At 38.9% G+C, this 239,423-nt stretch overlaps 12 protein-coding genes across 16 annotated transcripts; 8 read left to right on the plus strand and 4 right to left on the minus strand.

Annotated features, from left to right (window-relative positions):
• Positions 1-13,601: 13,601 nt before the first annotated feature.
• Positions 13,602-55,321, minus strand: ngfra (nerve growth factor receptor a (TNFR superfamily, member 16)). The gene is made up of 6 exons (XM_056239828.1): positions 55,017-55,321; positions 50,358-50,520; positions 38,871-39,233; positions 31,467-31,689; positions 30,429-30,607; positions 13,602-14,407 (listed from the first exon to the last, which is right to left on the minus strand). The coding sequence occupies exons 1-6, from the start codon at positions 55,050-55,052 to the stop codon at positions 14,376-14,378; spliced, it is 996 nt and encodes a 331-aa protein (XP_056095803.1). The 5' UTR covers positions 55,053-55,321; the 3' UTR covers positions 13,602-14,375.
• A 25,127-nt stretch (positions 55,322-80,448) lies between these two features.
• Positions 80,449-83,714, plus strand: selenow2a (selenoprotein W, 2a). The gene is made up of 4 exons (XM_056239829.1): positions 80,449-80,600; positions 82,756-82,853; positions 82,948-83,024; positions 83,124-83,714. Exons 1-4 carry the CDS (start codon positions 80,572-80,574, stop codon positions 83,205-83,207), a joined length of 288 nt encoding a protein of 95 aa, XP_056095804.1. The 5' UTR covers positions 80,449-80,571; the 3' UTR covers positions 83,208-83,714.
• A 1,347-nt stretch (positions 83,715-85,061) lies between these two features.
• selenow2b (selenoprotein W, 2b) lies at positions 85,062-88,926 on the plus strand. The gene is made up of 4 exons (XM_056239831.1): positions 85,062-85,179; positions 85,889-85,986; positions 86,427-86,503; positions 88,239-88,926. The coding sequence occupies exons 1-4, from the start codon at positions 85,151-85,153 to the stop codon at positions 88,317-88,319; spliced, it is 285 nt and encodes a 94-aa protein (XP_056095806.1). The 5' UTR covers positions 85,062-85,150; the 3' UTR covers positions 88,320-88,926.
• Positions 88,927-92,792: 3,866 nt separating this feature from the next.
• Positions 92,793-105,769, plus strand: slc4a1a (solute carrier family 4 member 1a (Diego blood group)). Its single transcript, XM_056239822.1, has 21 exons — positions 92,793-92,929; positions 94,631-94,697; positions 94,832-94,887; positions 95,676-95,773; positions 95,859-95,905; positions 95,983-96,148; positions 97,521-97,656; positions 97,826-97,895; positions 98,321-98,363; positions 98,460-98,644; positions 98,732-98,933; positions 99,535-99,738; positions 100,559-100,707; positions 100,809-101,003; positions 101,115-101,363; positions 101,683-101,772; positions 102,920-103,086; positions 103,270-103,511; positions 103,673-103,842; positions 104,558-104,731; positions 105,025-105,769. The coding sequence occupies exons 2-21, from the start codon at positions 94,671-94,673 to the stop codon at positions 105,070-105,072; spliced, it is 2,718 nt and encodes a 905-aa protein (XP_056095797.1). The 5' UTR covers positions 92,793-92,929; positions 94,631-94,670; the 3' UTR covers positions 105,073-105,769.
• Positions 105,770-108,781: 3,012 nt separating this feature from the next.
• Positions 108,782-121,722, plus strand: ubtf (upstream binding transcription factor). 3 transcript variants are annotated; one of them, XM_056239825.1, is made up of 22 exons: positions 108,782-109,743; positions 110,020-110,128; positions 111,728-111,781; positions 112,036-112,208; positions 112,403-112,486; positions 112,602-112,757; positions 113,349-113,413; positions 114,607-114,730; positions 114,821-114,931; positions 115,018-115,151; positions 115,489-115,630; positions 115,744-115,785; positions 116,069-116,182; positions 116,307-116,459; positions 116,562-116,708; positions 118,792-118,902; positions 119,038-119,126; positions 119,230-119,419; positions 119,575-119,622; positions 120,653-120,718; positions 120,820-120,939; positions 121,493-121,722. In XM_056239825.1, exons 3-22 carry the CDS (start codon positions 111,745-111,747, stop codon positions 121,592-121,594), a joined length of 2,208 nt encoding a protein of 735 aa, XP_056095800.1. In that variant the 5' UTR covers positions 108,782-109,743; positions 110,020-110,128; positions 111,728-111,744; the 3' UTR covers positions 121,595-121,722. The 3 variants fall into 3 exon arrangements, with proteins under 3 accessions (XP_056095800.1, XP_056095798.1, XP_056095799.1); XM_056239823.1 differs by having other exon boundaries at positions 108,782-109,221; XM_056239824.1 differs by having other exon boundaries at positions 108,782-110,128.
• Positions 121,723-123,789: 2,067 nt separating this feature from the next.
• Positions 123,790-131,852, plus strand: atxn7l3a (ataxin 7 like 3a). 2 transcript variants are annotated; one of them, XM_056239826.1, is made up of 13 exons: positions 123,790-124,030; positions 124,604-124,714; positions 125,010-125,142; positions 125,256-125,427; positions 125,931-126,028; positions 126,179-126,201; positions 126,356-126,401; positions 126,513-126,550; positions 126,667-126,735; positions 127,591-127,634; positions 128,797-128,868; positions 130,154-130,290; positions 130,366-131,852. In XM_056239826.1, exons 2-13 carry the CDS (start codon positions 124,664-124,666, stop codon positions 130,617-130,619), a joined length of 1,137 nt encoding a protein of 378 aa, XP_056095801.1. In that variant the 5' UTR covers positions 123,790-124,030; positions 124,604-124,663; the 3' UTR covers positions 130,620-131,852. The 2 variants fall into 2 exon arrangements, with proteins under 2 accessions (XP_056095801.1, XP_056095802.1); XM_056239827.1 differs by lacking the exon at positions 128,797-128,868.
• A 1,782-nt stretch (positions 131,853-133,634) lies between these two features.
• Positions 133,635-136,980, minus strand: tmub2 (transmembrane and ubiquitin-like domain containing 2). Of its 2 annotated transcripts, none has more exons than XM_056239844.1 (3): positions 136,835-136,980; positions 135,456-135,974; positions 133,635-134,056 (listed from the first exon to the last, which is right to left on the minus strand). In XM_056239844.1, the coding sequence occupies exons 2-3, from the start codon at positions 135,956-135,958 to the stop codon at positions 133,669-133,671; spliced, it is 891 nt and encodes a 296-aa protein (XP_056095819.1). In that variant the 5' UTR covers positions 135,959-135,974; positions 136,835-136,980; the 3' UTR covers positions 133,635-133,668. The 2 variants fall into 2 exon arrangements, with proteins under 2 accessions (XP_056095819.1, XP_056095820.1); XM_056239845.1 differs by having other exon boundaries at positions 136,845-136,971.
• Positions 136,981-137,486: 506 nt separating this feature from the next.
• Positions 137,487-142,913, minus strand: asb16 (ankyrin repeat and SOCS box containing 16). The gene is made up of 6 exons (XM_056239898.1): positions 142,392-142,913; positions 142,048-142,315; positions 139,254-139,662; positions 138,976-139,059; positions 138,763-138,876; positions 137,487-137,941 (listed from the first exon to the last, which is right to left on the minus strand). Exons 1-6 carry the CDS (start codon positions 142,726-142,728, stop codon positions 137,756-137,758), a joined length of 1,398 nt encoding a protein of 465 aa, XP_056095873.1. The 5' UTR covers positions 142,729-142,913; the 3' UTR covers positions 137,487-137,755.
• An 831-nt stretch (positions 142,914-143,744) lies between these two features.
• Positions 143,745-150,097, plus strand: si:busm1-163l24.3 (uncharacterized). The gene is made up of 5 exons (XM_056239801.1): positions 143,745-144,360; positions 145,594-145,700; positions 145,823-148,654; positions 148,790-149,010; positions 149,695-150,097. The coding sequence occupies exons 1-5, from the start codon at positions 144,177-144,179 to the stop codon at positions 149,798-149,800; spliced, it is 3,450 nt and encodes a 1,149-aa protein (XP_056095776.1). The 5' UTR covers positions 143,745-144,176; the 3' UTR covers positions 149,801-150,097.
• A 7,537-nt stretch (positions 150,098-157,634) lies between these two features.
• On the plus strand, positions 157,635-159,275 carry si:busm1-163l24.4 (uncharacterized protein LOC368754 homolog). The gene has a single exon (XM_056239867.1). It carries the CDS (start codon positions 157,827-157,829, stop codon positions 158,667-158,669), a length of 843 nt encoding a protein of 280 aa, XP_056095842.1. The 5' UTR covers positions 157,635-157,826; the 3' UTR covers positions 158,670-159,275.
• A 4,850-nt stretch (positions 159,276-164,125) lies between these two features.
• On the minus strand, positions 164,126-195,873 carry vat1 (vesicle amine transport 1). The gene is made up of 6 exons (XM_056239902.1): positions 195,154-195,873; positions 189,453-189,660; positions 173,373-173,543; positions 171,919-172,008; positions 166,839-167,080; positions 164,126-165,159 (listed from the first exon to the last, which is right to left on the minus strand). The coding sequence occupies exons 1-6, from the start codon at positions 195,613-195,615 to the stop codon at positions 164,866-164,868; spliced, it is 1,467 nt and encodes a 488-aa protein (XP_056095877.1). The 5' UTR covers positions 195,616-195,873; the 3' UTR covers positions 164,126-164,865.
• A 5,446-nt stretch (positions 195,874-201,319) lies between these two features.
• rnd2 (Rho family GTPase 2) lies at positions 201,320-216,816 on the plus strand. Its single transcript, XM_056239903.1, has 5 exons — positions 201,320-201,656; positions 202,525-202,612; positions 209,516-209,625; positions 215,245-215,379; positions 216,269-216,816. Exons 1-5 carry the CDS (start codon positions 201,546-201,548, stop codon positions 216,536-216,538), a joined length of 714 nt encoding a protein of 237 aa, XP_056095878.1. The 5' UTR covers positions 201,320-201,545; the 3' UTR covers positions 216,539-216,816.
• The last annotated feature ends 22,607 nt before the right edge of the window (positions 216,817-239,423 follow it).

The raw sequence follows: 239,423 nt of genomic DNA on the forward strand, positions 1-239,423 counted from the left end.
CAGCTGAGAGCCAGTGTCTGTCCAAGGGATGTCCGCTCAGACAGAAAACACAACTGGCAGAGGGACGAGTCCGGAGATGCAACAGATGTAACTGTGCGGCCCTGAAGTGGTCCCTGTCCAACTGGACCGCCAGGGGATGGAGTCTCCACTCTCCCTGGCCATAGCTGTCGTGAGGCTCGTTGACGGCACAATTGAGTAGGCCGGAAGAAATTTATAGTGGAATGAAGTGACCTCAGAAGCTTCTGACTCCAAGGAGGAGGTGACGGGCGAGTTGTGACATGCAAGGGAAGCTTAGTGCATTGGTCGCAATGTTGTCTTTTCAGACCAGTACCAGCTCGCTGAGCAGCGGTGGTTCAAAGTGAGGTGAACTGCCAACTTGAGGTAACGAATGCCAATGCAGTCGAAGGTCGCCCAGGCCTCCGTTAAAACATGCCCTTTGTACATGGCCCCTCAGTCGGTGTTAGTGGACCTCGTTCTAGGAGCGGTTTGGTCTGGAGAAATGAAGGTACTGAACACGGGCTGAGGGTTTGGCAGCAGGCCATAACCAACAGACTCGATCATAAAGCTAGTGCTGAAACGGTCTTCACATGGAGGAATCCAAAGCGGCTGCATCTGCCATATGCCCCAGGAGCCTCTGAAAAATCTTTCAGTGGGACCCTTGTTTCACTTCAAGCACCAGCCGAACACACTCTTCTTGAAGAGACGTGTTGGACTGAGTCCTTCTCCTGAACTGAAAAAAAGATACTCAGCCCGTGGGCGAGATTACTCTCTCCCAGTTGACCTGCAGACCCAACTGGCTATGGAGCACTCAAAGGGTAGGACTTGTACTGATACTTCACACCATCGAATGCAAGAACACAGAATGGTCTGTGGAGCGGAAGGATAGAGATCTGAAGTACTGTCCTTCAGGTCGAACGCTGCAGGCCAACCTTGGGGACGGAGCATTTGAAAATGCGTCTGTGTTAGTAATTGAATGGAGGCTTTCGAAAAAGGGCCCGTTTCAATTGACACAGGTCCAAGAAGGCCATAACCCACCACATATCTAGGGTACAATAAAACCGGTCTTCATATCGGCTGGAGGAAGAGGCTACATCGCTTCCTTCGCCAGTAGGACTGCGACGTGCGCACGCAGGACAGGAGCAACGCTCAACACGTGGGTGTGATAAATATCACTGAGCCAGGGCGACAGCCAAGCGAAATGAAGCATCTTAAGGCTTAAACACACAAGGCCAGGGGCCAGGGAACCACAGACGTACCCCAGGTGGGGCAGCGAGGTGGAGGACAGGGACCCGGCTCGGAAGGCTCGGAGGCGGCCCGAAGCAGGGTCTGAGTGTGCACCTGTGTCGCAACAGACCGCTCCACTGGAGGGATAGCCTCGCAACCCTTCATCGCTCCTCCATCAAGGGTAGTGAGGGGGAAAAGCTATTCAGGCAGTTTCTGTCAGAGAAAGGTGCCATCCACAACCTGGTAAGCTCTCCATGCACTTAGGGAAAGAAAAGCACTTGGGGCGGCGAGCTGAGAACCAGCGCGGCCCGCCCTGAGATACCAATCCTCCAACCGAGACTGAACGGGACACGGTGAAGGTTTCCACAGGAGCCCGGCAGCCTGGGCGGCCCGTTTCAGCATAGCTGACATTTCTGGATCTGGCTCAGGCAACGTTACACTCCCAGAGGGAGATAACACAGCCGAGTCGTCATCTCCAGTGGCCAGCTCACCCTCCGATGCTGCTATCGACATCTTATCCTCTGGGGGAACACCAATTGAAACGGCTGATCGGGCCATTAAAGAGGGACCAGCACGTCTAACAGGAATTCCATCGGCTGCGGTGTGATGGAGGAGTGAGGAGCCCACAGGGAATGGTTACCGGGCGAGACATCCATCACTATCCTCCGATCACCCATCCCACACGGCACCCGGGGGGTGGGGCATGGTAACATGAACCATCCAAAAAAGCTGCTTCAGCGTGCTGTAAGCCCAAACACATGATGCAACAATTGTGACCGTCAGAGAGGAATAGGGAACGACCCCATCCAGAAACGCACGGGTGGAATGACATCTTGAAAAAGGCGCAAACGCACCCGTGTTGCTCTTTCAGGAAATCGGACCCATCACCAGTGCCGGAGCACACAGGGGAATGACCACGGCAACACTAAACAGTGAACTGGTACAGTGAAGCACTCACTTTTCCACCCTCTAACCAGCCGTCAACACACACAAACATTTAGAATTTTGTTGCTGTTAAAACAGCAGTTGAGAGCTCAAAGCTCACGGTCACCGCGGCACTCACACTGTAGAAACCACCAGCACTGGGAGAGTCTTCCAGAAGAACACTGACACACTCGCTCGTTGTAAACAACAGCACTTTTCAGAGACATCAAACGATCGGCTCCGAAGCGAAAGGCAACTAGTGCGTGCATCCACTTCCGTATTTTTTACCCGCGCCGCGGGGGCGGAGTGTGTGATATCATCACACACGCCAATTCCCATTGGCTCGTTCAATAGAGCCAATAGAAGATGATTGGCTCCCTGGCTGTACCCATTCAGTCGACGTCGACTACATCTGACGTTCTCGACTGAAAGGGAACTGTGTTTCTACCTACACTTTTGCAATACTCCAAAAAAGTGCCTACATAGCCTACATACAATTCACTGCAGTTTCCTAGTGGCAGTAAAACACCAATAACTTTTATTCCTTTTCACACAAATTAATGATTACGGGACAGATTATTGATTAATAAAAACGTATTTTCACATTGTTACTTGCACAATACTGTTTGACCTCAAAACACTTTTAACATAATGCATTTTGAAATTTGCATCTCATAACCAGCTCCATATGTATGGCTTTTCTGACGAAGTAAACTTGCTCGGTAGTTCAGCTGGTACAGCATTGCATTTGTGATGCAAAGTGCTCGGGTATGAGTCCTGTGAAACCAAAGTTACGATAAAAGACCTCAAAGACTTGTGGAAGCTTATAGCTACAATGGCATGATTGCTTTTTTTTATTCATATTTGCTTTTGTTAACACTATTGGTTAGGTTTAGTGTAGGTGGTACATTATTTTCAAACAAGAGAGAGCATTAATCGTTTAGCGACACTCACCGGGCATTTCATTTCCCAACTGCCACAATATGCACAACAATATCATTGCTAGATTCTGTTTGGATAAAACCTATCATGCTTTTAGGGGCACTTACTGGACATTGCACCTTGAAAGTGTCATGAAATTTGCAAAAAAAAGCTAAAATTTTGCCACAGGCACGTTTTTCCAATGAGCCTGGGTTGGTATCTGTCTACTTTGTGTGTGTGTGTGTGTGTGTGTGTGTGTGTGTGTGTGTGTGTGTGTGTGTGTGTGTGTGTGTGTGTGTGTGTGTGTGTGTGTGTGTGTGTGTGTGTGTGTGTGTGTGTGTGTGTGTGTGTGTGTGTGTGTGTGTGTGTGTGTGTGTGTGTGTGTGTGTGTGTGTGTGTGTGTGTGTGTGTGTGTGTGTGTGTGTGTGTGTGTGTGTGTGTGTGTGTGCGCGCGATGAATTCAACATCTGTTGTTCCATTTCTCCAGCCAGAGCTATTCATCAAAATGGGAGTGAATGAAATTCCTAAACCCTTTAAATTCAAACAAACAAATAAAGCTTAAGAATAGATGATTTGAACCCTTCCATTTTCTTCCGTTTCACTTCAGTGAGCCTCTTCCTCACGCAGCTGCACCCAATGATAGGCACAACTAAAAGTATAATGAGATGAATAATAACTTACCATAAATTTCCATATCTCACATAAATATTGATTGTGTCAGCATGGATGATGCCTAGATTAACTCCATCTGAATAAAACGGTTTAAGCAAGGCTGGCCATACACAATGAGTGTAATGCAGAACAGGCCCGCAGAGGCCAGACATTATCAATGGGGAGATTGGAAAGAAATGCATTTTTTCTCCATCTGCTGTTAGTCTCGCACACACACAAACACATACAGTGAGACCAGGCTAGTGACTCACTCTCAAGCTGATGGTGTTTTGGTATTCGTGTGGCATGTAGCCAATAGGAATACTGCAGTGTACACACACACACACTTAACTCATTGAAATTGACCTGTTAAATTCATGTTTGTGGAAAATATAAAAAAAAAATTCAGGATTCTTTGTTGATTTAAAAGTTTTTTTTAAAACAGCATTTATTTAACAATGTTTAAAAATATTTACTATCAGTTTTTATACATTTTATGCATCAATTTTCTTTCAATAAAAATACTTTCCTTCAAAAAGAAAAAAATACTGGTTGAACTACAAAAAGATCTATATTCTACATCTACATATATTTCTTTATCGATTTGACTGTTCTGTATTTGCACTATAGATCTATTGAGCGATATGTGAACATAAACATTCTTCAATGTCTGTACAGACAAGAAGAGAATCTGTGGGACAGTATGTGTTTGCGTGTGTTCATTATTTGCTGGGTGTTGCTTTCACATGAACAGATGGTGGAATCATGTCATTGCAGTCACTGTTTAAAGTGTGCCAATGGAATGCTCTGATTGAGACAATGTCAGAGTAGTAGCCTGGTGTGTGTGTGTGTGTGTGTGTGTGTGTGTGTGTGTGTGTGTGTGTGTGTGTGTGTGTGTGTGTGTGTGTGTGTGTGTGTGTGTGTGTGTGTGTGTGTGTGTGTGTGTGTGTGTGTGTGTGTGTGTGTGTGTGTGTGTGTGTGTGTGTGTGTGTGTGTGTGTGTGTGTGTGTGGTCAGTCATCTTTGCGTGGGTGGGCAAAGACTGTGTTAACATGCAGGGCTTCATGTCTGTATGTGACTGCTAATATTGTGCACAAGTGTTTTACAGATAGAGGAACAGTGATGAACTTCCTACTGTATTTAAATCTGACAATCCCCCTGTTTTTCTCTTTTTGTCATTCTCTCTCTCTCTGTCCTAATTCTGTCCGTTGGTGGTCCTGCCTCATTTCTCTTGAGGGGCAGCAGGTGGTGTGGTCTAGGGTCTACATATGTGTGTGTGATGGAGTGTATTGATTTGTAGATGTGTTAATGGTTGTGGTGAGCTGGATGTCTTTCCTCTGTTCTAAATAACTTCTGATATTCCAGTTGTGATTTAAATAAAAAAAAGTAAATATTGTCATGAAAACATTTAAACCTTTAAAAATCAAACCTTTCTCAGTTAAAAAAAAGACCAGTTTGAAACAATGTGTCAATGTTATGTAGACTTTGCAAAGAATGGATGAAGGATGGGTCTGTTTAAAAATTAACAAAACTGCTTATTCCACAAGTGAAAATGGTGTTTACATAGACATCATAAAGGCCCAGCAGGAAAAAAATGGGTGTCAAAAAATAAAGCATGACACGTCACACACGCATTAACATTAACATTATGGGCCCTATTTTAACGATCTGAAACGCAAGTGTCAAAGCGCAAAGCGCAAGTAACTTTGTGGGCGGATCCCGGCGCTGTTGCTATTTTCCCGGCGGGATAAATGCCTCTTGCGCCTGGCGCAAATCTAAAAGGGGTTGGTCTGAAGTAGCTTCATTATTCATAGGTGTGGTTTGGGCGTAACGTGAAATAAACCAATCAGAGCGTCATCTCACATTCCCTTCAAGAGCAGGCGCGGTTGTTCTAAAGCGGATTCCTATTATAAGGGCGGATTTGCCAGGCGCGCGCCAGGAGCGGTTCACAGCCGAGGAAAGCAACGTTCTCGTCAGGGCCGTAAAACACAGAGAAGTGACATTGGGGATGGAGAAACCCACCCAAATTGACTTCTGTTAAACAGGCGTATGATAATTTGGGTAAATGTGTAAGCTACATGTATGCTTTTATAATAAATTGTCTATCTATCTATCTATCTATCTATCTATCTATCTATCTATCTATCTATCTATCTATCTATCTATCTATCTATCTATCTATCTATCTATCTATCGTAATAATGTATGATTTGCAAAAATGAAAACTGCTGCTTAGATGAGAGAATCAACGTGTATGCACGTTGTGCACACGCTACATTGATTATGGCCAAACATGCGCCCTTAAAATAGCATAATGAACAACGCGCAACGCGCCACTGACTTTAGACTAGTTTTTTCTGGTCAGTGGCGCAATTGTTTTATAGAACAGCAAAATAGCATGAGGGAAAGTTTGCGCCGGAACACGCCTCCTCTTTGCGCTGAACCGCCCCGGGGAGCGCAAGTGTATTTCTTAGTTAACCGACGTGTGTCTGTGGAGGGAAAAGTCCGCTTTGCGCGGGTGCAAAATAGGAATGATACATGCGTCAGTGTACAAAGTCTTTTGTCTTTTGTACAAAGAAGATTTTTTTTTTTTTATGTTCACAAAGACTACCTATATTTGATCGAAAATACAGTAAAAACAGTATACAATTTTTATTTTATATAGATAATTTATTCTTGTGATGCCAAAGCAGCATCATTATTCCAGTCTTCAGTGTCACATGATCCTTCGGAAATCAGTCTAATATGATGACTTGATGCTCAAGAAATATTTCTTATCATTATCAATGTTGAAAACAGTTGTGCTGCTTAATATTTTTGAAGAAAGTGTTAAAAAATATATGATTATTTGATGAATAGAAGGTTTAAAAGAATAGCATTTATTTGAAATATAAATATTTTGTAACATTATAAATGTCACTACTGTCACTTTTAATCAATTTAATGCAAATTGCGGAATAATTTATATTTCTTTAGAAAAAAGAAAAAAACGTACCAACCCCAAACTTTTTAGCAGTTGTGTATATGACCCATTTAATGAAATTATTAATGTATTACCCATAATAATGGAAAATCCTCTCAAAGCTATGGTCTTGTCTATGAATTCATATATTCAGTGGACTGCAAATCATTTATGGAGCTATTATGGCATCACAGAGTTGGGATCTGAAAATATACGTTTAGCCTGCCTCTTTGCAATAAGCCAAATAATTATTGGAGGTGTGACATCACAGAGCAATGACCTCACAGCAGTGATCTCACAGAGCTCTGACTGGACTAAAAGAGAAATGAAAACTATTCATTGACAAATCTGTGTAAAATCACATTTTCATTCCCCTCTCCCCATTTGTTTTACACTCCTCTGCATGTCTGCATCTATCTTTTCTCTCTTTCACTTGTCAGTGATAATGGCAGTAGTTTGTCTGTGTCCTTGACTCTGGCATAAATCTTTTCCATGGGCAGATGCAGTGACGTCATTCTTCACTTTGTAGGTCTTTGCTTGTCAAAATGAATGTAATTACACACCAGTAATGTCCCTTTTTATGACAACTTTTAATCTTTTAATCTTAAGTTTTAGCCGACTCATGGTCCTTATTAAGTATATGAGAGTTATGGATGAATTATTTGATTAGTGACTACATTTTGCTGTGGTAGTTGGTTTGTCTGGCTAATCTAATTGAAAGTGAATGTGGTGACAGTGGAGCTTATCTCTTACACCCTGCTGCTCATCGCTGTCTACAAACCTGCTGACAAGCATCAGTGGGTAAAGGCTCTGATGTACAGGCTTTGTAAAGCGCTGGTTCTTGTGCAAGCATTGTTCTCTCAAGCGGTTTTCACACACAGTGCTTATGTGGGTGTGTAGTAGGTGTATGAGCACGTCGAAATGTTAACATACACTAACAGTCAGAAGTTTATGACACACTTGACTGAATTTATACTACTTAAATGCTTTAGATTTGTTTTGTAGACAAGAATAAATTGTGCATGCTTAGTAAAGTACAAAACTAATATTAATGTTATACATTTTCTTCATGATTTGGACCAGTTTATTAATTTATTTTATTTTTAAGCTGGCTTTCAAAAATCCGTGTTTTGAAGGGGTTCAAAGCGAATGCAGAGACAGCTTTTTTTTCTGCTGGACAGGTAAGACATTTCAATGGTTCAATTATGTAACAGTAGCACACTTGTTCGCTTAATTCATACAGTTACGGAGTACTGAACTACAGGTAGGCTTAATACACATTAAATATAGTCACGCAATGCTGATGTTGTTAACATTAACAATTTGAGAACAAAGTATAATTTGCACGGTTTGACGTGATATGATAAGCGATCGTTCGATTTAATCAGCGCGCTTTACTGCAATGATTTTTTCCCCTTAGTTGGTCAGAACAAAAGTGGATGTTACTTACTTGTTCAGATGACATTTTCCGGTGAAAATTCTTATGTTGGTCATACTTCCAAAAAGTAGAATCTGTGATTCTGAATGACAGTATCCACACCGGCGCGGCGACTGACAGCCGCACACTCTCCTCAAACACTGGATTCATCCGCGCTGTGCCGTGCCGAGGCACAACCCACGTAAAGTTGATAATTCCGCGAATGACTGCAATTGCAGATTTCGAACAGAGATGGTGTAAAAAAGAGGAAAAACTATGGACTGCAGCTTTAACAATACTAGAAAAAAAATATGTATTAATAATAATAATAATAATGTTACTGTGAATAATGCATATCCAAACTTTTGGTGGCGTGTCAACATCCATGTTCCCACAGTTTATGAAACTGTTATTTCATAAACTGTGGGTAACTACTTACACACATAACAATTATTGTGAAAATTCCTCATAATAAAACGGTGCTTTCTTTGGGTTTCAGCATGAATGCAAGCAGAGTTACAATTGCAGCGACTCAAAGACCTGATCTAATAAAGCATATGGATGTGCTTTATGCTGTGGTTTGGCAATCACTTGGTCCAAACATATTTTGTGGTCTGTGCTTTTCTGCCCACTTTAAAAAAAATTACATAATTTAAAACAGTTCTCACTTCCCATTGAGATGAAGTGACATGGCAAACTTTTTTTGTCAAAAAGTTTCTTTAGACTAGTCAATTTTACTAGTCAGTCATACATCTGGAATTGTTTCTTTCAGTTTATTTGTTGCCTTCACACTGAAAGAACAATGCAAAAATGAACTTTAGATATGTTGCTCAAAGGCCAATAAAGTAGTGAAGTGTAATTCTTCATGTTTGCTTAAATTCCCAGCAAAGTGAATGTTACACTGTTTTACAGAAGGAATCTGATGCTCTGCCCATGTTGTTGCTGGATTGCAGATCTTAAGGGCTTTGTTTTGGTTAATGTGTATTAGAGAGGTCTGGATTTGGAGCTAATATAAGTTGTGAAGCCTCTAGGGGCCATATAGAGGTTGGACCACTGAATAACCTCAATCATGGATCATGAGTTTGGTGTTTCCCAGGGTGTTCATATGACAAATCAAAACAGGGTGTCTAAAAATGTAATTATGTATATTGTTTCCCTACAGAAGATGTCTGTAATCAGAACAATCTGAGTTATAAAGTTCAGACTCACTAATGTGACACCCTGGAGCCATTATCATTTAGATAAAAGTGTAAGTGATTGATGTTTTATAGAAATCATTGTTCAAGGTATTGGGCCCTATCATACGCCTGGCGCAATGCGGCAAGTGTTTTTTGCTAGTTTCAGCCGACACAGTTATCATTTTCATGTCGTGCGCCACGTTGTTTAAATAGCAAATGAATTTGCGCCCATTTGTGTGCCCAAGGGCGTGCTGGTCTGAAAACGAGGTGTGTTCAGGCGCATTGTTGGCGCGTTGCTATTTTGAGGCAACTGAAATATTGTTTTGTTATTTAAAGAGCGCGTTAGTAATATGCGCCTATAAGCGGGTCCACAACACGCGTACACTTTGTCCCGTAGATGTCGTGCACAAGCATGTTATTTGTTTTGCAAAAATCCACAGCTCCCGGATCATCGGGTCCAATCAGCGCAGGGGGGGTGTGAGATCTGACTGTCAATCACAGATCGGGCACATGCCACCCCTCACGCACTTTACAATCACATGCACACGCCTGAAGTTCGCGCAGTAACGAAGAGTGATGGCGGATGTATCTCGCTTTCAAAACACTAACAAATCAAGTAAGCTCATTTAGAGTATAAATGACGTTAGCAATTGCAATCTATCGGTAGATTAGCCAGGGCAGCATACCTCCAAATACTCCATGGTGTTGATGGATGCTGATGAGACGGGCGCGTTCACAGATAACCTGGTGCACACGCACTGACGAGCACGAACTCGGTGGGAGGGTCTCCGTTGATAGTGGGGGAGGGGCATGAGAGCTGTAAACATTCAAAATTTTGCCTAAGTCCACTCAATCTGCCAGACTTGCCAACTGCAGCTTTAAGAGAATAGAGACAACCCTTTTAAACCGGCGCACCGACCATTTTTCCCATCTTTAAACTAGCAAAAGTGGATTCGGACACGCCCTGAGTGCACTTGCACCGTGCGCTTTAGACCATGCACTTAGATCGTTAAAATAGGGCCCATTGTGTCTAACGCCTTTCTTAAGCATTTTTTGAATTCTGTATTTTGGGAAAAACATGGCTAAATGATGGAAACAGACCGTGTTGTAGCAGTCATATTTGGCTTTTATTTAATAGAATTCTAATGCTTTCATTTCTTGTTTATATAAGTGTACTGTCATAACTCCAGGAAACAATTTACACAATGCATTGTACAGCATGGATTACATACAGAGAACATTCAGCTCTATTAGAGGGATAGGCCGAACAGGGGAATTGATTTTCTAAAGCATCATGTGGAGGTTCTTCCTAACATCCTAAGTTGAGTCTCTTAAATGTGATATACCATAGTCTCTATTTAATCTAATAGTTATTGTACAATCCCTTTTCATATCAACATATTTATGAAACACAAAATTATCAAATATTGCCATGTTTTAGGCTTAGGGATGAAGAGCTAAAAGTTTTGAAAAAATAGGTTGCGCTGAGTTGAGTGCATAGACTGGTCTGATGTAAATTAACAGTGACATTTATATGATGCTTTCAGTGTTTTTGGATAAATCACCTAAATTCACCTGCATGTACTGTATTTTAGCTGGATAATGATGTACTGTTTTGTAATCTTCATCAACATTTTCTTATAACTAAAGAAAAAAGGCACACAAAAAAAACTATCACATACAATTAACGCAGAACACACAAGCGAAATAGATAAACAAACATAATACACAAAATCAAGCTTGTTGAACATTACTCAAAGACACCTGACAGAGTCCACAGGCACTTTCTGGTGATGGACACTCTTTGAGTGTTCAAATTCATTCTGTTTTAAGTGCTACGAAAGTAAACTGTCTCTATAAAATACTGCTCTCAAAGAATATATCTATTTGAAATTTAAAATAAAAAGTTTTATAAAAAAAAAATAAAAAAATTACTGAAGTAGAAATAAGGATGGAATTTTTTTTAATATATGTGAATATATGGCAAATAAGAGTTTTGTTTTCCTCTGATACACTTTTTTGTGGCTGACAAATGGAGATTTATAACCATTTTTGTGTGGAGGTGTTTTATTTATGGCAACTTTTGGCACATTCTAGGGAACTGAATCAAGAATCAATCCACTTGTTTACTTCAATTGTTTTAAATGCTTACTGATTGACTGATTGATGCATAGACGGCCTGTAGATGCCAATCAAGTCGTCTGGGTTATATGTGAAACAAATGGTAAATGGCTCTACCTCATATGTAAATTCTCAGAACACTTTAGAACAACAAATCACTTTAACAATCTATGAAAATATAGCCATATTTTCAACATATAATACATCACACCACCATCCCCCTGAGGGGCATCAATCGCTCAGATCTCTTTTGTATTGTCATCACAACTCTCGCTATTTGATGTATGCTAACTTCTCTGCTCTTTGTTAAGAAGCAGAGCATGGGATAAACACAACCCATTCTGTTCTCAGCGCATTCCCACACACAGACCAAGAGATCTTATCTTGATCTCATCAGATTCTCTCATATCAGAACAAACATCGGTGAGTGTTAAACCCCTGATGTGCATTAAACACTAGTACGCAAGCAACTTCAGAAGCCAATGGATATGCTTCGCTGCCTGATTTAATGGAAAGTACAGCGCCTGGGGAGATGCATGATACTAAAGCCGTATAAAAGCTGATGGAGCAGACAACCTGCCTGCCAAAAAAGTAGGAGGCAGAGATGTTCCACCGACTCTTATATCAAACTTTAAGGTTATGCATTACTTCAAGGAGGAACTGAATTAGAGTGTAATAGTTCAAACCAGTCTGTGACTAGAATTGAGTACTGGAATAATCGCTCTGCTGGAAAGTACAGCTTAAACTGGTAGCTGGCAAGCCACCAAATAAAAAACAAGAAGAAAAAAAACTACCAGCTAATCATACCAGTTTAAGGTGGTCAAGTTGGCTTTGGAACAATAGTGGCAGGTCAACCAGCTAATGACCATGCAGCTTAGATCAGCTGAAATGGTCCAAAATACTGCTACCTGATTTTTGGGGGAATCTTGTCGTATCAAAAAGGGATTTCCTGTAGATTTATCGTTGATTAGTGGAACTGAGAGCAGAAAAGTTGGATGGTGAGTCTCAGAATGGAGAGGCAGAGCTACAGGGAAGGGAAGCTGAGCTGAACAGAGCCCCAGGAGAATGAACTGACTGTGGGGAAGAGAAACGGAAAGCTTCAGGGGTAATTACGACCTGCCTGACAGGAATGTCTCACTAATGCCTCTCATGTTTATTCCAGAGCCTGATGGTGAGCGCATTAGAAATGCAACGAAAGACAGTCCATTAGATACTGTGTGTGTGCACGCTATGGAATATCTGTATTAGGTCCCTAACATCTTTTTATGAGTGCAATATCCCATTGGATGGGTAGAAAACGGGAAGCAAATGTCTATTTTTAGTATTTCTGTTTTTGTTTTGTTGAGTGTTGACTTGTTTGTTTCGTTAGACCATTCCTTTTTACTTTAAAGGTGATATAATAATGTTAAAGTACTTCTTATTCCCCCTTAGTCGTGACTGCTTCCAGCACATGACTGCTGGGATAGTTGTGTAATTCAAAACCACATTATGGCATCTGAATCTGCATCAGCATTTATGGAATGAATCATGTAGCCAAGATAGAGAGTGGGAAAGAAAGAGCGACAAATGTAGCGACAAAGACGAGGAAAACCTAGACAGGATGACTCATCAAGAGCTACAGTAAGCGTCAATGACTGTGGAGTCTGAGCAAGAAAAAAAAAAGAGAAACAAAGAGATTTTATGAACCTTGAGACAAGCACCTTGAAAATATGATGGGGAAATCCGCACATCAGATAATTCTCTCTTGAAGGTATATAAATGGTCAAGGAACAACCTTTTAAAATAAAACGTTAATATTGGCTTGTTTATTTAAGGCTTGTAAGACTTAAGTCAGTGAGGTTACTGACTGGTTATTAATATGACAATATGTAGTTAAAGATACACATTTGGAGTATACAACTTAAAACAACTTTAAAATATACTAGCAAAATATGTTTTTTTTTGTTTAGTATTCTTTTTTAGTAAATAGTTAAGACAAATTATTGAGGGGATGGATGAGGTTTCCTCAAAAGTACTTAAATAATCATTAATGTAAACGTTTAAGAAACCTGGGCTGTTAAATCTGAATCAGAACTATATATCCAGACATTCCTATCAAACCTGAAAAAAACAAATGATACGGCTGAAATAATGGTAGGACATTAACATGGTGGTTGTTTCTAAGAGTACATGATGGCTTGAAAATAGTTCTGTAGCTCTTTTAGATCTGAGTCATTACATTAGTAAAGGTCAACAAATGTCACAGTCGTGAGTTGTTGCCCATAAACGCTGACCTGCGATCAGCTGCTTTGAAACAAGATGGTGACTGGTATGCGCTAACTGCATACAACCCCCCGAAGTTTTAACACACCTGGAAATGGCTGAATGAAAATGGGTACAAATACAATTATGATTAAATAAAGGGCCTTGATGTTGTAGACAAAATCTATGAATACTTCAAAGATAAGGCAAAAACTAAATCCTTATTAGATCAGGCAGAAGGCTCCAGGTAGACGAACCATGGTGCGGCTGCTAAATTGCGCGATATCCATGAAGCCTGTGATGGCCATCTCTTTATGTTCTCTTGTGAAGCCGAAGACATCCAGAGTTTGTGTCACAAGGTCACATTAATACATCTGAGAAACCCAGTATATGTTAAACATTCATCAAAGTTTGTGGTGGGTTTCAGTATACATTATAGTGAACTTTCTTACGGGTAATAGGCTTGTGTTTAGAAATAGCTACTTTAGGCCGGTGAGTCTTAACTTTGATGTGGATCCATTGATGTGGTGCTGTTGAACCATTTAACAACGTATTGTCTGTGCTAGGTTCAAAAGGATCAAAGGTCTGGTCATTTAAGTATCGGCGTCCCTTGCCGGTTGGCTGTCATGGCTTCACTCCTCCATTGTTTCCTTCTCCAATCTCTCCTCTCCTCTGTATTGTTATATTGATAACGTGACTTCCTCTTCTTCACTGGTTAGCCCTGAGGTTGGGGAGAGTCAGGCTGAGCCCCCCCCATCCACTCTCACCACTAGAGGAAAAAAGAGAAAGAAAACCTTAGCAGGTCAAGATTAAATTCTTCGAGCAGTATGTTGGGAGTTAGCGACTAAACTAATTTAACTACATTTTTCATTAAATTATTTGTCCTCTCTGGCTTTCACAAGACTGGTTCATTGTAATGAGTTGGTTCATTTAAAGGAATAATTTTAATGATCTGGATAAAAACATGATTCACTGATTCATTTGAATCAAGACATTGTTTCTCTCTCTCTCTCTCTCTATATATATATATATATATATATATATATTTTTTTTTTTTTTATATATATATTTTTTATTATTATTAGGGATGTGACGGTGAGGAAATTTTCCCACCAGTTAACCGACACGTAACATCACCGGTAATACCGGGGGGAGTTTGAGTTTTTCTCTCTTTTCCACCTCGCTTTTAAATCACTTATTCAGGGGCAGCAATTGCTTAAATGGTGGGTTTATTGTTATTCTTTATGATTATGTTTGCAGGTTACCTATTAGCATTGGGTTTAAATCCAAAATATTGCCAAATAGGAGCTTTTACATTTCGCTTTGAAATCAAATCTTCCACCATCACCATGACGTCAGTCAGCTGGCCCTCACTCTCGTCACAATGATCCTTCAATGTTGAAAAAAGTTGTGCTGCTTAATATTTTTGTGGAATATGTTATTCGCCTTTTGCAGGATTATTTGATGAATAGAAAGTTCAAAAGAACCGCATTTAATTTTTATTCTCATTGGTTTTGTGCCACACAAATCATGCCTCAATGTAGTTAGCTACTTCTTTTTTATTTTACTGCAATTCTTTGAAACTTTAGTTTGACTGTAGTAGAACTTCTTTGAATAATGAGTTTCTTGCAACGTACAGTGTCAGAGAAATTCCCCAAAAGTGAACGTTGCATTATATTACAGACTGTCAGTTAGTTCTAGCACTATTTGATACTTAAGGTCTATGCCGACTAGTCGTGGATCACATAAATGTAGTTATGCTTACAGTTGATAAGAAAAATGAGAATTTGTGCATGAGTAGTAGTAACTCTTGCAAAAAGTCTTATAGAAAATAAAACATTATTGGTGTGAACTAAATTAATCCTTTAAAGAGAAACATTATGTATTGCCTCATGTCATTTGGGACAAAATGAAATGCTTAAGGAAAAGTTTTTCTCACTAAATAACATGCAGGTTCCAATTTTAGCCGGTTTGAGTCGAGTGGCGACCGGTCCCCCTGGAGCTCTGAGCGTCCCGTTTCCTCTCCCTGCCCTAACCATTTAACTGCAATCACTACTACATTCAGCCTGAGACACAAATGCCTCATTTTCCCACTAACCCTTCAATCTGTTGTCAATTGTGCAGAGCCATGGAAACAGTTCCGGAATGCTGCAAGTAGGCTTTTAGTTCTGAGGTCCTGTTTTGTGTCTGGACCAATTCAGAGCTGAGCCATTTGTGCAATACCCCAAAAAAACAAAAAAAATAAACTTATTTCGTCTTGTCAATGACACAATAGCAGTCTACAGAGACAAATGTAGCCACACCCACCCATTTGAGAAAACAAAAGTGTGCTGCATAATTAGACTACAAATTTTAGGTCACAATTTGGCATATTTGTTTGTAGAGGTGAGAAGTGCCAGGACCAGTCAATAGAAAATCTGGAACTCCATCCAAATGAAGTAAACTCTCAATGAAGCCAAATTTTGTTTTGGTTTTGTTTTTGTTTTTGGCTAAATACAATCTTAACCCAAAAACTAGTTTATCAAACTGGAGATTGTTTATCATATTCTGTGCACGCTTTCTATCAAAACCTGGAAATACTAGAGTCTTTTGTCCCCTGAGGGGCGTCCTACATTTTAAGTGTCCTCAATGGGGATGCATGCAGTATTTTGAAATCACATTCTCTCGGCCTACCGAGGGTAGTTCTGACCAAACCTTATGCTCAAGAGCAACTCTTAAGAGCTCTGAGAGAGCGTGAGAAAATGTGTGTAGGCAAATAGTAAACATAATATTTCAATATATCTTATGTCACAGTTAAATATGGTTTAACAATAATATGCATACTATATTTAAAGTCACATATACAATAGACATTGAATTGTCTGTGATTTTGACTCATTTTTTGTAATGAAAAAAACTCCCACATACAGGAAAAATCGTAGGAAAGGGGATGGTTCATTCAGAAATTCAAATTCTGTCATGATTTATTGTGTACTATGTGACTTTCTTCTGCATAACACAAAATAAGATATTTTGGATTTTTGTTTGGATTTTTATTTTCTAATACATTGAAAGTGAGTCAGTGGGGTCCAATGCTGCTGTGAACCTGATTGACTTTCATTGTATCGGCAAACACATCCTTCAAAATATCTTATCTGTTCACAGAAGAAAGTCACAGGTTTGGAATGAAATAAAGGTAAGTAAATTATGACAGAATTTTCATTTTTGAGTGAACTGTCCCTTTAAGACAAAAGTTCCAGATGTCAAAAGTGTGCTCAAAGAAGGGGAAATGAGGCATTTAAAGGGGAACTTGGCAACTATTTCAACTTAATAAAACCATTTAGAAATCATTTGGACGGGTAAATAACCTTTTCTGGTGAAAATGGTGACTTTCCCCGCTCCCTCCAGCGTTCCCAGGCGGAAAACCAACCTTACAACATGGGGACTAACGTCCCGGTAAGTTGGAAATAGGAAGTCAGCGAGAAACACAAACTGCTTTACGGCAATTCGACATACATGTCAATGTTCTATGATACTGTGTATGATGTATTAACCACCTCGGTAGACATAGCTCCACACGATAAAGTTGGCCGGCTCCGATAATAACAAATGCACATGAGCAGCGGTAGAAAGGGGGAGGAGGGAGCCGCAAGTGAGTTTTTTTACGACAGTGTTGTGAAATATACGCCCCACAGCTGTAGGGGGAGCTCGATGAGAAAACATGCCACAACAAAAGTGAAAATCAGCGAAGAAATGGCTAGAGTTGCCGTGTTCCCCTTTAAATGGATGAGAATGAATTTGAAAATCATGGATAGAAAGGAAGAGCATAGAGTGATAACAGAAAGATAGCTGAGTGGCTGAAATTTGCTGCGGTTCATGCCATATTGCCAGCCTTCGACCAGATGCATGGCCAGATGGGAATTGTGCTGACCCTCCTGTTCAGCCACTCAGACCTTCGCAGATGACGTGACTGCTCTTCATGTTGAGCAAAGTGTGGATCCGTCAGATCACAAGTGCCAGAAGCGAAGAAGACTGAATTCCTTTAAAAAATTAAAAACCCTTTCACCTTCATCCCCCTCCTCTGATATCCACTCATCCATCCGTTCATTCCCTAGAGTCTAGTGAAAGCTTGGGATTGAGAGCTGCTAGAGAGAGACGGAGAGGGATGGAGAAAGAAATACTGGTATTCTAGCACTAACTGCTGACTGTTCCCTTTCAGTCCCTCACGTTCGACTTGGTCGTGATCCCGATCAGTCGGAACGAGGGTTACATGCGTAATCGAGACGTTTGTTGGTGACTCCTCCTGAACTACCAACACAGCACATTTACACCAGCTAATCAAGCTATCTGTCAATCCTAATTGACAGCAATGGAGACCACTCTAACTAAGAGTAAAATGCAGAGATGTGCACAGTCAGGAACTGCTGATTCTGCAGCATATTCACTCGTCTCTTGGGTGCTTTAACAAGTTGCAAAAAAAAAACATAACACATTTCTGAACACCCAATGTGGGTTGTCTGAACATTTTAATGATTTCGTAGAAGCAGCGGCAAACATTTGTAGGTGATGCCTATTAGCAGCTTATTGGTAGATCAAAACAAATGCAACTGACGCACCAGTAGGTCCAAAGTCGGCCTGCAATCTGTCATACAACAGCTGCTAATGAGCGAGTTTTACTGTCAGACTGTCTGGCCAGTGCACGTTTCTCTAGCCTTAAACATACCGCCCATGTTCACTGACCATCTAAAGTGTATTGCACACAAAACCGGAAAGCACTATATCCGAAAATCAGCAGATTCAATCTGATTGCTGGCTTCTATCAAATGTCCAGCAGTTTTGACCAAACTCCACAAATTGTAATAGGTGGTTTTAGTTTTAAGCCAGAATAAGCTGACTATGCAAGATGAAAATGACAATGATATTTTATTAGCTAAAGAAGCCGTGTTTTTTTTAAACCTTTTAAAATGCTTTTAAATTTGGTAATTTTCAATCCCATAGTTCATTATTGAAAAAGTGCACTGATACATCAATTAAAAAGACTTCTACACATTATTTAAAGCAATGAAATAAAAAATAAATGTTTATTACTTTATTAGAAGATTCTGTAATGGAAGAGCCAAGCACAAAACATTGATTGGCATGTGTGGGCACTGAGGACTGAAGCTATAGACAGAGAGACCCTTGGCACAAATTACAACTGGCGCCTGCGTGTTTACAGTAGCCATGTGTGAGAAATAAAGGAGGGAAGCCTCTGCCAGAAAGACCTGATGGAACAATCACACATGTTCTGGCTGATATTGTTGAATTATGGTTGTGAAAATGTGTGTGTGTGTGTGTGTGTGTGTGTGTGTGTGTGTGTGTGTGTGTGTGTGTGTGTGTGTGTGTGTGTGTGTGTGTGTGTGTGTGTGTGTGTGTGTGTGTGTGTGTGTGTGTGTGTGTGTGTGTGTGTGTGGTTCAGGTATTCCCTATGTTGTGGGATATGTATTGGGCCCCATGAGGAAAGCAGCTTACAAATCATATAAAATTATGTTTTTTTTGAAAATGTAACAATGCAGAAAGTTTTCTGTGATGGGTAGGATTAGGGATTAGAATATACAGTTTGTACAGTATAAAAACCATTATGTCTGTATAGATCATATGCATATGCAAACAGAGAATTGAAGGGGATGCTAGAGGAGAGCAGGCAAATGTTGATGAGAATATAAACTGCATAGAAATTGACTAAGACAGAGAGAATAAAGAAAAAAGAGACAGGGCATGTGGATGAGTCACAAAAAAACAGGGTTATTAAAGTAAACTAAAACCATAAAAAAAAAACATTGTTTTTTTAATAAAAATGTAACATTTTATTTCAGGTAGCTGCCGAGGAACAAATTCCCATTTCCCTTTCGAGGGAACTCGCGATGCGTCATCGACGCTTTGGGAACGCCCCCAGCGTGAATGCGTCTGAGCATCAATGTCAACTAGTCCAATGGAAAGAATGAGCGTCACGGGCGGGTGACGTCATGACCAGGAAGGCATAAGAGCACATCCGGTGAAACGCGGCATTAGCTTCTGTGTCTCAGCAAGCGATCTGTGTCATTTTGTCTCTGTCTATTTACTGTTGTCTGTTGCGGAAAAGGATGGAAACTAAACAAGTGTACAAACAGTGTGCTTCTCCCTGCCCGCGTTATTTAACAGGTGGGGACACACACGAGCTTTGTGTCATTTGTTTGGGAGTGGAGCATGCGGTCTCAGCCTTCGAGGGGGCTGAGTGCCAGCATTGTGAGATGTTACCGCTTCGCATGCTCCGCTCTCGCCTGTCACTCTTTGATAAAGAGAGTGGGCAGGCTCGCGATCCGCAGGGATCAGGACCCGCGTCTGCCGAGGCAGCGCGGAGAATGCATTCCTGGGGATCGCAAAAGGATCTTTCGGAGGGGTTGGAGACGGGTCCGAGGGCTCTTTCTCCTTCCTTACCCGAAAGATCCAGCGCCCACTCCCCCCCCCCCCCCGGTGTCGGAAGCACGCTCTGCGGTTTCTTCCGCCCGGGGAGAGAGCCCTCCATTACTTCATTGCTCTTCCTCCGAGGAGGTCGATGCTATGAGTTTGGAGAGTGAAAGCACACACATGGGGGAAAGAGATTCACAATTTATTTCCCCAGCATATGATGAGCTGGTGGATGTTATGTCGCGGGCTGTAGATAAAGATTGAATGGCCATCTGATAATAGGGGCGCTCGTCCTAAGAGTAAATTAGATGAGCGCTTTTTATCTTCTACTGCTTCATCTCCACCACGAGGGCTTCCATTTTTTCCTGATCTTCACAATGAGATTTCTAAATCATGGAATGAGCCATACTCATCACGACTTTTCAGCCCTCAAGTTAATATTTATTCAAGAATTAGAGGGCTGAAAGAGTATGGTTATGAGGCGATGCCCCAGGCGTAACAGAATTTAGCCAGCTATCTTTCCCCTGGTCCCGCATCGTCTCTGAAAGCCTCGGCTTTGCCCACTAGACCGCTCAAAGCCACGTCGGTGTTAGTGGGCAAAGCTTATACGGCAGCAGGTCAAGCTGGAGCATGTCTGCATACTATGGCAGTGCTTCAGGCTTATCAAGCTGACCTGCTGGGGGATCTGGATAATAGTGAGGGAGTTAGTCATGACGATATTCGAGAACTTCGTCGGGCTACCGATCTTTCTCTCAGGGCTACTAAAGAGACCGCCAGAGCAATTGGGCGGTCTATGGCAGCTTTGGTAGCTACTGAGAGACATTTATGGTTGAATCTTTCGGAGATTAAAGAAAAAGATCGTGCTTTTTTGTTAGATGCTCCGCTTGAACCTTCTGGTCTCTTTGGTGACGCAGCCCACACGGTCGTCGAGAGATTTCAGGAATCAAAGAAGCAAGCGGACGCTTTCAAAAAGTTTATCCCTCGCCGTGTCCAGCCCCCTGGGGCTGCTGGGCGTGAGCAGCCCCAGCCATCAAGCTCATCATATCGTGTGCATCAGAAAGAGAGTGTTGCGTCTCGTGCACCTCCACGTGGAAACTGGAGACAGACGCAACCCTCTCAGCCGAAGTCTTCTAAGTCGAAGCCGGATCTGAGGACCGCTCTTCAGGCGAAGAAGACTTCGGCTCAGAAAAAAAAAAGGTCCTGATGTTCATGCATCAGGCCTGTGAGGACAGCCCCGACCGAAATAGAGCGGTGTACACCTCATTATACGGAGCCCGTTCCATTTCGGGGTCCTCACGAGCCCGTTCTGCCAACCCTGCCACCCTCGGTGCTTCAGGGCGCAGCGGTCTCCAGCGAGTCGCTGATGCTATGCTGCGGCACAGCATCGGTTTCGCGCCCTCTGAGGGGGGCTTTAGAGCGGCCAGTTCAGGTAGTTCCTGCCATTATGTTTCAGGCTCCGGAATTGGCTGTCTCGATAACACCAGAGACCAGCCTCGAGAGGCTGGTTCCCTTAGTAAATTTTCTGGCAGCGTGGAAGCTTCTGCCGAATATTTCTCATTGGGTCCTGCAGATTGTAGAGAAAGGATACAGAATCCAGTTTGGTTCTCGTCCTCCTCGTTACAACGGGGTGCTGCCCACAGTGGTGCATCCCGAGCAGGCTCTGGTAATGGAGCAAGAGGTAAAGGCCCTGTTAGCAAAGAAAGCTATAGAACAGGTGTACTCACCCGACAGAGAGTCGGGTTTTTACAGCCGTTATTTCATTGTTCCAAAAAAGGATGGGGGGTTGCGTCCCATTTTAGATCTTCGTCTGTTGAATCGTTCAGTACAGAAACTCAAGTTCAAGATGCTGACACTCAAACAGATCGTGACTCAAATCAGATCCGAGGACTGGTTTGTCACGATAGATCTGAAGGACGCTTACTTCCATACTTACTTTCCATCCTCCCTCAGCACAGGAAGTTCCTAAGGTTTTCTTTCGGGGGCAAAGAATACCAATATCGGGTTCTTCCTTTCGGTCTAGCTTTATCACCCCGCACGTTCACGAAATGCGTGGATGCAGCTCTAGCCCCTCTCAGGCTTCAGGGCATACGTATTCAGAACTACATCGACGACTGGCTGATTCTGGCGGAATCAGAGCAGTCGGCGGTTCGGCACCGAGGTGTCGTTCTCGCTCATATGCAGATGTTGGGGTTGAGGCTCAATGCCAAGAAGAGTGTTCTTTCTCCAGTACAGATAACCACTTTCCTTGGTGTGGTATGGGATTCAGTGACGATGCGGGCCACTCTATCGCCCGTTCGTGTAGCTGCTATCCTGTCAGCCACCAAAGAGCTAAAGCTAGGCCAGTCACGCACTGTGAAACAGTTCGAGAGATTGTTGGGTCTCTTGGCGGCAGCGTCCAACGTGATACCTTTTGGCCTGCTGTACATGAGACCTTTACAGTGGTGGCTAAGGACCAGAGGGTTCTCCCCGAGGGGAAACCCATTTCGTATGATCAAGGTCACGCGGCGGTGCCTTCGTGCCTTAATTATATGGAGGAAACATTGGTTCTTAACCCAGGGTCCGGTATTGGGAGCTCTTTGCCATCGTGTTACGATCTCGACAGATGCTTCCCTCACCGGCTGGGGAGCGGTAATGGAAGGCCGCTCGGTTTAGGGTCTGTGGAAAAGTCATCATCTTTCGTGGCACATCAATTGCCTGGAGATGATGGCTGTCTTCAATGCGTTGAGACAGTTTCTCCCAGACCTGAGGGGCCATCATGTGCTTGTACGAACAGACAACACATCAGTGGTCTCTTATCTGAACCGTCAGGGGGGTCTGCGGTCGCGTCCGCTTTGCAAACTGGCGCACCAGATCCTCCTGTGGTCTCTGGGGAAGGTACTCTCCCTGAGGGCAGTGTATATTCCTGGGGACCAGAATATGGGGGCAGACATCCTGTCGAGGCAGGAGCTGAGGCCAGGGGACTGGAGACTCCACCCCGAGGCGGTGGAGAAAATTTGGGAGTTTTACGGCCAAGCAGAGGTGGATCTGTTTGCGTCTCAGCATACGACGCACTGTCCACTTTGGTTCTCCCTTACTCACCCAGCCCCCCTGGGGCTGGATGCTATGGTGCAGACGTGGCCGAGGCTACGTCTGTACGCATTTCCCCCTGTTGCTCTGCTCCCAGGAGTTCTGGAACGAGTCCGCCAGTTCGGAATAAGCCTACTGCTTGTAGCACCACGCTGGCCGAGTCGGATCTGGTTTGCGGACCTGATCCATCTCTTAGACGGTCCTCCCTTGGAGATCCCGATCAGGAGAGACCTTCTGTCTCAGGCCGGGGGCACAATATTTCACCCTCGATCAGAGATTTGGAACCTGTGGGTTTGGCCTCTGAGGGGGCCCAACTCATAGAGAGTGGTCTCTCAGCTGAGGCTGCTGAGACCATCCTAAGCTCCAGAGCTCCAGCTACTAGGAAACTTTATGCGCTTAAATGGAGATTTTTTTCTGTATGGTGTCACCGACATCAGTGGGATCCAGTTAACTGTTCTGTGAACACAGAACTCGAGTTCCTGCCGGAGCGCTTTACGTCAGGTCTATGTCCTTCCACGCTCAAGGTCTACGTGGCGGCCATTGCGGCTTACCACGCCCTGGTGGGGGGTACATCGTTGGGTCGAGACCCCCTGATTACACGTTTCCTTCGTGGCACATTGAGGCTGAGGCCTGCAACTCGCACTAAGGTGCCAGCTTGGGATCTTGCTATAGTACTAGAAGGCCTGTCTAGGGCTCCGTTCGAGCCCTTAGATTCGGTTTCAGAGAAATTTCTTACCCTCAAGACTATCTTTCTGCTAGCTATTTCTTCCCTTAAGAGAGTTGGAGACCTTCAGGCCCTTTCGGTTTCCCCCACCTGCCTTGAGTTTGCACCGGGGATGGTCAAGGCATTCTTATATCCGAAACAGGGATACGTCCCTAAGGTGCCGACCTTGATTCCGAGGCCTATTGTGCTGCAGGCTTTCTGTCCTCCCCCTTTTACATCTGCGGACCAGGAAAGGCTGAACCTCTTGTGTCCAGTGCGAGCACTGGATACTTATGTTCATCGGACATCTTCAATGAGGAAGTCCGACCAGTTATTTATTTGCTTTGGATCACCTAAGAAGGGTCTTCCTGCTTCTAAACAGACGGTTAGTAAGTGGATAGTCGAGGCTATTTCACTTGCATACGAGTACTCTGACCATCCGTGTCCCTTGGTGGTCAGAGCTCACTCTACGAGGGGTATGGCGGCCTCTAAAGCCTTGTTATTTGGGGTTTCTCTCCAAGACGTTTGTGATGCGGCAGGCTGGTCCTCACCGCTCACATTCGTCAGGTTTTACAGTTTGGACCTGGATGCTGCCCCAGGTTCTCAGGTGCTTAGTGCTTAGTTCCAACAGACTGACACTCAGGTACTTGGAATTCTGGCGTTTTGGGTATTCTCGTTCCCAAAGCGTCGATGACGCATTGCGAGTTCCCTCGAAAGGGAACGTCTCAGGTTACTACTGTAACCATAGTTCCCTGAGAAAGGGAACGAGACGATGCGTCACCCTGCCATACTTCCTGCATCCCTGTGATCGGCTTGCTTCGACTTTTTGAAGCTAATGCCGCGTTTCACCGGATGTGCTCTTATGCCTTCCTGGTCATGACGTCACCCGCCCGTGACGCTCATTCTTTCCATTGGACTAGTTGACATTGATGCTCAGACGCATTCACGCTGGGGGCGTTCCCAAAGCGTCGATGACGCATCGCGAGTTCCCTTTCTCAGGGAACTATGGTTACAGTAGTAACCTGAGACGTTTCGTTTAGTTTAATTTGATGTACTAAAATAACTCAAACTTAATAATAATAAAATAGACATGCAAGCAGCGGTTCAAGTGGTTTAAGGCCTTTAAGCACATGCATGTAAACACTTAGAAAACTTAGGAAACCAAAAGTAATTTATAAAAGATCATATAAGAGATTCAGTCAAGAATAATTGTGTATGTAATGTAATGTAAATAATGTATGTTGGATTGATGTTTATAAGGAAGTTAATCCTGATAATGCATTGTCAGCATTTGAAAGATTATTTTACCCTTTGGTGGACAAACATGCACCTATGAAAAAATGTAAAGTGAAGAATGTTAGGGCAACATGGATTGTTAATGAGTTGAAAAACATTATGTACGAGAGAGATGTGGCAAAGGGTACAGCAAACAGAACTGGGAACAAGGAGGATTAGGACATCTATTGGAAATTAAGAAATCAAGTAACTAAAATTAATAGGAAAAAGAAAAGAATGTTTTACAAAATTAAAATAAGTGAATGTAAATATGATTGTAAAAAAAAAAAAGTGGAGTACACTCAATGAAATAATGGATAGGAAATCAAGTCAAATTCCTTCTTTTATTGATACAGGTGACTCATTTTTAACTATTTTTAAACATATGAAATTGGAAATTATTTTAATGATTTTTTCATGAATAAAGTTGATAAATTAAGAGAAGAAATGTTGTTTGGCACAGCCAGTTTGCCACATCTTTAATATCAGTATTGAAAAAGGAATTTTTCCTTTAGCTTGGAAATATGTAAAGGTTAATCATCAACAGTCGACCAATAAGTTTGCTACCAGTTCTTAGCAAAGTATTGAAAATGATAGTTTGTGAGCAAATTCAATTATTCTTTAAGGAGAATAATTTTCTCTCTAATTTTCAGCATTTATATTGAGAGAGCACAGATTGATGATAATAACTTAGTAGGAGCAGTATTGTTAGATTTTAGCTCAGCTTTTCATGTACTGGATCATAAATTATTGCTGGATAAACTGAAATGTTACAAATTTACTTATCATACTGTACATTGGTTTAAAAGTTAACTGTCTAATGGGACAATGTGTATTTTATAATGGAAGTTATTCAGATGTGAAAGAGTTGCAATGTGGTGTGCCTCAATGAAGTTGTTTAAGACCAATGACCTTCCTCTTGTTTTAAACTGTGCATGGATGGACATGCATGTATGCAGATGATAAAACATTATATGTACCTGCAACATCAATTAAGCAGTTGTCTACTGCTTTGGATGAGGAAATACAATTGGTCATAAAGTAGGTACGGAATAATAAGTTGGTTCTAAACTTGATAAAACCCAAAAACATTGTGTTTGCATCAAATTGCATCAAAAGTTGATTGCATCAAAAGTTAAATTTGTCTGTAAAGAGTGTGCCTATTGACCAGGTAGAGGAAATAAGACTTCTTGGAGTTATATTAGACAGTAGGCTGAAGTGGTCAAAACAGATAGAAAATATGGTAACAGGTATGGGAAGAGGTTTGTCAGTTATTAAGAGATGTGTAAACTTTTTACCACAACACAACAATGGTTCTTGCTTAGATTATTGCCCAGTGGTGTGGTCTAGTGCTTCAAGTAAAGACAAAAAACTCAACTAATTGAAAAATTACAATTAGTCCAGAACAGAGACAACTCACTTTAAACTGTAATAGAAGGGCTAATATAATAAGAATGCACTGGTGAAGGATTGTCTCTCTGCTTTGTTTAATAAGAAATATTTCTGTGTCTAGAGTTCCTAATGTCCTGTACTCTTAACTTTTGTATAGTAGTACTAGTCATCATTTTAACAACAGGCATGCGTAAAAGGGATGTTTTTTATTTCCCGTTTCGAAAATCACTGCAAAACAACGGACTGTAATGTATAGAGGAATGAAAATATGGAATGATTCACCATTGATATTACATATTTCATAAGAAAAATGAGTTTTAAAAAAATATTTAAAGGAACATTTAATGGCACAATATATAGTAAATTGTTGATTTTGATATTTGGAATGAATATTGGGTTAGTATGTTTCATTGACTTGACTTTTTATTGTTGTTGATTACAATATGTAGTTTTGTATTTTTTACTTGTTGGGACCCCAGTAAGAGTAGCCACTGCCTAGGTAGTGGTTAATGGGGCTCCAAATAAACAAATACACTTAGATTATAGATGGAACATACCATTTACAGCCAATACAGGCAATTTACTAAGGAAAAATATGTTTTGACAGTTATAGCACCATGTCTTGCCTGATCTCCACCATTTTTATTAGGTGTCCTCAAAGTGTGCCCATTCATATGTGTGTCAAATTTGTTGTAAATATCTCATTTCGTTTTGAAGTTTAGACACTTATATTTATGAGAGCATAAAAATGATCCATAGGCGACATTGATTGGATTTTTTTGTCAGTTCCTATCATAATTTAGAAATTTTTGGGCGTTATTGTTTAGCTATTGACCTATGTTTTCAAATTTCCTGTGGTGGTTTTACTTTTGTCTCGATCGGACTAACGGTTTCGAAGATAATCGCAAGTTTTTTAAGCTCTAAATTACACCGTTACACAAACCATAAGGCGAAACCTGGCATGTTTGTTATCGTTGGACTCGGCAAGGATTCAGGAGTCTAAGGAGGTCACTTCTGTGAAAAACGCTGGCTTGAGCACCTTCAGGGCATTGTGCCGATGACGCATATAGAGTTTTTTGAGGTACGCCAATGTTCTCATAGACTATCATGGCACCCGGGACAAAGACACTGCATGCCAATTTTCATCGGACTAACGGTTGGGTGTAGCCACATAAATGTGCCATTTTCATGATTTATTTTCCCTATTATAGCGCCACCAAGTGGCCAATCGTCGCGATGTTTTTCATGTGACCTCAAATTGAGCTCATAAACATGTGTCCCGAGTTTAGCGAAAATATCTCTTTCCGTTCACAAGTTATAGCCATTTTAGTAAAAGTGGCCCTAGTCACATCGAACATTTTGGTTTCCCTTAGCAACCGTGTATTAAAATTTCGATTTTTCTTTTTTTTATGATTATTGATAGTAACTCTCCAGAGAATATTTCTGCAGTGGTTTGGTTACGATCAGGCCAAAAACCTAGGACTAGTTTGCAAAAGTAGGTTTTGGGAAAAACCCCAAATACCGGAAAATTTTCCCAGGGTGACGAGAAAATCCGAGGCATGCATTTTGTCCGCCTTGGGCCAAAGACGGCCTATGAGCCTATGCCTTACGGTTTAGGAGTTATGAGCCATTTCGTACTTTTGAACGCTGTAGTGCCCCCGTCAGGCCGTTCGGGGCGCGCCTTTGGTGACGTTGTAGGCTTTGTGAACTGAACTTTGAACTAGTTCATGTAGAAAGTGAACTTTCCCAACACTGACTACCAGCCCTCAAAGTTTTAAGTCTCTACGACTTACGGTTCGGTCTGCCTGATCAGTTTTAGATGGAGAATGCTGCATCATGGGAAAATTAACAATAACAATAGCGTTTCAGCGCTACGCGCTTGAATCCCTAGTTACATAAAAAAAATTTGTTAAAAAATACAAACATTTAAATGATACTATAATAACACTGCACAAAACCTGTCAAGAACATGTCCAGGCATATTTCATCCCAAAATCAAAGGAAAGAATAAAGAAATGCTGTTTTAAAGTAAAATGGCCAGATGCATTTCAGGAATGAGACATTTGGGAGATGTCACAATGCAAACAATCCTTATGATTTCAAATATTCTTCATTATCTCTGTGCAAATGTGACCTATGTTTTGGTATATTCTGGGCCTCTATAATAATGTTGTGTCGAGGGTCTGCTTCACATTCCTGACACTCATGTTTTTGTTCCCTCTTCCCCCCCCCCCCCCCCCCCCCCCCCAAAAAAAAACTCCATCAATATTCATGACCCAGCTACCATAATGCATTGCAGCACCCTCTCAAGAACGTGATAAGTCTCATCACTAAAACCCAAGACTGTCTGTTGTTCTCCCTCGTCTAAATTGGGCCTGAATTCAATTGCCTGACCATCACTTTCATAAAAGAGTTTTTCTTTCTTTCTTTCTCTTTCTTTCTTTCTTTCTTTCTTTCTTTCTTTCTTTCTTTCTTTCTTTCTTTCTTTAAGCCTTTCTTTCTTTCATTCTTGCTTTCAGAGTGGACTGATGTACTATATATGCTTGACAGTGAGGTTAACATAATGCCGTTGGCTCACATAACCATTTACAATAAATGCAAATGAAAATGCTGCCATTTATTTATTCATTAAGAAGGTGCTTTTATCCAGAGTGATTCACTCAGGCCAGTACTCTCTCTCACATACACAGTTGTGCGAAACATTAGATATGTGGCATACTGATATCGAATAAACTGTTCTATGTACTAACCTCTTTTAAACAGTAAACAGACTAGGCTTGTGCCCTAATTGTGATCTTTCATTAATTTCACTGTCCTGTGATATTTTTAGTCACAATAATAAAACTGGCAAAGAAAAACAGTGATTAGCTTTTCTTCACAAGTGTGTGTGTGTGTGTGTGTGTGTGTGTGTGTGTGTGTGTGTGTGTGTGTGTGTGTGTGTGTGTGTGTGTGTGTGTGTGTGTGTGTGTGTGTGTGTGTGTGTGTGTGTGTGTGTGTGTGTGTGTGTGTTTAAAAGATTTTGTCTGATTAGACAACTTATCACAAACAGTTTTAGACTATAAAGGAAGTTCTCCACATTTTAGGCCCTTGCATTGCTGTATATTCAGTTTTACATTTCAAAGGTGAAATGTGTAACTTCTGCACCAAATGGTATTGAAATGTTTTTTGGTTTTTTTTGTGGTTGTTTTTCTTTTTAAGCAATCCAACATGCGTTTGTGTCATACAAACAATGTACGATCAATGGTGTTTGGGAAAATTGTTTTAAAATAATTATTATCTGTAGTTCCATTTGGATCCACAAGTGGTGCAAAAGTAACACTGCACATTTAAATGCATTCTCTGTGCTGAATCGATTGCATAAAGTGATATGCATATATTTAATGCTCTTCAACCCAAGACTGTTTGTCCTCAGTGAAGACGTTTGACAAAATCCATCCCTGCACTTTGCAGCAGATTGAATCAACATGGCCACTTTATTGTCGAGTTTTAATCCCTCCCCATCTCGAGGGTACTACCGGACTGTAATCACTGCCGACTCACGGTCTTTTAAATATTATTGAACAGCACAAAAGCAATTCAGAGATTTCTCTGGAATGTATGAAAGCACTTCTTTGGTTTATTTTCAGGGTTTGTGCCCGTATATGTGTGTTAAACGTCAGTCTGCTATGTCATCCACACCCAGCCTTACATGGAAATGCCAAGTGTATAAGGAGGGTAAAAGGAAGATATGAGAGAGAACGGGGAGATGGAACAGGGAGATACTAAAGATAAACACAAGAGGAGAGTATATTTATAAAATATACAGTACCTAGGGACGTTGGCTCAACCAGTGGCATACGTTTTGAGGTAATGGCAGAAGGGGGAAGTGTTTGAAACTGACTTATCATTATTTAGACTGTGCTGCAGAAATGACAGTAATCCTGTCTGTGTCTGTAGCCTGTGATCTTACCGATCTGCGTCTGCGTCTGTGTCTGCGTCTGCGTCTGTGCTTGCTGCTCCTGCAGACTCTGGCTGTCCACTGAGATGCCACTGTCACTGTGCAGCTTCTCTCCCTCTGGAGACGGTGTCTGATTGGCTGTGGCTGCACGATTATTAGCTGCCTGTTTATTCTGCTTGCAGCTGTTCCACCTGGAAGAAACAGATGCACATGTAGAGTACAAATGAATGTGAGGAGTGAGAGGAAAGCACTGGCAGCGTTCAATTTCAACAATAAACTGTTGTGTTTGCATAGTAGTGGATTTTTTTCTTCTTCTAAATATGCCTAAATATGTTTGAGCACCTTTATTCTTCTTCATTACTATTTTCTAATTTTTGTAGAACTTTATATTTATTTATTTATAATTTTAGAACGCTATTACAAAAAAGAAAAACAAAACAAAGCAGAACAAGAGACAAAATCAACCTAATAATATTAATAATAATTTAAAAAAAAATCCATTTCTTTTTGTTAATATGAATAATTACATAAAACATATTATAATTACATATCATATACAGAATTATTTTTGTAATAGTTAGGTTAGTGGGTAATCATAATAACAATTGTTGAAATGTTTGGGGTCAGTAATATTTTACTGTTTTCAAAATTGATAATAATAATACGGAACTTATCGTGAAATCATCATTTTAGAATGATTTCTGAATGATCATGTGACACTGAAGACTGGAGTAATGATGCTAAAAAAATCAGTTTTGACATCACATGAACAAATTACATTTTAAAAAATATTCAAATATTGTAATTATATTTTACAATATTACTGTATTTTTGACCAAATAAATGCAGCCTTTGTGAGCATAAGAGACTTTTAAAAAATCTTACCGACTCCAAACTTTTAAACGATAGCTTCATCCAAAGCAATAAAAATCTATGATATGTCCCAATTGAAACAAGGCCTGAAAGTTTCACCACCTGACTATCATCAATCATTTTCCATCTGTTCTTATGTCTTTCTATGTTTTAAGGATTTTTCTCTCTTTTGCTCACCTCTTAAAGATGATGTAAGCCAGGAGGCCGACCACGACCGCTGCCAGGATGGAGCAGTAGATGGGAATCAGGTTCTCGTTTAGCCTTTTACTAATAAAGTGAGGAGATCTGGGTTTGGGTGTGGTGTTGTCGTCTCCAGGGCTGGGGCTCCACAAACGGTTCGGATCAGTGACAAATGAACTAGAATCCTCAGTGAAAGCGGGATAGGTAGGACTCAACGGATCTAGGATAGAGAGAAAGACAGTCACACATATACGTTAGCTACAATCTGAGAAGGACTGGGAACCTACATAGATGTAAACTGATGGTGAAAACTACTGGAGTCTGCTGCTGTATCTAAACAGAATTCACACTCTATTATTATATATATATAATTTGGGATAATGCAATGCAAAAATGCAAATGGGATATTGAACTGAACCTGTTGAGATGTTAGTGGAAGCTGTGAAATTGGCCAATGGCTGTCTGGATGGTGTTATATGATATATAGCCTTTTTCACCCACTAAAGGCACTATTTGTCTTTTTATCGGTCTTCCTCTCTTTATTGATTTGATGCATAATTTATCGAAAGGCAACCCCCAATAAATTCTTTCCAGCTCCCAATAGAGCACAACAGTGACTGCCCACATTTTCAGAAGTCTTTGTGCCGGAAGTATTTTTCCCATTCATTTTCTCCATAGTCATTAAAAGAAGAGACATAAACCAAATTAACCAGTTTTGAGTTTAATCACATTACAAACTTTTGGTTTAAATCTAAGTATTTAATAATTATAAATAATAAATTACTCATTGAATGAGGCTTTGCAAATAATGTTGCAATATGAAGCTATTGACTTTAAGTCATACATTTGGCGTGTGAAGATCAATTTCTGTGTGGAGAAAAGGAAATGAATAGCATTATGGAACCCAACAGATGCACTTCATTGACACACACGCACACACACACACACACAATTTTCACTTGTTTTGCTGTCGAACTCTTCACTCTTTCTCAAGAAAAGATTCTGGAATCGAGTAGAGATTGTTATGGTTCATATCTTTCACGGCTGTAAAATTGGTGGTGACAGAGTTCGATCTGGCTCAACAGGAGGTCTTAACGTTGCCATGACTCTCTAGAATATTTTCATTCTCAACTGAACTATTCCAGAGTGGCCATATGCGTGACTGATTGAGCAATGCTGAAACTGAGAACCTTCTATGCAAAAACTTTGGTTTGATTTATAAGAAGCCATAGCTAATGAAGGATCTACGGTCAAAGGTCTCTATTATTAAAAACAAGAACTCAAGATTTACATGGGTGACATTTTTAGGCTTTGAAAAGTGCTGTAGATCTCACCTAAAAGCCAGCTTGAACTGGTATGACTAGTTGGTTTGTTGAAACTCCCAGAAGGTCTACGAACTTGAACGTGGTAGAATGACCATCTTAGACCAGATAGAAACCAGCTACTCTGTTCCCAATCACAGCTAATAATAGCTTATTTCTTTTGCTTCTGTTTTTAGTCTATGAAGTGTCTGTAAAATATGAGTTATATTTGAATACTCAAAGCATAATGAAAGTGACTTAGTCATTAGCTGTTCAACAATTAATTAAAGACCATTGTTTTCTAGATTGGTTAGCATAAATACACACACACACACACACACACACAGGCGTCTTATCTTCATCACACCTTTCAAACTTGTGGGCATCTGAAGACTTGTGCAGGCAGCCCCCTTTGTTTTCTTTATCAGTCTCTTTCACTTGCTGTCTCTCCCTCAGTAGCCGTCAGTCTTCTCAAGACCGTCTCCTCCCTCTTTCGCGAAGGAAACATTCATTCGTTTCCGAGTATGCACTAAAAGTTAAATGATTTCTGAGAGATCTCTTTTTCTTTCTGTCTCTCTGATTGAAAAAGGGGTATGTGAATTTGCTATATGTGGATGTGTTTTCAGCCTGACTGAGCTTGAAACTTGAGTGAAAACACGTCGGCGGTAAAACTCAGCCAAGCCAAAGGTTAACAATTTCAAATTCTTCTCTTTTTTTATTTTAATGATTTTCCTTCTTAACGGGGCGTTTTCAGGACGAGGTGCCAAGTGTGAAGTGCTTGTTAACCCTCAGCTGGGCGCCTTCTTTAATGAGGAGTCTTTATTCTCATCCTCTCACAGTGCTGTTTTCTTTTTTGTTTGTTTTTTGGAAGGGATTTTAATGCTTATCTGGCAACCCTTTTCAAGTTTGTTATAATGGTTCTTTTTATCTAACAGAAAACACTCTCGAAAGACTGTCACACACACAGCAACCCTTATTCTCTTCTTGTGTGTGTCTGTGTGTGTGTGTGTGTGTGTGAGAGAGAGTGAGTAAGTGTGTGTGTGTGTGTGTGTGAGAGAGAGAGAGAGAGAGAGTGAGTAAGTGTGTGTGCGTGTAAGAGAAAAGAGAGAGTGTGTGTGAGTGTGTGATAGACAGGAGGGGGAGCGATAAGAGCCTGATGGCTGTGTGTGTGTGTGTGTGTGTGTGTGTGTGTGTGTGTGTGTGTGTGTGTGTGTGTGTGTGTGTGTGTGTGTGTGTGTGTGTGTGTGTGTGTGTGTGTGTGTGTGTGTGTGTGTGTGTGTGTGTGTAGTATGTGTGTGTGAACAAATGGATGGCTAAATGAACAGAAGCTTTGCTGTTAAGTGCTCTTATTAGCTGCAGTAATTACACTAGCAAGAGGCATTAACACACACATACACACAGTCAGAGACTTATTAATCTGTCTTAAACAAGGATTTGTTATTTAAAAGGTATATAAAAATAGAGAAGTTTATAAATTTGAGGTTATTTTTTATATTATCAATTTGTCATTTCAGTTTGGTTACATTTTTGTTCCGTTTTCATTATCGTTGTTTGTTCTAGTTTTATATTATACCAAAAAGAACACAAAATATTTAGTCATAAAACCTTATTTTAGTTTAAGTTTTTTCCCCCAGTTATTTTTGTTTTATTTCAGTTCAAACTGTTTTCATTTAGTTTTTGTATTAGTTTTATTTTATGCAGCTAAAAATTAACATTCTGTAAAGAAAAGAGGTGTGTATATATTGCAACAGTGCATAAAATTGTTGTTATTGTTAACTCAAAGTAAAACTATACACATGTTTTCAGAAATTTTAAATAATGCTGAAATAAAATAAAATAGAAATATTAGATGAAAAGCTTATATTGAAATATTGCCTTGTCAAATAAATTAAATAAGTTCAAATTGAAGAGCTACAATTACAAAAACTAAAATAAAAACAAATGGAAATATATACTGTAGAATGTAGCTATATAGAAAACTGGGGGGGGGGGGAACTAAGAAAAATGACAAAACAATTACTAGAAATAAAACTATAAAAATAAAAGATAATTCAACATGAATAAATACTATAATCATATTATATAAATGATACAAAAATAACACTGGTGCGTCATAAAGCATCATAGAAAAGATAAACCAGAATTAAAGCATGTTCTTTGTCACTGCAGCTCTATCTGTGCTAGCGAGTGATGATGTGACAAAACTAGAATGCTTTGAGTGAGAAATGAAACCCAGAGAGGAGTTGAAACAGAGCAGTTACAGAATGCTTTGGAAGGGAGGGGAAACTGCTGTTGCTCCAATCCACTGACATACTCTGACATGTATCTGTGTGTGTGTGTGTGTGTGTGTGTGTGTGTGTGTGTGTGTGTGTGTGTGTGTGTGTGTGTGTGTGTGTGTGTGTGTGTGTGTGTGTGTGTGTGTGTGTGTGTGTGTGTGTGTGTGTGTGTAATGCAGTAGCTGCGATAGAGGTCACAGATTGAAACCCGAGTGTAAGAAAGTCCAACGGCCTTATCGATCCAACAAAGGAAAGAGCTCAGCACATCTCTCTCTCTCTCTCTCTCTGTCACATAAACACACAGACACATGCCACTTAAATCCGTATGAGCTACAGGAAGTGAATCACCATACATACGGACCACCAGCGTCGAGAGAGACTGGTCATTCAGATATGTGTGCCTTTGACTCCGACTGTGGACATTCTCATGAAAGAGCTTGTTTTTAATACGCCACCCTCATCAAAGGGTCCATAAATGACTGACCCACCAGAGAGATAGACATGAAAGGGTCAGAGATACACAGACAGAAAGAAAGATAGATAGAGAGAGGCAGTAAAGGTCACATAAAAGGTCATTTTAAGGAAGATAATGAGGCACTCGCAGAGGGTAGTCATCTCTACAGGCTACACAAGGACCTCTATCACTGAGTGTGTGTGTGTGTGTGTGTGTGTGTGTGTGTGTGTGTGTGTGTGTGTGTGTGTGTGTGTGTGTGTGTGTGTGTGTGTGTGTGTGTGTGTGTGTGTGTGTGTGTGTGTGTGTGTGTGTGTGTGTGTGTGTGTGTGTGCGCGTGTGCGTGTGTGTGTGTGTGTGTGTGTGATATGGTAGAACAAGGCTGCTCTTTGGTGTAACCGTACACACAAAGGATGATCACATTATCGTCGACAGTATTGGGGAGATAGAAAACAAACTAATAATAAAGTAGTTGAATTACAGTCATGTTGTGCTTTTGAAAAAGTAGCTTAAAAGTAGCTTTAGGGTCTGTAATATTTTTTTCGTTTTTGAAAGAAGTCTGAAGTTATGCTCACCAAGGCTGCATTTATTTGATCAAAACTAAAGTGAAATATTATTACAATTTAAAATAACTGGTTTCTATTTTAAAAAGTAATTAATTCATGTGAGTGCAAAGTTCCCCAACACTGCTAACGGAAGTATAAAACAAGCCATCTCATTTGAGCTTTTTTCCAATTTTTTCCTCTATTTGTGTCTCACAGGAAAGGCAAGTGAGAGCAGGAACTGATGCCAGTGAAGCTGAACATTTGTGTGTGTGAGTGTAACAAACAGCACTTGCAGATGTTTTATGATTTACAGGTTCCATCTGCAGAGATATCTTTCATCTCCTTATGCTGCACTACAGCACACACAGTAAGCTTCAAGTCAAGCATCTGAAACACCATTATAGCAAATATTCACCTAGTAAATCAGCTAAAAGTGTGTTATTTTTCGATATTATTTCTCCAATAATAATCACAAACTGGTGAACAAAAGTGAAGACTTTAAACTTTGTGGCTGTTGTTCTTTCCAAAAATGGCTGTTTATTGAGGTTGCTATACTAAAGTGCTCAAAGTTTGAGTTTAGGACGGGACTATCTGTTTGCCTGTGGGGAGAACGTTCAGGAAACCTGTTTGGAAACAGTCACTTTTGTGCAAATTCATTTGCTGCCACTGCTGGTGTAGAACGTTCACACTTCACACTATAGGATGCGTCAGGGCACAATTAGCATTTACACTATAAATTCCATGTGATCACACACATTTTTCAGCTACCTCCAAATGTGGTTTGAGTGATCCAATCACAAAGCAGTTTGGCCCCCCGTTTACACCTGTCTTTAGCATTGTCCATTTGTGATCAGATTACCTGAGACAGATGTTAATGCAGGGTGTAACACACACCAAAGAGCTACGGCTGACACCAAACCCCAAACGGACACATCCTGCCTAATTTTCCTCTGCAGCAGAAGCCATAATGACCCTCACACACATACAGCCCCAGGCTTCAGACATCAGACAGTCCCACCGACCAAGTGCTAGCACACTAATGCAATGACACGCCACATTACATGCCCTCTCCAGCCATGGAAACTGAGCTTTCTCTGTGTGTTTGATTAAAGAGGTAGAAAAAGGGCCAGCACTTCGCTTGTTGGCCACAGCCACAGTGTTTCTTAGGGAACCATTGGTCAGGTTGAACTAAAGGCCCTGATATACTTCAAGCGAAATTGAAGAACAAACTGATGTGACATCATTTCAAACAAAATTAGGCAGAAACGAAGTTCGTTTAGAGTTCGTTTTGGGAGTTCAATACAGCTTGCCAAAGCTAGCTTGGTAAACACCTTTGTTACTACGATTGGTCCGCAGAGATTACGTAATAGGTAGGTGTGCGCGGAGGCTCCGCCTTCTTTCACGTGAAACTCTTTTCTGGTTAATTTGGTTGAGGTAAGACGTCCGTGAGTGAAAACAAGTCGTACTTCTGATGAAACGTGACACTGACACTGTTTTTCATGTTTAATACGGTAAATCTGCTTCATTTTAACTTTACTGGACTTTACTGGAGTGCCATAGAACTTGTGCAAACATAACCACGTTTCTATGATCAGATGCTTTTCTTATGTTTTATTAAAATGCTTGCTGTTTTTTCAATTTTGTTGTGTGTTACTGAGGGGAAAGTGTGCAGCACAGATTTACATATTCATCTAAACGCCGCTCTCAGCAGTGTGGGTGGCGTCAGACGTTCGATAACAGTACATCGCTGCTCACGTTTTACCCATAAACGAAGAATGAAAAAGAACTTCACCATGAGTATATCTGGGCCTTAAGTCCTAACAGAAACAAACATTCACCTGGGTGTTTGTTTAGTTTGTTTGTGGAATATGAAGGACTTTGGGGAGGAAAGGTTGTTTGTTTTATGTTGTAATTGTGTCATTTTTCTATTGTTTATGTCTATGTAGCAAGTCTACACCAAATTTCCTCTCGGGGACATTAAAGTATACTTATATTATATTATATTAAGATTAGTAATATTATTAATCATTTTAAAGGGAAAGTCTGCAATTTCAGCACTACTAGTGGCACCACACAGAATTGCAGTCTGTTTAAACAGTCGTGGACTGTTGTTTTTTTTTTTTTTTTTTAAAGTAATGCGCTTTTTATAAAAGCAAGAAGCCACATGAGGTTAACAGTGATGTTTTCCCCTGTTAAAGAGGTTAAGAACATCTATAACCTGTTGTAAAATCACTGTAATGCACATGTTTGCTTTTTATTCTTCTTGCAAACCACAAACTGTGTATGTGTGTGTGTTTGCATGTCACTGGGTTTGACCTTTTGGACAGTTGTGACCTCTATAACTACAGGGCTTTGCACATAATATCCGCACTTTGACCTTTTCAACTGCAGGGCCACAAGCAGACACACGCGGAAATGACCCAGATTGATCCTTAAACACATGGAGGCAAGCAAACATTATGACTGAGACTGAGAGAATTTGGCTGTTAGAAAGAGTGTGAGAGAGATCAGGCACAATCACATCTTATACAGACAAACAAAACGGTTATGGTGTTCGTGCAGTTGCCCTTAGTGACTGACCACAGGCTGCAAGTACGCATTGGTTTTCTCTTTGTGTGCAACTCAAATATGCAAGAAAAAAAGTAAGTAAATAAACTGAAAAATGAAGCAGAAATAGTTTGACAAACATGGGAACAAAATCTTATGTTTGTAACAAACCATCGTGAACTATATTGCTATTTTGTTTGTTTTGTTGCTTTAGATTGTGTCATTATTTTAATTAATAATTTCATTATTTTATTTAAATTTTGAGTGCATTATTCTCTCACCATGGCACCATGCATCTTCATAGGGTGTGCAATTCCTGATGAGAATCTCTATCCCCTCCTCGCAGATGGTGCAAGGCATGCAGGGGTCCAGCGAGCTCTCCCGATCAGAGTAGGTGTCTCCCAGACACTCCTCACAGGCCGTGTCGTGGGAGTGCTCGCAGCGAAACAGCACTCCCTGACCGTGGGGACACACAGTGCAGGGCTCGCACTGGGCCCTCAGGTCGTTCATGAAGTAGCCGTAGTTGCACACACACACAGCGTCGTTCGAGTCGGTGCAGGGGGTCTGCATACGCATGAGACCTGTGCACTCTCTACACGTCTGACATCTCTCTGTGTGACTGAACGTTTCAGAGAATGTCTCGCCTGGAGAGAGAAAAAGAGAGACATAATCAGAACGACAAGATAATTACACTATAATCTGCCTTTCTGCTGTAAATAATGACCCCTCAGGTTAAACATTACGTCCTTGGCACTTTAATTATAATTAATCAGTGATCATAATAATAATCAGACAATATGGGCAAGGAAAAACGGTCAGGAGGTGAGGCCCGTGAAAACAGACAAAGAGAAAAAAATTGGTAATCAAGAAAAGGAACAATGTGCTACATTGTGTTATAGAGATCTCTGTGTGTTCAGTTCTGTTCATTTCAACATGGCAATGATTTCTGCAGTCAAAACACAAGTCTACCTGGCTTTACTGTATACATAATGCATCTGAATTTAGTTTAAACTGCTCTCGACATAAAACAGACCCTCAACATATTTCAGATTTCAGAATAGCTGTGCAGTCCAACGGAGAGACCGAGGTTTGTCCGGTTGTGTCGTAACAAATATTGGCTACAAAGAGCATCTTTCTCCATAAAAGTAGAACATAAATTATTCTATATTTCATTATATTATAGATGTTTTGCCGGTGACAGTCGCAGCTCATTTTTTTCTTTAGCAGAGTGATTTAGTCACATGGCATTCATGGATCAGTTGAATGGCTCAAAAGCTGTGATTTCTACATGTTGCATATTTCCAAGTGGTTCTACACCATCTGATCATTGAGATGTAAAACACTCCTAATGCCACTTTATAGGTGCATCTTGCTAATACTGGGTTGGACCCCCTTTTGCCTCATTAACTGCCAAAATTATTTTTGGCATAGATTCAAAAAGGTTCTGGAAACAGAGATTTTGGTCCATATTGACATGATGGCATCATTGGTACTAAGATGCCCAAAGTGTGCCAAGAAAATATCCCCTCACACAATTACACCACAAGCAGCAGCCTAAACCATTGATACAAGGCAGGATGGATCCATGCTTTCATGGTGTTTACGCCAAATTCTGACCCTGCCATCTGAATGTTGCAGCAGCAATTGAGACTCATCAGACCAGGCAACATTTATCCAATCTTCTATTGTTCATTTTTGGTGAGCTTATGTGAATTGTAGCTTCAGGTTTCTGTCCTTAGCTGACAGGAGTGGCACCGGTGTGATCTTGACGTGTTGTGCATTCAGAGATGCTCTTCTGCAACCTCGGTAACAACAAGTGGTTATTTGAGTTATCGTTGCCTTTCTATCAGCTCGAACCAGTCTGGCCATTCTCCTCTGGTATCAACAAAGCATTTTCACCCACAGAACTGCCGTTCGCTGGGAATTTTCTCTTTTTCAGACCGTTCTCTGTAAACCCTAGAGATGGTTTTGTGTGAAAATACCAGTAGATTAGCAGAATCTGAAATACTCAGACCAGTCCGAACCAAGAGCCATATCATCATGTTCAAAGTCACTTAAATCACCGTTCTTCCCCATTCTGTTGCTCAGTTTGTACTTCAGCAGATCGTCTTCTTGACCATGACTACATGGAGTTGCTGCAATGTGATTGGCTGATTAGATAATTCCATTAACAAGCAGTTGAACAAGGGTTCATGTCTTCTGTGCTATTTTCTTTGCCTTTTTCCATCATTCCAAGAACTTCAACTTAGTTTTTGAAAGTTTCTTGACTTCAAATTCCAAAAAGTTTCTTGACTTAAATTCAGCCCTGAAGTAATGAGTAATGTTGTTGCGTTTAACTTTATTAAAGGGCTTTATGAAAGAGCTTTTCTCAAGAAGAGTTTTTCCCCTATGTGAGAATTTGAGATGCCATTGAAAATAAAATAAGGAGATGGAAAATTATTGCGAAAGCTGTAAATTATTCAAAGGGTTTGTATGTGGTGAGGCTTCGAGTGAAATCTGGTTTACTGTAGAGCAAAGAATGTGCGACAGGCATTTTGGACGGTGTGACAGGTTTGAAGGGTTTGTAATTTAAACCCAGCAAATTTAGGATTTCAATATCTTTCCCTAGATCTTTTTTTATAAATATATTTATTATTTTCACATGAACAATTTACAGAATAGGTTCAGTATACAAGTGCACAATCTTTATCTTTCCCTAGATCTTGTGTCTCTCTGATAACAGGAGAGGTGAGAGCAAGGATTAGAGGACAAAAAGACTATGTTTGTTTGTTTTTGTTTATACAGGAATGAGAAAGCAGTGTATGCTTGTTGTTCTTTATAAACCAGGTTGTTTTAAATGCCTGGTCACGGCCATGGCAGCTCTTGCTTGTGTATATGGTGTATCTTGCTTGTGTAAATGAATATTTCTCATTACATTTTTCAGAAACCTTCTCCTTAGGAATTTTAGGAAAAAACATCTGAGACAAAGTTGATAATTAAAAATGAAACAAATGACAAGCCTTTCTGAGCCATAACATTTTCCTCTGGACTATCGTGTGGAAACAGAAGGTCAAGTATTCATTATATAACACAACATACATTACACACAGCAATAACATTTTAAACTTGTTCAGACCAATTTATGTTAGATAATCTGTCATTACCATAAAAAGGATCTGACAGATAAATCTGAGCTATTATACTGGACTATCAGCTTCTCTTTAATATTACAGCCAAGATCTTACAACAGAAAGCAAAGGAATGTGAACAGGATGTGAACAGGATGAAAAGGCAAAAACATCAGTTTTGTTTTAGTATAGCAAGAATGAAACTCTTTTTATGTCTACATAAACATTTAAAGGTGGAATCTACGAGTTAGAACCATTAACACCAAATAAACCAGCCGTATTTGTCTTAGGATGAAGATAATATTTCATAAAGAAAATCTTAGAAGCACACTCTAAAACAGCGAGCAGCAGATACACATCCGCACATTCACAATAAATGTCATCACCAGCAAACTAATCTGCCATTTGGTTCTCCAAATGGCAGTTTTTTCTTCTTTAGACTGGTTCACAATAAAGTAAGGGTAAGATAATATCAAGAATTTTAAATCGTGTTTGTCTCTCATCTGTGTGTGTTCCTGTTGTTTAATTACCATGGTGCTAAACAAACAAACAAACAAACAAACAAACAAACAAACAGAGATAGGCAGAAAAACATCCAGATAGATGTCTGCTGGAAATACTCTTGTATTCCTGGAACACAGGACAGCTTTTCATCAAACACCACAAACATTAAACAAAAACAGTCACACAGCTATTTTCCACACTGATCCAGAGGAATATTTTATTACTCAGATGTTGCTCTTTTATAGCTTAGGAGACTTAGGGTGTATTCACACCAGGAAAGTCCGATAGGTCACTTGCTTTGGTCCGGACCAAATACATTTTTTTTTTTTTTTTTTGGTACGGTTCACTTTCACACTGCTCTTTTTGCAAGTGAACCAAAATTTGTAAACAAAACCACAGGTGTGCTAAGGTCGTCCATTCATTGGACAAGGATTCTCAAGTAGGGAATCAGGAAGTGCAAAAAAGGCTTAACGTAAATTAACGCATCATCATCCTTGTATTGTAACTATCGTTACATTATATGAACTGCAAATGCTTTTTTTTTTTTTGCATCTATGCGCGATTAGACTAAAGAGAATGCTCTGTATGTGAATGTCCTGATGCACACACTCATTCATTCATTCCATTCCAATGATGCACACACGACGCGCAGAAAGACGCGCAACAGATGTAATGTAGTAGGCTACAACAGATCACTTTCCCATAACGCAACTCCGACTACGGAAGCCTGTTAACTCAAAGGCGCAGTGCTTTCTTGCAATTGGGTCGGTTCATGTTCACACTGTAAACGAACCGTACCAGAGTTCGTTTGGAACCGTACAGAGACCACCTCTTCAGCTGGGTCTCGGTTCGGTTGCTTGGTCCGCACCAGAGTTCGATTGCTGTATTCACACCTGCCCAAAAAGTCCGCACCAAGGGGGGAAACGAACTAGAGTTCGATTCAATCGAACCAAACAAGGCAGGTGTGAATACACCCTTAAAAAATCTGTAAATGTCCTCATGTTGTTTCAAATTTTCATTGATAATCGTCCCCTGCAGTTGACTGTTAAACTCAAATCAGTGAACTGGCTCAGTAAGCAAAAAAAAAAAAAAAAAAACTATTTAGGCTCTCAACATAGCCTAAGTGAGTTTATTGCTTTGATTTGAACTTTCGATTTAAGTGTTAACTTTGTTTGTCCTAAGTTTCAGACAATTGTTGACATGGTAAAATCTCAGTTGTAATATCATATCAATTTGATGAGAAATGTTCCTGCTGAAATCTCTAACTTAGTTCATGCTGAAAGTTGTGATTGCAGATTGATGAGAACACACTCTCAAAATAAAGGTACCAGAATAGGGGTTTTACAGCAAATGCTATATACAGTAAGAGGTATTTTGATTCCCCAAAGAACCTTTCAGTTATTTAAAGTGTAAAGAACATTTAATAAGATTTCTTGTGCAATGGAAATGTTCTACACTCTTAAAAATAAAGGTTCTTTATTGCTATTGATGGTTCCATGAAGAACCTTTAACATCCATGGAACCTTTTCCTTGCACAGAAATGGTTCTTACTGGATATGGCATTTGTTGTGAAAACCCTCTTTTGGTACATTTGTTTTTGAGAGTGTGTACCGTTTCAAAAGCTATTCTCAATGCTGTGCTTGTCCTATTCCTTCCGTGTCTTTGTGCCTGCGACGTCGGTTTATTTGACCATAGTTGTTGCAAAGGCACAGGGTTATAATATGATGATGTCCCAGGTTGAAGAGACGCTCACAGGCTATCTCTCCCCTGGCAGCGCATCATCACTTAAAAAGCCTGCGCTTCCCTCCAGACCGTGCAGAATCACATCCACGCTGGTAGGGAAAGCTTTTCAGGCGGCGGGTCAGGCTGGTGCTGCCCTGCACACCATGGCGATGTAACAGCTGTGCCAGGCTGAGCTGCTTAAAGAGCTGGGCACGAGCTGGGGAAATGTCAGTGAGGAGGTGTTTTCTGAGCTGCACAGCGCCACTAGTCTGTCTCTCCGTGCGATCGTTGATCTCAGAAAGAAAGAAGAGGTCCTGAAGCCACAACATAGGAAGTTTCTGAGGTTCACTTTCGGGGGCGGAGCTTACCAATATCGGGTTCTTCCGTTCAGCCTAGCCTTGTCACCCAGCACATATTATTAATACGAAATGCATGGATGCAACGCTGGCTCCTTTACGACTCCAGGGCATCCGCATGTTAAATTACATAGACGACTGGCTGATATTGGCCCAGTCTCAAGAGCTTGCGCTACGCCATCGAGATATCGTCCTAGCTCATCTTCAAACTCTGGGGTTGAGACTCAACGCCAAGAAAAGCGTTCTTTCTCCGGCCCAGAGAACTATGTATTTAGGGGTCGTATGAGACTCCATGTGGGCACAGTTGTCTCCCACACGTGTTGAGTCCAAACACCATGAGCAATGTTCTCATTCTCCTCACGATAAGAATTAGTCTTCCCGTGATAAGATGTTCTTATCAATCTGCAATCACAACTCAGGGATTTCAGTATAAACTAAGTTAGAGATTTCAGCAGGAACATTATTCATCAAATTCTTCAAGAACAAATTATCTAGGCTAGGTTATCAATTGATATTACAGCTGAGCTGTAATTATAAGGCATCACTGTGAAACCCCCCTTTTAAACCCTTTATTTGAGTGCTAGGATGTTAAAGGTTCTTTGTGGAACCATATTTACCTTTATTTTTAAGAGTGCATTTTGGGATAAGATCTCTTGAAGCATGTGAGATTACAGGGATCCTTTTCTTAGGAGAAAATTGAGCAGCCTAAAACTTAAGCAAAAAATTCGAGATCTCAAAAAGAAAAACATTGAGATCACATTTGTCATTTTCTTTTTCTACATTTCACAATATGTAGGAAGAAGAGCGATATTCATCACTGCAGTCTGTTGATGCTTGTTTTACCAACAGATCATGTCTTTTTGAATCTGGAAAAATTTGATGCTTGAGGGTGGGGTGTTCACCTCTCTGCCAATCTTTGAACGGAAGATTTCCTTAAAACACTCAATGTTCTTGTCATGTTTGCTCTTGTTGTGCAGGTGATGTTAAGGCTAATGACTTGGATACCATAATCAAGGCATCTAAAACATGCAAAAACAACTGCTCAAACATGTTGTACTAACAAATATGAGAGTGCTGATGCAGTGATAATGCTGTTTATTATTATGCCCGATTTCGTAATCCGTTGTATTCATTCCCAGATTATTGGCTAAATTATTTTTAATCTTCGTTAATTACCTTTTGATGTTGTAGGTACAAAATGTAGCACTTCTCCATATCACACACACACACACACACACACACACACACACAGTTAATAATGTTCTTTCTAAGAGCAATAAGCTGACTGGTCTCCAGTGCTCTATGGCAGGAGAGGGAGATGATGGGTAAACATATGGGTCGTGTGATGCAGGCCATGGTGAGCTCTGAAAGTGTCAATTCAGCCGGACAAGCCTTTCAGCCCATCTGTTTGTTGTCTCGCTCTCTCTTTCCTTTCTCCTTCATTAATTATTAATTGATATATATGACCTCGTTCTGCAGTGGAGAATTCAAAAATCAGTCCATTTGTCACCCAACTAAGGCTGGCCTAGCAAACTAGCTAAATATTCTATCTGTCTGTCTATCTATCTATCTATCTATATATATATATCATCAGTCTGTGTGTCTGTCTGTCTATATCTGTCTATCTATCTATCATCATCATCATCAGTCTGTCTAATATGTCTGTACTTAAATATCATTGTTCATTAATTTATAAATTATGAATTATGAGCATATGACATGCTCAAGATGACTGTTATTTCATGGGTCCAACCTATGGTATTGTTTGTCTGTTTTGTGTTTACGGTAATTTCCCTGCCGCCTTTGAGAGAAGAATACATGACATGGCCCACATGCCACCTGATCTCCATCTTACTTTCATTACTTCTATAGTTTGACTCTAGTGTTTACTTCTTCATTCTAGTTTGAGTTCACTTTAAACATATTATCTTTATAGTGAGTAAAGACTAGTGACATTCCTATGGAGCGTGTGCATACAACCATGAACAGATGAACAGAGCACCAGCCACGTGTTTGCAGGGATACACCTGAATGCAGCCTTCCCTGCACTGATTATAAACGGATATCACAAAACTAACAAAAACAACCGAGAGCCCACACACACATGCTCTGCCGATGACTGTTTACACGCATAATAAATAGCTCCATCACACACAACCGTTTCTGTCAGGAGGGCAACTGGAAAAAGACTCGAGCCTCCTCATGCGGTGTGTCTTCCTGTAACGTCATCAGCTGAAGTCTGTGCGTTTCTATCCCTTTACAATTACAGGCAAATCAGCCAGGTGCGTTAGATCTTTTTACGCTTTTCTTTCGGAGCTGGCTTTCTGCTTGGCTGTCATTTGCTGGAGGAGAACTGTAACTAGAGATGTTTGCCAATATTTTGCTGGCACATTTTAAAAGATTTTGTAAAGTAACTTAATACTGAAAGGGCCTAAAAAAACGTCCATTGCGTAATGCACTGGATTCTGATCTATAATCACAACCATATTGGTTTATCAGAACAAACTTAAATGTGTTTCTCGCTCTCTCTTGCTCTGTTTTCACAATTCAGTTGTTCTTTATTAGTAAGACTGTTTCATTTATAATACAGTTAAAGTAATAAATCAAAGCTGCGTGGAACGGTAGAGCGGCTGCACAGGCCAATAAAAACAGCAATGGCTCCAGTCCTGAGTTCTGCTTGAATGTTCAGTAGCATATTAACCTCTCTCTTTCTCTCTCTCTCAGATGAATACGGGCTGTATTAGTCTTAGTCTGAATGGGTTAGGGCAAATGATGTTGCCTGTGCTTAAATGCATCATTATCTAATGCTGTTATTTCCCAATCCCCATCAGTCATTAGTCAGCTCTCTCTGAATTAATACACTGACAGATTCCAGTTCAGCACTGCTCCTACAGTACCTATAACAAACAGAATATATAACAGACTCACGTTCATTCACATTTCACCTCAAAACGACAAAGTGCATTTCAATTATGCATTGTAGAAAAATATGGCTAAATCTTATGAAAACATGTCCAGGTCACATTCACCACAAAATCATTCACCACATTATTTTCATGATAATTAAGACACTTTTTATTATTTTCCTTTGTATTTATTATCAATGGTAATTATTTGTTAGATTAGACACTATTACACCACAGTAAAAATTTGATTTTGTATTTAAAGCAGCATAAATTAGTACAACAAATACTATTATTTATAACACAAATATAAATAATATTATAAAGTAAAATATAAATATAATTAAATATATTCATAATAAAAAATATTAAATAGAAATAGACTATTAATTCTCATTAATTAAAATATATACAGTAATGGGAATTTGGAGAGAAAGTCCCTAATTGCCATAAAATGTACAGCAAAAAAATGTCAATTCTACTAAAAAAAATATGCTTAGATTTTTAACCCCTTAAGTGTCCTATACTAGTAATTTCTTATACTAAACCTAAACTAATCTTGACAAATTATATATCATTTGAAAGCTTACAATCTCTAGTTTCCATATCTGGTGACTGATTTTCAAAATAAATTACAGAGGAGCCGCAATTTATCAATAAGCAACAAGAATATTTTCATACTCCTAAGGCGTGTTCAGACCTTTGTTTTGAAATAGCAATGAACATGAAAAATCATGAAAGAAGGGTAGAAACCTCAGCAATTTCCGATCATTATTTATATATATTTACAAAACATAAAAATGAGGTATAATTTTATTACAGATTTAAACATATCACAAAAACAAGATCACTTTTGATTTATTAATACTACAAGATCATTTTTGACGTATTAATAAATCAGAGTAATCAGTGGAAAGTATTATCAGTCTGCTATTATGTGTGTGTGTGAGTCAAAGATGTTGGCCTGATGCGATGGTGACAGGTTTGTGTCAATCAGTTTTCACTTCGATGACTGTGTGTGTGAGGGAGGAGGAAGAAAGAAAATGGACAGCTAAATATTTTAGTAGTTGCTGATGTGTGCTTGTGTCTAGACTGGGTAGGGGATGAGGGGGCGAGGATGCATGAAAGAGGCGTGTCCGTTTGTGTGTCTTTGCCAACACTAGGAGAAAGGGAAAAAAACAAAAAGCACCCAGTTGGGTTATTGATGTAAAGTGTCCTGTCCTGAAACATAAGATCTCCTCTATTTCAGGCCTGCCATCCTAAAAGCTTCCCAGCGCTCTCTTATTGAGAGCAGAAAGTAGGATAGAGCCCATTTAGGAAACATTCACAACAAAAGAATAAGACCTGCTGTAAAACAGGTGAAAATGTGTCTTGTCATTTCCAAATGTGCCAGTGCCTTTTCTAAATGTTTCTGTGAATGGGAAAGAATATATATACTCTACCATCCAAAAGTTTGGGGTCAGCTCAATTTTATAAAGAAATGAATACTTTAAATCGATTCAATCGATCAAAAGTGACAGTAAAGACATTTATAGTAAAGATTTATGTAAACAAATGCTGCTCTTTAGAACTTTCTATTCATCAAAGAATTTGTTTTCCCTAAAATGTTTTTCCTAAAAAAATATTTAAGCAGCACAACTGTTTTTCAACATTGATAATAATAAGAAATGTTTTTTGAGCAGCAAATCATCATATTAGAATGATTTCTTAAGGATCATGTGACACTAAAAAATCAGCTGTGCCATCACAGGAATAATTTTAAAATGTATTTACATTGACAGCAGTTATTTAAAATTGTATTACTATACAATATAACTGTTTTTACTGTATGTTGCTCAAATAAATGCAGCCTTTTAATTAAAAAATGAAGAAAAAAAAATTTGCTACCCCCAAACTTTTCAACGATATATAATACTACACAATTAAAAATCACTATAATGTTCAATTCAAGAACCAACTTCATGTTCAGAAAATAGTTCATCAACTGACAGCCCAGATTTCTCACTTTAAAGGGACACTGTGTAGTTTTTTAAGTATTTTATTAGCTAAAATCAATGTCTTTATTCATAAATATGTCCTCATTGGTGTAAAATTACCTCTGCCAATGATCTGACTTATCCTCGTAAGCGAAGAATTTCTTATATTTAATTACATGGGACGGGTAAGTCCAAGGAGGCTTCCATGTCGTTCCGCCATCTTAATAGCAGAGAGGGACAAAAAGCACTAGCCTACCTAAACGCGTTTTCGTTCTGAGCCAGCGTCACGTGACTGAAAACAGCTGAAACGGACAAGGAGATCAGCTTGTCACTGCCCCGGCAAATTTGAAAGGCTGCACTGCACGGTATACCTTCATAATGAAGGGTCATTATGCCGAGCCACAGGAGAAGGAATCCTCGTTGCCAAAAAAGCAACAAAAAAAAATAATTTAAAAGGAAACGTGACTGGCGAATTAAAAAACGAGTGTAAATATCAGGATAGCTTTTCCCAGATGGAAAGGAGAAAGACTTTGAAAGGGACGCTGAAGTTGCCTGCTTTCTTCTCGACAGGTAAGTCAATGTTGCGGTCTAAATTACAAGCCTTTTTTCATTGCTTGGTTGCGTAATTCATTATATAGGCAGCATAACAGTAGAACATGTTTAGTTAAACTCGATGAAGTGCTATTGGAAGACATGTTGTCATAGCTTCTTGGTACATAACGGCTACCGTAGTTGCAACACACATTTGAAAAAGCTAGGCGCTAGAGAGCACTATTCGTTTGAATGCAAAATACAATTTCACCTCTAGATGGGAGACATTCCTACACAGTGTATAAGGATTGGTTTTCCTCTTTCTGGTTTAAAGCTGAACATTTGGCCTAAATGAAAGTATCAAACACACACACAGCAGCAGCTCATACACCGTAACCAGCTAATTGCATAATTACTTTCAGCTTTCTGTCTGTTCTTTGGGTATATATGTGCATGTGTGTGAGGGAGAGAGAGAGAGAGCATAATTATGTGTTAATAAGTGTACGTGTGAGAGGCTAATTATGGGTTAATAAATGTATGTGCGTGAAAGTAAGTGTTTGTGATGGTGTGAATATTTGAGAAGATTATGAGTACATGCATGTGCATGAACAAGATGCACATGTAAGTGTGTGACTTAGCATGTATGCGTTTATGAGAAGTTGTACTCACTGTCTAAGCATTGACTGCACTCGGTCTGGGTGGCCCCGCACTCCTTGACCACTCCCTCTCCTGGAGGACACTGCAAACAGCACTCCCCGCTGCGAGTGTAACTCCCCGACTCACACTCCTCGTCCACGGCTAGCTCCAGCTTAGAGCCAAACACCAGCCCCAGCTACAGAAAGAGAGAAATTACATTAATATTCCATCTCTCTAGGGCTCCACAGGTTCCTTGTCTCCCATTACACATAAACCCTTAAGATATAATTTGATGTTAATGTGTTTGCAAGAAAATATAGTCATATTGATATTCCTCAAATGCTATTTCCTTATTCTTTTCCACTAATTGCTGCAATTAATTCAGCCTGAACCACCAAAAGTAATACCATTCAAACATTGTTTTGCAGATAGTTTCACCCTTATTTGTTTTAGCATTAAATTTGGTTGTGGTTACTTTTAACTTTTTTCTTCATTCAAAGTTGATTAAGTTTTAAAAATATCCAATTGATTTGGTTAGAATATTGCGTATTGGTTATTAAATTGCGACAGCTGACAGACGACAAGATGTGCGGCAGGAGTTTTGTGACCGCAGTGATTCTGATGCGAAACTTCTAAAGTTTACCTAAAAACTTGAACTTCTTTTTTTGTGTGGTATTTCTAATTTATAGTAAGATTTTTCCAGTTAATCCCTTTCATTGTCCATAAACTCCTTCATATTTGCTCCACGTGTTTGGTAACAGCTGCATCACAGCATATTGTGCTGATTGCATTTCTGTCTCCAAAAGCTGGGGCGTGTTGAGCAAGATGAGACGGGCAGTACGAGTTATGCATATGTCTATTACATCTCCAGCTGTTTCTCTCGTATTGTCACGGGTAAGATTACACATACTTTACACATCGAGGTCTCACAGATCAGGGTCCGTAGAGCCTATACCCAAGACATCCATTAGCCCTACCCTTCCCATATGAGCTTCCTCTTTTACAGCTCCTGATCTGTTTGTTGAGTATTGTCAATAATAACCCAAGGGGTCGTAAACATCCGTGCATGCAGGCACTGAAAGAGGTGTTTATGGGCTCATTTTGTCTCGGACAACAGATGTGTGTGTGTGTGTGTGTGTGGTGTTTAAGAGGAATTGGAGGCTCATTAGTGAGTCACAGACTTCACTTTGAATTAATTTACTACTGCGGCGCTTCTCTCTTGCTCTCTCAATAGGTTCAGTCTGGTCATGTGATCACGCTCAGTGCTGATGTGTCTTATAGAGTGCAGCGGTGAACGCCTACATGCAGCCTTGATTTCGGAAGCGTTTTTCCCTATTAATTTTCTCCAAAGGAATTCTTCAGTTTATTCAATAAAGTGTCCTAAGCCATGAACCACACCAACCAGAGATGAATCACATTACAAACCATAATTTGAATGATTTTTTTTTTTTTTTTTACAAAATTAGCCTAAAGTTAGTTATATTGATGAGGGAAATAACTACTCATCCCATGAAGTGTTGTGAATCTACAGTAGTTGAATCCAAAATGGCCATGTGCATGTATAAATTCCAATGTGTAGGTCGAAACATTACTCAAATACTTTAAAACTCTTACATGAGTAAGACTATAGATTGTTGAATTGTGTGGTTTATGTTTGTGTCTAGATGACAGAGTTTCTGAATCCAAGACAAATTTCCTAAATATGGGACAATAAAGTGCATTCTCTCTCTCGCTCTATATATATATACTGTATATACAGATATTTATACATGCGCGTGTGTGTGTGTGTGTATATGTGTGTGTGTATTTTTTTTATTAGTTATAATTATAATTATTTAGGATGTCATTTTTCCTATTTGTCCCATCCATGGCTTGTGACTGTTATAGAAACATATATAATATCGTAACAATCTTTGAGCTCATGCTTTGTTTTGAAAGTTTTTTGAAGGGTTTATGCAATATTATTAAAATCTATTTCTCAGTGGTGTAAATGAATGGCATTTTTACTTCTGGGACCCCACTGTTGTGCTCTATTGAGGAATAAGTGGGCCTTGTTGAAGCGTTTCTCTTTAATATGGCTGTGAAAAGCAGCACAGATTCATTCATTATCATTAACCTGTGGATTCCAGAGTGTTTCAAAGACACACTCACAAACAAGCATGCGCACACACACACAAACACATAACAGGGTAATTAAACTCACAGCACATTTTTCTACTTGCATTCATTAATGAATTAGCATACTCTCTCTCTCTCTCTCTCTCTCTCTCTCTCTCTCTCTCTCTCTCTCTCTCTCTCTCTCTCTCTCTCTCTCTCTCTCTCTCTCTCTCTCTCTCTCTCTCTCTCTCTCTCTCTCTCTCTCTCTCTCTCTCTCTCTCCCTCTCGCACACACACACACACACACACATGCAAACATTCTTTAATATAAACCATAGCACATTACAAGTTGTAACAATTACACACAATTTAGACAGGTCGCCATCATCTAGACCCCCCACAATCAAAGTAAAGACGGAAAACCTCTCTGCACGTTTTCATTAAAACGTTGCCTCTTGTTCCTAATCTTATCTACTGTCCTAGCCTCTCTCTCACACACTCTCTTTGCCCTTTAAGACTCCTCTTTCCACCCTCCTCCTCCCCTCATCCACATCCTCTCTCACTCTCATTCAGAAACAGATGCACTTGTACAGCAGCCAACTCACCCCCTCATTTACTCTCTCTCTCTCTCTCTCTCTCTCTCTCTTCATCAACCCTGGCTGTCATCCTTTCTTTTTTCTCTCAATTTGCATTCGCTTGAGTAAGCGTGCCGATGAGTTAACTTGGCAGGCTTTAATGGACTCCCCAGTATGGAGCATGCCCAATGCTTAACACATCTAACGAAAGAGTATGTGGCTTTACTTAGCTATAGTTTGGGGACTAAATTAATCTGCTAAATCTATAAATCTCCCTGAGGTCAAATCCAGTAATGTTATCAATTGGAAAATCAAGTAATACGTTAAAGAAAGTCTATGGTTTTGCCCTTACTTACATACTGTAGCTAAGTAAATGTGTTTGCAAGGGCCTGTCATTACTGTGCAATTCACTGATCTGCACCTGTCCGTAAAGCACTGCTATGCACCAGCCAGGAAATGAGACTGAGCTTTAATACCGTGAAACATCAAGCCTTGACAAGCCATCGCCTTTTTCACCACCAATTAGGCGGCTTGTGTCCCCGTCAGATCTCTTGTGAAGCGCACTAGTGCCTTCGCGCAGCTGTAAAATGGCACTCCAGACGGAGCGCTGCTGGCTCATGTGTCGGTGGAGATCCTTTACTGACTCTGTGCACCTGGATCAAACTCAATTGCCAGCTCCGTTTGCCATTTTGCAAATCAGATCACTGAAAAAAGGTCATGGTGTAATTGTGTTTAGTCAAGAGCGTGTGCATGTTTAAACTTATTTGGACCGTGTTACACGAGACTGGAGGTGGTGAGGGTCACGTAGAGCGCTCGGTAGGGGACCATGAGGGTCACATGCTTGCGCACTTTTGAGTTTTTTCCCTGAGCATAAGGGCATATCCCTTACAAAAATGTACCAAATTAAGTTCACACCAAAAATACCACAAGAAGGTATATTTGCCAGCACCATCATCGTCAAAAAAAGAAAATATTAAAATGATGATTCTGAAATCTTATTACGTTGATAGCCTAACAATTATTATGCAATTTGGCTGAAGCAATGGTTTCTTTTTCTTTTTTATGGGTTGTTTTGAATTTGCCTATTGTTGTCCATATGATGTCTAAACAGGCAAGGTACGAATTATGGGGGAGGGGGTGGAAAATATTTTTTTAATTATTATTATATAGGTAAAAGAATAAATAAATAAAATGGGTAGCCTGCTTTTAGGTATAAATACGGTTCAACTATTTTTTTTTTCAATCGTTTAAGTATACAAAAGTTAAATAACAAGTTGGACATGGACTGTAGGCCTACTCTATTTTCACCTGGCGCTCTCGAACAGAAATCGTTTTTCCAATTTCCGATCGTTAACCTATACCTAACATTTACAAAACCAAAACAACGATATTTGGTATACTTTATTACAGATTTAATTACTGCAAATATCACACAAAAACTTAAGTTTTTCAAAAAAATCTTTAAGGCGTGCCAGGGGCGCCAAAATTCGGCTGGCGACCTGCAGGAATTTCTTTAAAAACATTGACCCCCCACTGAAAGACATTACAATTTTCACACTGTAAATACAAACGCATACTTACAACTCCATAGTAAAGGCTACTTAAATAAGCTATTTGCTTTATGTGGCAAATATTAATAAAGCCGGTAGAATTCGTCAAACTCATAACCAACTTGGCATGAAAGTTTGTTTACAGTCGGGCGCACATTTCTTCTGTGCACTGATTCTAGCCTGTTTTTCTGCCACCCAATAAACACACTTACACGCAGATTAATTTTAAACGACTAGAATAGGGAGCTTGACACCTGTTCTCCAGAAACCGGGCTGCTGAGATTAGTCATCACTACTACCACAGACCGAAAACAAGTTCCGCTGAATCCGCATCACGACAACCGGAGCATCACGCGAGCTGAAGCGGTGATCACCTGATGTCAATTAACCTACATATTTCATCCAGCGGAGGATCACTGCGCGCACTTGTGCTCTTATGCGGTCTGAATTAAACTAATGCCAACACTTACCGCTCCACAAATCAAGATCCACACCAAGGTGTCCATGTCTGAGATGTCCCTTCCCTCTCAAACTGTAAATCTGTAAGTGTGAGTCGTGAAGTGAAGATCAGCCGTCCGACAGTTCATTTTAGCTCCATGTGGCTGCTGCTCTCGTGCGTGGTTGGTGTTTGGGACTTTAGGACTGTACGAAAGCGCGTGCCCTCGCTGATGCGCGCGAATGGTCCTGTCCTGTCCTGTCCTGTACTCCGCACTCGGCGCTGTCCAGCAGTGCACTGCGGAGGAGAGAGTCGTGCACGCAGATATGAGGGGGGCACGAGGGCTTTGCCAACTCCCCCCATCAGCACCTCTCTCTCTCTCTCTCTCTCTCTCTCTCTCTCTCTCTCTCTCTCTCTCTCTCTCTCTCTCTCTCTCTCTCTCTCGTAGGATAGGATGTATTTCTCTTTATCTCCAACAGAAACGCATATGCAGAAGACTGGACGAGCAACTTTGATCTGATCGCATTTAGACTCATTATATTTACATATCGCTTTGGCTTCATCTATATGCATGCTTAGGCTATTTACGTGCATGCATAAATCATTTATCCACATGAACGTAATATCTCTTTATACTCTTTATCTCTTTATTGCGCTGTATTTTAATTATTAACTTGTTTGAGGATAGAGTAAAATGTATTAGCTCTTTAAATAAAAAATTTAAAAGAAAAGAATACTTTGAGTGAATGAGTGTAATGGGTGTGACGTCACGGGACTGGTGTAATTAAACAGACGCCACAGGAGGGCGACTGCAGCCAGTGAGTCACCGATGGTGGGACATATGAGGCGTGATAAGGCCATAGACGGTTAAATGCCAGGGATGAGAGGTTTTTACTGTTTTTTCCTTTTCACCTCCATTCTTCAGATATGTTTTCCACCTGTTCGATGTTTATGAAAAAATACTATGGAAAATACATGTGTTGTAAATATGGCTCTGAAATGTCCGTGTATATGTGACTGAGTGCTTTTAAGCAGGTTGGTGCACTGCAAAAAAATAATTTTCTTAATAATTTACCAATCATCTTTAAGTAAAATTGTGTAGTAATAATAAGACATATTTCTTACCTTATTTGCAAATTATTATTGTCTTTGTTTTTTACCTTTAAAAAAAATACATTTATGCTTAAAGGGCCCCTATTATGCTATTTCAAAGTTTCCTAATGTTGTTGTGGAGTCTCCTACAACATGTTTACATGCATCAAAGGAAAAAATAAAAAAAAAGTTTAATTTCCTCATAATATACATTTGCACATCATCACATTTTCAATGATTCTCAAACGACTCTTCAGATGAATCAATCATGAATCAATCCCTCTAAATTCCCATAGACAGTAAAAGAAATGGACAGAGCGATCTCATTGGAACTCAGTTGAGACAGTTGAAGCCCACTTTTAGCGATTTTTGAGAACTTCCGTTCCTGACGCGCAGACTCAGACCGACTCAAACTAAGCTTGATGACGTGAGCAACCTGTCTGACAGACGTTAATCTTCTAGTAGCTGTGCGTGAAAACTGCCAACGTTAATCTTGCAGAGACGGGGAACTTGAGCAAAGAGTTCTTTGGCGTGAGTGAGCAGGAGTAAGTATTCCGTTGCTTTTATGGACTCATTATCTATGGGCTTCTCCCTTGACGGGACGTCCCCCCGATTGCCTGCGAGCTTCTCCTGCTGTCTGTACGGTAACTTCTGTACAGCGCGACAGAGAGTCGAGTGGTTATGACGCAATCGTTAGCCTATTTTTACTAAATCTGTTTCTACGGGGCCATAGTGTAACATAGAAGGTAATGGAGCCCTTTATACATTGTCGTGTTTCTTTAGAAATAAATAATGGACAAATGGAGTCTTTAAACGCCTCAGATGTAAAGTTATTCGCTGTCAAAGTGACGCAAAAATAAATGGGAGTCAATGGAAATGCTAACGCAAGTGAAGTTCTGCTACAACATGGCGGCACCCGTCCGGCTTCAACTTCCGGTCGATGGATTACCCCCTTGTAAATTCCTCCTCTCTCTGCTCTGATCTGCTTCCTACTCTGCTCTGATTGGCCGGACGGCTCAGTCTGTTGTGATTGGCCTACCGTGCACAGTGCGCGCGTCGAAAACAAAAACGCCCATACGCTGATTTCACGCAGCCGCCATTTTGAAATCGAAAGCGAGGCTCCGGTGGGAAGAACCCCGGAAGTACAGATAGACAACAATGCCTTGGACTACCAACCTGAAGCTGCTGCAGCGATTTACACTATTGGATGTTAATATCCAATATAGGATATGTATATAGTTCGTTCCTGCTTCTTTTTTTACGTTCTGAATTATATATTAAAAAAAAAAAATTATTTATAAATGAATTTCACTGTATATAGTCTAAAGTATGAAAGAAATGTATGTACATTTTTAGAATAACTCATTTCTACATTACACAACAATACGCCATCGCATTCGCGACTCTCCTATGATTAAAGGCGACACTTCTGGTTTTCTTCCCACCGGAGCCATTTCAAAATGGTGGCTGCGTGAAATCAGCGTATTGCCATAACAACGTCAGCTCTGTTGTCCTGAGGCTTCCTACACTGTAAACTAAACACAGTAACAAACAACCACGTCGATTTGACCATATCAATGCGAGCGCGAGTCCGATGAGGAAAAGAGAAGAACTGGAAGACTGGAAGAGCTCGTTGTTCAACCCGAACCTCCATCGCAAGGACGACTCGAGCAGGACGTTTCTCAGTTACCCCTTTTCCACCAACGCATTTTGAGAGCCGGTTCGGAGCCGGTGCCTGCGCGCGAACCGGTTCTTTGTGTTTCGACAGCCAAAGAACCGGTTCTCGGCCAGGAAAACTGGTTCCAAAGCGGCACCAACTCTTTGCTGGACTAGAACCGTTCTTTTACCACGTCATGCTTACCTCGGGAGCTGGGGGCGGGTTTAGATAACATATTTTCTGACATAATATAGGATCGCAAAGCCAGGAGAAACATTTGCAGAAACACGATGTAGTCCGCCATTGTAATTGTTATGCTTGAAGTTGGCGCAAGCGTTTCTAGTTTTTTTTTATCAATTTTTTTATTGAATACGTTATGTAAACAAAGGAGAAAACAGTCACAATATAGAACAAATAAATGGAAAGAAAAAAATACACAAGACAGGAGTACATAACTAATCAGAAAAGATTACATATCAAAGGAAAAGATTAAAAGACTTACATATTTCAATTGTTTTTAAAGCCTTCTTGGTTCACGAGTTAGAGATAATCCCAAAGTGATGTTGTACTTGCAAGCGTTTCTAGCTAAGATGTATGGCGACGTACACAGTGACGTAACGACGTCGTTCGCTGGGCGCTCTAGTGGAAAAACAAACAGGTTCTGAGAAGGTTCGCAAGTTGAACCAACTCCGAACCAACTTTGAACCAGCACCAGTTCCGAACCAGTTCGTTTTTGGTGGAAAAGGGGTAATAGATACACTACTGGTTACTCAGTTTGAGGTAACGTTACATTATGAAATGTTGCATCTGCAATTCCTTACCATCAGCATTAACAAGTGCATGTCCATCAACAAACCGATTATTTTACTTGTACTAATTTATTTACCGAGTATTTTTCTAATATATTGCGTTGAATACGTGGAAAATGTATCAATAACAGTGCATGTATGCAATGTACATTAGCCGAGCAGAGTGAATGATCTAATGTAACATAAACGTTGGTAAAACAAATATTTCCTCAAAGTAGTGCGAACGACAGACCATCTGCATTAATAGACAGTTTTAGGTAATAGTGGCCCACAGCTGATCAACAGAAGTATTTCAGTAAGACAGTAATAATGTGAGTTAGCCAGTTAGCAGGAGACCTACATAATATCAAACTCAAAACTATGTTTTTTGAACACCATCTTTCAAGAGCAAGCGGTTTACGAATCCTGCAATAAACTGGCTTTACCTTCACATTATAGAGCACGGCGCCGTCTTCTCGACATGATGCTGTCCAGTATCCACAGGAATCAGCTGCAGTGTTAGAGGTTCAAGTTTTCCCTGGTGTCTGCTGCGCGTGCGTGGGCGGGCGATATGCTAATGTTTCGTCTTGACGTCACGACGAAACGGCTTATGACTCGTTTGAAAAAAACGATTCATTTAATTGACTCAGAGTCGACTCTTACTTTTGAAAGACAATAACTTAATATACGGTGCACTTTCAGATTTAAAACTTTGCAGGTTGTTTTCATTCACCTAGAGCTATGTATGTTACTATGTATGTTACACACTACATGAAAGGTCATTTTCAAAAATCCATAATAGGGGCCCTTTAAAACGAGATGTTAAAACAATTTGCCAATGGGGTAAACAATAAACTTAACTCAAGTAAATTTATTTTGAGAAGTTTCTGCTCATTCATAAAATGTGTGCAAATTTTCCTACTGTGCCTGATTTAATCCCAAATTAGCAAACCTGCTCCTGCTCTCCAATACTTTCTCTGAGAAAGACCTATGGCATTCTGGTCTATGAAAATAATCGAAATATCTATGCACAAATCATGTTTTCACCCCCTGACAGAAAGTGCTGAGAGTGAGGAGTGATGATCTTTTGTGCTGATATAAGATTTAAAGGTAACCTAGACCTGTAACATCATCTTACCAATCCATTAAAGCCGAGCAGGACCTTTCTTAAAGTGATCTTCCAATAGTCAGACTCACAGAGACTGCTGACTGGCATCAACTGACATTTAAAGATCAAATGACACTGGGATGAGTATTCAGGAACTGACCATCTATTTTACTGTGGAGTAATTGTTAAGGAGGACTCCAAATATCTGTTTATCACCGGCGGCAGTGATTAGAAAAATACTTTTTATCAGTCAGAGCAAGTTTTTATCTGGCACAAAAACAATAAGGATCTCAATTAGAGTGGCATAATGTAGCCAATATATTAATTTTAATATTTATATATTTGAACGGATCAATTTATAATACCTCTAGAAAACATCATTTATAACTAAACAAAACAGCTGATGAACTTCGAGTTTGCATTTACTTAGACTGGTGCTTCATACATTGAACTGTAGGACATGACATGAATTATTATTTACCAGATAATGAACACAGAATTATTCTAATTGCTTTAAGTTAGTAACATCACTTTTTGTGAGTTACTCAACTATGGACAACCAGTGAGGCGATGCAAAATTTAATTGCATGTGACAATGACAGTCTTTAGTTAAGCAGTTTGTATTCCAGTCCAACATCATGGTATAGATGTTTTGAAGTCTTAAGTGTAAGTTACAAAAGATCTGGTATCACTGAGATCATGTAGCAAGTCGGAAGCAGTTCTTCATCGATCTGTAAATGTATCTATAAATCCACATCCTACATTGTCGAAGGCGACCACCTCTACCCCTTTAACCACACACACACACACACTTGAATTCACTCTCTGAAATTAAGACATCGGGATAAAATTAAATCTGCCAGGATATTGATGTTTCTTAGAGTCAGTGACATAAATTAACAATGTAATACTGATAATGCACAGTTTTTATTTGAACACATTTTTTATTGATTGTGATTGTCTTGGTTTCATCTGGCTCTTTTATCTATTCTGTTTTAACAATAGCAAACAGGTAAAGGGGTCTGGTATTATCACTGATGAGTTATTGCAATCAGAATAGATAATATTTTATATTACCCTACTTTATATTTAATGATGTAGCTATTATCTATACCCTCCATTGCTGTCGTGTATCTTCAACAATAAAAAACCTCTCTCCCCTAAGTATGTCCAGATGGAAACCTATTACTCTCATTACGCAGATTACATGCACCGCATGCCTTAACTGAAAATAGTGCACGGTCGTTACATTTGATCTGTCAGTAAATATAGATAAACGGTGACATAACGGTATGAATATAGAAGTGAGCCATCTGTCATGGCTCCAGTATCAATTTACCTGCTTTATCATGAAATAAAATAAAATCAAATAAAAATCTAAATTCAAAACTCATTTAGCCAACAGATGTGTTAAACCTTGCAAGAAAAAATAGAATTCTTTCACATCTGGATAGTCCAATTGATCTACAACCATAGTGTGAAACATCAGATGGAAATCATACATTTATTAATCGTTTTCAAACAGTCATTGTTTCATGCTGGAAGCACAGAGTTAATTGACAGCAGAGCAATAAAACAGAAGATTTTAATTGGCATTATTGGAGGGAACTCAATAAAACTTGAAGGAGTGTTAGCAGATTGGCAATTACTTGATGGACTGTCTTGCAAATATAAAAATACTCTTTTCATTGTTGTTATACACATATTGATTTTGTAAATGGGTGCACGCAGGTCTTTTCAAGCCAACGGTCTGTTCTCATGACAGATATGGATTGCGTACAAACATTTAAAGTGTCAAAGCACCAAAAAGCTGTGCATATGGGAGTGTTGCCAGTGCTAAATGAATACAGCACATCCACACTTCTGGGTTGCAAGAGAACTTGTGGCGTCATCTGATTGTACGTTCTTGTTCAAAATGCAGTTTGTGCGTCCCGCAGGTTGAGCCTAATGAATCTGCTGAGCGTTCCCTAGCGTTGCTATATTTAGACGGGGGAAGGAACAGGTTATATTAAACAATCAGCTGACACTGTCTATAAAGCAACATTAAGACTGTTATTGCTATATGTACAACAGAATGTCTTAATGTTTAACACTTCCAGCACAAAGAGCTAAAGATGAATACTCTCCAGGCTGGACAAAAATGCTTCCAATGTTTCCATTGCTGCCTGTTACAAATAATCCACATTACAGATGTGGAGTGTTCTCACCCGGAAAGCTATGCCTCTTTGATTCCATCCATATGACAGACGGATCTAAAGCATGCCGACTCCATGATGCCATTCGCTTTGTCAGTTATTGCAAACCTGCAACACAATGGGGTCTCCAGCAGCAAAATATAGTGGCCATGTCCCATCCTGCATTATGGCTCAGTGCCAATGCGATGAGTGAGTGCATTCACTGATGGTGAATAAATCACCGGCATTCCTCCACTGCACTAACTCTTTTAGAGGGACGATCACAGTCTCCATTCCTATTGGGTGCTGTCGTCTACATCAATTCTCATTTGTATAAATTGGAGCTTTGTTGCATTGTCAATGTCTTGGTTTTTGAATAAATCGTGAGTGGGTGAATACCAGGGCAAAACTCGATTGTATCTGTGCATGTAAATATACTTGGTGTGAACTGTGAACACTTGTTATGTGTGCAAGAGGAATGTTGCTTTTAGTTGGAGAGACAGAAAAAATGTACATGTGAGTGTTTATACACGCCACATAAGAGAGAACCTCACCTGCGATTGGTTACTAAAAAAAAGAAAAGGATTTAAACTTGATGAATATGCTTTCTTTCACAAACTACATGTGTGTCTGAGTGGAGTCCAGCCAAGCTGTAGGAGAGTGAGAGAGTATCTTAAAAGCACATGCATTATCTCTTTTATTTTAACTATTTATCATGCTGTCATTTTCTAGGCTCCATATCTGAAAAAGAGAAGGATAGAAGGAAAACAGAGATTGAAAGGTACAGAGGAGGAATTTGGTAAGTGGTGAACCTATCACAGTCTCATCATTGTTTTCCATGTGTTCTTCAGCACATCTAAATCTTAACAAGTGTCCTCTCTTTATGTCTCACTTTGAGCTTCCTCTCTCTCTCTCTCTCTCTCTCTCTCTCTCTCTCTCTCTCTCTCTCTCTCTCACACACACACACACACACACACACACACACACAAACACAAGTTCATCCAGTCACTCGATTGATTACATGCAGTCGGATCCTGTGTCTCTTGTGCTTTGCCATGCAAAATAAAGTGCTTTACACAGATGGTACAATAATGAAAATCAGTGCAGCAGTGGTATTTTTAGCTGTACATGTGGTTTGCTCTTATTTATGCTGATCAAGCCACATTTCTGGCCACCTCGATTGAGAATCATTGCGTTCTCATCCTAAAACATGGTGTGTGTGTGTGTGTGTGTGTGTGTGTGTGTGTGTGTGTGTGTGTGTGTGTGTGTGTGTGTGTGTGTGTGTGTGTGTGTGTGTGTGTGTGTGTGTGTGTGTGTGTGTGTGTGTGTGTGTGTGTGTGTGTGTGTGTGTGAGAGTGTGTGAGTGTGTGTGTGTGTGTGTGTGTGTGTGTGTGTGTGTGTGTGTGTGTGTGTGTGTGTGTGTGTGTGTGTGTGTGTGTGTGCGTGTGTGCGTGTGTGCGTGTGAGTGTGTGAGTGTGTGAGTGTGTGAGTGTGTGTGTGTGTGTGTGTGTGTGTGTGTGTGTGTGTGTCTAAACTCACCCACTTAGACATCATCACTTTTCATTATGTCTGAATCACAATAAACTTGAAATGACATGAAACACAAAATGATCTGTTAGTAAATCTTTTTCTGATGTAACTTGGTTTTCTTAAAAAATGTTAATACAGCAAATAGTCCTGGTATGACCTCTTAGACATTACACTAAATATAGTCACGTTTACTATTGCGTTGGGTTGCCACTTGATATCCTGTGTAAAATCCTGAGTCTTGAATCAGAACCAGTTGAGAACCTCTGTAGGAGAAGATAACAGTCATAAATATTAGTATCAGATATCAGAGCTTTTGAGTCTCAGTCAGGCAAATGATTACAGCCTTTTCTAGAATTATATCAGTTCACCATATTGCTACAAACTATTGTGTATGACTAATCATTCAGCCACTGTTTGATGACATAAAGGTTTTTAATGCAGAGCTCAGAGCTCATGTCACGCATGACATGTAGCCTAGTAATTCTTTGAATCGGTCATTTCTATTGTGTTCCGGACCATTTAGCCTACTCCCAATCTGAGCCATAAGAAGAATATGCACACACACACACACATGTATAATCACACACTCACATGCAAGCACTGAAGAACTTTTTTTTTAGGGTAGCCTATATTTTTGCAGTCCCTCCAGGTCATTGAGATGCAACATCAAACAGGCTGACCCCTTTACAATGGAGCATAAACTTTTCAACTGCATTATTTATGATTAGTCTGATAGAGAATCAGCACAGTGAACCTTTAACGCAAATATGTCAGGATAATATACAGGATGGGATTCTGTTTACCATCTGTGGAAGGTCTGTGTATCTGACTCTGTTTATGGACAGGAAAGGTCAGATGTTTGAATCTGGTATCTCACACATTCACACAGAATGGCATTGTGGTCCAAAATATTATCAGTGAAAAGGTTATCAACATTAAATCAATGTATAAAGAAAACTAATGACCTACTGTTTGTTTGTGTTTATGTGATTGTCAAAGGGAAATGTGTCTTTATAAACCTCATGACCCCTGTGACACACGTAATATGAAAGGTGAGAGGTCAGGTCAAAGGCGTAGTGAGAGATGAAGTGAGAATTTGTTAGGGCTAAAGGTCACACTCATTATGTTTGAACAGCTGATGTACACTGTATCAATCTTTTATATATTTTTTTTCTTTTATTTATTTCTATTCTTTAAGTTTATTCATTTATTTAGTGACTTTGACTTTTCTTTGAGTGATTTTCTTAGCCCATGTGCATGTGTGTTTGTTTATCTGTGCAAATATGCATGTGTGTGTGTGTGTGTGTGTGTGTGTGGTCTCAGCGTGTGTGTGTTCGTGCCTGTGGTCTCCGTACCCCCTGCTGGTGGAACAGAACACGTACCCTTTCTGCCATAGTTTTACACACCATTACACACCACACACAATCAGTCACATGACTAGAACAGGTTATTCCAAAGCACAACACAAAACAAAACAAAACTGTGTGTGTTACCTATAATGTATGATGTTATGATATAATGATATAATTAAAAAGAAGAAAATGACAAAATGATGAGCATTGCTAGAATCTGTTTGGTAGTTTCATTTGATTATATTTTGATGTTTATTTATATAAACATAATTATTCAATAAATAAGTTTTAATGGCATTAACTTAATTTGTTTTTATATTATTGAATATCAGTTTTTCATGTACTCAAATATCACTATTATTTTTAATGGGCAATATAAAAAAATGCAAGAGAGATGTCCAGAGGTGATATTTGTTTTAATGACCCTAAAAGTTTACAAATCAACATATAAGGAAAATATTTTATATACTAAAAAAATATATATATATGAAGGAAGAACAAACTACTAAACTTCACAAATAAAATACATTTTTTGTGGTTCGATTTCAAGGACTTTTTGTTTGTTATCATCATTTCCTGTGTTTTCTTCCTGTTTTTGTCACAGAATATTTTTTTTCACAGTGACACCAGAATTTTTTCAGATTGTTTCATTGTTTAGTGTTTTTGAGATCATTATCATGTTGGAAAATACACATTTGATCTGAAAACAGATCCTCCATACTTGGCTAAATTGTGTCAAGCAGACTTTATACTGTTCCGTCAGGACCAAATGAGTAATGCACTATTAACATTCTAGTAACTACTATTTACTAACAAGAAACTCTGATTAACGTAAGTAATATTGTTTAGTCGAATGTGGTAGTTCACTATTAGCTAATCAGTAACTACTATTTTTTTTCATATCTCCCAGACTACTAAGAACTATATACAGGTCCATTATAATGAATGTGAATATGCATAATGTGTAATTAATTCTAAAGTAAAGGTAATAGTAACCCACTAGTAATAGTTACTAGAATGTTAATAGTGCATACTCATTTGTTCCTGTGTAGTTCTTCATTAATGACGGAACAGTATTCTCAAGTGTTACCGGTTTCTTTAATGCAACACAACCTCAATCCACCCTTTTATAGCGATTGGCTTACAGTTTAAGATGAAATAGGAGGCTGTAGTTCTCATCCAGGTCATTAGAAGCTGTTTTGAGGTCCCACATTCAGGTGATTTTCATCCTCCAGTCAAAATATTTACGTCCTTGACCAGTCACAGTACTTTACATTCTGCATGGTACACTGTGCTTTGAAATAATTCTGTGTACATTGTGACCATTCACATCCTGCACTTGAGCAATATCCCAAACCAATTGACCAGAGCAATTTTCACAATCTCCTCCTTGGTTGCTCCTTCCATTTGGCTATTTTCACTAAAACCTGCAAAATAACATCTAATAATAATATAGCTAATACCTGCCACATAGTAATTTATTGAATTACAGCCAGGGAATAATGAGTGCAAGATTGGTATGACCACTTGACGAATTATTTAAATGTGGAACATGTAGTTTTACACTCCAGACACAACCTCACAACATGCATACAAAATATATAATTTATTCTAAAATGCTCAATGCACTTTCTGGGAAAATACTGATTTTTTTGTGATTTTTTTTTTTCTCTTGCAGTCAGTATTTCGTCATGTTTGCACTTATGTTAGCCTTGTCAAGCTCAATATTTTAACACAGTGTGACTTTTTTCCTTTCTTTTAGAAAAGAGACCACAATGGTCCTATATGCCATAAGTCTGACAGTGATGGTAAGCCAGTTTTAAATAATGTTAGCATTTTATTTAAAGTGACAATGGTACTGTAGTGTCTAATTGTGCAACATCTCTCTGTCCTCATGAAGACAATTATTAGAACTTCTGGACAACTACGTTGAGACCTTTTTTCTGATTTCTCATTGAGGAAGTCGAAGAGAAGAGGAGGCCATTCTCAGCTTTTGAAGATACTGATGTTGAGGTCAGTCGGAGGCCAGAGAGAGCACACAGCACACAGTATCAGGGCTAAAGTGGTGGTCACAAGCGTAACATATCAGTTCATCTGACACTGTTCTTTTCCTTTCCTCTTCCTTCCTCCCTTCCTTCCCCCAATAACACCTGATCTCATTACGCTATTCTTCCTTGTCCTCCTCTTTCCATTCTAACAAAGAGTGAACATTGCAGCTTGGAGAAGCTGGTATCAGATGCTTTGATAGGGATGCCTTCTCCAGATGAATTACTCCTGAAAGTCATTCTCTGGAGAGTTCACGTCTGTAATCAAACCATTAGGCAAACAAACTTCTATGTTAATGCACGGTCTAAATATCAACAGACCAATTAGTGGACCAATTTTAATGGACATATTCATGCATTAAGTTACTGTTCATTCAGTCAAACATATAATAACAATATGAATGGCTGTTTCCCTATTCTTACAAGAGCCCCTTTCAAGCTGCATCAATCATGTTCTTTGTGTTTCATCTGACTTCTGAACGCAGCATTCAGGCACATGAACTGGATAAGACATACTGTAGTGAGCCATGAGATCAATAGATTAAAATCTATGGATGTTTCAGAAGTTTCCAAGTGAAGAGTTGGTTGTCTGAAAGTGCTGCCTGCTTCACTGATGCTCATCAAAGCTGATGTAACCTTTAGGGAGCACACCAATTCCACTCAGCCATTATGCTCTAGTGGATGCAAATGCTCTGGAAATCCTCTGTGTGTTTGAGAGCGTGTCTTCTGGCCTCCGGTCTGATGTCTGAACTACCATATTTATCCATCCAGATTATATAGAAATGTTTCTATGGGTTTCATTCTCTCAGTCCTTCAGGTTTATCTCGCAATGGAAATGTTGTCTTGGAAATGCTCTGTTATTAGATTTATAGTCAACCCCATTTATGATGACAAGATCATCATATTAGAATGAATTCTGAAGAATCACGTGACACTCGTGTAGCTTAAAATTCAGTTTGTCATCAGAGGAATAAATTGCATTTAAAATATATTCATATAGAAAGCAGTTATTCTAAATAGTAGTCAACTATTTCACAATATTATTGTAATATTCATAATATTATCAAATAAATGCAGCCTTGGTGAGCATAAGACTTTCAAAAACATACAAATATTTGAAGGGTAGTGTAAATATTACTCTGTACTGTACTGGAGAAAATTAGATTTGCTGAGTGTAATCTTTCTGTGCTTCAGGTTTACAACAATCAGCAATAATCATGGTCAGAATTATGTTGTACACAAAAGCAGTGAGTGAAAGCTGTTTGTTTGAGCAGCCTGACTAGACCGGACATAACACTGGCTCAACCAATGCTGTGAGGGCCCGTGTGTCCAAGCAATAGAAGACTGGGGGAATGTTTGAAACTAGTATTTTTTCAATTGTGTGCTGCAAATAACGCATTAAAAGCATGTGGCACAAATACATTGATTAATCTTCTTGCTTTGCCTCTATTGAAGGATATAAAAAAATGTCAATTCACAGAGTTCAAAGGGTTTTAAACATTATTCCCTTATGCCATGGTTACAGTCTTTGTTAGTCATGGAACTCACAGAACTGAGTTTTTATCCCCTGTCATTTTAAATGCACACATGCTGGCCTGTTTTTGTGCAATCTGAGCTATTTCATAATCATATTCATATGAATTCTCTTGTAATGAGAAGGACATTAACATTCCCCCCCTGGAGACGGGTTTGGAAAACATTCCCCCCCCCCCTGGAAAAGTGCACAATTGCTGCATCAAAATGAGTGAAAAACAGTGTTTCTCTAACACTCTTGTCAATCAATTCACATGGGAAAATTAAATACAAACTAGCATTATTCAAATTTGACATTTGCCCTTCTGAATCACCAATATAACGTGTAATTAAACTAACTCACTGATTTTTCCGATTTATAAATCACTGACTGGAGCTCAAAGTGCTGAGCCTTAATCGAAATGCTGCTGGCGGGATTATGGAACGCCTTAACAGTGATCCACCCTTCATGCCAAGCCACTCAAAAACTCAAAGCCGGTCTAGTCTTTGACATCCCACCACCTCTAACCACCCATAATTGCTTCCTGACCTTTGCCCTGACAGCCTGACTTTGACATGTCACGTCCTGTTCTGGTTCCCCGGGGTTGTCCAGTTGGGGATCAGGAAGGGGGACCCCTGAGAACAAGACATGCTAAAACGAGTCCCCTAGGTTTAGATAGGTTTAATGGGGTGCACAAAGCATGTTGGGAAAATGCAGACTGCAGGTGGATTATGCGCAGAGAAGGTTCCTGATGATGGGAAAAGTAAGGGTCTATGCCAATGAAGCCCCTCCAGAGGCCGAACCGGCGGGTTTAGAGGTACTTAAACGGGACAGGAGATGCAAACATGCTATTTCAGTTGGTCTTACTCTAAGTGAAGTTGGTCTTTGAGGCGCGCCTCCCCTGTGGGTTGTGGCATAGGAACGCAGACAGGAAGCTGAGGATGGATGACTCTTTTTTGCCAGGGTCTAAATCATCCCTCGTTCTCTCTCCACCTCCCTCCTTCTCTCTCTCCACCTGGAAAAACAGTGGTGAGAGAAATGTGATCCTGACAGAAGGGTAGGGTGCGGAGGGGTGTAGTTGTCTAAGCTGCTTTGCGCCATTACGCTAATGGAGATAGATGTGGGCTGGAATCATCTTCCCTCTTCTCCGCTGGATGGAGAGACTGAAAGAGAGTGAGAGAATATCTACTGTGATGAGCCATGAGGGCTAGTGTATGAATGTAAGAAAAAAAAGGGAGAGGTGGGAAGCTGCCGGGAGTTGACGACGACTGATTGTCTAACTCCCATTACATCACACACACCTGCTTCATAAGTCTTCAAACACACCCATCAGATCCTCTTGTCCACCCTTGGCATCACAGGCACAGTACTTCAGTGACTTCAGCCTTACCTCACAGGCAGACTTTTACTGTAAAGTTTTCACTGTAAAACCTAACAGTCAAATTTACCAAATTAAATGTTTATTTTATTCAAATATTACTTAAAGTTCATTGTACTTAATAGAAAATCTTATGTGAACTCAATAACAGATAATATTATGTAGAACTCAAACTGAATGAGTTTTTAGTTCTGATTTCTAGTTCCCAGCATGCTTTGCTTCCGACTGTTAAAGGAGAGTAGCTAAATGTTCAAATGAAGTGTTATTTTATGTGTGTTTGCTCAAAATTAATATGGGGTAACCTGTTAGTGTTTAATGTTCTGTTATGTTGGAATTTAACAGGGTTTCTGATATTTCTAAGTTTTGCGGTCTAACCATTGTCATGACAAAATAGAGTCATATTAAAGGCCCGTACACACCGGGACGAATATCAGCGCGTTATTCGCCAGCGTTTTTCAACGAGTTTTTTGTGTTCACACCAAAGCGATTTTCGCTGACGATGAGCCGAGTGAACATGCAAATTCATTCCCTGACATTAGATGCTTAATGTAAAACAGAAATAGTCCTATGTTGTAGTCGCTGTCGCGTTTGTCATATAGTTCTTTATATTCCGACACCAACGAGACCAGCAGCTCTATACATTCATCTTGCCTTGCATCTTCCTCGTCTTATTTCTCCTCTGCAGTGTAGACGCTACTTGGCGTATATCTTCTTCGCCGTTGCGTATGTGTGCTCGGCAAGACCGTTTTGTGTTTGAGCGCCCCCAAGTTGTGTTTTACTGTAACTTCAGAAGCTCCAGACACGTGAGTAAAAGCGCCAATGTCATTGGTCGGATAGTTTTTGACGCGGCGCGTCAAACCCAAAAAACGAACCCGAGGCGTTTTTTAAAAAATGACGCTTTTACGCGTGCCGTTTTTCATGTCGGTGTGCACCCTAGACTGTAAAAAAAGATGGACGACGCCGCTTCGCTCTTTTCCATTGGAGAGAACTGAAGCCGCCAGTGTCCCGATATGGCGCTGACATATTGGAACTTGAGTCTGCGCAGTAGCGTTTTCGGGACCAGTCATGCGCAGTCGTGAGCAGGAAGTAAAGCCGCGAAATCAAGGCCCCGCCCTCACTCTCGCTGAATCAATAGTAAGCACACGCCCTGCACTTTTCTTAAGTCGCCTTGTCTGCTCCGTTCCTCTCCAATGATGTCTGCTGATTGCAGTACCTCGTTAAAATAAGGTAAATACAACTACTAACCACATAGTCAACATTATGAAAAAAAGTCCGTTAGTACTTCAGTGACTACTTCGCACAGAGAAGCTGTCAATCACAGCTGTCAATCATGTTGTCACAGCACCGTTTTTAAAGCATCAAATAACTAACTAAAAACTAACTTATTTTTAAAAACAAACACTTGAAATTACATCAACGTGATAGAAACTACAGTAAATGACAGAAACTATCTTCAGAAAAAAGATAGGTGAAGTGTAATTTAATTATTTAGTTGGTCTCACGTCCCGTTGAATAACATGGGGAGGCGGGGATTATGACCAATACTAGGACCGGTCACCGGGGGGCGATCGAGACGTTTTGGCTTCACTTTTGAGGGCTTGTGCGGCACGCTTGGTGTGCACACTCACATTGGCGCCCTTTGTTTAGTCACGAGGCGTTAAACGTCGGCGAATATCACGTGCGAAATTCGTCCCGGTGTGAACAGGCCTTAAGACTACTATATATGTTGGTTTATTTAAAAGAAAACAATGGCTGTTGTTTATCTCTTGCTAATAGGTTAGTACATGCTGGTGTGCTTGTGCTATTGCTAGCTACCTGTTAAATAAAGAGAGAGTTAATTGACTGATTTTGATTTTTTGTCGTTTTATTCAATTTAATTTACATTTTATTCAATATAAGTTTTGGCTACACGAAACAAGTATATTTGTAGTTCAATTTAATATTAAGAATTATTCTCTTTGTGTGGACTCAACTGGAATAAGTTCACAGTATTCATAAATATTAGTTTGTAAATGGTTTAAGGCAATCGGTTTTGAGTTACCTTAACTGAAGAGTCAAAGGTGGCATTAACACAAGAGTAAATTTTACAGTGTGGAGAGGTTGTAGGGATGTGACGGTGAGGATTTTTTCACACCGGTTAATCGACGTGTTACAACACCGGTAATACCGGTATCACCGGCGGGGGCTTTTAAATCGCTAATTTAAAGGCACATGTAAAATGCGCGCGTTTGCACGGGCATGCATGCATAATGGTGGTCGTGCGGAGCTGTTATTGTGCGCTGAATTGCCACTCATTTGAAAACAAAACTAATTTTCTTTTACATAGCTTATAAAAAGCTGGTGCAGCAGTGTGCACTTCACTTTCACTTATATACATTAGCGTCGGTGGATTTGAACTTGTCTTTAACTGAGGCAATCTCTCACGACACATTAGAGCCACAAAACGGTAGGCATATTGTTTAATTTTCTTTGACTGACCAAATTTGAAAGTTGAGACTTTGTTTCATATTAAATATTACCTGCTCGGTCCTGTCTGTCACCACGTTGTCAGTGTCATATGGCTACGTGAGTTGCACGTATAAAATTAAGTTAACGAACAACCTCGATCCATCAGGAAACGCCATAGGTCGCTGAATTTCACTGCGCTTCATGAAGAGTTTTTCTTTTGCGTGAAGAAGCCGTTCGCCGGAGATGCGTTAAATATAGCAGTGTGCATTCATGATTATTAGGCTGCCGGTGTAATAATCCTCCTGGCTCCGGGTCTGAGTGAGTCATTTACTCTCTTACCTTTGTTCTTTGATTAACTTTAATGACACTTTAAGACCAGCTGCTGACAGAGACGCGATCGACACGCGTCCCATTTTCTCACAAATCTCTACGTTAATTTAAGACTTTATTTAAATCATTTAAGACTGCTCTTATGAGGACACTCGACAAAACTGACATTTTGGCATAATTTGTGTTTGTTATGGTTTGTTCAAGCCCGAGAGAGAAATCGATACTGACGCGCGTCTTTTCTGTGGGTCGGGCGCGCGCGCGTGTGTGTGTAGGCAGGACAGCGCGGTCTCTTTAGTCTTGTCGCGCTTAATATCATTCACATTAATAAGAGCGTGATCATACAACGGTAGTCAACGGATGACAGAAAAAAACGGAGACTGCGTAATGCCTATATATATATAGGCCTATATATTTATTTATTTTTCCGCTATCGCGGTGGACAAGTGATGAAACCGGTGTTGCGCCTGAACACCGTGTAACACCGGTAATAACACCGACTACCATAGCAAGCCTAGAGAGGAGTCACTGCATTAGCAACATGACATCATGACTTTGCGTAAACATACACGCCACTTTCAATTCAAGTGGCGTGTTATCTATACGCATTTTGAGGTATCCGCGTGTATGTCCACGCCGAAATCTTTTGCGTGTATGTCTACGCCATTAAATGTCCGAGTGATTCCGCGTGTATGTGTACGCCGTTAAATGTCCGAGCGAAACGAAGCAAAATCTATATCTACATCTGTGGAGCGATATTTCTTTTCCTAGGATGGTAGGAGAAGACTCATAAATGGTATTAACCCCAGTGACGGGTAGGTTTAGAGACGGGGTTGGGGTAGGTCATATATTTATATATACATAATACAGTAATATAACGTTAAGTCAAAGGCGTTGATAAACACGCTGAAAAGCGATTATGCGTGTTGATAGCACGCCAAAAATGAAAATACGAATTGGCGTGTCATACATACGCCATTTCATGAGATCAGTCTGGCATTAGATAGTCACTGGTGTGCCTCAAGGTCCAATCCTCGCTCCTCTTCTTTTCTCAACTTCACTGGGAATGATCATAAAGGCACAGCTTTTCCTTCTGTTGTATTACAAATGTATTAAATGTTTAATTTAGGTTCCAATACAATAGAATATAAACTGAGAAAGTTATGTACATTGTGTTTTACATTTTAAGGTTATGATGATGATGATATCACCTGTTAAGCATGAGAGACCTGCCAGTCCTGTTCTCTCTATTGTAAGTTAAATGAATCAGATTACTGAGACTCTTTGTCTTTAATGGCTCTGGGAGCCCCTGGCTCAGTCGTTGACTCGTTGAATATTAGGCTGATTGGATTATCATCAAGATATGTGAATGAGACTGTTATGCTGATGAGATCAGGACAGGGGAAATGGGCTGACTCCTGTACTTCATTTACATGCCACCACTATGTAATGAATCCTTGAAATGTATATAAACTACAATGTAAGATTCCCTCAGACTTGACTTGATGACTGCAGCCAACAGCTCGTGTTTCTCAATAAAGAATCCTGCTGAAGATATAACCAAGTCTCCTGGTCTTCGCTTCTGAGTTTTCTACACTTTAGAAGAAAAAGTTCACAACACTTCCAATGCTATATGCAGATGATATGCAGATCTATATAATGTTATTTCAGCCTGATGATTTGGCTGTCTCAGCTCATATCTCCGCTTGCCTTTCAGACATCTGTAGCTGGACGAAGGAGCTTCATTTACAGCTAAACCTTGTGAAGAGAAACTTCTTGTAATTCCTACAAACCCTTCAGTTGACCTCAACATCACTGTGCAACTGGGGTCTACAATACTAACACCTATCAGGACAGCAAGGAACCTTGGGTTTGTGTTTGACGATTCCTTTACTTTACAATATAAATCTTCTTCGTCGTTATCATCAGGAGCTGGTGGGCTGTTGTATGTTTCACCGGCTTCATAGCGAGCTTACTGGCTAACCAGCTGAAGTTAATATGGACATAACAAAGTTTGCGGAGGACTGGAGAAGAAAGGGATGAGTGAGGGAGAAAGCAAAGAAAATAGAGATGAAAAGAAATTAAATATGAAAGCAGGTGAATTGGAAGAGGGACAAGAGATGAAAATGCGTTTAGCAGTAAGGAGTGAAGAGCAGATGAGTAAAGGGGAGCACAGATGCCAGAAGTAAATGTAAGAGAATAAGATTTGCATTTAATCGTTTTTGCATCTTAAGTTTGTGATCAGAAACACTTATACTTTCTTTGGTTATACTTTCTTCTTTCATTGGAAGAAATTTCCAGAGATGAGTGGAGCATGAGTAAGAGAAGTTACGACAAAAAGAGGTAGGAGGAAAAGTGACCAGTAGTCAAACAAAGTACTGTAACATAATAATATAGTCATGTTGTTTATCTGTGCTATTTCCCAAAGAAATATAATATAATTTTAGTAAATGTTCTTCTGTTGGCCTGATGTTCGATTCAGAGTATTGAAGAGCACATTTACTTGGCACTGCAGCATTTGCTGTTTGCTAGTAGAGCAGCCTAAATTATTATGGAATAGATTCTGATGTAGCAAATTTGTCAGCTAAGCACAAACTAAACAGAACTGAACTCTTAAGATTAGTAATGATGTTTACACCAAATTCCAATTTTACCTATTGGGCTAACTTAAAAATAGTCAGATAATGGTTTCCTCTTTTTAGTTGCCAGGGGTGAAAATGAGTCATCCTTAAAGGACAAGTTCGGTATTTTACACTTGAAGCCCTGTTTCAAGATCGTTTCTGATGATAAACTCACCGAGTGGTCAGGGGTGTTCACTGATATGCTCACACAAAAATCGCTGAAAAAGATGCTTTCCAACAGGTTTTATCGTAGTTTTTGTCCAAGTCAAGTCAAATGGAGTTGTTCAAAAACTACGATAAAACCTGTTGGAAAGCATCTTTTCAGCGATTTTTGTGTGAGCATATCAGTGAACACCCCTGACCACTCGGTGAGTTTAACGTCTTTGTAAACTAAAGTTTAATGCGTTTTAGGAAGGATTGTTTCTGTTAGGGGTGGGGAAAAAAATCGATATTGCAATATATTGTTGTGCTCTCTGTCGCAATGAATAATCGATACACTAACGCCCAATATCGATATTTTATTACAACACAAAATGATTAATTTACCCGTTGTCAGTGTCACTGTGACTACCCATATCTACCATTCTGTTTGCGGGGGCGCTGTTCGAGTAAATAGGGGTAAAGTGGCGCAAACAGCGGCCGGTGAAGAACACAAGTTAACTAACAACAACAGAGAATTGCAGAAAAAAAGAGAAGCGAGAAGAATGGCGGAAAAAAATAAAAAAAACTAATCAAAGACCCACCCGCTAGTTTCCACTCTAAAGTGTGGAGACACTTCGGGTTTTACGAGCAGAGAGAGCGCAACGGCCGCGCGCGCGCACTCTCACGTCTTCAAACAACAGGAGCGCTGTCTTGCTCTCTCCCTCGCGCATATTAATCAAGATCAATTGACACGATAGTAAAAGGTCGGAAGACCGCAGTTTCACGTGGAGCCTTTGGAGATTTTTAGAGATTAGAGACTCGCTTAAACTCAATGAACAACATCTCAACACTAAATTATAAAGGCCTGTCTCATATAGACGCCTGTCTCAAATACAAGCCGGTGCAGTTCGACGATTTGGGAAAATAAAAACCCGGGAAGTTTTACGGTATATTAATTCTCAATATGTACACATGCATTATTAATCTTGTGCCTAACATAATGAAAACGGCTTTTCCCCTCACAATGACAGTAAACTAATTATTACATTAACATGAGTCACGTTGCGGCTATTTTCAGTTCAAAATGGCGAAACTAGACAAAAGTATATTCGTGTGCCTGATTATTTCCTTATTCCTTTTCAGTCACATATATCGTGATATATCGTTGATGAAATTTCTTCCAATATATTGAATATCGTAGATATCGCGAATCGTGATATTATCATATCGTGGACCACATATCGCCACAGAATTGAATCGTGAGGTACCTGCAGGGGCGGATCTACAGGGGGGCAAGGGGGGGCAGGTGCCCCCCCTCTCTAGAGCCTTGCCCCCCCTGCTGCCCCCCTAACTTTGATGATCCAAAAACTGTACTTGTAAAAACAACCTGCCACTATGTCCACAAGCTTCTCAAAACAGTGAACTAAACAATACATTTACCAAAAGTGAACAATTTAATTTTTAATTTTAAATATATTATTAGCCCCTCCCCCCTGCGTCCCTGATTCAAACGTGCAGAGCGGCGTTGGCGGCTCACACACACACAGCGAGTCTGCTGCGGTGAGGTGGCCCTGCAACCCGACTGGAGAGAGTGAGCTTCCCCAGAGCCTCTGAAGGTGAAGTGAGTTTCCCCAGGTGTAGTTTAAACACACACGTTTAACTTAAAGTTACATTTGTAATGAATGTATTGTATACTAAAGACGATTCAGCATCAGCAAAAACAGCGCGTCTATTACGTTAGCCAAAATCAGCGGTCAATTCGCTCCCTCGTGATTTGTAAGAGCACTCTTCCCTTTGATTAGCCTAATTTTGATTTTAGTAAAGACAAGAACAGCTTAAGGCGAGACACAAAAACATCGGGGTTTTTTTCACTGGTTAATTTGAAGATTTTGGGCTATTTGTCTTCAATAACATGTCTTCTTTCAGACTTGTGGTGAAATTTTTTTTCCAAAAAAACACATTTAGGACTTTATTTTACTACACTTTGTCTATTTGCGTCAGTATTCTCCTAAATTCAACAGAAGTTGTCGTTCTAAATCAACATGTTGCTCCGCGATCGCTGCATGTCAATGTCATCACATACATCTCTGTTGGAAAGCTCTCTCTCCTGTACATTGTTGTCGTATCCAAATATGGTAATTTCCTTTTAATCAGCAACCAATCGTGAAAGTACAATGGGCATTTAACTCTAAAACCGAAATCTCATTGGCTGATGTCAATTTCTGACAACGTGATTCGTTCAGATGCATCACGTGACGTGCTCTGACATTTAGATATGCGATTTTGACTGTTTTTCTGTTCAGTTGAAGGCCATAAATGCTGTGATTTAGGTGGTTTGTATTGTTGTTGCTAATGATTTGGTAAGATATTGTGTCTGTAAATAGTTGTTTCCACTAAAAAAAGTATGAATTTTTACATTACAAATCTTTAAATGCTGTTTTCTCAAAATTAGTTTTTTGTCATTCTCCAGGACAAACATCTCAGCCTGTGTAGCACCTATGTACACCAAACTTTCCAGTTATACACTTAGCAGTATTCTGAAGATATTTTCAGAGGGATTTGTTAATAAATCATTCCTAAAAACCTTTGTAGTGTGTAAGGGCATGATTAAACAATAACGTTAATCATTTAATAATGATTAAAAGTGTTTTTGTGTTTGTTTTGTTAAAGCAATTCACATATAGGGATTCCCATGTACCGTCTACCCCTGCCACCCTGCCAAGACCTCTTGCCACCCCTTTGCCCCCCCATATAAAATTTTCTAGATCCGCCACTGGGTACCTGTATCGTCCCACCCCTAGTTTCTGTGCACCTATGCAACCATTGTGGAGGTGGGGGGGTGCAACCACAGAAACCGAAATTTCTCGGGACAGCAGCATTTGCAAATTTTAATCTTAACCGTTCTATTTCATCAGAAACGATCTTGAAACAGGGCTTTAAGTGTAAAATACCGAACTTGTCCTTTAACATTTTTGGTGTTTTGGATTCACTACAGCTGGAGAACAATTAAATACAAAATAGGTTGTAGACTCTACTGGGTGATTTTTTATTTTTTTTACTGAGTAACTATCATCATTTTCCCAAATAGTGTACAGATTTTTAGGCATTCTATTATCTCAAACAGCCTGAAAAATAGTGCATTTAGCTGATGTAAATGGGGAAAAAAATCTCCCCAGGGGAGTATGCCCCTAGACCATAGGTTTGGGCTAAGCCCCGAATGTTTACATCGTCTGGCTCCGCCCCTGTTTGGGCGACCAAGTGAGCCCATGTTTCAACAATGGCCCGGTCATGCAGGTTTGCGCTTCACAACTTCGGGAAAATCAGACCATTCCTGTCAGAGAGTGCGGCACAACTTCTTGTCCAAGCTCTTGTCATACTGCAGTGCTCTACTGGCAAGCCTTCCAGCCAGCGCAACTAAGCCTCTCCAGGTGATCCAGAACGCAGCAGCACGTCTGGTCTTCAATCAGCCAAACAGAACCCGCCACACTCCTCCTTATTTCACTCCAATGGCTCATAGTGTCAGCCAAAATCAAATTTAAGGTTTTGATGCTGACTTTCAGGACTGCCACTGGAACAGCACCCACCTACCTCAATTTACTACAAGTGTACACTTCCGCCTGCCAGCCAGGTCACTAGCCACTGAATGAGCAACACCTTATTGTTCCTTTACAACGAGGCAAAAAGTCACTCTCCAAAACTTTCTCTGTTCTTCTCTGGTGGAATGAGCTACCAACCTCACCCGAACCGCTGAGACCATCACATCTTTCAAGAAGCAGCTGAAGAAAGACACACCTCTTCCGCAAGCACTTAACCCACACCCTTAAACCATTGCACTTATGCACTTACAAAAAAAAACTTCTCTACATTTCTTCTCTTGCTTCCTAATCTCATTGTCAAATAAACCTGACACTGTTACAAATATTGTTTGCTCCTTGACGAATTGCTTTTGTTCCTCTCTTGTAAGTCTTGTAAAAGGTGAATGTTTAAAAGTTAAGAATTTAGGACTTAAATATTAGCATTGTTACTTAAAACAAAATAATCATTAGGCCTATCATTTATATAATGTTTATTTTACAGGACAATTGTCAATTGTTATTTGGAGATACAGGACCATTATCTGTCTTATTTATCTATAAATTGAGGGGGGGAAGTTAGAAGCTGGAAACAAAATAAAGCTTGAAATACTATGCATCTGTGCCTCTCCTCTCTCTCTCTCTCAAACTTTTCACTTGCCCTGTCAAAACCATTGCGGTGTGGTGTCGGTTGTGAGTCCTGTATGACATCATCATAATGAGCCCATAATGGTGTAATGCGGCTTCAAATCACCCTGTCTCGTTTGAAACCCACCTGGCTCTTAATGACAAATGACACAGAAAATCAGTACACTATTCTGTGAAAATTACTTCAGGAGTGAGTCATCAGTTGAAGCGAGCCGTGTTCAATCTTAACAACAATCAGGGCTCAGTTTTAAAAAAGCTTATGTTTTTTACATGGAGGAAATGTTTGGTGCATGTTTGAGATCCCATGCTATCATGACTTCTTTTGATGTCTTTGCCATCAAGGGCATTTTGGATGTCCACATTATTTTGTAGCCTATGTATTATAACTAGAGCCATTGTTTAAATCCACAGGTCCTGGGTAAAAATGTATACAGATGGGCCTTCTGCTTCAGCATGCTACATTTTTAAATGAGCCGACATGTCAAAATTAACTAATTAATTAGACAAGTAAAAAATAATTATCCTTGTAATTTAACAATTAAATTCAAACAGCCTATTGCCATAATGTAAGCGTCACTAACAAGATCATGGGAAATTTAGTTTAGGTTTAGTTCACTCATTTAAAGGGTTAGTTCACCCTTTGGCTGAAAGAAGAAAGTCATACACTGGCTTCAGGGTGAGTAAATTATGTGATCATTTTTATTTTTGGTTGAACTAACCTTTTAATCCCACCAGTAAATTATAATAAATAATAAGTAGCTAACTGATTGATCCACAGCATAAAGTTGTTACATGATATTAAGTAAAAGGGTATTTTGACTTTGTAGGCTCGCTATTAGGGTAGAGAGACCAGGAATAAAACACAATTTTATATAATTTTACCAATCTTAGAAAAATCTTAGTTTGTATCATTAGGCTAGCAAGAAGGGAAAAAAACACGGGCTCACTCACAGAAGATTTGGGGATTAAATGGGTTAATGCCTGCTGCCATCGTGTGGCTTTTCAACGATAAGTTGCTGATGGCTGTTGCGCTGCGCTTTTGAGATGCTGTCTTCAAAGTGCCTCTTTCAGCTGATAGGGGTCGCTAGAGGTTCAGTTTCATATAAACGCGGTCACAGAAAAGGAAGCACAAAACAAGAAGAAGAAGAGGCAGAAGAGAGAACAATAGCAGCGCAAAGCACGCAGTGACGCAGATATGGTGGTGCAAATAAAAGTCGAATACTGGTGAGTGTTTTCACAACATATGTATTCGTAAATTATCTGAAATGTTTTGTGATTTACCACCTTTTTTCCTCTACTGGGGTCAAATATCTTCAGAAATGTGGTAGATTAACCAGCTAATGCAGATTTCCAGCTCTGCTATCTGTGTTATCACAACACTGTTCATGACGCCCGTCTCCCTTGTGTGTTTATTGTAGAGATGGAGAAATGAAGCCTCATAAATCGTTGAAGCTTTTCTCTGATTGTTTCGAGGAAAGATTCGAAGTATCAAGGGTGTTGCAAACAGTGCCATCTTGTGGCAGGTCAAATTTACAGCAGCCATAAGCCGAGCAGCCCGTCACTTGCCTGTGACGTATGCAGTGGCCAAATTATTATTTTGGACAGACAAATGAAACCCTCCTTTCAACTAAATGAAATGTTCTCATTAATTTATGGAGAACGAAAGAAATAGACCCGTTCAGTGTAGACATATTCACTAATTTAGTCATTTCGCACGCTTCCGAAGTAGAGAAAATGTAAAAACCAACATATGGCAGAGCTTATAGATTCCCCTATCCTAGAGAGAGTTAAGTGCTAATGTTGATTTCTGTCTAGATATGTAATAATCATTTTGCAAAAGAAAACCCCAAAAAGGTTAATTATAGATCCAGTAAGAGTGAGACAGAAACTCACCGGTCATTTTCCTCAGCAGTGCTTCTCCCGGGAGATTAGCGCTAAATGAATCCCCTATTTTAGCGCCATCTACTGTTTTAGAAGAGGAAGTTGCTCCACTGCATTTGTGAGAAAATCAAGCCGAGAGATCTCATAAAAGCCGAGTGTCTCACAATCATAACAGACAGATATAAATTTGTATGCACTAGATTTGGTATTTGTTCAAAGGTTACATGCAATTTGTAGGATGGTTTGTATTTATTTGTGAAATATTATCTAGGCTCATTTATTTATATTTTCGCTCAAATTGACCTTTGTACTTGCACATTGCTTTCTGTTTGTTTGTTTGCGAGTCTAGGTTTTCCTTTGCTAAGCTGATCGAGTTTGTTTGCAAAATACTGGATTTGTTTAATTATGGCACAATATTAACTCCATAACTCCATAGTGGTGATGTCATAAAAATCTGTGATCCATTTTAGCGGATGTGGGGGACTAAGTTTTGAACGCTTATATCTCCCTAAATGCGAATTTTGCCATTGTTTTGGAACACACCAGCTTATTCATAACCTTAAGGCTAACATATTCGTATTAAAAGCTCAAATTTATTTCAAAAATGATTTCAGGGGACCTTTAAGAACCCTGCTGTATTTTTGTGAAATAAGAAAAAGTACACTGCCATCTTACTCTGACAAAAGTGACTTGACCGTAATATGATGTGACGTGATGCCATCATAAACATGACTTCCCACCTCGTAAGTATGAACTTCCCAGGAGGACTTGAGCGCACCATCACATCACTAGTTTATAGCTAAATGTTATGCACTGCATTATATTTTAACACGGGCTGTTTTCCAAAAAATCTGTCGTGTCTCGTAAACAGTAATATATTGATAGTTTGATATTGAGAAGTGGTTTAAAGATCGTTTAAGATGTTTCATGTTCTATGGGATTTCACCAGAGGGACTGCAGTAAGTACGCTATAAATCGTTTAGGAAAGAGGTTTTAAGACGGTACGGATTAATGGACGCTCATCCAGAATCTCAAGCGACTCGGAACAAAAACTATATTTTCTCAGTTACATTTTAGAGTAACTTTAGTTATTGATATGGAAAAACATGTATTAATGTCCCACACATTAAAAAAATATATATATTGAAAAAAAATGTGAATGTTTGCAACTTCACATTATGGAAGAAGTACATTTTACATGGTTGACAACACAGAGATATGACACAATCACTGAACTATGAAGAAAGTTATGTGCAACTTTCTAGTAAGGTGTATGAGCTTGATTACTATCTCCAGTGAGTGATCAAAGTGATAGTTATTATGATATTCCGATTCAGACTCTTTTTTTTTTTTTTTTTTTTTTTCTGTTCTAGTCTGTTGTCAGACAATATCTCTTACACTAGTTACCATGCATAGTCAGTTTGCCTGAAACCAAACGTATGTTGAGAAGCATTATTCCAGTCAGATTACGTCTCCTCTTCACTCTTTTGTGTTGCAGTGGTGGATGAGGGTACGAGCCCCGCTATCAGGAGCTCAAGCGGGTCGTCACTGCTGAGTTCACTGATGCGGATGTGAGTGGTTTCGTCGGCCGCCAAGGTATGTTGCAGATTTATGACCATGCAGTGATTTCCATTTATGCAAAAACTGATTGTCAGCAAACATCATCAGCCCTTCTGTTTCTCTTTTGCAGGAAGCTTTGAGATTGAAATCAATGGGCAACTGATTTTCTCAAAGATGGAAACCAGTGGCTTCCCCTATGAGGATGATGTGAGTAAATTTCTCGCCACTGGACTGGTTTTTCAAATGTAAAATGTTAATGGTTTTTCCATATGTGTGCTTACATCTCTCCTTTATCACATCCACAAGATTATGAATGCTATCCAAAGAGCCTACGATGGCCAGCAGGTGGAGAAGATCACCAAGAGCCAGCCTCCTTGTGTCATCCTCTAATGTTTCACCTCTTAACCCTTCCCTTTTGGCTCTCAAGACACCTGAATCACTCCTCAAAGAAGTCTTAATATGTCAAGATTTTGAACGGTTCTGTTTTAAAAAGCAAAGTTTAAGCATCTAGAGAGAGCAGGACCCTTAAATGTCGCCTTCTCTTCACTCCTCCTGTCTGGTTGCTGGACGTAAATGATTATCGTAACTCTAAAGTGAGAAGTTACGGTATGAGGCCTGCAGTCTGTGCTTCCTTTAAGCAGGAGGAGTGAGACGGGGGGGGACGGTGAGGAGAAAGCCAATGGAAGGGTTAAAGGGATAGTTCACCCAAAAATTAAAATACTGTCATTTACGTTGTTTACATTTGTTGTTCCAAACCTGTGTGTTTCTTTCTTCTGTTGAACACAAAAGAAGATATTTTAAAGAATGTTGGTTACCAGACAGTTGATGGACCCCATTGACTTCCATAGTTGTTCAGCAGAAGAAAGAAACTTTTAGAAAAATAAATTGGAAAAATGATGACAACTAATTTGAGTGAAATATCCCTTTAATGTTTTTTGTTGTTGTTGTTAAAGCCACATTGCCTACTGGAGTCAGTTCATCTGCTTTTTGTTTTGGGTATTTTTTTTATTTTTTATTTGTGTAATGATAAACTAATGTACTAAAACAATTGCTGTAAGAAGGAAACACCTAAAGCTTGGGTGTGTGAGTGCATACTTTGTCATTTTTCAAGTGTCCCTTTATGTCCACCAATCTATAATCAGCATGAAGCGATCATAAATAAATGAATTTAATATTGGTGAGTACTTTAAATGTTTGTTTAAAATACTGTAGGGTGTATATTAGACCAATCAAAGCTCAGGTGATTGCCTCTTGCAAGTATTTTGTGCAGTAGTTGTTTTACTATTATTATCAATGTAGTGTTATAGAAATCATTATCTTTTAATTAAACCAAATAGCTGTTTAAGGGCATTTATATGACCTACAGACACTGCCGCATGATGACCGTGTTTTTGTTTTGTTTTTAGAAACTACTGAACACCATGTTTATGACACAGCATGGTAATATTGTTAATTTAAATAAACTGCAATAGGAAATTACATTCAGGAGTTGGTCGTTTTTCTTGTCTTTGATTAAGGTGGTAGATCAAATCTAATTCAATGTAGTGCTGTGGGATGGGAGTTTCTGTTTGTGGTTGAGTGTGATGTTTAGCTGCTTCTTTACCTTTTTTTTTTTTACATAAAACTTAATCATATTATTTGTGAATTCTGGTTTGAAGTTTTTTATATATATATATATATATATATATATATATATATATATATATATATGACGAGAAAGTAACCTTTTTGTTTAAAACAGCTAATTGTATATCAAAATTAGTGCTGTCAAATTAATTAATTGCATTTAACATAAGTTTGTATTTATATAATGTGTGTATATATTATATGTGTGTATAAAATGTGTACACATTTATGCATGTGTGTGTCTGTGTGTACACAGACGCACACGTATATATAATATACATTATATACATACTATTTACATACACATATAAACACAAACGTTTATGTTAGATGTGATTAATCGATTTGACAGTACTAATCAAAATGCATATTAAATCTAAATGTAAACCTTTAGTTGTAACACTTTTATTTTCAGTGCTGCATTCTACAGTCTGTAAACCCGGTTAGGTACGATGTTTTCGTTGTTGTTGTTTTAGCAGTGTTTTGGTGTACTCGACAAATAAATAATAATAAAGGTATGCACCTCGCATTTTGAAAGGCGATGAGCAGTTACTGGCTTTGGAAACTGTAGGCGTGTCAAACAGGTGGAGGTGAGCAGGGTGTAGCCGACCGTCCTGACGCAGCTGTGTGCAGTGTTGTTTTCGTCTCCTCGAACAACCAGGTAGCCGTCATTAACCTCCACTGGTCAGAATCTAAAGACAAGAATCATGGTGGTGACGATAAAAGTCGAATACTGGTAAGCTCATTTACACTCTGCGTACATGTCTTTAAAGTAACTTAAAAATCTAACGTTACTGAGCTGCGTACCACATACTTTATCAATCACGCACTTTGAAGCAGATCAGATGTGGCGTAGGCCTACTCCGAACCGAACGCGTCAGGGAAGTACGAATATTTACCGCGAATCGGTTCTTTTGAACCGTTCGTTTAAAGAATCGGTTAAAAAAAACGATCCAGCGATTGTTTACCTCATCGCGTGGTCCATCCATGACTAGCCTGGCTAGTCCATGACATCCCCAGCGTGTTTATTACATGCTCCAAAATGTTAAAATAAAGTCATATATTTTGTTTTCTTACTTTAATAATTAATTATCGTGTTTATTGTTCTTGTGTCCCAGTTCAATTTGTCGCAGTCTATACTTAATGAAAACGGTTAAAACCTAAATACTGTATTTACATTAAACAATGCTTAATTAATTTACATCATGGACAACGAGTCATTGAGTTGTTCATCACTCAACAGTCACTCGGACCGTGAATGAATCGTTCAGACGTTTTGTGGACCGGTTAAATGGGGGGAAATTACCGTTGATTGACACCGCTGGTGTGGAAAAACCGGTTTAAGGGATCGTGTGTGTTAACTGAAAAAGCCGGTTACACTGGCAGAAATGACTGCGCATATTTTGAAAGAAAATTAAGAATACTGTTCTTCTCTAACCCACCAGCGGTGGATGAGGCTACGCGCCTCGCTTCCTGCAGTTGAAGCGAGACATCAACGCCAAGTTTCCTGATGCTGATGTGGCTGGCTTCGTGGGCAGGAGAGGTCGAGTACACTGTGTCCTTCTGATATCCTACTTATAATTTCCTCTAGTCCGTGTGTTTTACAAACTTGTTTTCAACTCCAATTCTCTTTTAAGCTAAATACGTTTAGCTTACTTGGGATAGTTCACCCAAAAATGAAAATTCCATAATTTTCTAACCCTCAAGTTGTTCCAAACCTGCATGAATCTCTTTCTTCTGCTGAACACAAAAGAAGATGTTTTAAAGAATATGGGTAATCAAACAGAGGATCGGACCCCATTGACTTCCATAGTAATTTTTCCCCCCATATGGAAGTCAATGGGGTCCATCAACTGTTTGGGTACTCATATTCTTCAAAATATTCTTCTTTAAAACTTAAATTCCCCATTAATAATAGACAGTAACAGTGTCACCTGTCTTGGCCAGTATATTAACATACGCTCTCTTTCCTTTTCTCTGTAGGAAGTTTTGAGATCGAGATCAATGAACATCTGGTCTTCTCAAAGTTAGAAACGGGTGGTTTCCCTTATGACGAGGATGTGAGCATCAGCATATTACTTTCTTTGTTTGTAATGTGTGTAATAGTTTGTAAAGCACAGTGCATCCAAAAAATTGAGAGAGAAAAAATATTTTAGTGCAAATGCCTTGGCTTTTTTCTTTTCTCATTTTTATGATTGAGACCCAACTAAAGAGCACCTTCTGGGATCATTTTTATGAGGTCCTTACAGCATTCAGCGTTCCAAGATGGTTCCATTTGACACGTTGAATCCTTTGACTTGATGTGTGCTATTGAGTTAAATGAAATTTATATGATGAGTAATTTCTTTGGGGCTGCAATTTCAGTGTGCATACATTATCTTTCTTTGGTCATTTAATATAAATTTTTTGTCCTGCACCTGCACAAAGTTTGCTTTGTATAGATAGATAGATTTTTATTAGTCCTCGAGGGGAAATTTGTTTATCACCGTAGATGCGTACATAACACAAACACACATAACATGTTAAATTATCGACATATCATACAATAAAAAATAATCACTGACATCACAAAAAAAAACAAAGAGAGCATAAGTGATGTATCAATGGCTGGTTTCCTATGTATTTACTTACAGGATCAAAACTCTTACTACACCTGGCCTTTATACACATCGGTAACCTATACCTACTGCCAGAAGGCAGGGGGATCGAATATTTATAGAGTGGATGGTCTGGGTCGTTTAAGATTTTTTTTTTTTTGCCTTTCGTAACGTGAATGTAGAGACACTATCTGATAAATTAGGGGTAGGGATACCAATCATTTTACTTGCTAAATAAGTTATCTTTACAAAAGTGTTCTTGTTGGTAACTGTTAGCATATGAAAAATAACAAATGGCACCATAAATACGGACTGGCTCAATAATACTGCGATACAAAAGAAGAAGAAGACGACGAAGAGGCAAAACAGACACGTGTCTTTATTTTTTTTAGAATAAGTTTACGAATAGCTGTCAGTCTTGGTTGATAGCACTTGTAATCCCCTAGAGTGTGCAGGTTGAAGTTGAAATTTTGATCCAAAGTAATGCCGAGATAATTGAAATACTCCAACCCTTCAACTATCTCTCCGTTAATGGTAATGCTAGAAGCATGAATCTGTGTTTTTGGGGAGCTTAAGACCAGTTCCTTAGTCTTTGAAATATTGAGGTGCAGAAAGTTATCCTCACACCACGTACTAAAGTGCTATAGAACGTTGATAGTCTAAACAAAAAAAAAGAGACATTGTCCTTAATAAGCAGAGCAAGAATGGCTGTATCATCTGCATATTTAAAGTAACGAGTATTAAAATATTATTTAATGAGTACTAAAGACTTAAAAACGTAGGATAATCCTTTTACAATTCCTTTTAATAATGTAAGTTTGTTTCTTTAAGACAACTTAATGAAATAACACAACCTGAATTATAAGAACGTATAGTCACCAAAAATGTGAAACAAATCAATAGATTGCAGCTCTGCGCACTCATGGCCATATTCACTCAACTAACTCCATGAGGCTGGGCTGCGAACAGTTTCTCATCTATGGTGAACATTGTTGACTGCTTTTCCTGCACTATACTCTCCAAATGATCCATTTAAATAAAGTTGTCCAGAAACGTGTAGTTCAGCACAATCTTATCTTTGTTTTACAAACATTAATCAAAAGATTTTAAGACATTGAAAAACAAAGTTTGTCTACAGATTTAAGTGTTGTGGGTTTTTTTTTAATTCTCCTAAATTTCCTTTGTCCAATTCCTGCAGATTATGGAGGCCATTGTTAAGGCTGAGGATGGCAAGCCCGAGAAGATCTCCAGAAACCGTAAAGAGTGCATCATCCTCTAATGCTCATTGCCGTCTCAGCAGAGATGAGCTCCCATCCTCTGTCCGGTCCACATGAGCATCTTATTGGTCCATTGCGGAAAATGGTTTAATTGTTTTGAAAATCTTCACCTCACTGTCTACTTTATGGCTCTCGTTTTTTGGACGTAAATGATTGCTGTAGCTTAAAGTTCAAAAGTTATGGTATGAGGCTTCAGTCCAAAAAATGATAAACCGAAGTTGAGTAATAAAGAGGATAGTGAAGAGAAGTTACCCAACTTTTTTTTATTTTTTTATTTGACAGCCAGAATAATGTTGTAGGTATAAGAATAAGACTAGACATGCATGATATCTCATGAATAAAAAGATTACTTACATTAGAGTGGAATATCAAAGATAATGTTATTAGAATGAACTATAGTGAAATAGACAAAAAATGGGGTAGAGGGCTGTTAGTAAGATTGCTTGATTATTTGGGGGGGAAATGCCCTACTGAAACTGATGAATGAACACTGTAAAACTCATATTTTGTTTATTTTATTGCATAGGCTTTTTCGCTTTACTTATTTAAAAAACGCAAGAACTTTTTTTTAATCATTGGATGAACAGTAAATTAAGTTTAGTTTATTAGTAAATTAAAAAAAATTTGCAGTGGTCAAAGGTAATTGGCTCATCATTTTAGATTTATAAAATTATTTCTGTGGTCCATGTAATGTATAAATAAATAAATAGTTTCTGAAAACATTTGTAGATTGTTTTTGGTTTGTCACATTGGCTATATCTAAAATATAACTTGTTAAACCACTTTGCTTTAGGCTAGTAAATTTAGGTAACGCTTCCTTTTACAGTCCTGTTACCCATGTACTTACTATGTACTTATTATAGTAATTATAATTACTGGGTAATAACTAGGTACTAACCCTGAACCTACCCCTAACCCATGTACTTACCAGTACTTTCTAGGTAAGTACACTGTAAGTACACGTAAGTACTGTACTGTAAAAGGAAGCGTTACCTAAATTTATAGTAAATTTCATAAAAGTTATATAATCATACTGCGTTCGACTTAGGGCAGCAGTAAATTCTTTTATTGAAATCTTTCAGGTTGTAAACATTTTTCACCAGCAGTAGAGGGCGTTTTTCATTGCTGTTCAGTATATTTGTTATCATATTAGTTTCTGTTCATGCATTAACAAAAAGGAGGCAAAACTGTTTAAATGGAGCCATTTATAATGAAGATTTCTTATACTTAAGAATACATTTTTATTATTTTTTACTAGCAATCATTTGCAGTCAAGCATTTCACAAGATTCAGTTGTGTAGTGTACTATGAAAATTGTGAATTAAACAAAAAAAAAAATAAGTAAGGTGATTAAGTTCAGAGTCAATATAACACACCTCAGCTTTTGTAAGAAAAAACACACATAAGGCCCTGACACCAACATTCATTATATCAAAGTGTCAAATGTAATGGTGCTTACATGCTTATTAAGGCAAAGATAATGTGAGGAAAATTCAGAGAGGGGAGTTTCCAACACTGCACTGTAATTTTCAAAATGAAAATTCTGTAAACGCCCTTAGAAAACAGCCGGTGATAGTTTGTGTGTGTGTGGTTATCACAGAACAGTCAATCTTTATCATAAAACGCCAGAGACTGCAGAAGAGACACACCTACACATACACACATGTGCTGTTCAATATAATAAGTGCAGTATATAGCATGAACGCTGGGGAATAATATCATACAAACACTTTAGTCTAAGGCACATTGGTGTTATTGTGAAGAGCAGAGATGCTCTCAAGAGCAAGAATACTGAATAGCAGTGTAAACTAATACCTCTGACGATGAAAATTTGATACATTTCTCATTCAAAAGGCAAATGTTGAGCCTGTTGATGTAAAACAGTTTTGATTTTTGGCTAGATTTGGTAAAACATTTGTTGCTTAAATTTGTCTTTGTTACATTTGTGTTGCCAGTATTTTTTGGAAAATAACTGAATTGAACCAAAATATTAAAAAAAGACGAATCTAATCATTGCAAATTTTAAACGAACTGAATCATTATAGAGCAAATATTTACAATCCTACTAAACAGCTTTGTTCAGAAACTGGCAAATAGAAAACGTCAGCTTTGGTTTTAGTGTCTAAAATTAAACTACAAGTCACAAAAACCTGCTTTAGCATTCACACAAACACACGCTCTGTGAAGAGTCTCTCCAGCGGGCTCAGTAATCATGCAACAGGGCGCTTGGCTTCAGATACTGTTGTTCACAGGTCATGTGATGCTCTTCTCTGGAGATGCTGTTATTCCATCCCTTAATAGGTCTCATAACTGCAGGACTGAGCATTAATTACTCATGTACTCCTGAAAGGTCTCTAGCCACATGAATGCTTACATCATTTATGTGTTTTCAGTGGACTGTAATCGTTGCCTGATGTCCCCAGTGAAAAGGTGCTGTCATAAAGGCGTGTATTCCTCCCCATGGACTTTTAAGGATCCATAATAATTGCAGGGACAGACCTGTCCAATCCTGCTCATGAAGAGCCACCTTTCTGCAGAGTTCTGCTCCAACCTGCCTGGAAGTTTCTAGCAATCTTGAAGACCTTTATTAGCTGGTTGAGATGTGTTTAATTAGGGTTAGAGTTAAACTCTGCAGGAAGGTGGCTCTTTTTAGGAGCAGGATCTGTGTATTGGATCAACCTGCCTTGCTCGAGGCCACAGTGGGAATGGTCCAAGAAGATGTCAGAAGTGCTCTGTTTTCTCAGTCTATGTCACTTGGGATTGAAACCTCAATCTTTCTAATGGCAGCCCAAGACCCTTGACCACTGGGCTACCGCCAGCTCCATGTTTCAGGTAATGTTGTGTCACAGTCAGTCACATTAGTTATTGTTTTGTCTTTAAATATTGAAAATGAATTTTAGTTGGTTGTATTGTATATAAATTGAATGTTTGTGTCTGAAAGCTCAGGTAAATGTGAGTGCAGTCAGTGGTAAAGGGTCTTGGGTGTGTGGATGTTGAGTCATTCTCATTTCTCAGGAAACGGCGCCTTTTTTTTTAGCATATCAGTTGGGTTATTACTACTTTCAAGAAATCATTTTCCCAGCTGTGTTCACCTCGTAAACATATGGGCGGTTCCCCCAATTCAGAGTTTTCCCCAAAATCCTAAACATTATTTTAATCCTTTCATCGATTTCAAATTAAGTCATTTAAATATACACGAGTAAATTCACACATTGTAATTTAGGAAATTTTATTGAAAATCTATGTTTTTGTACTTTATTCCAAACGAGAAAAATTTGTAAAACTGATCACTGTGATTTTTTTTTCTTATAACCGAAATATTAAGGTTGATGAGGGCCATGTAATTGTAATGGAAGTCTGTTTAAACCCAAAACATTTGATGTGTTAATAATGAAAGATTAAATGCACCATGTAACGTGATGAATGGTGTAGCATCAACAAATCGGCTGATATTCCCATGAAAAACTAAACAAAAATGTATTAAAATTTATTTTGCATTACACCCTAAGCACAGCTAAATCGATCAGATGATGGGACAAGGCTTACAGTCCTGCTAATTACATCAGTAATACCACAAAGTACCCAGTAAGTAATGGGGTCCTTTTCACAGAATCATCACTCTAGAAGAAAAGTTAATCAGCAAATGACACACCCCAAATTATTGCTTTGTTTTACTTATTTCCAGCACTTAAACAAGCTCTCATTGGCTCAAGAGACAGTGTTTCCGTGACTCAGTGGAAAAAGAGGTGACATATGAAACTGATGTGAGGGCCGTGGAGGGGGAAACCCCTTCAAGCGCCCCCCCAGACACCTTTGGAGGGGTGTCCTCCATTATCTGATGTGAAGGGAATCCCTAACCTCTACACAGCTTGACGTCAGAAGGCAAGATGCTTTTTTAATGATTAATGGGCCTTGCTAGTGATGAGCTCCAGATTAACACTGCACATAGACCTCTCTCTCTCTCTCTCTCTCTCTCTCTCTCTCTCTCTCTCTCTCTCTCTCTCTCTCTCTCTCTCTCTCTCTCTAAGTGTGTCAGAATTTGGCCATCATCCAGGTTAACTGTTACTGTTCTGGGAGTGGCTTGAGCATTGGGTTATTTATACTTTATATTTATGTTGTTGGTTTTTTGCAGATAACTTCTTACCTTGGCAGCTAGCAATAAAGTGCACAATTCACATGAGCGAGCCCATGCATTTTGAATCAGTCAAATAAGGATGCAGAATTAATTTAGGACAGGTAGCCTATCTGAGTCTGTACCATGCTTGTTAAACTATAGGCCTCAAACTCTTTCTCTCTCTTATGTTCTCTCTCTCACTGTTTTTGGGAGTGGTATTAGGGTCGGGGTATTCCTGCTGTAAGGTGGCCCCATCGATAAGGCTATTTCTCTGATTATGGTGGTCTTATCACTCCTTCCCACCCCTGGGTGCTCTGCGCATGCTGTCGCTTTTCGGGTTGCCCCGCACTACGTGACTTTACGTATTTCTCTCTTTTTCCATTACCCCTCCATCCCCACCCATGCCTTTTGAATCGGTCAGAGGTCAGTCTTGAGTTGGGCGCTCAAAGTGTAGACGCGGACACCCAGCACAGACCCGCCAGGACCACCTGGACTCAGGTAAGGGTGTGTTGTGCTCTGTTAAACAGTCAGATTAAGTGTTTTAGAATGAGACGGTGGTCACTTGCAGACAGGGGGACACCTGCTAAAGGTCATTTTAAGAGCAGTACAGATCTCATTGTTACTTGCAGCAGTAAATTATCAGTCATTTTGCAAGTGTTGCTGGAAGAACTATGAAACTTTTTTTGTCATATATATATTGTCTCTACTAATTATAGAGCTTTTTTCTAACTATCCCAAAAGACTGAGCCTGAAAATGAGCTTTCATACTCGGTTTCTTATAGCTACAGACTGTGAATGTATAACACTTTTCGTAAAAAAAAAAAACATTGTGCTGCTTACATTTTTTAAGTACAAGCAACTTGGATGCTGAAGTCATTTCAACTTAAATTACATTAAACTGACTTAAACAAATGAGCTGAATCTTGTAGAACTTATACAAAAAAAAGTTGAAAATAACTTATTTTGATGAGTTAAAACAATGTAAAAACATATGTTGTCATAACTTATTGATCATATAATCTTTTGCAATGTGGATTTAAGCAATTCTTCTTGGCTGTATATTTAAAAGAGTTCCTAAAACTTTACACTTGTACAAATTTGTTTGCAAATCTAAAGATGATGAAATGTTCATCTTACTGAAAATAAGCATTACAAAATGCATTATTGTGTATTTTGTTTAATGGAAAGTGTTTAATTCTGTTTATGATTGTATATGTAATTAACCTACTAAGGGTCACATTGGCATATTTAACTAATTAGCTGAAAAAAATTCTAATAAACTATTTAAGGAAACATATGAAGACTGCAGATGCAAAAGCCTCTAAGTCCGTCTAAAGTTTTTTGTTTAGTATTAACAATTTTATCAGGCTCCTATATATAGGTTTCAAAGTTTCTATACCCAAGCATTTCTGAATGGGCTGAGGCTGGGATTTAGTGAGTTTGAAGTGAAAGTATTTGATGAACGTATACTATGTGCAGAGAGCATTCACTCAAAATCATTATCTCATTTTTGACAAAGGTGGCTTTTAGAGGCTTTTGCATCGGAGGTCTTCATATTCTCTTCTCCCTCCACTAGGTTCATCCTCACTCATAATGTTTAGCACAAATCCCAGGAGGTTCTAGAAAATGTTGATAAATCCATTTTTATTTTAAAATGGGGAATACATTTGTTTTTACTATCTGTCGAAGTAGTTGAGAGGGCTTCACCAAACCCCTCTGCTGCACCCTATCTGCCTCAGTCCACGAGGAACAGAAGAGTCCTTATCACACGATAGAAGTTCAGTCTTCAGATGATTGTCTGTTTGTGGCTCTTACACGCCCTTGTGCTAGTTAGGGGTGAGCCTCCGTTTTTGAGCCTCTGAAAGACTTGAAAACTGAGTTGTGATCTGATACTCAGTGTTTGCTTTTAAAAGAACTAGTCAAATACATACAGAACATTAAAACTATAATTTCATGAATAATATATATGTATATGTGCTATTACAAATATACTGTAAATATTTTATGCAAATCGTATTAAGTAAAGTGAGTATGAGGCATGAGTTTACAGGTAAAACTCATTCTAGTTCTCAAGAACAGTGTGTTGAAATGATAACACTTTAATAAAGGGGAATACATGAATGAACAATAACCACTGCTTGTAGCAGGTGTGCAGGTCTTAGTCTTACTGTGTTATTTTGTTTCTCTGTGTGAATGAAGGTTATGTGTGAGACTTTCTGACAGAAAGAAGACAGTCTCGATGATGGAAGCCATATCGTTTGAAGGGGTGAGGAAAGCATCTCATAGCACATTAAGTGGTTGATGTACAATGAATTTTTACATTTATAAGCTACATGTCATACAGTGTAGTAAAACAGTGTGTCTCTCTCTCTCTCTCTCTCTCTCTCTCTCTCTCTATAGGACAATGACATGTCCTACGAGGACAGTGAGTCACCTCTACCATCTCCATTCACTTTGTGAGTATCATATGGACACACATAACACATTGATAGAAATGGGGGGGCATCCAGAAATTTTTATTATTGTTTTTTATTAGAATATTCTTTTTTATATTTAAATGAGCATATTTTAAAGGACGTACAACATGATGTATAAATACTTTTTAATTTAAATAAATAAATAGAAATCAGTTTTCAAAAATGAGAATAAGGTCATGAATGAACTGTCATCAAAACAATCGTTCAATGCAAAACATCTAAATATTCCTTAAAAAACTGGAAAAATCTTTATTTTCATTTTGGGGTGATATGCTACAGATATGTTTTAACAAAATAGTAACCACATTTTATTTAATTATCAGTCAGTTATTGTATTTATATAGTAGTTTATTTTTGAGAGAAGCTAATCAGACATCTGAAAAAAATCTTCTTAAAATGTACTAATCATTTAAATCTTGGATTATTATTAAAAATGATTATTTGATAGGCTTTCATATTGAATTTCATGGGTAGTGATGAATGTGGGTGGCTTATTGTGCCCAAAAAAAGAGGACTGCACACCACATTAGGACTAGAGAGAGTAAAGATGTCAAATGTTGCGCCCTTGTGGCCGAGCGGGGCAGTGCGAGGGCTAGACAGAGTGAGGTTTATGTTTCTTGTATCAGGGATGGCTTGAGTCGCTTTATAAGACGATGGAGCTCAGCTTGGCCTATGGTGCATAAGATCTGGTGAGTGTGTGGAGCTGTGACAGTCGGGTCTTTGCCCTGGTGTGTGTTGTAGTATGTGCTCTCTGTCGCCCTCTATAGGACACCCGGGGGACACAAAGGCAGCTATGACTTAGAGCAGATGAGGCAGCAGGAAGAGCTGCAGCATCAGACCTTCACCTTCTCTAGAGACTTAGAGGGTGTGTTTGCCTTACACATGCATATAAAAACACAAACCTTAAATCTTCCTGGTTCGATACTCATTTTTTCCATCTCCCTTTTCAGCCGCTCGAAATACCAACACCAATGCCATCAAGAGAGGAGATGCGGAGGTGAAACAGATTAATTACTTACTTGCATTTACTTCTTTTTAAAACACTTAATGAAACACTCTGTTTGTCCACGTCAGGCATACGTTGAGCTGAATGAGCTTCGTGGGGAGCTGTGGCAGGAAATGGGACGCTGGGTGGGTTACGAGGAGAACTTAAGCCCTGCCACAGGACAGTGGAGCCAGGCCCACATTTCCTATCTCACCTTCAAAAGCCTCATTCAACTCCGCAAGGTCATGAGCACAGGTGAGACACTAAGTGACATGTTTCCTTTAACCTTTAGACCAGTGGTCTCAAACTCAGTTCCTGGAGGCCCAGTGTCCTGCAGAGTTTAGCTCCAACCAGCTCCCTGGAAGTTTCTAGTAATCCTGAAGATCTTTATTAGCTGGATCAGGTGTGATTAATTAGGGTTGGAGCTAAACTCTGCGGGGAATGCATAACTTGTGGTGACCGCATAAACAGCTAAATATACTTCTAACAAAGGCCCATATCTCAACTAGAGCATGCTAATTCAGTGACTAAATCATGAAAAAACACCAAGCAAATCAAAGCTCTCTTTCAAAGTTTTTATGCTGACATCGCACTTGTCACATGATGAAAATAATGAATGCTGTTTCAGATTATAAAGCATACCACAATAAGTCCCCAACATATTTGAAGGACCCCCCCCCCCCACACACACACACACACACACACTTTTTTTTTTTAAACAAATGTACATCCATAGATTAAAATAAGTAACTAAAATAACTCTAATTAAAATTAAAATTATTTAATTTTAGAATTTCAGAAGTTTGTCTTTGAATTTAAATAAGAAATAAATAGATTTTTGTTAGTTGTTTTAGCTTATTTTAAAGCATGTTTTGTCTTATTTTAAATCATTTTAAGACATCTTGAGGTTCCCTAATGCCCAGTACACATTGTATGATTTTGGGCAGTCACAGATGAAAGATGACCAATCGTGGCTCCAAACGGTTGGTTCTACATCATACAGTGAGAGAGGGGCAAAGACGGCCGTTGTCCCGGTCTTGCGGCCAAAGATAGCCTGCGATCATTTTCTGACAGTTTCAGGAATTTAACATGATCATCTCACATTGTGTTTGCTGACCTACGTCTACTACATAAAAATTTTACATGAAATGGCGTATTGATCAACATGACATTGAGCTAAAATGTAAAACTACTTACCTCAAGCTCCATTTTTGCAAAATTGGTATGCCAAGTTGGCCTCTTTTCCCTAGCCATGACCACGTCCATATTCTCTTTAGCTTCTTTCTCTTTTTTTCAGCACACATAAAAACCACAATTGCAAAAGTGCGATTCATATTTGTTTACCACTAGCGCATGCAGATGACATTTTATTCTTCTACACTAACTATGATTCAATAGGTGTCATCATTGTAGTCTACATACATGTTGTACCCAAGTTTATTAGATCCATGTTGAACAGTGTGATTACATTTGTAATGATCTTATTGGATTGCTGAAATCACACTGTCTGTAGCAGGCATTAGAAGTTTGCATGGGGCCCCTAGTGGACCCCGGAACTGCTGGTGACAGATGAAAATTCATGCTGGTTCTATGTTGGTTTTTTTATGTTTACAATGACTGTAACCAGGGGCGGTGCTGCTTGATGTTGATGACAGCAGCTTATCAAGCATTGGTCAGAAGATGGTGGAACAGCTTCTGCTCAAAGAAGAGATCCGGCCCACAGACCGTGATGCTCTTGTGACCATACTGCAACGCAAGCGCACGTAAGGCTCCCCATTATCTCTGCAGCTTTGTGTTTGTGTATGTGGAGGAAAGTTATGTTTTTTTATTATTATTATTTCAGAGATCCATATTAATTGGTATATGAGTCACAGCTCTATATGACTGTCTATGGAAATAAACTTTATGACTAATATTGTTTCTGCTTTACAGTCAATTAGAGCCTACTTTAAGCCCTGGTTCAGCAGACATAGAGCTGCAAACATTCTCAGTCAGCAAACAGGTATCTATCTATCTATCTATCTATCTATCTATCTATCTATCTATCTATCTATCTATCTATCTATGTCCGTCCATCCATCCATCCATCCACCCATCCATATAGATCTATGATTTCCCTCTGATTTTTAAGCTAGGGTGGAGACTAAGACCAGGATATCCTGCTTGTTAAAATCCTTTTGTCCTTTCAGTTTTAGACTTTAAACGCTCAGTCAGGTTCTGTCTGTTTTTTAGCATCCGAACAATTAAAAACTCAACATATAGCCTCAAAAAAATAAAAAAGGGAACATTCCAGTACAGTTTTCCAGACCCATTGTAAAGGACTTCATTTAAAACCTTGTCAAAAAATGATTTTGCCTTTATTCTACGTTTGTATGTCGCTCTGCTAGTTTCAAATACTGACTTTTGCACTGTTCTGTTCATCCTCAGCGAGACATGGTTGATCGTGTGGAGGCCTCTGTAGTTTTATCAGGTGAGTGTACATTCATTTTTTATTTTGTATGAAATGATTGTTCTTTATTTTCCAGCACATTGCATGCTCATGTTTCTTCACTCCTTCTCTCTCAAGGTGTGGTGGAGAACCTCCAAAAACCAGTGGTAGCGTTTGCACGTCTGCGGGATTCAGTGGTGATGGAAGGGGTTCTGGAAGCTCCAGTTCCAGTTCGTTTTGTCTTCTTCCTGATGGGCCCCAGTCACAGCGGCATGGACTATCATGAGTGTGGCCGGGCCATGGCAGCACTAATGGCCGATTGGGTGAGGAGGAACTTTGGATTTTGCACTGAAATGTTATTGAATGAATATATATATAATGTCTCATCTTCATCCTGTACCTGCAAACAGGTGTTCACTCTGGAGGCTTACTTGGCCACAAATGGGAAGGATCTGACCAATGCCATGGCAGACTTCATGGACTGCAGCATTGTGATCCCACCCACAGAAATCCAGGATGAGAGCATGCTGAAGCCAATCATCAACTTCCAGAAGAAGATGCTGCGTGATAGGATCCGCCCAAATGATACCCGACTCATGGTTGGGAGCAAAGGTCAGTCTTCATAGAATGATAAGCTGTTGTTACAGGCGTCACTTTGTTCATTTAATTTGACATTTAAATCTCTACACATCCTTTGCTCCCCTTGTGTGTTTGTTTATTAAATAATCTGAATAATATGATGTTTATCAAATCATTTGTTGATGCTTTGAGCTACCTATATGAGTATTGTACTTTCAGCTCCATTTAACACAATTTACAGATTGTAGATTCCATATGCAGATTCGCTGGATTTGGTCATCTTACTTCTCAAAGAGCAAAATTTGACCTAATTATAATAATTTCATTTTATTTCTAGGATGCTAGTCCTGGATCCCTGCAAAATATTTAACATAGTTAGACTCATATTTACATTTAGTAATGTAGCAATGCCTAGTTTCATTAGTAAGATTTAATCATTTTCATGCTTTCAGCTCTCTTTATACGTCACATTTCTATTTTATATTACTACAAAATTTCAAACACGTATCAATATGCGGTTTAGATTAATCAATAATGACTACAAGGAACTGTCCTTCTCTTTCATTATCTCTAGACCATCCTAGTCTTAAATCTGGAATTACATCCAATGAATTGTGTTTAATTGTTTGTTTAGCCTCAACTGGACCTGAGAAGCCACAGGAGGATCCACTGGCCCGTACCGGCTATCCGTTTGGCGGAATGGTCAAAGACTTAAAACGCCGCTACAAGCATTACCTTAGTGACTTCAAAGATGCACTGGACCCTCAGGTGCTGTCTTCTGTCATCTTCATCTACTTCGCTGCCCTTTCTCCTGCCATCACCTTCGGAGGACTTCTTGGTAAGTACATTCACTGCAAGCCTTGACTAATCACACCACTGAGAAAGATCTGAATCAGTCTCATTTAGCAGCTGGTCCTGGTCCACATTTCATCTTTAGCCTGGCGCACCTAGACAGGATGAAATCATTAAAGGCAAACTCCACCCAAAAAATCGAATTACTTACCATTTTCTCACCTTCATGCCGTCCCAATCCCAGATATATATGGCTTTCTTAATATGGCTTTCCATCTCTGAGTCACGAACACGGCGGTAATCCATACAACCACAGTTGTTGAATCAATGTCTTCTGAAGCAAAATAATTGCTGTGTAAGAAAAGTGCTACTATATATTTTAAACTTTTATAAACCATGTTTCCGGCCAGCTGTCACACGTGGATTCATTAGAGTGTCCAGAAGTGGTACGTCAACACGTTTAGATGCACTTATGTCAGGCTTTACAATGTGCTGACATTTACTTAAAGCATGACCTTGCGTATGACAGTTGGCCAGAAGTGATTGTTAATAGTTAATTGATTTGCTTGGAGTGTAGTTTTTCTTTCATTTCACTTCAGAAGAAATTGATTCATCAACTGTGGTCGTGTGGATTACCGTTGTGTTCACACTGTATGGTTTTTGAAGAGTCAACTTTGGAAGTTCTGTAGACTTGCAATATATGGAGCCACAGAGATGGATTATTTAAAAAAAAAAAAAAAAAATCTTTATTTGCGCTTATCTGAAGAAAGAAATCATATACATCTGGGACTGTATGAGGGTGACAAGATTTTAATTGTTAGGTCGAGTATCCGTTGAACTAAAATCTCTCCGTTTCTCTATTTTAGCGGATAAGACGGAGCATATGATGGGGGTCTCTGAGATGATGGTCTCTACCTGCGTGCAGGGTATCATCTTTTGTCTGTTTGCGGCTCAACCAGTTCTCATCATTGGGTTTACCGGTCCATTGATGGTGTTTGAGGAGGCCTTCTTTCAGGTGATGCTTCTATCAGTGAGAATTGGTATTTAACGAGGTAGATTATCACCACCTGTATGACTTTTCTCATCCATCTAAAAACGTTCATCTTTTCCATTCAGTTCTGCAAGTCTAATGGCTTTGAGTACATTGTGGGCCGTGTCTGGGTGGGCATGTGGTTGATCATCATTGTGGTGGTGATTATGGCAGTGGAGGGGAGCTTCCTTGTTCGTTTCATCTCGCGCTTCACCCAGGAGATCTTCTCCATCTTGATCTCTCTCATTTTCATCTACGAGACCTTTTCCAAGCTGATCAAGGTATGTACAGGCTTTCAAATGCACACACACTTCATTTGATTAGATCACATAATATAATTTGTCCTCAAATCTTCTTATTTTTTCTCTATGCTTTGTTTTCTTGCTCCTCAGATTTTCAAAGCGCACCCTTTAATTTTGAACTACGAACACTTGAATGATACCTTGGAAGACCCCTTCCACCCTGTCAAAAAGATTATCAACGTCACAGACCAAACTCATGGCAATGTTACCGAACATCATGCGATAATAGAGAGAGCATATCCCAACACCGCCCTGCTATCCATGTGCCTTATGTTTGGATGTTTCTTCATTGCAATGTATCTCCGTGGGTTTAAAACTAGCACATACCTTCCTGGCCCCGTAAGTATGCCCAGTTTACATTTTTTTTATTTAAACTCTGATACTGCTTAGCCGAAAATAGGTTCAAAGTTTCAAACAATAAGGATATTTTAATCAGTAATTCTGTATGTATTCTGGGGGGAAAAAATTCAAGAGTCATTTTAGGAGACCAAATAAAAAGCCTTTAAATTTACTTTAAATTGATTTAATACTCCACATTTTATGTCATTTTAATGTATTACCTGTGGTTGAAGTGTTGCCGAGGAAGGTTGGAACAAAATTTTAAACAAAAAGCTTATATTTAAGTTCATGTTACTAATAAAACACTGTACACCACCAGATCCGACGAATGATTGGAGATTTTGGTGTCCCCATCGCCATCTTCTTCATGATCGCTGTGGATATCTGCATCAGCGATGCCTACACACAGGTTAGCCAAACACTTCCTGTTGCATTGTTCAGAGACGTGTTTTGCTATTACAGTTTTTACATTCTCTGAACTGTAAGTGCAATTGTCACAACTGTTTATGGAACATCACAACAAGTCTGAAAAATGTAGTTACTCACCTACAACATTTAATTCATGCTTCTAAGCCTAGTAATGGTTTCAGTAAATTGGCCATGCCATCAAAATGAGAAGTGTCATCATGTGAGCCATACTGCTCAAAATGTTTTGATGGTTTTTCACCATGGCAGTAACTCTTGTAATGTTTGTTATAATATACTAATTACATTTTTCAATGTTGTTGTACGTAGAAAAAGAATATGAACATTTGTATGTATGCACTAGCTTTATTTTTGTAGCAATGTGTTGAAACAGAAAATTCATATTTGCATGTCCATTTTTTCACATTTCTTATACTGAAGTCATAAATAGAGAACAGAAATTTTCCCCAAAATGGCAAGTACAGTAATTCCATAATATATATATCTCCTCACAGTATGTAACACTACAAGATCCATCTTCCACGAGCATGTAGCTGCTGTTCACGGTTGTGATGATCAAAATGGTGGTGATTGTTCTCGGCAAGCTCTATGCTTCCAAACTTGATTGGCTTATTTCTATGGTGATTCCTATTTTATTACTATGGCAGGTCATTAGCTATGGCAAATTTAGAAGACATCACAAACATTCCATGTCATAGATATTTATGGAATAAACGTATGTCTGACAGATTTTGATAAGTTAATGAATCATTTTGCATGTGATGGCTCACACAATGAAAGAATGTTGTAAGAATCAAGTTTTGAACAGCAAGCCATGCGCTTTAGTTATTGTGCAAATTGTAGACAGTTGTAATTACTCTTTTGCACACATGTGCCTAGATTTCAACCTATTTTATTATTATTTTATTTTATTTGTGAATTGAGGCAAAGCGATTATGAAAAACTGTAAAAGTCCCTGTAGTGAATAAGCTAATGAAGACAAACATGTTTCATACATAACATAAAATGTTGCAATCTGGACCCAAACATAAATGAAATCACTTGTTTTAATCAAGACTTTCTGGGATTTTGACCATTATAACTGATGGTTCCATTAATGTGTCTCATGTTCTATTTACTTCCTGCTTTAGAAACTGGTGGTGCCAAAGGGGCTGACCGTGTCCAACCCGTCTGCTAGAGGTTGGCTCATCAACCCAATGGGTGAGAAGAAGCCATTCCCTGTCTGGTTGATGTTCGCCTGTGTTGTCCCTGCCTTGTTGGTCTTCATCCTAATCTTCCTTGAGTCCCAGATCACCACGTGAGTTCCTCACTCATAATGATATTCAGAATAGAACACATTTCAATTCAGCAGCAGCACTGGGTGAAGACACATAAAGAAAACAGCAAGAAGATGTAACAAAGTGAAGATTAATGCAAGGATTTTGGTCATCCTTGGTGTTGCTACACTGCCTTTACCACCTTACTTTTCCTTACCATCCAGGCTGATTGTGAGTAAGCCTGAGAGAAAAATGGTCAAAGGCTCTGGTTTCCATCTGGACCTCCTGATTTTGGTGTTCTTGGGAGGAGCTGGCTCTATCTTTGGTGTGCCCTGGCTCAGTGCTGCTACAGTGAGATCTGTCACCCACGCCAACTCCCTGACCGTCATGACCAAAGGCCCCAGACCGCAGATTGAACGTGTGCTAGAACAAAGAGTCAGTGGTATTTTGGTGGCTGTGATGGTTGGTGAGTTCCAAGCCCTTAATCTGAAATAACGACACTAAATAAATGTTTAAACAAAAGCAATTCGCTTCTATTGCCATATTAATTTTTTTTAATTGGCATAATAATACTTAATAAAATATTATTGAACAATACACGTAATAGTAATAATTTCTCACCCACAGGGGTCTCGATTCTCATGGAGCCCGTCCTGAAGATGATACCTATGACGGCTCTGTTCGGGATCTTCCTCTATATGGGTATCACTTCCCTGAGTGGCATCCAACTTTGGGACCGTATGCTTATGCTTATTATGCCGAAAAAGCATCATCCACCTGTTCCATTTGTCACCCGTGTAAGATTTATTTAATCAACACATATAGACTATGGACAAAAGTACACTGCTGTAAAAAAGTATCAGTCCACTTTTATTTTGAAAGAAATTAATGCTTTTAATCCGCAAGAAAGCATTAAATTGATCAAAAATGACAGTAAAGACATTTATAATGTTACAAATTATTTCTATGTTAAATAGATACTGTCTTTTCAACTTTCCATCCCTCAAAGAATCCTGAAAAAAATAAGTCACAAAAACATTAAGCAGCACAACTGTTTTCATCATTGATAATAATAAACGTTTCTTGAGCTGCAAACCATCATATTAGAATGATTTCTGAAGGCTCATGTGACACTGAAGACTAGAGTAATGATGCTGAAAATTCAGCTTTGCCATAACAGGAATACATTACATTTTAAAATATATTAAAAAATAAAAAATAAAGTTATTTTAAATTGTAAAAACGATTCACAATATTACTGTTTTCACTGTATTTTTGGTCAAATAAATGCAGTCTTGCCGAGGAGAAGAGACTTATTTCAAAAACATTCAAAAACACTCACCAACCCCAAACTTTTAAAGGGTAGTGTATGTGCGTGGACATCTAAACATCAAACCCAATAATTAGAAGGGAGTGTCCACATACTTCTGGCCATGTCTAGTAATCTCATCTATTGCTCCAACCATCGATCTAACTACAGATCTCTCTCTCTCTCTCTCTGTTTCTCTACAGGTGCCGACTATGCGTATGCACCTGTACACTTTGATCCAAGTGATGTGTTTGGTGATTCTGTGGGCAGTAAAATCAAGTGCGTTTTCACTTGCCCTGCCCTTTGTCCTGATCCTCACGATCCCTCTAAGAATGTTCATGACCGGTCAAGTCTTCACTGTCATGGAAATGAAATGTGTAAGTATCTCTTTTATAGCGCTGAGACACAAGAAATGCACATGCACTTTTCACCCACCATGTCTTAATAGAAAAACAAAGCCACTTATCTGTGTAGCCTATGATATGATGCCGTCATGTTGTACATATAATGTACTGAGATTTATAATTATTATATTCTTAATTGTATTAATAATAGATTGACAGAAATATTTTAAGATTTATCACAAGAACGTTGCCATGCTTTGATTAATCACAGTCATTTAATTTTTATCTACTGTTTATTTATGAGTGCATATTTCATCCTTTTACAGCTGGATGCAGATGATGCAAATGTGAAATTTGATGATGAGGATGACTAAAATAACCCCAAAACTTCTTTGGACGTCTTTCTTGATTCTTGAATCCAAGCCACTATGAATTCATCTTACTGTGTGCATTACATGATAATCTTTTGCTTATATTTTTATCTGTTGTACATTCAAATTTTAGCTGAACAAATCTCAGTGTTTCTTTTATGAAAGTTTTAGAATGCAATTAATGCACACCTAAATTTCATAAACTGTTCATATACATTCCATAGTTATCACAATGTTGTCTTACTTTTACTTACTTTTTCATAGAACATTCTTTTACATGACTTTTTATTATTTCTGTGTTTGTGTGCCTGATAAGACTTTTTTGCCCCCTAGAACAACCCCAATATAAATTTGGGATTTATATATCATGGTGTTTATTTATTTAATGTATTCAGAGTTTCATGCAAAAAAAATCTTATGCCAGTGTGAAGTATGTCAACCACACACCAGCTCGAATGTAAATCCCATCCTGCTTTAACAGGTGATGCCTATGCAAAATGTGCCTTTATATTTCTTATGAGAATTTCAGGGACTTCATACCTGTAAATATAATAGGCTTACAAATACAGAATGTTAGCTATATAGGTTACTATTGCAAAGATTTAATACCTTTGCGTATAAATGAATAGTTGATTTTATGTGTGCTTGGTCTGTTATGCTGTGTGACTTTGTTTAATGATTAAAATTCTTTAAAACTTTAGCAGGTTTTCATATTTTGACTTTAACCCTTACGCTGTGTTGAAAACCCTAATACCTTTTGTATTCCTGGTCAAAAAATGACAGGCCTTTTAAAAATTGTTTGTAAATCAATCGTTATGCTATATTATCACAAAATAGCGGATTCAATCTCTTTGTCAATTTTTTTATTTTTAATTAGGACAATTATTTTTTAAACTGATTGAACTTAGGCCTCATTCTGAGCCTCATTGATCTGAGGATAAAGTTAATCTCTGTGAAAAAGAAAGCCTGTAATAATCAAAATTGTTTGTGTGTGTGTGTGTCACATGTAAATATGTGAACATGAACATGCTCCTGAACACTAAATGTTTGTTTTATTTTCTATCTCCCCCATTCATTTTCAATGGGTGGTCATTTTTGATCAATGAGGCCTACAATCAGTCAGTTTAAAAAATAAATACAAAACCTATTCTAATTTAAAGAAAACAATGAGAGATTTATTGGGTATTTTTAGTAAAGGCCTGTCATTTTTGTCTGGGAACACCGTGTAACAAGGTGAATTTTTTTTACAAAAAAGTCATAAAATGATCCCAAAAATTGTAGTAGTTATACCCTGTGTGAGCGAAGTCAGTACGTTTTAGTCCAATGTGATAACATAGTATATTTTCGGGAAAAAGAAAATCCTTTCCGGGTCAAAATGACCTGAACACACCATAAGGGTTTAAAATGTAGTGCTGTCGTCAGTAGGTTCAAATAAGCCATTATTATTTTATTTTTTTGTCATATTGTCAACAGTGAATAGTATATCTACATATTATTAACTACACTACTAACATTTGTGAAAGAAGTCTTTGCTCACCAAGGTTGCATTAATTTGATCAAAAATACAGTAAAAAATTGTTTATAATATTTGATTATAATTTAAAACAACTGTTTTCTAATCTGTTTTAAAATGTAATTTATTCCTGTGATCAAATCTGAATTTTCAGCATCATTACTCCAGTCTTCAGTGTCATGATCCCTCAAAAATCATTCTGATATGATTTGCTGCTCAAGAAACATGTATTATTATTATTATTATCAATGTTGAAAACAGTTGTGCTGCTGAATATTTTTGTGGAAACCATGATACATATTTTGCAGGATTCTTTGATGAGTAGAAAGTTCAAAAGGACAGAATTTATTTAAAATAGATATATTTATAAAAAAAAGAAGAAAAAAAAGAAAGACTTAACTGTAACTTTTGGTCAATGTAATGTATCCTTGGTAATGTAGAAAATTAGCTCTATGAAATATTATATTAATACTCCGCAAGCTTGGGAGTCCTTGAGGGACTTCTAGTTCAGCCTCATCTTCACATTAGGATTTCTTGGGAAGGACCAAGAGAGTCAGAGGCTAAGAGAGCAAGCGCAAGAGAGCTAATCTTGTGATCAGTGATTTTTAAAGTGTGAAGATGTCACACCCTCTGGAGGTGCGTGAGCCAATACGAAGCTGTCCCTTTGGAGAGAGTTTTTACAACCCTTTGTGTTCTAGCAGGGCATTTGAATGTTTAATTTCATTGGGTGTTTACGAAAGGAATCTACAAGATTCTTATAATACTAATGCATCATAAAGTTAGCAACATGTAATGTAGGCATAAACTAACAAATGGGGGACGAAGACTGGAGTTTATAGAGATTAAACATGCTATATGATTTTGGTTAACCATAGTATGCAAGTCATGTTTCAGACCAAAATAGTTTAGAAGAGAGAATGAAGACATAGGCCAAACCACATAAAAGAAAAATCATGAGATGGAAAATTATACATGTTAATACATTTATCACATGGTTATATATATAGAATATATAGGATTAAAAGGGTTAATTTCTCCTTCTCAGCAAGAATTAAGTCACAATTTCCTGCACATTCTTTTAGGGTCATAAAACTCATCAGTCTCAACGTGAAACAGGACGCCATGTGTTAGCTTAATTTGTGATGTTAGGTTTTTTTGGGGGAAGTTTCAGAGACCTTTGTTGGGAGAGTGAGTTTGCTGGATTATTCATTAAATATAATGAATAATTTGTGTGTGATTGGTCCAGACGCTACACTAAATAAAAGTAATAATTTGTTTTTTTTTTTTTGGTTTTTTTTTACAATGCTCAGTTTGCCCATGAAATAGTCACATTACCCGTGTATGGTATTTTATACTTGTAATACTTAGACTGCAATTGAGTTTTGCCAAACATCCCATCAGGATTTCATGTTTAAATGTATTCCCTATTAGGTCTTTCTTAGTGAAAGTTGCTGTTAGAAGTCAGTGACTACCGTCAACTGTTTGATTACCAACATTCTTTAAAATATCTTCTTTTGTGTTCAACAGAAGAACGAAATTCATACAGGTTTGGAAAAACATGAGGGTGAGCAAATGATGGCAACATTTTCATTTTTGGGTGAACTATCCCTTTAATAATACACAGTATTGATAATGCTACATGATTTCCAGTATAATGCGAGTTTAAAACAACAACAACAACAACACACATTTCTTGTTTGGTGTCAGTGCAAGTGTACTAGAATTGCAAGCCACAACAACACACATTTCTTGTTTGGTGTCAGTGCAAGTGTACTAGAATTGCAAGCCACACTGATGGGGCTGTGGTGGGGGTATAAAAGATAGAAAAGCACTGGCCTATATTCCCGGAGGCAGGAGTGCTGCTCCACCATAGACTGCTCCACACTGGACTCTGGCATTCCAGTGAAATGCGCACGTCACCGCTCTGATGTTTAACGAAGCAGCGCGCTCATTGGAAAATCATGTTTTCTCCAAATCAGAACGTCTTGATTGGACATCGCAGGTGACGCCCACAAACAGACAAGGTGGAGTTTAATTATTTAACGTGACAAAAAGATGTAGCTGTCAGACTGAAAATACTGAAAAGATGTAAAAAGTACACAACAGTTCACTCTTTACTTAATGCATATGCACTTTGGGAGTTTGACTAAACGGAAGAATACTGTTTTTATTTTCTTCTTTATTTTTATTTATTTATTATCACATGTTAACATATTAAATCAAATTCACTTCTTATATTAAAACTTTACATTATCATCACGAGTATAAAAAAAAGTGTTCAAAACAAGCCCGAATCGGCACACGAGCGTGCAGGTTTGATGGCGCCTCGGTAGCTCGTGACAGCAGCTCCGAGTTTATAATCCAAATGGAAGCGAAACCCGGGCGACCCATCCGTGATGAGAGCGGCGAGCAGGCAGGGGAGAGATTGAAAATGTGGATGTCGCCTTGGAAAGAGAAATGAGCGGATCGAGAGAGCTGCGCGCTGACTGGAAGGAGAGCGAGAGAGATGGAGGCGGGGGGAAGTCTCTCTCAGCTCTGCGGGGACTGGAGCGCCCGTGCCCTGGACCGGCGGCGCAGTGCTGGCTAACAGTCAACCCTCCCCTTGTTCCACCACCACTTCCACACACAAGCAGCGACAGGTAAGATCAAACCAGCGCCTTATCCTACCGACCGTTTGGTAAACAAACCTTGAACAAATTCTTAAATGAAACGACAAAAAGAAAAAAAAATCAAAATATTTTGACTTTAGATCATTGGTGGATTTTGTTTGTGTTTAAATTCGCGTTGACTTGGTGCAAGGCAACGGTACATTCCGAGTCGCCTTACCCGAATTTCCCGTATTGTGACTCGGGGAAAAACATCCCCCGTTTATATACCAAACCCTTTCGCCGTGTTTAATTTCTTAATGTAACTCTAAAAGCCACTAACCTATTTTTTAAGCGAGATAAGGGCACCTCTATCGTGTTTGGAGACCTCGCGGTCGTCTTCATTTCCGAGTCAGGACTCCATGAGGCTCGTGAAGGAAAGAAACAGCCGCCTTTGGTTCGCCATCACGGAGCTCGGTTATCTCACAGTGTGGGCTCGTTTTCGCTTTTGTGAAAGCAAATTTCGCCATCACATTTGACATTTTATCGGCTATCTGTGTTTGAGGAGCAAACCGGGTGAGTTCAGAACCAATCGCGCTGGTTTTTCTCTCGGTGGAGGTGAATTGCTCGCAGCGTGTGCATGGAGGGTAGTATGGCGGCTCTAGAACAGTCGTCACGCCAGGGAAGCGTCCTCTTCTCGGTTGTTACAATTTTCCATTGTGATTGTGAACAAAATGACATGTTTATTCACAGGATTGATTCATTTCTCACTGAGTTGATCTCGACTGTCATAATTGTGCTTCAGTCACCGCGTACTAAGTAAAAGTAACCGTATAATTCTTCCATTTCTAGTTTCGAAGCCTTTGTAGAGCCTGCTGCCTGCCATACGGCCGCACACCGTGCTTTCACCCCGCATTCCTCGTCACTCGAAAGTCGGGGTAAACAACCAGATTTCTTTACGGTAAGAGGACCGTTTGGACACCGCTTACAGTTATTTGTATATAAAAACATGTAATAAGGATTGACTTTGGCTGCATTGTTTTTTTTTTTTTTTTGACGACTGGTTCAGCTCTCACCAAGGCTGGAGGGGGATTCAATGCTAGTTATTATAGCCGGCTAGCTCCGGTGTAGGTCAAGTCATAGGTCGGTTTAACATTGTAACATTTTATTTTATTAAATGTAGATTTGTAAGCTATCATTTGCAGCAGTTCCACACGTAACGTTAGACACCGACACTATCAAATCTATTTTGAGTTTATAATCTAAGTTGGGTAAAGCAGAATTTATGCATTAAACAGCACCAATTATATAATTTAGTAACATTTCCACATCAAATTTAAACATTATTTTTTAAATTGACCCTTATAAATACTTAAAACACTTCAACTTTGACGTATTTTGCCTCGAACCTAAAGCCCCGTTTTCAAAGCTTTTGTTCAAAAAAGCTATTCAAATCCACAAAATAGTTGTTGTTTTGTTCCTCAGCATTTCAATGGTAGGAAAGCTCGATTCTATTAAAGAAGGGTCTGATTATCCACTGATTCAGACCATTTCATTGTGGCAAAAATGCCCTTCATCCAGGGTCTGTTTTAAAGCTGGACTCTGCTGGCTCACGCGCCGCCATTACACATTCAGCGAAGCGACGACGCCTCGCCCTGGAACAAGGCTCGTGCCATTTTGTGACTAATTCAGTCGGCTCACACATTTGCGAAACGACATCAGATTATGACTAGGCCTCCGTGTTCAACCATTTTAATACAGTCGCTGTGTGAATATAAAGGGGGCGACCCAGAATGTGTCCGTGGCGGAAGCGGAGACCCGCGCCCTGTTGGTTTGGAGGCAGACTCTGGTGCTGCATGCTTTAGTAGTCACTCATGATGATCCCTGGCTGTGTTTCCCCCTCTCGACGGAGACCGAAAGCAGATCCCGATCCGTGGTCAGCTGGTCCGTCTACAGGCAGCTGCCTGCCTATCGCCCAAAATGCTCCTTCCTCCTCCTGTAGTACCTCCCAGTATCCACTCGTCTGCCGAAAATATAGTCCAATTTCGAGCTACTACACGAAACGCTCGCCTCGAAAAGCGCGCAGAGTGCAGGAGAATCCGTTTCAAGTCTTAGTTCAGTAGACAAAATGGAAGATTGGAAGGATTGGCTTGCTCTTGCTGGTGTCGACTGCAGAGTTATTTGAGATTTGAAACCGTCACAGGCAATGGGCTCTGTCTCACGATGGAGCGTAAACGCTTAGGGGCGGTGTAATGAACATCAACCATTATGTGTCGGGCTGGATTTTAATTCCACTTTACATACAACAATTCCTGGTTTAAAGAGAATTATTGAAAGCCAAAAAAAAACTTAGAATCAACTTAAGTCAGAAAAAATATCCCCACATGAATGATGCATTCTTTCTGTTATTTAATTATTTGATGCACAATTCATTATTATAAAAAATGGAAATAAATTGAAAACGATATAGTGTTAAAGCCATGTAAGTACGAGTTTCAACCTTTTACCTCAACGTTTGTAATCCTTAACATAATTATTAACATAATGTGTTTTTCTCTAGAGTGATTAATCCTGACAATGAATGGAGAAATGGACTCCTCTGCTAAAGAGATCGGTAAGAAACATTAATCATTTAGATCAGTGATTCTTAACTGTTTATGATTATTATTATAAATGTATATTTATCACCGTGAACAGTAATAAATGTAACTTAATGGAAAAACTGTACAAGAAAATTTTGGATTCTAATTAAATACTAGTGAGCCTGTATTTAAAATTTGTGTGTGAATTGATATTTTGTTAGTCTGCATGAAGTGATGTACAGGTACTCAAAGATCATTTTTGCCCTATTATGTTTTATTGTTACAGTTTGGGAGCAGAGTGACCTATTGAAGCTCTTGGATGCCATGAAGGTGAACCTGCCAGATAAGGATCTGTCCAAGTACAAGACGTCCGAGTCCCATTTGGACTGGGAGAAAGTGGCTTTTAACTCATACTCTGCGGAGATGTGCAAACAGAAATGGCTGGAAGTTTCACGTGAGGTACGCTAGTCAGTGACCAATGGGTTTCACTTGTATGTTGTAATGACTAGAGAAACATGCATCACAAGTGTGTCGAAAAAATTTATGTTCATAGTATTTGAAATATTTGATTTAAAGAAAAAACTTTTGTATGTGACAAGTTATAGAATAAGATAAATGCGGTTGTCACATTAAGATTCCTGTTCCTGACTCAGATACGTAAATTCCGCACCCTCTCTGAACTGATCGTGGATGCACAGGACTATGTCAAAAATCCATACAAAGGAAAGAAGCTGAAGGTAGAAATTCTTATGGCTCAGTCCTGAAAGCTTGGATTAAAATTGACAGATTTTGTCCAGTGTGTTATTTGGAGCAGCAGCAAATGCTAACTTTTTGTCTATTTATCTTCTGCAGAAACACCCAGACTTCCCCAAAAAGCCATTGACACCGTATTTCCGTTTCTTTATGGAGAAGCGTGCCAAGTATGCTAAACTACATCCAGAGATGAGCAATTTAGATCTCACAAAGATCCTGTCCAAAAAATACAAGGAGCTCCCAGAGCGTAAAAAAGTGAGTGCAGAGAAAATTGAAAAGAAAAAGCATTGGGTCTCATATATATATATATATATTAAATGATTAAATATGTGGTCTATATCTCTTAAAAATGTAATCTTAACATGTTTAAAAGGCCACCAAGAGTGTGTGATTTTTGCATAAGTGGTTTCAGTTGTTCCTAAATTTTTCTGTAAATTTAGAATACATTGTAGAACGAAAGTTGATTAATCAGGGGGTTTTTTTGTTGAAAACTATTGTATGCAGACTGCATGCACAAATTTGTGCGCATACATGCTTAGTGAATTAGATCCATTGTCTGTAAACATTTTTCAAGAACTACTATAAAATGTAAATTGATATGGATTTTTAAATTTGGAAATTGATATTATGGGGATATTGTAATGGTACATTAAAGTTTAAGGATGAATCTGGTGTTCAGTTGATTTCAAATCTGTTGCTGCTCTCTAGTCCCTTTGAAAAGAAGAACATATTTTCTATTTGGTCTGGATCAACTATTGTTTTGAGTAGTACCTTTCTAGATCAGTCAACAAAAGCATGCATTGTTTTGTCTGACCTGTTTGTTCTGTCTGCATCTGACGTCAACAGGAGAAATACGTGAAAGACTTTCTCAGAGAAAAGGAGTCTTTCATGGTCAGCATGATGAAGTTCAGGTGAGTGACTTATTGGAGATATATCCAGCTGCAGACCCGCAGCACCACCAGTTTCAGAACCCCAGTGCCAGAACCCCAGCGCCAGAACCGGAAGTGAGGGAGGGGCGGAATTATTTACAATGACACATTTTTGCAAGTAGGCCTATTTAAAAATATTTAAAATGGTTGCACCTTTTAAATAATATTTAGGGTATGTTTTTATTACACAGTGAGTCACTGCTCGTTGTATGAACTATAACTGGTATGTGACAAATAAAGAGCAAGACAGCGCTCGTGTTGTTCGAAGACGTCAGAGTGCGCGCGCGCACGGCCAGGGCTCTCTCTCTGCTCGTTAAGCGCCCTGTCACGCGCAGCAGTCATTCTATTCTACATCACTCACCGATCAAAATAGGCTTTGGCGGGACAAAAATTTGCTTTGGCGGGACAAAAATTTGCTTTGGCGGCCGCCAAAAAGCGGATGATCTGACGGGTTTTAGAATACAACCTGAAACTAAAAAACAGACCCGACCTCTATTTGAGGCCGGCCTTATATTTACCCAGACCTGCAGCCACACCAGGCATGTAAAGAGACAATCGTCTATTTGGGACTCGGCTATTATTTGAAGTACGGTACATTTTTATTGTTTCTTTTAAAACAATGCCGGATTTTCTCTCTCTTTTTAGATTTTTGACATTATTTTACATAAAGAAAAATGCATGCTGCACATGTTCTTGTGAAATAAAGTATATTTTATATAAAATGACCATAAGTTTCAAGCATTATTTTTCACCATCATGATCAGGAAGTAACTCTCATAATACAATGAAACGGATAACTATATAGAATTATATTACACAAAATCAACGTTTTAAAATGCTTATTGTACTATACCTTAATGTATCATTATAATATGTATAAAGTATGACGCTTCGTGTGTAATAATTCCGTTTCGTGTCTAAGCAAACTACGCTCCAAAACGTTAGGTGGCGTTACTCGGTTTAGAACGTAAGCTCGGCCCCTCACTTCCGGTCCTGGCGCTGGTGTTAGAACGTAAGCTCCGCCCATTACTTCCGGTTCTGGCGCTGGGGTTCTGAAAGTGGTGGTGCTGCGGGTCTGCAGCTGGATACTATTGACTTATTGACACTTTACCATCTCATTTACATTTCTAAATCATCGCTTTTCTCTAAAAAAGTGTTTATTTGTGTTTTATCAGGCAGGATCATCCCGACCTTCTAGAGAACGTTAATAAGAAGTCCAATGTTCCAGAGAAGCCCAAGACACCCCAGCAACTGTGGTACAGCCATGAGAAGAAGGCCTTTCTCAAAGGACGCCCAGATGTAAGCTCTACACACACTCGCTCTAGAATTTGCTGCTGACTTCTTCATACACATGAATGCTGTAAAACACTTGTGCTTATACCTCTCCAGGCGACCACCAAAGACATTAAGGATAGTGTTGCAAAGCAGTGGCCACAGCTGTCAGACAAGAAGAGGATGAAGTGGATCATGAAGTCTCTGGAGCAGCACAAACTGTATGAGGTAAAGATGCTTGCATTTTCCACAGCCTATTTGCCAGCAAGTAGCAAGCTTCGCTGTAATGTTTGATCTTTCCCGTCTTTGTTTAGGGGACAATGCGCGAGTTTATCCAGCAGCACCCAGAGTTGAACATCACGCAGGAGGACATCGTCAAATCCACTCTGACCAAAGCAGAGAGACAGCTCAAGGACAAGTTTGATGGGCGGCCCGACAAACCACCTTCGTAAGTTTACCTGATAATAGCAATTTCTCATTTTTTGGGGGGCAGGCTGTGGGTGGTGAAATGTGTCCTGGACATGTCATGTTTGTTTTCTCCTTTTCTTTCTTGTCCTATTATGGTATTAATTCATATTTTTATATTATTTTAAATTTATAGTAGTTTTGTTATCTGCTTTTTCCATTCCCCCCCCCCCCCCCCCCCCCCTCTGTTTTAGTACTTAAAGACTTATTTTAGTTACAGAAGGTGTTTTTTTAATAGTTTTATTTAATGATAACAATTTCTTGAATGAGTTTTTTTTTGTCTCATTCTGTTTTTTTTGTTTGTTTGTTTTTCCTCTCAGTAATGGTTACTCAATGTTCTGTGCTGAGCTTATGTCCAGTATGAAAGACGTCCCCAGTACGGAGCGTATGGTCATGTGCAGCCAGCGCTGGAAACTCCTCAAACAGAGCGAGAAAGATGCTTACCAAAAGCGCTGTGAACAGGTTTGTAACACACTCTTATTTTGCACCCTTCCATCTGTTGATCAACCATCTATTAAAATAAACAAGCCAACATGGATACAGTCACTTTAATATTTAATTTTTTCTCTACACAGAAAAAGAAAGAATATGAAGTTGAGATGAATCGCTACTTATTAGTAAGTATACGTTTAACAGACCCTCATCTCTGTTTGTGTATTGTTTGAAACAATTTGAGGTTGCATTTTTGTTAAGGTGTCCGTGTTACAGTGTAATTATACATTTAAGTGCTGAGTAATATTAAGTAACTACATGTACTTACTATATGGTTAGTTGCATGTTATTATGCATAATTTATAGTTATTACAATAGTAACTACATGTAACAATGACACTGTAAAATAAAGTGTTACCCAATTTGCTACTTGGTTTGCATTTTAAACATGTTGCCTGTGTATCCCAGAGTATCTCAGAGGAGGAACAGCAGAGAATAATGTCAGAACAGAAGATGGGCAGCTTTAAAAGGGGAGGTGGTGGCAGCAGCCCCGCTTCTAAAAAGAAGAGCGCCACAGCAAAGGTTAGTTCACCTGTCAATCATCTTTGGGTTATTGAGGGATCGTTACTTAAATGAGCTTACTGTAACTAGAACTTCACTTCCTTAATGCCCTTCTGTTCTTTTTTCTCTTTATTAATTTTAACAGTCTGCAGAGAAGCCCAAGCCCCCTGTGTCTGCAATGTTCATTTTCTCAGAAGAGAAGCGCCCAAAACTTCATCAGGAAAGGCCTGATCTTTCTGACATGGAGCTCACCAGACTTCTAGCCCGCATGTGGAACGAGCTTTCTGACAAGAAGAAGGTAATAAAGACACATTAGTGATCCAGAGATGTTAAGATCCTTCTATCACTGTATTGACTGACTAAATTGTTTTTAACTTGAATGTTTAATCATTCTTAATAGGAGAAGTATAAAACTCTGGAGATGACGCTGAAGGCAGACTCTGAAAAGCAGAGCAAAGAGGACAAAGGGAAACTACCAGAAACACCCAAAACAGCTCAGGAAATCTGGCAACAGAGTGTCATTGGAGACTATCTCGCCCGGTTCAAGGTATGAAATCATACGTGCAAGAAGTTAAATTGGGAAAATTACCTACACTACCGTTCAAGAGTTTGGGGTCAGATTTGTTTAATGTTTCTTACAGAAGTCTAGTACCAAGGCTGCATTTATTTGATTAAAAATAGTAATAGTATGAAATAAAATTACAATTTCAAATACAGTTTTCAATGTATATAGTTTTTATATATATATATATATATATATATATATATATTCATATATATATATATTCATATATATATTCATATATATATATATATTCATATATATATTCATATATTCGAGCGGACATGTCGAAGAATATCGCAGACACGCGCTTCACACTGCGAGTGGGCTGCGGGCACCCAATAGATTGTTTGACTATCAATATCCCTCACATCCCTCATTGTAAAAAAATATTTTATAGGTGAAAACAGACTTAAGGAACAGGCTCCATTGGTAACGTTTAGCAGCATATATGCTCAGCATCAGGGGTGTTTGTTGTTTGGACAGACCTACCCCCACTGCTAAAAAAATCCTAAAGGAAACACTGTAATGGTGTGTTCACACCGAACGCGAATTTAATTATTTGCGCGAGAAGATTACATACAAAGTCAATGCAAAGACGCGAATAGACGCATCATTCGCGCCGGGCGTTAGGAATGACGCGAATTGGGCGACGCGTTTGCCGCGAATGTCTTCCGCGCAAGTTGAAAAATTTGAACTCGAGCGAATGTTCAAGCGTCTAACTAGACGCGTATTTGACGCTCTATTCGCGTTCGGTGCGAACACACCATAACTCTTCTCATTTTAACTTTTCTGAAACATTAACCAAGATGGCCTAGTATTGTTGTTGATATGAGTCTGTGTTGTCTTGTTTTTCCACCATAATTCTTAAAGTTAACATAATCTGACTGAGGAATCTTAGACAAGTAAATATTGTAACTGTGGTCAAATGTAAATTAACTTGTGCCTATTTAACTTTATTCAAAAATTATTTAATTCTGCAATTTGCCTTCATTAGCGATTATCATCAATTTGATTACACAGATACTAATTAAACTAAACAGCTAGACAATCAATGGCATCTCTGAATTCAATAATGAAATGCCTTTAACCGAAAATTGAATGTATAATCTTATTATACATTATACATTACTGACACTCTATCCTCCAATTTGATACTGTTAAGTGCTTTGACACAATCTGTATTGTTAAAAGCAATATATAAATAAAGGTGACTTGACTTCATGCCGATCCAGTGAGCATTGTTTCTGTGTGTGATGCACGCATGTTTGCGTTTAAATCTGTTCATCAAATTACGTTAATGTATTAACCGGCATTTATGACCGATGAGCAATGCATTTGTTACAGTATATTTTAATCTTTGATAACAGTAGGTAATAAAAATACAACGGATCATGTTAGCTCTGGTCCAATGAAAAAACATTAACAGATAGAACTCAGGACATTTTTGTTCATGTAAAATATACCTCATTGTCATGTTCTAGACTTGTTATATTTAGCTTTAAATAAAAATAAAAATACCCCCTTAATATTGTGGCAGTTTTTTTCTCTGTGGTATCGAATATCGATATTTTTCAAGGTATCGTATCGAAGTTAGAAATTCTAGTATCGTGACAACACTACATTCCGATGATTTGGTGCTCAAGTAACATTTCTTATTATTATCGATAAATACTATTCATTATACCATTGTGCTGCTTAATATTGTTGTGGAAATCGGGTTGCGTTTCTTTATTCCAGGACTTTTTGATTAATAGAAAGTTAAAAAGAGAACCATTTATTTGAAATAGAAATATTTTGTAATTTTATAAATGTATTTTTCACTTTTGATCAATTTAGTGTGTCCTTGCTGAATAAAAGCATTAATTACTTATAAAAAAAGAGAAAAAAGTCCTGCCCTCAAACTTTTAAACGGGACTCTATGCCTATTTTTTTCTTGAACAGACAACATGAAGCAGTCCTGCCCACCAATGGCTGCACAAATATTTCTACCATAGGAAATTGTCTACCTAATTCTCTATTTGCTATGGTTTTCTCCACTGATCTCTCCCTCTTCTTTAAATGTCAGAATGATCGAGCGAAAGCTCAGAAAGCCATGGAGGCCACCTGGAATACCATGGAGAAGAAAGAGAAGATCATGTGGATCAAGAAGGCTGCAGAGGACCAAAAGAGATATGAAGTGAGTCCAGACAAATCCAAACAACATTTAGTATAGTATCTGATCGTGTGTCTACAACCTACATGTTTTTCTTTAGATCAGGGCTTTTTGTGTGGAAGATTTCATACCCTTTTTTCATTCTTCTGTTTTATGCAGAGAGAGCTGAGTGAGATGCGATCACCTGCCCCAGTCTTTATCATGGGGAAGAAAATGAAATTTGATGGGGAACCTAAGAAACCACCCTCGTAAGTTCATTATGTGTATCTGAGTGTTGGTGTGTTTGAGGAAGCTCAATGTTTCTTACCTTCCCACTCGTTCTAATCGTGTTCTCTTCACCTGTGGCTACAGTAACGGTTATCAGAAGTTCTCTCAAGAGATGCTGTCGAACGGTGAGCTGAACCATCTGCCCATGAAAGAGCGCATGGGTGAAATCGGAGGCCGCTGGCAGCGACTCCCTCAGAAAGAGAAGGACCATTACAAAAGGATGGCGGAGGAGAAACAGAGGCAGTACAGAGTGCTTCTCGAGCAGTGGCTTGCGGTACCATATCTTTATTATAATTTCAATTTTAGAGCAACACAAATAGCTTGATATGAAGATCTAATATATTTAGCCATTGATTTTGTATTCTTTTTAAAACCAACAGTTTGTACATTTTGAATTCAAGGATATTAAAATGATTTTCTCCCTCACAGAGTATAACACCTCAGGAGAGAACTGTGTATAAAGAATATAACTCACTGGTAGGTCATAAATGTGCATGTATTTCAGTCTATCTGCTCAAAATATACATTAGTGCTGTCAATCGATTAAAATAATTAATCACACATTTTTCTGTAATTAATCGCACCTCACATTAAAGTTTTTAATATATATTTTTTTTATTGTAATAATTTTACATTTATTCTCCAAATGAATGTAGAAACAACATAAAGACAGTATCATACATTTAAAATGTTTGTTTAATCATCTTTTCATGAAAGAAGGCCATGAAATAGATATTTAAGTTATTTTTTCTCAATTTAGCCGTAATAGCAATTCAGCATTACAGTATAATTTGATTTTAACTTATTAGGCTTTAAAACAATCTTTTCACAAACCCATTATAATAAATGTCACATTTACCTGCCCTTCAATTTATCAGGGCTCAATTTTTTCTATTGGCCCAGTCAGATAGAAAGGTTTAGATTTTTACTTGCCCTGTCAAAATGCACAAAAACTTATTGTTTTCATTGTTTTTGACCCATGTAACCTTGTAAACAGTGCTTTAAGATTTTCAGGTAGGTCTAATGGGTAGGAATATATACAGATATTGAATAAAGTTATCAAACTCCACAGTCTTAACTGCATAAATTCTAAATTAAGTATAGATCAATCCTTATTAAAGCTACCAAAGTTATTCAGTCAAGAGCAGTGAGAGTGATTTTCTCTTTTTCTTTTGTTCTTTGATTATCCTTAATGACAGACAGTGGTCACTTTAAGACCTGAATCACACGACGGTGGATCTGACACGCATCCCATTTTCTTACAACTCTTTACGTTCATTTAAGACTTGTGAGGATACTCAACAAAATGGGCATTGTGGCATAATTTTGTGTTTTTGCCTGTTCAAGCGCTGTCTGAAGCAGCTTTCTGTGTGCACGAGTCGTGTGTCACGTAGTTTTTTTTAACTAAAAAAAAACCCAATCGCATGCTTTAATTGATATATATTATATTTCAATTTAATATAAAACTTCCGCCTCTAATTTTTTTTCTTGAACTTTTCTTCTTCAGAAACGGAGGAGCACAATAAAACCTGGTGGCACGAATGCTAAAGTGAAACCCAAGGCCAAAGTATCGGTGAGTTTGATCGTACAGTCTTAAATGGCTCTGTTGGCCACTATGTATGTTTTTAGCGGCATGTACTGATTATTCTGTTTCATTGGTGACCTCGTCCAAAGGAAGACGAAGAGGAGGATGATGACGACAACGATGATGATGAAGAGAAGGAATCTGATGACGGATCATCCTCTGATGACAGTGATGATGATGATGATGATGACGACGATGACGAAGATGATGTAAGCATGCTGGCCACAGGGAGGGGGAGGGGGAGGGGGAGGAGGGGGAGGGGGAGGGGGAGGGGGGGGGGGGGGTTGAAATGAGACTTTGATTAGTGATTAGCGGTGGGCAATATGACACAAATCTTATTTCAGAATATGATCAATTTTTTTTACCAATAACTATATATCACAATACAGTTATAGTTATTTTATTTTAAATTAAGAACAGAGAAGCTTATTACAAACAATAGAACAAGGAAACAAATGAAATTCCATGTGTTTTTTTTAGGTAGAGTGCACTGAACTCTTAACATCATGCAAATTTCATTATTTTCTCATTCATGCATGTTTCTGTCACTCTGCAAGTGTCAATAACTTTAATTAGTAGTACTGTGCTATGTGTATATATTAACATGCTGCAATATCAATGATTTAGCAAAATCTTTAACTTTAAAGCATGATAATGCCACAATATATGTTGTCATACCGCCGATCCCTATTTGCAATACGGATGCATTTGTTAATCACAAAATATTTGACTGATAAATAATATTTCTAAATTCACTTTCAGAATGAAGACATGGAGGATGAAGAGGTGGAGGATAAGGAGAATAAAACAGAAAGCAGCAGCAGTGCTTCCAGCTCTGATTCATCGGGTTCAGACTCGGACTGAACCAAAGCCGAGTCAGCCTGAGCCCACAGACTGCCAGAAACGCTGTGAACTGAGCCATGAGCCGGGGGTCTGAGCCTGCTCTGCACTGCGCTCTTCCCACCACAGGAGGGGGCTCACCCCGCTGTCACACAAGTCTTTTCCTTCTCTTCTGTTCTCCCCTGCACTTTTGGTTTTATTCGTTCCTCCCTCAATGATTTTGCTTGGCAGGTTTTAAGGCATTTTAGGCAAAACACACGATGACGCATTGTCTAAATTCCTCCCGACACTGCTGATCACAGAAAAGGGGGTTTAGTGCTCTGCTATTGGCTTGTAGTCGTCATGAGGTGTTATTAAGATGCCCCGTGTTTATACTTTAAGGGTAGGAAGACAGAGAGCATCAGGTGCCATTTTCTTTTCTGTAAGTGAGCCAAAGAGTCTTTTAGTTTCACAGATTATTTCGGGAGGTACAGGGGACCAAATAATTGCACTCTGAAGAATGTCTGCTTTCTTTTCCTCTGTCTGTACCCCTCCTGTTCTTCCTAGGAGTGTTGTTCCACTCCTTTTCCTGCTCCCTCCATTTTTGCTTTGGTGTTTGTTTTAGCTTCTTCATTTCAAAACAAATGTGGTATTTTCAGGAAAAATGAAGCCATTTTGAATGTCGCCCCATGGACCTCGTTGGTCTCGCACTCGGTTCTTGTTCACAAGGCGTTGGTGCGTTGCTTTTACCTGCACCTGATGTGGGGTTAAAGGTGAAAATGGACTATTTATTTTTGTCCTGTTATAGGAATGCTGCCCGAAGCAGTTTTGTGATATGGATGTGATGAAGCCACAGCAAACGGGCTGTTCATTCAGATAATAAAAACGACTGATGTTACATAATGAGGACTAGTTAATCGGTTAATTGTTCTGCAGCATAAGCAAAGTTCTTTCAGAAAATTGCTTTTGTTTTTTGCAGATTGGGCACCAACAAGTTTTTTGTTTTGTTTTTTTTGTCATTTGTTATTAATGGTTACATATTGTTTGAAGCTGACTTTTTTGTTCCTCTTTCCAACCACTGTTTTATTTGGTGCTCCAAAGAATTTTTTTCTTTTTAAAACGTGATTGTTATGTTTTAAATATGATGGATGTGAGTTACCCCACAATTCAGTGCACTTATGATGGAATCCAGTGTTCTTTCAGTATTTCTCTTTCTTCATTTTACCCATCAGTCCATAATGTTAACCACTTCACAGGTCTTTCACGCACCAGCTCAAGGAATGTAATGGAGATGTTTTATTTAAGAGAGGGGTATCGTTAATGTGTTGTGTGTTTATGTATATATGAACAGTTTTGAGGGTGAGGGTATATTCTCTCATTTCAATATCCTGGCCTAAAATGCCAACTTAACTAATTTGTAACCCACAACACAGCTTTTTGCGCTGAGCTACGACCTTTTACTTAGTCTTTTTTACGCAACCCTCAAATTGATAGGGGCACTGTAAATTAATTTTTCCTATCAAAACGTTGAACCCTGATGATTTGCATAAAAAGACTAGCAAATAATTTTGATTTGGTGGGGATTGCTGTGAAAAAAGTTTGCTGTACCAGACTTGTAACCTATTGTAGTGCCCTACATGATTAAGGCCTGTATTCTGCATAAAGTTCTTGGCTCAGTTTGAAAAACATAATTTGGTTATAGATGATTTGAATGATGGGCCGGGATCGACCTTTCAAGATTTGTTGATATTTTGTAGGATTTTGAGACTTGCAAATAGACTTTGGGTTGGGTTCAGTGCTGTTGTAAGGTATTTGTACATATAGCTTTCTTTCTTAATTATTTTTTTTTCCTTTGTAATGAGTGAACATTATTATGTTTGTATTTTCAGTTGGCTACGCAATATACTGCTGTAGCCAAAACGAGTTTGTCAATTGGGGACATGTTTTTAATTTGGTATGTTTTAGTTGTTGTGTTCTCCCCGTGTTTGTTTATTTTTAGAAATGACACAAAAAAAGAGAGAAAAAGCTTAAATTTGTAATACAGATTTGAAACATTTGGACGTTTTCTATAGCAAGAGATGTTATATCCCTGCAATTTACAATTTGAGCAAATAAACCTCTTAAACAGTTCTTCTGTTTCTGTTTTTTCTCTCTTATATATATATACACACACATGCATTGATACACGCATTAATATAGGAACTAATTCAAGGCAGCAGAATCGATGTGTCACCTAAGATCGGTATTAGACTAGTGATGCCTAACTGGAGCCAAAATGGCAGCGTTGTTTTATTTTCAAACATCATCTGTACTCGAGTGACTTAATCAACCAGGCATCTAATCGTTTATAACATTTCCATTATCTTAAGATAACATTTCCATTATCTTCACAAGTACTTTCGTTTTGAGCATGTTTGTTCCATGTCGTCTTTAAGAGGACAGCGGGACTGTGAATGACAAGAACCGGCCCGTTCAGTCTGGGTAAGTAGAAACACAATTTAAACGAGTAGCGCGACAAATATGCTTTACTGCGCGCGGCGTCAGTTAATACTTTGTTCCACATTTTCCTGCGGTTTTGAAACAATGTTGCCAAAACCCGCCTATATGATAGAGAAAACAGGGCAGTGCGACAGTCGTACCTGTCAACTATGTTACAGTGACAGTATGTTCAATTGTGTTTAACCGTTATTAGGTTTAAATACGCAGTGGTTATTATCATACTGGACTGCTGTTTTTCTGGATAATTGCAGTGCCCGCCCATGTTCACACAGTATTCCCACTATATATCAGCTTGTTGAGAATAGCAAATAATACAAAAAAATGATACGCGTGTTATGAAAGGGACGTTATAGCCTAGAATACGTTAGCATTTGATTGTAAGAAGAAAAATCAAACATTTAATGAATAATAAACTATTTACGATGTGCACACATTATCATACTGTAAACGCATGTAAAAAGTGTTTTCAAATGCTGACATTTTGATATGCTATCTTATTTCAATGGTTGTTGTTGGTATATTTGACTGTGATGCAATGGGCTTTGTGTTTTTCAGTGTTTTCCACCCCATTCTCTATTGGCGACAATGAGAGATCCCCTACAATAGTTGTTGCAAATGAAAATGGAGGATATGTCTCTGTCAGGCCTGGATAACACCAAGCTAGAGGTAAAGGATTACAGAGAATGGGTCTCATTTATGAAACATGCAGAACAGTATATATATATATTTTTGTTATTCTAAAAAACTAAATTCCTAAATAAAAACGGTTCATCTGAATGCATCTGTTTACTTAAGAATGGTTTAATCCAAGCTCACCACTAAAATTCACATTGTCAGAGACAAAAATGTTAATGTGTGTGCGCTTTAGGCCAGGCCCCAAAAGTAGTCTGTGTCATAAGAAATATGATTTCATATGATCAGTTTAACTCGTATGATTTTTTTTGTTGTTGTTTTTTTGTAGGCCTTGGCTCATGACGTTTACTCTGACCTAGTGGAAGATGCCTGTTTAGGGCTGTGCTTTGAGGTGCACAGGGCAGTCAAACAGGGCTATTTCTTCCTGGACGACACGGACCAAGAAAGTATGAAGGATTTCGGTTAGTCAATCACAGTGTAACACAAAAATACACAAATTCATTATTCCTAAAGCCTGCGATGCATGCTTTTGAAATGTGTCTCTAGTTTACTGTATGCTCTCATATTGATATAGAAATAGTGGACCAGCCAGGTGTAGACATCTTCGGTCAGGTGTACAACCAGTGGAAGAATAAGGAGTGCGTGTGTCCCAACTGCAGTCGGAGTATCGCGGCCTCTCGCTTTGCTCCTCATCTGGAGAAGTGTCTCGGGATGGGCCGCAACAGTAGCCGAATAGCCAACCGCAGGTCAATGGACTGTGAAGGCACACTATTTAGCTCACTTATACATGTAAATTAACATGAACATTTGTGTTAACTAACATTAACAAAGGTTAATACATGCTGTAAGAATATTATTGCTCATTGTTAGTTCATGTTAGTTAATAATGCATTAAGTAATGTTAACAAATAAGTGTTTCCTTTAAAATGAGTTTAGCTTTTTCTCATAGACATTATTCGATAAAGGGAATGCTTAAAGGAATATTTGACCAGAATTATTTACTCACCCTAATATCATTACAAATCTGTATGCTGTTATTTTTTTCCTTATTGTTTTTTATTTCTATGTGATTTTGTTCAATTGACACATACTGGTGGGAAAATATGAAAAGTTGGGTGTGGGGGGGACACATATCTAACCATTATTTTCCAAAGATAACACATGGACTTTCTGCCAGATGAAGAGATTTTGTTGTCCCCTGAGGGAAATTTCTTGTGAAGGTTCAAAGCATTTTATGCTCTTTTTACAGAATAGCCAGCAGCAACAACACAAGCAAGTCAGAAAGTGATCAGGAAGACAATGACGATATCAATGACAACGACTGGTCCTATGGTTCAGAAAAGAAAGGTGATCTTATCCAGTCTGTCTTTCTTTTTTCCCCTCACTTCCCCCACACCACATTTTGCCTCCAAATGTGCCTCATTGTTTTATTTTACTTAATGAATCCTTGATTTCAATAATCACTAATAACAGTTTATTAACCTCTTATTTTCACAGCCAAGAAGAGAAAGTCAGAAAAGGTATACAACTTTTTTTGAGACATGCACTTGTTAGAAATGCAAGCCAAATATTCTAAATTATAATACATTCATTTTGTATGTTTGTAAATGTAAAAAAAAAGTATAATAATTAAATATTGAAAATGGTATTAAAATAAATCTTTGTGTATCTTAGAATCCAAACTCTCCCAGGAGATCCAAATCCCTAAAGCACAAGAATGGTGGGTTTTATTCTGATTGAATTTAGCAGTTGTTTATCCACTTAGTGCACTATTTGACAGACGTCAGGCTTCACTTGAACATGTTACGAGTGTCTTTTTGTCTCACTGCAGGAGAGCTTAGCAGTAGTGTAAATCCAGACCTGTACAAGGTGAGATGGTTAGCTAAAGTATTTTAACATGTATAACTTTGGTCATCATCGCTTACACTGTTGCATTAATAACTGTAGTATTACAGCAATATTGTTTCACTTTCCCACTCATGTAGTATAACTACAGCTCTGGCATTAGTTATGAGACTTTGGGACCCGAGGAGCTGCGATCCATACTGACCACGGTAAGCAGCTCATTCTTAGACTATTTACCATTCAATATATTTTCCTTACAAATTAAAAATAAATGCTAACAAAAATTTAAATAATAATAAATTCCAGAGTAGATGCTCATCAGTTACCTACACATTGTGTTTAGGCTTACAAATAAAAGTCGTATAATTAACACATCCTTTATTTATTAATTACAGTGGAAATAAAATCTTAATTTAATTAATCTTCAAAAAATGTATTCTTAAAAATAAATTATTAATTTTGTTTATTTATGTAATATCATATCTTCTATTTCGACTCTTGCCATTTTTTTTCAACATATAGCTGTTTCAGTTTATAATGCAGGTAAATTCAAACCTTTATTATGTTTTAAGAATATATATCTGACTAAATAATACTTGTATTGTGGTGTGACAATTAAAGTTTTTTTTGTGTTTTGTCAACCCAAATTATTTTATATGGATTCAGTGGTAAATTCGTGTAAAGTGTAATCAAACATTTCTCTATATTAGACCAATAAGAAGGGCAATAAACTGATAGTTTGACCGTTCACAATTATTAGGATCAGCTGGTAAATGTGCCTCTTTGACCAATATTTGACCACTTTTCAGAAGTGGTACCTTCCCCCTTTTGTCATTTACAAAACCCACCAAAATCAAATTTCAATGATTTTTTTTTTTTAAATTTCATCATTTCAGTGATTTATTTATTTTTGTTAATATTGTGTTAAATAAGTATTCAGTTTCAGTGCAGATGTCTTGCCTGCTATCATTACATTGTATTATTGTATTTATTACACCATCTATCAGCCACATTGGTCATCCACTACAGTTTCCCCCTTGCTAACAGGCCTTCTTTTTCCTCAGCAATGTGGGGTTGTATCAGAGCACACAAAGAAGATGTGTACTCGGTAAGAATTCAATCCATATTTGTGAACTAATAACTAAAGGAAATCATAAAAAAAAAAAAAACATCTGTGATTTATTCTTACAAATGCACACTGTGGTACACTCAGTCTACTGACATTTAGAGCTTCTTTCCATTACCTTATTGACTATGAAAGAGCAGTCACCAAGTTTGTCTTTCCTTGGCCAGCAGAAAAAGTAAGTATTTTTCCACAGCAGGCATATATTATGACTATGAGGAATAAAAACTTGCTGCTGAAGGCCGAAACATCTGTGAAACCAGTCTAGGAGATTTAAGGGCTTTGCACATGCTTAAACCTGGGTTATAGTCTTTTTAAAACCCTGTTAACACTGCTTTTAACCTTGAATTAAGCAACATTTAGATGGAGAACTGTTTATAGTTTATTTTTTTACTTAAGTACCTATGAACATATTTGGATAACAAAAAAGAGGAGAAGATTGATTTAATTAGTCATTGAAAAAAAAATCATTAGAATGACATATTTGACAGCAAGAAGGTAAATAAATGAATAAAATGAAATCCTTTTGGAGTGTACCATTCCTCTAATGAATCCTGTGTCATGTGATCAGAAGTAAGGTGAATGGTACAGTCAGGTGGACAGTTTTTCACTGTTAAATTTTGAGAATGTGTTATGTATTATTAGTGTGTGTGTGTGTGTGTGTGTCAGTTTTTCACTGTTAAGTTCTGAGTATGTGTTATGTATTATTAGTGTGTGTGTGTGTGTACTGCTTTAGAGCCAAAGATTGATTGTGCATGTGATGTGTGAACACATGATCATTTCCATTTACACAAATGAAAAAGATCATGTTATGTTGGGACTGATTTTAAGGAACACAACTGGCAACTCCATATAAACCCCAATTTTTTGATTGGTGTCCACTTCTCAGTTTTCTTACCCGTGTCATTCCAAATTGTACATAAGAGTACACTGTTTCCCAATTGGATGGTCATGGGTTGTTTTAAAGCACTGCCTGTTTTTACAAAGCAAGAGACTTTTTGAACATCAGCCAGCACTGAAACCCCTTTCCCTAATTGCTAATATCTAACCCTAGAGTATATTTGAATCCTGCTGCCGGTGTTCACCTAGTCTCTTGCCCCGTCATTGTCTCTGGTGCAGTGCGTAATGCCAAGTTGTGTCCTGGCAGGTCCCAGCGGTGTCCCCAGCACACGGACGAACAGAGGAGGGCAGTCAGGGTCTTCCTCCTTGGGCCGTCCGCGTGAGTTTCTCCCCTTTTCCCAAACCCTCACCCTGACAGAAAAGAATCAATATACCGGTACCCAACTGCTTTCCTTTCCTTCCCTCTCTTAATATACCTCTTTTTCATCAAGCTCGTGATGAGTTTTCAGCAGCTGTCCAAACAAAAAATAGTAAAACACTAATAGGTCCTAGTATTGAGACCTGAGGCACATCAGCTTAGTCTGCTGTGTTTTTTTGTTTTGTTATGTGTGTTGTGAAGGGTAACATTTTACAATGAGGTTTTATTATTTAACATAAGTTAATTACATTAGTTAATACTAACTAAGAATTTATAATACAAACATTTATTAACCTTAGTTATTGTAAATTTCAGCATTTACTAATGCTTATTTTAAAATCAAAAGTTGTATCTTAATATTAGTTAATGCATTGTGAACTAAAGACTGGACTACACTACACAACAAGATTTTTTGCCCTAATTTGCATTCTGGAGGAGTCAACATAAGTTGAGGAAAGCCAGAGTGACTGCAGATTTTGGGCAGTCAAAGTTGACAGATTTCACAGAAAATGGCGTAGCGTATGATGGGCACAGACTTTTAGCTTAATACTATGATTCAATGTAGTCGGAGGATATCTAACATGTGTGATATTTTGAGCTGATTTTAGAAAACATTGTTTTCATTTGATATGCGTTCAGATATTAATTGTAGTGTATTCCAGACTTAACTTGAAAAGAAATGAAGAGCAACTATTTTTTATTAATAAAGGTTAATAATTCTAATAAATGTAAAATAAAAAAAATGTATTACTCATTGTTAGTTCATGTTTGCTAATGCATTAGCTAATGTTAACAAATGAGACCTTATCTTAGAGTGTTACCACCGCAGTGATTTTATCCATAGTTATGTTCAGTTTAAATGATGATGACCTGCTCAAGCTTTGTTTTCCTTTTTCATGAAAAAGCCCAATTTTACTAGTCATCTTCATTCGTTAACTCGGCATAATATTTCCATAATCTCAAGCTTTTGTGGACTCATTTATAGTAATGCACATGCACATCACAGATTTTGTCATCAAGAGCAAGTTAGAAAAGGTTATTAAGCTTCACAGTTTTAACAATTATTCAATCTGCAGTTTTAACTTGTAGAATAATGGGTGACAAAGGAAACTATGTTTGATCATCAGCAAATGTCTCTTTAGTTTTGAGATCTTTTGGTTGTTTCTTTGAACTGGGGTTCTTGGTAAACCATGTCCTTGTTCGGTATTTGTCATTTTGTATTAATATCCTGCTTCCTGTTTGATAGATCGACACTACCCAACTCTGATTCAATGCTGGAAAACGATAGCTATGATGCCCCTGATGGCCAGCTCATCATGTCCCGCCTCCAATGGGACGGCTCCTCTGATATCTCACCATCAGACTCTGCATCTTCAAAAGCTAGTGAGTTTTTCAAAAACAACATGCTCTTATATTTTCCCCTTTTTCTTTTTCACTTATTCGCCGTCTCATTCTCAGGCACCAATAACTCTGAATCTAAGAGACCTAAGAAAAAGAAGAAGCCCAGCACGCTGTCTATGGCTTCTGCTGGAGGTGGAGGAGAGAGGGACAAAGGGCAGGAGCGAGAGAGAGGAGACAGAGAGAGGGTAGCAGGCGGCGGGAGCGGTAGCGGTAGCAGCAGCTCCCAGAATGCACTGGGCTTGTCCAGTCGTAAAAAGCGACCAAAACTGCCAGTTCCTCCAGCCCCCAGCATCTACGATGATCTGAACTAACGAAACTTGCACACACTTACACACATATTTTCTGATCAGGCCTTATATGATCTCTGGTTTTCACCATTTCAAGGTACATGAACGAGACAAGACAGACTCACTGTTGAATGTGTGTGTAAGAGAAGAAAGGTATGGGCGGCATTTCAGGCATTTGTTTCTTGGGCATATGAGAACATTTGTTACGGCACAGTGTTGCACAGTGAAAAGTGAGTGTTTTGTGACTAAATGTGATTTTTGTATGTGGATGTGAGTTGGAGTGAGAATTTATTTAATTTTTTTTCATTTTGCTATGCAGTTCACTGTCATTGTTATTGCATAGTCTTGTCTATATGTATACATGAGATTTAGGTTTACAGTGACACATGAAAATGTGCCATGGTGTGCATGAGTGAATGGGTTGTTGCAAATATTTTGTTCCTGGTGGCTCATGTAATACAGTCGGTTAATCTGTGCAATGTCCTCTACTGGTTTTAAAGGGTGTCTTTTCATCATATTGTCTTGCTAATGTTACTGCAACCTGTTGATCTCAGCTGCTTTCTGCTACTACTCATACTCTCTTGACAATGTCTTGCTAAATAATGGACTTGTATAGTGCTACGATAGCTTTCTGCCAAATCTGTGGATACACAATCTTTAGCCTTTTGTGTTAAGAATAAGTTAATATTCTTGTTTGTTGTCATGGCTAATTTTTCTTGTTTGATACTACTCTATTTATTTAGTCTGCGCTGTGAATGTTTGTCATTTTTTATAATCATGACTTTTTGATCGAACATGCATTTTCTTGGATTACAAAGTGTAAATGGCCGAAGAGTTAGTGATCTTAGAGCACTTACTATGATATGTTAGATGTCAGCTTGTTTTGTTTGAAATATGTTTGGGTAAAATAATAATTATTTTTTTTGTCAGAAATGCAAATAGTAATTGAAGATGCACTTAAAATGGATAAAATCCAGCCCATATAGACGCCATGTCTTTTTTGGTAAAGTTTTATTTTTGTCACTGAGCTGTTTGTGAATTTTGTTGCTTTAAGTTTAAATAACCTGAGAGCTTTCTATGACTGGGAATGGAAATGTCTGCATGATGGAGGGAAAAACAAAGCATGGTACAACTTACACAGGAAATGCCATTGCTATGGGTGGATGTTTCTTCTGCTATGCTGAGTTATTGCTCTCTTTCTCTCAATGGACTGTAGTATCTCTGTAATAGTCTAAATAAATGTCTCAGGTTTCACAATTTCCTTTCCTTTGTTCTCACAATCATTCTTAAAGAGATTCTGTCATCACTTACTGACAATCATGTAACCAAACCATGTATGACTTTCTTCTATGACTTTTGCCAGCAGCTGTCAGCCTGTAGCCCAAGACTGGTTGCCCACGGAAGCTAAGCAGGGTTGAGCCTGGTCAGTACCTGGATGGGAGACCTCCTGGGAAAACTAGGTAGCTGTAGGAAGAGGTGTTAGTGAGGCCAGCAGGGGATGCTTATCTGGTCTGTGTGTGTCCTCCTAACGCCCCTGTATAGTGACGGGGACACTATACTCTAACAAGCACCGTCCTTCAGATGAGATGTTAAACCAAGGTCTGTGTGGTCATGAAAAATGCCAGGATGTCCTTTGTAAAAAGAGTAGGGGTTTATACCTGGCATCTTGGCCAAATTTGCTCATTGGCCTCTGTATCATCATTGCCCCTCCTAATCATACCCATATATATATATATATATATATATATATATATATATATATATGATTGGCTTCATCTCTGTCTCCTCTCCACCAGTAAGCTGGTGTGTGGTGGGCGTTCTGGCGCAGTATGGCTGCCGCCGCATCATCCAGGTGGACGCTGCACATTGGTGGTGATGATTCCCCTCGAGAAAAGCACTATATAAATGTAACAATTATTATTCTATGGAATATCAAGATATTTTGAGAAATATATTCTTTTTCCATAAACTGGAAATCAATGGGCTTTAAACACATTGTTTGGTGTTTTGCTGAAGAAAGCAATGCATTCAATGGATGTGGATAAGCACAACAACTTTTTTTTTTTTTTCAAAGATAAGCTATTTTATTTGAATTACTGCATCAAAGCAAAAACAAAATGCATTTTAATTAAAGAGGTGCTGGTTGTCTGTTAAAGCAAGGGTGAGAATACATAGACCAGTTTTCCCCCAAAACCATTTTGGGGTTTCCCCAATTTCTGACAATACTGAGAAAAAGTGTGAGAGTTTTAAGGTTCCTCCATAACTCTCTTGATTTATCTACAGTAAATACATTGCTTATATACAGATTTCATACAGGACAAGAAATGATTTGCTTTGTTATCAGTCACATATGAATTGCCTATTAATGCAGTGAGTTTTAGACTAAAACGGTCCAGATGCTTCTGTGTTGCTTGCATGTAAAATCTTCAAGTATGAAACTCCTAATTGATTACTATGAGTTGTAACTAGCAGCAGACATGCTGAACCAGACTGTCATGTAAAAACAAGTTTGAAATAAATACAGATTTCAGAATACCTGGCAAAAGAAAAGAAAAACATCCTTCAATAACAAACATCAAAAATCAGATGAGTAAATCAAAAAGGAAATTGATGTCTCACAACATCTGCTAACTGATACATCACATCTGTTGTTATTTGTGCAATAAGACTGATCATATGACTTTTTTTCTACAACAGATGATAGTGGTGCTAATACCGGTGAAGATGAGACACATTAAGTGATAAAAACCATCAGCTGACTGCAATTCCTCTAAAATAAAAGACCGGTCAGACATGGGATCCTAACTTCTCTTTACAGAGAGAAGCTACACTTTAGGCTGAGATTAAATAATTATAAAGCTATTTTTTTTCTCCAAGAAGCTAAATTATACAGCAGTGTTGCTGCTCACACAGCTGAAAGCACTAGCACACACTCTCACCTCACACACGACTTCAGTCGTCTAAATGGCACCAGAACCCTCGAGGGCTCCCTGAGAACTTTCTCGGCTACCACTGACTGCTTATTTTCACGTCCTGTCGTTTCGTCTTCCTAATATTGGCAGAATTCGTCCTCTCATCGACTGTGCATGCCGAAGATGAGGAAGCTAAAGAAGACCGTGACCCCAACCAAAGAGATGGTGGCCGGGGCAGTGAACAGCTGGCGGTAGTTGATTCGGAAGTACCAGACCACGGCAAGCAGCACCACGAACACGGGGATCACCAGGCTTCCTGTGCTGAGAGCCAGGCCGGCCGACCGCAGCCCCCCGCTGAGCATGGAGCCTCTCCCGGCTCGAGGGTTCTCCTCTGCGGACGCCTCACGCAGCGCCTGGGCTTGAGAGATGTGACAGTGCAGCACGCTGTTATGGGTGATGTTGAGGGACAGGAGAGAGCGCTGGGGGTCCTGCAACAGCTGGCCCTGGTAGATGAGCTTAATCTGATGTTCACGGCCAGAGAAGTACTTACTGAGAGAAAGAGAGGGAGAGAAATCAGAACCAAACTAGAGTGAGAGGCAAGACGCTTACATGCTTTGTTTGTGCAATTGAGCAACATGTTTATTCATTTTGCAATCTCACACTGTCTTGTGACTTGCAAGTGTAATAGTATTAAAACAGACATTATGATGCGTCTCTGATTTAAACTTCAGTGGCAAAAAATTGAATACAGCTGACTAAGATGGTAAAGTGGACACTGGACAGCAGCAACACATTGTGTACTACTCGTCTGCGAAACAATGCATAAAGAATTTTGTTTAATAAATCTTATTTTATAGCAATAAATGTTGACAAACAAAATGTAAACATTTAAAATTACACTGCTGTTCAAAAGTTTGGGTAAGATCAAGAACGTTGTTACAAAAAAATCTTTCTATTCATCAAAGAATTCTGAAATAAATGCATCAGGTTTCCACAAAAACGTTAAGCAGCACATTGATATTAATAAGAGGAAATGTTTCTTGAGCAGCAAATCATCATATTAGAATGATTTCTGAAGGATCATGTGACACTTAAGACTGGAGTAATGATCCTGAAAATTCAGCTTTGCCATCACAGAAATAAATTACAATTACACAGAAATAATTTATTTAAATTTTAATAACATTTTACAATATTATGTTTTTTTTTAATGTATCTTTAGGCAAATACGTGTAGCCTTGGTGGGGATAAGAAACATCTTTCAAAAAAAAATATTTAATTACTCAGTAATAGCAAGATAGTTTGGGACCAAATGTTGGTTTGTAGATATTAATCAACTTACATTTAAAGAAAAACCTTCACCAAAAATGGCCTTGAGTTGGTAAGGTTGATTTCTCCCCCAAAATCCATTCAATTCATCAATTCCAAATTCTGTTTCAGCTATTCATTTGCATCATCATTTAAACATTTTCATTAAAATGGATCGTGGCTGTTTGGTTGAAATGACGGCTTCTAAAAAATACCCCTTTTCTTTAATTTCAGTGGAAATACATACAAATCAAGGTATATATTGAATATCGTAAAAGGATGAAAAATAGTTTTAATATGTTTTGCACAGTCCAAGTTCTGCAACGACTCAAATCTTCATGCATAAGAGACAGTACTGAAGTACCTTCAAAGTGCTTATTTTTCATTAAGCTCATTAAGTTTTATTACATTATAATGGAATTCACCATATAGGCCTATTAATTAACATAACCTTAAGTTTAAAACAGACTTTAAACAAAGTAGGTTTAATGCTGGTACAGCAGACATAAAAATCAGATGTCTTTAATCAAATTTTTTTTTTTTCCTACAGCTGACAGACTGAGCATTGCGATTTCTCCCATTCATACGCAAGATCATAACTAGGATTTTTTTCACTACTTCCTGTGTGTGTTTGACTCACCTCTTCAGCAATCCAACAGTGTCCTGCGGTCTGAGCACTGCCAGCTCCTCAGTGTCATTTAGAAACTTCAGTCTCACCGTGATGCTGGTGGCCTCGTCCTCGGACTCCTCTTCCATCCCCTCTTCATTTTCATCACCTTGAACATAGCTCACTTTCTTCCTCCCACCCTGAATATCCAGCAGCTCTTCTCCAGGCACATCATCTCCCCCATCCGGCCTGCCCTCGCCCTCTTCTTGTTTCTCCTCCTCTGTGGGCTCCTCGTCCGGCTGCTCGCTGGGCTCTGAGCTGGGAGGGGAGCTTGCATAACTGTCGTGTCCCCCAAGGCCAATGAGGGAGGCGTGGGCGCCTACGGTAAGAATGGTCCCCAGAATGTGATCTCCACGGTCAGCCACGTGGGTAGACAGCCAGGCAAGAACCAGGGCCAGGAACAGGACGACCACACCACCCAAAGCCGTAGCCTCCTCCCCAAGCCCGTCAAGCACAGTTAGAGCACACACCGCCATCCCAGCCCCTCTCTACCTGAGCACACAGGTAAGAGAAAGATCAAGTCAACATAGAACGCAATCACAAGCCATTTTACTTCTGTATTGTGACATATTTCTAAGTTGAATAAGATATTCAACAATACTAAATACTGTTACAATACATTATCCAATCAGATAACACGGCTCAGTGATGTCATCCAAAGAGGAAGGATGTATCAGAGGCAAACATTTTTTTCCCTTTGAAAGTATTTTATAATAATACCAGGAGAGTGCATTAAGAAAGCAAATAGTTCAAATAGAATTTCATGTTGACTTTAAAGAAGACTTCTTAGTCTTGGTGAACTAAAACTGATAGAAACATCTACAGTAGTGTGTTGCGTGGATCGTAAAGATCCTTAACTCTGTTATCTAACATTAAGCGACACACTTCTTAACTGCATTAGACAATAAGCCCGGTGACACAAAGTACTGAGTGTCATATAACTTACTTTTCTTTGAAAGTAAACACAAATGTGGTACTGCATTAAAACTATAATTTCCCTCTGTAATGGTATATATTAGCTCATTAGTTTGAAACACACTGTTATCAGACAGTTTGAACCTTCGTTTAGATGTTCGCTAGCGGTTTCGCTAAAGCCATGAACCTTTAACAAACATTCACTGTTACACATTTAATGTCGCCCACAGGGAATAAAACAGCGTTACAGTCTATATTAAACACAAATGAGACGGAAAAACGAGCAGAAAATATATTTAATAAAAAAAAATGATCTTTGTTTTGTCTGTCTGGAAGGGAAGGCAGCTGCTAATCATGTAGCGGTGATATAGGACGACCTTGATTCGCGAGTTTTAACAGAACACTTGTCCTCTAAACATGTATTACAGCACGTTTACCTTCTCCTACTTCAGATCATTCTGGATCGACGCTGTTTTAATCCCTACGCCAGTTGAAAGACGCAACACTTCGCATAGAAATAAATAAACACACGTACAATCTCACGCGCACGCGCACAGCTGAGGCTCAGCTAGTGTAGGGTGGTCACGTGGTTGGCAAAACATTCAGTGATTGTGTGAAACCAAAGTCTGCTCTTTGGTGAAAACAACGTAGCCTAATGCTCAATATCTCACTTCTACCTTAAATAAATAAGTAAACAAATAAACAAAACAAAAAATGTAAAAACCCACTTGTGTAATGGGGAAAATCACAAGGTTTCAGGATTGCATGCAAATTCTGGGACAGATACATTTTTTATGTTTTTGGTATTTAAAATATTTTTGAAAAATTAATTCTTGAAAAAAAATTGTGTGACAGTTCTTTGTCAGGAGCTTTAGTGTGTTGTTGCTTTAGTGTGTGTGGTTTACAATAAATAAAGAGCAATAACTGTTTATAGATTTTGATACATCATCAAAGCTGCAATAATACATTCAGTTAGTGCTGATCTTATTCTCATTTCATTGTTTATTTCACATTGCGAGGACAGCCATTGGCACATTTTCAAGCACTATCCATCGATCAATATCACTATCAATATTACATTTGAAGTGCCTTATTTCTGTATTTCAAGTCACAGAGGGCGTCTCAGTTTGAGGCCATGCTCTGACAGCCAGAGACCCCACTGGTCCATAATCCATCCTTGACTTAGCTTCTTTTGTCAAGAGGTGTCTAGGGATCTAAAACTATCAGCCAGACATACATTTTTAACAATGTATGTATTTATCACAGATGATAAATATAGTTTGTAAAAAAAAGAAAGAAAGAAAAGTTCAGCCCACTGTTTCCAGTCAGCTTTTTTTTTTTTTTTCTAAGAGTGGAGCTCAACAGGGCTGTCCGTCATTATGCAGCAGTAGATAATCTTTTAAAGTGCTGGGGATGTTGAGCTGGACTATTGCGAAGTGACACAGTGGCCCCAGGTGGAGACGCAGCGCACAGCGGCAGAGGTGCTGAAGAGAGCGAGGCTGACCACTCATCCGTCTGACCGCATCGAAGAAAGACTGATGCTCCTGACAGTACAATACATTTTTTTTCATTAGGATATTAGTTTCTGAATGTCAGTCTCTCTCTCTCTCTCTCTCTCTCTCTCTCTCTCTCTTAGTTTAGGGTCAGTATTGAAGAAAGAAGGAAGGAAAGAAAGAAAGAAAGAAAGAAAGAAAGAAAGAAAGAAAGAAAGAAAGAAAGAAAGAAAGAAAGAAAGAAAGAAAGAAAGAAAGAAAGAAAGAAAGAAAGAAAGAAAGAAAGAAAGAAAGAAAGAAAGAAAGAAAGACTTTTATTCTACAAGGACACATTAAAATGACCAAAAAAGACATTTACAATTTCCCAATTAAAACAAATGCTGTTCTTTTGAACTTTCTATTAATCAAAGAATCATATTAGTAATCATAACAGTATTCAATAATATAAAGAAATGTTTGAGAATTAAATCATCATATTAGAATGATTTCTGAAGGATCATGTGACACTGAAGACTGAAGTAATGATGCCGAAAATTCAGCTTTGTCATCACAGGAATAAATTACATTTTAAAATATTTTCAATTAGAAAACAGTTACAGTATATGTAAAAATCTTATAGACTCTAAACTTTTTAATGGTAGTATATATTTCTATATAGCAAAATATTTGAAATTATCTAAACTATGCTATTCAAATCAATGTATATGTCTACATGCTTATTGTATGTTAACAAATTGTGCCAAACACATTTGCTTCTGCTTTTAATTCATATTAGATGTTGATCCGTCTACAAATCCTAACTGAGAACGTATTAATTCTCCTGATCTATGCAGCATAACATTTTTGGAATGTGATTTATTTATTTTAGAGACCTTCAGTCGTTCCTCTGGTGTGTCCTTTAACCACTCCTCACAAGCTGGGACGACCGCATAGCAATTCAGCATTACCTCCAAAGTGGCAGGAGAGAGGAGGCAGAGTTTCAGCATCTGAGATTTACACACGCAGATAAATAAATTAAGGATTCGTACCAAAGGGTAGGTAGTAGGCAGGCTAAAGGTATAGGACACACAACAATCTGCACTTACTCTAGGGGAGGACGGCTGTGCTCCATAGTTAAGAAGAGATTGGACCACAACCTCTGGCTGCTGGTCTGGGTAATCCTCTACTACCTGGCAAAACAGAGAGAGAAGAAGTCAACCATCAGCTTCACACTTACTGTAATTCTTCCGGATCAGACCTTGCCTTCCCTTTACAAATTTCAGTTTTGGGGTAAACCGTTTCAATAAAAAGTGCTCTTTATATTTTGATACTGTCTCTGTGAAAATCAACATCTGAAAACATCTCTATCCCATCATCATCCCACCTGCAGCAGGCAGTCCATGGGTGTGTATCCGGCACAGTTAGCTATGTCCGCGCGAGCCCCATGTTCCAGCAGCAGTTTAACAATGCGGGGACAACAGTTTCCACAGGCATTATGCAGGGCCGTGTGCTTTTTCCTCCCAGCAGTCTGTGCGTCGGCCCCGGCTGCTAGCAGCTTCTGGACAATACGCAGATACCGTCCTGCATCTGCGGGCCTCTCCGCCCCAGCGCAGGCTGCATTCAAGGGTGTCTCACCCTCTTGGGTCTGAGCCGTCACGTCCCCTCCAGAGGACAGGAAGAGCTCCACGTGGTCCTCTAGACCTCTCCTGCAGGCCACGTGAAGGGGGGTGAGACATGAGTCACGCTGGGCCGCGTTCACCAATGCACCACTGGTCACCAAGTGCTCCGCACACCTGCAGGGCAGATAAGAGTGTGACTGATGTCTTTATTACTGTGCGCAAGAGGTGAAATAAGAAACATGTCAATTTCATTCCAGCACGGTATGACGGTATGCAGTATAAATCACCCTTGTTGTACGGAAAACAAAGGCTCTGACATCCTGCAAAAGATCTCCTTTTGTGTTTTACAACAGAAAGACAGAATGACATAAAGGGTTGAGTAAATGGAGATATTTTCATTTTTGGTTGAATTATACAGTACCGTTCAAAAATTTGGGGTTTGTGAGATTTTTTTATGTTTTTGAAAGTCTCTTCTCCTCACCAAGACTGCATTTATTTGACCAAAAATACAGTAGAAAAGCGAGATATTTTGAAATATTATTACATTTTAAAATAACAGTTTTTAATTTGAATATATTTAAAAAAAAAAAAAAATATATATATATATATATATATATATATACACTCACCGGCCACTTTATTAGGTACACCTGTCCAACTGCTCGTTAACACTTAATTTCTAAGCAGCCAATCACATGGCGGCAACTCAGTGCATTTAGGCATGTAGACATGGTCAAGACAATCTCCTGCAGTTCAAACCGAGCATCAGTATGGGGAAGAAAGTTGATTTGAGTGACTTTGAACGTGGCATGATTGTTGGTGCCAGAAGGGCTGGTCTGAGTATTTCAGAAACTGCTAATCTACTGGGATTTTCACGCACAACCATCTCTAGGGTTTACAGAGAATGGTCCGAAAAAGAAAAAACATCCAGTGAGCGGCAGTTCTGTGGGCGGAAATGCCTTGTTGATGCCAGAGGTCAGAGGAGAATGGCCAGACTGGTTCGAGCTGATAGAAGGGCAACAGTGACTGAAATAACCACTCGTTACAACCGAGGTATGCAGCAAAGCATTTGTGAAGCCACAACACGCACAACCTTGAGGCGGATGGGCTACAACAGCAGAAGACTCCACCGGGTACCACTCATCTCCACTACAAATAGGAAAAAGAGGCTACAATTTGCAAGAGCTCACCAAAATTGAACAGTTGAAGATTGGAAAAATGTTGCCTGGTCTGATGAGTCTCGATTTCTGTTGAGACATTCAGATGTTAGAGTCAGAATTTGGCGTAAACAGAATGAGAACATGGAACCATCATGCCTTGTTACCACTGTGCAGGCTGGTGGTGGTGGTGTAATGGTGTGGGGGATGTTTTCCTGGCACACTTTAGGCCCCTTAGTGCCAATTGGGCATCGTTTAAATGCCACGGCCTACCTGAGCATTGTTTCTGACCATGTCCATCCCTTTATGGCCACCATGTACCCATCCTCTGATGGCTACTTCCACCATGTCACAAAGCTCTAATCATTTCAAATTGGTTTCTTGAACATGACAATGAGTTCACTGTACTAAAATGGCCTCCACAGACACCAGATCTCAACCCAATAGAGCATCTTTGGGATGTGGTGGAACGGGAGATTCGCATCATGGATGTGCAGCCGACAAATCTGCAGCAACTGTGTGATGCCATCATGTCAATATGGACCAAACTCCCTGAGGAATGCTTCCAGCACCTTGTTGAATCTATGCCACGAAGAATTGAGGCAGTTCTGAAGGCAAAAGGGGGTCCAACCCGTTACTAGCATGGGGTACCTAATAAAGTGGCCGGTGAGTGTATATATTCCTGTGATCCAAAGTTGAATTTTCAGCATCATTACTCCAGTCTTCAGTGTCACATGATTTTTCCAAAAATGATTGTGATATGCTGATTTGGTGCTCAAGAAACTTTTCTTATTATTATCAATGTTGAAAACAGTTCTGCTGCTAATTATATTTAGGTGGAAACCGTGATACATTTTGTTTTTCAGGATTCTTTGATGAAAAATTTTTTAAGATAAAAATTAGTGCTGTCAAAACGATTAATCAAGATTAATCGGATCTAACATACAAATTTGTAAATATGTTATATATTTACAAACTTTTATGTTAGATCCGATTAATCATGATTAATCGATTTGACAGCACTAACAAATATCTTTTGTCCCATTATAATTCTCTTTACTGTCACTTTTTTGATAAATTTAACACATCCTTAGTGAAAAAAATATTTAAAACAAACTTTTGAACAGTGGTGTGTTTTGTGGAAACCTTGATAAATAGACACAATAGTCTTTTGTAACATTATAAATGCCTTTTATCAATCTAATGCATCCTTGCTGATTTTTTTTTTTTTTTTTTACTTACCCCAAACCTTTAAATGGTAGAGTACCTCATAAAGTCTCAGAAGCAAAGTCAAAATCTTGTCACCATAATGTTTATTAATTAATTTAGTTTGTATGTATTTATTGAGTACTTTTCACATCTTGTTATATCTTCATCTGACCATATTCAGGCCTATACTCACTGATATGTTTCCGCAGCATTGCAGAGATGCAGTGGGGCATTGCCATCGACAGCGAGCAGGTCAGGGTCAGCCCCGTGGTCTAAGAGCAGGCGCACACAGATGTGATGGCCCCCTGAACAGGCATCATGTAAAGCTGTGCGACCGCCTGGGTCTGCATCCACCTCTGCTCCCCTAAACAGCAGCTCCTCGACACAGCCAGAGTGGCCCCTGCTGGCAGCCAGACGCAGTGCAGACGTCTGCTTTATTTTTGAGATGAGAGTCCACATTCCTGCAACAGAATGAGATGAGTGAATTTACCCAAATAACCCTGAACGTATGTGCTTGTGTGTGTTAAAGGGTCCTACCCATCTCCGGGGCCCACACCATCTCCTCATGTACGGTCTCCATCAGTGCATTCACCATGCCTGGCTCTTTGAGGACGGCATACACTCTCTTCATATCTCCACACATGAAGGTATTGTGGATGGCTGGGTCTCGGCACTGTATTTGGGGTGGGGGAGCACGGACCGTCTGGATCCTCTCGTTTCCATGTCGGAGTCTGGGGGCGGCAGGCAGAGGACGCCTCGTCATTGCCCTCCTGTGTGCCAGTGCCCGCCTGGCATCCTCCCAGTCCTGAAGCTCCTGATCCAGCCTTAAGGAGCGCAGAGAAGCAGAACTGAAGGGAAAGGTGTCCCGGGACATCCCAACAAGAGTGTTTGTGCTTAGAAGTGTCCCAGAGTAGTATACCTGGAACAAAAGAGTATTGGCACAGTAGCCTTGTGATGTTAGTGTTTAGGCCTAGTAACTGCACATAGGAATGTTTATAAAGCAGCATGGCTCAATAGTTCAGTACTACCCAGTAAGTTGCAAAAGTGATTTTGTTTATGTATATATGGAACAGACTTCGATATTAAATTAATAACTAGCTCAGACAGTCTACAACAGCTGAGAAGAACAGTGTGAATGGTAAGGTCTTCCTACCTTGAACGTACTTCAAGTTCCGCCTGTATAAGTTCCTCTGCACTTCAATAACCTATGATAAACTCGCGTAAAACATGCGTTTGATATGGAATAGACTATGCTTGTTATATTTGCAATTTCTCTTAATGAAACGACCGCATGTCCTTGCAAGAACGAAGCTGCCTGTCACAAGATATTGTTGACCTGACACACGGTGAAGCTCTGGCTATTAATAGACTAGAATGTGAGCAAATGTGTTCCTGCACTAGCACGGTATCGCCTGTAGATAGCGTATCAAATTATATCACTTCAGGTGTCCTATATGTAAAACACTTACTTACTGGGCCAGATCAATTTGAGGTGTAATTATGGTTCTTGAAAATTCAGTACTTAATCACTGCAAAATATGTTATGCATTTATCATAATAATAGCCTACTAATGTAACTGTATAAAATTTAATTGCTCTTAAAATAAACGAATTGTATTTTATTATTATATAAAAAAGAATACCCATTTTATCTAGCCTTTCACTTTTTATCTACCCATAGCTAAACCTTTTTTTAATAATTTAAGTAAATTTTCTGAGGCTTTAAAGAGCAGGATAAAACATACATGTGACAACTTAACAAATATATTAAATAAATAAATTACAAAAAATATAACAAATACATAAAATGAGGTACACAACTTTTACTCGTGACATCACGGTTTCCATGCGGCTCAAGTCATAAATACAATTCCTGGTCTTCTGCCTTCTTACTTTCACTTTTATTTTTTGTGTAAACGACGCCTCGCACGACTTTAGAAAAAGGGCAAACCCTTCATGCAAAAGATGAATAAAGCGACGAAATGTTGATATCGAGACACATGTTAGGTGATAAAACAACAGTATCTTTACTCATTTGTAAAAACGACAGTGTAATCGCGACATTTGTCACCAACTCTGTTGTTAGTAACACTTCCTGTGTGCTCGAGCTCCGACGTACAAAAACGCTGGACTGGACAACGACTTTTCCCCCCGTTTGATTATTATTATGAGGAAGGTATAGTGACTGACTTAGCTGGAAAATATTTTTGGTAGGGCTATGCATCTGCTCTAATAGCTTGTCTGGTGACGCATAATAATCATACCGCCCTTAACCACTTGTGTTTACTTAAAATCAGTGTTTATAGGTGGCAACCCTGAAGGATGGCAGAGGAAGACCGCGCGGTGTGCGTTTACGGTTTGCCAACAGACGTGGATCATGAACGTCTACGGGACAAACTACTGATTCACTTTCTACGCGAGAGGAACGGAGGAGGGGAGGTCACGTCAGTCACTATCATCGGTCGGACACCTCTGCGTGCCCTCGTCACATTTGAGCAGAGTAGAGGTCAGAGAGATTGTTTACATGGTTATTAGGACTGCTGTTAAACATCACTGTACATTGTGTAAATAGATGAATGAATGGATATTGATAAAGAATAGCTAGGGAAGAGTGGGGTGCCACTTTAGATAAAGGACTAATTATGCTTCAGGTGGGGGGAAAGCATCTGTACCATGGCCATAGAATTATGAAAAAAGCATCTCATCATTTCCACTTTTACTATTTATGTCAAAAGTCCACAAAGTTCAATATTCAGAATATTTAAATGTAGTAAAACGTTTTTTTTTTTTTTTTTACATTTTCCTTTTTTACAGTAAAACCCCCAGTGTTAAATTAACATGGTCAGTGTTTATATAATCCATGCATATTACATAAAAACTGGAAACTTTAACACTGGAATTTTGCTTGAAATTATTGGACAAAACAATTGATTTATTTAAGCAATATGTGAATATAATCCTCAACATGCAGGGTTACTACATAATGAAAACATGATCTGGCCCAATTTTACCCCACAACTACCATTTTGGAAAAATGCTTAAGTTAATAATTCATGGCTATTCTTAAGCAAAATAATTTACATGTTTTTGTATATACACTCTGGGAATTTACAGCATTGTGTGATTTACATTTTAGTGTCTGGATATGTTTGCGTTGATATGCTACTTATTTTACCTGCCAGGTAGAAAATTTACTTCGATATTTTATTTAGTTTTTTTAGCATAAAATTCAGACACATCTTACCCCACTCTTTATATTTCTGGTACATACATTGAATTTCAGTGCATTAAAATGTAATTGCCAGAGTAGCTGGTAATGGAAAAAATCCAAAGTGCACTGATTGGCACCCAGACGACTGGCATATTCCTAATGAAGTCTCTGGCTCTTGCTAGCTGATTGGTCTGCCAAGGCAACATTTTAGTTGTGTTGTCAGTTTGCTAATAAAGTGTATGTGTGGGGGGTGAGCAAGTTGTGAGGGGGTATTCTTTATGTACTGTCAAGCCTGATTAAAGGCAGTGAGTTTTCAGTGTGCTTGTGTTCGTCTTGCAGCAGAGTCTGATTGAGTATCAGTGTCTTTGGTGAGAAAAAGAGAAAATGAGAATTGATGCTTTTATAAATCAAACATTATGAAAAATGTACTTCCATCTGTGTGTGCAAACATCTAATTTTGTGTGTAAACTTCTGAGCCAGTTTTTACCTGTCAAATGAGATTGATCCTTTCCTTCTGGTTTAATTTAGTGATCCAGAGTGTACTTCGTCATCATCCTCACATTTTACAGCTGGACGGCATAAAATATGAACTCTCCCTGGGTCTCCCATGCCAAGAGCCCCTGAGTCTGAATAAGGTTTGCTGACAGAAGATTAGACAGTGCTTAAAAAAAAAAAAAAAAAAAAAAGTTCCATTTCCCAAACTTATGTAAGCAAGTATTCATTTTGTTTTGACACTGATGTTCTTGTACTCCTTTAGGTGATCCTCGATATGACTGTGACTATAGATTGCAGTCAGCTTCCTCGGGGTGCAGACACTCTGAATGTACTGCGTAGTGAGTTTCCAGGTCTACGTATGCAACGTGGCTTATTACAGCATACGTGCACCGTGCAAGGCAAATATTCTGATTTTCAAGGCGCTTTTCCTCATATGCAGATGCTATTTTATCATCACCTTTCAAGAGCCGAATACCCTTATTTTAGTGGAGACACCGGTCAAGGTCCAGAGACCAGGGAAGACCTTGCAAGTGTAAAGAAATGGGCCAGCTTTGCATCCCAGTCACCAGGCCCTCATGCAGGAGACCTCAGCTACGTATCCACGGTGGGTTTCGGACAAGAGCACTACGGACTGCAAGATAGCAATGAAGCTCTCACTGAACGCAGTACTCGGCCTAAAAGCAAAATGGAGGAGAAAGCAGAGTGCAGGATAGATGAAGCTGATTTGGAAGATCTTTCGATTATCATGGAAGCTGATGTGTTTGCATACCTGCAGAGCATCAAAGAGTACAAGTATATACTGCGTCATCATGGAGTGCAAGTGGTCCACGTTACATCTGAGGGAATCACCACCCTGTACCTGCAATCAGAGGTCCCAACCGGATCAGATGTTAAACAAAACATGCGGCAAGCCTATAAGGAGCTGAGGCAGCTTTATCAACAGCAAGAGGGTTGTCTGCGGAAAGACCAGGTTAAAAAGTGTGCCCTTTACATGCCAGACGGACTGACCATAGCATTAAAAAATGTGCAGTTAGTACTGCCTAATGTTCTGTTTAGCTATGACCAGGACACCATTTATATAGTTGGAGAAAAAAGTGAGGTATCTCAGGCCAAACAAATGCTACTGCTTGGGGTGGAGAAAAGCGTGATGGGGAGCTTGACAGAAATGCCCCCATCCTCTTCCAGTTCTGCTTCAGTATCCCCTGAATCCTTAGTGAGAGAGCAACAAGTTAAGAGAAAAAGTGAAGTACATACTCCAGTGCCCCCTAAACTGATTGGCTCTAGCACTGAACGAAAAGGGGATGTTGGGAATACAAAAGAATACAAACTGGCGGCTCGGTTTAAGAGCTCTGGGCTACTTGGTAGGGAGGAGATGGGCGGAGACATAAGGAGTCTTACTGCTAAAATGGACATGCAAATGTTAGACCTAAACTCTAAATCAGCACCACCGACTAAGTCTTCACTTGGCACCGCAGGCTTACTCGGTAATGAACTGACAGGGGAAGGAACTGAAACATTCAGGATGACAAGTCCAAGCTCTACAGGAGAGGATGTCCTGTTTAAAAACCAAGACCCGCTATTTGTGAATACATTTGGTAGAACCTCCTTCAGCACATACAAGGCCAAACCAACAACTCCTGCTGGACTCACTTCAACATTTACCACAGGAGTCAAAGCTTCAAGTGTGAATGCCCTATCAGCCAGTAATACCGCAGTGAAGACAGCTGGTCCCTTCTCCACATCAGTGCCCACTTTCAAATCCTATTTAAGGAGGGCCAATAGTTTCTCTGGTCAGCCGTACCTCAGAGAGCAATTGCAAAATAACCAGATTACAGTTGAGCCAATGATTAACGCACATGCTCATCAAAGAGCAAGATCCAATAGCATCAGCAGTGGAAGACCTAGTGAAGATTGTCCGATTACTACAGTGGAAGCAGAACTTACTGTGTCTTCTCTAATGTGGATCTACATGAAGGAGGCCTATTGCAACCAACTGGATAGCATGAAATCTGACTTGCAAATGTCTGAGAAACAAGCAGGCAAAGGTGAGATGACCGTGACACTGGAGGGCACAGATTCATCGAAGGTCGGAGAAAGTCATCGGCAGCTTCAGAATCTAGTGGCTATGGTGGCCAGTGACTTTAACTCTCAGGAGGTACGTCTGGCAGAGCTTGGTGTGGTTGAAAAAGATAAACTGTTTGAAACCTGCTGCTTGAATGTACGGTCACGTTTTCGCAAGGTCACCTTGCACACCACAAAGAGCAGCATTTTCTTTCTTGGGCCAAAATTGCTTTGCTCTGAAGCCAGTGATATATTTAAGGTTGTATATTCTGGGCAAAAGTCTCATTCCTTATTACAGATGAAGACCTTCCAGGAGGGTGTAGATCAAGGAGCAACCAAGGCGTCTTTGAGCATACAATCAACAAAAGCTGATCACTCTAAATCTGATCAAAGTGTAAAGGTGTGTTCTTTACAGGATACAAGTCAATCGGTTCAGTCTAACAGCAGTAGCAAGAGTAGAGTTAAATCAATCAAACAGAAATCGGCTACGTTGGAAAGGTTGGAGAACCCTAGTTCTATGATGGATAAAGTAAGCAAGATAAACCCACTTAGCCTATTAGCTAATGCCAGAGAAAACACAACAGAACCAAAAATTGATGGGCCAACTTCTTTACCACTTGAAGCACACAAAAAACAAGATACTGCAATGACTTTGAAACAGACCAACCTGCTGTCCCATACCCCTTCAGAGAAATGCATGTGCGGAGCAATCAGTACAAATGTAAAACGGACGACCTGTGGAGTCATCCTTTGCTGTGACTGCCTACTACTTCATTCACACTGCACAGTGTGTGGAAAAGAGGGGATGTACTCTCAGAAGAAGGTGCTGGGGGAACCAGTGCAAAGTTATGGCTCAAAGGATATACGGCAGAAATATCAGGCTCAAGAGAAACATTCAGAACTCAAGGACAGCAAAGAACAAAAGGGCATCCAAGGAACTATGACATGTGCAGAGATGAATTTTAGCCTTCCAGGCTATACAAAATATACAACGGCCAAGATCACATACTGCATACCTGATGGCATACAAGGGGTATTAGCTTATATACAGTTTATTATGTAAAGTATCCTAGAAATATAGCTTACAATTGTGAAAAATGCTAAGTATTATTTAAATATAATCAAATGTATCACCTTGTGATTTCCATGTTTTACATATCTCTTCTAGGATAAGGATCCCTATCCTGGGTCACCATTCAAAGGTGGTAAATTTGAGGCTTATCTGCCACTCGACCCAAAGGGACAAAGTTTATTGCCCTACCTGAAAAAGGCATTTCATCAAGGGCTTACTTTTACTATTAGTTCAAGCAAGAAGGCCTGTGGTGGAGATGCAAAAGTGAACTGGGGCATGATCCCCCACAAGACCAGGATGGAGGGAGGGAAGAGTAGGTGAGTCCAGATGCTAAGTTAAACAAACACTAAGCTTGTAAGTATAATTATGCCATGGCTGGTGACCTGGACATGTTAATGTGTGATTTCTGTAATTTTAGAGAGCACTTATTCTCTAATACTTCTGTTCTTCTAATACCATTTTAGCAAGAATGTGATAGTGCCTATGGTCATCTTTGACACATGTATGTTTGTCCAACTACTATAGGCCTCTCAGTGCCTACAAACTAGTATCTCCTTTGTAGTAGAGAGCAGCTATTTTTGATTAATTGATAATAATCTGTTAGGAATGAACACAAATGAAGTACATGGCTGTGCAGGATATCCATGGTGGCATGGTTAAAACATGTGCCATCACTCAGACATTGCCAGTTGAGTTGATCAGGGTCAGTAAGGGTTGTGCATCATTCAGAATTGAATGTAGAATGCTTTTTCAAATCCAGTTAAATTCCTGAATTTAAATCAAGGTAGCAAAAAGGAATCAGAATTCTAATTTGAATACGAATATAAAGTTGAGATTTTGGAATTTCAAAGCCATTTGAAAAGTTTTTAAAAAGCTGTTTAAAAAGCCTTTATAGCCGTGAAGCGTAACTACATCTAGTTTATATATTTATCACTATTCATCTAATAGAAGAATTTCCACTTTCCAAATTTCCAATTCAACTTTTGTTTGTTTGTGTGCAGAAATGGATATCCTGACTCTACATTCCTTACTCTCTTGTCTGAGGCACTGGTGGCTCATGGGATTGAAGGAGCAGCTGCAATCAGTCAAGATCAAGCCAAATCCTGACCTTGACAATAACACAAATCAGAAGTCCACAAATACTTATTAAATTGTGTATTACTTATTTTCATATAGGTCTTACCTAGAAATGTAAATTTAACAAATGTGATCGTGAAAGACTGCTTAATTATTGCATTAGTATTTCTACTAACAATAATTTGTTTTTGTACTTTTTGTAATCATTTTAGAGTGTCATTGTCATGTTATAATCATTGTACCTTATCAGTAATGCTCAATATAATGCTCTGTATATTCTGAATCTGTTGAGTATGCTTTTTAATAAAACTATGATCTTGTTTTAGAGATTCATTGTAACTCATCCTTCATCCGCCTAGTTCATCTCTCATCTGTCTCCTCAATTTTCTCACTTACTTGGGTTTTTATCTGATATTAATGCTAAATCTCTGCAATATTGAATCTGTGTATGATTTTGTTTTAAAACCATAATAAGGAAGACGCATAATAATGTGTAATTGATTTTGAGTAAGCTGTAGGCTAACTAGATTTTTTTTTTTTTGCTGCCACAATGCTACTGCATTATGGGTAATGCTAAGGCATTCCCTTGAATTTAGGGTTATTAGGTTATAGGGTGTTCTGAATAATTGCTATGTGGTTAAATGGCCTTAAAAAAATACAATACTTATTAATATTGTATTTTCAATGCACATATGGCTCATTTGTCTGTAGGCTGAATACAATTTATTCCAGTAACATGAATTTTTACTGTACATTAAAAATTACATACATATGAATAAAATCTTCTCAATATTTCCCTCGTTCCTTCTTTCCACTGCACAAAAACACCACAACATTCTTGCACGTTCAGGAATCTGAGCAACAGGGTCATGACTCATATTCCCTTTCTCTCTCCTTTTCTTTGAATCTGTCCTTAGTGTTATAACAGAGGCTGGAGATTGACTCAGTAGCAGCTCAGCTCCGCAGACCGTCTGGACCTTCTCCGGCATGAACACAGGCTGCAACAAGAAGCGACAGGGTACAGAGAGACATGTTCTCAAACAAAACCCTGACTGCTACAGTGACCAGGACATTTAAAGAGGTTAATTTCACACTCAACTATTATGCTGAATGTATAGTCTTCAATATAACTAAATCCCACCGGGCATTTTGAAGCCAGTGTTGAGCTCTCATCATTACTTCTAGAATTTGGCTGTAATTGTTATTTGCATACATCACCCTTTCCAACATATAGGGCAGATATTTGTGTGCAAGTCGGTTTCTGACACTAATGTAAAATTAAAACAGGTAATCGTGAGATAAAATTGTGAAATATAAAGTTGCAATTAAGAAAGAAAAACACTAAATAAACTTCAATTATGGGATATGGAGTAACAGTTATGAGACATAAAGTCAAATTTACAGGCAAACAAAAAAGTCAAAATGACCTTTTTCATGCTCAAATTGAGCTTCCATATGTGAAATGGTGGAAGATGCAATTTTACCAGATGAGCATCCCACAGAGAATTAAATATGCAGCTCATTTTACCCAGTTTCATTATCATAAGCTACTTGAAGCTGCTTAAATTGCCCTGTAAAGGGACAAATAAAGATTTTACTACTACTAAAGTCATTTAGCATGTTTGATTTAAGAGATTAAACATTCATAATTTAACACAGACTTAATTAAACCGGTTTTCTAAATTTGACAAGCAAGTTAAAAACTGTAAGACGTTTTAGGAAAACAAATCAAAATGTGATTTCATGTTACGTCTTTCCAAATACATTATATACACCATTTGTTTAAAATTTACCGTCAATATCGAGCCACAACATATTGAACGTTCTCAGTTTGTGCCCTCTGGGATGTTATTTTCCCTGCATCTGTACAGACACCCACAGTCCTCTGCTTTCAGAGCAGGAAACCTGCCTTTGGCACTATATTCTTAGTCTTTCCACTGCATTGTCTTTAAAATGGCTGAGCACAGAGATCTGCTGCTCCAAGAGCAACTCAGCGGTCCTGCACCGATTCCCTGCGGACTGAGTTTCTGCATGGACTGCATCAGCAGCTGCTGGGATTACAAAGCAAGAAACTTTCTCCAAGGCCTCTAGTTGCATATGGTTAATGTAGTGGGATAAAGAAACTGGAGGTTATTTTTAAGATGCCTTTTTGACATTGTAATTCATTGCTTTGAAAATATGCCTACAACATGGTTGTTTTCAGCAAATTATTGAATTCATGTATAGTGTTGTTAAAAACTGAATTTTGTTTGTAACTTATAGAGGTGTTTGTTGATCTGACCTTTTAAAAATGACAAATAAGTTTTAAGCAAGTTTATTTCTAAATGATCAAAGAAAGAGATCAGGGGCCTCATGTATCAACACTGCGTACGCACAAAAACACGGCGTACGTCAGCTTTCACGTTCACGGCCAGATGTACTAACAGTGAAATTAACGTAAGAATGTGCGTTCCTCCAAGTAAACTTCATGTCTGGCGTACGTATATTTGTCGTGATTTTTGTCCGTTGGCGACTCATAGAGGCAATAAAGTGAAGTGGCAAACATTACACTACGAATTGTTCTATCGCACCACCAGCTGTCAGATATTGCTTATAATTTGTAATTGATAAATTATTTGACATATTGTCACACGAGTTTTATTAAAATATTATATTATGCAATTAAGTAAGAACATAGGCTATATAATGTCCAAATTTATACAACCCGTCTAGCAATGGCAGCATTGGCTTAACTAGGAATAAAAAATAAACTTCATTAATTCGGTCAGTAAAGATAAAAAAAGAAAGTAATATTTTTATTCAGCAAGGACACATTGAATTTGTTTAAAAGTGAGAGTAAATGCATTTATAATGTTACAAAAGATTATACGATTTCTATATCTGTTTGAATAAAAATTTTATTCATTAAAGAATCCTGAAAATACTATATCACGGTTTCCACGAAAATATGAAGCAGAAGCACACCTGTTTTCAACACTGATAATACTCAAAAATGTTTCTTGATCATCAAATCATCATATTAGAGTGATTTCTGAAGGATCATGTGACACTGAAGACTGGAGAAATGATGCTGAAAATTCAGCTTTGATCACAGGAATAAATTACACTTTACTATATATTCACATTAAGACATTTTCAGTGAAATTTCGTTTCTTGCTTGCTTTAGCCATGTTCTTGCAGGTTTCTTTTGCCAAATTGGACTAATTACCATATTTAAATTAATTTAATTGGGGGAGGAGACTGGGTGGGGCGTTGTGCTCGTGCATGTGCGCTCAATTTTACGTTAATAGGGATGTACAAAGAGAATATGCGTGGGATCCTTCGTACGCAGAGATTCATACATCTGCTTTTTTTTGTGCGTACGCACATTTACAGCTTTGTCCGTACGCAATGTTTTAGTATGAATTCAACGCAAGTCTTTGTACATGAGGCCCCAGGGGCCTCATTTATAACCGTTGCGTACGCACAAAACAGGCCCTGAAAGAGGCGTACGTACGCCACTTCCGACGCATAAGTTGTGATTTATAAAAACAAACTTGACGGAAAAATGTGCGCACCTGCACGCAAACTCTGACCCATGCGTACGAACGTTTTGGAGACGGAGCAGTTTGGCGACACCGATGGTGAGCTGAAGTTAAATGTCTTTTTGGTCACTTTTAGACAGAAAATCTAAAGAAAATTATACATACAGAAGGCTATACAGAAAGATAATACAAATATAATTTCACTCACCAAGCATATCACTTGAGGCAAATATTCATCCCTTCTTAAATGTCCACGCCAGCGAGCGCGTTGTGCCGTTTAGTGAAACTAACGCCTATCTAACGACAGAGTCCTAATCATAAAAACAGTGCATGTTCACAATAACAGTTTAAATAAATAAAATAATGATTTAAACTGTTTTACTTCTGATATAAACATTTAGATTAAATATGCCATTGTCATTGATGGAGGTAAACACTTAAACATGAAATCATTACTGAGAAGTTACAACATTTTTTATATTCAATAAATATAAATATTTCTTGTGGATGCAATGCTTTTGAACACTTTTCCTCTGGCATGCTGTGTTTTAACCCTCTGGGGTCCTTCGGCCCAAATGGACCCGAAGCATTTAAATATATATTTTTTTTAAATCATTGCTTTATCGGAATGGTCCGAGATTTGGTGACTTTGTTGGTACTTGGCATATGAACACCCCAAAAAATTGGGGACAGGATTTGAATAGTCTAAGTGGTTGTAAAAAAAATAGTCACACTCAGGACCTTCGGGTCCAAATGGACCCGCATAGGAAATGAATGGGAAATTGGCAAAAATGTGAAAATACAGAGTTATTTTGTGCGTACAAACTACAAATCAGCCACGATCCAGAAAAAAAGCACACAACAGTGAAGGGGTGAATCTATAAAACATCAAGAGTGCAAAACAGACACATCCACACACACACACACAAACACACTTTTATACACATACACACTAATAAATTCAGATTACATATGGGTTTTGAATTTTTAAAATGCTCAGTTTGTCCACCAGATGGCATCCATCTCATTTCAAAAATTGCTTTCATGAGGCCTAGGCTTGACTCTAAAATGAAATACAGCTTAAAAAAAAAAAAAAAAAATTTTTTTTTTTTTTTTTTAAATTTCTATTATATTCAATGGGGAAAAAACGGGTCATAATTATTGCATTAATATTAATTATAAATCATTTTTATTTTTGAAATTATCTCAAAACACCAAAAAAGAAAAGAAAAAATATTATAAAAAACAAGTAAAAAAAAAAAAAGATGATTTTTTTTTATTAAATATTAATCCCACCCTTCCGGCCCATTTGGACCCGAAGGTCCTGAGTGTGACTCTGAAATGAAGGACCCCAGAGGGTTAATATTTTAACTAAAGAGATAATTGCTTATAGCAGGTTGTCTGAGAAAATAGTTTGGTGCAAATAATGCACAACAGTCTATCGGTTTCCATTAAAAATATAAATCAATAAAAAATACTATTTGGTCAGTGGAAAAGATTGTGAAAACTTTCTCTGAAATGTATTTTACACTATTTGATTTATTTATTCAAAAACAAGGCAAAGAAAAGGCTACTAAATTATTTTTATTAATGTAGGCTAATGTGACGGCACATCCGTATTAGGCTATTTCATATTTTCCTAATGTCTATACCGTTAAACATGTTATCACGTGGATGAATAATCATATGCAAATGATATGCAGATGAGGATATGCATAGTAAAACTAGGCGTTGTAAGCTCCATATATGGTTATTTCGGGGAGGAGACGCGTGTGCGCACAATCTTCCGCTGACTGAGATTTATCGAGATTTATAGCGTACGCCATTTTTGGCTTTCGGGCGCACGTACACTTTTAGTAAGGATCCTACGCACAGTTTTATAAATGAGGCCCCAGACCTCAAGTTTGGATCTTTTAAGAATGCACTACATAAATGGCAACATTTTGTACACAAAACTCAATATGCACTACCATTCAAAAGTTTGGTATCAGTAAGATTTTAAAAAAGAAGAGGAAATTTATACTTTTATTAAGCAACAATATTTAACTGATCAATAGTTGCAGTAAATACGTTTATTGTTACCAACGATTTCTATTTCAAATAAAAGCTGTTCTTTTAAACTTTTATTCATAAAAAAAAAATATTCAGCAGCACAACTGTTTTCAACATTGATAATAATAAATGTTGCTTGAGCTGAAAAAAAACTGATTTCTGAAGGATCATGTGACACTGAAGACTGGAGTAATGATGCTGAAAATTCAACTTTACCATCATAGAAAAAAAATTACATTAAAATATTTTCAAATAGAAAAGCTATTTTAAATTGTAAAATTTCTAAATATTACTGTTTTACTGTATTTTTGATCAAATAAATGCAGCCTTGATGAGCATCAGAGACTTCTTTCATAAACATTAGTACGGTGGCCGAGACAGCTCAACGCGCTGCAACTGAAGCAAACACGTGCAAATAGAAAAAAACGCGTGCAAATAGAAACAAACACCTGCAAATTAAAAAAACCATCTTCATCAGTTTCACAACACACGTGTGCTCCAAATACAGAAACGCGCTGCAAAAGTTCACAACACAACCAAATACAGAAAACGCGCTGCACATAACACAGACCACCACAACAGAAATGTTTCCAGGGGAACCAAATAAGTGACGAACCCGGCTGGGTATAGTTATAAACACTAGATGTCGCCTTGGCTACGGCAGTTCAGCGTCAATGTAGGAAAAGGTCTAACGGAAATAAAATCACCATAAATCGTCATGAATGCGATTTTCTAGTTGTTTTGGTTTGTTCCAACGGTCAGACATATATTTATTATAGAGTCCAGAGAAATTTAATTTTTTTTACAAAATTTCCCAATCTTGTGAAATGTAATCCCTTGCTGTCTGGTTTTTAGATTTCGTTCGTGTAAACATCCATACGCAGCACAAAAGTCCGGCATCATCCATGAATTCAGCGTTACCTAGCTACTTCCTCTGACAAGACCCCTGTTCCAAGATGGCGGCGGTTTTGACGCATGTTTAGAACCCCAAGGCGACATCTAGTGGTGAGCTCCTATGCCCTACTCCCTGCGAAGGGCAGATTGCAGAGCCCTTAAAGTGGGACTGTGGAGTGAGCAGGGCTCTAGTGTGCTGTTAGGCAGCCGTGTGGAACGCACTTGATGAAGGGAGCAACAAAAGACAACATAATTTCCTCATTATTTTCACCTGGGATGTTCCCATGACAACGCAGCACGGTGTCCATCAGCTGGTCTTACGACAGAAATATAATGCTGTCAACATAACGGATGCAAATACATTTTTATTTTTAGTTTCCAAAAAAGCTTTTAAAATATGCGTTATATATCTGTGTGTCTCAACTTTAAAATTTTGGACCCTACATTACCTAACATTTCTTACGAAACTTTTCTTTATGAAAATGTAATAACATGAAACAATTTGTACAGTGTAACTGATGTATAGATAAATATCTTTCCTTCATGTTTTTCTTCTTTATCTTTTTTATTTATTTATTTTAGTTTCCAGCTCATTGTTCTTTTCTCATTTGTATTCTGATGACATTGAACATATTGTTAATACATTTTGTACATTGTATACAAGTTGTATGTCATAAAAAAATGTAATCTCTGTATGTTTTGCACAAATAAATAAATAAAGTATAATTTTAAGCTGTAAGCACCAGCACGCATAGATTTATGGATATCTATGCCAGCCATGGACTGTAAAAGATAAAAGATGCCAGCACGTCCCAGCCGGGTTCGCCACTTATTTGGTTCCCCTGGAAACATTTCCGTTGTGGTCTGTGTTATTTGCAGGCGTTTCTGTATTTGTGTTGTGAGCTTTTGCAGCGCGTTTCAGTATTTGGTGTTGTTGTGAGTATTTGGAGCACAGGTGTGTTGTGAAACTGATGAAGATGTTTTCTTAATTTGCGGGTGCTTTTTTTTATTTGCACGCGTTTTTTTCTATTTGCATGGGTTTTCTTCAATTGCTGCGCGTTGAGCTCTCTCGGCCACCGTACATTAGGCTACATGAGTGTTTCTCACAAATGCTTATGCTTAACATTTTTATTTAAATCTTTATTTATATAAAAAAAATACAATCCCATTATGCTCTTCAAGAAGTTGGTTGAGCTGCAATGTGCAGAGCTTTAATCTAGACATATAGTGACAACTTAGAAGAAAGTATATGATTAAAAAAAAATCAAAGCTATCTTATATTTGAGCTTCAAATACATTTGTATTTTACAGTTTTAATGTCTTTACTAATCGTAGAAAAAAAAATAGTAGGCGTGTCCAAATTTTGGCTAGTAGTGTATTTTCTCAAGAAAAAAACAATGAAAAAATACTTTGTTGACAGGGTTGAGATGCTCATACCTGTCCAACAGGTTACTGCACTCAAACACACCAGTTTCTTTTTCTCTCTTTTTTGCCCTCACACGCTCAGTGCGGAACATGATATGTAGGGAGAGAGAGCGAACATTGAATGTAAAACAGACAATTATTCGTTCAGATAAGTGTGTGAAATGGCAGAGGAGTGTTTCAAAGACCTTGATCCATTCAACTGTCCCATCTGTCTGGATGCCCTCCAGGATCCAGTGACGATTCCCTGCGGACACAACTACTGCATGGGCTGTGTTAAAGACTATTGGGATAAAAAGGGTGGCAAAGACGGTGGTTACAGTTGCCCTCAGTGCAGGAAGACCTTCTCACCTCAGCCTGTTCTCAACAAAAACACCATGTTTGCAGAAGTGGTGGAGCGGTTTAAAAACACAGGACTTCAGGATTCTCCACCCACACATGACAATGGACCTGGACACACGAAGAGAGAAATCTGTACTGCCAAAAAACTCAAACCTTTGAAGATGTGTCCAGAAAGCGAGGATTCATCCTGTAAGATTCACCTAAGATATCATAACAACGACTATCCCAGAGAAAAGCACACAGTGATTGTTGTAAGTGGGGAAACTAAAGGAAATATTTGCTCAAGGCACAACAGACCATTGGGAGACCGACAGTTCATCTGCCCCCTGTGTCTTGATGAAGTCCATCAAGGACATAAAGTGTTTTCAGGGTCACCTGAGAAGACAAAAACGCTCAGGAGTAAAGACAAAACAAGTGGACATGGTAGGAGACCATCTCATAAGAGGGTTCATGACACTGAGCATAGGCATGGACATCGGAGTGGACATACTCGGGGCTCACATGCTAAAAGAGGGCATGAAACACACGGACATAAAAGTAGTGGACACAGAGGTAATTCACATGGGCACAGTCATGGAGCTGGACACAGAAAGAAAAGACTGGGAATTATGGTCATGACAGAAACTGGCACTAGAAGGACCACTGTGGAAAACAGAGCGCTTTGAAGAGCCTTGAGTTTGACCACAGAGTTGTAGATGAAATGTTTTCTAGAGGAATGTTGCTTTACTAGATTCAGGCGTCGACTGAAATCTCAAGCATCACGTTTCTTTTTGAATGACAGCTATCCATTTCTGGATACATTTAATGTTCATTCTATTAATATTAATGAACATGATTGTTTGCTGATATTCTTAATTCAATGTTGGGTGTATAACGAATAGTTTAACAGCAAGAAAACTTGACACAGCTAAAATAACTTGTACACTTAGATTACATCTCATTAATCTTGAAGACTTCCTACTAGATAATACGTTTCCTGAATGTTGTATCGGATTCATTATCAAGGATAAAAAAAAAAAAAAAAAAAAAAAAGGTTTATAAACATTGCACTCACATTAACAATCAATTTCTAGCCAATGTTTCAACTTATTAAATCTAGTAAGCAAATTCCCACTGCATTTCCTGGCCTGAAAATCTTTTTTTTTTTTTTATATATTTCTTTATATTTCCAGGTTGTCCATGTCTGTAAACAAATGTTTTAGGAATTAAATTCACTGTTTGTGCTACTCTTCAAATAATAATAATAATAATAATAAATGTGTTTATCAGTATCTTTGTCATTTTACCATAAGGTGGTTACATTTTCACTCAACATCCTTTTAATATATTCACATTAGAAGGAAAGTAACAAATATGATATTTATTCTTGTTTTAGGAGAAATAAACCAAATGTACTGTGGATGGTTTAAAACAAACTAAATAAATTTACAACAGGGGTAAGAGAAATAAACTTGTTTTACATTTAAATGAAGTTAAGTTTTTCTTACCTCATCAAAAAAAAAGGCAAATAGTTGTATTATTAGCTTTAAACAAACCTCAGTAGTTTTTAAATGTGTCAAGTGTGTAAGAATGTTTAGATATTTATAGTGAAAAGCAAGTGCGTCATATCATTACGCCTGCGTCATATCATTACGCCTGCTGCACTCATGGTACGGCAGTGAAGTTTCTTGATTATTACGCAGGAATGAGAGTATAGTTCCTAGCCATATCAGCCTAGAAAATCGCAACTTTACATTTTCCGTCGGTCTTAGTGCACGATGTAACTACAGAAGAGTCAAGTTTTAAATAGGAAAAATATCAAAACTCTTTGGTCATTTTTTTTTTAGAAATGCTAATGGTCTTGTCCACTCCAATGATGTATGCTAAGCTATGCTAAAAGTGGTACCGCCAGAACCGGAGATCGGCTGAATGGATTCAAAAACGGTAAAACTCAACAGTTTAACTCTGGGGGAGTTGTAAAATGAGCCTATTTCCAAAAAAGTGGAGTATCCCTTTAACTACCCATGTGTATATAGTTTTGTGAATGATAAAAAGGTTTTAGCTGTACTTGACCTGATCTGCTTTCCAAATGCTTTTACAACCCAGTGTTCTACCTCATCTCAGATCAGATTGAAATAAAATTCCCTTTTATAAACCTAAATAATGTGTAGTGCTGTAGTCTAAATGTATAAATTTATATCTGCACCATGTTCAATAACGACTCTGTAAACACCTCTTTTAGTTATGCTCTTTAATTAGTCCTGGAAAACATGTAAGGCAAAATGGTCACATCACACACAGAAGCGTTATGAACTCTACGGTCCTCATGACCACACGCGGTCCAACTAAACCAGAGTCGAGCACAGAAACAGCAGCACTTCAGATTCTCACAATTAAATGGAAAAAGTTCTGATGGTTTAAGAAACAAACAACACCACAAACAACCCATGGTGCTTCTCTGACGTGTGTGGAGGGGAGGAGCCTTAATGCTGATGGTTAGGGGCGGGGTTTGAATTAAAAACCAATCAGTGTACAGAAATGTAAGCTGGTGGCTCTGATTCGCTCTTTAGTCAGAAGGCAAAGCAGGAAAGTTGGAACTGTAATTTACAGATTGCAAACGGAGCCTTTCATTACTCGAGATCTCCATGACACTTTGCTCGCAAAAATATGCATCCAAACATACATAAAAAATGCATCAAGACATTGTGATGTGTGCAGCGTACATTATTTTTTTAGACAAAGATAGATCTGTTACGCTGAGCATGTGTGGGAAACGGTCCACAATGACTCACTGTTTCTTGTATGTGCCAGACAAAGAGAAGGCAAATACATCTGCTATATAAATTTAGACCTAAAAGCGTTTCAAAGCTTCATTTCATTATTGATTTTTATAAATGCATAAGTTAATGAATACATTTCACTGTAGGCACACCAAAACTGCACTGCGTTTGTGTATCTAATATTGTAAATAATGTTTAGACATGATACGATTCAGCGCTGGTTAAGGCTGCATTTGTAGCAGGAATTCTGCACTCTGTAAACCTGAGGGGTGTTTCCTGTTCTGGGAAAACTATTGGAGTGAGAGACTGAGGAAGGAAGCAGCTTGGCTCGATCCGAGCCTCTCTCTGGCTCCCAGTCGCACAATTCCAGATCCATGAGAGACACTCGCACCTGCAGCTGAGCTCATTGTGGAGCTGTGCACGCTCCAAAAGAAGGAAGAGGAATAATTCTCCAAACCATCATCCTATAATAATCGTCCAAACCTTGAGAGATTTAAAGCGAGCATTCCCAGCCCAGATGTCATTGTTGTTGGGTGTGTGTGCTATGAACGTCTCTGAACGGACCCAGCGGTGCGCAACGTTTGCCAACGCAGACAGATCCAGGGACGAAACTGAATCAACAGCCGCTCTGATGTCATAAGCAGCCGAGATCAATTCCAGAACCGGAATGTCGCTGCTAGATCATGTGGGAATTAAAACAGCGGGATTTGCTTGTGAACGGGACTATTATGTTAAAAGAATAATTCAACCAAAAATTAAAATTCTGTCATTTTTTTACTCACCCTCACATCGTACTTTGAAGGACATTACATTTTGGTTAACATTGATTTCCATTGTTTGGATAAAAAAAAAAAAAAAACTTCTCAAAATATCTTTTATGCTCCAAAGACATACAGATTTAGAATGATATGAAGGTGACTAATTAATGACAGAATTTTAACTATCTCTTTAATATCACATTCATTGAGAAACAAAAAAGCGAAAACAACAGCCAGCAAACGCTCGTGGCCTGAAACCGCTTGGAAAACTACACTGACATTAATCATTCGTTCGTTCTGACTGCTGCTGGATCTTTTTGTTGGGTTACCTCTGGTCATAGGTTATCAAATATTACCCATGAACACCCACATGATACACAAAAAGTGCATCCATAAACAACAGTACACTTAATCTGGGAGGGGTCTCAGGTCAGTGGGAATATTCCAGCCCTTCAAGACAGCAGAGCTGAGAGACGGTGTTGGGGACGAACTAGTGTCTACGTGTGTGTATATGCATTCACGTGTAAACATGCGTGGAGGCAATCTGGTGTTGGTCTACGACTGAGGCACAGTGAGAACGAGAGGTTTTGCATGGATTCGAACGTTAGCGGAAAACAAATAAGTCAGAAATCAGTCAGCACCAATAATATTCAGGGCGTAGTCGACCACACACGACAGGAGCAAATTCAGAATCTCAAGATCTTTTACTGCGAGGTCATTTCGACAATAACCACAGACGTTTAGGTTTTTTTTCATCATCTTTCATTCTTTGTTTTTTTTTTCTTCTTCAGTACAGTAAGCACAGTTATAGCGAAGGTCACACCTTCACAAAAAAGTTTGGCACACTCGGTCAGGACCAACAAAATCACATGATTCATCACATTTTAGAGGAACTGCAGCAAAGCCTTTTGAACTTAATCTACTGAAATGCAGACCACAAAAACAAACAAACATACAAAAAAAAAATCAAACAAAATACAAAGAGGACGGATATTTTGCACTGAAGTGTTAGTTAGGGTCACTTGGTGCTCTGAGTCACCATCCACAGGAACACAGGAAGAGAACTAGCAGAACACAACAAGAAACTCAAAGTCAACCCTTCAGACCCGGAACTAAAAACCGGATCGGGATTTAGTAAGTCAGAACATGGTAACTCTTCAGACGAGTATGGCAGTTCCAAGCCCATCCCAGTGCATTCTGGGCCTGAATGGTTATCTGCACTCATATAGTGATTATGTAAACACGAGCATGCATCCAACAATGCAGCCTTCTGAGCATCTCCATGCACGTTCAAACACTTGTTTCTCGGTTTAAGAGGTGTATAAAGAGCGAGTGTGTTGGTGGGAAAAAGAGAAGAAACAGAAGGTCTAAGTGAAGACCCGGACGGGACCCAGAGATACGGTGGATCGGGAGTGGAACCGCCATTCTCTACAAGGGCAAGCTGAGTGCAAACGATAGCAAACCAATGCAGGCCGTTCATGGGGGCCGAAATATTCAAGAGTGATGGTGAGAGTTAGAAACTGACAGGAGGAGAGAAAGAGACGGTTAAAATGCCAGACGGTAGCATAAGGTAGCATGAGGGAGGTAGAGAGACAAAGTAAGAAAGAACATCTGAATCTAAATCCGACAACAAACCTAAGGACAGACAGTCAAATACAGAAATGCACATACTCTCTCACACACACACACACACACACACACACACACACACACACACAACAAATGCACATATAAAATAGGGGATCTGGTTTTGTTTCACATAAACACTCAATGAAATGAACCAGACTCGTAGTGTGAAAAGAAAGTGTTCAGCAGGTGTCTTGAGTACTTGAATGATAGCACTGCAATGCATATAAATCCCAAGCGGAGGCAGTAGATTACTGCTATCTGAGTAACAGGGGAGAGGGAGGAGCCTAAGAGAGGGAGTTGCCACATTCCAAAATACATTCAAATAAAACCACTGAAGTTTATCATATAAAAAAATCTGCTGTGGAGATGTGAGTGGTTGTATGTTTGGGATGTGGGGGTGAAACCTAACTGTCATCTCTAACTAGCCTAACTGCTGTTGCTATGCCAACCACCATGACGAAAAGGGTAAGAGAACAGGGAGAGAGAAAGCGTAGTTGGAAGAGCCAGAGTGGAGATCATATTTAAATGTGAGGTGCAGGTCAGCTAGATCACGTGGTAAGCTGTCACGGGAACGAGGGGCGGAAAGCGTCAGGATCCTGAGGAATCCTGGAGGAGGTTCTGGAATGAAAGGCCACTCCTGTCTTTATGCGTCCACATCTGATACAAGAGAAACGATGGGAAAAGGGCTGGGAGAATGTTCTCTATAATTGGTCCTGTTTGCCAAGCTAGACTCATTAAAAGCCTGGCACTTGCCCGTTTTAATGACATGGCACATTGATCAGCTGAAGCCTAGGACAACCTTGTTAGTTTTTGGGATAATGTTGGCGAGGTGTTTGAGAATTTAGTACACATGCGTGTGCATGAAAGAGGCTTGTTGTCACTCTCGGCCAATCAGAAACCACCCTGACTCCTCCAGGGGGCGGAGCTTGAGTGTATGTCAGTGAGTCTGGTCCAAAACAACATAAACAATGGGAGTGTAGGTGGGTGCTCTTGTTTTGTGTGCCAAGGTGGGCAGGAAAAAAGTTCTTTCACTATTGATGATGTACGACAAATCAAACAAACGCATCCACTTCAGAACAGAAACGAAAAGAGAACGGAAAACCCAGTTTCACAGCGGATACACAAACACACAGAGGGGTGTAGAGAGCGAAAAAGGTTGTTTTTGGTTTGCGTCTAAAAAGATAACTAATATTTCGGTGGAATACAATAATTTTATAGTGCATTAGTTTGGCAGGAATATTGTTAGAGGATATGGTAGTACAATTTTAAAGGGTGCAGAATAAGGTTATTTGTTATATAATTAAAGACATTGGTTGAGTAAACACTGTGGTGAGATTTATAAAAAGGATAATACTGCCCTAACACGCCTCGGTGGCGTGCAGTCATAAGAAAGAGTTAGAAAGGATGCAACAAAACTGTGAATAAATACTACCGGGTTACAACAGAACAATAAAGTGGTGTGTTCCCTTGGTGTACAGTGTGTGTGTGTGTGTGTGTGTGTGTGTGTGTGTGTGTGCATAAGTGGTCTGTGAATTCTGCTGATTGAATGATCGCAGAAATGCAGATCTGATCTAATGTTAAGAATCACCTGGGCTTAAGCTAATTACACTATACACCCCTCCATTCACACACAAGACACACACACACACACACACACAGACCACTCCCAAACCGCTGACACAGACACAAAGCACATCCACAATGTTTCTCTCCCCTCAGTTCTCCTCTTTCTTGGCTTCTTCCTTCTTTTCTTCTGGTTTCTTGTCATCCTTCTTGGTCTCTTCCTTCTTGGTCTCTTCTTTCTTCTTCTCCTCTTTTTTCTCCTCCTTCTTGGCCTCGTCCTTCTTCTTGTCGTCTTTCTTCTTGTCGTCCTTTTTCTTGTCGTCTTTCTTCTTCTCCTCATCTTTCTTGGCCTCCTCTTTCTTCTCCTCTTCCTTCATGGGCTCGGTGGTGAGGATGATTTTACCGATGTTGTGCCTCTCTTGCATCCTACGCATGGCATCACCGACCTGAGCGGGAGAGAGAGAGAGAGAGACTGGTGAGGGTGTGGATGAGGAACGGCAGAGAGAGCAGCTTGACTGGCCATCTGCTGTGGTAAGAATATCTAACAAGCTGTTGACAGTTGATCTAATACTGAACTTCACGCGCACACAAACACTATTTATGAGATTTTATGTGTTCAATGTTTTGGTTGCTTACTATTACTCTAGCGAGTAAGGTGGCTGATGACCTAAAGGCACAAGCCTTTAGATTTGCACCATTGTCAACTGCTTTGCTGGCACTTTCATCCTAAAAGAGCATTTTATTATCAATGGGCATTGGACAAAACGCCAATTTTGATTTCATGGACTTTATTTACTATATTTCACTGCAATCACAAAAAGCTATTTGAAAACAGAAAAAAAAAAACATTGTCTACTGACAAGACTGACAGGCACATTAATCAACAAATGGCAGTATCTGAAAATAGCCAAATATCAGCGGATATTGTTTTTCAACGGCCAGTACTGAAATTTAGATTTAATTTAATAAAATTCATGCATTTTACTATTTATTATTACAATTAATAATGATTTTTTTTTACTATTTTAAATTATATTCATATTTTTATAATTATAAAGTATTACATACATTTTATTATGATACATGAGTATTTAAATTATAGCAAATTGGACAATTTCTAAAATAATAACAATAATAATAAAAAATAATTAATAATTAAATAAAAATAAAATTATATATATATATTTTTTTTATTTATTTATTTATTTATGTATTTATTTATTATTTGTGTTTTTGAAAACAATTGTTATTCAGCCAAGCATCAACAGTTGTAATGTCAAAATGGGCCAATAACGGACAATATATCGGTCTACAAAAATGTGATAAAGTACAACTGAAAATTAATTACTTTTCTTCTACGAGTATTGATCAACGTACATCAGCTATTCTCTGGTCAGTTCACCAGCCTCCTTCTCTGTTTTTCCCCCAGGTCACCTCTCCTTTACCACTCTACCTAACAACCAGCGCCACAGCAACAGCGAGCCATCTCCTAGCAACGAGGAAATGCAACCTGGCCCTGACGATTGACTCGGACAGATTGAGGAAAGTGAATGAGACAGGAAATGAGAGTGAAGGACAGGGAGAATGAGTTACCAACAAACATGGAGCACTTAAAACAGCGCTTCTCTCACCCATGAACTGAAATCTTGTTGAAAAATGCGTTTCACTTGAATGTGAAAGCACTTCATTTTTTTCATTTTTTATTTTCTATAACACCAAAGTCTGATGAGGCTGATAAAAAGCCCGGATCGTCAAAAAAGCATCAGCTCGCATTCGCAGTTACTTACTGTAAGCAGGAAGAGACGTCTCCATAGCAACAGGGGAGATAAGAAAGGAGAAGAAATAATAGGGAAAGATGGATGAAAGAACGAGTGATGGACAAAGCAAATATGCTTGATCAAAGAGTGGAAGGAGTACATGGATGGTGGTTGAGGAAGATCATGAAAGAACACCCACGCATATATATATATATATATATATATATATATGCTCAAGGTGGAATCTCAATGGACTCCAACATCCTGCCATAAATACACTCCCAAATGAGTTATTTTTTTCCGTAACGAACTTAGAACACACAGATCAGTTCAAATGACCCCCATCAGACTCTCATTCATTCATTCACCTGCTCTAGGTGGTAGGTGGAGTCAATTCGGGGCTTGATCTTGCCCTGTTTGTACAGGTCCATAATGACCGCCATGGCCTGAGCAATGAGCTCACTCTCAGAGTCCAGGTAGCCCAGGTGAAACCCGCAGACCGAGCGGTTCCCTTGGATCAGACTCAGGGTGTGAACGGAGAACTGCTGGTACCAGGTCTTAGCCACTGCAAACAGGTTCTTCTTCTGGCCCGCCAACATGTTAGCGGCACCTGCAGGGTCCAAACACAAACATCAGGTTGACATAGAAAACATAGATATGCATCAATCCATTAGGATCATGGTTTTGAGTCTATTTTTAGTTTCCAGGTACTTGATTTTGGCAAGATATTACTATGATTTAGGGGATGGGTGGTATGACCGAACTGTTTAGACAACACTCTGTATCACAGTGATAGAAAATATGAAAAAAAAAGGGGTTTTAAATGCCGCCTTCGTGAGCAGAAGAGACTTTCAAAAACACACAATTTCTACCATCATACCACCCATCCCTATGTCCTAACATGTAAAAATGTCTTTGCATGTGCAAGGCGTTTGAACTGTAAGCATGTTTCCCGAGCATGAATAGGTATTTGTGAGTTTTCTGCGTGTAAAATGTGTGTGTGGTTGACCGATGGGTGAATTACTGCTTAATGGCTCCCACAGTGAGCGTTCTTCATTTACAGAGGAATGACATGCCTCTCTTTCCCTCCTTCTCACTCTCTTTTTCTCTTTTCCAACACTGCACTCTTTGACCCGTCTTCATTCGCTCACTGTCCGCACATCCTCTCGTGTCGCTTCCCATGTCTGTCACTCCCTCACTTGTTTTCTCCCTCTTGTTTTAGTGTCTCTCCTCACGATTTTCCTCTTCATTTAGTACATGTCCTCTCTTTCGTTTTCTAACAGTCTAACCATCACTCTTTCTGTTCACTTCAAAGGTGGCTTATTAGCATGAAATAAGATAAGAAAGCCACATATTGGGGAGACACAGGATAGAGTAAATTACACTCTATAGTACTATTAGAAAAGGGGAAATGTACACACAACAATGACAACCCTCTCTGTTTGTCTCTCTTTCTCACACACAATGACACAAGCGAGCTCTGAGTTGGCCTGTGATTTGGACCTGACCCAGTCTGTTACATTCGGACACATTCTGGGTTCTGTGTCAGATAGAGGAGCCATTGTTCTGATAAGGCAGGATAGAGGAAGAGAGTGAGTGAGAAAAAGAGACGGAGGGAAAAAGACAGTTGGGTGGGACTACAGGGCGCCATGTTGTTTAAGGGGTCTTGTTCCAGGTATTGTGTTTCTGAAGTTGATTTACTGTAATATGTCACTGTCAAGCAGGCCCGGTTCTTGGCAGCTATAGAAGAGTGGGCTGGCAAATACCATTGGTGGGCTTCTTTTATTTGGGGGGGGGGGGGGGGGGATGGGGGGGATAGGGGGATAGATAGATAGGATAGATAAGATGAATAGATATGAATAGATATAGATAGATTTTTTTTATCTATCTATCTTATCTATCCTATCTATCTATCTATCTCTATCTCTCTATTTGGCGGGCTGGAGTCACATGGACTACTTTGATGATGTCCGTATTTCCTTTCTGGACAAGGACAGTATATCGTACATACATTTTCAATGGAGGGACAGAAAGCTCTCGGACTAAATCTAAAATATCTTAAACTGTGTTCCGAAGATGAACGGAGGTCTTAAGCCTGGAACACACCAAGCCGACGCCGACGAACTAGCCCTGATGAAAGCCGACTGTTGTCGCCTCGCGTCGGGGTAAAAAGCTGCACTACCGAGAGAACTACTGCCTACTGTCAGCTAGAATGCGCGCTCTGCGCCTGCGTGTAAATGAGACAACGATCTATTTCTGCAGATATATTCGTATATATTCGTCATTCAAAAATAGGGAAACCGACGCTGACGGCTGCAGATACACAAACCATAAACAAAGCAGTGCGTGCTTACCGTTTTAAATATCAATCCTGCTAAACACTTTCTTTATTTCACTGCGCTAATATTGAAATATTCGCCAATGAACACTCAGGTAAGATGACGTAACATAAGAACAGCCTTATATCTGTAGAGTTTTGACTTCTTTGCTCGCTGTTTTGCTATTATTCCCGTGCATTGACTCTTTCACAGAAACTATCTTTAGAAAAAAGATATGTGAAGTGTAATTTAATTATTCTGATTGGCTGAGGGAACTCAGCCAATCAGAGTTCCCTCTTTCACCGACGGCCCGACGCCGATTCAACATGTCGAATCGGCCGAAACAAAGCCGACGAGGAGGACCAATTTCAGCCGACGGCACGGAACCGTGCGGAACACACCGAGGAAACTTAGTCGGCCGACGCACAAAAACTGCCCAACTGCCGACCGTCGGCTTGGTGTGTTCCAGGCTTTACGGGCTTGGGACGACATGAGGGTGAGTCATTAATGACATAATTTTCATTTTTGGGTGAACTAACCCTTCAAGTGTTAGACAGTATTCTGGGTTATTACGTGTGGAAGTTTGTCTAATAATTAGAATCTGTTTTTTCAGAATTAAGTAGTAGGAAATTACTAGTCATCCAGTTATTTATATCAGCTATGCATTCCGTTAATTTTGTGAATTGGTAAGTTTCGTCAGGGCGTGAAGAAATATAGAGCTGCGTATCATCAGCATAACAGTGAAAACTAATGCCATGCTTCCTAATGATTTCTCCTAAGGGTAGCGTGTACAGAGTGAACAGCAACTGTCCGGAAAGAAAATGCCACAGAAGCCTACTGTAACAAACGCAAGTAAGTCTCTGTTGTCCCCAGTGTGTGCATGTGAAGTTTTAGCTCAAAATACCCCACAGATAATTTTTTACAGCATGTTAAAATTGTCCCTTTTTGAGGGTGAGCAAAAACGTTTAGTTTTGTGTGTCCCTTTAAATGCAAATGAGCTGCTGCTCCTGGCACAGAGGGCGGAGCTTCAAGAGCTTGTGTATGTTAGCAACTCCGATTACCTCACGCAGACAAGCACTAAAATGTCAGAAACTGTTCTGCCTTTTATGTTTAAACTGGAGTCAGACAATGATGGAGAGGCTCAAGAAGAAGTGACATGTAGAATCCAACAGGACGATTCTGAATGGTTAGTTGATGAATTTATGTTGCTGATGGAGTTAACCAAGCGTGCCGCACAAGCCCTCAAAAGTGAAGGCAAAACGTCTCGATCGCCCCCCGGTGACCGGTCCTAGTATAGGTCATAAACCCCGCCTCCCCATGTTATTCAACGGGACGCGAGACCAACTAAATAATTAAATTACACTTCACATATCTTTTTTCTAAAGATAGTTTCTGTCATTTACTGTAGTTTCTATCACGTTGATGTAATTTCAAGTGTTTGTTTTTAAAATAAGTTAGTTTTTAGTTAGTTATTTGATGCTATAAAAACGGTGCTGTGACATCATGATTGACAGCTGTGATTGACAGGTTCTCTGTGCGAAGTATCACTGAAGTACTAACAGACTTTTTTTCATAATGTTGACTATGTGTTTAGTAGTTGTATTTACCTTATTTTAACGAGGTACTGCAATCAGCAGACATCATTGGAGAGGAACGGAGCAGACAGAGGCCACTTAAGAAAAGTGCGGGGCGTGTGCTTGCGATTAATTCAACGAGAGTGGGGGCGGGGCCTTGATTTCGCGGTTTTACTTCCTGCTCACGACTGCGCATGACTGGTCCCGAAAATGCTACTGCGCAGACTCAAGTTCCAATATGTCAGCGCCATATCGGGACACTGGCGGCTTCAGTTCTCTCCAATGGAAAAGAGCGAAGGGGCGTCGTCCATCTTTTTTTTTACAGTCTATGGAGTTAACTATCTTCAAGTCTTTGATTAGCATATTCTGTCATGATAATCTATAAAATCGCTCGTGTGGGAACTGTTGTAAAATGCCTACAGAGCTATTGCATTTGTGTTGCGTACTGTATTGCATGTGAAAAGGATGCGACAGCTTGAGCAGACTCACAAATGCGCTCGACTACAACAACTCTTCCTCTTCTCAACACGGACTGCCCGTTCCCGGGGGCGGGGTTTATGTACATTTTAGGGTTAGTGATGTTACCAGCCGTTTGTTGTAGTCCTTTAAAAACGATTTCTTTAAAAGCAAACATATTCCTTTGCTTTGAACTTTGAGCTTTGTAACTTTGCAGATGTTGTTTATTCTCATACAGCAACATTACACACTAACTAAAGTTAGAAAATGAAAATCATAATAAACCACCGCTTTAAAAAAACGTTTCTCTATACCTACCTGCACTGACATGCTTCTCGAGTTTTCAACAGCAAAACGGGTTCTGTGACTGATTGAAAGATAAACAGCTCATCCATATTTCAGTGTTATTTAAGCAGACAGTTTGCCTTGTACATTCAGTTTAACAACATTAACAGCAAGCCAAAGATGGCAAGGTTTCAACTGAACTATGCATTTGCATTCATACACTTACATTATGTTCCTGCTCCGTTCTTAATGAGCAAGTTTTTTCTAGTGTATTCCAACTGATCAATGTATGACCCATTTAAGTCGCTGCCAAATGACACTTTTAAAATCAGTCAGAATTATAAAAATCTATATTCCTATTTACAAGAAAATATGAAGATACATACATATTTTTGCCTGTGTGATTTTCAGCCTCTGCTTTTCCGCTACAGACTGAAGCATCTCGTGAGTGTATAACACGCCACACTGTTACTTTCAGCTAATAAAAGAAAAATACTACTCTTTTCTGGTGTTATTTTTGGATTGGATGAGTATTGATTAAACTTCTGAACACACAGCCCGCCCGAAAAAAAAAAAAAAGATTAACACTGTCTGTGCCTACATTTTGATTGTGTGGGTGTGGCAGACTTTCGCTCAGCACACCCCCTGCCCTGCTGTTAAGCCATTCAGACGTGTCTGTGGTTTGTTCAACTTAACCAGTAAAACCTCAGATTAGACATTACTTTAACTGTGGTATTTGGTCGAAGTGATAAACTTGTCTTATATACATGTGGAATGTACGCAAGCTGATATTCAGAGTGTCCCTCGTGGCTCACCGTAGCTGATGAGCTTCCCCATTGGCTTCAGTAGGTTGTAGCCCTTATGGGTGTCAGAGCCTCCCAGAGGATCCAGAACAATATCCAGCCCTGAAACACACAGGCAGAAAGACAGATGCTGAATTACCAAATTATTTCTCCTCCTTCATTTACCATATTTATAAATACTGTATCTATAAGTCAAATTCAGAGTGCATGTGTTCAGTTAACACATTTTTGTGTGAATTGTGACAGAATATTGTGTAAATTAAATGTTAATTAGCAGTCATTAACAAGATAAACAGCATGTAGCAAAAATATAAACACAACTGTTAAAAAAAGTTTGGGGTCAGTAATATTTTTTAAAAGAAATTAATACTTTTATAAGCAAGGATGCATTAAATTTATCATAAGTCACAGACAGTAAAGACTTTTCCATTGTTACGAAAGATTTCTATTTTAAATAAAAGCTGTTCTTTTTAACCTTCTCATCAAAGAATCCTAATAAAACTGTTTTGCGTTTCTACAAAAATATCAAGCAGCACAACTGTTTTCAATATCAATACGGTTTTTAGTATTTCTATTAATAAAAGAATCCTATAAATGTTTATTTAGTTGATATTTTTAGCAACGCATGTTGACAACGTTTTACCATGCCAACAGTCTAACAGCTAAAGAACAACACTCTCAGAAAAGCACTTTCTACATTGTATCTAGTCCAAGTCTTTGTTTTTTCCCTTCTTTTTTTTTTTTTTGAAGTGTGCTGGTGTTGAGTTTTTATTTATCCCATTTCAGAATCTCTATCTTATACTGCAGATGGCCTTGTCTTAGCAGTTCAATTTTAGCACATCAGTGTATAGCTGAACACAAAAACAGTTATTTTATGGGTTAACATTGCTCTAATCTTGACCGGAGTGGAATGTCATCAATGTGATAATGTTTCTAAATTTCTAAGATTGCTATGGTCAGAGGAGTACATCAAATAAAATGTTCATCAGGGAAAGAGTTAAACAAAAACAAAGGAATTTGTTTTGTCCATTTCTCTGATAAGATAAAAGAGTAAACAACATTTTATCAGACTGCGTGTTAAGAGTTAAAACCTCAATATACACATCAGATACACAACCAAAAACACAAATGTGGAAGGCAGAGTAGACAGATGACTCCAAGGTTAATATACAAAAACGGTCCGTTAACAGCAATTCAAAGCAGAAAAATTCATTATAGACTTCTTAGAGGAGACTTTATAGGCTGTCCATTCTGTCTTTAATTGAAGTATATTTACTAGGCTATTTGCACACGTAAAACAAATTCTGGATTCTTTGATGAAGAGGAAGTTCTAAAGATCAGCATTTATTTAAAATAGAAATCTTTTGTAACTTTATAAATGTCTTTACTGTCACTTTCGATCAATTTAATGTGTCCCCAAACTTTTGCATGGTAGTGCAAAGCTGGTTTGCGGTGTCTGTGCTTACCTTTGGGGCTTATTTTACGGATCTCCTCTACGTAATCACGTGTCCGGTAGTCGATGGGGTGCGTGACTCCACCCTGGCTGATGACCTCGTGTTTGCTGGCTGAGGCGGTGCCAAACACTGTGACATCGTTCACCGTTTTACACAATTGAGTGGCAGCGATGCCTACTCCACCTAGAGAGGGAACAAAACAAGAACTCTCTCAACAAAGTATTTTCAGCATTTTCCATCTCAAAACAAAAGCAGAACCATGTAAGCAAAGGGTACAAGAGGACAAAACTCAATGCAGCCATTTGACCTTAAAGATGAACAGCCACCCACATGTACAAATATTCGGGCCATTGTAGCAATCCCATTATGCCCGTTTAACTTGTGGTTCCAAGGACAGATAACTGAGTTTCTGTCTGATTAATTCTTGTTTCTCCGGAAGAAGAAAAATGCATTAGAGTAGAAACGCATTATAAAATCCATAACAAAAATGGGTCAGAGTCATTAACAACTAAAAGCGTAATGTTTAAATGTGGTGGTTTATGGTGAAAGTTTTATGAGAACTGTTTACTTGTGTGCAAAAGGCCTCATTCAAGAAACACGAGCAGAACAAATTGTCTAAATTGTTTGTAAAGCTGTTCTGACGTACATTTTCAGATTCACGAAAATGTTTGTATTTTCAAAATGTTAGTTGGTACGACAGAGATTTACACCTGCACCCTACCACGTGTAAATGGTGCGTAAAACATTTGAATGTTCTGTGTTCTAATTTAGGCAAACTGATGACATTGCATTTTGATGCACTATGTATCATTATAATATATCACGGGCTGATTTGCCCTGTGCTTTTTTTTTTTACTGTTCAACTTTGGCACTCGTCACTGTCACTTTTTACCCAGCCGTCCAATCACAGTGGAGGTGTGCAACCTTGAACATCAACTGAACAACAATGGAGAAGTTAATATTGCTGATTACTGCATTTTTATATTCAGTAATTTTCTTCAAAATGAGATACTAGTAACACATTACTGCCATGGATATTCTGTATCATCATAACCAAAGTATTTATTGGTTGATAAGTGGGTTCCTCAAGGTTTCACTCTAGGACCCCTTTTGTTCTCGATTTTCATTAACGATTTATCGCAGATTTGCTCCATCGGTAAGGTTCATCTTTATGCTGATGATACCGTAATTTACACAGCTGACTCTGATATTCACTGTATCCAGAACCGGTTACAAGCTGACTTTATTATGACTCAAAAATGGCTTCATAATAACAACTTATTGTTGAATATGGAAAAGTCCTTTTGTATGTTGTTTGGGATGAGGCACAGACGACCTTGTGCTCTTAACTTGCAACTTTATTTTGAAGATGGATCCTCCATGGAGAAATTGGAAAAATTTAAATACCTTGGACTGTGGATTGATTCTGAGCTTACCTTTAAACCTCACATTGATTATATCACAAAAAGAATGTATGGCTGTCTCAGTTCACTCTATAGATCTGTTAATTGTTTCACATATGAAGTAAGGAAAAGGTTAATTTCTCAGTTGATATTGCCCATTATTGACTAAGCTGATATCATCTACACATGAACACTAGTGACACTGTTCTCAAGCCACTTAATGTTGTTTTTAATTCTTTGTGTAGATTTGTTCTGAGGTGTCCTTTTAAAACTCATCATTGTGTAATGTATGCATCACTAAACTGGCTTCAACTTAATTCAAGAAGAGACTTCCATTGGTTTCTATTTATTTTCAAATGTGCCTACTTCGATTGTCCTCCATATCTGAAATAACTCTTGGTTCCTTGTAGTTCTATGTATCCACTTAGAGATATGCAATATCTCGTCTTTACTGTACCAAGAATCTTTTCAGCTGCTGGACGTAAAGCTTTTCATTATAAAGCTACTTGCGATTGGAATAATTTCCCTCTTTCCTTGAGATCCATCTCATCTTTTTGCAGATTCAGGTTATCTATATTTCAGTATCTTAATGTGTGTGCATGTTACTGATGTTGGACTAAACAGTATTGCTTGTAATTGTATTTTGTTTCATGTAATTGTCTAATTGATTTACCTCCTGTGGATGCGACCTCTGTCTTTCTTATGTGATCATACCTTTTTGCATTGATTTTCTTATGTAATAAGGGTTCCAATTGTGTAATGAGGTAAATGAGATGTACTTATTGAGCTAGCTATAACATGTCTGAGCTATGATGTGTCTTTGGTCTGGGGTGAGGGTGTAAACTGCCTAGTAACTTAATTGTTCTGAGCTTTTGTTTTTTGGTTTATTTGTTTTTTGTTTTTGTTTTACCTGTTGTATTATGTATATGTGTATTTGGAACCTCTTGAAAATGAGATGTTTCATCTCAAGGGGCTATCCATTAATAAATTGAAATTAAAATTACATCTCAGCTGGAAAAACGCTGTGCTTGCAAAGCGCTTTCAAGTGCCACCAGCTGGCCTTTTTCCGAAGAGCACCAGGCATTTTTTAGCTGGCCAAAAAATGCTTTGGTGGATACAAGATAATTGAACATTTATTGCTAGGCATATGATATGGCCAATTAGTCTCTTTAGCATTTTTGCTATATACTGGAGCCAAACAGGAGAAGGAAGTCCAGAAGACTCCACAGCGTTCCTGGACACGTAATTTACGTAGTTGTAACTCATGGGCGGGGATTATGCTAATTATGAATGAGCATGCATGCGCGGCCAATTTAACAAAGTTTGAAATTCATTAATATACACACACGTTTAACTAGTGAATCTGTGGTATACGAAGCGCTTGTGAATCCGGAGGAATGTTTTCGTAAAGGTCCATTTTACGCGCCCAAAATTTGCTCGTATATTTACTAAAGTTACATGAATGAGGCTCAAAGCAACAGCAAACATTACAATGTATTTTTTGTTACAAGCTTTAACCTCAAGACTGAGTGTCTAGGCTCCAGGAAAGCAGGTCACAATCATGAGCTCTTGTCTCGTGTCTAATTAATGCTAGGCAAAAAATATATATTTTCGATTAATCTTTTTTTTTTTTTTTTTTTTTTTTTTTTTTAAATGTGGTCGATTCAAAATCGATTCCCAAAGGCCACGAATCGATTTTTTCCCATATTCAGTACTCGAATTACGGCGGTTATTGCGCATAATTTGAATCATTCCCGCAGGTCTCCCACTTATAATGCGGGAAATTCTCGCAAACATTGATTCACTTTAGCATGTAGGTTCGTAGGAGTAAATTAATCCACACAGATTATAAAATCAAATCAGTCATTTGAAAACTTTCTCCGAGACGAAATTTCACAAACAGCGCGAGTGTTCAGTGGTGCTGCGTCTTCTCTCTCTGCACAAGGCAAGCGTCAAGCGCGCTGCAGGCGGTGAAACTACACACTCGCGTTTTCGGGAGTCGGGACATGACGGAATTGTCACTTGCACAATCGGGTCAGCATTGCATCGTAACGTAATGCTTATCATTTTCACGTCTTTTTAAGTCTTACCAGTTTAAACATGCAAGTGATTTTAAACTATTCAGTAGGCCTACTCGCACGCTCTCAGAGATGTTTTTCTCTACGTGCATACAGTAGACTAGCCTAAAGCCACCTCACAAACAGTTCGCCAGTAACAAAAGTTATTTTTCGCGGATTGTATCGCTTTAACTGGAAAAACACGCAAAATTATGTCAAAACTCTGGTCTTGGTGAGTAACCTTGTAAAGACAGTCGGTTATGTCTTAATCATAAAACGCATGTGACAGTGTGATAGACAGTATAATATAACAGTAATGGATCTGTGCATTAGTTCTTAAAGTGACAGCAGCCATATGTGTCTCATTAATTTTGTTGTCAAAACAACAAAAGATAGCTTTAATTGTAAGGAATCAGGATAAATAACCTATGTATTTAATTTAGTCAGGACTAAAAGACTATCCAGTGTTATTTTACATTACACTGGATTTTTTTTAATCCTGCATCAAAATCCTGTCTATTCATTGTATGCATTTGAAATATAGGAGTTGGGTTCTGTTTTAATGTACCCAAGTGTACCTAAAATACAAAGTTTAATATAGAGGTTTGTGGCTCTTAAATTCTTTTCATTAAATAAGCACTTGTAAACTTTTGTTCACTGTTCTTTTTTATAAATATAGGATTTGTATTAAATTAAATTCGTTGAGTCGAATCGAGAATAGAAATCGAAAATCGAAATCGAATCGAACAGAGCATGCGAATCGAAATGGAACATCTGAATCGATACCCAGCCCTAGGTCTAATATCTCAAAGATTCCATTTACATCAGACATGGCTGTGAGCATTTCATCTCAATTTTAACTGTGTCTTGCATGTGTGTTTCTAAGGGAGAGGCAGAGCAGTGTCTTAAAAGGTCACTAGTGCATGAACCTATAAAGGGTAAAGCTTATCTAATGACAAAATTAATAGAGTGCACATAGATACAGTGATGCACATAAAATGTGATCATCAAATGCTCTAGGCTTCAGATTGTGAGGAACTGGACTGAACTGGATCACACACACACACCCCTTTTCTTTAGCTAGCACTTTCCATGAACCGGATACAAAATTGCAGTGCCTGACGTTCTAAAAAAACTATTTTTCAGAAGTTAAATTTTTAATTCTAAGTAAACAACAGCATGGAAAAAAATAGCCTAGAGGAGACAAAAAAAAAAAAAACTCTAAAACACAAATAAAAATAGAGCCTGACAATCTTAAAAAAGTCAGTTTTAAAAATAAAATATATTTATATTTAAATTCGTTGAAATATAATAAAATAAAAACTTAAGCCAGAATGAGTAACAGTACAAATATAGCCTAAAGAGACAAAATATATACAAATGGGGGGAAAGAGTACTGTAGCAGGCTTGCAAAATACATCTAAATAAATCTATAACTCAGTACAGTCTAGCTTGTTTGGGACCAAATCATTTATATTTCTTCATTAACTTATATTTTCCTCTTATTTTTTGTTACAATAACACTGATAGCAGAGTTGAATGGTTGAGCTCGATGCAGTCAACACTTTCAATTTGTGTAAAAATTCAAATTGAAGTGTGAAATGAGAATATTTACTTCTCTTAATGATGTTACTTTGATCCAGTGAAAGTTGATTTACTGTGTGTGTGGATTTGTTTAGCTGTATGTCACAGAAAGAGTTCAGTGAGGACTGACACTGATTCAAGCTCATGTAATGTTCATATAGCCTACAGTATCTTCTGTTCCATCACTTCATTAAACGGCTCTCTCTTCCTCTCATTCGCTCGGTAGTGAATGAAGTTTGTGTTGCTATGGCGACTCGAAGAGTTGGTTTCTGTGAAAGCAGCAGGGCCGCCATTTTCTGTGTCAGAGAGCTCACAATGCATGAGAACACACGTCTCTTTCACATCGTGCTTTTTAACCTGCTGTCTCTCTCGTCTCGTTTCCTAGACCTCGGGGTTTGCGGTGCCAGGCCGCCCCATGACCACTGAGCTCCGATCACAAGACCTGCGGCAGAGCTGCCAAAGAGATCCCCTTAACCTCACAGAAATGTACACAAAATGAACCTCTTTCATGTGTGCTCATATCTACTAATCTCCAAAAATATGTGCACTTTATTCTCCTCACTCAGTCTCATGTGTTCGCTAAGTCTTTTGTGTGAATTTCTGCATAGGTAGGAGTGGCTTCAAGCATGGGAAACCAGCTCAGACCCAAGGAGCTCTAATACCTAGAGCAAGATGTTTATATGTTTTATATAGATTTTGTTTTAAAAGAAATGTATACTTTTATTCAGCAATGATGCATTAAATCTATCAAAAGTGACAGTAAAGACATTTTTGTATATGTTACAAAAGATTTATATTTCAAATAAATGCTGTTCTTTTGAATTTTCTATTCAAAGAATCCTGAAAAAATGTATCATGGTTTCCACAAAAATATTAGGCCGTTTTTAACATTTATAATAATAAGAAATGTTTCTGAAGGATCATTTAAATATATTAAAATAGAAAACTTATTTAACACAGTAATTTAAATTATTAACAATACTTCACACTATTAGTGTTTTACTGTATTTGATCAAATAATTGCAGCTTTTAAATTTAAAAATACAACAACTGAAATTCTATTTCTAAAATAATATTTCTTTCCAACAGTAACTATTTACCATAGAAATTGTGGTAAACATAGTTAAGTGGTAAGGGAGCATCTTTATTTGAAAATACTTTTGTCCACACTGGTATTTTATTGTGGTTTATTCAAGATAACCCGCCTCTAAACAGCATGAAAAAACAAAAGTGTAGTTGGTCACTTCAGAAGGTCTTTTTCTGTCCAAGTGAGCAGTTCTTGGCCAGAATAAGCAGTGTGGACCAGACCATGTCATTTAGCCAAAGGTCTGGCTGCTTTGGCAATACCGTGATTCAAAAGTAATCCATACAAAGCGTTTCTGAATAAAATATATATGCACGGATCAAACTGACTCAGGGTTTGTAGAGTGAGGGATTTAGAAAGAGCAAGAGAACAATCTGTAGCTACACAAATAAAATTCCACACAATCTTGAGTGCAACCAATGGAATTAAACAGGAGAATCTGCTTAAGAAAATTAAGCAGAATGTTCATCTAATCAGGCTGTTTTACACAAGGGCGTACGAGGGTGAAACACACACAGTGAACTCTTTATGTTTCCCTCTATCCACACATTCATACACACACACTTGGCAGCCAACAATCTCGGCCACAACAATATTACCCTCCCAGCATCACCCTCCTCTAGCGAGAGGGAATTTTCCCCCAAAACACAGAGGAATTCTGCAGATTCCCAACATACGAGAACTCAGCCCACACCCTCAGTGCAAATAGAGGACAGAGAGAGAGAGCGGGGCTTGTTTCACTGCAAGTTTTTTGACAGAATTCAAAGTGGAGGTTGCAAATTTGTGCTAATTTATAAACAGCTTCTTTTATCTGAATCTTGTTCTTGAATTCTTTCAAACGGATCTCAAATCAGAGCAAATTTTCCAGAAAACTAAATGAAACGGCTAGTGACTGGTCAATCGAATTCAAGTGAGTCACACCAATCAGACTGAATGCTGTAGTATTTGGCATGAGGTGTCATCACAATGAAGAGGCTGTGCTCTGCTCGGATTTGTTCTGGCAGTTTATTCAATCAAGTGTAGGCTACTACATCACATTTTAAAGGGGATGTCTAATGCCATTTCATACATTCTGACTTATTTACACTGTTAAAAAGTTGGATTCTCATGCTGGATGGATGTATGATGGAGTATTTCTGTGCCAAATATACTCCTTCAGGATTCGTAAAAGTTTCGGAAAGTTTTTTCCCCCCCGAGTATGGCCCTGTATGACGTCATAAAGGGTGGAATTCCTTGTATGGGAACTTCTCCTGGAAGAGCATGCATACATCAACCAGAGCGAGAGCAAGACCACGCCCATCAACGTGCTTTGTTCGGGTTACGAAAGCCCTCGGCAGCGCTGTCGTTTTGTTTTTAAACCACGAAATCAGTGTGTTTTCGGTTGTGAGGGAAAGATAACCTTGTTCAGCTTCCCAAAGAACCCAGCGTTAGGGGAACAGTGGATGCAGTTAAGTTTTTCAGGGGCAGCAACGGAGTTGTGCAAGTGTGTTAGTTTGTTCCCGGGATTTCTGTGACGAATGTTTTGTAAACAAGACCCAGTTTGACGCTGGATTTGCAAATCATTTGAGACTAAAAGATGGAGCGGTCCCAGCGATAAAAGATCCAGGTCATGAGACGGAATTGCAGGCGGTAAATAACGTCAAATGTCTGTGATTTGTTGGCAACCGTGCATATAATGTAAACAACACAAACCATATAGACAGTGAATCAAAAGTTAACCAGAGATAATGCGATGATGTATTGCATGACTCTTTAGCTCCGCCCACAGCACGCCTCCAGGAGCTCGGCTGTTTTCGGAAAGAATCGGTACAACAACGTATCTGTCTTTTATAAATCTGATCAAACTAAAGACTTCGGAGATATGAAGGATGCAATGCTACTCTATATAGGTACTCAAGATTCACATGAGATTGGCAGAAACTAAGTGTTATGTGCCCTTTAAAGGTGCAGTAGGACACCTGGGAAAATGCTAACTTTAGTCTGATAGCACTAAAGTACGTCCCACCCTGCAAATCGCCGTCCAAAGCCACGCCTCCTGAAAGCACTGACGCACACAGCCCAGAAGACCGGAGACAACGTTACTGCATTACATCATTGAAGTTGAAGTACTAAAATGAATAACACTGAAACTAATATAAAAATGAATAAAAAAATTAATAATAATAAAATTAAAATAGAAAAAAAAAATGACAAAAGCACATAACAAAATTACTAAAACTTAGTCTAAATTTTTTTTAATAAAAACAGCATCCAACTCAAAATATTAATAAATACTAAAATAACACTGCAGATTTTGTCTTTTCCTCACAAAAAGCAATAGAAAATTCTTCAAAACCTCTTCTTTTTCCAAAGAAGAAACAGAATTCATAGAGTTTCAAACGAAATGAGGGTGAATAAATTCCTTTTTGTATGAACTAATCTTTTAAAGAACAACAGGAGATATGGACTCTAAAACATCTTAAGAGATCGGTGTTATATATCATAGCTGATGGTGACTGCTCTTCCAGGATGTTGTAATCCTGGAATGCTGTTTTTGGTGCGAGTGTAATGTTTGTTTTATTTTACAAACGCAGCACCCATTGAGATCCACGTCTTTCCTTTAAGGTTCTCCAGATACAACAAACTATTATAACAAGCAGGCGGTTCTTCACAGTTGTGCGGGAAGCATCAGGGCGGATTAGCGTTTACACTACAAATGTGTTGTGTCACATGCGCTTTCAACTACCTTTGACTGATCTGATCACAAAATGTTTTGGACCCCATTTACACCTGCATTTAGTCTGTTTGTGATGGGATACTTTTATGGTGCCTCTGCACACTTTTTGAAGCCAGACAGCTTCAGAGTGACAGGCATAAAATGTTATATGGGTTAAGACCAACATAGGGGTGAGCAACTAATAACAATTTTCATTTTTCCTTTCAAGAAAACACATCAATATTTGCCTGAAATGCACATCGTGCTCCATAGGAAGGTGCAGTGCCATTCTTAACTCTTAGTGAAACTCAAGAGGAAACACATTTCCAGTTTTACAGCGAATTCAAAAAACATCCTGTTCACTGAGATAGCAAGGGTTTCCTGAGTGCACACGCACACTCAAGCATTCATACACACACAAACAATCTCAAGAACAAGAAAACACAAGCTGAAACAAAGAAAGTTGGTAATAATTAAGAGGAACGTGCGCTACATGACTACAGACCAGAGTATGTGAGCGGAGTGGAGCGGCAACAATTTTCCCTCGGCGCTCCAATCATTTAATAATCACTCCGCTCCAGCTCCGCTCCGGGTTCACCATTTACCGCTGCCCGCTCCACTCCTCGCTCACTGATATCAGAAACACCGCTCCGTCTTCGTTTCCCAAGGAAGTTGCGAATAAATTATTTAAGTATGCTTAAAAATCTCACAATTTCTCCTCATCATAATATATAGGCATATAAAAAAAAAAATCTATAAAAAAAAAAACATTAGGAAAATTGTTGCAATGTGGTTTATAGTGTGCAAACTTTTCCTATGACATGCTATGCTTATTACATTGTTATCAGCATTATAAGTTAAATATCATTGCTGCTTTGTGCAGAGCACATTTTGTTTGGAAAGAAAACTACGTTTTCATCAGTTATTTTATCTACGGGTCGCTACATTTTTTACAGATTTCCTTACTTACTTCCTTACAGAATCCTTACTAAAAATGTAGTTCTATAATGAGCCATTGGCATGAATTGTACTCGTGATGGAGCGGTAGTGGAGCGCTCTCGGAGCGAGTGAAAACCACGACGCTCCGACTTTAAAAAAATCCGCTCCGCACTCCATTCAAAATGACACCGCTCCACTCCTCGCTCCGCTCCCACTCCACTCCGCTCACATACTCTGCTACAGACGACTCATCTGTGACTGACACCACCTCCAGAGATGACAGACCAGGGCCCGTATTCATAAAGATTCTAAGAATCCTCTCAGAAAACACTTAATTTAGCTTAAAAACTTTTACGTAGGAGTCTTAGCTTAAAGGGGTCATATAATGCCATTTTTGTACAAGCTAGTATGATTCTTTAGGGTCTAAATTAAAAGTTTGTAATTAGGGTTGGGTATCGGTTGGGTTTTATCTGATACCAGTACCTACTCGGTATTTTTTAAACGGTTCCGGTGCCTAAACGGTTCTTGAAACGGTACTTAAGAAAACGAAACCGCACACACTTTATCAAAAAATAATACCCTTTTATTTACAGGGCCAAACTGGACACAATATTAACTTAAATCTTTAAACAATATAAATACAAATAATAATAAAACCAATATAAAATAAAAATTCACATTTACATAATATCAAATAAAACAATATTGTATCAAACAATGTAATAATACTGGAGATTAATAGAGATTACTAGCAGGCAGAGCTGCCAACTCTCACGCATTGACCGTGACTCGTGAGACTCACGCAATTGACCCTTTTCACACGCTCTCACGCACGCCACACATCCATTTTCTCACGCAGAGAAAAATTGCGGACAAAGAGGACACTGACACCGACAGACAAGGTTACTTTTGATATGGAACAAATCCACAGCTGTCAGATTCTGTCAATATTTTTACGAGATTCACACAATAAATAACGTTTTGGCTCTTTGAAATGTGACAGATCGCTGTAGCGCGTCAGTTCAAACGGCACGTGATACAGCAGCCTACAAATACAAATCCACTGCTTCTTAGCTACGCAGCGTTGAGTGAACCTATGAAAGAGAACATCTCTGGTTACTGGTGTAACCTATGTTCTCTCAATAGAGAACGAGACGCTGCCAAGCTCCTTGCGCTGCCGACCAGCTTCCTTTTTCGGCAAAGAAATCTGAGGAGCAGATGGCGCGCGCGCGCCAACATAATATGACAACGTAAGTGCGTCGAGGCGGCGCCCACGCCATCAGCCAATAAATTGGCTTGATTCTATATGGATTAAGCCTATCGGCACACCCAGAGGGCGTTCTGACGCGTAATTTTACACGAGAAATGCAGCCAAACCTTGCGAGCAAGAGCGCGCGTGCGAGACAGAAGAGACTGTGCGTGTGTGTGTGTGTGCGTGTGTGCCTAATTAAGTCAGGCACCGAAATCAGGCACCGAAATTGTCGTTCTTATTCGGTCTGGTTACTACCGTTTACGTCGGAACCGGTTCCCTATTGGCACCGAGTTTCGGTACCCAACCCTATTTGTAATATACTTTAATTAAAAATTCTCATTAGTATTGTAAGAAAACACTTATTTTACCTGGTCAAAAACAGCTCTGTTTTCAGCACGCCGTTTCAGTGCATATGACTTTAAATGATAATGAGCTTTGCTCACCCCGCCTCTCTGTTCTGTGTGTACATCGTTTGTAACACAATAACCATAACAAGTTGTTCAGTATAAACGTGGGATTATGAATTATATTGAGAACATCATACATAGAAAACATGCCGTAATGTACCCTAAGTGTAAACCTTAGACGCATTCATTGTGAAGCGTGCAGCTAGCGATTTGCAAAGATTAATATTAATATTAATATAAAGGTTAATAAAACGTTACACTCACTTCAGTTGTTCTAGAGGTTCAGCAGGAACACGAATAGCTGGTACTGATCCTTTTTTCATGAGCAGCTTCTTAGCAAAACCAGCTTTATACCCTCGTTTATAAAGCAGTCTGGTGAGAAATGATTCGCGCAAACATGAAAGCATTGACGTTGCTCGTGGGGAATATTCCCTTCGAAAACAAACTCAGCCACTGCGTCTTCAGCGGTTCGGATTTAGGAACATTAAAATGACTGCTGTGTTCGTTATTACACCCAAGAACAGAACACCACAATCGCTTAGACGCCATTCTGCTCATAGACAGTGCTCCAGCACATCAACAATGACCGCGCCGAATAGTATTTATATCGTTTTTAACCACATATATATATGGTAACCACAGCCACGTCCAAGTGATCTGAGGGCGCGGGCGCTTCGGTCTGTGCGTTACAAGAGGTAAAAACGATATAAATAATGTTTGTTTTCTCACACAAACCGCTCGTTTCGTGTCTTAGGCCATCAGTGTGTACTTACATTTACAAGTTATTAAATCATGTATAATTTGGACTTCTCTGTGCATGCTCTTTGAGGTGGTGACCATAGACCTGCATTATATAACTGACAGACAAGAACGGTTTGACCTAAAAATATCAAAATTGAAACTACTGCGGAAACAAAGACACCTACATCTTGGATGCCCTTGAGGTAAGCTAAAACATACCAAAAATTAATTTCAAAGTGAACTATCCCTTTAAGGGTTAAGATGCTTTCTGAATTACTTTTTTCTTTACTAGGATTTTTTCTTACATTTTAAGAGTAAACGCCCACATTTCTAAGAATTTTCTTAGAATTTTGTCACTAGGAGCTACTCTTTGCATTAAGATTCTTTCTGAATACGGGCCCTGATATTTATTTTTTATGGGTGTTTTGGTTTGATTTCTCTGCAAATATTTATGACCACTACCAAGTTTTGTCTTAAAACATTCCCTCTTTCGCTGTTAGGGTGTGGTGGTGGTTCAAGGAGACGTTTTCGAGATTGTTTGAGATTCCTGGTTTCTGCAACACTCCAGTTGGACGAGAGCGTTTCCTTCCACCCCGAGCCAAAGCTTCATCCACACCCACACTGATGCATATGTCCACCAGCATTCACAGCGACAGGGGATATCAGACACATATCAAACCCCCGAGAGGAAATATGAGAATATTTCAGTCCGTTCATTGGGCCTCATTCATGAAAAACAAGGAGAATAGATTCCTGTGTAAATCATTCGTAAATCCATTCTTGCGTAAATTATCCCACTGAAGTGAATGCTAAAATTTTCCAAGAATGGTTCTTGTGTATGATTTACACAAATGTATTTTCTCAAACTTTGCATTAAGAAGCGTAAAACATTTCCTCACAAGCGCACAGAAACAAATGCAACAAGGAAACAAGGGCTATATAAATCACTTTAAAATGTTTAACTTTTTTTTTTTTTTAAAGAAAAAAGGCTTTCTAAATACTGACTTGTACTACAGAACGTCCCTTCCAGGGTTCAGGAGGCAGAATGCTGCTTAAAAAATTAATTTTCACAAACACATTAATCTAGCAAGAAATACAGCTGCAAAAACTGAATGATGTATATTGCAAAAAAGTTGTCAATTGCCAAAGACAAATACCAATTTAAATCAGTACATCAAAGCATGGTGGAGAAAATTATGTTGCCGCTGCTACGGGCAAAATAATTTAAAAACAAAAAAAACCCATAAGATTTGTACAATATTTGTTGAAGGAGTAATGAAACTGAACACTAGGTGACGCTGTGTAAGATTTGTACAATATTTGTTGAAGGAGTATTGAAACTGAACACTAGGTGAATGTGTATGAATTGCTCAGATGCGCTCAGAACATGTCAATGATGATTACCAAATTTTGTTTCTATATCACGAAACATTAAAAAGTTACAGCAGTTTACAATAAAATTCAAAATAATGGAGAGGCAATATGGCCAATCTCTGAAAAAAAATTATTGGTTGGACTCCATGATCCAATGAATCTGCAACTAACGTTAATGTCGGCATGAAACGGACATTGCGATAGTCTTTTCTTCCCTTTTGTGGTTTATCTTGGATTGTTGTGGTTTGCTATTCTTTCGTTTCCTGCGATCTCATTTGTACAGAAGCCTTGAACCACAACGTAAAAAAAAAAAAAAAAAAAAATCACAAGTCACAAATACAGTCTTCCGTAGAAGTTGAGTGAATGATCAAAAGTAAAACAGTAATTCGTTTTATATTTATACCACAAAAATATGTTCATTAGCCTAAAATACTTAGGTTCACAAAACACTGAATCTAACAAAAAAGTACATAAAATATAAAATGCTCATATATTAAAATGCGCACTTAAAGTCCCCATGAATTCAAAATTGACCATACTTACTTTGTTTGCCTAAATTGATCGTTTTGTGTTGAACAATTCATCCATGCAAGTCAATCCACAAAAAAAAATTTTTTGGCTTCATAATCTTTAATCAAAATCTGAAATTTCCCCTCCCCTCTGCGTTGGAGGACCTTGCCTGATGACGTAGGTTTCACGGTTTGGGCGTCTTCTTAACACCCGTAATCACGCCCCTCCAACTGACAGTAGACAGGCTGAATGAAAACACCTACTTTTCTAGATCCAATCAGGTGCTAGTTGGGAAAAAAGCCACGCCCACCATTTTGCCTCATTTAGTATTCCGTTTCTCTCGGAAATACGTCACAACACTGGAGAAAAGTCGTTTGCAACTTCCGGTTCACGGGGACTTTAAGGCACACTATGCAGGAATTCCGTTTTTGTCAAACAGCGACCCCTAGAGTCGCTGTGGAGTACTTATGTATTTATTGTTACTGTCGTAAATGCCACTCACGCAGAGCGTCTCTGCCATAGACTGGTCTCTGCACTCACAGCCTGATACCCCTTTGAAGCTGTTATATTAAGGTTCAAATCTTGCATAGTGTGCATTTTTTGCTTTAAATAAGAGATCTAGCACTAAAATGTGTTTTTGAACTCAAGCTGAGCGCTCGTGTCCGCTGCTATCAGTGTCATGGATACATAGTGTCTCTTGTGGCATGCAGTCTTCACTCGGACGCGCTCTTCAATCTATCGCAGTTGCGGAGACTCTCTATTCATTCCGGTGAAATCACAAAATAAAATGCACAAAAAACATGTCCCTGCTTGATACAGACTGTAACCACTGATGAACATATTTAGTTTTGATGAGAGAGAAAAAACTTAGAACCTGTAACCTCTGACACGCTTGGCAAAAGATCTACCACTAGACCATTAAAGAACTCAAACAAAACTTGCGGATCGATGCATTTATTTACGGGTTGAGCGGCTCATTCTATTTTCCTAGTCTCTTCCGACCGCGTTTTCTTTGCTTTTTCCATCGTCGAGTATCACGTCTGAAATGCGCGCAAGTGTCTTCGTGCTTCATGTTGTGGTCGATGTGTGTGACGTCGTTGCCGTAAAGCATGTCGTGATTCTCGCGAGATTTGTCGGGAGCGCTCCTCTCAAACTTGCATTGCTGGTTTTTCCAGCGGCGTCCCCCCCCCCAAGCTTCACTACCAGGATGATTCACCCTACTATGAGTTTGTTTACCACCGGAATGAGTTTGAAGCTGTTATATTAAGGTACAATTCTTGCATAGTGTGCCTTTAAAAACCTAACACCGCAACACACTCACAGGCAACGCCGTATGAATGATCCATATGTGCACATTCTCACAAGCGTACACACATATACGCTGTTCTGTTCTAACTATAAAAAATATAATCACTTGAAATGTTACATAATGAACAACTGTGTAATCACAGTTCAACCAAATAACTATCATCCCAAAATCGGTAAGTGTTTTCCAATACAACCACAGAATAGTCTTTTACTGGTGCCAGAACATTGTCTAAACATTTATAAACTAAACGGCTGCTAAGGAACTCGCTCGAATGAATTTATCGATAACAGATTTGTTTGACACCTACAGGAATATTCTCTGAGAACAAATAAACTATTTAAACCTGCACTTAGTGTCTCCCAAAGGTCATTATTTAGAGAGCACAGATTCAACACACATACGTACACCTGCACAGAGTGAAAAATCCCTCAGGGAGGACACTTGGAAATAGTTAATTAACACAAGGGACTCTCTGATCCACTCACATGAATGATGATGGGAGCGCGCAAGTAAATGTAAACCACTGCTGTACTCCCTTGCCAGCGTCAAAAGCCCCAGGGCTCCCTTTTGGCCAGCTGCAGGAGCCATATACACAAACACTTACGCACACCTCCTGCACATTATGGATATATCTATTGTGTTGTGGCTCACGAACATATCATTGCATTAGGTTGCATGTAATTCCTGTTATGAAGCCGTAATACATTTGCATAATCTCCACACACACTTTCACTTACCTGCGGCCATATGGACGAGTATGCTCTGGTTGGGACGCAGGTGCCCAAAGTCGAAGAGCATCATGTAGGCGGTGATGTAATTGACAGGAAGTGCCGCCGCCTCCTCAAAGCTCATGCCCTCGGGCATCAGGAAGGTGTGTGTGGTCGCCACCACAACTACTTCCTGCCACAGACCGCTGCGATTCAGAACCAGAACCTTATCACCCACCTACAGACGTGGAAAGAGAAAGAAATGTTGAAGGCACATTTGGAAAACAGTCCTGTACAATATGCCTTTCAGTGTTTTACGCTACCGTCAGTCATCGTAGCAGCGCTGCAACAATGTTGTGTACATCAATATATATAAAGACTATTCGAGCACATGTGATGAAGCTCATTGGATCTGTATGGTGATTTGCTCTTTTCGGTTTTGCGTAGCGTTGGATGTTTTTTTAAAAACTTTTTTGGCAAGACATTCGCACAGCTGCACAGATCTTTTGTCTATGTTTTGTTGTCATTATCCTTCAAAACAGTTAACAAAATATTTGAACCTGTACTGTTGGCCATCTGGACCATTTTGCTAAACTTTATCTCGGAGCAGACTCTAAATGCTCCATTTAGAGTCGTTTGATAATATCTGTTGTAACTGAAAATCCTTTAATTACCTTGGAGACCCATACACACAGATACAGGAAAACTGGAAAACTCAGCAGACTTCCACTACTTCCTTTGGAATGAGGAGATACAAGGTATGCAAACGTTTACACACACATTTGTAACACAGACCTCTGAGCCTCCATTAAGTACGTTTACATGTGCAGTTAAAAATCAGTTTGTTGCATAGTCGAACTGCATCTGTCTGTTCAATTCAAGTATACATGACAATGCATTGAATCAAATATTTGAAGGATGTTGCGTGTCTTTCACAGCATGCGCACAACAGTGAAGAAAACTGTAGTCTGACTGAAGTTGGCATGGAAATTCACCTCATCTATTTTCTAAATGCATCTTATAATGACTTACCCATGCATTTCTTTTCTTTTTTTAATGAGCTTGTAATTTTAAAACAATGTCATTACTAGAACGACAGATTTCTCACTGGTGACGTACAGGTTGATGACTTCTTTAGTCATTTAGCCAACTTAAACCCAATAGACCACATTAAGAATTTAAATTTTTGGGTAAACTTTCCCTTTAAATACTGTATGAGCTTAGCAAGTACAACTAATAAACCACTAAATAAATTGCATACTGTAATTCCTGCACCAATAGCAGTCCCGAATCGTTTTCAAGTCACTGCTCAAAGAAACAGATTTGCCACTCTGTTTGGTGTCGCTAGCGCTAACAAATGGCACTTCACCTTCAAGCGGTGTTCAAAATTCATAAAGGCAGTGACACTGACTGATCCGACCTTTGTAACGAGCACAAAAAACTGTCAACACTTATGTCCCATCCTCCACTTGTGTATCTTCTCAATCAGTAGTATCATAAACATTCCACTTCCTCCACCACTCTTTCTCCGTCTATCACTTCTTTTCATCTCCCATCTCCCCCTCTATCATGCTCCGTCTTTCTTTATTTCAAAGATCAGTTCCTCTCATCAGGGGGCAGGCAGATCCTTCAGCCTCAATGAGCTTGAGAGAAGACAACACACACACGGAAAAGCACCTCTCTCTATTTCTTTCTGAGGACACACAAACTTGGCACAAATGTTCAACAGAGCTTCAGAAACCACACACACACAGAAGCTTTTTTCAAAGTAAAACACAAACACTAATATACCCAGCTCTTCCCTCACTGACAGGAAGAGACACACACACAGTCTAATAGGCCCAAGGGACACATGGGCATCTATGTCTATACTGTCCAATTAGAGAGCGGGGCTACTCCCAAGCCGATATGTCTGTGCCCCATTTCATCTCTCCTCCCCGTCTCTCTCATCTCGTCTTCCACATCTCAGTCTTGCTTTCTGCCATTCCTCTTCCTCCTTTAATTGGACTTTCTGCACATCACAGATCAATGGGCATTCATGTCTCGGCCAGGAATTGTGATCATGACTCACCATACGGGGAAACCAAACCGCTTCCTCCTCTTTTTCTCTCTCTCCCTCTCTCGTCAGACTTGCACAACAGTCACACTTGTGTCACAAACTTATCATACTTTGTATTCTGTGCTTGCACAAAAACAAACACTTTTCAGCTGAGGTTGCAAAGATCAAGGCCAGCTGAAGGTCTTGTGAGATGTCTGTCACTGGCTGCACGAGTCTCTCCTGTCTCTTCCTTTCCTGTAAGCATGCACATACACTCAAACACACTGACTTTGAAGGGTAAAGTGGCTATCTAATGCATTAGGCTCATGAAATACATCTGTCGGCGAACTTGTAATCTTGTTGCTGTGGAAATAGGATTCTGCTCCATAAAGCTTTGCTGTCTCCCAGCACTGATTTTGTCTATTTTATCTGTGTTTGTTTTGTATGTGACAGCAGTATCCCTGCGGTTAAGGCTCCGGCCTGAAAGCACAAAGGATGGCCACTCAGAATCCCACGTGGGGCAGTGAGATATTGAGATCACAATCCTGTTTTATCACCACTGTGCCTTTGAGCAAGACGCTTAACCCCAGCACGCTCTAGGTGGGGTGCAATCAATGCAAAAATACACTGTTGAATCTATGAAATAGCAACTAATTATGCAGGAACTAATTAATAATGGATTTCAGCTATATTTCGATATCTATTATTTAAACTCAATGCTGACATGAAATACTTTTGGGAAGTTGACATGTCCTGCGGTGTGTACTAAAATAAATAGCTTTATTTTTAAATGGCTTAATTATTTTTTAATAATTATTATGCATGCAGTTCAATGATCTCATTAATCAAGAGATTACACAAATTATTTATATTTTTTTCTTCACTTTTTTGTGCTGCGGGATTTAAAATGAACTAGAAAAGTCAAAAAGGTGACAAAAATGGTGGAATTTTATACATTATATAAATATTATTTATTTTTTACATTAATATAAAAATATAAAATGGAATTTTTCTCAACTACTAACTTGCCACTCGGCAGAAAATTTTCCATAGATTGCACACAGATATGTATACATTATAGTCCTGTGGAAGCTGGTCTTTTGGGGAATTTTGTCTTATTATCAGATTCCATGTAGAACAATTATATAAAAAAAGAAAAAAGTATTGAATGCAAAGTTAAAATACTTAAAATGCACTACAAGGTACTGCCGTCAGAGTTTGACTTTTGAAGTATATCCATTTATTTTTGCTTGTTTTATGTGGCACCTGGTGAAACTATCCTCATCTACATTGTTTAATCCCTACAATTGTCAAATTATGTCATACTTCCATCATAGTGCCAGTACTGTCACCACCCTCTCTCTCTAACCTTCGTCAAAACACTGTTACCACTTCTCTTGTTCTACTGACATTTACTGCGCAGTAAAAAGGTTTTTATTATTCCACAATGACACAGCTCTAGTATGTTGATCGTTGATTTAGTAACTGAACAAATCTTGGCCAACAACTTCTCCGTAACTCTACTCTAATTGTGCAGTTAAACTGCTCTTAAATGCAACTACTTGAAAAGACATCAGGATACCATGTCAAAAATCTTATGTTAAAACTGTTTCTCGATGAAAATCTTTACACGGCACCATCAGATTCAGCTGAAACGGCGCGTGTCCCTGCTGTTCACTTACTGGTATTCACTGCGTCGCTGTTTATCATCGACCTGTCAAATCACACACACACACACACACACACACACACACACACACAGAGGGAGGGAGAGAGAGCGAGAGAGAGGAAATTCCAGGCTGACAATGTGGTCCAGAGGAAGATAATTGTGAACAGATGCATCTGATCCTCACAGCAGAACTCTGATAAATATTGTGTGTGTGTGTGTGTGTGTGTGTGTGTGTGTGTGTGCATAAGCAACAAGTTATATGAATTATTCATGAAAAAAATGCTAATATATACTAAGAGTGGGCACAAGAGAGCAGTTTAGGAATAACATCTGTCAAGTCATGTGAGAGGATGCCATGGTCTTTAGCATTCACCTCTACAGTTCTCAAGAGTGTCTTTACAGAGATCCGTCTCTTCCTCTAAGAAAGAGTAATTTTCTGGATATCACAATCAGCAGATTCCTCACCTCACATGCTCACCAAACAATGTCAGCTTTGCCAAACACTATCAGGTCTCCAAATGTGAGATGAAGCAATTGTTTGCTTGCTGACATGGTAATACAGAGAGAGCGAGAGAGATAGGGTGGACCATGACCTTTTAAATTCAATATTGATGACAGACAAGGCTGAGGAAGGGCTGAACCATTATCTTCCTCCTCCGCATCACCCACCAGCCAACGCCTAGTGATTGCTTTTGCTCGCTCCCTTTTTCTCCCTCTCTTTAACTCATATTCACATACAAAGACTCAGGTTTTAATCGACATTTCATAGAATTATTGAACATCTTACCTCGACTGGCTCTCATTAAATATGTTTATTGTTCTAAGTAACACAAATATCAAATCCTTTCAACACAGAGACAGAGAAAAAGCCAGCGCCGGTGCATGGCGTTGCCATGATACGTTGCCATGGAGACCAGCAGCGACCACCAGGCATGACTCATCGATTTGTTCATATGGAGCACATAGAAAGTCAATCAGTCCACGTCATACTAAGACTCCGCTGTTTTCTGTGGACCTTTAGGGCTGAGAAAGTAACCCGAGCGAGTATTAGGTTTATTTACAGTATTTTAGAGTCGGTGGCCAACTATATCAAATATGGTAACACTAAGAAATTGTATTTCGTTGGCGCGATGCCTACAGAAATAGGCGTTTACGTTTATATAGGCCTAAAGGGAAGAACTTTAATTCGTAAAGAGGCTAAAAGAGAAGAAGAAAATCTGACACTTATGATGAATGATGTCAGAGAGTATGTCGGTGTCACAATGCGCGAGGCAGATGACAAAGGGCGCGTGCGATTAGCATTTCCCCCCTCGCGAGCCTCGCCCTTTTTCCTGCGCGTGGGGAGAGAGTCCTCCACGCGCGCACAAACACCTGAAAGTGAATTAACAATGTCGAAAGCATTAAATTGACGCGGCTGGCGCGTCTCAGGTGAGACTTCACAAAACCAAAACCCGTCAATCTCAGAGAGAAAGAGGGCGGTGGTTCCTTCAATTCACACTCTGAAGCCATAAAACCAAACGCTTCTATTATAATAAACCAATCTGCCTACATTGATCGTGACGCGACAGGTCATCGTTTATAATATGAGCGTTATTATTTAGCTGTGTGCTTAAAGTAGCTACCACAAGGTGGTTTGTTACTTTCCATTCGCCCCGCGCACAAGCAAAACTCGCGCTCCCGTGAACGTTTAGCGTTCTGGCCCATTGCTCGGGTCAGCGCGACAAGAGCTCCGGTGCTTCTGAAACAAGGCTACCGGCGCCCCTCCCGCTCCTCTTTTGTCTCCGGTGGCGAGTGAATATGAGAGGACTTTGAGGTCTCTTCGAATGACTGACTTTTTTTCTTTTCTTTTTTTTTGCACAGCGTTAGAGATAATTAAATATATAAATAACTGAGAAAACATTATAACACGTTGTGTGTTGAACAAACTCGTTATATGTCATAAAATGAAGAAAATTAACACCGCCGAACGCATATTAATATCAATAAATCAAATGTCTGCATAGAATAAAGTAAGTTTGCTCTACCTTTCTGTCAGTCACATCTTCACCGACAGCCTCGATGATCCCGGAGCACTCCATGCCCGGGGACACCGGCGGGGACGGGAGTCGGTCGTACAGTCCCTGTCTCGCCATCAGATCGGCGAAGTTCAGCCCGCACATTTTCACGCGCACCATCACCTCGCCGCTCTTGAGCACCGGTTTCCCCTTCTTCACCTGGAGCTTTACCTTATCGTACCCGCCGTAACCGGTGAGCACCAGAGCCCTGTAGCTGAAAGTGTCCTCCTCTGGGGCTTTCTCGGCGGCGGGCGCTGGGGTGTCGGCGTCGGCGGCGGCGGCAGCAGCGGCCTCGGTGGACGCGCTGGTGGGCGGTGGGTCTGGTTTGCTCTCGGTTTTTGGGGACTCGGCGGGCGTCTTGGTCTCCTGCTGCTGCGGCTGCTTCTGCTCCTCGGCGTTTTGCTGCTGGGCAGGTGCGTCTTCGCCGGACATGGTCGGAGTTTGGTTAGAGAACTTTTGAGGAGAAAAGACTCGCGTTTGTTTTCCTGCCTCACTCAGGCAAAAAATAAAGAGCTCAAACAACCTCAAATATGCGAACGGCTTCGTGGTCCACGGTTTTCTCAGCCTTTGCAAAAAAGGATGCTGGAGCCTGAGAAGGTGGAGGACAGGGAGACAGAGAGAAAGAAAGGGAGTGGAGGATGCCTCACGACGACTAGTGAGTGACCCGAGGCTCTGACAACTATTGAGAAAAAACGAGGCGAGGCGTGGCGAGCTGCAAAGCCCGGAGAAATGGATTTGGGGGGGAGAATAATGGATTGAAGAGTCCAATGAGGGAGTTTGTGCGCTGACAGGCAGCTGTGCTGACTTCAATTTAGTAAATGCAGTCAAGCTGTTTTTACTACTCAGCTGAAATTCAGACGAGAGAATGAGAGGAATTCTGGCTGAGTGTTAAATACACTTTCACAGATTAATCTTTTTTTTTCTTTAGGAATGTGTAGGCTATTGAAATGTAACCTTAAATATGCCTAAGCATTGCATAAAATCTATTTATTTGTATTGTAAATTGATTTGGTTCAACTTATGTTACATATTTTGTTGTAAAGATCTGTCAATAAATCAGCAAAATAAAACAAAAAGTAAATTTCATAAGAAAATAATTTTGAAAGTCTGCAATCCTCTAATAGACATGTTGCTTCAGACAACAAGATTTTCTTATTGATTTTAAGAAATAATCACATTGAATGCTGTGATTCAGCCATAGGCACAATGCCACAGGTTCATATTGAGTCAATATAAATGGTTCAGACAGAAGCCAAAGCATTTGATTATCATGTTGCCAAGCTACGCACGAACTGGAACAGAGTAGTGATCGCTGTGCAAGCTCCTGGACAAACTGTTGTAATCATATTTTATTGTATTTTAAGACAATACACAATCCCCCGGCTTCACAGACAATTTTAAAGGGATAGTTCACACAAAAATGAGACTTTGATCATCTTCGGAACACAAATGAAGATATTTAAAATGAAATATGAGAGATTTCTGTCCCTCCATAGACAGCTTTAACCATAAACATTCACCAGCGCACACATCAGTTGTGGTAAACGGAAGCTCAGCTCAAGCATGTTTGCTTGACGTGCGAGAACCAATGAGGTTCATTCTCGTGATATGGAGGGGTTCACATTCAAAATTTGCTCAAAATAAGACTGAACCAGGAAATCAAAATGGTACATAACGCCTGTGTGAGCAAGAGGTGTGCATGTTAAAACCACAGTTCGTAGCAACTCCACTGTCTGGATTTTTAAGTGTTGTTTTTGTATGTAGTGGAACGGATGTGTGCATGTGTGTAGAGATGTGTGTGTCCTTTGCATGACTGTGGAGGCGTGCTTATGAGCATGTTTGTGTGCAACCAGAAGGACAAGAGGAAATGTCTATTTATTCCTTCTATTCTCCAAGACCGATCTGGAAATCAGTAAATTCACACAACCATTGTTAACACTTGAAGGCGGTGCATTGCGTCCATGTGTTTGTGAGTGCTCTGACATAAAATAACTGTGCTGGCAACAACTCCGGCCAAAGTAGGCATGCTTTTGCACACTAAATCACACACCACACCCCAACACATTTATACCAACATACATACAGCCACCCACTGCAATAGTAAAGGTCACTGAAACTGCACTCTGACTCATCAGCAAGTGCAAAGGAAGTGCTTTGAGAGAAACAGGAAGTGAACTGTAGGTCATGGGTCTGAACGAGTTTAGAACAGTCTATGGTTCAGAAGTTATGCCGATCACATCAGGAAAAAAGATGAAATATGAGGAATTCAATTTCCTTTTATCAGGTCACCGGCATTTTAGAAACAATGACAAAAAATGAAATTGCTTTAGAAATCAAAAAATTGTTGTGGTCTTGGAAACCACCCAATGTCTTGTTAACTGCTGCTTAGTTGCTTGAGCTCTTTGCAAATAACGTCTGTTGTTTGTGTGCCAGTCTTACTGTACCCACCAATGGTAACATAAATCCTCTAATGGCCGAAGAGTCGGGCAAAGTCCTGCTGGCAGGCAAAACCTGTGTGCCAAATGATATGAAACTCAATTGCCTCCAGCACTTAAAATATAAACATTGAGTAAATTGACATCACATACTGCATTTCATTCTTTTGATAAATACTTATTATAATTATAATTCTATCTATCTATCTATCTATCTATCTATCTATCTATCTATCTATCTATCTGTGAATATATATATATATATATATATATACTGTATATATATGCTAAATAAGTATTATCACTCACATACATTCTTAATTTCTTCCCTACTTATTGTGTGTTAATAATGATCTCATTTGTGTCCCTATGAAATGTTAGGAGAAACATCTGAGACAAAGTGTTTACATAAATAAAACAAGACAGAGGACTCGTTTAAATCTCCTGAGCTATGAGAGTGCAATAACATTTTCCTCTTGGTGTAACCTTCTGGTAATTAGAACATCGGGCTTCATCTCTTTCCTGCATGACATATAAGGGGTAATAAAAGTTTACAAGGCCATTTTGATATGGAGACTGAAATGGAAGAGAGATAGAGAGAGATCCTGACCATATTTAACCCCGGTCCATTCTGTGTGAATAAGCTCCCTATTCAGTCTGGTTTAGCTGTAAGTGGGTTACACTGTGAGTACAGAAATGCATCTGATGCATTCTGGGACTGATATAGGTTGTGCACACATAGCAAGACAGAGAGAATGAGGCTGGAGCGCTGGGTGAAAATTAGCTTTCTTTGGCCCCTTGAGATCTGGAGGCGTGGGGTACATTCACACACATTCACTTCAGTTGTAAATTAAGTGGGCTACTTGTTTAAACTTGCTCAGACTTATGCCAGATTTAGATACATAACGACTGTTTATATGGGGCTAAGACACTAAATACCCACTGACTGCTGACCAACAAACAAGCAAACAAACAGGCTTTTAAGCAAATATTTAGATAGACAGTTCTTTATGTAACCATGTCCACAGCACACTCATTCAGTACTTGACCAAATAAACAAGGTCTGGTTTCACAGACAGGGTTTAGAATAAGCCAGGATTAGGCCTTACTTCAATTAGGACATTTAAGTAGCTTTTATAAACATGCCCTAGAAAAAAAAAAACAATACTGGTGTGCATCTTGAGACAAAACAATGGCACTGACATATTTTAAGATATGCCTAAGTCGCTTTCAGTTCAAACAGCTCAAAGTTGCATTTTAGTCAGGAACTAGGCTTAAGCCTCTTCAAGTAGTGACAGTTTCCAGCAGTGTGGCATGCTATACATTTTATAATACAGTAAACTATATGTTAAAACTAATATCACCAGATTTCAGATGGTGAAAACCTTATAAACAATCAAAATGGTGAAAAACGGGCTATACGCCTCCAGACAATTACATTTTAGTCTCCATTATATTCATATAAATTGTAACCTTTGATATTGATACAAGCATCCATGTTATTTATCACACAATACAAAGTCGTTACTTTTTATGGGACTATGTGCCAAAAAGTATTACAGTAATCTAGATGGGAATTAGAGCTTGTTTAAGGGGACTAACATTTTTTAAAAGATTCCTAAAATCTCAAATATTTCTTAAAAAAAAAAAAAACATAGGCCTACATCAAAAATATTTGATGTATTTGTAAACTTAGTTTATCTAAATGTATGCAACCTGCATGTAGGATGAATATATAGCCTATAAAATGAAAACTTTTCAAATAAAAACCCTCACAATGAATGACTCAACCATAGCAGGAACCTACAGGCCATCACAAAGTGCAGCTGGCCTTACAAACAAACAAACAAACAAACAAACAAACAAACAAACAGACTGTACAAGAAATAACGCTGAAGGAATATGAAATGTGAATATAATGCAGTTAAATCGTTCAGAAGGTCATAAACCTCATTGCGTGAAAGTAAACATTTATGGACAGCAGGAATGTGGTTGGCTATTGGCTAACCTACTGTGGTTAGCGAAGGATCACTTCTTCTAGTTTTGAAAACTTCTTGTGACAGCAAAATAACACAATTCAGTGTTTTTTCGGTGACAACAGCTCAATGCTAAATGAAACAACATAAAATGATTGGCTAATTTGTGCTCTGGTGTTGTGGTATTTGTCTCCCCCTGTTGGTAAAAGCAGGAAAGCGCTAAATGGGTGTGGCTGGATGCTGATTGTCAGTAATGGCTAGGCTTAGGGCGTGAACTAAATTCCTAAGGAGGCCAAATTAATATATTAGACTACTAGAGTATTGACTTCATCACCAAAACTAAACGAAATGTTACTATAATACATAGGATTTTAATACTATTTACTTTACTATTACGACCACAACGCTAGTTTTATACTTAAACACGATGAGTCCATGTAAAGAAATTGAGAACGCACGATGACATTTAAAAAGATAATGATTGCAGTAATCTTGCAGTGAAGTAAACCGAGCAAACACAGATATCCCCCTTGCAATCAGATTTTACTCATGGTGCACCGCAAGTCTCAAAAGTAAGCACATGTGTCTACAACACTCAACATCTGCAATCCCTTCAGTAAACAGACGATGGCGGCATTACTTTTACAATGAATGAGAAAGGACCTCTTGTATGCAACATGCTTCTTTTTTGGGGGGCACAAACTTGCTAACTTTGACAGAACCATAACTTTAAATTAAGGCTATTGAAAACTTTAAAATCATTGGAACTAAAACCGTTAAATTTTAATATTTTAATATGTAATGCAATATCTACTAATTAAAGGAACTGTGATATGCTATTCATTAAGCCGATGGATTGGCCCATTTGTTAAAAAAGTTAAACTTAACTATTTTTCAAAGAACTGAGAATACCTGTGATTTATGCTGACATTATTAAGTTCAAACACAAAAATAAATTTAAAAGTCAAACAGCAGGCTAACTAAAAATGTAACAGTTCCATTTATCCTATAAAATACAACAGCTCCACATCTCTTCATTTGATCTCTCTCTTTTTTTTCTTTTTTTTATGGTTCTAGATAAAGTTATTTCCCAAAAGCTGGAAAAAGCAATTAAATTAATCAAAGATAGACAAAAAGACTCAGGATTTCAGATGACTCGAGCTGTTCTTCGAGAAATCTCTCTCTCTCTCTCTCTCTCTCTCTCTCTCTCTCTCTCTCTCTCTCTCTCTCTCTCTCTCTCTCTCTCTCTCTCTCTCTCTCTCTCTCTCTAGGTATAGGCTAACACTTTCTGACTTTTTGTTTTATTATTAAGTTTCACTAATGTTCCGAGTGCATGGGTTAGGTATTTTCATAATATTTTTCATGACCTTGGGTACCCTGGATGGGGGAGGTTGGATTCAGTGATGCGTTAAATCACTATTTCCATACACGAGCCAGAGGGGTCGTTTAATTTACACCATGCCCAAACCTCAATCATTAGGAAGGCTAGATCGGCAACGTGTCATTAGAAATCAAGGGTCTGAGAGCTGAGTCGAGAGAGAGAGAGAGAGAGAGAGAGAGAGAGAGAGAGAGAGAGAGAGAGAGAGAGAGAGAGAGAGAGAGAGAGAGAGAGAGAGAGAGAGAGAGAGAGAGAGAGAGAGAGAGAGAGAGAGAGAGAGAGAGAGAGAGAGAGAGAGAGAGAGAGAGAGAGAGAGAGAGAGAGAGAGCGCCAGCGCCAGCACGAGGCGCGTGACGCGCGAGACTCAGCGCGTGGTGTCACCGTGGGAACCAGGAGACTGACAGGAGGACGGGCGGGGAGGGGCGCGCGCCACGCCAGTGTGAGTGGACTCTCTCCCTGGCACATAGCCGTCAGCTCAGACAGACTCACTCTGAATCATTCATTCTGCGTTATAAAGCTCCGTCATCAGGCAGCGGATGGTGTTGGTTAAGCGCTAGGACAGTGCTGATAGTGATGATGATGATGGAAGGACAGTGCAGTCGCTGTAAGATCGTGGTGGTCGGTGACACTCAGTGTGGAAAGACTGCGCTGCTGCATGTGTTCGCCAAGGACAGCTACCCAGAGGTGAACCCATCATTTATCATTAATGTCATATTACTATAAAAACAGAAAATAAGTTACTAAATTAGACGAGTGGAGTGATGACAACAGTCGTAGTAGCCTAATAGTATGTCTGTTTTAAACCAATGAACATCTTGCATTGAAGTTGATTTAATAATGCGATTCAAGTTCATACATTGTTATGAGTTAATTAAATAAACTGCATGATGTCCCGTTCATCATGTCGCACTTGAGCGCAAAAAAGGTGGAAACTGTTCGTATCCCATGTTCTTTTCAAATAACATTTCATTACAAAACTATAAAAGTTATATTGCAAGTTAGGCCCAGTTGCATAAACACAGCGATTATGTCTTAAGAACTAGTCTGACCAACTCGACGTTAGCCAAGGTATAATCAAATTTACTTTTTTTTCTCAAATTAGACCAATCTATGCAACTTATTTAGTTAAAATAGATGACTAACCGTATGGCTGCCAGGCTGCGCGAGGTTGGTATCGGATAAAACATAAAGATCATTTATTGTTACATACGTCGCAAGTAGATCACACAAAACTTTGTTCAAAAGTAAGCTATTTTAAAGTCACCATGAAATCAAAATTGCTGCTACATGTCTTTGCTGATGATGTGAGGGCAGGGCAACCTGTCACTCACAATGCATCACAGCAATAGCAAACCACAACCATGCAATCAAATGTCAATAGACAAAATAAATTCCCGCCCTACATTTTTTCTTGTTTGAGAAGCCGTTTCACTCAGATATACACCACAATAGGGAAGAACTCTATCGCAACTTCTGTTTCATGCCAACTTTAAATAGTTGATGTACTGTCATAGTCCACTAAAATGATGTACCATATGATTTTTCATTGCAGAATTATGTGCCCACGGTGTTTGAGAACTACACTGCGAGCTTTGAGATCGATAAGCACCGCATCGAGCTGAACATGTGGGATACATCAGGTAAGATCTGGCATGGCATCAAATGAAACCATTTTCTGAATAGTATGCTATACGTAATATACTGCTGTTTTTATCCACCATATTTTTTATCACGGAAGTAAGCTATAGTATTTTCTGTGAATGTGCCAAGACTTCCAATTCATTTGCCGCTGTTGGGAAACAACTAGAAGAATAACAAAATGCTGCAAATGGTAAAATAATATGCGCTACAAACCAGTGTGTTGATGGTTACGATATTAAATTAAAATTATTCAAAAACAAGTAGCAGTTTGTAAAATCATAATGGATTTGATAATGGATTATTTTAGCTGTTTTTGTACAGCTAAAATATCAGTAGATAAACCCGGACGTCTCAACACATTCAAATTACAATGACCGTGCCCACTTTTATGTGAAAAATAGGCAAAATTTTATTTACTTATTTTTGAGAAATCATCAAAACACATGACTGACCTACTACATTTACCAAACTGCAGTATACAAAAGAGCACATGGTTCACAATACGGTATCCCACAATGCACTGCATTTGACCTGAACCAGAAGCAGAGATGGTCTTATTATTGGAAGATACTATGGTCCATCCATGGCTCTAACATAGGAAAACATTGGAACTTAGATCACGTTTGACTTGATAACCAATCAAATTACAGCCTTGACGTCATTGAATTTCGTTCAGAGTTGTGCGATAGTCAGTCACTGTTTGCAAGTACCATAGAAATGAATGAGAAGTGCCGTCAACTGAATCCTACCTGTTGTGCAATTGTGTCTACTTGTCCTACCTGTCCGTGACTTCTCTTATAAAACACCATTGTTTTCTCTGTGTCAAGTCGAAAAATAGATCAATTAAAAACGAATGTTTAAGAGCAAACACGTTGAAGATTAGCCGAGAGGCTGTCGATTCATTAAATGATAAGCTGTTTCCTCACAAAAGCGGTTTATTCAGCGTAGTGAAGCCTCTCCTCTATTGACATCTATTTAAAAAAAGCCTCTATCTCTGCATACCACAGTGTTACGCTATTTTTTGCTAACCTTGTAGGCTTGCCTTAAAGCGGCTTTGGCAGAAGAAATGTCACTGATTTTTAACAATTTGATCATTTTTTGACTCTTTTTTTAAAACGTGCAGGATAATTTCACACCACTCGCTTAAAAAACCATGCTCGTAATACAGTCAACTATAATCATCATGTACACTGTTCCACATTCACATAACACATACAGGCACAGCTCTTACTGGCTCATTATATTTGGTATTATATATACTTATGGCTCAGTTCATTACATATATAATAATAAATATATTCTATATATAATAAATATATACATTATATATCATTCATATTACAATATATTAGGCAGTATGCAATAGTTAGTATACTAGTATTCCACTCCAAACATAGCCAGTGATCTATCGTCTACTGTGACTTATTGTACTCTCTAGTGGCGTCAGACTGATTAGGACAGTTTGGGAGTGTACATTTTGAAACCTCCTCATGGATAGACAGATAGATGCAATAGCAAACATTCTACTGTAACAAATCCTGGTGCCAGTCTAGCCTAGTGCATGGACGCGGTTCATTCCTGTCCCTGCTGACCGCTCCCATGGCCTGGCTGACCCCTTGTGTTTTTGTATTAGAGTAATTGAAAATGGCTCTTTGGTTCGCTGGAGTGACTCACAAGAGTCGGGTAGCAGAACTCGCACTGCTTTGATTTAACAATGCACAATAGACAATACAGAGTTTATTAATTTAGAGTAGTATATGATCCTGTTATATTGCTTTTGAGTTCTGGACTGTATCTCTGGGTGAGATCTGTAATATAAATGGCTTAGTGTGTGGATTCTAGCTTCTCTTCTTTAAAACAAGCCAGAACTTAGTTAGCCAGAACTCAAGTAATATGTTCCGGGCTGTGCATGTGTGTTTGGACAGTATTACCAGTGTGGATTGTAGCACACTTGGTGTTAAGCTACTCGTCCTGACACACACTTCAGTTGTTTCTCAGCAAGCGTGACCCATAAATCCCCCGCTCTAGGCCTCTGTATGTTTCCCCACCCTGCTATAAAAGTCCTTTATGGGAATTTCTTTTCTTGTCATCTCCATTTTTAAGTTCCTATGGGAATGTTTTCCTCTCCCACTGTTGTTGGTCTGTAGGGTTGTGCAAGGGTGAGACTGTAACCCTGTCGAGAGTAAATCTTCGCTTTACTGTAAGTGCTCTCATACACAGTCTGGGACACAGGAGTCCATGTTTCAGCATGATAATGAAGTTCAACTGGTTGTGAACTTTATCACTGTTTAAAAGGGGTGTCAGTAAGCCCTCTTGACAACAGCCAGGCACCCAGCGGCTATGTGTGCAAAAGTATATGTATATTTAGATATACTTAATAACCAATAATGTCTTACCAAATAACATAAAATGATGCACAAGTTGGTGTAACTTGGAGACTAAATTTAAGGCAAACATAACAAAAGTATGGCCCTATGTATGGTCACATGCATTAAAGGTGCTTTCTGCATCTCTTTCGCCACCAGATGTGTCGCAAAAACAACAGCAAATGTTTGGAAATGCATATGAACATACTAGTCTAAGTTTTACATACTACTTGCATACTACTCTTACATACTGAAGTACGTATACCGCATTCAAATTTTGTATGCACAGAATACCAAGATGACCTTTTACATTTGGGAAAATTGTGTAGCATGCAATAGGGCAAACTGCATTTAATACTGTATCCCACAATGCAATGCACTTGACTTGACCTTCCATCTCCAGCATGATAAATGAGCCACAAGTAGAATCAGCTACAAAATCTTTTTCTTGACAAATGTTAAGTTTAAACAACAACAACATTTATATATTATACATATATACATATATAAAAGTATTTTTATTTCCAAGATAACAACTGCTTATATTTGTCTCCACACATTAAGGCCATTGCACACTGAGTCCGAAATTTTCGTATGCGTTTTTTCGTATTCGTGATTCGGTGGCTCTGAATTGTCAAAACACCATTCAAACTGCTTGCTACGGATGCGAAAAACGCAGAAAATCGAACCCGATTCGATTTTTTTAATGACGGACGAAAGTTTCGGAGGCAGTGTGCAAGCGTCATTGACATAACGTGAGGTCGTATTTATTTTTTAACGTGCGAAAATTTCGGACGTGAATTTCGGACTCAGTGTGCAAGGGCCTTTAAGCTGGGATAAAATAAAGTATTTTGACATAAAAGGGATTAGCTTTAAGTGCTACAAAATGATGTAAACATATGAATAAATCTTAATTTGTCACAATGAAAATCTAGAACTGGATGGGACATGGGAGTATCGGCCCGATCATCTGGAGAACTAGGGCAATAATTTGATGAGAAATGAGTAATGAGAACGCTGAATGGTAATGAGAGGCTCTTTTGTTTCACCAAGTGTGATTTGTTTTGTTAAATTTTTCTTAAGCATTTCCCTCTGTATTTTCAGATATCGAGTCCCCCCTTAGTTGGTAAAACCAAAAAACAACGTGTTGACTGAAATCCACTTATAAGAAAGTCTATGGGGCTGTAGTGGTACGTTTACACCAAAGACTTCCATTTTAATCACATACCTGTCAATGTGATTTTTGTGTGACATTCTGAGAAATTAGTTGAAAATGGTAATCAACTGCATGGACCAGATGTTGTTCATAGAGCTTAAAGGGAAAATTTAAAATATTTTCATCTGTGAAATTCAAAAGAAAATGTAATGGGATTCAATGTTGTTTTGAACCTCGTAGACTTTCATTGCATGGACAAAAACAGTTAAAACATTCTTCAAAATATACAAGTCATATAGGTTTAGAATGACATGAAGGTGAGTAAATGATGACTGGATTTAAATGTTTGGGTGAACTATCCCTTTATCCTTTTTTGAATTGAGGGAATTTGAATTCTGCTTAGCCTATTTGCTCATTGCCTTTAGGCCCGTTTAGATCTACAAAAATGCAAACATAAACACAGATTCACACAGGTAATCTTGCTGTGTCTCTGATGGGTCTTAATGAGGTGTCTGCGGATGTGTGTGTGAGCATATGTGTGGTGCTGGATCCTGAGCTAACCGACACTCTTGTGCTTACGGCTACATCTTCAACAATCTGTAATGACATCCCATAGAGTTCTGCTTCAGTCTCACACACACGCACACACACACACACACACACACACACACACAGCTGGCAAGAGGGGAATCTAGGGACTGGAAGAGGAGAATGTTTACTGGCAAACATTCAGGTCAGCATTTCATATGGACACACTGTTCTTGACAAGATACAAATTATGTCTAGCACTAACAGACATAATCACAGTAATAATGTCTAGAAAATAAAACAACTGGCAGAGATTTCTGGAGTTATATATAACATCCACTGCAAACAAGACAGGAAATGAATGCTTTTTAACATGGTGTGAATGTTTTTGCATAGGCAGAGAAGAGTGACCATAAATGAGAAGGTGTTTAAATTGTTAAACAGGTACAGACAACAGAAGTGCTAGGAAGTGTTTACACACTTACAGAGGCTGCGATGCGGCGCAGCTGTACAGTAAACACTGTGTGTGTGTGTGTGTGCGTGCGTGCGTGCGTGCGTGTGTGTGTGTGTGTGTGTTGGGTTTACTGAGCTGTACTGTGGGTACAAATCTGTCCCAAGAACTTAGCGAAGTATAATTAAAAATTAAAAATTTTGACAGACTTGCCCTTTTAGGGGACATTCCATTCATACACAATGAAAGGAAAATTATTAAAACACATTTTATTATTATTCTATTAATAATAATAATGTATGAAACACTTACCTTTTTATGAAGGGGTACAGTACACTGATCTATATGTCATTATATAGATCAGTTGTACAGTAGTATTATTATTATGATAACAAAAAGGGAAATTAATAGAATATGACATTATAATATGTTTATTATTTATAATAGTAATAATAAAACTAATAATATATGAATAATCTTACCATTTATGAAAGGTAACATTATTATTATATATCATTATGAAGGCATAAAGTATTATTTTTATGATTATTATTATTTATTATTATGACACTTTATAATAAGGTCTCATTTGTTAAAATTATTTAATGCATTAACTAACAAACTAACAATGATCAATACATGTGTACAGCATTAACCTTATTTAAAAATAAACGATATAAGTCTATAGTGTGTCCTCATTTAAACAGCTAAGTAAGCAAGTGTATTTTAGAAGCTGTTGCAGTGAGAACAGAAAAAAGTGTCCCTGTGGACAAGCACACTCAACATGGCGACAAACAACAAACAAGCAATATCAGCCTTTCTTTCCATTCCAGCCTCTTTCTCTGTAAAATTTTATTAGTTTCTTCTTATCCTTATTTCCATTCTAATCCAAGAAATTAGATTCAACCATCTTTCCGTGGCTGTGGTTGACAGATCTGCCAGAGAGGATTGTGGGACATGTAGCTCATAGGGTGACTCCTGAGGCCAACCCATAATAACTGATAGCTTTGATCAGCGCTTCAAACACTCATTGTCACTCTCACACGTCCTCTCTCTTTCCCTCCCTATCTCTCACTGTCTATGTCTGGATTTGTGTCCTCACTCGAGGGAAGGACAGGAGAGTGAGAGATGAATACAAAGTTTGAGAGAGGAGATCAGGAAAGACAGAGAGTATGGCATTTGTAGACAGTGGCAGTAAGTATGTATACTGTGCACGTTATGCAAATTTTCTATATGTATACCACAATGCTGACCTAAACTTGCTTATCTTCTATTTCCAACATCACAAATGATCTAGAAGCAACATAACTACTATTTGTATCTGTTTCTTGATCTATTTCTTGACAAATGAGCAAATATTACACAAAATGTTTTATTTCAGTGATTATAACTGGACACCACTAATTTAAACACACAATGCAGTGAGATCAGGTGACAACAATAGCTTAGTACCGTGCTAATATTCTACTGTAATACTAATGTTGCAAATAAAAAGCAGTATATACTGCACAGTAAGCAGTGTCCGTTTTCCATTGAGAACAAAGCCATGGAGAGAGTTTATAGAAAAGGGGTATTATAGTTAACTAAAACTAAAACCTTTTTTTACTTGGAATAAAATAAACAAAATAAAATTTAAAATAAAACTTAATGTACTGAAAATAACTAAAACTGAAATAGAAAATAATATATAGACATGTTAAAAATGTCAAAAATACACAAAAAAGCTTTAACTAAAATTAAAATAAATTGGGGAAATATAAAAACTAATTCAAAATATGAATAAAAACTGTTTTTTATTTAATAAATAAAAACTAGTACCTCAATGATACTAAAATAACACTGATAATGACCTCAATTACATTTCATTAGTGGTGTTCAGTTATTTTACTGGAAATAAAACCAATTATTTAGCATTTGTATTTCATGTAAAATGTTTTAATGCATAAAAACAGAGACATAAAAAATCTTTGCTGTATTACTTTGAATTCATTCAATTACACTGGAAATGGTGTCAAGTTAGCCACATTGCATTGTGGGAAACAATGGGTAAACCAGGAATGTTGCCCCGAACCCTTTGACAAGGGGAGGCTTAAAAACTTTTACATAATGTGCACAATATACACACATTATGAGCAGAATGGACACCAACATAGCCAAAAAGAAAGAAATGACTGTGCTGGAATCAAACTGACCCCTCTCTCTTCCTGCTCAGGCACTCACCACCGGAGAAACATCATTCTTTTATATCATCTGCCCTGCTGTATGACCCACTGTACATAATTTGTACGTGCCACAGCATTCGCGAACACCATTAGCAGTGTTTCGCTCTTTGATTTGAGCATCAGCTTTATTATAATGAAGCGTTTTTCTCCTGACCCCTCACTGTGCTTGTGTTCTGCAGGGTCCTCGTATTATGATAATGTACGACCGCTTGCGTATCCGGACTGCGATGCTGTGCTCATCTGTTTTGATATCAGCAGACCCGAGACGCTGGACAGCATCCCTAAGAAGGTCAGAATCTCCTTTCCTTTCCTTTCTTCTTTTCTCTCATCCTAAAAACTTATGTACTTGCAAACGTGCATTTTGGAATTGAATTATTAGTTGTAGTTGTAAACACTCAGATACTTGCAGCGTTAGTCTCTCGCTGTGAAAACACAATGTAATTGTTGACTAAGAAAGGTTTTTGTTTGTGGGTGTTTTGCAGTTGGCAGATGACGGCATTGTGGATTTACACAAAAATACAAGCTTTACCTAAACACAGATGCCAGCAATTATGTGGTGATGAGTGTGTGAGCCTAGCGCTGAAAGGTTTAAATGTGTTTTTTTATTTTTTATTTAAGTCTATATGTCTGGTGAGAAAAAGATATTCGGATGATGTAGGAAGAAGAGTGGGCAGTATGAACAAATATCACATTTATATCACAGTAACGGTAAACACTAATCAAAAATTAATACTTTTATTCAGCAAGGACACATTCAACTGATTGAAAGTGACTGTTATCAAAATATTTACAATTTTACAAAAGAGTTCTATTTAAAATAAATGCTGTTTTTCGATTTACCAAATAATCCCAACAAAAAAAAAAATTATGGTTTCCACAAAAATATTTTTAACATTGATAATAATAAGAAATGTTTATTGAGCAGCAAACCAGCATCATCATGTGACACCGAGGACTGCTGAAAATACAGCTTTGCCATCACAGGAATAAATCACATTTGAAAATATATTAACATAAAGAACAGTTCTTTTAAATTGTAATAATATTTCACACTATTACTGTTTATATTGTATTTTGATCAAATAAATGCAGCCTTTGTGAGCCTTAGAGACTTCTTTCAAAGACAGAACCCAAACCTTTGAATGGGTAGTGTATATGGGTTTCTTTTTTTAATTATTAGAGAGTGATTTAATCTGATGTATGTAATTATCCCAAAATTCCTCTAAATGCCTTTCATTCTCTAACTGTCCTAATGCTAACCCTGCCACACCAGACACACTGAATGCTGTTACATTTCAGCATCTCACCTCTGAGGCCACAGGGGCGTAGCTAAAGGCTGTTGTGGAATGTTGAGAGGCAGGCGGTGACCTCCGATTGGCCAGTTAACGGTGGCATTTAAGGTTAAAGATCACAGTGCTGTTTGATGGATGGTTGAACACATTCAGAACCTGTGAAATGGTGCCATAGCTGAGATTGCTGAACCTTTGCAGGGGCTGGTGAATACACACATGCACCATGCATGCTCACACATAAGCTGTCTGAATAACTGGCTCTGGATGGTTCTGCATTAGCAGGAATGTTCCTGAAAAGGACCCTTGTCTGGGTCATTTCAAGTTACACTGGTGTAAAAGGAGATTTGAAGCTGTTGTTGTTTACTTTGCTGTATAGTTAATTAGGAAAAACTGGTGTAAATATAATCTGATTTGATTAGAATGTGTATGAGTGTGAGTGTTTGTAAGTATTCAGACAATAGCTGGTCAAATTGTTTCCCTAATTCTCTCTCTCACGCACACAAAACTACATTATTCACTCATTATGCACACATAAATGACAGGAAGGGAGAAAAACAATGTGCCACAAGCTCACTGTATTACAGCATAAACAACTATTGCAAGTATTGGCTAAAAAACTAAATAAAATATTTAAATATTATTCCCAAAATTTAAATACTGAAATCTGTACATTACAGTTGTAATCAAAATTATTCAACTCCCATTGCAAATCAGGTTTATTGGAAATATTTACAGACTTTCAGTTGTTTGCAACAAACAAATCAAACAAAAGTAATTGAAATAGCTCAACACAACAAATGTTTCAAGTAGTTTCCCCAAATTCAACTAAAAATGCAACTTTTAATGACTTTGCAGTCGCAAAACTATTTAACCCCCTGAATAGAATCCCGATTCACAACAGCACAAATCTGCAAAACATTTGTTGTCTCAACCTGATGCAACAAATCAAGGGCTTCATTAGTTGCACCAGGTGTGCTTGAGCTATAACACATAAAGGGCCCTATTTTAACGATCTGAAATGCAAGTATCAAACGCGAAACGCAAGTAACTTTGTGGGCGGATCTCAGGTTGCGAGATCTCGCAAATCTAAAATGGGTTGATCTGAAGTAGCTACATTACTCATAGGTGTGGTTTGGGCGTAATGTGCAATAAACCAATCACAGCGTCATCTCACATTCCCTTTAAAACCAGGCGCTCTTGTTCCATGGCGGATTGCTATTATAATGGCGGATTTGCCAGACGCACGCCAGGAGCGGTTCACAGCCGAGGAGACCAACGTTCTCGCCAGGGCCGTAAAAGACAGAGAAGTGACATTAGCTTCGGTTAAACAGGCGTATAGTAATTTGGGTAAATGTGTGTAACGCAATTCAGTTGTAATGGGAAGGAGGAGGCGGGAACCGGCGAACATTCAACAGACTTTAATACAATAAATGAAACAAATGAAAGTAAAAGACAGCAGGCCCTCACGGACGACTGCTGTCACATATAACAAAATAAGTCAAGTCAAATCAAGTCGTCTTTATTTATATAGCAATTTTTACAATACAGATTGTATCAAAGCAGCTTCACAGTGATAACATGAAAATAATACAACAAAGTTTGTTTCTAGAATAAAATTGCGTCATCGTCCACCTTAAAGGGATAGTTCGGCCAAAAATGATATTTAAACCATGCATTACTCACCCTCAAGCCGTTCGAGATGCATATGTCAATCTTGTTTCAGACGAACACATTTTCAGTTATTTTAGAAAATGTCTTAGACCCTTCAGTGGATATAATGTGAAGCAATGGGGTCCACCTCCTTCAAGTCCCAAAATGTGCATACATCCTTCACAAAAGTAATCCATCCGGCTTCAAGGGGGATAAACGAAGGCCTTATGAGGGTAATCCGTGCGGTTTTGTCGTAAAAATATACATATTTAAAACTTTTTAAATGAAAATACATGACTTCCGTCAACGATCGACGCGCGTCCACGGGTGATGGAAGTCGGCGCACGAGGTAGGACGTAGCGTCGTGACGTACAACGAACGCGCCCGCGCAGCCAGAGAGCAGAGCAAAACATCACCCGTGGGCGCGCGTCGATCGTTGCCGGAAGTCAGATATTTTCATTTATAAAGTTTTAAATATATATATTTTTACGACAAAACCGCACGGATTACCCTCATAAGGCCTTCGTTTATCCCCCTGGAGCCGGATGGATTACTTCTGTGAAGGATATATGAACATTTTGGGACTTGAAGGAGGTGGACCCCATTGCTTCACATTTTATCCACTGAAGGGTCTAAGACATTTTCTAAAATAACTGAAAATGTGTTCGCCTGAAACAAGATTGACATATGCATCACGAACGGCTTGAGGGTGAGTAATGCATGGTTTAAATATCATTTTTGGCCGAACTATCCCTTTAAGTAAGGCAGATCAATAATATTGTTGAATGTTAAAAGTCCCCAACTAAGCAAGCCAAAAACCAAGGCAACAGTGGTAAGGAACCAAAACTCCATCAGTGACAGAATGGAGAAAAAAAACCTGGGGAGAAACCAGACTCAGTCGGGGGCCAGTTCTCCTCTGGCCAACGAACGAACAGTGTATGATTATGATCCAGGCAGCATTACATGTCAGAAGTCAGATTGGTTTAGAACATTCAGAATATTAATCCAGTTCCATACACAAAAAAATATTAATCTAGTATACACAAAAAAATAGACACTTAACAGGATCGCCCGCCGCCGACCCCATGGGGGTTAAAATAGCATCTGAATAACGTGCCACTGACTTTAGACTAGGTTTTTCCTGGTCTGTGGCGGAATTGTTTTCTGAAACTGCAAAATAGCACCAGGGAACGTTTGCGCCGGAACACGCCTCCTCTTTTCGCTGGACCGCCCCCGGGAGCGCAAGTTCATTCACTAATTTATCAATGTGCCTCTGTGGAGGGAAAAGTCCGGTGTGCGTCGGTGTACAAAGTAAATTGCGCTGGGTGCAAGATAGGGCCCCAAATATCTGAACTGGCTAGGTTTATTGAGTGTCATGTTTGACTGCATGTTAGAAATATGGATAAGTCAAAAGAATGGCCCAAAAAGTTAAGAGAAGATATCATCACCCTTCACAAACAGGATACAAAAAGATAGAGAAGGCACAATATGTTCCTAGATACACCATTGGAAGCATAGTTCGCAAGTTCAAATGTAAAGAAACCGTGATTACACTACCTGGACGGGGCAGAAAAAGGAAGCTATCAACGGCTGCAACCAGATTTCTGATAAAGCAGGTTTAGAAAACCCCTCGAGTGACTGCAAAAGACCTGCAGCAAGACTTGGTGGGAACAGGCACTGAGGTTTAAGCTTTCATTATAAGGTGCGTACTAAACGCATGCCAGAACTCCAAGATGAAAATGTACACCACTACTGACCCAAAAGCACGAGAAAAGTGCTCAAAATCATTTAAATAAGCCACATAAGTTTTGGGATACTGTTCTGTGGAGCGATGAAAGAAAACTGGAACTTTTCGGTCCTATGTCTCAGCGGTATGTCAGAAGGAAGAAGAATGAAGCATATGCTGAAAAGAACACTCTGTCTACAGTTAAGCATGGTGGTAGTGATGCTCTGCGGCTGCTTTGCAGCCTCTGGCACTGGAAACCTGCAGCGTGTGGAAGGCAAGATGGATTTATTGAAGTATCAGGAAATCCTTGGAGAAAACATGCCGTCAGTGAGGAAGCTGAAGTGTGGGTGTCATTGGACCTTCCAACAGGACAATGATCCCAAGCATACCTTAAATTCCACCAAGGCCTGAAAGAGTCTACAGTGGCCATCACAGTCACCTGGCTTGAACCCCATAGAAAATCTTTGGTGGGATTTGAAGAAGGCGTTTGCAGCACGCAAACCCAAGCATATTACTGAACTGGAGGTCATTGCTCATCAGGAATGGGCTACGATTCCTCAGAAATGCTGCCAGAAGCTGGTGTCTGGTTATACATCTCGTTTGCAGCAGGTCATAACAGCAAAAGGGTTTTCTACTTAGTACTAAAGATGCTTGCCATGAAGGAGTTGTATAATTTTGAGACTGCAGAAGTCATTAAAAGATGCATTTTCAGTTGAATTTGAGGAAACCACTTGAAACATGTTGTGTTGAGCTATTTCAATTACTTTTGTCTGATTTTTTCATTGCAAACAGTTGAAAGTATGTAATTTTGCCAATAAACCTGATTTGCAATGGGGGTTGAACAATTTTGATTACAACTGTACTAATAGCTGGATAAGGAAGGAAAGTAAGATGATAGATAGATAGATAGATAGATAGATAGATAGATAGATAGATAGATAGATAGATAGATAGATAGATAGATAGATAGATAGATAGATAGATAGATAGATAGATAGATAGATAGATAGATAGATAGATAGATAGATAGATATCGTTTGTAACCATGTAAAATCTTTACTCTTTGTTTTTATCAATTTAGTGTATCCTTGCTGAATAAAAGTATTAATTCCTTTTTGTTTTTTAAATGCCCCCAAACTTTTGAAAGGTTGTTTAGATCAATAGCTAGGTAAGTGGGTAGGTCAGTAGGTGGATAGATGTTCTTATTTAAATTGACAGATTCTTTCTTTCGTTTTTTCAGTGGCAGGTGGAGGCTCAGGAGTATTGTCCTAATGCCAAGTTGGTGTTGGTTGGCTGTAAGTTGGATATGAGAACAGATGTCAGCACCTTACGAGAACTGTCCAAACAGAGACTCATACCTGTCACTCATGAACAGGTGAGTTTACACACATTCTCTCACACACTCAGGGGACTAAAACACAAAGGGAAAAAAAGCAAGATTGTGTTATAGGACATCAGCGTTTACTCAACTGCTGCTACACAAACACAAGAACTAAGACACATGGTCGGAAGTTTGCTAGCAAGCTAATCATAAAAAACATCACAAATATCACTCATAGTGTCTAAATTTATATGAATTAAGATTTAAAAAAAAAAAGATTAATTAAACATTTATTTTATGTAAGCCAAATATATTTACCTTCCTCAAGGACTATATAAAAATGTTTTAAATATTTTTAGATGAAGTATAGCATCTCACACTGCAGTACACTGATGTCACAGCTTGAAATGTCATGTCAACCGCTCATATCTTGTGATTGAAACCATTGAAGCACTCACAGAGTAGACACTAAAAGAAAGCTCTATAATTACACATTAAAACAGAGGGAGCAGTAGAAAATGTTCCCTCTATTACGTCAATGCTCTGAGCGGGTCAACTCGCTGTTGCAACATTTCATTATGAAACACCTAGTTCTCACCATAATTCTACTCTGTAATGAGAGAAATAGATGGCACTTTATGTGAAAATGGTACAACTCTGTGTCCCACTACTTTTAGTTCTAAAGCATTATGGGCAAAAATGACTATTTATTGTAAAAAAAAAAAAAAAAAAAACCCTGACATTTTAGAGGAGTTTCAGGTATTATTTTTGCACCCTATTCGAGGAAAGTACCATAAGAAAGTTTACATTAAAGAGCGCAAAAGAGAGAAAAGGGTGACAAGGAAATTGCAATGATTTTTTGATAGAGAAATGAGAAAGTAAATGCTCCTGGAGAGTTCTGACACGGTACAATGATGCTGACTTCTTTCTGTCTGTCTATCAGGGGAGTTTACGAGCACGCGAGCTGGGCGCAGTTGCATACGTGGAATGTTCATCCCGAATGTGCGTGAACAGCGTACGGGACGTCTTTCACATCACCACGCTCGTGTCCGTCAGACGTGAAACCGCCCCGAGCCTCAAGAGAAGCTCCTCGCGCCACGCTCTCAAGCGCATATCTAATCAGCCTCTGCTGCCAGTCAGCTCACAAGACACGCCCCTTGAACCCACCCCGACCCTCAGGGAGGACAGAGCCAAGAGTTGCACAATCATGTAGACACAGCGGGGTGTGTGGATGAAAAGATTGCACAGAATCTCTGTATTTATGGGACATTGAGGGTCATATTGTCCTATGGCCCATGGGACTGTACAGTTGTGTGAATACATTACAGAGGAGTTCTATTTATTAACTTCAAGTTTGCTTTTATTTTTTATCATTGTTGTATGGTTTAGCAGACCTAAGTGTCACAAAGTGTGTAAAACAAATGCAAAAAGAATAAAAAAAGGGGTTGGAATTTATGGACAGCTTCAATATTCCCCAACCCCCAAGTGTCATACTTTCATTTTAACTCTTGGGACACACTTCTCTAGAGGTTGCAGATCTGTAACAAGCTCATTTGCGTGGAACTAAATCCCTGGAATTCTGGAGTTCTGAGAATCTTTCCCCAGCATTAGTGATGAATAGCATTAGCATCTGTGACTTCTGCTGTTCGCTCCATTACATGTGTGACAGCACCATCAGTCATGCTCCATGCCATCACAAAGACTTCATTCACACTATACTGAAACACCAACGCAAATGCTGACTATGGATAGATGTGGTATATTTTTGCGAGCTGGAATTTCAATAGTTCATGTTGGAACTGAGAAGATGAGTTTTCTAGGTTGCATAAACGTTAAAGGGATAGTTTACCTAAAAATGAAAATTCTGTCATCATCTACTCGCCCTCAAGATGTTCCAAACCTGTTCGACTTTTAGTGTAGACAAAAGATGGTTTGACATGACATGAGGGTGAGCAAAGGATGACATACTCTGTGGATTAAATTAGAAAATTTCATTAAATTGACATTCAGTTTGTAAAAACTCTTAACAGTACTGTTTACTCATTTTGAACAATGCACTTACATTGAAAATAAATAAATGTTGTAATACACACAGTTTTGAAATACTATTGAGATAAAAAATTACTTTGTAACATTGTGGCCCAATATTTGAACTCATTTCAGTACCATGTCGATACAAGAAATAATATAATAACACGTACTGTATATAGGCTGTATACAGTATATACACTGTTATACATACAAACATTCAAAATTATTATATATATAAATCAATATTCAAAAGTTTGGGGTCAGTTTGATTTTTTTTTTTAAATAATTAATACTTTTATTCAGCAAGGACACATTAAATTGATCAAAAGTTGTGCTTGTTATTTGATTTTTCTTGTTAGAATTGTGTTACTTTGAACTTTCTATTCATCAAAGGATACAGTATCACGATGTATCACGGTTTCCACAAAAATATTTAAGCAGCAAAACTGTTTTCATTGAATTTTTTTTTTTAAACAAAAAAAATCTTATGACCCCAAACATTTCCGTACAGAATAATTCATATAAGTGCTTTATGCTTTTACCAACAATATGAACTGGCATTGCTTTTAAACTCTTATATTGCCTTGCCTCATAGGTTTCCATTGTAAGTTTGGTTCCACATAATTCATCGAAAATAACAATTTCTCCTTGCAGGGTTTACAAAAGTGTATGGTAACAATTATAATTTTGTTTCAATGAATTATTTGACTCTAATTTATATTCTAGAGGCCATGAGAATGGGGAGTTTTGTGCTTTTTATGTCTATTCCAATTTGGAACAAAACCATAATCCAACTTCAAAGAGAAGCAACTCAAGAAATCCGGCTTTGTGCAGCATTACAATGTTCTGGATACAGCAAACAGTGGTTATTTCTGTATGCAAATTCTCTTGGAGCCAGTTAGATGCACAAAGAAGAAAAAAACCCACTAGGGCTTCATCCAGTCATTGCCAAGGCAACTGTGTACAGCTTTGTGACATCACAACATAGTCTAGCATGAGGGGAATGCTGTTGCCGTGGTTTCTGGAGGTCCATTAATTTGAACAAACTGAGAAATACATTTGAACGTAAGCATACACACACACAAACATAGGTCATGCATCCAACCCTAATTGACAGATGAGTTTGATTTAGCCGTTTTTGAGTTTAAACTCTTATTTTACAGGTTATGTTTAAGTGAACACTGCACACATTCACTGAGACACACACACACACACACAGAGAGAGAGAGAGAGAGAGAGAGAGAGATAGAGAGAAACATGTGGCAGCAGGTAGCTGAGGCTGCCAGCAACAGTCATGACCAGCCGAGCCCTACAGCTCAGCCTGCAGTGTAAGAGGATTAGTCTGTGTGTGTGTGTGTGTGTGTGTGTGTGTGTGTGTGTGTGTGTGTGTGTGTGTGTGTGTGTGTGTGTGTGTGTGTCTGACAGTTAGCCATCATGTGCTCTCTGAATATCTGAATATTCAATGACACATTCTTTCCTTCAAAGTCCTAACAACTGTTTTTACTCTGAACTGCTCATTTGCTGGGCAAAACAGGAATGATGAACTAAAAAGAAGCATGTAAATGCACAGTCTTTTAATAACTCACAAGTGAAAAAGGATGATCAAGTGTGTGTCTCTAGAGTGTATCCATCAAGTTTTGGCTACCCCCAGAGGATATAAATCCTGAAATCAGCAACCAATGTTCCCCACGAGGAAAACCACTTAATTAAACATATATATTTAATTAATGATACTATAAAAAGGGTTAAAGGGGATATAAAATATTGTTACTTCAGTATTAAACAGTCGAAGTCAAAGAAGGGACCGTGATACAAAAACAAACGTGTGACTGTGTGTGTGGCTGGCAGATCATGTTGAATGGCAAAATACCCTTCGTCTGCGAGTAACCATGAACAGACAACAGGGGTGAATTAGCATTCGCATTAGTATTCCAGCCTTAAAATCACATTTCAATTGAGAGTTCACAGGTGCGACGAAAGGCGAAACAAACAGAGCTAAATATGAAATCTTCTGTGACAAGGTGATGTTTCTGTTCAACTGCCGTGCTCTGATTGTCTGAGCATGTGTAGACTATAGCATTTGTTTTGCCACAGAATGATTTGAGAGTTATGCCAAATTACTAAACATTCTTGTAAAACTAGTTACAAAAAATGTCTGTAATTTTTTTGGCTGATTAAAACACAGGCCTATACTACTAATATTATTGTCCCAAATATCCCGATCCAGCCCTGATGTAGCCACGCCCCTTTTCAGTGCATGCGCTTGTGTTGTCTTCTGGTTTGTATTTCCACAGCATCAAGGAATACATAGAAATATACAGATCTAATGCAAAAATGGACGTTCAAACACAAAATTCTAAAGATAGCTGTGTGCTTGTTTCTCTGGCACATAAGGTCTATACGCTTGTTACAAATTACACTATATTCCCGGACTTGTATTATGGGTGCTTGTATTATGTTCTGGAGTTTTGCATGTTTGTTCCTGTAAGTGATTGATTACAAAGTAAGTCATTTAATTTATATTGTATCTTTGGATGGAAACAGCTCATTATATACTAATCTTGTTTGTGCTATTGAATTCTTGTGTTACTAATTGCTATTTATAAGATATTTATTCAACCAGTTTTTCTACTTGTTAGGCCCCACAAATGTCATTTGTAATTCACTTTGTTTGTGCTGTTTGTAATACCGTTTATAAACCTACTTAATTGTTCCTTATTTCTGTTTAATTGTAGACCTCAAATATCAACATGTATACAGAATAACCTCAATAAATCCTTGAACTGGACATCAATGGGGCAAATCCAATCGGAGGTGAGCATCCCTATGCCCTACTCACTCTGAAGGGCAGAGCACTTGAAGTGGGGACTTTGGAGGGAGCAGGGCACTTGTGTGTCATAATGAAGCTGTTTGAAGCCCTTCGAACTGAACATGTTCACTCCCTTCAGATTGGAATCTTACTTAAGATGGCGGAATACCCTGTGAAGTCCACTTCGCAGTCCACTTACGTTCAAATGAAACGCACCTGAGTCTTTTATTGCTCCCTTCGCCAAGTGCGTTTCATTCGAACGTAAGTGGACTGCGAAGTGGACTTCACAGGGTATTCCGCCATCTTAAGTGAGATTCCAATCTGAAGGGAGTGAACATGTTCAGTTCGAAGGGCACTGCAAACATCGTAGGGAATAGGAGAACACTGATACATCACTTCACAGGAAGTGGAGAGCGAAAATCACCCAACTGTCATTGAGCACCATGTCACCAGTCTTAACCATAAAACAGAACCGTTGGAAAAGTTTTTAAACGGCTCTGCGAGGAGTTTATAGTATTCATAAATATCGTTATTATTATACAAACTAGAGTATTTATGAATGGTTACGGTGATGAATGTAACATTTGCATAGTCTATATGAATATCTTAACAAAAGTACAAGTGATGAGAAGCAGCTGAGGCTCTGTCATTTTTTTTATTTGACTTTATTTACCTCATGTTTACTATGCAACTGCACCTGTGAAAGAAAGCGCACGAGATGAGACCGCTACAATTATTAAGACCATTGATTAAGAACACATTTATATACATAGTTAACCAAATCAAAATGTATTTTCATATTGAATGACAGTACAGCTTCAAATCTGTTAATAGTCAATTAAATATGGTCTATGTAATAAACTTATAAAACTACCGGTAATAGACAAATACAATGTTTTGATTATATTTATGTAATGGAAATTTTTAATCTAACTAGCTTATACCATATAAAGTGTTAAAGAAACTGCAAGCTGCATAACATCTTCTTCCTTATTGGCTGAAGACAAGGTTAAAGAGGGCATTCGAAGAAGAACAATGTGTCTTCTCAGAAGCAGATAAGCCTGCTTGCACCAAGCTCAAAACATATCCATATTTAGATGCACACTGTGTTTTGTATGTGTATAGGCCTATTATATGATTTTTGTTTTGATGTTTCGAATTGTGTCCACATTACCGTTGTTCAGCAGATATTCGTGGGCGAATCCAGTCATTTCAATAGGGATCAATGCGATCTTGAATTCTGCTTGAGGATGAAAGATTTCCCCATAACAAGTTCAAATTGGTCACGTGGATTCGACACATTGGCCAACCAAAAACTGCTTGGTTTGAAAGTGACTTCTGTGTGAGCTGTGCCTCAAACATCGCTACAATAGACAATGGACCTTTTTGAAATTTCACTAATGTGTGTAGTTAGGGAATTAAGGTTCAGTGTACTGTATAAAGAAACAGGCAAAAGTGGCTTGCTGTTCTTAGGTTGTTTAACTCCGTGGTCAAGCTAGTATTTAACTGGTATCCAGCTGGTCAGTATTGGAGACCGGCTGGCTACCACCCCCTACACCCGCTTTAAAACCAGCAAAACAGGCAAGCTATAACCACTGGGTTGAGTTTGTGAGTGTTCACTCGTGACAGGTTTTGCGACTGATGTTGTCAGCACAGTCTGTTTGTGTTTTGGTTGATTGACACATAAACACAGAGCTTGTGGAACTCTCACTGGTCAGATTGAGCTTCATTGACACTAAGTGAGTCTCTTAAGTGCACTTCACATGCTCTCTGCATGTGTCCACAAATGTACACAAACACAATTAGTAAGCAAATACTGATGAAACACTTGCTTTGGTATTGCCTAGGAAACTTTGTGTGTGTGTGTGTGTTACAGTTAGCCATCATGTTCTCTCTGCTCTGTGTGTGTGTGTGTGTGTGCCTTGGCACTGGAGTTCAGAAGCTGAATAATGGATGAGAATGTTGATGTAATTTCCAGCAGTGGCGTAGGCAGAAATTGTATTTTGGGTGGGCCAGTGAAAATGTGAGTGGGCCAATAGTTTTTTCATAGAAAAAAATGACTTCAGTAATAATTAACCTTAGAGAGTAGAAAAATTAATAGACAAACTGCAAAAACAGTTACACCTTTATATTCGGCAAATCATCATGTTCAACCAACAGAGCTTAGAAAAAAGGCTGGACAAACCAGTGTAGACAATAACCTGTCTATTTTATTCAGGCTGGTCAGCAGTGCAAAGACATTTCACCCGAAAATAAAGTAAGCTAAAATAATAATATCGCAGTTAGATCGGCGGGGAAACCCGCGTCAGGCTGATGAGGAGAGAGGGAGCAAGAAGCAGCCGCCACCAGCACCTGACTAGCCTTCTTGTGGGTTAATGAGTCTGAAGATCTGGGCTGTGTGGACTCGGTAGATGAAGGCAGTGGCGTGTCTTCTTCCTCAACTCTTGCTTTTTTCAAATAGCACATTAAAGAAAGTTGTTTAGCCAATATTGTGGCGCTGTGAGTTTTCCTGTCGGAACCCCATAGCAACCATAGCAACCAATAACGTTCCGGAGGGAGGCTTTCTACAACTTGCTTCGACAGTTCCATTTTATTCGGAAAACGAATTAAACACACACAGCAGTCAACAATAAATCAGGTATATATTAATATATTTTCTTAAATACATTTTAATAAAAATAAACTAAAAATGTATTTTTTATCAAACTTGTCTGGGCGGGCCAGTGAGTAATGTGGGCGGGCCAGTGCCGCCCTGGCCCAATACTGGCTACGCCCCTGATTTCCAGACATACTTTTCTGCATCTGCTTTTTAGGTATGCAAAGATTTATTGGTGCTGCCCAGGCAAGATGCCAAACCTGGTGTGGAAAGTGACAAAACAAAAGGAGAAAAAGAGACACAAGAGAGGGAGAGAGATCAAGTGAAGTCTTTGAAGAGTGACATGCACAAACACTGTCAACATGCGCAAACATTCTCAAGCAAATATATAGACGTCCTCTCCCTCTCAGCCAAGGCGCTGATTGGTTAGATGCTCTCGCTCCCTCTATCTCTGTGGCACGAGCAGTTAAAGGTGAAGGCTCAGTGAGATTCTATAGTCTGTCACCATGTCTGTCTGACTCCTGAGACCGGTCAGAAGTGAGTCAAGGGTTAAAATATTCTGTTTGATTTTGTCAGATGAAACCTGGGGGAACTATCTAGTTAGCATTCCCATTTATTTCAATGGCAGCAACTCGACTAGAGAAAATATGCCATCTTTGCTCATAGTTGCTCTGGTCTGAATGCAGATTTATTTTATTATTTTTGCCAATCATGAGCCAGAAATGCTATGAGACTAAGGCCTTGTCCACACGGACACGGGTATTTTTATAACCAGAGTTTTTCCTACAGCGTTTTAAAAAAAATCCCGTCCACACATGCTCGGTCTCCGTCTACATGAAAACGCAAAAACACGCTATCAAGCACGGTCAAGAGCATGCCACGCCAGCAGGCGGCGATATAAACCTTAACCGTAAAGCCACGTTGGCCAATCAGAAGTGCAAATCTGACGTCAAACACAGCGGATAACGGCGCACACTCTGACGTCGCAAGGCAAAAACCCCACGGTCTACACGACAACACTGTAACCGGCGTTTCTGAAAATCCCCACCCTGGCCGGGGTTTTCAAAAATGTTCGGTTTCAGTGCGTGTTCGTGTGGACGAACGGCCGAACCGCGTAAAAAAAGTCACGGTTATAAAAATACCCGTGTCCATGTGGACAGGGCCTAATTGCTCAGAAGTTGATGTTGTGATAGTGCTGATTGGCAAAGGCTGTAGACATGGAAAAAGAATAATGCTTAGTAATACATACACTCACCTAAAGGATTATTAGGAACACCTGTTCAATTTCTCATTAATGCAATTATCTAATCAACCAATCACATGGCAGTTGCTTCAATGCATTAAGGGGTGTGGTCCTGGTCAAGACAATCTCCTGAACTCCAAACTGAATGTCAGAATGGGAAAGCAATTTTGAGTGTGGCATGGTTGTTGGTGCCAGACGGGCCGGTCTGAATATTTCACAATCTGCTCAGTTACTTGGATTTTCACGCACAACCATTTCTAGGGTTTACAAAGAATGGTGTGAAAAGGGAAAAACATCCATTATGCGGCAGTCCTGTGGGCGAAAATGCCTCGTTGATGCTAGAGGTCAGAGGAGAATGGGCCGACTGATTCAAGCTGATAGAAGAGCAACTTTGACTGAAATAACCACTCGTTACAACCGAGGTATGCAGCAAAGCATTTGTGAAGCCACAACACGCACAACCTTGAGGCGGATGGGCTACAACAGCAGAAGACCCCACCGGGTACCACTCATCTCCACTACAAATAGGAAAAAGAGGCTACAATTTGCAAGAGCTCACCAAAATTGGACAGTTGAAGACTGGAAAAATGTTGCCTGGTCTGATGAGTCTCGATTTCTGTTGAGACATTCAGATGGTGGAGTCAGAATTTGGCGTAAACAGAATGAGAACATGGATCCATCATGCCTTGTTACCACTGTGCAGGCTGGTGGTGGTGGTGTAATGGTGTGGGGGATGTTTCCTTGGCACACTTTAGGCCCCTTAGTGCCAATTGGGCATCGTATAAATGCCACGGCCTACCTGAGCATTGTTTCTGACCATGTCCATCTCTTTATGGCCACCATGTACCCATCCTCTGATGGCTACTTCCAGCAGGATAATGCACCATGTCACAAAGCTCGAATCATTTCAAATTGGTTTCTTGAACATGACAATGAGTTCACTGTACTAAAATGGCCCCCACAGTTACCAGATCTCGACCCAATAGAGCATCTTTGGGATGTGGTGGAACGGGAGCTTCGTGCCCTGGATGTGAATCCCACAAATCTCCATCAACTGCAAGATGCTATCCTATCAATATGGGCCAACATTTCTAAAGAATGCTTTCAGCACCTTGTTGAATCAATTCCACGTAGAATTAAGGCAGTTCTGAAGGCGAAAGGGGGTCAAACACAGTATTAATATGGTGTTCCTAATAATCCTTTAGGTGAGTGTAATATAATTAAATAGAATAGAAAGATGGTGTTCACCCTCATATTACAGCATCTACCAGTTTAGCTACTAACTCCCGATGATAACCAGACAAACCTTCACCCTTGATGAAGCACAGATCTTTTCTTCCATATTGTGATGTACATCCAAGCGAAACGGACTATCGAAAAAGAAAACATGCGGGCCGTTGACTTCTATTCATCGGTTGTTGATTGGATGGAGGCAGATCTTGCAGTTGATCGTAAGAAAGGGGCGGGGTTTACATGTACAAAATGATTGGAGAAGTCCTGCACATATCCCCAGAAAGAGAATTCTGGAGGAAGATCGAGTTATGACATTTTGATTACAAGGTCAAAACTAATTTAAAAAATGAAACCAATAAGATCAATAACATGCATTTAGAAAATAGATCAATTTGTATTTCATGATGACTTTGGGGTGAATCAGTTCGTTCGCAGTCATCTTGGCAACATCCTCAGGCAGATATATTCTAAGCAAAGGGCTTCCAAAAATGCACTTCCTGCCTACTTGAATCAGAAACATCAAAATGTCTATCTAATCTACATTGTTTCAATATGCAATATCATATTAGCAATAAAATCTGACAACACTATCATACATTTTTCTTCTTTATCTCAATTGACGGTAAAAAAAAAAAAAAAAAAATCAATGTGGTGCAGTGAAACCCCCCCCCCCCCACAAAAATAGATGAGTAAGCTACTCATTTAATTGAAAAGCTTCCTGAGTGGTCTGTCTTTTCCTCTTCATAATGGCACAGAAGTCAGGCAAGACAAACACAGACATTACAGCAAAAATTACTGCGCACATTGTTGACTGTATAATTATTGGGGGTTGATGCTAATGTTAGTACTAATTAACATTTTGTATTTAATTGCTGCTATATCCTTTGCTTTTGCTGACATGTTAGGAATAGTTCACCCAGAAGTGAAAAATCATCATTTACTCAAGTCGTTCCAAATGACTTGATTCTTCTGTGGAGCACAAATGTCTATAGGGTGCTCTTTTCTGAACAATGAGAGCGAAAGGTAAAGGTGAAAATAAAGCTTTCAAGCTCCAAAAATGGCTGAAAAATAATCAAGATTTAGAACAAAATAAATTTCTTGCGTAAGATGTTAATTCAAGTGTTCCTATAGCTCCTCTGGTATATTTTTTTTACAGTCTTTGGGTATAGCAATGGTAAGTCATTTTGGGTGAAATCGTTTGTGTGTGAGAGTGAGACAGGTTGAATATAATTGGGCATAGTGCCCCACCCATCATGGCTTTCGGCCAATCAGATTCCCCCTGCTAGGTGATTGACGCATCAGGAGTGCTGACGCGGTCCCATATCGGCTGACACCTGCTGCTTTACAATATGTCATTCTGTTCCTCTGAGAGCACAAGAAAAACAACACTCATTCACACATCAGACCTTCCTCCTATTTTATGTTCACTCTACACTGTTTTCTAACCTCTCTTTTTTCTCTCTGCACACACACACACACACACACACACACACACACACACACATTTGCCAATAAATATCATAGTGTGGCAAAACACTAGGGAAATTAAAGCAAATCAGTCAGCCTTCACACCTATGCTTCAACACAACCTAAATCATCACTCCTTACTGTCTTTCTAAACACACGCTTACGTTCTCCTTCAAACCTGCACACGCAATCAGATTTACCCTGCGCAAGCCTCTAATTCAATCACTCTGCCTCATTTCAGTTTGCCTTAGATTACACCCTAGAGACAAACAGAAGGAGACACATAGTGTGCCGTATTGTGCAGCAGGGCTTTAGGGTTGAGTTGACAACCACAACTGCAGTCAGTGGGCTTCAGCTGCTATACATTTATCTACCATGGGATAAGAAAAAAATTATATCAGTGTGAGAAAAGCTGACCAGTTCTTTTTACTGTTTCTCCCCCCTCTCAGTCTTTGCTGATACACAGGAGATGATGTGTTCAGTGAAATGCAGTGGCCTGGTAATGCAGCTTATGTTGACAGAGCATCTTATCTAACTCCTCTTTACGCATACACTTTCACATATTACAGTTTCCACTTATATCAGACACACAGAACAACAAAAGGCAATATACTGTACATATTTAAACATATATACAGTGTATATACACTACCGTTCAAAAGTTTGGGGTCGGTACGATTTTAAATACTTTTAAAAGAATTCTCTTCTGCTAACCATGGCTGCGCTTATTTGATTAAAAATACAACAAAAATCTGTTATAGTATTAAATATTATTCCAGTGTAAATCAGCTGTTTTCTGTGTGAATATATAGTAAAGTGTAATTTATTCCTGTGATCAAAGCTGAATTTTCAGCATCACCAGTGTCAGTGTCTTCAGTGTCAAATGATCCTTCACAAATCAGTATAATATGAGGATTTGATGCTCAAGAAACATTTATTATTATTATCAATGTTGAAACAGTTGTTGGTCTGTCAGTTGTACAGTTTTTTTTTTAGTTTTTTTTTAGGATTCTTTGATGAATAGGAAGTACAAAAGACTTTTGTAACATTATAAATGTCTTTACTGTCACTTTCGATCAAATTAATTATTCCTTGATAAATAAAAGTATTGATTTCTTTCCTACAAAAAATAAAAATAAAATTCTCACTGACCCCAAACTTTTGAACGGTAGTGTATATATGTGTGTATTTTATATAAGTATAATATAATATTTTATTATATTTATATAAATATGGAAAACCACATAAAGTAAGACATTTACATTTTTAAATAAATGTATAAAATACATACAAATCCAAATACATTTATATTATATTATATTATATTATATTATATTATATTATATTATATTATATTATATATGCATCAGCAGGGACAATCTGAAGCTATAGAGCAGAACATTAATTCCCTGGTTTGAACAAAACATTGTCATGTCTAGCCAAGTTGGCCCATGTATTCTGTTCGGTGCCACTATAGTGGTAGGGAAATTACACACTTAACCTTTAGAGAACAACAATAAAAATGACGGTAAAAAATGATTAGTAATAAGTAAGGATGAGCAAATGTAATATTATACAAGTTTGGTGAGATAAAGACAAGATCGGATCAAGCCCCCCATCTCTCTCTTATTTTCTCTCTCAACACAAATATCTATTTACACTCATAACCCCTCAGCTGGGCTGTTCTTTGCCACTTCACTTGATGAATTCTATTCACTTCTGTTCAACAGTTATCTCTTCTCATCCTCTCTCTCTCTCTCTCTCTCTCTCTCTCGTTCACCATTCATTGCCCAAGTCTTTGTGGATGTGTGTGGTGCATTTTATGTATGTAATCATATCTATACAGCCTACAAATGAGCTTATTGGAGCACAGACAACACACAGCGTACCCTGGCACGCGCACACACACACATATGCCTCACACATGTCGCCACAGGGAAGAGTGAAATTAACATAATCCATCCTATTCACGCTGACACTCTCCTCTTTGTTTGGAGTAAATGAACTCTAACCCCTTGACACCACGACTGTAAAACACCCACATACACACAGTCCTGCTTCACAAAGAACAATAAGATATTAAACTTTAACTAAACTGGGGGAAAGCAGCATGAGTGTTATACTAGTGATAGACTGTAGACATACAGTATCAGCCAGAACAATTGATTCATTGCTATTTGGCTAAATTGAGAGTATCATCTTATAACTTTGCCTGCTTCAACGAAGGGTCAAGGTTTGGCTTGTTAGTGTAGCCCTTGGTGGATGCCATATATACTATACTTAAAAAAGATATATTATGCTATTTTACATAATCAACTTTCTGCAGTGTGTAATGTTTCTGTTTAAGCATAAAGTTACAAAGTCTCTGTGCTCTTATTCTCTGTATCAGTAAGCACTGTTTCTGATCAACCTGAAACACCAAGATGTCATATGACTGACGCTTTTGACCATACGTCAACATCCGACGTTTTAGGGTACCCTTTAACGTCAGTTAGATGACGCTATCTAATCCTAACCCTACCCCAGACCTAAACCTACCCGCGTCATCTAACTGACGCTAAAGGTAAAGCGTCAGTTAGATGACGCCCTAGGATCGTCATCTAACTGACGTTAAAGGGTACCCTAAAACGTCGGATGTTGACGTATGGTCAAAAGCGTCAGTCATATGACGTCTTGGGATGAGACTGAGTTAGGATTGTAGTCCGGAGTTTTCTTCCAGGAACGAACACAATATTCACAATATTCCAATATTCCTCATTTGAAAAATTCTCGCCTAAAGCATATGCAAAAAAAAAAGGGGGTGAGGCCTGGTTGAGTTGCATAAGAGCGTGACATTTCCAAAACACGCTGAAGTGGTTGACCACTAGCCTAGAAATCTAGACGCACCCTAGCGGCAGCAAAAATTATTTTGCAGCAAAGTGTGGTCTAGCAACTCTCCGTTGGCTTTTCGAGCTGGAAAAACCAAACTCTGGTCAGGCCAATCACATCGTGTATAGAGTTGGTGGGCGGGCTTAAAGGCACACTATGCAAAAATTGTACCTTAATATAACAGCTTCAAAGTCATTTCGGTGGTAAACAAACTCACAGTAGGGCGAATCATCCTGGTAGTAAAGCTTGGGGGGGGACGCCGCTGTAAAAACCAGCAATGCAAGTTTGAGAGGAGCGCCCCCGACAAATCTCGCGAGAATAACGACATGCTTTACGGCAACGACATCACACACATCAACAACAATATATGAAGCACGAAGACACTTGCGTGCATTTCAGACGTGATACTCGACGATGGAAAAAGCAAAGAAAACACGGTCGGAAGAGACTAGGAAAAGGAAAAGAGAATCTGACCGCGTGAGGAACTGGAAAAGAGTCCCTGATTCGCCCTCGCTATGTGTGTGCGTGTTGTGTGAGTGAGCGCGGCTGATCAGCGCGGCTGATGAGCTGATCAGCGCCAGCTGTTTTGAATGAGGATGTCATATATATTGTTTTTTTTACCTCGTCCTGTCTATGTGAGATGGTAGTTGAGGCTACCAGGGTTCTACTCGCCGTGTTCTCCTGCAATCCACTCCTGTACCCATGCAGGGGTTTCCTGAGATTTTCCCGGAGGAATTTCTACCTGTTCCTGGATCTGTGTCTGCCCACTGCGTCCCTGTTTTTCCGAGCCTGAGTCTTCTTCTGCCTGCTTCCATTTTGACCCACACGGCTATCTACTATTGTGCTCAATAAATTACTGTTTACTCGCAACTGAATCCTTTGACTATTTCCTTCAGAGTTGTGACGGTCCCACTCGGTCGGGCTTTCACTAGTTGGCGCGAGCTAAAAAGCAGGACTGGATGCAACAGCGATGCTGACCACCTGGCTATCTTGTTGATAGACTAGTAAATAAATCTCTTATTTCTAAACTTGTTTGCGTTCTATGTTGTTGCGCTTGCTTGTAGTATGTCATTTTTTTACGATGCTGTTCATTCATCCATTGTTGATAATTAGACCAGTCCAGTAATTTCCACATATGTCTAGCTAGCTATTTACGACAGTGCAAGTATTCCACAGCGACTATAGGGGTCGCTGTTTGACAAAAACATAATTTCTGCATGGTGTGGCTTTAACAATGACGGCAGAGATGTGACGGTTCTGCGCCGTGATTTCCATAGGTGATTTCCCTGCTAACGTTACTTGAAAACAAAGAAGATGCTGCTGGCGAACAGCGGTCTTTCGAATCGGCTTTGGCCACGACTCTGGAGGACTTGGAGTTAAGAGAACGTCACTTAAGTCATTCTTAAAAAAGGAAGATGTGTTCGGAGTTTTGACGATCGGATACGGCAAAAGTTTAATATATCAACTAGCTCCGCTGGTGGAAAAACGCATGGGACTCACACAGCCACAGCCGTTCGTTGCTCTGGTTGGTTGTGGTGCTATCCTATTGCGTGCAGAGGGATATTGAAAGACAACCGTTTATCCCGCCCCTCAGATTGAGGTATGCCAATTGTGAGTTCCCAGACCTAACATCTTGATGTAGGTCTGGCTTGCCAGGCTAGTTGACCACTATCGTAATGGCAAACGTTCAGTCTCTAAGGAATAAAATCGATGAACTGCAAGCCACTTTACATGTTCATAATGCATAAATAGATGCCTGCATTTTGGCCTTTACAGAGACCTGGCTGAAAGCTCGGAACAACAATCCTGTTTTAACTATTAATGGCTTTGGGAGTCAAGGAGGCGGCGTTTGTCTATACATCAATCAAAAGTGGTGCAATTCAGTAATCATAAGAAAAACCCTGTGCGACTGAACTGCTTTCTGTATCATTACGACCATTTTACTTTCCTTGAGAATTCCATCCACTTTTTCTTACGGTGGTCACCACCGTAACAAAAAATGGAGGGAATTCTCAAGGAAAGTGTTTTTTCACCAGATGGTGTATTTTCACCCTAAAGCAAATGATAAATTGAAGGAGACTGTATTGTTTCTAAGTTTTAAAATGTTCCCCTCTGATTTTATCATGGGCGATTTTAACCATTGCTCTTTGAAACACACACTGCAAAATTTTCAACAGTATGTTACCTGTGCAACATTTAACAAGACTTTGGACTTGTGTTATGGTTCTGTCAGAGGCGCATAGGCAAGTCCATTAGCAATCCACCCATTGAATCTGTACTTTCCCTCTCTATATGCTGTTGGTATGGTAATGTAAATGTTAAATATCGAAACACATTGAATGGCATTGTCAACCAGCCCTTACGGAAAAGAAGTTTATTCAAGTGTGCTATTAGTATACTTCTTTTAAACTAAAAAAATAAGAAAGTATACTTTCAGTCTACTTTTTATGTACTTCTCAGAAATATACTTTATGTACTTCTCAGAAATATACTTCAAAGTGCACTTAAGTAGGCTATACTTGACTTTTACTGACAGAAAAGTCTAAGTAGCCTATATATTTGGCCTATACTTGTTGATGGAGATATACTTAAAAGTATAACTAAGTATTCTAAGTATTCTTGGCTTGTACTTGTGTTTATGTTGATTGAGTAGCTTATTAAATAATGAGAGCAGCAGGCGTAATGATATGACGCAGCGCCTGAAAATAGTTCCGTTGTGTTGACGGAAGGTGGCCTATTTTCAGGCGCTGCGTCATATCATTACGCCTGCTGCACTCATGGTACGGCAGTAAAGTTTCTTGATTATTACGCAGGAATGAGAGTATAGTTCCTAGCCATATCAGCCTAGAAAATCGCAACTTTACATTTTCCGTCGTTCTCAGTGCACGATGTAACTACAGAAGAGTCAGGTTTTAAATAGGAAAAATATCGAAACTCTTTGGTAATTCTTTTTTAGAAATGCTAATGGTCTTGTCCACTTCAATGATGTATGCTAAGCTATGCTAAAAGTGGTACCGCCAGAACTGGAGATCGGCTGAATGGATTCAAAAACGGTAAAACTCAACAGTTTAACTCTGGGGGAGTTGTAAAATGAGCCTATTTCCAAAAAAAGTGGAGTATCCCTTTAAGTATACTTCATAAAATGAACTTGAAGTATACTTCTTTTTCGTAAGGGAAGGCAGTAAGATTAATGGCATTAAGCAGACCGGGTTTTCAAATAGGTTTGAATGGTTTGTCTTACAGAAAGCTAGAGCTATTCTTGTACTCATCCACTGGTCCATGAATTTAAAATGCTTCCTTCTGGTATACGTTATACACTCACCTAAAGGATTATTAGGAACACCATACTAATACTGTGTTTGACCCCCTTTCGCCTTCAGAACTGCCTTAATTCTACATGGCATTGATTCAACAAGGTGCTGAAAGCATTCTTTAGAAATGTTGGCCCATATTGATAGGATAGCATCTTGCAGTTGATGGAGATTTGTGGGATGCACATTCAGGGCACGAAGCTCCCGTTCCACCACATCCCAAAGATGCTCTATTGGGTTGAGATCTGGTAACTGTGGGGGCCATTTTAGTACAGTGAACTCATTGTCATGTTCAAGAAACCAATTTGAAATGATTCGAGCTTTGTGACATGGTGCATTATCCTGCTGGAAGTAGCCATCAGAGGATGGGTACATGGTGGCCATAAAGAGATGGACATGGTCAGAAACAATGCTCAGGTAGGCCGTGGCATTTAAACGATGCCCAATTGGCACTAAGGGGCCTAAAGTGTGCCAAGAAAACATCCCCCACACCATTACACCACCACCACCAGCCTGCACAGTGGTAACAAGGCATGATGGATTCATGTTCTCATTCTGTTTACGCCAAATTCTGACTCTACCATCTGAATGTCTCAACAGAAATCGAGACTCATCAGACCAGGCAACATTTTTCCAGTCTTCAACTGTCCAATTTTGGTGAGCTCTTGCAAATTTAACACAGTCTCATCCCAAGACGTCATATGACTGACGCTTTTGACCATACGTCAACATCCGACGTTTTAGGGTACCCTTTAACGTCAGTTAGATGACGATCCTAGGGCGTCATCTAACTGACGCTTTACCTTTAGCGTCAGTTAGATCAGGGGTTTTCAAACTGGGGGCCGCCAGGGGGCGCCAGGGGGGCCGCAGCAAGTTGGTAAAATAAGTAAAAATATTTATATTTATATTATTATGAGTATTGTAATGAAAAAGCATTATAATAATTTGTGCATAGCCTATCTGAACATTATACTTGTAATGCTAATCTTTTAGAGATGCACCGATTGATTGGCTGGTGATCAGAATTGCACGATTTTCATGTGATTGTCGACCGGCCGATCAGTCTGACATGCTGATTTTATGCCGGTCTAATGCACTCGGGCGTCGGGCGCCGCATGATTAACATCGCGCAACATCAGCATCCCACATGCACACGGAACGCACATGTAGGAAACCTCGTGAATTACGGCCGTTTCAGATCTCAAGCGCGAGAGGCGCGTATTTTTTCGGCGTACATGTTATCAATGAGTGCATTCACAGCGCGAGCAGGAGCGCAAAGCAGGAGCGTAAGCAGCAGTGAAGCGGGTTTCGGCACAATCTATTTTTGCTGCGCAGCTCACACTCAATTAAAGTGAAAGCACACTTTTGATGGACAAAATAAATATGATTTCACACAAAAAGTGCCTAAAATGCACATAATTTGCATGTCTAGTGTGTTTTAACAAGAACTGGAGTAGGCTATGTCAGAAAAGAAAATGAAGACTCAAAAAATATTTATAGAAAATTTACCCATTTAAACTTAAACTTGTCTTAATTATTCAGTTTGGGTAAAACTATATGATGTTATATATATATATATTATATATTTATATATGCTATATATATATATATATAGAGAGAGAGAGAGAGAGAGAGAGAGAGAGAGAGAGAGAGAGAGAGAGAGAGAGAGAGAGAGAGAGAGAGAGAGAGAGAGAGAGAGAGAGAGAGAGAGAGAGAGAGAGAGAGAGAGAGAAAAAAATATTTGTGTGTGTTGTAAAGTGGTTAGAAAAAAGGAAATCAGATCGGCTAAAATCTGTATCGGCAGGTCAAACTCAATGAAAAATTGTAATCAGCCTAGAAAATTGTAATAGGTGCATCTCTATAATCTTTCTGATAATCTGATGTTCACCTAGAGGTTTTATTTATTTCTACATTTGCTGTAGTAGTGTCGATGGGTTCAATAACACATCCTGCAGAAGGGGGGCCTTGGCCAGAAGCTATTGGTATTTGGGGGGCCTTGGCATGGAAAAGTTTGGGAACCCCTGAGTTAGATGACGCGGGTAGGTTTAGGTCTGGGGTAGGGTTAGGATTAGATAGCGTCATCTAACTGACGTTAAAGGGTACCCTAAAACGTCGGATGTTGACGTATGGTCAAAAGCGTCAGTCATATGACGTCTTGGGATGAGACTGGGCTGGCAAATTGTTGCCTCTTTTTCCTATTTGTAGTGGAGATGAGTGCTACCCGGTGGGGTCTTCTGCTGTTGTAGCCCATCCGCCTCAAGGTTGTGCGTGTTGTGGCTTCACAAATGCTTTGCTGCATACCTCGGTTGTAACGAGTGGTTATTTCAGTCAAAGTTGCTCTTCTATCAGCTTGAATCAGTCGGCCCATTCTCCTCTGACCTCCAGCATCAACCAGGCATTTTCGCCCACAGGACTTCCCCATACTGGGTGTTTTTTTCTCTTTTCACACCATTCTTTGTAAACCCTAGAAATGGTTGTGCGTGAAAATCCCAGTAACTGAGCAGATTGTGAAATACTCAGACCGGCCCAGTCTGGCACCAACAACCATGCCACGCTCAAAATTCCTTAAATCACCTTTCTTTCCCATTCTACAAATTTTATGCTGCACCAAAAATTGCCCTTTGGGCTTATAATTAACTTTGAGCTTGAACAATCACAACACACTGGTCCAGCCGACCAATCAGAGTACATTGTGCTTTTCAGAAGGTGTGGCTTCTTATAGACCAGACCAGAACTAAAAAAAAGCGCTACTGGCAGACTGGAAAGAGAGGTGGTGCAACAATGTAAAATATGGGGAAAATAATGCTTTTTTTGAAGCATGAAGATCTATTCTAGACCCCGAAAACAAAACCAAGACTTTGTAAAAGGGCATAATATGGCCTCTTTAAGTTTTGTGAACATCTCTTTTGCTAAAATTAAATTGTATTATATATAGGCCTGCATGTATTGGCCACTGAAAAGCTCATATCGACATCTAGCTCATTCAAAGGTTACAGGTTTAGGTATGACCCATGAAGTGAGACCCCTCTTTCTGCCAGCAACACTGTGTCCTTGAGCAAAGCTCTGCTGATATTAACACTGCACTCTGGGTATTGTGATGCTCTGGATTGAAAAAACATCTGCCAAATGAGAATAAAGGAAGCTCAGCTCTTTTTCTGGAAACCTACACAGTGCTGAAACATGCATTTTTGTTTGATTGGTTTTGAGATTTGGGAATACAGCACCCAAATACACACACACACACACACACACACACATAGAGGAAGACAAATCTGAAATGAACTGTCACTCAGGTGAAATGATGTATCTTACTGTCACACACAAAACATGTTTACTGAGGCATCAAAATCGAATTAAAACAAAAAATATATATATATTGAAGTATATGTTTTTTGAAGGTTGTCTCATACTAACCAAGGCTGCATTTTTATTAAAAAACAACAACAACAGGTCAAATTATGACTTGCTGCTCAAGAAACATTTCTTATTTTTGTCAATGTTAAAAACATGTTGTGCTGCTTGATCATTTTGTGGAAACCATGATACATTTTTTTCAGGATTCTTTTGATGAATAGAAAGTTCAAAAGAACAGCATTTATTTAAAACAGAAATCTTATTGTAACATTTTAAGTCTTTACTTGCACTTTTGATCCATTTAATACATCCTTGTTGAATAAATTTATTCATTTCTTTTTAAAAATCTTACTGACTCCTGTCATGGACAGCTGTGGTCTATTCCTTCATTATTTCGCCATTAAGCAGGTCATATGTCTGGAGTTGATACTAAGTGCATGTGGCATTTGCAATTGGAAGCTGTTGCTGTGAAGCCACATCATGCGGTCAAAGAAGCTCTCCGTGCAAGTGAAACAGGCCATCGTTAGGCTTCAAAAACAAAACAAATCCATAGCAGAAACATTAGGTTTGGTACATTCTGAAAAAATAAGAACACACTGGTGAGCTCAGCCTGGACGTCCAAGAAAGACAACAGTGGTGGATGATCACAGGATCCTTTCCATGGTACAGAAAAACCAAGCCAAGAGAAGAACACTCTCCAGGAGGTATGTGGCAAAGTCTACAATTAAGAGAAGACTTCACGAGAGCAAATACAGGGTTCACCACAAGGTGCAAACCATTAATAAGCCTCAAGAAAAGAAAGGCCAGATTAGACTTTGCCAAAAAAAACAACAACTAAAAAAGCCTGACCAGTTCTGGGAAAGCATTGGGTGAAACTAAGATGATGCTTTGGGTGATCCATAGCATAGCATGGTGGATGCAGTTTGATGGCATGTGCATGCATGGCTTCCAGTGGCACTGGGTCACTGGTGTTTACTGATCATGTGACAGAAGCAGAAGTCTTTAGGGATATACTGTCTGCACAGGTTCAGCCAAATGCAGCAAGGTTGATTGGATGGCGCTTCACAGTACAGATGGAAAATACTGCAAAAGCTACCCAGGAGTTTTTGAAGGTAAAGAAGTGGAATTTTCCGTAATAGCCGAGTCAATCACCTGATCTCAACCCAATCGAGGATGCATCTCACATGACAGAGAGACCCACCAACAAACAGCAACTGAAGACAGAAGGTCTTTTGGTGTTGCTGAGCTCAAAGAGTTTTTTTAAGGGAAAGAAGTGGAATGTTATGCAATGGCCAAGTCAATCACCTGACCTGAATCCGATTGAGCATGCATTTCACTTGCTGAAGACAAAACTGAAGGGAAAATGCCCCAAGAACAAGCAGGAACTGAAGACAGTTGCAGTAGAGGCCTGGTGAGCATCACCAGGGATGAAACCCAGCGTCTGGTGATGTCTATGCGTTCCAGACTTCAGGCTGTAATTGACTGCAAAGGATTTGCAACCAAGTATTAAAAAGTGAAAGTTTGATTTATGATTGTTAATCTGTCCCATTACTTTTGGTCCCTTAAAAAGTGGGAGGCACATATACAAACTGTTGTAATTCCTACACCGTTCACCTGATTTGGATGTAAATAGCCTCAAATTAAAGCTGAAAGTCTGCAGTTAAAGCACATCTTGTTCGTTTCATTTCAAATCCATTGTGGTGGTGTATAGAGCCGAAAAGATTAGAATTGTGCCAATGTCCCAATATTTATGGACCCGACTGTATATAAAATGTATCCTTCAGTTTTTGTCAGAATTCTCATCTCGACCCTCATTATTCCTGAGAATATTTGAAAGCGAACTCTGCCCCCTAGCGACACATACTGTTTAGTGCAATTGTTCAAACAGGTAGGCCTATCTATGTAGATTCATGTTTCACCATAGACGTTTCACAAGCATTCATGTAACGTTTTCAAAGATCATTCTAAGCATTTTTAAATCACCTCTAACTGAAATGCATAACTTTAGGTTACTGTTCAGACAGACATTTTTGTCCTAGCAGTCACATAGCAAACATATTATTTATTCATTTTTAAAAGCAAATTCACAATATATTCAAAACAAACAAACAAACAAACAAACAAAAAAAGAACATTTTCATCGTCTTCCCAGGGCCTGAAGATGAATAATTTTTCTCATTCAGTAAAAAAAAAAAAAAAGTGTTTCCCGCAATCTCACTTCTATTTGTTGAGGGCTAATTCAATCTGAGCTACTCACACAAACTGTTTCACAAAGGCTTAAGGCTGAGAATAATTCTTGCATAATTGCATGACCATGTGCAAGTCATGACGGCAGTGTGTGACATCATAGTCCATGTATGTGGAGAAGTCGCATAATCTGCTGCTCTGTATGATCATCTCTATACAGTATATGGTCCAAATCAAACATGTCATTTCATACACACTGATCTGTCTGATGTCGTACTGCAGTTTCAGGCCACATGCGTCATGTCATTTCTTATAATCATATTAAAGGCCATTCTCATACAAATCTTATTTCATAGTTATAAGTAAAATACTAAGCAAAAAAAATATGTTTTAACAGTGAGCAAGAAAGTTTAAAGTGTAAAGAATAGTTTACCAGTGCTGAAATGGCGCCTCCTATCTCTAAAAACAAAGCCTTGCGAGTAAAGTTAGCACGGATACATCGAAGCACTGGTTACGGATTATTAGTGGTGTTTGCTAACGCAAGATTTACTATTATTAAGCCTCATACTTGGGGGTTAGCGATCTGAACAAACCCCTAAGCCTAAATAACCTAAAGACCAAAGGAACTTGGAGGTGAGCTCTTTTGAGTAAGCAACTAAATAGCAATGCAATAAAATTTTTTTTAGAAACCACACATCCTGACAAGCACTACTCTTAAGAGAATGTAGAAATCTAAGTCTAATGGCCTTCAAACTGCAGATTGTATATTGCTTATTAAAACCATGAGAAATAAATGTATAAAGAATATACACGGAAAAATAGTTTTTATTACTCAGTATTTTTGTCTTGTTTTTCAGTACAAATATCTAAACATTTTCTCAAGAAGCAAAATGACATAAGATATTAAGTCTTGTCTTCTGAAAAATAAAGTATCAAAATTGAGTGTTTTTACTTAAAAAAAAGGGTAAAGTATCTGCCAACTGGGTAAGAAAAATAATT

Source organism: Rhinichthys klamathensis, unplaced genomic scaffold (genome assembly GCF_029890125.1).
Source record: "Rhinichthys klamathensis goyatoka isolate OS25496 unplaced genomic scaffold, OSU_Roscu_1.1 h1tg000571l_1, whole genome shotgun sequence".
Classification (NCBI taxonomy): Eukaryota; Metazoa; Chordata; class Actinopteri; order Cypriniformes; family Leuciscidae; genus Rhinichthys; species Rhinichthys klamathensis.

Coding starts and splice junctions, on each gene's coding strand:
- ngfra (XM_056239828.1), bottom strand. CDS start 55,052: ATGGACACCTTGGTGTGGATCTTGATTTGTGGAGCG. Junction 39,234..50,357: donor GTGCAGTCAATGCTTAGACA/GTGAGTACAACT, acceptor TTCTCTCTCCAG/GCGAGACATTCTCTGAAACG. Junction 30,608..31,466: donor GCTTACATCATCTTTAAGAG/GTGAGCAAAAGA, acceptor TGTTTCTTCCAG/GTGGAACAGCTGCAAGCAGA.
- ubtf (XM_056239824.1), top strand. CDS start 111,745: ATGAATGGAGAAATGGACTCCTCTGCTAAAGAGATCG. Junction 112,758..113,348: donor AGCTCCCAGAGCGTAAAAAA/GTGAGTGCAGAG, acceptor TGACGTCAACAG/GAGAAATACGTGAAAGACTT. Junction 115,631..115,743: donor ACCAAAAGCGCTGTGAACAG/GTTTGTAACACA, acceptor TTCTCTACACAG/AAAAAGAAAGAATATGAAGT.
- rnd2 (XM_056239903.1), top strand. CDS start 201,546: ATGATGATGATGGAAGGACAGTGCAGTCGCTGTAAGATCGTGGTGGTC. Junction 201,657..202,524: donor CCAAGGACAGCTACCCAGAG/GTGAACCCATCA, acceptor TTTTCATTGCAG/AATTATGTGCCCACGGTGTT. Junction 209,626..215,244: donor TGGACAGCATCCCTAAGAAG/GTCAGAATCTCC, acceptor TCGTTTTTTCAG/TGGCAGGTGGAGGCTCAGGA.
- asb16 (XM_056239898.1), bottom strand. CDS start 142,728: ATGTCCCGGGACACCTTTCCCTTCAGTTCTGCTTCTCTGCGCTCCTTA. Junction 142,316..142,391: donor GGTGTGGGCCCCGGAGATGG/GTAGGACCCTTT, acceptor ATTCTGTTGCAG/GAATGTGGACTCTCATCTCA. Junction 139,663..142,047: donor AATGCTGCGGAAACATATCA/GTGAGTATAGGC, acceptor TCTGCCCTGCAG/GTGTGCGGAGCACTTGGTGA.
- slc4a1a (XM_056239822.1), top strand. CDS start 94,671: ATGATGGAAGCCATATCGTTTGAAGGG. Junction 94,698..94,831: donor AAGCCATATCGTTTGAAGGG/GTGAGGAAAGCA, acceptor CTCTCTCTATAG/GACAATGACATGTCCTACGA. Junction 95,774..95,858: donor CTTCTCTAGAGACTTAGAGG/GTGTGTTTGCCT, acceptor CTCCCTTTTCAG/CCGCTCGAAATACCAACACC.
- tmub2 (XM_056239844.1), bottom strand. CDS start 135,958: ATGGCGGTGTGTGCTCTAACTGTGCTTGACGGGCTTGGGGAGGAGGCT. Junction 134,057..135,455: donor ACTGTTGGATTGCTGAAGAG/GTGAGTCAAACA, acceptor TCTTTCTCTCAG/TAAGTACTTCTCTGGCCGTG.
- si:busm1-163l24.3 (XM_056239801.1), top strand. CDS start 144,177: ATGGCAGAGGAAGACCGCGCGGTGTGCGTTTACGGTTTGCCAACAGAC. Junction 148,655..148,789: donor TACCTGATGGCATACAAGGG/GTATTAGCTTAT, acceptor TATCTCTTCTAG/GATAAGGATCCCTATCCTGG. Junction 149,011..149,694: donor ATGGAGGGAGGGAAGAGTAG/GTGAGTCCAGAT, acceptor GTTTGTGTGCAG/AAATGGATATCCTGACTCTA.
- atxn7l3a (XM_056239826.1), top strand. CDS start 124,664: ATGAAAATGGAGGATATGTCTCTGTCAGGCCTGGATAACACCAAGCTA. Junction 126,402..126,512: donor ATCCCTAAAGCACAAGAATG/GTGGGTTTTATT, acceptor GTCTCACTGCAG/GAGAGCTTAGCAGTAGTGTA. Junction 128,869..130,153: donor TTCCTCCTTGGGCCGTCCGC/GTGAGTTTCTCC, acceptor CCTGTTTGATAG/ATCGACACTACCCAACTCTG.
- si:busm1-163l24.4 (XM_056239867.1), top strand. CDS start 157,827: ATGGCAGAGGAGTGTTTCAAAGACCTTGATCCATTCAACTGTCCCATC.
- vat1 (XM_056239902.1), bottom strand. CDS start 195,615: ATGTCCGGCGAAGACGCACCTGCCCAGCAGCAAAACGCCGAGGAGCAG. Junction 172,009..173,372: donor CCGTAAAATAAGCCCCAAAG/GTAAGCACAGAC, acceptor TGTGTGTTTCAG/GGCTGGATATTGTTCTGGAT. Junction 165,160..166,838: donor CCACCTACCACCTAGAGCAG/GTGAATGAATGA, acceptor TCTCCCGCTCAG/GTCGGTGATGCCATGCGTAG.